The sequence below is a fragment of the Mirounga leonina genome, unplaced genomic scaffold (genome assembly GCF_011800145.1).
Source record: "Mirounga leonina isolate KUSES-001 unplaced genomic scaffold, KU_Mleo_1.0 Mir_197, whole genome shotgun sequence".
NCBI classification, from domain to species: domain Eukaryota; kingdom Metazoa; phylum Chordata; class Mammalia; order Carnivora; family Phocidae; genus Mirounga; species Mirounga leonina.
Genome location: NW_023270494.1, coordinates 14,018,470 through 14,306,827, shown reverse-complemented (window position 1 = coordinate 14,306,827; position 288,358 = coordinate 14,018,470). Strand labels below are relative to the sequence as shown.

General features: G+C 42.3%; 6 protein-coding genes and 1 pseudogene across 26 annotated transcripts; 2 read left to right on the top strand and 5 right to left on the bottom strand.

Annotated features, from left to right (window-relative positions):
• Window positions 1-32,482: 32,482 nt before the first annotated feature.
• PECAM1 (platelet and endothelial cell adhesion molecule 1) lies at window positions 32,483-105,033 on the bottom strand. Of its 10 annotated transcripts, none has more exons than XM_035026272.1 (17): window positions 104,916-105,027; window positions 88,434-88,590; window positions 88,321-88,347; window positions 78,066-78,359; window positions 74,523-74,834; window positions 71,288-71,563; window positions 66,853-67,101; window positions 65,323-65,598; window positions 61,613-61,900; window positions 60,826-60,933; window positions 59,659-59,686; window positions 58,357-58,433; window positions 55,639-55,692; window positions 53,883-53,945; window positions 48,156-48,212; window positions 38,288-38,310; window positions 32,483-33,029 (listed from the first exon to the last, which is right to left on the bottom strand). In XM_035026272.1, the coding sequence occupies exons 1-17, from the start codon at window positions 105,009-105,011 to the stop codon at window positions 33,012-33,014; spliced, it is 2,403 nt and encodes an 800-aa protein (XP_034882163.1). In that variant the 5' UTR covers window positions 105,012-105,027; the 3' UTR covers window positions 32,483-33,011. The 10 variants fall into 10 exon arrangements, with proteins under 10 accessions (XP_034882163.1, XP_034882162.1, XP_034882164.1 ...); XM_035026271.1 differs by having other exon boundaries at window positions 32,483-33,510; window positions 104,916-105,026; XM_035026266.1 differs by lacking the exon at window positions 32,483-33,029 and adding an exon at window positions 34,534-35,296 and having other exon boundaries at window positions 104,916-105,031.
• A 13,511-nt stretch (window positions 105,034-118,544) lies between these two features.
• On the top strand, window positions 118,545-129,198 carry MILR1 (mast cell immunoglobulin like receptor 1). 4 transcript variants are annotated; one of them, XM_035026262.1, is made up of 8 exons: window positions 118,545-118,665; window positions 118,758-118,799; window positions 122,978-123,253; window positions 124,753-124,863; window positions 127,126-127,215; window positions 127,749-127,805; window positions 127,933-128,001; window positions 128,878-129,198. In XM_035026262.1, exons 1-8 carry the CDS (start codon window positions 118,548-118,550, stop codon window positions 128,928-128,930), a joined length of 816 nt encoding a protein of 271 aa, XP_034882153.1. In that variant the 5' UTR covers window positions 118,545-118,547; the 3' UTR covers window positions 128,931-129,198. The 4 variants fall into 4 exon arrangements, with proteins under 4 accessions (XP_034882153.1, XP_034882152.1, XP_034882155.1 ...); XM_035026261.1 differs by lacking the exons at window positions 118,545-118,665; window positions 118,758-118,799 and having other exon boundaries at window positions 122,742-123,253; XM_035026264.1 differs by lacking the exons at window positions 118,545-118,665; window positions 118,758-118,799; window positions 127,126-127,215 and having other exon boundaries at window positions 122,742-123,253.
• LOC118024367 lies at window positions 123,249-125,237 on the bottom strand (annotated as a pseudogene).
• Window positions 129,199-136,215: 7,017 nt separating the features above from the next.
• On the bottom strand, window positions 136,216-160,649 carry POLG2 (DNA polymerase gamma 2, accessory subunit). 3 transcript variants are annotated; one of them, XR_004683098.1, is made up of 10 exons: window positions 157,571-160,649; window positions 153,324-153,444; window positions 153,099-153,204; window positions 151,909-152,082; window positions 148,541-148,681; window positions 146,427-146,507; window positions 143,837-143,937; window positions 141,519-141,636; window positions 140,395-140,484; window positions 136,216-137,298 (listed from the first exon to the last, which is right to left on the bottom strand). XR_004683098.1 is itself a non-coding variant. In XM_035026259.1 (9 exons), exons 1-9 carry the CDS (start codon window positions 158,130-158,132, stop codon window positions 140,514-140,516), a joined length of 1,512 nt encoding a protein of 503 aa, XP_034882150.1. In that variant the 5' UTR covers window positions 158,133-160,649; the 3' UTR covers window positions 140,338-140,513. The 3 variants fall into 3 exon arrangements, 2 of the variants coding, with proteins under 2 accessions (XP_034882150.1, XP_034882151.1); XM_035026259.1 differs by lacking the exon at window positions 136,216-137,298 and having other exon boundaries at window positions 140,338-140,621; XM_035026260.1 differs by lacking the exons at window positions 136,216-137,298; window positions 140,395-140,484 and having other exon boundaries at window positions 141,433-141,636.
• DDX5 (DEAD-box helicase 5) lies at window positions 160,649-167,901 on the bottom strand. 3 transcript variants are annotated; one of them, XM_035026257.1, is made up of 14 exons: window positions 167,876-167,901; window positions 167,078-167,256; window positions 165,694-165,859; window positions 165,249-165,345; window positions 165,027-165,160; window positions 164,836-164,901; window positions 164,431-164,572; window positions 164,189-164,349; window positions 163,929-164,101; window positions 163,457-163,567; window positions 163,174-163,235; window positions 163,040-163,099; window positions 161,566-161,790; window positions 160,649-161,355 (listed from the first exon to the last, which is right to left on the bottom strand). In XM_035026257.1, the coding sequence occupies exons 2-14, from the start codon at window positions 167,119-167,121 to the stop codon at window positions 160,952-160,954; spliced, it is 1,845 nt and encodes a 614-aa protein (XP_034882148.1). In that variant the 5' UTR covers window positions 167,122-167,256; window positions 167,876-167,901; the 3' UTR covers window positions 160,649-160,951. The 3 variants fall into 3 exon arrangements, with proteins under 3 accessions (XP_034882148.1, XP_034882147.1, XP_034882149.1); XM_035026256.1 differs by lacking the exon at window positions 167,876-167,901 and adding an exon at window positions 167,539-167,629; XM_035026258.1 differs by lacking the exon at window positions 167,876-167,901 and adding an exon at window positions 167,803-167,819 and having other exon boundaries at window positions 160,742-161,355.
• On the top strand, window positions 167,551-212,867 carry CEP95 (centrosomal protein 95). 3 transcript variants are annotated; one of them, XM_035026250.1, is made up of 20 exons: window positions 167,551-168,159; window positions 169,808-169,936; window positions 171,698-171,805; window positions 175,338-175,448; window positions 178,560-178,665; window positions 180,087-180,202; window positions 185,765-185,884; window positions 186,423-186,616; window positions 189,268-189,380; window positions 189,542-189,671; window positions 190,249-190,402; window positions 197,351-197,490; window positions 198,289-198,375; window positions 199,435-199,564; window positions 200,333-200,502; window positions 200,618-200,692; window positions 201,761-201,913; window positions 203,825-203,971; window positions 204,259-204,330; window positions 204,591-204,926. In XM_035026250.1, exons 1-20 carry the CDS (start codon window positions 168,141-168,143, stop codon window positions 204,765-204,767), a joined length of 2,451 nt encoding a protein of 816 aa, XP_034882141.1. In that variant the 5' UTR covers window positions 167,551-168,140; the 3' UTR covers window positions 204,768-204,926. The 3 variants fall into 3 exon arrangements, with proteins under 3 accessions (XP_034882141.1, XP_034882143.1, XP_034882142.1); XM_035026251.1 differs by lacking the exon at window positions 204,591-204,926 and adding an exon at window positions 212,786-212,867 and having other exon boundaries at window positions 167,910-168,159; XM_035026252.1 differs by lacking the exon at window positions 180,087-180,202 and having other exon boundaries at window positions 167,854-168,159.
• On the bottom strand, window positions 209,929-270,027 carry SMURF2 (SMAD specific E3 ubiquitin protein ligase 2). Of its 3 annotated transcripts, XM_035026255.1 has the most exons (18): window positions 268,583-270,025; window positions 261,891-261,999; window positions 252,131-252,264; window positions 249,282-249,347; window positions 245,292-245,376; window positions 242,357-242,440; window positions 240,132-240,334; window positions 237,550-237,634; window positions 232,962-233,120; window positions 228,295-228,490; window positions 226,773-226,876; window positions 224,226-224,340; window positions 222,326-222,504; window positions 221,448-221,585; window positions 217,820-217,940; window positions 214,880-215,081; window positions 213,651-213,726; window positions 209,929-213,329 (listed from the first exon to the last, which is right to left on the bottom strand). In XM_035026255.1, the coding sequence occupies exons 1-18, from the start codon at window positions 268,689-268,691 to the stop codon at window positions 213,230-213,232; spliced, it is 2,265 nt and encodes a 754-aa protein (XP_034882146.1). In that variant the 5' UTR covers window positions 268,692-270,025; the 3' UTR covers window positions 209,929-213,229. The 3 variants fall into 3 exon arrangements, 2 of the variants coding, with proteins under 2 accessions (XP_034882146.1, XP_034882144.1); XR_004683097.1 differs by lacking the exon at window positions 209,929-213,329 and having other exon boundaries at window positions 214,075-215,081; window positions 268,583-270,027; XM_035026253.1 differs by lacking the exons at window positions 209,929-213,329; window positions 213,651-213,726 and having other exon boundaries at window positions 213,755-215,081; window positions 268,583-270,027.
• Between the last annotated feature and the right edge of the window lie 18,331 nt (window positions 270,028-288,358).

The window sequence follows — 288,358 nt, the reverse complement described above, 5'->3', positions numbered from 1 at the left end:
TGAAGTGGTGGGTCCTGGGTTCTATGTTGGATGGAGATAGAAGGAAATCCAAAGAGGAGGAGATAGGCAGGGGGAAATACATGGCGGCAGGAAAGATGAGAAGAACCAGCTTTGCTTTCATTTGGAGTGGGATGGTTGAGGCAAGGTTTTCACAAGGTCAGGTGTGGCCACAGAAACACAACGCAATAGTTACACCCCTGCTTTCCCGATAACCTTGATGTCACCCACCATTCTTGCTCCCTTCCAACCACCAGGTCCACTGCCCCACGGCAGCATGGGAAATTCAATCTCCAGCTTGTCCAGAATCACTCTGCAGCACAGTTCTAACTCCAGGGATGAGACGGTCAGGAGTGCAGCTCACACGGGTAGCCCCAGCCCTGCATCTCTCGTCCCCACCAGGGTACCTCACCCCTTAAGTAGCAGAAATGGGAGGGCTCAGCTGGCCATTTAACGACATATACATCCACCCAAACATAGGGGAAGGTTGGGCTTTTTGGTTTTGGTTTTTAAATCTTGAAAAGGAGATTTATATATTATATATTTATATACTCTGGTATATTTCCCACGAGTCAGTGGGAAATGTTAGCTCCTGACCAGGTTGTTAAATAGAATTGAAATGAAAGTGGACTTGCTAGTCCCGGCCGTTTCCACATATCTATTCTACTCAACACCTCTGCAATTCAGAAGACAAGGATGGTCTGTATTTGAGGGAGTGCTTAGGCAAAGGAAATATTTGGGAAGCTGGTAGGAGTATAGCCATGGAACTGGCCACTGCAGCTGGGGCTGGACGTTCTCAAGTGGTGAAGACATTCCTGATACAAAGTCCATTTTCAAAAAGAGAACCTTGTACAATCCCCACCAAACTGCCATCTTGGGATATCAGTATATAAACTTTCAAATGTCTTTTAATGTTACAGTGTTCTTTTTAGGGAATCAGCATTAGGCGAGTGGCTTTGGGGGCCATTTGGACCTGGGCTCAGGTTTCGCCTTTGTCATTTCCGAGCCATGTGGCCTTGGAGAAGATATTGAATTTCCTTGAGCCCTTGTTTTCTCATCTGTAAATTGAGATACCCACATCATATACTATTGTAAAGAATAAATGGGTGCATAAGTGCTTAATATACCATCTTTCCGTAATAGGTGCTCAATTAATGGAAGCTGTTGTTTTTCACTCTAGGGAAAACACACTCTGGCCATGGAAGAACACAATGGAGTGACATGCTTAAGCCTCAAACATAAAGGTGAAAGAAGAGATCACATAGTCGCAGGAAACAAAAAAAAAGGACTTAATACTTTAAACAACTAGTTTTAACTACAGTGACTACCTATCTTGGAGTTTCCAGGAAAGCATCAATATCAAATATTCTGTCAGTATGTAAGCTCACATTTGAGGGGAAGTCACCTTGATCTTGGACCAGAAAACAGCATTATAGATATATCCCATTAAGAAGGAGAAACATCAGCCCTCTACTTTCCTTTGCCCTGCCCATTCCTGGAGAGTGGGAAGCACAGATCTTCTTTAGGATGAGGTTCTTCGTCCCACACCTCGGTGGAGGGCTCAGCTTTGTTTGCACCGGTGAGCTAATTAAGAGCCACAGAGCAGAGGAAGAACCAAAATCCACAGGTGAAGGGCTCCTTCTTCACCACCTACCCCCAGCTCCCCCTCCAATCCCCCTAGCACCCCTCTCTCCTCCTGGGCCTGTGTGATCCACCACAGCAGGAAATGGTTTGGGGTTTTCTATTATGAAAGTGATAGAAGTTCAGTTTAGAGTATTAAAAAAAAAAAAACAGAAACCTAGAAGAAGGAAGAAAAAAAAGCCCTCACTCATTTTCTTACCACTTATTAGAAACTGTCAATATTTTGTTTATATTTCCTTCTGTTCTTTTTAAAAGCATAGTTTGATTTACATAGCTGTTATTTTATACTATATACAATATTGTATTCCCTATTTAAAACTTAACGTTGTAATATAATGAGCAGCAGTACAGGATAAGGGAAAGAAGGGCTTGGCTTGGGGTCAGAAGGGTCTGAGTGTTAATCTCAGCTCTGCCCCTTATTATATGACTTTGGGTGTAATACTGGCTTTTTTTTTTTTCCAGCCTCAGGCTTGCCATCTGTATAACGAAAATGATAGACACATCCATTCTCTGGCACTAGTTTTCTGTGTGGTCCTGGACTGTAGGAGCTAGACTGTGGTCTAGACTGTAAGTTCTGTAAGCACAAAGCTCTTATGTCTGGTCCTCTGCTAAGTCCCTAGGGCCTGGCTCTGGAGGAGTAAAGATGGTCACGAAGTCTTGGTCATTCCCCTCATCCAGAGGTAGAGTCTATTTCTCCACCCGTTGGAATCTTGGGCTAGCCTTGTGTGATAGCCAGCCTCCAAGATGGTCCCAGTGATCCTCACTTCCTGGTCATTTGTGTCCTTTCATGGTCTCCTCCCACTGCAAATCAGGGGTGATTTATGTGACAAAAAAAGCATGCAGAGGTGATGAAGTCTGCCTTTGAAGCTAGCTTGTAAAGGGCTGCCTTGGTGTTTTGGATCACTCACTCTGGGGAAGCCAGCCACCACGTCACAAGAATATTCATGCAGGGTGTGGGGAGGCCCATCCAGAAGAACAGAGTCCTCTTGCCAAGAGCAAGCCCAAATTTGCCAACTCAGTGAGTGAGCCATCTTGGAAGTGGATCCTCCAGTCCCAGTCAAGCCTTCAGATGAGCACAGCTCCAGTTGACATTTTGACTGCAATCTCATGAGGTACCCCAAGTTAGAACTTCCCAGCAAAACTGCTCCATATTTCCTAACTAACCCACAGAAGCTGAGAGAGATAAATATTTATCATTATTTTAAACCACTAAGTTTTAGAATTATTTGTTATGCAGCAGGAGGTAACTAATACACACACTATGACTGGGTTTCACCCAATAGAATGCAGCAGAAGTGGAATTCCGGGACTTCTGAGCCTGGGCATTAAGGGGACTGACGGCTTCCACTTCCCTGGCTCTTGGAAATCAGTCACCATGCTTTGAGAAGCCCAAGCCAGGTGGAGAAGCCATACAGAAGAGAACCGAGGCATGCCAGATGAAAGACCCAGGTAATCTCCCAGTCAAAGGTCGGCACCGACTGCCGTCTCTACGAGTGAGCCATCTTGAAGGTTCTAGCTGAGTCTGACCCCAAATAACTTGGAGCCTCAGCCATCACCCGATGGAGCAAAAGAACCACACAGCTGAGGTCAGTTGACCCACAGATGTGTGAGAAATAATAAAATGACTATTGTTTTAAGCCTCTGAGTTTTGGGGTGATGTGTTGTGCAGTAATATTTAAGCAAAACACTGGCCCAGCACTTGGTACATAATTGGCTCTTGAGAAATGCCTGGTGAAAAAATGGATGCCCTTTGTTGGGCTTCAGTCTCCTATAAAATCCCAGAGGTTAGACCATTCCATGCCCTACATTCTGCATGTTTCCATCTGTCTATTGTTCTATGGCTGTTTCTCTGGCTGCCTGCCACGTGGTCACTTTACTATTGTAGGAAGACTCTGGTGTTCATGGCATCTCTGTTCCTCACCCCACACAGTTCCTTCTTCTTTCTTCCTGTGGCGCACACACATTCCAGGCACCTGGCTAAGTTTCCTAGAGCAGAGACAAAGTCTCTGCTTCTGAGAACTCTTGTCAGCTTCTGGTTTCTCAGGTTCCCTTGTTTGTCACAGAGGTGCCATAATTTTATTAGTGGTGCCTATGGCCATTTGGGATGGTAGATCTCTATCACTTCCATTTAAAAAAACAACAACAACAACAAACAATTAAAAGTGTGGGAGAAGTCAAGTAGTAAGCCTGAGGTCACAAAGCAAACCCAGCTCTCTGGTGGAATTAAACTTGCCTTCCTCCCATTTTCTGATCACCCACCCCACCCTAACCCCTACATCCACCTTGCCATCTGTGTCACTCTGAGCAATCATGGTGTGACCCATTTAAGTGATTATTCAGAAGAGCAATTGGTCCTCCCTGACTATATAAGTCATCCCCAAATCCTTGTCATCATTGTAATTAGCAAGGCCTCTCTCGTGAAGCTATGAAGGTATTTGTCCCAGACTTTCCAAAGTTACCCAGTTTCTGGAGGCTAGAGGGGCCCACGATGCGATTTATCTATCTCGACAGAAAATATTGATTAAAACTTGTGGCCTTCTAGGTGCTCTGAAAGGTGCTAGAGATGCATCAGTGAATAAAATGTAGGCCCTGCTTGCAAGGAGCTTGTAGTCTAGTGCTGGAGACTTTCCTCCTCTTCATGCAAGTCAGGATGGTGATGCCACACACGCAGACCCAGCTCATGCATCGTTCTCACACACTGCGGAGCAGAGCAGAGGAGAAAATCCTCCCCCTTCTGCTCCAGGCTTCCTCACTGGCCTGCTTGTCTCCATGGATGCCTCATAGTCATTTCATGTTAAAATTCCTCAAATGCAGCTCTTGGTCCCTTCCACCCCCATCTTAGTCCATGCTCCCCCCTCCCCCCAACTCGCTTGCTTGAGTAAAGAGCAATGAGTTATTCTTGGTTTCATCCTCTTCTGGCCACATCCAGTCCATCCTGGTTTGGACATATCCAAACTTTCCAATGTGTCTGCTTCTCTCCTTCCCCAGAGCCAGCAGCAGCACTCACAGGGACTCTACTTTCATGCTCACTCAGTGCTTCCAGCTTAAATCCATCCTTGCAGACCCCCCATGGGCATGCCAGGCCAGACAGCAACGCTGCCTTTCCCCAGTGGGTTCATGCTCCCGCTCTCTGGGACAGTGCTGACTGCTCTCCCTGCCGATGCCCACCACCACCTTCCCCCTCTTAGCTGCTGGCCTCATCTCCTCCGGCCCAGGGGGACAGAAAGCCCACAATCTTCTCCACAACAGTCTACCTGTGGTACCTTCACCCATACTCTCTGTTTCCTGTCCTCGGTCCTCTTGAAGGCTGACCTCGCTGGCTTCCTAGGAGTTTGCTGTTCTAGTCACCCCCCCTTTCTCCGGCATATTCAGATTCTTCCCCTCTACTAGATCATTCCTGCCAACACATAAACATGCCCTAGCAGCTCTCTTCTGAAAACTCCCTTCTTTCTGGCCCAAGACTCCCTCATGCGGTCCCATGCTCCGCCATCCTTTCCGGCACAACTTCTCCAAAAATTCTCCTCCTCTTGTATCATCCTCTTTAACCTGCTCCTGAGGCTTCTGCCTCCACGGCTCCCCTGAAACACGCTTGTCAAATCCTTGGTATCTGTACTCTGCCAAATCTCAGGTCGCTTCTCTGTCTTCCTTGACCCTGACTCAGTCCTTTCCAAAACGTCTACTGGCTACCTTTCACCTTATCCAAAATTCACTCCCTTAGTCTGGTTTCTCACATCCCCTCCAAGCCAGGCTGCGATGGAGACAGCAATCTTGGCCACCCAGGTCAGGTCACACATTTCTGGTGGTCTGTTTCCTGTCCAGCAGGCAGGGCGTCGATCTGTCCGTTGGTGCTGGGAAATGTAAGAATGGGGTGTTGGCCAGGACAGGCCCTGGGATGTCTGCTCTGACCACCAAACACTGTCCCCACGGGCCTGTTCTCTTCATCTGGCACACGGGCTGGAAATGGAAATTTTAACACATTGATATGAGGGAGTGTGATAGGATGGCTGGTGTTTCTTTTCTCCACCCCTCTCCATTTCCATTCTGTAGTTCCAATGGTGTTTGGGCAACAGAGAATAGTTTGATGCCAAAAAAATAAAATGCCTGATAAGAAGATTTGGCCCTCATCTGTAAGGATCTGGTCTATGGGTGGAGCGCCAGGGAGGAGGTGCCCATGACGGGCAGCAGTCTCCATGGAGGGGACCTGCTTGCCATAGCATTAAAGGACATGACAGTCTGGGGCCTGGCTGGCATCCCTCAAGGCTCCCATGGAGCCGTGATTATATCTCAGTGACCTTTTCAAGAGCTTGGCTATAGAATTTGTGTATCTGCTACAATTCTGGTTAGGGTTTATGCGGATGGAGTGCCCAGGGAACAACCTGAAGCCTCCTTGCCTTTTCTCCCTTTCTAGAGATCTATCAGTATCAAATCCCAACTTGTTCAACCTTTTTCATCAATATCTACCTCCTTCTTCTCAAGGCCTCTTCACTTCTACTAGAATCTTCCTTTTCTAAAGGTGAAATCGAGCCCTGTCACCCTGGCGACCGTTTCCTTTGGCCCCGGGTTGTAAATCAGAGTGGTCTAGGTCCAGCTGGTGCTGTTGTGTGTCCCCTTTGTGACACTGACCATTAAAAGCATCTCTGCCCCTGGATGGTGAGCTCCAGGAGATCAGGGATCAGATCTTGTCTCTCTCTCCTTCTGCAGGACCAGGCCATCATAAGAAGGGCCCTCTCTGGGACTATTAGGCCAGGGGAAACGTCCATCAGCTCCCCTCACCTTGGCTTTTATAGACACGTGTTCCTCCAGCTAGAGCTTAGAAGGGTCCTGGCTGCCTCCAGCCTTGTCGACCAGAAGGACAGACAGGCAAAGTTCCTGCAGTCAAGATATTTTTAGGCTAGAGGCTGCTGGGATGAGCCCGAGTTTTCATTCTCACTCCATGGTGGTGGGACAGACATCAATTCTTTCTAGGCCTCAGAAGCTTCACCCTGACAAGTCCCATCGAGGGAACAAAGCAGCCCTGTGAGAGAAAAGAGGCGCAAATTCTAAATGCATAGGATGGAGTCGCCAAGGCCTGGGGAAAAGGACAAAAATTCTTCCTCTGTATGACGGGAAGAGAGTAGTGACACCAATGACTTTGTATCCAACATCCACCAAACCTAATAAAAACCAGAGTAGTGCTGTTTGAGAGAGTGAACTCTCTCCCCTTGAAGGATTTTATTTCCTAAATCACATGGAATATATAAGGATAGGTAGAAATTCCTGTTTCCCTGGCCAAGTCAGGGGGAAAAAAAGAGGGAGGGGGCGTGCTAACTTTTGGTTCCCCTTAAGGACTCTCCCCCCCCAGAATATCTAATATTAAATATCAAATATTAAGAAACATATTTATAATTACTCATCTAGTAAAAGCTGAAGCATCTTATATTTACTAAGTGCCTGTTGTATTTTTTTCTTGCCTCTCTTAATGGAGATGTAATTGACATATAACATTATATTATTTTCAGGTGTACAATATACTGATGCGATTTCTGTGTCTGTTGCAAAATGATCACCACAGTAAGACTGATGAACATCCAACACCACACATAGTTACAAAAAGGGTTTTTTCTTGTGATGGGAACTTTTAAGATCTACTCTCTAGGCAACTTTCAAATATGCAATACAGGATTATCAACTATAGTCACCATGGCGTACATTATATCCCCAGGACTTACTTAATTTTTATTTTTTTATTTTTAAAAATTTTCGGACTTATTTGTTTTGTAAGTGGAAGTTTATACCTTCTGACCTCCTTAACCCATTTCACCCACCCCCTAACCCCTGCCTCTAGCAACCACCAATCTGTTCTTTGCATTTATGAGTTCTGTTGTTTTTGTTTCTTTAGATTCCACTGATAAGGACTCTTGAAGACTGAAAAATCAAGACCTAGAGAGGGGTGTTCGCAGTCTTTCCTAACCTCCTTTTCCGGGTCTACCGCCTGGGGACCAGCTGCACTGAGCAAGTTCTGGGTGACGGACCCGCACTGGAAGAGCTAGCCAGGTGAAACCCACATATCCTGGGGCAAGAATGTGGGTGGGTGGATAGAAGGTGCCAGCCCCCAGGAAGAAGAGCCAGGAGGGAGGGATAGGAGTAAAACCATGGAGGGGTTTGAGCAGAGTGACAAAGGGGATAAGTAACTCTTTCATTGTGATGCTGGGACCTCTCCTGGGGAGTCTCCAAATGCTCAATGCTCACCCTTGTCCAGAACACACAAAACATTTTGCTTTTTAAATTTAAAACGATAGGTGAGGTTGCCCCCTAGGAAGGGGATGCTGGACAGTTCCAGAAACTTAAAGCCTGCCCCAAGCTAGGGTTAGGAGGTGGGTACACAATATTGTCATAGAGCATTGATTATAATTCAGAAGAGGATTCTCAGTCGTTTAGAAGAATGAGGACCAGATCTCAAAGACCCTTTCCAGCTCTATGATCCTATTAAAAATAAAGAAAAGTTTTAGCAAAACAAAAGTGATTGATATGTTTTGGTTTTAGGGAGACCTTAACTCTTGCTTGATGGGGAGAGAGAGAGAGATGAGCAAACTATTCTGGAAATCTACCCTATTTTCCCTGTCTTTCTCACTGAATTAGGCAGAATAGGAATTATGGGTCTGGCTTCTCTGATAGATTATAAGATTTTTTTATGGGTATATTTTAAACCTTTTATCATAGAAATTTTCAAACATAAACAAAAGTGGAAAGAATAGCATATTTGACACCTGTGTACCCATAATGGAGTTTTATCAGTGATCAAAACATGCTTAATTTTTGTTTTTATTAATCCCCTACTCCTCCCTCAACCGGATTATTTTTTAGTAAATTCTAGATACTATTTCACTCGTAAATACTTCACTATGCTTCTCTAGCAAAGACTTTTTATTATTATTTTTTAAAGATTAATTTATTTAAGTAATCTCTACACCCAACCTGGGGCTGGAACTCATGACACAGAGATCAAGAGTCGCATGCTCCACTGACTGAGCCAGCCAGGTGCCCCTAGGAAAGGCTCTTTGAACCACAATACCATTAGCACGCCTAGAAAAATGAACAATAATTCTTTAATATCATAAAATATCCAGCCAGAGATGGTTTTCCTGAAAATTTTCTCATATTTCGTGCTGTATCTTTATCAAGAGCCTTACAAATGTTTAGATGTCAGAAGTTCACTTCCAGCAATATTTCCTGAATCCAGAAAAAGCTTTATGCATAAAGATGTTTTCTGAAGCTTTATCTAAAATAATGAAATTTGGCAATAAATGAAATGGACACACTAGGTTAATCATTAAGTAAAACCCAATGAAATAGCACTATGATTAGAGAAAGGCAGCTAACATCTTTCTACTCACAGATAAAATATGGGTAATAAGTGTCCACCTAAGTGGGTAGACACTACTGTGGAGAGGACTCTATAAAAATGCGCATAAAACATTCAGCTAATGTTTGCCTGGTTCCAAGTGAGCCCTTAATATATGGTCGCTGTATAATGTGCAGCAATAAATGTGTTTATGAAGAACTTGTAGTAACAGAAAAATATTACATCAAGTTTAAAAATGATTAAGCAATTACCTTATCATATAGCCACAACCATGTAAAAAAAAAGGTCCGAGTTAATATATTAAAATAACAATTTATCATTGAGTGGGGGTCCCCCTCACCAATTGGAAAGTGCAGAGTAGGGGGAAAAATGTAAGATTTAATCAGTCAAGAAGCTGAGCAATCTCGAGTGTTTCTTTTTAAAGACCTCAATGCCTAACCGCCCCCAACTATGGTCCACCAAGCCCGTTAGCGCCACCTTGTGATCAAACTCAGCAACTACTTAGACAAAAATAGATGTGGAATTAAGCTGACAATGGTATATACAGCTCCATACGCAGCATAAATGTCACGCTGAATTTTCTGCCATGGGACTTCTTTTTTTTTTTTTAAGATTATTTATTTATTTATTTGACAGAGAGAGCGAGTACAAGCAGTGGGAGCAGCAGAAGCAGAGGGAGAAGCAGGCTTCCCGCCAAGCAGGGAGCTCCATGTGGGGCTCGATCCCAGGACCCTGGGATCATGACCTGAGCTGAAGACAGATGCTTAACAACTGAGCCACCCAGGCGCCCCCTGCCATGGGACTTCTAATCCAAGGTCCATTTCAGTCTGTGGGCACAGGGGGAATCCTGGGGACCTCATGTAAATGTCCTCAGGTGAGAAACAAGGCTCATGTCATTCCATGTGACATCCTGCATAAATCTAATTCACCTGTCCCATGGCTATTCTGTGTTCGGTCGGAGCCTTTCTGGAAACTTGTGTTCACCGTGTGTGTCCAACTTACAGAGGAACCCAACTGTCCTAGGGTTTACCGCCAGTGCAGAGAAAACCCAGCTGACACCTACCCACCAGAAAATCACCCGAGAGAGGAACTTCCCAGGAGGAACTTGCACCTTGGTCACCATAGCTCTGCCCACACCAGATCCTTCCCCGGTCACCCCTGTTCTGTAAGGAGCTAAACCAGCTGCCAAGCCTCCTCTCCTGTGAAGTGGAGGGAGTAGACCTGAGGTTCCCGCCTGGATCAGCTGCATTCGAGTCGTTTGGGGAACTTTGACATAATGAGTTTTGTTGCTTTCGCCCAGAAATTCTGATGCAGGCAGTCTGCAGGGGCGGGGGGGGGGGGCGGCTGGGAATCTGTAATTCACAAAACCTCGGCAGGTTTGGGGATCTGGGAGTCTCCAGATGATGTCCCTTCTGGAATTGCCAGTCTCTCTCTTCTTCCTGCAGAGTCTGGAAAACTTCCTCCAGGGTACGGTGTTGTTTCAAATACATCCAAAAGTAACACAGATGTCATCGCGGTTCAAAACAGGGCTCTGGAGGCGGATAGAAGATTTCCTCCTGGATCTGTCCCTTAACCTTGCTAACCCTAAGTTTCATCTGTGAAATGAAGATAATAATGTTATACCTACCTCACAGGGCCATCATGCAGTGAAGATTAAATTATTTATTATAATCATTTCATTATACTTATATTTAAATTTAATTATAATTCTTTTATGTTTGCAAAGCCCAGAGCCCTTAAAACAGTGTCTAATACATAAGAGCTATTATTAGCAGTGATTATTTTAACTGTTATCACCATTACTATTATATACAGATGGGTATCTTGAGATAATAATGCTTTTAAAAAGATATAACTCTGAAATCTTGAAAAAGAACCTAGGAGTTGTAGTTAAAATACAGGGTTCAAACCACCCCCCAGAGTGAATCCAGGTGGAATACCCAGGACAAGGAGAAGCTTCACCATCTACAGAGGTGATGCTCTCTGGGGAAGGATGAGTAGTGGGGGCCTGAGGCATTTGGGGACCAGGCAAGGCCAATTGTGGAGACAGGGGCTGTGTCTCTAGGCCCTAAGGCTAGTACATGATGATATGGATCAGGGTTTCCTGAAGTGGGCATTCCTGCAGGCACCCGAGATGTTTCTGGTGGTCCAACGACCAGTTGGTCATTAGGATCACAGACCACACCACTGTTCTGACCCTGTCCACCAGCAGACACCAGTGCTCAGTGCTCCGGCTGTTCCGTGTCTTGGTTGAAATCAATTAACTGCAAATGAATGCACTGGACTATATGTCATCCTGCAAGGGTGGGAACTTTTTGTCTCTCATCCCCAAGTGCCTGGCCCCGAGAACAGTGCCTGGCAAACAAAATGTGCTAATAAATAATATGTTGAATGAATGCGTGGAGAAGTGGCTTCCTGGATTGCTTATCCAGCTCTCGAGGGCTTGATGAGTGAGCCTGATGAGATAAGCTGATAGAGAAGTTTTGGCGAAGGGAAGGCCTGAGCTGGAGCACTGCCTGGAAAGACGCTCTACTAATGAGTAACGAGGACCCCTCCCCGTCCTGCACCTGACACCTGGGCTTCACAGCGCTGTGCTGGGGGCAGTCAGAGCTAGTCCGTGGGGCCCTCCAGCCCTGCTGGCTGAGTTTAAGTGCCCCTCTGGCGCATGCAGGAGGGCTCACATCCAGGGCTGTCAGTGGACTCAAGGCCAGCAAGGGGAAGTCTGAATGAGGTTCCATCACAGAAAGAAGCGACATCTCCGAAGACATGGGTGAGTGGCTGCTGGGAAGTGGGATCTCATGCTCTCAAAAGGCGGCCCCCAGCCCACATCAGGAGCACACAGCTGTTCTCAAAGGGCAGGGCTCAGAACAGAGACTGCCACTATTTTCCTTCTTCTTGTGTGACGACCAACACAACAATCTGAAGAGTCACCCAGGGGTGCCACAGCAGCCCATTGGAGATCTGGGGAAGCGAGAGCGCCATCCTGGGCCATTATACAGTCAGGATCTGCCCCTGACTGTCCTCGCGTCCCAGCATGTCTAAGGAAGGAAGGTCTCCTGTCTTGGAGGAAGAAGCATGAGGCAGTAGAAAGAGCACTGTCCTGAGAGTCCAGGCAGGGCCCATCCCCATCGAGAGCACAAGGTGAGCCATGATGGAGCAGCTGATCAATAGATGGACCTCTCCCCTGGCTGAAGGAAGGTTTCAAGTTCTTCCCACCCTGAGGGGACATCATGAAGTCTGGGGGCCACTGCAAGAACTAGCAGGACCCTTCTTCACAGCCCCCCAGGCTCTGGGCACATCAGACTCCTCCTGCAAATTTTCTGGGGACCTGCTTCTGTGTACAGAGCCCCCTCAGCCTCCCTTCATGTTGGAGGTTAAAGGGGACCCCCACCTGAATTGGATCCTCTTTCAAACAAAGCAACCATAAATAATCTTTTTTAAATAATTGGAGAAATTTGAATATGAACTGGATATTAAAGGAATATTATGACTTATGCTCGGTGGTGATAAGAGTATTGTATACAGGAAAGTATCCTCATTAAAAAAATTGTACTGAGGTATTTAGGGGTGAACTGCCACAGGGTCTGAAATTTACCTAAAAAATTGTCCAGAAAAAAATCTGGCAAGATGTTAACAGTCCTTAAGCCCAGGTAATGAGCATGTAAGGCTTTCTGTAAGTTTAGAAATTTGTAGAGTATAATATGGGAAGAACAGAAGTCACCCCCTCTGAGAAGTTTTCCCTGATTTCCCAGAACTGGATTGAGCACCCCTCTCATGGGTTACTATTGTTTCAGGACAGGAGCTATCCTGAAGTCAAGCACCTGCTTCTCCCTCTAGGTGAAGACCCTTGGGCGTCCTGGAGTCTGGCAGAGAGTAGAAGCTAATAAGGGGAAGAGAGGGGAGGCAGGAGGCTACAGCCCCAGCACCCAGCTCAGTGCCTGGCAAAAAGCAAAGTCTTCGATTCTTGTTTACTAGGCTGAATTTGCTAAGAAGCAGCCTGTCCTGTCTTCTTTCTCCTTGAAGTCTCCTTCAGTGCAGCAGTCAGAACACAGGCTGGCTTTTGTGGCCACCTTCACGGACTTTGTCTCAAGCACATCCTCAACCAAAGTGCTGATGGAAACTGACATTAAGTATTTATGCCTACCACCCCAAAACTCGTGCATGGATGTGCCCGATGGCATTATTCATAAGAGCCCCCAAATGTCCATCAGCTGATGAATGGACAAACAAAATATGCTACATCAATACAATGACGTCTTATTTGGTAATAAAAAGGAATGAAGTACTGACTTGCTGATCCTTAAAAACACGACACTAAGTGAAAGAAGCCAGTCACAAAGGACCACATACTGTCTGATACCATTTATATGAAATACACAGAAAAGGCAAATCCACAGAGATAGTAAATAGACTGGTAGTTTCCTAGGGCCAGGGGAGTTAAGGGAAATAGGAGTGACTATCAGGGGGGATGGGGTTTCTTTTGGGGGTGACAAAAATGTCCTAAGATTGATGGTGGCGCAACTCTGTGAATATACTAAAAGTCACCGAATTGTACACTTTAAAGGGATGAGTTTTATGGCATGTGAATTATATCTCAATCAAGCTGTTATTAAATATATATGCATAAATATTTATGGCCATTACCCAGTCTGTACCCCCTGGGCGGTATGGCAAAAGAAGATGGATGTGGTATAAAATATATAAAAAATAAAGATTATTTATTTATTTATTTATTTGAGAGAGAGAGAAAGAGAGAGAGCACATGAGAGGGGGGAGGGTCCAAGGGAGAAGCAGGCTCCCTGCCGAACAGGGAGCCCGATGCGGGACTCGATCCCGGGACTCCAGGATCATGACCTGAGCCGAAGGCAATCGCTTAACCAACTGAGCCACCCAGGCGCCCAGTTGCCCCAGTTTAAAACAGAATAATAAAAGATGAACTTGGCAGGGAAGGGGAGTGGTTTAGTATGTCACAGGGCCCATAAATAAGACCTTGGCTTTTAGCTGTCAGATGCAAGGTGATGATTAGGCCTGTTATCTGTGACCCCACAAGGGGCAAGGTTTGATCTCGATCTATTTACTAAAGAGCAAATGTGATGCTGCAGAGATAGGAAGGAAGAAAACTCCTTCCATGATGCTAGAAAGATCTAATTAAGAACATAAATTATACTTCCTAGGCTTCGGAGGCATTCGTCATGCTGCTTTCCACAGGCACGCACAGATAAGGCGGTTTGAAGAATTCTATTAATCATCTTGGGAAAGAAGAGGAGGGGCCATCTCTGGAGCTGTGGGCACTGTGACCGAATGGAGGAGGGAAGGAAAGAGGACAGAGTTGCAGTTCAGTACAGCTCAGGGACCAGGAGATCGGGAGGGGGCCTCACAGACTGGTGGTCCACACCAGAACATGTTTTGTGGGCTCACACAGCGTTAGAGATTTTCTTAATCAGTTGCTGTGAGAATGTAAGCTCTGGGAGGGCAGAGATTTTTGTGTGTTTTGTTCATTGATGCGTCCAGATGGCTGGTGCTCAGTAATTTTCTGTGCATGCAATGAATAAATGAGTATTTTAAAATTAGGAGATTTGGCTTCCGTGTCTGACCAAGACGGAGTACCAGGGACCAGTCTGAAACAACTTAAAAATTGGACAAAATATATGTGACAATGGTTGTCAAAACATTGGGCATTGGGCAGCAGAAGACAGTGACCCTTGAGAGATGGGACACAGATGAAGCGAGCCCTGCAATTGCCCCAACTAACTGCCTGGAGGGTTTGCAGGCCATGGTGTGGGCAGTGGGAAACGGATGAAATTTGGCAGGCTCACTGAATTGAGGAGGGGGAGCTGGGTGGCCAGGGCAGCTATTGTACAAGGTAGAGACCTGGAGAAGAAAGCGTCACAAAGAGAAAGTTCCAGAAATCTGCACAGGGTCCTGCTCAAACCATCAGCTAAGTGCTGATCAGCACAAACATGTGAAGAAACTACTAGAGGCCAGAGAAAGGACCACCTGAATGGAACAGAGAGAACAAACTTTGGAGCTCATACGGGACCAGGAATAGTCCATGCTGCTACCAGCCGTTGTAGAAAACCTTGTAATTCCTGAGGCTGCTAAAATTTGGTGGGGGTGGTCTCCCTGGATGTCCCCCATACTCTACTGGCAGCCATATGCAATAGGAACAAGAAGCCAACAGAAGTACCTTAGAGTAAGGAAGAGAAACCCCTTCGCCTACAGTGTCCCTCTAGCGCCCCCTACTGACAAAGCTTAATATGGTGCTCGCTGTAAAGAAGAAATGCTTAGAGTCCAGGTTGGATGATGAAGAACACATTCGTAGCTGCGAGGGAATAAACTGGTAACTGGTACAGCCAGAGTCTGATATCCATTGAAAAATTATCAGGTATTCAAAAAAGAAGAAAAATATTGACCCACAATGAGAAAAAAGGCAATCAGTAGAAATAGATGTAAAAATTGCAGATAGTACAATGGGTAGACAGGACACAAAAACAGCTACAATACCACCCTATGTTCAAGAAGGTAGAAGTAAATGAGCATGTTTAGTAAAGATATAGAAAATAGGAAAAAAGATCCAGACTAAACTTCTAGAGATAAACAATACAGTGTCTGAGGGGAAAAAAAATACACTGGATGGTATTAATTTCAGATTAGACACTGCAGGAGAAAAGATGAGTAAACTGGAAGACATAGCATTGGCAACTACCCAAAATGAAACACAGAGTGAAAAGAGACAGGGGGAAAAAAGGAACAGAGAGTCATTTCCCTGCTTCTCTCACCTCCCTGTGCAGGGATTGGGATCGTTTTTCTTAAAGAGCAGATAATGTTAGGCTTGTGGGCCATATGGTTTCTATCGCAACCGCTCAACTCTGCCTATTCAACTGTGCTCGAAAGCAACAGCAGACAATATGGAACAAAAGGGCATGTCTGTAGTCCAATAAAACTTTTTAAAAACAGGCAGCCAGCAGTGGCCTATAGTTTGCTGACCCTGTCCAGAGAGCATCCGGTCAGCACCCGGACTGCTCATTCAGCACCCCTAAAACTCAGAGGGGCTGTCTGGCCCACTAGATATGAGCCCAGCCCAGGCTTCTGCCCTGTCTCTTTCTCTTCCTTTCTCTCCCTGTCTGACCTTCTCCTTCCAGCTCCCATTCCCCAGGGCCTTCAAGGCTAGCTAGAGGATAAGGTGAATTTATCTAGCTATTCTGGTTTGTTGAAAAATGGCCCTCCAAAAGATAGCTACATTCTAATCCCTGGAACCTGTGGATGTTACCTTATATGGGAAAAGGATCTTTGCAGATGTGATTATCTTAAGGACCTTGAGGTGGGAAAGTTCTCCTGCTTGATCCCGGGGGGCCCTCTATACCATCACAGGCATCCTTATGGGATAGAAGCGGAGGGAGATTTGACACGCAGTGGGGAAGGCAATGTGAAGACGGAACAGAGGGAGACGTGAACGTGAAGATGCTGGTCCTGGAGTGACACGGCCACAGTGAAGGAACAAGCAGCGCCTGGAAGCTTCGAGAGGCAAGGAACAGATTCTTCTCTAGAGTCTCCAGAGGGACTGCAGCCCTGATCATGCCTTGACTTCTGCTTAGTGATACTGATTTTGGGCTTCTGGGCTCCAGAACCGTGAGAGAGAGAAAAAAAAACAAAAACAAAAAAACGAGTGTTGCTTTAAGCCACAGTTTGTGCCCATTTGTTACAGTAGCTAGGTAACAGATACAGCCATCTCTAATTATCTGCAATAATTATCTGTGATCGGGGGCGCCTGGGTGGCTCAGTCTGTTGAGAATCTGACTCTTGATTGAGGCTCAGGTCATGATCTCAGGGTCATGAGATCGAGCCCTGAGTTGGGCTCCGTGCTCAATGTGGAATCTGCTTGAGATTTTTCTCTCTCCTTCTCCCTCCCTTTCTGCCCCTCCCCCTCTAAATAATAATAATAATAATAATAATAATAATCTGTGATCATCAATACAATTAAATAGCCTCCCCACATCCTGGTTAGTAGGTTTACAGCCAAGTTAAAGGAGGCTTTCTGGAGCCTTTACCTTAGTCCACAGCAGGCCTCCTGGGAACAGGGAAGCTGCCCAGTCAGGGAAGTGGATGGCGTCCCAGCCAGGGAGTCAAGAGATCTGGGCTCAGGTCCCCCTCTGCCCTCCTCACTGGCAAGTCCCAACTTTTGGTTTCCTTGCCTGTAAAACTCCCACACTGGGTAGAGGAAGAGGTTTTCCTTCGGCTCCAAGTGCCATTAAGCTTAAAGGAAACACTGATGAGAACAATCAACACAAACATGGGGCTAGGGGGTGGGGGGACGCAGTAGTTCTCAGATTCTACACCTGGCAGCCACCCTGCTCCGAGTTTTAGGAATAACAACATTGATAATAGGATTAGCTCACCTTTACCGCGTGTCTACTACGTGCTGGGCACTGTGCCAAGCATTTTATTTGTACCCTTCTCCAAAGACACGAGGACACGGGACAGCAGAGTTTGCACTTTGGAACCAGAAAGACCTGAGCTGGAATCTCAGATCTGCCACAATTAGCTGTATGACCTCGAGCAAGTGGCTTAGCCTTGGGAAGCATCAGTATCCTCACCTGCAAAATGGGGCTGCCTCGAGCTAGCTTCCTGGGAGGTCTCGAGGATCAGATTTGCCTTCTGCAACACGTCTGGCAGAGTCCTCTTATTACCATTTATCTTTTACAACGAGCAGTGGATTCCTGGTGAACACACAGGTTCATCAGGAGGTTGCTGATGTCTCTCGGGGTGGGAACATCTAAGTGCCACTGGCATCCATTCAAAGGGCAGCGCTTCCCCTCCCCCCCGCCCCCCATGGCTACAGTAGTACAGACCCCTTCTTCAGTGACAGCCCCCGGACACCCACATTTGTGGCAATCTCCAGGCAAGAGCTGAGCAACTCATTTCCCCACCTGAAATTTTTTTCTCCCTTCTTTTGTTATTATAGGCTGGGGAAAGACATGATAAAAACCTTCTAAGTCTGGCAAAGAGAAACAACACGAAATGCAATTTGAAACCGGGAGTAATCATTGTGTCTACAATTCTAAAAAATTAATAAATCAAAGAGAAGCTTTTAGCACCAGGCTTAAGTCATACAGAAGCGCCTGATTCACACACCCAACAATTCGGTTTCTTTTTCCCCCTGAAGTGCTGCTCTCCTGGTTACAGTTCCCACCAACCCCAGACCCACTGGAACTAGACTCAGGGGTGCCCTCCATAGTCCCTTCTGGCTCCATCAGGCCACCCAGTCCTGCGATTTCCTGCCTCTCACAGCTGCCCCTGGCCTCACTGCCCGGCCCCCTGGCCTGCCCCACCCCGGCAGCAACAAGGCCAGTTCCCTTGCTGCAGGCCTAAACTAGGCGGAGCACCTGAAGGATCTTTCTGAAACACAGATGGAAAGATCCTAATGGTGATCGTCAACTACTTAGACCCTATCGAGTGTCTGCCATCTTGCTTGTACTTTCCTCTCCAAAAGCCCACCAGGTAGTTTTTATTGGTCCTACTTTACTGATGAGGCACCTTCTTTGATGACTTGGCAAGGTTGCTGAGCTGGTAAACAGGGGAACAGGGATTTGAACCCGGGTCTGTGGGACTCCTAAGTTTGTGCTGCTCTCATTTCACTGATTTTCTTCATGGGCATCCTACTGATCACAGCTGAATTTCCCAAACTCTGCCCTTGGGGACACCACTGTGTAAGATGTTAATAATGAGTTTTCTTTAAAAAACAGTATCACCAGCAACGAAGTATGTGTATGTGGGGTGGTGGTGGTGGTGGGTCTATAGTTAAGTAAATCAGAGGCATATTCCCTATGCTGCCTTGTCTTGGAGAATCCCTGACATATCAGTCTATTAAAGGCTTTGATGCATCCTGCAATTGAAAAAAGTCAAAGAACACATTAACCTAGAGTTTTCCAAAGGCATTTTGCCATGGGACTCCTTCACACTGAGCATCTACCCATCAATCTGAAGGAGGACTGGTGTTCCTTGGCACACAGTCTGGGAACCACTGGCCCTCCAGCTCAAATTGCAGGTCCTTAACCTAGTGCACAAGCCCCAGAGCTGGCCCTACTTGCCTCTCCCAAGTTCACCTCTTCCTGTGCCTTGTGCAGATTTCTGCTGCAGCCACACCTCACTGCTCATATTTTCTCACGTATGTGAAGGTGTTCATGCCTTTGGGCTGTTTCCTCAATCCGGAATGCTGTTCCCCTTCCTTCCCCCCTCTATGCACCTCAAGGACTGGCTGAAATGTCTACTGCTCCAGAAGTGGTTTTCCAGGACTTGTAACCAGATCTAATTACTGCCTTGATTGCAGTGTACCTCACACTTACCTAGTATATCACGTTTCTCCATGTATATTGAAGAATATTTGTTTTCCCATGGCTATCTCCCATGGAAGGCTGAGAACTTCATGAAGGGCCAGGCTGTGCTTTCTTTTTCCAAACCAATGCCTGGATGGGGTCCGGTACACAGGTGTTGGCCAGGTGGCCTTCCTATTGTCTTCTGGTCTATTTTCATAATATATTTTTCTCATTATAAAAGTAATTCAAGCCCACTGTGAGATTAATAATAATAATAAAAAACAAATTTAAAGAAAAACCTGCAAGAGGGACCAGGTGACCGATTCTCAAACTGGTGTTAGCATAAGAATGAGCTGCTTGAGCTTGTTAAAAATAGAGATGCCCCACCTGGAGCTAGGCCACCTGGCTTCTGCCCCAGTGTGCGTGTTCGCGTGCGCGTATTCACGTGCGTGCACGTGTGTGTACATGGGTTTAGTAAACTTCCAGTTGATTCTAAAATGCAGCCCTCCTTAAAGGTCACTGCTTAGGTGATTTCCAATATTTTTGTACTATAAACAAAGCTATGATGAGCATCTTCATAGATAAATATTGTCTGTGGGTCTATTTATTGCCTCAGGATAGATGCCCAGAAATGGACTCACTGAGCCAAAGGGTGGGAAGGTTTTTAAAGCTCTTGGAAGGAGTTACTCTTCAGAAAGACCGTGCTACTCCCCCTCCCACCAACAGATAATGAGGGTGGCTGTCTTTATCATGACCCGTGATTATGGCCACTTTGGATGAGAATGAATACAAGAAGAGTTGCTATTAAATGTGAAAGAAAAATTGCCTTGCTGGGTTGGTTCCTTAAGAGACATTTAGCAAGCTTTTGAGGTGTAATTGCTGTTTACTCAGGCCTAGGAACACACGGACTCATTTTCTTCTTGCGCATGGTTGGTGATTTTGCCCACATTGTGAGCGCCCGTCACTTCATCCATTCTCCCAGGGCTCACACTGCTGGTGTGTTTTCCTAGAAGAGCTTCTCTGTGTGTGTGAGGGATGAGTTTCCTCCTCCCCAGAGACTCAGCCAAGGGGCAGGTGCCCCACCTGAGATGCTCATACCCACCGTACAGACAAGAAGGGGGCTGCCCACCACCTAAGCTCAAAGCTCAGTGTACTTGGTTGTCCTATTTCACGTTTCTCCCCTTTCTGCCTCCAGAAACTCTGGCGGAGCTTCTCAAAGTCTGGGCCCACCTGCACCAGAAGCCTATCTGGGCCAGCTCATTCCTGCCTAAGGATGGAACCTGCCTCAGGATGGAACCTGCCTCCTTGTGCCCAAGGAGCTGAGGGTCTCCGTGGGCTCCAGTGTGGTAGGGAAGAGACGTTTGCAGAAGGGAACCACCTGTGACTGAGTCCAAAGGAGGACTAGAGCCATCTGAATGCTAAATGTGCTCATCCTCTGACCCGCAGTTCCACTCCAGAAATTTTATCCCAGAGAATGCTCAAGTATGTGCATAATGATATTTGCAAGAACTTTCCCTGCTGTTTGCAATGGGGGAAAGTGCCCTTTAATGAGCAAACCGGTTAAACAGTGAAGGTCCTTCCTTATTAGGGGATACCAGGTGGTTGCACCAGGCAGTTAAAAATAATGAGGCAAAAAAGACAATGAGGCAGAGCCGTGCAGGCACAGGGAGACTATCTACTTTAAATGCAAACAGCAGGTAGAGGAAAAACATTCAAAATGATTCCACTTATGTAAAAGAAAATACTTATTTTAGTCAACCAACATTTAATGAGATCCTATTCTAGGCCGGGCACCGTGGATAAAAAGGCAAGCGACACAAAACCCCTGTCCTCATGACATGTGCATAGCCAGGGTTTATAAATGAACACAAGATGGGAAGGAGCTGTTCACATTGGTTATTTCTAGGCGGGGAAATGGTTTTAATGGGGGTTTTTCTATTTTACTCCCCGTGCTTCTATATTATTTGAGGTTTTCCACAATAAATGCACATCATATTTGTAAGTTACAATAACAAACTATAGAAATGATCCCTGAAGGAAATGAAATGAATGAGAGATGCAGAAATGGAGATGCAGGGCTGGAAACACAAGCCTGAGCCCGGTGTCTCGCTTCTACTCTTTCCGTGGCCCAGAGAGGTGGGATCCTGATCGCTTCAGCCTTCCGTGGGCTCATGGGCTTAACCTTTAAGTTGACCCCAGCTCATACTACCCGATTCACAGGTCCCTGTTATCCTTAAGTAGTTTCTTTTTGTTTGTTTGGGGTTTTTTGTGTGTGTTTTTTTTAGATTTATTTATTTATTTGAGCAGGGAGAGGCAGAGGCAGAGGGAGAGAGAGAATCTTAAGCAAATTCCACGCTGAGTGCAGAGCCTGACGCAGGGCACGATCCCAGGACCCTGAGATCATGACCTGAACCAAAATCAAGAGTCCGATGCTTGGGCACCTGGGTGGCTCAGTTGGTTAAGCGACTGCCTTCGGCTCAGGTCATGATCCTGGAGTCCCTGGATTGAGTCCCGCATCGGGCTCCCTGCTCGGCAGGGAGTCTGCTTCTCCCTCTGACCCTCCCGACCCTCCCCCTCTCGTGCTCTCTCTCTGTCTCTCTCTCAAATAAATAAATAAAATCTTTAAAAAAAAAAAAAAGAGTCCGATGCTTAACCCACTGAGCCAGCTAGGTGCCCAAGTAGTTTCTTGCAACTTAAAGTGGGTCTAAAGATACTAGTTTCTCTTTCTTATTCTGAAAGATTTCCAGCCTTCAGAAAAGTGACAAGAAATAGTACAATGAACATGTGTATGTCCTTCACCCAGATTCATACTAGTTGTTAACATTTTGCCCACTTGCTCCCTCTGTGTGTGTATGTATATACATACAAAAATTGGAATTTATATACGTATAATTTCCATTTTTGCTAAATTATTTGAAACTTAAGTACAGATATCATGATGTTTTATTCCTAATATTTCAGTATGTATCCCCTAAGAACAGAGATATCCTTCATAACCACAGTATATTATCAAGCTTGGGAAACCTAACATTTAATACTAACCCTAGTACTAATACACATTCCAAATTCATATTTTCCAAATTGGCCCACTAATATCCCTTAATAGCTTTTTTCTTTTCTTCCTTTCTCTCTCTTTCTCTCTTTCTTCCTCTCTCCCTCTTTCTCTTTCTTCTTTCTTTCTTTCTTTTTTTCTTTCTAGGCCTGGGATCCCATCCAGGATCATGTACGTATTGCATTCAGTTCCCTGAAACTAAAGAGTTTCCTTTAATCTAGAGCAGTTCTCAGAACATTTTGTCTTTTCTGACATGGACACTTTGAAAATTCCAAGCCAATTGTTTTAAAACCACAATTACTTTAAATATGATACAGTATTTGAATCCTAAATGAGATCCTTGTCCTAGAAATGTAAATTTTCCAAATCCACCACCAGGTGGCGCTCTCAGCAGCCCTTGGACCACACAAGTGGAAAGACAATTTTAGGCAAGCAAACCCGCTTTGTCTCAATCAGATAAGGCTCTTATTTGGTAAAGCATATGATGTTAAAAATGCCCACATATCTATAAAGATGCTATTCTTTTGAGCATGACTTCTCACATAGGATTCATAATCCCCAGGGGATATTGCTCATCAGGGTTCTGATTCAGCAGGACTGTGGTGGGTCCCTAGAGTCTGCATTTCTAACAAGCCACGGAATGACTATGATGCTGCTGGTCTGCAGAGCACACTTTGAGGAGCAGGGGTTTAGAACAAGCATGTGAACAAACATATCTCTTTACAATTAGGCAACTTTTACTTTTTACCATAACCAGCAAGGAAGCTGCTCCCATGTCCTCCTGCCTAGACCCCAGCCCTTTGGCTTTCTTGCTCCAAACAGTAGGGATTTTGCTCTAGCTGTTCTCTCTGCCTGCAGTGCTCTTCCTCCAGATGTCCTTCTGCTTGTCTAACTCTCTTGGTTCCCTCCAGCCTTTCCTCAAATCTCACTTCTTAATGAGGTTTGCCCAGACCACCCTAAATACTTGCTGAATACCACCACCTGCCCCCATCCCTGCTTCCATTACCTTTCAATCTGCTTGATCCTTTTTCCTGTAGCCCTCACCATCTTCCCCCATACCCTATCATCTGCTTATTATGTTTATTGCTTATTTCTGTCTCCCCTTGCTAGAATCGAAGTTCCACGAGGGCGGGAATCATTGTCTATTTTCTTCCCCAATATAGCCCAAACACCTAAAGCAGTGCCTGGCACACAGTAGGTGCCCAAGAAAATATCTGTGCACTCTCATGGAACCTTCAAGATAACAGAGCCCCAGCCCCTCATTTTGCTGGTGAAGAAGTGAGCTGCAGGTCTTTAGGCAAGATAAAGACTTGCCCATGGTCACACAGACTGGAGGGACATTGTCCCTAGTCTTCTAAGTGAATCTAATTTAAAAACAGGACTTGTTTCTATCAGTTAAATTTGAAGCTATATTTTTAATTTTTATCATTTGTCTTAGGCCTTTTCCAAAAAGGATCTGAAGCAGCAGACAAGATTAAAGGTCATATAAAATGGAACAGTTAGGAATCAAAATGCAAGAGATACCATCTAAAGGAAGAGGGAGTCCACGTAACAGGCACTTGACAGTCGTTAATTACTCTAATGGGGTGCAGGATTTGGCTCTAACTTCTTTGGCAGCTGAGTTAAACAGGAAGCACGTGGGACTACATAGTGTTCATTGTCTGACCTAAGAAAGCCCGAGCACTCAGCAGGGACTCACTTCCAGGAGGAACTGGGACAGGAGAACTCCATGTAACATCCCCTGGGCTCCAAGCTGGCCTATGTTTACAAAATACCCAAAGTTACGGTCAAAGAATGCCATCCCTTCATTGGTGGAGACTGAGAGTATAGCATTAAATCACATGCAGGCTCTTACGGCTCAATTGAATTCTATTCTGATGCTCTCACTGAAAATAAAGACGGAAACTGGAGAGTCTAGAAGAATGCAGGGTTCAACACATCCAAGAACATGTTTTACAAATATCTGATGTCTTAAGTCTTTGATCAACATTGAAACCCGGGCAATTCATGGGTTGGATTTTCTCATGTTCAACACGTATTTATTGAGTTTCTGCCTACAAACCATCTCTTTCCTTTTCTCACTTCCCCACAGGGAACTCCCCAGGGCCAGTATCTTTAGGGCAGAGAGGAACAGGAGAGGAAGCAATGTCTGTTTCTCCAAGTTGCATAACGTATTTGCTAGGGTTTATTATGTGTCCAAAAGGGAGAGACCGCACGTACAGCAAATTCACCTCTTCTGGCTGCTGGGAAGTTGTGCCCCATCACCAAGCAAGGACAATTGCTCTGTTTTCTGCTGATGCGCTTTCAAAACCCGGGAATGAAATCTAGCCAACATATTCAAACAAATGAACAAACAATACATGTTTTCTTATAGTCCTTTGGTCTTTTTTTTTTAAATTTAAAGATTTCCCAGGGTGCGCCTGGGTGGCTCAATCAGTTAAGTGTCATGGTCCCAGGGTCCTGGGATCCAGCCCCGCATCGGGCTCCCTGCTCATCAGGGAGTCTGCTTCTCCTTCTGCCCCTCCTCCCCACTCATGCTCTCTCTCTCTCAAATAAATAAATAAAATTAAAAAAAATTTTCCCAAGGCATTTTTTTCTGCCTGGTGCACCCAAAAATTTGTGTGTATGTGTGTGTGTGCACCATGTGTGATAAAATACACACAACAAAGTTTCCACTTTCACCATTTTTTAAATGTACGGTTCAGTGACATTAAGCCCATTCCTAATGTTGTACAGTCATCACCACCATCCATCCCCGTAACACTTTTCATCTTGTAAAACTGAAACTCCCTATCCATTAATAACCCCCTCCACTCTCCCCCAAGCCCTTGGCAACCACCCTTCTACTTTCTGTCTCTACGATTGTGACTATTCTAAGTACCTCATATCAGTGGAATCTTAATTTGTCTTCTTGTGACTAGTTTATTTCACAGAATGTCCTCAAGTTTCATCCATGTTGTCACATATTGCAGAATTTCTCTCCTTTTAAAGACTGGATAATGTCGCACTGTGTGTATATACCATGTTTTGTTTATTCATTCATCCATCAATGGACACTTGGGTTGCTTCTACATTTTAGTTATTGAACATGCTGCTATGAATATAGGGGTACAGATAATCTCTTTGAAACCTGCTTTCAATTCTTTTGGGTAAATATCCAGATGTGGAATTACTAGACTACGTGGTAATTCTATTTTTAATTTTTTTTTAGGAATCACCACATTGTTTTTCATAGTGGTTGCACTATTTTACATTCCTACCAACAAGGCACAAATGCTCCAATTAACTCCACATCCTTGCCAGCCCTTTTATCTTCTGGGGTTTTTTTTGATAGAAGCCATCTTAATGAGTGCGAGGTGGTATCTCCCTGTGATTTTGATTTGCATTCCCTAAGGATCAGTGATGTTGAGCATCTTTTCATGTGCTTATTGGCCAATTATAGATCTTCTTTGGAGAACTATCAATCCAATTCCTTTGCTCATTTTGAATCAGGTTGTTTGGTTTTTGTTATTATTGAGTTTTAGGAGTTTTCTGTCTATTCTGGATATGAGTCCCCTATCAGATATAGGATTTACAAATATTTTAATATACTTAATATATTTCCCAAGGCATTTTTTTCTGTCTGGTGCTTTTTAAAAATAAAAGTCACTGTGACCACATCTTCAACTGAGTCCCCACCGCACTGTGCCTCTGCCTGTCACAGATGCATCTCTCACACACACACACACACACACACACACACACACACACACTATTCTTTCTCCACCTGGCATTGGCTATGCCATGTTAACAATCCTTGGCTGTGAGAGGGCCCAGAGCTTGCACCTGCAATGTATCAAGTTGCCTTAGCCATCATCTGGTGCTGGGTTCTGCACTGATCAAACCCTGGGCTTTTGCCTGAACGGCCTGGTTTCCCTCTGCTTCAATTACCTAGATCAGCTGCTTCCATCTTGAAAGAGAAGACCTGGTTGGGTTTGTCATGAGCCTGCTGTGTGGTAAGGGGTGCCATCCTTGAGGGCTGGGGAGGCCTGTAACAGGCTTCTGGTCTGTGCTGGCCATTTGTGGGCTCCAGTTTCTTTGGGGCGTCTGCTTACCTTGGCATCTTCTGCACAGCCATGGAATATGCAATCTCACACAAGCCAGATGCTCAGTGTTTGTTGAGTAAAATCTGATAAGCAAAAATGATATGTAGACTGTTTGGAGTCAGGCTGTCTTGATTTTCACTTTTTGACTTAAATATCATATATTCATATGCCAACACCTTCCTACAAAACAGAGAGAAGCACCTGTGTTGGTCTTGGCACAGGATCTGTTCAGGGGCAGGACTGGGGCATCCTTGTTCTCTAGTGTGCTGTTCATGTGCGTGTGTGCCTATGGGTGAGCACACGCGTGTGTGTGCATGCACACGCACACTTACCAGGGCTGGACAAGCATGTCACCTCAAGACGGCAACAGGAACTCGGACAAACTCGGAGATGAATACAGTAGACCAATAGCTCCCAGCCTGTTCAGGTGTAAGGACTCTTCTTTAACACAAAAAAGTTTGCAAAAGCTCCCACATGAGTTTAATTGACCTTTTAGTGTTTGTAGGTTGATATAAATATGTCCCTATGCATTTGAGGACCTTTTGCAATGACTCCGAAGCTCTCCAGATCTGAGGATCCACTTCCTGAGGAGACACTAACACTGGAAAGGGATAATTACTGTGAACATTCGACATTTTAGCATTTTCCCCCTAAAAAGCATGACTGAAAAGCATGACTTCTCTAAGCAAAGTATCACAAGTACCAGAGACCATGTCTGTCTGGTTCTCTGATGCATCTTTTTCCTTTTCCTAGGACCCAGTCCCAGGATCCTTCAAAGTCCTTCAAACAGTGAGAGGTTTTCTTGTGCTGCAGATTCTGGCCTGAACAAGCCGAGCCCTGAGAAGGAGAGTGTTAGTTGTACCAGAAACTAATGGAATAGTTTCTGGCACTAAACCAGATCTTCCTGTGCCAAGAGGTTCCAGGAAAACTAGCACATCCCAGGATCAGAAGGAAGTAAGGCAGCAACTGGGGACTTTTTCCTAATGAATCCAATAAACCTTTGGAAAAATAATCCACCATGGTTCAAATATAGACAGAAACCAAAAACAACTTTGCAGGTTTTTGGAGGCATTTTTTTTTTCCTAAAGAGAGAGAAAAATAGAAACTATTCCATGCATTGACTCTCAAAATAAATGAGAATATAAAACTCATCTATAAATATAAGAAATATATAAAAGGGGCACCTGGGTGGCTCAGTTGGTTAAGCATCTGACTCTTGATCTCAGCTCAGGTCTTGATCTCAGGGTCATGAGTTCAAGCCCCGCATCAGGCTACACATCCAGTATGGAAAAAATATATATATATATATGTATAAAATTAAAAATAGAAATTCCACTAATGGGTATTTACCCAAAGAAAACAAAAACACTAATTTGAAAAGATACATGCACCCTTATGTTTATTGCAGCAATTGTTTATTTACAATAGGCAAGATATGGAAACAACCCAAGTGTCCATCAATAGATGAATGGATAAAGAAGATGTGTTATATATCAACAGTAGAACATTATTCAGCCTTAAAAAATGAGATCTTGCCATTTGCAACAATATGGATGGGCCTAGGGGATATTATGCTGAGCAAAATAAGTCAGACAAAGACAAATACCATATGATTTCACTTATATGTGGAATCCAAAAAACAAAACAAAGCAGAAACAGACCCATAAATAGAGAGAACAAACTGATGGTTGCCAGAGGGGAAGAGGGTCGGGGGAGGGGCAAAATAAGTGAAGGGGAGTGGGAGGCACAGGCTTACAGTTATGGAATGAATAAGTCACAGGGATGAAAGGCACAACATAGGGAATTTAGTCAATGGTAATAGTGTTGTATGGTGACAGATGGTAGCTACACTTGCTGTGAGTACCGCATAATACACAGAATTGTTCAATCACTATGTTGTATACCTGAAACTACTGTAATACTGTGTGTCAGTTTACTTCAGTTTTTTTTTTTAAAGGAAAACTTTCACAGTGAAATAAAGGAATAAGAAAGGACAAAAAAAAAAGAAATACATAAACTTCAATTCTGTATTATGGCCAAGTAATCACAGATGGGGGAGAAAGGAAAAGGATGAAATGGAGGGGGGAGAGGAAAGAAGAAGCAGGGAAAGGATGAGAGAGGAGAGTGAGGACATGAAGAAGGTTAGAGACAGAAACACAGTGATAATTTCAGAGGTGGAGACACCAAACACAAGAGAGCAAAGCACAGTGAGCAAACCCCAGACTGAGATGGCTCCAAAGATTATGTTGTTTTCGGGTAAATCACTGGTGCCATACCTTTCTATTTATAGGAGCATCTTAGAAACATGGAAAGTCAGACCTGCAAGGACTTGAGCTCATCTTGTCTAATCCCTTCTGTACTGGGTTGAATAATGTCTCCTCGAAATTCATGTCTACCTATGGGAACCTCAGAATGTGAGTTTCTTTGGAAAGAGTAAATATTGGGTCATACTGGATTAGGATGGGCTCTAAACCCAGTGACTGGTGTCTTTATGAGAAGGCCATGTGAAGACAGACACAGATACATATGGAAAAATGCCTCATGTGACAGAGGCAGGGATTAGTGATGTAGCTGCAAGCCAAGCGTCACCATCCATTACCAACAACCACCAAAAGCTAGAAGAGGCAAGGAAGGAGTCTTCCCTAGAGCCTTTGGAGGGAGTATGTGGACAACTTGACTGGGGACTTCTGGCCTCCAGAGCAGTGGGAGAATAATTTTTTCTTACTTGAAGTCAGAGTTTGTGGTAATTTGCCATGGGAGCCCTAGAAAATGAATACACCTTCTTTTGTAGGCGAAGAGCCCAAAGATGTGTGACATCTCCAAGGTCACAGAGTCAACTGGTAGCCAATCTCCTATTGCAACTTGCCTTTTCCTTCATCCTCTGGAAACATGGAAATCATTTTTCTCTTCTATTCTCAAAGTTCATGTTGAAATACAAATTTTTTCCCATTGAGTTTTAAAATTTGTATGAAGGGACAATTCAGGCTTTAGAAATACTTTGGACTATTAAGTTTTTAAATTAATTTACTGCCTATTTCTTTGCTTTACCAAAATAATCTAATAGCTTATTACTTTTGAGGGACGAGGGCTGTCTCTTTCTAACACTGAAATCACCATTTCTTTCTTTATTTTGAGCAATTATCTCAAGGTGAGCTAAGTTCCTCTGGGGATATTGGACTTAAAACTGCCCACAAAGTAGACTCATGAGAAGAAATGGGTTAACCACTCTTTTGGTTTTGTTTTCTTTCTTCCTTTTTTTTTTTTTTTTAAAGATTTTTTATTTATTCATTTGAAAGAGAGAGCAAGAGCACAAGCAGGGGCGAGGGTCAGAGGGAGAGGGAAGGGAGTCCGACGAGGGTCTCCATCCCAGGACCCTGGGATCATGACCTGAGCCGAAGGCAGGTGCTTAACTGACTGAGACACCCAGGCGCCCCTCTTTTGGGGTTTTTAACAGACATCAAATTATATGGAGCGTACACAAGTTTTTAATTATTTTGTAGTTCTTAACCTTGTTTTGGACTTTGTCTCTGAGAAACTGATAAAAGCTATGACTCTCTTCCAGAAAATTGCATACTCTCACAACTTTTTGCCCCTACTCTCGGGGTGTTCACAGCTGCCATATCCTACCCACCCCCACCCTGTGGGCCCCGGCTGTGGAGACTATCCTCTAAGAGCTGGGCTTCCATTCCCCTGCAGTTCACCTTTTCATTTGAGCCACACAGTGGTGAGCAAGGGCAGAATCTGGTCTATGGTGGAGATTTTGTCTTCAACATGCTAATGACACACATGGAGGGTCTTAAAAAACAACTGTGCTCAGGAGCTGAGTTCTGGCTGAGCAACTTTCAGAAAGCTTCTCCTGAAGACTCTCAAAGATTGAGTCAGGCCAGTGCGGTGCCAGGCAGAAATTTCAGAGGACAATGGTGGCTGTTTGAAGAGGACTGATTGATCCTCGGGCTGGAAAGGACCTGGGGCCAATAGGCTGTCTTCCTGCTATTCCTTGAGGACACCATCCTCTCCCTTGCCTTGGGGCCTTAGCACACTTTGCCCCTTTGTCAGCCATGCTCACCCTGCCTTTTCCACCCAGTACCCTCTCTACCTGTCCTCAGGTCTTTGGTTAGACCCAACTTCCTCTTGGACACTTTGGTTCCCCAAATTCAGAGTTAGGAGCCCTTTCTTGGTGCCCCCATTGGCTCATTCCTCATCCTTCCATTGCTGTCTTTGTCCCATCTGTTGACATTGGTGCTCTCCTCATCTGTATCTCTACTGGATTGTGTGTTCCAGGAAGAGCAGGAGCCAAGTGATTCTTATAATCTGGCCTATTTCCAACAGTGTCGGGAAAACAGAGCATGATGGAGACAAATGAATAACTGGCTGGTTCAATGCAGGCATTGCTGGCATTTTCGACTTGATCATTCTTTGCGATGGCAGACCGTCCTGAGCATTGTAGGACATTCAGCCGCATCCCTGGCTTCTCCCCACCAGGTGCCAGCAGCACCCCACCCAGTTGTGACAACTAAAAACGTCTCCAGACACTGCCCAGTGACCCTGGGAGGCAAAATCTCCCTGGTAGAAAACCACTGCTTTGATGGATGCTGACCTTGGAGTCACCTCGCCCAGCTTGCGTCTATGTCGGGGGTGAGAATACAGTTGATCAGTTAATGCTGATGGAGTGCTCAGTGTATGCTCCTGAAATGGGGGGCTGGCCTCTTGAGGATCCTCTGAAGAGGGGAAAAAATTCCACGTGTTTGCAAAGGAGTGCTAAGTCCTTTAATGACCTATTACAATGTGAGGACACGAGAGGGAGCCCTGACCACCGAGGAAAACCAATCTCTTTCTGGAAAGGGTGACTGAGGTTCTTCCTCAGTGAAGATCTGTGGCTTAGATGCTTGGTTATGCCATCAGGTTAAGAGAGGTGAGCCAAGATCTTGGACTGAGATTTTTAGCTACTCAATCTACTATGAAAGATCCGTGTATGTGTGTGTATGGTTTCCCTCTCAGAAATATAGATAAAAGGGGAAAAACAATTAAAAACCCACTTATGCTCCATAAATAAGTCATAAGCAATAGGCAGAAGATCATCCCAGCTTCCAGGGCGGTGGCTCTGGTGACAGCAGGGACTGAGGAGTTGACATGGTGGCCCTGGGCTCTTCCCAGATCATCAACACTTCAACCATCAGAACTGAAGTTCATTACAGACCATCTCATCCTTTGCCTCCAACCTGAGTCCATGGCCCTGGATCCCAGGAAATGACATTTTTGTGATACAACTTTGTGTGTGTATACGTGCATGTGTGCGTGTGAGTCCATAGCTTTCATCTTATTTTCAAAGGAGTCTAAACCCTCCAACTGTTAAGAACCATTATTCCAATCTCCTCATTGTGGCGATGAAGAACCTGAAACTCAGAGGTTAAAAGTCTCCTTCACATTCCTGCAGGCGCCATGTGGCAGAGACAGGACACACATTCTGTGGCTCCCTCTGCCTTCAGGCCCAGTAGTGGGGGGCTCTGATGGGGACCCGGCCTGTGGGGTCTCCCTGGTAGAAATCTCTGTGGTCTGAGGCCACTGAGGCTGGCTTAGAGGGTTTGCCAGTAGGGTTACCAGATAAAATATGAGATACCTAGTTAAATCTGAATCTCAGATACATGAAAACTTTACTGTGTAAGTACATCCCACATGTTACATGGGATATACTTACACTCAAAATATATTGTTCACCTGAAATTCAAATTTAACTGAACATTCTGACTGTTTTGGGCTTTTGTTGTTTTTTGCTCAACCTGGCAACCCCATCTGCCAGGGATAGCCTGGCAGGCTTTGGCTTGGGAAGCAAACACGGAAGCACCAGCCAATGGGTATTAATGACTCAATGACTGACACTCGGACTACGTCTGGCCCTGCCTTCAACGAAGGCCAGAGGCCCTGGGCCCATGGGAGACAACCGGCTGATAAGACCTGCTTGGTGCTTTGTGACTTCAGAAGGCCCGGAGTCCTCGAGCACTACAGATATCCTATATGCGTGCGGCCTCTTAGAAGGTAACATTTCACAGGTCCGTGAAGAGTAAAGATCAAATTTATTTAATACAAAACCTTGCAGCTGTGTCACTGAGGTGGCTGGGGGAAATGGGTTCAGTTAGGTCTGCTCCCTAGTGAAATCCCACCGCAAAATGGCCGCAGCTACTCGTCCACCCACTCAAGACACCGTCAGAAACATCTTAAGACTTCAGGAGACCATTTCTTTAGCAAGGAATAAATAAAAAAAAAAATTAGTAAGAAAAATATGCATTTCGTTTTTCTATTAAAAACAGTATCTGCTGTAGGCCAACATCTTCCTGTCTTGCAGCCTTCAGCATGGTAGAGGAAAAGAAAGAAAGGGTATAGAAAATCAGCTTAAGAACATCTGTGCTCCGTCCAATGTCATTTTCTATTTTGTGCATTGCCCGGAATGAACCTTGGCTTCAAGTTGGCATCTCAAAGGGCTCGCTCCCAGGCAGCTTTGGTTTCGTGTTTGTGGCAGGCGAGGTCATGGAGGGAACAGGGTGCAGCTGTCTGGTCAGTGCTGTGTACCTTCCAAGGAACAGGGACTACCCAGAACCACAGACCTTTGAAGGACCAAAGGCAAAGAGAAAAATTAGCCCCTAAGCCAGGCCATTCACTCGAAGTGATCGACTACAAAACAAAAATGGTTTCTGTATGTGAAGATACTTGGAAAAGTTCTTTATCTCTGTACAAGATAAAATATTCAAGTTTCAAAATATCCCAATGGCCTGTTGACCCTGAACCTCCTGCAGCTCTCCACTCCTGAGGATGCTCCAACTTGGCGGGGGCGGGGGGCGGGTGGGAATTCACCAGCCCCTCTGTATCTCTCTATGCCCCACATCAAGGTCCTAAGATGGATGAAGAACTGGTGAGATGGCCTGAGGAACTGCTATGTGCAGTGGGAGCAGGGCAGGTTCATAAATAAGTGCACAGAGCTCTTGGAATACAGGAATCATCTGCTCTTCTTGGAATGTTGGACATCCCCCCTGGGGAGGAGTGTCTACACCCACAGCCTTAAGTTCCATCAAGGGAGCCTTCCGTTCTCTGTAGAGACAAGAGAGAAGACAAGCTGTGGTTACACCCTTCAGGACTGAAGACGGGCCTGGTGGAAAGACATGCAGAACTGCAGAACTGCAGAGAGCCCTTCAAAAAGGCCCCAAAGCAGTGATGTCTTCAGCCGGGACCTCCACCCTGTGGGGCCGGCTCCTGGCCACACTCGCTCTTCCCTTCTGTCCACACCAGCTCTGCTCCCTGGAGGCATGGCGCACATCTGAACATCCACCGACTCCATCAAGCACCCATTGTACACCTGGGGCTGTGGCCCGGGTGGGGGGTCCCCTTACCCACAGAGCGAGACTAGGACAGTTAAGAGAGACCTGGCTTCTTGTTCCGGGTCTGCCTCTCCCATGAGATGAACTTTCTCTAGGTCTGTTTTTTAACTGCAAAGTCGAAGGGCTTCAATGCGGATAAACGCTGAAGACACTACACCACTAAGGGAAAGAAGCCAGACACCGAAGGAACAAATGTTGTGTGATTCCATTTACATGAGGTACCCAGAGTCGCCAAACTGATAGAGACAGAAAGGAAAACTCTAGTTTTCAGGGGAAGTGGGGGGTTAGTGTTGAATGGGTAGAGTCTTGGTTTGGAAGGATGAAAAAGTTCTGTGGGTGGATGGTGGGTGGTAGCTTCTGCACGGCCATGCGAACGTACTTCGTGTCACTGAACTGGACACTTAAAAATGGTTAAAGTGGCCAATTTTGTTGTGTATATTTTGCAAAATAAAGTAAAAAAAAAAAGTTTCCACCTGCCATCTTGTGTTCTCTAACTGCTTTGTATGGTGTTTTTTTTTTTTTTTTTTAAGATTTTATTTATTTATTTGAGAGAGAGAGAGAATGAGAGAGAGCACATGAGAGGGAGGAGGGTCAGAGGGAGAAGCAGACTCCCTGCCGAGCAGGGAGCCCGATGCGGGACTCGATCCCGGGACTCCAGGATCACGACCTGAGCCGAAGGCAGTCGCTCAACCGACTGAGCCACCCAGGCGCCCCTGTATGGTGTTTTTGAAACCTACACATCCACCAGGGACTGGACCCCCCTCCGACCCAAGCACTGTTATCTCTACTGAGGATGCATGAATTTTACATTATATCCACGTGGAAGAGTTCCCAACAGTCTCCAGGAGTTCCCCGGGGTCTCACAGAAGGCATCATAGAGCCAGCCTCCAAGGTGGGGCAGATTTGGACGAATGGATGTAGTAAAGGCGCCAAGAGAGGAGCAGATGGGAAATGCTAGAGTAGAGGGGCCCTGGGCCCCGAAGGGCAGGCGGCAAACGAGTCCCTGACTCTGGCCCCTCTGTGAGCACAGGGCACCCTGCCACGGGGGGGCCTCAAGGAGGCCAGCGTGGGGGCAGTTGTGGGGATTAGCCAGGGTCTTGGGAGCCCCGTGGCCAGGCTGGTGGGCTCCTTGGTGGGGGGGGGTGGCACTTAGGTCGAGTCCCTGTTTTGTTTTGGCCCTGCCACGTCTGAGGAGCCTCTCAGAACAGGATGTAGGTCCAAAGGGCTCCAGCTGGTAGGCCCAGGCTCTGCCTCCTCCTTTGCCAGCAGAGACCCTGGCAAGCGGGCCAAGAGAGCAGTGTCGGCCCCAGGAGGCTGGAGGCCTGCCAGCCCTGGCAGCTCCCTTCATTTCATTTCTTCCGCTTTGCCCAGAGGGGTGACCCTGGTGTCCAGCCTTCCTGCAGGCCCCAGACCAAGTCCCTCCCTAGACGCCTCCATTCTCCTTCGCCAGGCGAGGCGAGGACTGCGGATGGAAAGGGCTGGGCTACCGGCAACCGGACCTTGAAGTAAAGGTTAACATGCTCACATCCAAGACCTGTCCTTCCCGGTGCTTCAATCAGAGGCCAGCTGTCAGCCACCCAAGTACGGCCACGAAATCTCCCCACTTCTGGCCAGAACATGGTATGGACACTCTCAAAGGTCATTTTGCTTCTAACACCCCTGGGATTTCTACTTCCTGCTTCTAGAATGTGCCCCTTATAGAGCGCTTCCAATAAACCAAGTCTGTGCTAGATCCTCATTTAATCCTTGCGACAACCAGGTTGGGGGGGGGGTGGTTATTACCTCCAATTTACAGATGAAGAAACAAACTAAGGCTTCGAGAGGTTAAGAAATCTGCCCAAAGTGACATGGCTAGCGAATAGCTCATCAGGGAAAGGTTAGGTTTGGGGGGTTGGGAGGGTCTCTGGCTCCTAAGTCAAAGCCTGGCTTTGGTTGAATCCTGGGAAGAGGCATTTCAGGGCTAAGTGATGTAAATCCCCCATCCATACCTCATACTGCCAGAGTGATGAAAAGGACTTTAAAGAGAGAACCAAGCCACATTTATATGGTAGTTTGCAAAATACTTTGCACACGTGTTCCTCATTTTACCCTTAAGACCCTTCTAATGGGTGGCTGGTAGTGTTTCTTGTTGGTCTCACCATCAGCGTTTTACAGATTGGGAAGCTTAGTTTGAGGAGGACAGGATCACCACAAAGATAGCTGGAGGGCCGGCGCCCATAGTCCAGGTCCCACCGCGGCCCAGGGGCCGGCTGGCTCCCCGGAAGGAAGGAGGTCAGCAGTGACTGGGAGCTGCCTTTTTGCAATAAGAAGGCAAGGCTGTCTGCAAGATCCCGAGCCCCAGGAAGGTCCAGATTCACCCCCTTTCATTTAAGTACAAGGTGTTCTCTTTTGCGTTATCTGTCTGCCTGGGCCACAAACACAATTTATAAACAAGGCAAAAATGGCAGAGGAAAAATGAAGTCAGAATGTGCCATTGAAGCAAGTCAAACAATACTAAATTAGTATTTGGCTAAGTGGCTATCTCATTGTTAAGATATTTCCTCCAGTGTGTTTTCAGAAGCAACGGCCATTAAACAACTGGGAATGATCGCCAGGTTTGATTTCAGGAAGGAAATCCCCTCCCATTTCCCTGCTGGGCAATTCAATTAATTTTCTCCTGACCCTCACCAGCTGATTATTAGCAAAACTATACCTGCCACTTTTATAAACAAAATGCATTCGCTTAAAGATTCAAAATCTCTTTCCTAACGGCTGGGCACCCCAGAGCTCCCGCCAAAAGGCTTTATTATTTTGGAAAGCAGGTCTGGTTGTGGGTGAGCTCTCAGGAGCATCCCGGGAGCAGACTTTTGGACCCACGGGCCAACTTCTGGGGGAAAGGAAAGTTCTATCTGTCCCAGAGCTAGAGCCTTTGTCCAGAGAGACCGTTTGGATTGAAGACAAAGTAAATAAGTCGGTCCCGCAGGTCCAGCAGACCTGCCTTGGGTGGACACAGCTCTGTTTATTGTAGCTGGAGAGCATCTCTTTATCTGGGTCACACTGCCCGTGGAGCAAAGTTCTTACTTTCCACTCTCTCAAGGCTGTGATGGCTGGAATGGTGATGTCACTTCTTCAAGGGAGTCTTGTGTCGTGGACTGGCCAGGGAGTCCGGGGACATAGGTTCTAGTCCTGGCTCTGCTATGACCTAGCTGGGTGTCCCTGGCCAGGCTCTTCTGCTCATTCAGCCTTTAGTTTTCTCACCTATAAATTGGGCCCCCTGCCCTTCCAATGCAAGTCTTTGGTTTCAGGAGTCTGGGTGGGTTTAGGCTAGAAAAAGACATTCATTTCATTCCCCTTTTCCTCAAATTGATAGCTTTCCTCCATAAAAAGAATGTCAGTGGTTTCCTGCCGGCAAAGGCGTAATGAGTTCCCTATTTTATAAGAATTCAGACTCCAGCAAAACAAAGGAAGCCAGGGGGCCCATTGGAAGGGCTACCAGCAATTTTGCAGAGAGTTCTTCCCAGACCTTAAAGAAGCAGTTCCTCATTTCTCAAGGTACTAGCTGCCCAGTTAGTTAACCCCTGCACTGCTGGGAAGTTCGTACAGAGGTCAGGAATGGGAAGACAGGAGGAGACAGGTCTTGGCAAAATTTAAACTTGGACCTCTACATTTTTAAAAAACATATCCCTCTGCCAAGTAGCAGCTTCATAAATCCTCAATTTCCTACAGAGTGAAACCTTGTATCGAGGCATTGGAGTCCTTTGCGTGCAAGCCCTAACTGACCTCTTCCTAGCACTTGTCCCCTACACCCTTTCTCCTCCCATTCTGAGCTGCTTGGCCTGCTGTGGTCAGACTCATTCCTCATGGCCCATCCCAGCGACACCTTCCTTGGGAAGGAGACCACTAACCAGGCCAGTCTCTCTTCTGCATTTCCATAGCGTCTTGTGAGTTATGATCACCTTGCTCTCTCATCAGTGTTAACTCATCTAATTCCCTCATTGGGTCAAGGACCTTGACAGCAGAGGGCCTGGTGTATTGGGGTGATGGCGTAGGCTCTCAGAGTTCAAAGTTTAAGTGAGCTGTTGGATCTCCCCTCCTCAAGCATACTCCCCCCACCCACCCCCCCGTCTGCCTCACTTCCAAAGCCTGAACCTGGACTAGGAGGAAATGTGCACTTTGCTCATGGGGAGCTAAGTGCCCTACATGCCCAGTCCTATGGTGGTGGTGACGGTGGGGGGAGGAGGGGGTGGTATCCCTTCACAGGAGGGCTGAGATGTAATGATGGAACAGTGGGAGAGAATATTTGAAATCACAACAGGCCCAGAACACCCAGCCAGCCTGATGACCAACCTTCACTGTCCCAGGCTAGTTCTGAGTTGCCTGGGGCTCCTGGTCTAAAACAGAAAAGGCTGCTGTAGGGGTGTAATTAGTGGGAATGCAGAATCTGGGTGAGTTTGGAAATATTACACTGTTTGGTGGACTGTTTAAAAAATGTTAATGAAATGTGTACTTACAGAATATCTGTTTTCCATGAAATCTGCAAAACAAAGGATAACATGGAGGTAAGAACACACAGAGAGTGCCTTAGGCTGCCCCCAACCCATCTCAGGAACTCCGTGGTAAAGGAAGGGGTGGGGGGGATGCAGAAGGAGACCCCTGAGCCAGAGGCTCACTGGGTGCTCAGCTGGATGGCTCCTTTGCCCACAAGACAGCTTCCTCTGGACCCTGTAGCCCCATGTGACAAGCATATAAAATCCTCGGCAGCTCATTGGACATTTAAAACAGTTTAAAGATTTTATTTTATTTTTTTAAAGTAATCTCTACACCCATGGTGGGGCTTGAACATGACCCTGAGATTAAGAGTCACACACTCGGGCGCCTGGGTGGCTCAGTTGGTTAAGCGACTGCCTTCGGCTCAGGTCATGATCCTGGAGTCCCTGGATCGAGTCCCGCATCGGGCTCCCTGCTCGGCGGGGAGTCTGCTTCTCCCTCTGACCCTCCCCCCTCACATGTGCTCTCTCTCATTCTCTCTCTCTCAAATAAATAAATAAAATCTTCAAAAAAAAAAAAAAAAGAGTCACACACTCCACTGAGCCAGCCAGGTGCCCCTTAAAGAGGTTTTTTGTTTGTTTGTTTGTTTGTTAAATTAGTACCGCATGTTATTTCAGGAAAAAAGCCCTGAAAACTACGGAGAAGAAAAGTAGCAGATAAACATGATCTCTGTTTGACTAAAACTTCGAATATGCTGGTAAATACTGAAGGAACCCTAGGTTTATGCACACTTGTAGTTTCTGCTTCTTTCTGGTAATAGAGCAATCACCACAAAAATAAAATCTGGTGGGGGCGCCTAGGTGGTTCAGCTGATTCAAACCCTGCTGATGCTTTTGTCTTCCAGTGATTTTCTGCTCTCAAGAGGCTTTTTTTCTGAGTTCTGATACACAATAGAGACCATTTTTATAGCCTATCTTTTTTACATAACACGATTTTACAAATATTCTCTGGCGCCTTCTTAAACCTAACTGGTAGTAGCCGCGTAATTATCATTCAATAGATGTGCAATTGTTATCCAGTCCCTTACTTTAAAAATTTAGGCTCTTTCCAAGTTTTTGCTATTTTTTTTTTTTTTAAGATTTTTTATTTATTTATTTCAGACAGAGAGAATGAGAGACAGAAAGCATGAGAGGGAGGAGGGTCAGAGGGAGAAGCAGACTCCCTGCCGAGCAGGGAGCCCGATGTGGGACTCGATCCCGGGACTCCAGGATCATGACCTGAGCTGAAGGCAGTCGCTTAACCAACTGAGCCACCCAGGCGCCCCAAGTTTTTGCTATTTTAAATAGTGCTGCCATATCCTCTTTGCCAATAAAGCTATTTCCATATTTCATACTAATCTGTCCATTCCCAGGAGTGGGATCAAGGGAGCAGAAGGTATAAACATCACCCACTGCTCTTGGGAAATACGGCCCAAGGACCCAAGGGCTGTCTGGGATGGCATGGTCTCCCCCTTCCCCCGAAGAGCCTCATCTCAACACTGGCTTCTTGCCAGAGGGACTGGCTGCCCCTGCCAGGCTGCAGTGCTTTAGATGGGCCTGGCCAAATGTCAGAAGATCAGAGTGAGGTGAAGGAAGGCCACCGAGAACGGGAGACATTGTGTTGAGGGTGTGCCGTCCCCGCCTGTGTTAGAGATGGTTTTCGCTACCACTGGCAAGAGAGGGCTGTGTTTTCCCCTTTGGAAAGGACCAGGCCCCCACTAGTAGCAGTTTCTAAATGGGCAGGGGCCCACATGGTTGGGGCTGATTCCCAAACAGCCCCTATGGACACAGACCCGAAGACAGAGAAACCACAGGGACTTCCTGTCTGGCGAAGGGAGATGTGGGTGTGGGGGATGGTCGCCATTCTTGAAGGTGGTGGAGGTAATGGCAGGAGGGCCATCACCCCTGCCCTCCGAGTCCTCAGTGTTACTAGAGGGATGTACTCCAAGGGGCCCCAGCTTCTGCTCAGCGGCCCAACCTCAAACCCAGTCCCTTCTGAGTTTGGGGAAGTCTCAGAGCCCACCTGTCACAACGGGGGCCACAACCCTTCTGTTTCTTTTTCTAATTTAAAAATATCCTGTTTCCAAAAGTCCACTTCCCCCCTCAAACCCTGTCTTATCACAGCCCTATTGTGCGTCCCCTTGAGAGGGAACAGGGCCAGAAGTTCCTAAGGGGCCCCTTTCTGTCCTGGCTGGGCCAGAGGCAGACGTCAACGGCCAAATGGATGAATCAGCCTGACCGCGAAGTCAAGCCATTGTGTAAACTTCCACGCATTGAGGTGAGGCCTGGGCGGCACTCCCACCTCCAACGCAAACCTGACCTGGAAGGACCTGAAGGACCCCATGCTTCCCACTCCCCCTAAGCCCCAGGGGCTCTGCAATCAGACACAAGAAAGAAAGAGCCTCAGGCTGTGTTTCCTAAAGCAATATGAATATAAAATACTAAAACTTCGAATATGCTGGTAAGTACTGAAGGAACCCTAGGTTTATGCACACTTGTAGTTTCTGCTTCTTTTTGGTAATAGAGCAATCACTACAAAAATAAAATCTGGTGGGGGCACCTGGGTGGCTCAGTCAGTTAAGCTAAGCATCTGCCTTCAGCTCAGTCGAGATCCTGGGGTCCTGGGATCGAGCCCCGTGTCAGGCTCCCTGCTCAGGGGGGAGCCTGCTTCTCCCTCTGCCCCTCCCCCTGTTTGCTCTCTCTCTCTCTCTCCTCTAAAATAAATAAAATCTTTTTTAAAAAAGTAGAATCTGGTGGGTAGTACCAGTTTTTTTTTTTTCAGAGTACTTCTCTACCCTCTTGGGTTCTGAAGTAGGAAACAGTCCCCTGGGGCCGGGTTGGCAGTGCCCACTGGCCTGGCTCGCTCTGGACCAAACAGGATGGGTGGGGACTGACCCCCAAGTGCTCTTCTCTCCCTCCCAGAGGGCTTGCAACAGAGAGGCCCTCTGTTCTATGGTTCTTTCTTGATGACAGCTACTCTCAGTATATTAAATTTCTACCCCCTTTGGAAACATCTGGAACACCAGGAAAAGAGAGAGCAGAAGGTGAAGGCTGAGTGAGCAGATACTCGGATGTGAAGGTATAGGTTAGCGTCTGACCCAAACACAAAGGTTAGTCCCTGGAGCAGGACTCGGCATCTCTTCCCAGGGCCTGGAGTTGTCAGGTGGGATGTGCTCAGGACACCTTTGGAGGTGGGCATGAGCATCTAGAGAGGAAAACCAGCTCTCCTGTTGGAAGACTCATAGGAGGTAAATTCCTATAAGCCAGGGTTTCTTGTTGCTGGCATTATTGACATTCTGGGCTGGATCATTCTTTTCTGAGTTTACTCATTGTTTTTTAGTAATCTCTACACCCAATGTGAGGCTTGAACTCATGACACTGAGATCGAAAGTCTCATGCTCTCCCAACGGAGCAAGCCAGGCGCCCCTGGGCTGGATCCTTCTTTGGGGGGGCTGTCCCCTACATTGTAAGATGTTTAGCAGTATTCCTGGCCTCTGTACATTAGACGCTATAGTCCCCCTTCTACCCCCCGCCCCCTGCCCAAATCATGACAACCAAGATGTCTCCTGCCTTGAGAACCAGTGCTCCACGCTGTGGAAATGTCATCCTAGACCTGAGTTCTTTCACAGGGAAGAACTTGACTGCGTTGCTGATTGTAGTAAACCACTTTGCTCTTCTGTTTTAAAATCCAGGGTAAATATACATTAATAGGTTTTGCTTTGGATGAGCTGCAAGCCATTTTATGAAGCACTTTTAGAACAAGCTGGATGGGGCGCCTGGGTGGCTCAGTCGTTAAGCATCTGCCTTCGGCTCAGGTCATGATCCTGGGGTCCTGGGATCGAGCCCCGCATCAGGCTTCCTGCTCGGCGGGAAGCCTGCTTCTCCCTCTCCCACTCCCCCTGCTTGTGGTTCCCTCTCGCTGTGTCTCTCTCTGTCAAATAAATAAATAAAATCTTAAAAAAAAAAAAAAAAGAACAAGCTGGAGCACTAGAAAATGTCAAGCGCTGAGTCAGAGTAAAGATACAAACTTTCCTGGTGAGCCAGAAAGTGCAGTTCACGCGAGACTCAGCCAGGCTGAGAGTGAAGTTGTGGAGAAAGCCAGAGGTGGTCATGCCTTTATTGGAGAGGGTCCCCGCCCAGTTATAATGCCTCCCTTTTAGTTCCTGTCACCAGGAGAGCAAGGGGAACAAAAGAAAATCAAACCTTTCCCTGGATTAGTCAGAGAAAGGGGAAGTTGATGACAGGTAAAAAGAGAGACCGGGGGAGGGGGGTGGTATTTGGGGGTGTGGTGGGGGGCTTCTGATGCCACATCACCCTGCACCTCAGACACCAAAGCTATGAACAAGCCCCCTGGGAGGACTCCACCATCTAAATCAAGAGAACCCAGATGTGTGACACATTACCTTGCATAAAGTCCAAGGTTATTGGTGATGGGGGTAAAAATTGGCTCCAGTGAAGTATTAACAGAGAAAGGAAACAAATTGTAACCTGCATGGCTTTCTTAAACACTCACTTCTTAGGACTACCTAACATTACTGCTTAATAAGAGACGTAAAAACAGACTTTGTTCCCATTTCTGGAAAGCCAGATCATAAGCCATAACCAGAGCCCCCGTTGCTGACTGGGATTTGCAAACCTGACCTTAGGCAAATCATTGAAAAAGGAATAAGTACTTTAAAAAAACCTCAAGTGCTCAAGCTTGCAGATCTAAATTATGAGAAATTATCTGCATGGTCTCCATTACCTAAGCCAGCTGATGGTTACATAGATGCAAAAGCTCTTTCTCAACCCCATGCTGGCTATTTTCCAGGGCTTGTTTTCCCTCCTCCTTAGGCTTCTCTCAATGTGGTCTCTTTCAGAAGTAAATTTCCTAGCACTGAGAACCCCTCTCCTTCTTTCCCTAAGGTGTTGTAATGAATCACCTAATAGCTAGAAAGGGGAAAAGCTCCGAGATCAGGGTTTTCCTTGCCCGGACTGAGTTAAGGACTGGGACAAGACGTTAGCTTAGCTCTCTGTCAACAAAATAGTAGGCTTGCAACAGAAGGGCAGACCTAACCACAGCCATGACCCAGCAGGGGACACTGAGTTGGAAGAGATGCCCCCTCACACCCATTTTATTGACCCACCTTGCCCACTACAGCGCTTAGCCCCTACCCCCAACACACCCTCCTGAGAACACCGAGTGTTCTGTAGCAGTTCCACGAGGGTCAGGGGCATTTTATTGAATATTGAGGAAACTAACAACTGAGGGAGAAATGAGGGGCAGGAGCCAAGTCATACAACTGGATAAGGGCAGGGCTGAGACTCAACCCCAGGCCTCTATCTCCCGCTTAGGGTGTTCCCCTTAGGATTACAGTGCAAAGAACCATCCAGGTGGAGTCCAGCCAACACAAACATGGCAGAAACACAGTGAGCTGGCCCCTGAGATCCATGACTTAATTCAGATTTGAAGGGAAAAGTCAGGCTGAGAAGCAAACACCTAGAGGGTCTTGGAGTCAAGGGTGAGTAAAGGATTAGGGTTGGTTCCAAGGGACCTAGGAAGCAACTCTTAGAAGTTACTTAGTACCAACACGTCCAGGGGAATGGTTCAGGATGAACCGAAGCGTAGACAAATGACCGTTACTTCCAGCTGCCAGGACGAGACTCTCTGAATGTTCTAACTAGAAGGCAACTTAAGTATCCATTCAACCACCTCACTTGACATAAAAACGCTGAGCTTAGTCACATTCACAGACATGCAAAGTAGGATGGTGGTGGCCAGGGGCTGGGGAGAGTCTCGAGTTATTGTTTACTGGGTATGAAGTTTCACTTTGGGAAGATGAAAAAGTTCTGGAGATGGATGGTGATGATGGTTGTACGATTATGTGAATGCATTTAATGCGACCGAAATGTACACTTAAAAGTGATTAAAGTGCCAAGTGTGATGTATATTTTTGTCACAGTTAAAACGCACGCGCCAAGGAGCTTGGAGCCTAAAGCCAAGATTGCGAAGACCTGGCTCCTCCCCCCGCCTACAGATGCCCGCCACTCCTCACCCTGTCCCCAGGGCGCTGGTCCTACCCAGAGCCCTGCCCTGGGGCTGCTCCTTGGAGGCAGGCCTGCCCCATGCCTTTAGCTTATCTAGAGGAGCAGTTTTCCTTTGTATCACTCAGGGGAAAAAAAGGGGTTTAAGAGCCAGAACTACGCCCTGTGAGCCATTTCCCAAAATAGCCAGCCCTGAAGTGCTGTTGGTTGGAAGGTGGTGAGGACTGAGAAATTAAGGTGGGAAGAATAAAACCCTAAGAAGGAAAGGTTAGAGAAGACTTAGCTCTGCACGCAGCCTGTTCACTGGCCTGTCCAGAGACCCACCTCCCCAGGGCCTTTATTTTATTAGGTGTCACCTTTCTCCACCCCCCCCCCCGCCGCCCCCCCACATACACGCCCACATGCGTGTACCCATGTTGGAGGATTCTCTCTGCTGGCCAACCCTGAGTGATCCTTCCAAGATTGCTGGGGAATGAGAAAGACCCTACCTCTTTAAACAAGAAGCAGAACATAATTTGAGTGATATAATCAGAAGGGAACTTGGAAGCATCTAGAAGAAGCTTCTGTAAGTGTGGTCCCCAGACCAATCGCCTCGCTTTGTGAGAGTTTGTGAGGAATGCAAATTAGCCTCACTCCAGACCTACTGAATCAGAAATTCAGGGGGGTGGTACCATGCTATCTGTGTTTTAACAGACCTGGAGAACAATCCATCTAGATTCGGGCCCATGCCCCTCATTTCACAAAGGTGGTGACCAGAGTCCCAAGAAGTTCCACGACTCACCCAGGGTCACCCAGACCATACAGGCTATTACTCTTAATAGAGGTGAAGCCTCTAAGGAAACCAATGATAATGGGAAGCCAAACAGAGAGCTGGAAAATGTAGCAGCATGCAGTCCATGGGTTCGGCAGCATGGAGAGGAAACGTGAGGAGCACCACTCTGCAGCCAGGCTCCCTGCCTCTTAATCTCTACTCTGCCAACCACTGGCCGTGGGATCGATCGGGGACAAGGTATTTAACCTCTGGGCCCATTTCCCCATCTGCAGAACAGGAGTAGTAGTAGGGCCTCCGTCCCCCCTAGGATGGTTTTGAGGATTGAGCATAGAGTGGCATCTGACAGTAAGAGGAAAAGAAAGAGAAGAGAATTGACTCGAGGCCGGCAGCCTCGTTGGGGTTGGGGGGGGGGGGCCCTACCGCCCTGGGAAGCAGCAGCTGAGCAGGAAATGCTCAGCACCTTCTGAGGTTTCCAAGACGGAGCCTCTTCAGCAAGGGTCCAGCACAGGACTCCAAGGCAGCACTGTGGTTTTGGCTACAAGACCCAGGGCTCTCTCTACCCCCCAAACGCTGGGCAGGAACGGGCTGCCAAGTCAGAGATCAGACAACAGAGGTGCCCAAGCCCCAGTGGACTCCTGATGGCCCAGGTGGGGCAGGGGGAGCACCCTGGGGTGGGGTGAGTTGGGACACAGCTCTGGTCTCTGCCTGGGCTCAAGTTTCTCTGGCATCTTTCAGCTAAAAGGCCTTGGATACTCACTGTAGGATAGGTATACTATGAGGACTGGTGCAGGGGGTACTTCGTACCATCTCCCCCCTTTTCTTATTTAATCTAAGTGGAAGAACCTGGAGTCTCAGAGGGGTTAGGCATCTTGGTCAAAGTCACACAACTGCCAAGTGGCAGCACCAGGACTGGGGCTCAGATGTCTGCCAGCAAAATAGATGTAATACCACCCTGAGTCCCTACAGGGTTGGGTCCTGCGGTCTGTTCCTGCCTTAGGCCAGAGGGAGCAGTCGGGTTCCCACAGCGGGGGCACTGAGGACTCGGGCCTGGAGAACCAGCCCAGGGCCCTTGAGGGAGCCCATCTGAACAGCTGCCCTAAAGCAGATACAGGAAATCACAATATGCCACCCCCAAATATGCCACATCGGCATAGGATTATTTCGAGCTGGAGGCAAATGACAGTCAACGGATGCAGAAAGCATCTACAAAAAAAATTTATTGTTCTTGGTTAACTTGCTAAATAAGCCCCCACCTCTAACCACTCTGCAGTTTCTCATCATTTTGTTTTTCTCCTGTTAATCTGTCTTTTGTCAGTCTAATTTGCGGTGCGCCTAACACAGACCCTTCAGGATGCACACTGGGCGTGGCCTTTTCCAGCTATAAAGGGTCTCCAGCAGCAGGCTCAGGCCACAGCACACCCTGAGACTTCCTGCGGGTCTCCTGTGTGGGGGATCCCTCTGGGGGGAATCCCTGCGGGCTCCACACACCACAGCTTCCTTTCCCCGAGACCAAAGGCAGTGCAGTTCCCTGACCCATGATCAGGAGTGTGGAAATCCAGCTCCAGGGTGGGCTAGTTTGGGGACCTGCTTCCCGTGTGAACCTGGGCAAGTGTTTTAACTGCTCTATGCTTCAGTATCCTCATCTGTAAAATGGGACTTATTGTGAGGATTTAAAGAGATATTGTAACACAGGCTCAATCCTTTTGCATAACCAAAGCAACTAAAAGTGAACAATCTCAGGGACCTCGAGGAAAGCAGGAGTGTTTTTACACAATTACCCAACAGGACCGTGTGAACCCTACTGGAGCTCTAGATTTTTGTTACACTGGAAAGATAGAGAAGGTCTATTTATTTCTCAGTTTGCATTTTGCTAGCTCTGAACGTATTGAGAGTGCAAAATGAGATGCTGAAACCAACAATTGCCCCAGGAGATGGTTTCTGAAAAATCAGTCAGTCAGTGTCAAGCTCCACAAGGGGCTGAGTTTCTGCCCTACCCATGCAAATACATTTAAAAAACATACTAAGGGGAGATCCCTCTTTCAGCTAAAATGTGCGTCTCCTCCGGTTAGGATAGTGCTTCTCAAATGTCGGCAGTGTCAGCAATATCTGGGAGTCTGTTAGAGGTCCGATTCTGAAGATTCGGGTTCTCGTGGGTCTGGGCTCCCCCCGAGACCACCACGGCCACCGGTCGTGGAGCCCGCTCAGAGTAGCCGGGCTGTCCCGAAGCTTCCCAGCCGTTTGTAACGCTTCCCAGAGAATCCGCTTAAATACAGGTCTGAGGCAAGATATCCACGTAGTGATTATTTCCCCCAGAATCACGCCTTTTGGGTTGTGACTTATTTTCAGAATTTAAAAAGGAGTCTTTGTATTCCATTCATTTCCCCAGAATGGGATAGAAAAAGGATACAAAAAATGATATTGCTGGGAGCTTCCCCAGTTCCACGTCTGCTTGGGCACTGTGCTCAGTCCTGGGGGAAGTTCTTCATGGGGAAGTGGTGGAGATGGGGACTGAACTGGGGTCCAGCATCAAAGAGAAGGAGAATCAAAGGAGCAGATCCACCCCCCACCCCCAGGCAGCATGTTCTCAGAAAGACTGAGCTACCCAATGTCTTGAAAGCAAAGCACTGACTTTGTCTACGAACTCTGGGCGCCCACCGCGCACCAGGGCCCGTGCGGCAGGGCGGGGGGAAGGGCAGGTGAGGCGCCCTGGGTGCACCTGAGCACAGGTGGGGCCACGCTGCTTCTCCTGGGGTCACCTGAGCACATAGTGGCGCCAGGACACACTCCAGCTCAGCTGCCCATTAGCTGGGTATGAATGTGTCAGGTCCTGTTTCCCTGGCATGCAGTAGGCACTTAATACGTGTGCATTGACTAAATTACAGCACACGTAACACATGGCTACTTTTTAGGGGTGGCATGTCACCAACTTCGGTGTAAGGGGCAGTACTCCTTTTTGTCTTCCTTCGCTCCTTCTTCTCTCTGCCCACTCCTAAGCCCCCACGGATGATTCAGGGGGAAGCAGCCCCCAGGCTGGGGGAGTCAGGGGCCCTCACTCACCAGGGTTAGCTTTCCGGATTTCACTGTACACCGTCTCTGTGCCCTTGGATTCCAGACCTGGAAAGTGACCAGGTACAGGTCAACAGCTGCCTCTGGGCACCAGCTCAGCCCACTGCTGAAGCAGGAGAATGTCCGAGGCTCCCTGCTTGCCCACTACCCCACCCCACGAGCACCCGTCTCCAGCAGGGCCTGGAGACCTGCTTGCCACAAAGCTCAGGCCATTTCCTGGCTTTAGAAGATCCTGGTCTAACTAGCGTCACTCTCAACCTGGAAGGATGAGGTCAACAGGCCATTACGGGGGCAGGTCCACCTGCTCCAGGGGAACCCTGGACCTGAGAGGCCACAGGTGGAGGGGTCCCCAGTATCCACCTGCAGCCTCCAGCTCAGGGGCCCCATCCTTGCTCCCCTGCCAGGGTGTCCCCGTGTCCAGCTGTTCCTCCAGCCCCTCCCAGGAGGCAGGGCTATGGGCTCCCAATCACCTGAGGCCTGGGTTAGAGCCTGTGCATCATCTGTGACTTCGAGGATCAGCTGTGACTGAGTCACAGCTAGTCAACTGGCTAGTTGATTTCAAATGCCAACACCGGGGCCTCATTCTGGTTCTGATTGGTCCGGGGTGGCCCTGGCACTGGGGTTTTTTAAAGAGCTTCCAGGAGATTCTAAGACGCAGATAGGGTTGAGATCCTCTGGTCTGGACTCTTTCGGAATAGCAGACAGATGACCGACCAGGGTATGGATTATGCCCAGAGGAGACTCAGGGTTTGGGGGACAAAACACCCATACGGGCATCTGTTTAAGTGGAAGTCTATGTACAGGCTGTGTATACACACACTTGGACACACACTTATACTGTGTCTACATGAATCATACTCCTACGTCCAATGTATACACACACAGCATGTACATACATACACACCCACAAACCTCAGGGACCAGGATGGGGCCCGGCCACTATCCCCCGTCTTCTCTCACCTGCACAAAGGACCAGAAAGCCTCAATGTGGAAAGGTAGCTTTCTACATGCGGCCAACATTCTCATTCTACAGATCCGGAAATGAAGCCCCAGACAGGGTAAGATGCTTCCTGCCACCATGCTCAGTACCGTGTGGGTGTTATTTTCCTTGGTGGCAGATGGCCGGGGCATGCCACGGACTCTAACTGTGCCAAGATACCCTTGACTCACTAGGCTCCAGGGAGCCCCCTGACCCTGAACATCTCCCTGCACTGCCTGCATGGCCCTTTCTCTTTGCCCCATTCCTCCTCCAAGTCCCAGGACAAGCTTTGTTCCTGCGCCTGGGTTCACACACCCTCACACACCTACCTACTTCCTAACACACTCACCCCTTCCCTGTGCCCAGGGCAGTTACGCAGGACCCCTGTGCTCCCACAGCACTTTGGGGACACTTGCCCATGACCACACTGACATTATTTGTCCCTACGACTGTTTCCCTGGTGGACCCGGAGCTCCTCCAGAGCAGAACCTGAGGTCCGGTGCACCTCCCGATCCCAGGCCTTGCACAGTTACCTGGAGGCAGCCATAGAGGTTTGATAGGACAGTGAAGGCACCAATGTCCTTGCAAGGGTCTCTGTCTCAGACCCTGAACTTCAGGAAGGCCTTGGCATAGTCAGCCTGTTCCCTGAGGTTTTAGATCTTAGGATTAAAACCATGGTCATTCATTAGACACTGAATGGTGAATGGTGGTGGTTCCTGTGCCAGGACCTGAACACCAGGAAGAAGCCTGGAGGTGGGGGTGGCTCAGATCCCCCAACAGGTGAACTTGGGCCATCTGGGGTGGCCAGGGCCTTGTAGAAGGCTTCATATGACTCCCCCAAGGCACCAAACAGGAGTTGGTACTCAACCAGTGTGGCTGAGAAACCAAGCACCCCTCTGCCAGGACACCTGTTTTTCTCTAAGAGGCCAGCAGAGATGCTTATGTCACTCCCCGTGCTCCGTCCGTGGCACCAGATTTGGGGGTATACAGGGAGACTCCAGGGATTCCCACATCTCCTGGGGATCTACCACATCCCTAAGGGATTCTGTGCCATGTTAGGCCTGGGCAAGTCACGCGTTCAGTATGATCCTGGGCACCATGGACAAGGAAGGGAAGAGGTAACTCAGACCTGGAGCTTTCGGGAGCTCCAGGCTGTGGGGCAGACAACGCTGGGAGAAACGATTTAGGATGCTGTATATCAGGTGCACTGGGGTCCCTGCTAGCTCATCCTCAGACCCTGTCCCACAGTGGGAGTGGGGGCCGTGGGGAAGGAATGGAGGGATGAGGTGGGGTGGCCCAGCCTTGGGGCTGGACACTCTTGTAAGAGCCACAGCCCCCAGGCTTGCTTGTAGACCTCTCTGGTCACCCTGGGGACACTCTAACACCCTCTGGACTCAAGAGCTGCACTTGACCCCCTTCCTCCTTAGAACTGCGGATCAGCCCGGGCAGCAGGGTGATTTCCACTTCTTGGCAGAGCGGCTACCCTTACAGCTGCCCCAGTGATTCCTCCTGCTGCCCCCTCTCCCCCGGTTCTGCCCCCTGTGATGGGTGGGGGCTGGCAGCTCATCACAGCCACCCTGTTCTGCTCGGCAGCTGCCTGCTAATGAGTAACCCAGGCCAACAGGCTGTTTGTCTCTGCTGTCAGGGATGTTTCCGGATGGGGCTTTATTTTGGCTTCTGTTTTTCTCTGTTTAACCGAGAAAGAGATGGTTTCAACGTCATGGGGTTTTCCCAGCAATTAGCCTCAGAGCAAACAAGCAACAGACCGGCTTTAACAAGTTCCTTCCCACCCTGCCTCCACCCTGCAGTGATTCCTTGGTCAGCTGCCAGTCAGAGGCAGAGCTGGGCACGATCCTCATCCCTTCCCCCATCCCAGCTGTGGAAGAGGGAGCATTGAGGACAGGGAACTGGGTTGGCCAAGACCAGATCAAGTTTACTCATCACTGGCCTTGAAAGCACAAAGCCCTTTCCTCACCCTAGTGACGCCCCACCCGCCACCCATGAGAAAGCAAGGGGACAGCATCCTAGGCCAGGCCTGCCCTGCCCTGCTATCCCTGAGCACCCAGGACACTGGGTCCAGAAAACTCAACTTGAACCTTCTAGAAACTCTCCATTTCCACCCACGTGGCACTCCCTCTAGCTCTCCCGAGACCCTCGCAGCAACGTGGGGAAAGGTGACTGCAGCTGTGCTCGGCCTGGCAAGGAAAGCACCTCTCCTCAGCCTGTCCGAGGACCTCTTTTCCCTTTAGAGCCCACCCCACCTTCACGCAAGAAAAAGAAAACCAGACGCTCTAACATGGAAACATTCTCGAAAGAGTGGAAAATGGACCCTTTTCCAAGGACAAAACCCTGTGTCCTTTCTCCTTCGGCTTCCTCCAGTCCAAACCCTCTGAGGCCATCAAGCACAGCGCTCATAATCCCACCTCGTCCTGGCCCAGCTCCCCTCTGCGAGGGGAGCATGAGAATCTCAAGGCCAGAGCCCAGGGCAAGCCCTGTTTGCTTGAGCGCCCAGCAGAGTTTGGAGGGTCAGGGGACAGCAGGGTTTTTCTACACATATGCAAAATCTCTGGGCAGCCTTGCCCTCTTGTTAGTCTTCCCTGTCCCTTCCCGGCCAGAAGTCCCCTTAAGAGGAAGGGGACTGAGCCCATGATGCACAGTGCCCGGGGTGGAGGCGGGGGGTGGGGGTGCATTTTTGGCAGGTTCTGGCGGGACCAGAGAAGGCTGGAGGGGAGCCCCCTACAGCCCCTTTAGCCACAGCCGACCCAGACTCGCTTCTGAGCGCCGGCCCCCTGTGCTGTCTGTCTCCTCTTGGGCATCTCATGTTTCACCTAACTGAACCTGTTCCTCCCAGTCTCAGGCATCCTGACTGTCCATCCGGTTAGTCAGTCATGCAACCTGTAGTGATTCGGTCTCCCCGATCCTTGCCATAAAATCTCATCCAGTGTTGCCACGTCTCTGAAATCTATCTCGAATCCATCCACTGCCAGCACTTTGGCTCCACCCTCAGCCCCTCTCCCCTGGTGATAACACTGATCTGCCTCCTTCCAGATCCTCAAAGGAGTCAAGCTCTGGGCCACCTCGCGCTGTCCTTCCCATTTCCTGGGTTCTCCTAACCCTCTCTCCTTTTAGCGGGGCCACCTTCTTTGTGCCCTTCAGGCCCCAGCTTAAATGCCAGCCCCCAAACCTGCCTTCTCATTGCTCCCCATTCCTTTCCTTCCGAGCACTAACCATAACCTGACGCTATCCATATATTCTTCGGTTCCTTGTTTTCCTGGCTCCCTCACGGGCTCTACCTCCATGGGTCGGGGCTGGGGGGTGGGGATCATTATCTGTACCTTTGCTGTTTGCACAGGGGCTGGCCCATCAAGGACCCTTACTTTGTTTTGTTTTGTTGTTGTTTTTTTTTTTTAAGGATTTTATTTATTTATTTGACAGAGAGAGACACAGCGAGAGCAGGAACACAAGCAGGGGGAGTGGGACAGGGAGAAGCAGGCTCCCCGCCGAGCAGGGACCCTGATGTGGGGCTCGATCCCAGGACCCTGAGGTCATGACCTGAGCCGAAGGCAGATGCTTAACGACTGAGCCACCCAGGTGCCCGGACCCTTACTTTGTTAGCAAGCAAACCTCTTTACAATGAAATAAAGAGGAGGAGAACTCCAGGCCTGCCACGGCCCCCACCTTCCCAGGGAACGGTGCCCCACTGGGCAGCACGCAGCCTAGGAGCCGTAGGGGACAGCCTCACCTCAAGATCCCGTGCACATACCTGCTGACATGGTACCCAGAACCTAAGCAAGGAAGAAGGAAGGAACGCACAACTCCTCCCAACTCATGGAGCCAGAGATGATAAAGGGATGCCACTGCCCAGTGACTCTGGGTAACGCTAGGCGTTCCCGGCCTGGAAAGCGGCCCTCAGCTTGCCAGGCCGAGCGGACACAGCTGCAGCCCTTAGGCTCAGTGGGAAGGGGGATGCGTGGCTATAGCCCTAAAGAGCTTCCCAGCAGGGCCAGAAGGCTCTGGGAGGCTCCTTTGAGCTCAGCAGGCTGTGGAAGAGCTAGGGCGAGGGAGGGCCACGAGGACATGCATGGTTTTGGTGGGGCCAAAAGGAACTGGAACTGACGCTCTCGTGTTCGCTATGGAGTGGCCCAGGCTGAGTCAGTGTCCCCAGCACCGCACCAGAGCCAGGGACCTCCAGCCAGCCTGCCCCTGAGAGAACCACACACAAAAAAACAAAACCTGAAGTGGGAAACCAGTGCCACTGTTTACACAGAAGGGGACTCTGTGTTTTCAGAAGCATTTACCCAAGAGTCCCTTTGACGAGCCAAGCCCTCACTACCTTCAAACATGCGTTTCATTTCCCCAAGCTCAAGGTGCAAGCAACTCTTTAAGGAAGATGCTAGGTGTGGGCAAGGAACGTAGCTCTGGAAGAAAACCCACAACACCCAGGAGTGAGGCAGCCCTCGAAAGGTCTCTCAGCAAACACGTTTCTTAGCACTTAGTAATTGCTCAGTAAAACCTACTCGTTATTAATAGTATGGTAAATAATAATGAAATTTAATGCCTCAAAAGCCTAGGCAGGGGTCCCCGCTCCTGCCGTAGGCATGTCCAGGTCTGTCTGCTGACTGCCTCCCTTCCGACTGACCAAAGGGACCCTTGTCCTTGGGTCATAGCATAGCTCACCCTGGTGTCTACACCCAAGCAGAGAGCAAAGCGTGCGGAGCCACTCCAGTAATGCTGTTTACCTTGGTAAGGTTCAGGAGAGGTCACTTCCACTTCTGTGTACTCCACGTCCAAGGTCAGAGGCTCTGCTCAAAAGAACCACAGCACCCCACAGTTAGACAAAACCCCGCCTGCATTAGAGATTTCCACTCAAAGGACTGAAGGAGTCCCTATTTCGAGGAGGAAGCCAGACACAGGCTGAATGCCATTCAGGGTGAGAGGGACACCACAGGCTGGGGAAGACAGTGATGAGTCCTGCTATCCCCAGGATGTGGAGGGACCCTTCTGCCCAGGTCCCCTTGTTTCTACAGGGGAAGGATTTACAAAAGCTCAGGATTAGCCACGGCAGTTAACTCTGGAAGCCTATTCCATGGCCACAGGCATAGAAAGCTATCTCCAAGATGGAAAGGATCTCAGGCAATGGGGAACAGGTTTCCCCAGCCCAAACATGCTCTGAGAATATAAGCCATATGCTTCGAAAAACAAGTTAATGAAAGCAGTCGGGCCGCTATGGTGAAATGTGGGAAAGTTGTTGGTCTTTAACTCAAAGTAACATTATTGTTTGTTTACTTATTTATTTTAAAATATTTTATTTATTTATTTGAGAGAGAGAGAGAAGGGTGAAGGGCAGAGGGAGAAGGCTGAGCAGGGAGCCCGGTGCAGGACTCGATCTTGGGACTCCAGGATCCTGACCTCAGTCGAAGGCAGACGCTTAACAGCCTGAGCCACCCAGGCGCCCTATCGTTTTGTTTTTGAAGTCTCAGAGTGAGTCTTTCTCACCAGCACTAAAAACTGATGTGTGGTCAAGGACACTGGTATTTACCTCTTTTATATCTTTAGCTCCTGTGATAGCAGGCCAGAGGGGAAGGGAATTTTGAAAAATGAGTTAGCCGATCCTTCTGAGCTTTAAGGCCGTAGCAAGCAATCTATTGTCCATTGTCTTTAAAAATTAGCAGCAATGCTATTTTTATATTTTTTTATAGTGTATGTTTTATTTTTATTAAATACTTAGGTGTCAAAGAATATTTGTAAGTTAGGAATAAAATACAGATAATAATAATAAATAACAGTGTACCCATCGCCTTTTTAAGAAAAAGAACATTTTTATTACCCCTGACGTACCCTGTGTGCTTCTCCCCATCCCAGACCCTTAACACTTTCCTTCTAGCTTTATTGAGGTATAAATGACATGTAACCCTTGTATAAGTGTAAGGTGTACAACCTGATGATTTACCACAATGCTATTTTAGAAAACGCCCCCACCTCTACTATCCAAGAGAGAGGAGATCCTCCTACAGTACCCAGTACCCAGTTCCCTGGTAGGTATAACCCAGCTCTTTCCTACTGGAATTTAGGTTGCTGTCTTTCTTTTTTAAGAGGTTTATTTATTTAGTTTTAGAGAGAGAGAACAAGTTGGGGGAAGGGCAGAGGGAGAGGGAGAGAGAATCTCAACCAGACTCCATGCTGAGCACGGAGCCCGATGTGGGGCTCATTCTCACAGCCCTGAGATCAAAACCTGAGCCAAAACCAAGAGTCAGATGCTCAACCGACCTAGCCCCCAGGGGCCCCTAGGTTACTTTCCAGTAAGGACACAAGATAGCATCTTTGAAGCAAGTGACCAGCCACCCCCATTTTACACAGCAGCTGGCGACAGGGTCACTGGGGCGGCGGGGGAGTGGGGGGTAATATCCCCAGGTCTTAACAGTTTTAGTTCTTTCCTAGGGGTCTTTTTTTCTGTAAATGTTTCTAATAAAAAAAAAAACTTAGTTCGATAATTACCTTTATTTTCATTTATTGGTTTCATTGCATGGTTTCCAACATCTTCGTTGTAACCTAATTGAAAAATAACAAAGAGGATGAGTGGCAACAGAAATCCTAGTTTCCTATATAACTTGTCAAAAACTCAGTGCCACTAACACACAGAGTGAGGCCTAACTTTGTCAGAGTAGTGGTCCACCAGCAGTGTAGAAGATTCTGGATTCCCTCTTCGTCCCCCTATGGCTCCATCCGACCTCTGTGTGGTCACTTTCTAATACCAGTGATGCCCACCATCCCACGGGTGGGATCCTTCTGCTTATGAATTGTTCAAGACTCAGAATTGTTCACTTTGAGCAAGCTCATTAGAAAATAAGCTTAGGGACACCTGGGTGGCTCAGATGGTTAAGCATCTGCCTTCGGCTCAGGTCATGATCCCAGGGTCCTGGGATCGAGCCCCACATCGGGCTCCCTGCTCGGCGGGAAGCCTGCTTCTCCCTCTCCCTCTGCCTGCCTATCTGCCTACTTGTGATCTCTCTCTCTCTGTCAAATAAATAAATAAAATCTTAAAAAAAAAAAAGAAATTAAGCTTAATTCTAGGGCGCCTGGGTGGTTCAGTTGGTTAAGCGACTGCCTTCGGCCCAGGTCATGATCCCAGAGTCCCGGGATCGAGTCCCGCATCGGGCTCCCTGCTCGGCGGGGAGTCTGCTTCTCCCTCTAACCCTACCCCCTCTTGCGCTCTCTCTCTCACTCTCTCTCTCTAATAAATAAATTAAAAAAAAAAAAGAAATTAAGCTTAATTCTAAAGGGATAGGCCCATAACCAGAAACATGAAAAACACTAGCAAACTAACCCTCTCCAACCAGAGAGCTGGATGCAGGAGAACATAGTTTAAAGAAATTGTGGTACCTCCAGGCTGCCACTTCAGTGGGCAAAAAGAACTTCTTAACTTTTTTTTTATCAAGCTGTTCTTTATTAAAAATAATTTTATGGATTATAAATAATATAAATACTTCTGAAGAATACATGATTTTCCATTATGCATTTAAGCTAATTACTTATTGTGATTACTAAAATATTTTATAAAGTGAAATAATCCATGGAGAGACAATATAAGAGTTAGAGTATTTCTTGCATTTTAGAAATTTGGGGGAATTCCTATTTTAATACAAGTCTATATTAGCATTCAATTTAGTGTCTACGTATTTATGTATAATACAAATAACCAAAAGAACCCCCCTTATACCACAAACAGGTATTTCCCCTATAACACTGGATTACTTTTTGCTAAATAGTCCAAATATTTCCGAATGTAGTTTCTTACATGATACTCTGTTTTCTTTATTGGTCCATTACTTTTGTTATTACAGATGTTTTATTCACTTTTTAGTAAGGATTGTACCACATTGTATGTTTTCTTTAGTTCCTGTTCTATTTGATGGACTTCAGGAATTCCCAGGTTCTTCTATCTGTTTATTTATTGTTTGTTTACATGTTTATTTTTTTAAGTAGTCTCCATGCCCAGTGTGGGGCTTGAACTCACCACCCCGAGACTGAGTCTCATGCTCTGCCAACTGAGCCAGCCAGGCACTGTTTTATTCACTTTTTAAAGGTTGATGATTTGGTAGTTACAAGAATCGCTCAGTTCTTAAAACATATGCCTCAAGTACGCCCTGCAAGAGGCATATCCTAAAACTCTCATTTTGTGGAACACTTACACATTTAGTAAAGAACATGGGCGTTCTATTCCCAGACCTTCTGATAAAGAAAACTGCCCCCAACCTGGTCTGGGACAGGACATTGCATGTGATAAAATTATCTGCCCCGCTGGGAAGCGGCCATCACCCTGGCTCCAAGACTGCAGCAATTTTCTCCAAGACCTAATGGGATTAAGAAATGCGGGGGGGGGGGGGGGGGGGGAGCGCCTGAGTGGCTCAGTTGGTTAAGCGACTGCCTTCGGCTCAGGTCATGATCCTGGAGTCCCGGGATCCTGGAGTCCCGGGATCGAGTCCCAGGATCGAGTCCCGCACCGGGCTCCCTGCTCAGCGGGGAGTCTGCCTCTCCCTCTGACCCTCCTCCTTCTCATGCTCTCTGTCTCTCATTCTCTCTGTCTCAAATAAATAAATAAAATCTTTAAAAAAAAAAAAAAAGAAATGCAGGGGGCGGGGGGGGGGTGCGGGGATTGGCTTCCCACCCTACTGAGCCGACTTCCAAGCTTGCACTAAAGCCTTATCACCAGGTACTCTTTGTACCACTCATTTCTTTTAAATGCCTCCACTAACAGAGAAATATTGAAATCAGTTGTGGCAAAAGCTGAGCGGAAACTGTCTTGTGCTTGTAATAAATAATTCCATCTGAGAAGATCTTTTACCAATGCCTTCATCTGATAACTGGTCTCTCGCTCTCTAACAAAAGGATAATGATTATACCTGGGCCATGTTCAAAGTTTTGGAAGGTAACCCAGGATGGGTATCCGCAGCATTATAATTATTCTCCACCTTTCATTCCCGGGGATGTTTAGGAGGTGGTTAAGATTAGGGTAGAACGTTCTGCCTTTCTTCCTAAGTTTTTGTTTTGCTTATCAGCTCACACTTCCACGACCAGTTAGATGAAGTGCCCCTCCTTGAGGACAGGGCTTCCCTTCCAACTTGAACCCCATCATCTACAGATTCTGCTTCTAAGAGGGGTGAGGGAGTTTGTGGCCAGCTGGGGAAAACACTTAGCAGGAAACCATGACTCTACCGTAATGTCTGTTGGCTTCAGTATTGGGATCTGACAACATCTTCTCGTTGCTGGAGTTCAGAAGTGGTGCTGCTGGCCTTAAAAGGAAATTTCAAGAGGAAAGAAAGAGTATGACTTTTTTTGGCTCTAACTTCAAACCACGAAAACAATCAAGGAAAGATATGAGAAAACCAGGGGGCGTTTTCTGAAGTGAGGAAAACTTTACCCTCTCCTGTGGAAAATAAACATTTTTTCCAAAATGTTGACAAAAACTCTTTGCTGTTAAAAGAAGTGTGAGGGCCCTCCCTTACTATAGCAAGCTCTGAAGAAGTAGCTTTTTCTTGTCTCCTTTGGATGGTCTTCATTTATTTCCAGAATTGCTTGATTATTCTATTATTCCATTCATTAAATAGTCCATCATCTCATACATATTTGACATACCAGAATTATCCTATATTAATCAAATATATACACACATATATCCTTGTTACTTTCACTTACATATAAATGGCCTGTTAGAAATGTATTCTGGTATGTATTTATAGAAATCGTTTCAGATAAAGACTATGTCTGCCAAATTGAATAGTATTGTATATTATAGTTACTATAAATACAAAATATTTTGCCTTCAGCGATACATATGATTTCATTATTGTTGATGAAGAGTTTTATTTGCTCTCACACAATTTCTCATACATGTCAATATTAGCCTCAAATTAGAAATGAAAATGACACTTTTTAATATTTTGCATGGGACTCTGCATAACTCATTTTAATTTATATATAATATGTGAAGCTTTTTATGTATTTTATTGAGAAATAAAAATTGGATATTTGGCTTTTGTATAATAAAAATAAGAAGTGTCAGGGCCAAGGTGAATCCCACCCCTCTGAATTCTTCATCCTGTGCTACTGTTTTTCTCCAGGACAGAGCTATCCCTTTCCATACTTTTGAATTTTGGATTTCAAGAACAGTAAAAATATTACCACCTTTTTTTTTTCCCCCTTAGGCCAACTCTATTTCGCCAAGTAAGCAATCTTTAAAAATTCCATCCAATATAATTTCATAAGGAAAAGGGGACCTCACAAGGAACAGCATAAGAAGGACATGACCTCAGAATAAAGCCATTCTTTCCCATGGAAGGACAGTTGGCCATCTTCCAAGGAGCCAAAGACACTCGTGTCCCTATGCTACTCACACTGAAGACCCTTATTTTTCTGAGTTTTCCAAGAGACACTGAAAATCCTCTAAGGACCAGAATCTCCCTATAGTTGATGCATGTCTATAGAGTAACCACCTCTCTCCCAAGTACACACACTGACCTGGACATCTCCACTGGTGTCTGCTTGGCTTTAAAAGAGAAAGAGAAAATCCAAAGTTAGTATAAAGTATCCACGTCTGTACGAGATAGGAAGACTCATCTCAACCATATCTGACTTTCTTGAAGATTGAATGCCCATAAAAAGAGAGAAGAAAGCCAAATATATTCCTGCTTTTAAAAAAAGAAGAAGAAAACAAACAAACAAATAAACAAACAAAGTAGGTCTTCTCTTGGTCTTATACCAAGAGATTTCACATCATTTCCTCCAGAAATATGGACATTTTGACTGTTTCAGCCAGGAGCAATTTTCCTTAGTGGAATGTGATGAGAGATGAAGTCAACAGGAGAGGAACCAGGTAAGCCAGATAAACCGGCAACTATCTCTTTGATTCAAGATGATTCCAAGAAGTAAAGGCTACATCAGTCCTTATGCTTTTAATTCCAAGCTGGCCTGAGACCACGGCCAGGGTCAGCCTTAGGAAAGGGCTGGTTCTGGAGCCTGTCTTCCCAGAAGGGTTGCAGTTTTCTTATTCTAGAAAAAGCCCAGGGCCCCTCCTCATCCCGTCTGCCCCCACCGGGTCTCCAAAACAACCTGCCCTACTCTACAAAAATTTTTGCAGAATTTAGTGGGGCCGAGCCCCTTTCCTTAAGTTCATGCTAGCTGACTCTGATTCCTGAGTGTCAGTGGGTGATCCTGGCTTCCCTTCCATGTGTGGTTAACCTCAAGCACAGGGTAGAAATCATGGACAAATTAGGAGGCATTCAGTGGATGGGGCTGGGGGGCGGCACCTAGGTGGGTGTCCATCGCACTCTACCAACTGCAGGACTAGGTGTGGCCAAATCCACAGAAACAGCATCTTCTGACCACATGTAGATGCAACCTCCCCCCAGATGCAGCTTTTCTGGGTTGTCCAACTAGGAAAGCAATCGCTTTCCTTTGTGCCTAACTAAATCCAAGGGGGCAATAAAAGCTTTATGCCCACCAAAGCCAAAATCTTTGGTTATCAAGGTGACACCCCAAGGAGAAAAACAATTGTCACCAGTTATATCTCCTCAGTTCCCAGTGGGGCAGAGCACCAGCCCTCCATGAAGCTGAAGCCCCTCATGTCCAGGGCCAGTTTCCTGGACAGGGCAACCTACCAGAATGGAATGAAAGAACTGTACTTACCCTTGGCTTTCTTCAGAAAATAACATCTGGCCCCAAGTACCAAGATGGCAATTATCACTCCAATGGCAAATACTGCAATAAGTCCTTTTATCCATGGGGCAAGAAAGACTGGGAACGAAGAAAAAAAACACACACACACACACACACATACACACACACATAGGTTTTTCCTCTGCCAGCAAGAAATAATACCAGGTTTAAGCAACAAATAAGACTAGTTTTTATAGTCCTTGTAACCAGCATCTTACATGAACATCAACCTCTGAAGGACACTATTCATAGCTGGTGGAGAGATGTTTTTGTGTGTCTTTTGTTTGTTTGTTTGTTTGTTTGCTACAGAGTCAGCTACGGTCTTAAAGGACCATTGGACTGAAGCAGACTCCTTTCTGGGGTCTATTCAGCCCTTCTCCTTCACTAGGAAACCAGCTTCTACCCACTTGTGTGGGCTCCCCTAACTATGTCCCTTCCACATGACCCAATCCCCTTGGCCATAGGTAGTCCGTGGGTGGACATTTGACCCAAGATGGGCCAACTGGTATCTCTTGACCAAGAATTTGGAATTACAACTATGTGAGACATTTCTAATTTCTTATAATAACCAATTCCTCTTTTATATTTAATTTGGATGCATGTCTATCACTTGCAACAAAAGAGCCTGGAGGACATTGGTCTCTTAACCCGCAGTGAAATGAGCTCAACAGCTGCCCACTTCCTCTTGCAAGGGATGAGGCTTTGGCCTCGCTCTTGGAGGCCACACTAGATCCCACTGTCTCAGACCCTGACTCACCTCGGACTGTCAGTATGTTGCTCTGGGGACTGTTTTTGACCCGGTTGCCTCTGTTGGAGGCTGTGCAGTAATATTGTCCCTCGTGCTCCTTGCTAGCCTTCGCCTTGTGCCAAATGGCCTGGGTGTCATTCAAGGTGATCTGGTAGAAGGGACTGGTCTCTTTTTCTCTGTAAAACCTGAAGGTGATTGGACCAGATGCTTCGTTCGCGGAGCACCGAAGCACGACGGCCTTCCCAGACTCCACATCCTCATTCAGCAGGATAGAGAGCTTGACCTCATCCACCGGGGCTGGAAGGCAGTGAAAGGGACAGCGCTGAGGAAAGGAGGAGGTGCAAGGGAGGGAACATGACACGGTGCTGCTCGGGGCCAGCCTCCTGCTGCCCTGTGACAGTGTGTGCCTTTTACTCAATTCACCACCCCCACCCCGCATCCTTCATATCTCCCCTCCTCTCCTTAGCCCAGAAGGACAGCAACCGAAGCCTCCTTTGCCCACGTGTTGTTTACACACAAGATGCTAGGGACACCTCCCTTCACTTAGCACCTCAAGGACTACTGACCACTCAGCCTGATGATATAGTTCATCTCTGTGCCCTGTTGAGTGTGTGAGGGTGAGGGTGAGTGTGTGTGTGAGTGTGAGTGTGAATGTGTGTGTGTGTGTGTGATTTCCCTCCCTGTGCTTACAAAGATGCATGGCACTTCCAGATCTTATGAATAACCTTGACCCACTATCTTTAGCTATTCCTGTTTTTCTCCCTTTTCCTTTACAAATGTTCTAAACCAACTGCTCTCGCATCCTCATTTCCCACCTTCTTGTTACCCCTGTCACCTGACTTCCATCCCTCCACTTTGGAAACTGCTCTCCATCTCTGGTTTTGAAGAATACGCCAAAGGTCACCCGATCCTGACTCTCCCATCCCTGAGTCCCCAGCAGATTAATTCCAGTCTTCATAGGTGTCCTTCCAGTCTTCCCATCTGCGGCTTTCGCAAACCAGTGCGGCTTCCGCTGCGGCCTCTCCGATGCATCCCAGCCTAGATTCTCTAACCTCCTCACCTGTCACACCCTCTTTATTCACTAGTTTGTCTTCCTTTTGCCCCTTAAATATGGACTTTCTGCAAAATTTAGTCCTCAGCTTTCCATCTCCATTCTCCTCTTTGGTGATCTCACCTACATCATAGCTTCTGTTTGTGCATTTAACACATAAACATAGAGCATTTAATGCCGAAATAGACAGCTCTAGTCTGATTACTCCCCCTGGATTCCAGGTCTCGATTCTGACCTGGGCATTTCCACTGAGAAGCCCTGCCAGCCTTGCATTCCCAGCAGATCCAAGCAGGACTCAATTTCCTCTCATATACATTTTACAAGTTTAATTACCAAAATTCTGATCCTCAATTGTCTTCCCAAGCAGACTTTCCTATTAGTGTGAGAATGGACTGGTCAGCAGACTGGCATCTGACTTCATTTATTTTTTTTTTATTTATTTATTTATTTATTTATTTATTTATTTATTTATTTATTTATTTATTTTAAAAAGATTTTATTTATTTGTTTGACAGAGAGAGACACAGTGAGAGAGGGAACACAAGCAGGGGAAGTGAGAGAGGGAGAAGCAGGCCTCCCGCGGAGCAGGGAGCCCGATGTGGGGCTCGATCCCAGGACCCCGGGATCATGACCTGAGCCGAAGGCAGACGTCCAACGACTGAGCCACCCAGGCGCCCCCGACTTTATTTTTTAAAAAAGATTTATTCATTCATTTGAGAGAGAGAGAACAGGTGGAGGGGCAGAGAAAGAGGGAGAGAATCCCAAGCAGACTCCCCTCTGAGCCAGATGTGGGGCTCGATCTCACGACCCTGAGATCATGACCCGAGCTGAAACCAAGAGTCGGATGCTCAACCAACTGAGCCACCCAGGCGCCCCTGGCACCTGACTTATGAACCACCTCCTTGAGAGTGCAGTGGGTGGCCAGACCACAGAGATGCCTGTCCCACAAAAGGGAGCACCAGGCCCGAGATGGGAGGGTGGAGTTCAATCGTAAGGGCAGAGTCCTGGAGGGTAGAGCCTGATTCAAGAGCCTCTCTCCTGCTGAAGCACAGGGGGGTGGTGGCAAGCCAACTTCAGGAGCCAGGCTGCCCGGCCCCCATTCCCAGCCCAACTGCCCACCAGCTGTTCATCTTAAGCCTTCACTGCATCATCATAAAATAAGGATAATATTTTAATGCATCTTACAAGGCTATTGTAAGTATTAATGGAGATAATCTGCTAAAATACTTCACACTGGGGTGCCCACATGGTCAGGGCTCAGTAATGTTAACCAGTTGTATTGACCCGATTTAAACCAATTTAAACAGTTTCAGGTGGGCTTCTGCATTGGCTTCTTAAGGTATTGTGAGGTTTGAGGCTTCCACTTCTAACTGATAGAGGACCCTGGTTAATCTCCCCCAAGCTCCATCCTCCTCATGACCTCCTTTCCTCTTCTGGCTCTTATTGCACACAGGACAAGTTCTCAACTCTGAAGACTGGCATTCGATGCCCTTCACAGTTGAGCTCAGTCACTTTTTCAGTTTATACCCAATGATTCTCCAGTCCCAATCTTTTGTTTCCAGCCATCTGATCTACCCAGTCTTCTGAACTGCTCCATGGAGACATTTTGCTCATGTATTTAACTGGTAAGCCATCTCCAGCCCTTTCTTGACCTATTGTCAAGACCTGGCTCCTAACCCAGCTCTTCTAACTCAAGCTAGATGATATCTTTCATGCCCTGAATTCCTATCACCATTGTTGTAAGGATAGTTCATGTGACAATCATGGGTTCCCTAGTAACATTTTTTTTTCTATGCTTCCTTGCACTGTCATTCAAACATACTAAAATATTTCTGCATTATTTAATCAGGACATCCTGTGTTTCTTGTTATGTCATTGAAAATAAAGAACATGTTTTCTTTTTTTGTATGCCCTATAGCATTAGATGCTTTATATATATTGATATTAATTTGAAAAGTATGGCTCCTTTTGGACCATACATTAATAGAAGCAGGAATCTCTCTCCTGCTTCAGAGGTCCACAGTGGTACCTGCAGATAGGCAGTTATTAAACAAGAAGGAGGAGGAAGAAGAAGAAGCATATTGAACTTTTCACAAAAGGATATGGAATATCTCAGAGATGCAAACAATGGCCTCCTGAGGCCTCCTGAAAGGCACAAGACAGAGGCTCAAGGAAAAACATCCACCCCAGCACAATGGTATATTTCTCCTGAGTATGACCGCGCGAGTCCCATGAGACTACAGCCTGAAGCTCTGACGGCTGCAGGTTCTGCACATGACGGAATCTGCCTCCCCAAGAGTCCATAGTGGAGAAAAACTCTGGTCTACAATTCTCAGAGATAGCTGTCAGCTCATCTAAAAAGGAGCAAAAGTTAAGGGAGCCCCAAAACACAACTTTAGTGCTTCTTGACGTCAGGACACTTTGCTCTGATATTTTAGCAGTTCAATTGAAAGATTCTGCAAAGAGATGTCACTGGCCACACCAAGAGCCACCAGATATCTTCTGGACCCATTTACCTGGGCCTTGAGCCCGCGCTGCCACATGTTTATGGCCTTTGCACAAGAACCACCCACTTGTGCATACAACCCCCCAGGGCAACCCAAACCTTTGAAAATGTGAAGTAAAGCCCCCAAACCACAGGATTTCTTCCCACAGCACAGCAACTCACCTATCACCTTGACCCACAGAACTTCACTGGCCATTTCGGTATGGGAGTGACAATTATCCACAATACACTGGTATTCTACATCTTTCGTTGGGTTGTCTTTGAATACTGCAGGCTCATTTGAGGTCATGTCACGGCTCTCCAAAATGTTATTTGCTTTTAAAAGGTGGTAAGAAATAGGCACGGTTCCATTTATGGATTGGCAGCTGACTGCGATGGTCTGTCCTTTTATCACCTCGGAGCTGGAGTCATAAAAAATCCTAGGCTTGGAGAGCATTTCTAGAACGACAGAGAAACAACCTGAACAACACTGAAGGCAGAAACAAAACATCCAGCCCAAGAGGGTCCTTCTCCAAACTCTGCTCTTTGCTTCTCTGGCATTACCATAATTACCTGCCTGTCTTACCTACCTTCATAGGACTATTTTAAGAGGGACAGGTTGTGTGTGTGTGTGTGGTGACGAGGGAAGTGAATGCTATAAACAAAAAAGGGTGACAAGAAAAACACTACATCCCCCTAAATCCATTTATATTTTCATATATCTCACCTACACATGCTCACACACCCGTATGTTGCTGTTGTGTTGAGGAAAGATACAGGAAAAGCATAAGAACTATAACAAGCACCCAGGTGGAATCGATTTGAAAACAAATTTTCAGTGCCTCAGGCTCTCTTGAGAGTAAACCGCATCAATGCCTCGAGAAGCAAGAATTCTACGAGGTCCTTATGCAGAAGTTTGCTTATTTGTAAAGCTTATGAAATGTAATGACCCACGTTTGTCTCTTGTATTATTTCCTTGGGAATTCCATGACGAGTGAGTTGACAAGAGACTATGACCCTGGTTGAGTTGAGACTAAAATCTTGGCTGCATAAACCACATCCATGGGTTAAACTGAAGGATGGTGACTGAGTTGCAGCAGAGCCTATGACAGCCTGACCAGAGTTCCACTGTCACTTAGAGACCCTCTACTCCGAGGGCGGTCCAGGGCCCAACATCCCCAAGGCAGGCACTAGTCAGAGATGTAGACTCTGGCTCCATCTTGATCTGCATTCTAACCCAGTTTCTCATGCACAGTCAGCTCTGGAAAACATGGCTTTAGGTGGTCCCAGTACCTACATTCTGCCCACCAGAAGACCTGGGCTTACTAGTCAGTCAGGATATGGATAAAAGCCAGGAACTTAGATCCTAAAGTTTAGTGTTGAATAAGGAGTGTTTCCTTTCCTCCCTGACCTTTGGAGTAGGAGCCTGTTCCAGCAGCCAGAATCTTGCCAGCTCAGCCACATCATCAGCATGCAGCCACAATAAAGCCATGAACTTCACTTTTGCCTACGCTTTCCTTGTATTGCCTCCTTCCTGTACTTGGAGCAGGAATACCCCCTTGTTTGGTCTCTTCATTTCACCGCTCTCTCTCCCCCAAGTTCTTCCCCTGCCTCAGTGTGATCTGCCTTCAGCCTGGAGAGGGTGCAGCTGGTGATAAACTGTCTCTGTCTCATCCCACCCAAGACTCTCTGAGCGAGTGAGGATGTACCCACCACACACGGTTATCTGGACTCCACTGCTTCTCTTGACCACCTTGCCCATGCTTGCGTTGCAGGTGTATGTCCCACTGTCCCTCGCTGAGGCGATCCTGGTGAAATTTTGAGACTCTGACATAATCATCTTTTCCTTCTGGATGGTGAAATTGGCTGGAGGTGCTCCTGGAATGGAGCACCACAGGTTCAGGCTTTCTCCCTGGTCCAGACGGGTGGCGGAAGATTCCAGCTTCGGCTTGGAAAATAGCTCTGAAAAACCAGTGAGTGGAAGGGGGTGAGATGTTTCTGGGCACCAATCATGGGCCCTTTACAGAGACAGAAGAGAGAGAATCAGGAAGGGACTCTTGCAGGAAGCTATCCAGGTGAACAGGGAGTGTTCTAAGCAGAGGAACGGGCCTGGAAGGAAGGAGCACCTGAAAGTTCAAGCATCCTGGAACATAGTGGGAGTAGAAGGAAGACCTATAGATCTTGAAGGACCTTGGGAACCACCTAAAGAAATGTGAATTGTATCCTAGGGGCAATGGGAACCATGGAGAGTTTGGGTCAGGGGAATGGCATCAGATGTGTGTTAGAAGGAGATATCTGGAAGGAGAAGGGATGGAGTTGAAGGGGTCCAGACTGGAAGCAGGAGGGATGCAGTGCAGGCTTGAAGCAGAGTGAGAGCGTGAGGTTGGGGAGAAGTGGCAGCTGGCCCCCATCCCTCCCGAACTTCCCACAGAGAAAGATGAAGATGACACCTGAAGCCTCCTGAGGTTGAATACTTCGTGAGCTAGAATTCTATGCCACTTTAGGAGTCACTAGTACCATAGTTCAGGTTGAATGTCAAAAACAGTAAAGATACAGTTGACTTTTAAGAAGTCTTGGCATCTCCTTATTTAAATATTCCCTGAAATACATCAAGATTTTGTAGTTATGGAATGCGTTTTTACTTTCAGATACTGGGAAATTACTAATTAACTACTTAGCTGCTGCGAAGACTTGGTCCTTCGTGTAAGCAAGTGTACTCTGGCTTCAAGATTATGGCTTTTGATGCAGGAGGAAGGACTCAGTAATTTTTAAAAAGATTTTATTTATTTATTTGAGAGAGAGAGCACACATGCAAGCAAGAATGGTGGGGGGGTTGGGGGGAGGGAGAAGCAGACTCCCCACTGAGCAGGGAGCCCAACATGGGGCTCAATCCCAGGATCCTGAGATCACAACCCAAACCAAAGGCAGACGCTCAACCAACTGAGCCACCCAGGCACCCCAGGAGTCAGTAATTTTTGAGACTATCTGCATATTGAGAAAAGAACAGAGACCCAAAGTTCCTCTTGGGAAAGCTTGGACTACAGGTTTGAGAATGCAGCCAGGAGTCAGGGAATCAAAATCTACCTTTGGTTCTAAATTTAACAGGTTTGGGGACACCAATCAACACTGTCATTGTCATTGATATTACATAGCTATGGAAGTCATTTCCATCATAATCAGTCCCCAGTGCTTTCCTAGTTTCCTCAATAAAATCAAATAAAACCTCAAGTAAGGGGGTAGCCTAATAGTTAATTTATATTTTATTAAGACACATCCCATCCTTCCTTCCATATAAGCATTGACTTATCTGTTTTCAGAGCATGATCAAAAGCTCTAGCTTAGGAGTGGGGAAAGGAACCAAAGAGAGACATCCTAAAATACCTTACAATTTCATTGGGTGTATACCCAAAAATGTGAAAAAATGACTCAGCAAGAATCCCAAAGAAACAGCTCTGTTTAAAAATATGTAAACAAAAATGTAAAAAGTAGAAACCATCCTGCAGAAGTAGGTGCAAGATGGTTTAGAATTAGGAATGAAATATTAGGGAACAATAGTTCATTTCTAAAGGACATAATGTAACAGACTGGCGGGACCATCATGTAGACTAATAAGGATTAGTCTTTTACTTGCTCATTGAATGAATATTTATTGAGCTCCTACAATGTGCCAGGCTCTGTTTTAAGTATCAACGATGTAAGGTGAGTTGAACCCCAGACTTGGTCTTTTGAGAGCTTACTCAGAGTGGTGGTGGTAGATCTTTGCAGGGACTGCTGACATAAAGACAGGAATAGAGTGTGGTGGGAACTGAGGTGTGACCATGGGACTCTCCTGGGGGAGTCTGGAGGGAGATCTGGGGCTTGGTCTTTAAGGACAGCAGAAGTTTTTCAGTGGCCAAGGGGAAAGGGTGATCTAGGCAGAGTGGGAGGGATGTTGGGAAGGGGATGGGGTCAAAGTGAAGGATCATGACCATGCAGGAATTTAAGCCCATGAATAGTAATGTCAAGTAGGGGCCATATTAGAAGGGCTTCTCCTATAGCTGGTTGAAGAATGAACTGGAACAGAGATGCTCCAGGACACCCCTGCAATAGATAATCCTAGTGTGAGGGCCAGTGTTAGGATGTGATTACAGAGATAAGAAGACAGGACAGAGTTGAGAGACCTGGCAACACCTGGCGACAGATTAGATCTGAAAAGGTGGACAGTGGGGGGCGGACGGGGGGGGAAGGTGTCTTTTCTATTCGAAGACAAATGACTAATTCAATGATTTTCATGTTCATAAAATTATCGTGAGCTGCTAACGTCACTATATCCACTGACAGTGAGGCTTGATAACAACAGGGGTGTGGATAACCAGATGTTTAAGTGGGCCTGGAAACATTTCCAAAGGCCTGGTAGAACTTGAACATGAGGATGCTTGCCTGCCAGCCCTGGTGTGGCTCAGTTAGCTCCATGTGGAAAGGGCAGAGCTCGGGATCACAGAGCGCTCAGGCTGAAGGGATGGGAAGGGCAGGCTGAGTCTAACACTTTGCTATCTTGGGCCAGGGAGACTGATCTACTGAATGACTTGCATACTCGACATGATACAGACTTCTGGGTGTCTAATTAACACAACAGTAGTATCTTAGGGACCAATGATGCTTTATGCTTTCCTCAAGTAGCCTGGCCTGATGGGTAAGGATGCTGCTCTGACTGATGCAAGAGTCAGTTGGTTCACCACTTGGTCCCTGTTGCTCTCACAGCAGTATGCCCATCCCTTTATTGTACTTGTTCATGACATTGCATTCGAATGGTCTATTTACGTCTGTGAATTCTTCAAGGGCAAAGACTGACCTTAGACAGCTATCTATCCCCAATAAGTTGCCCAGCATACAGAAGGTACTCAATGTATGTTGAATTGAATACTTTTCTCTAATGAGATAATATGTCTTATCAGTGAAAAACATCATGTACCATCAAGATATTTGTCATTATCAATGATAAATTGCTAGTACACACTGAAGACTGGCAGGATCCAACACATTTGCCAATTGGGAAGTTGGGAAGTTGGCAGCCTACCTGTGATACTGTGGATTGTCTCTGTGACTCTACACTCAATGCTTGACACTTAGAAGGCTTTCAGTAAATGAAGGAATGAATGAACATCTCCATTTGGCAACCAAGAAGTGCTGACTCTCTCTACCCTCAGAAACCCTGTCATCCAATGTTCATTCATTCATCCAACAAATATGTTGTTGGATGTGCCGGGCACTATTCTAGGTGTTTAAGGACATAGCACTGAATAAAATTGGTAATGTCCCTGTTCTCATTGGCTTACATTCTAGTGCCTGGGTACATAAAAGAAACAGGAAGAGGTAGAGTATATTTCTTTTGGCAATAGGTACTATGGAGAGATGTAAATCCAGGAAAGGGGGGAAAGAGTCCAATAGAACTTTTAAATGCATGGGTTTGGAAGTCAAATGGGCCTGGGAATGATTCTTGTTCTGCCATCTGGTAACCCTGTGATCGCTGGGTGAGTGACCTAACATCTCAGCCTCAATTTCCATATCCATAAATGCAGAATCATGATACCTATCTCATAGCATTGTTACAAGCATGAACTGAAAATGTAGGTAAACCAAACAGTGTTCAACAAAAAAGAATTGTTACTATTGTTTTTGAATTTATTAATGCTTTCTCACTCCTGACCCTGTCTTAGGACCTGTGTCTGGGATTTAGCTTAGTGCTTGGCACAGAGGAAAGATAAATGTAGTGTAATAACAGACATACTAGCTAACATTCACAGAGTGCTTCTTCTGTATGAGGCTCTTTATAGCAGAGTCATGTCACTTAGTCATTTTAACAGTCCTACAGGTTGAGTGCTGTCATTTTCCCCCATCTCATAGAGTTGTACCACAGAGCAGCTCAGTAACTCGCCTAAGGTCGCCAAAGTAGCGTGTGACAGTGTTGGGATTTGATGCCAGACCTTGCACACTCAACCACCACAGCTAACTGCTTACCGACTTCCCCCCTTGAGCACCACACCCCCACCTGAGCACATCAGACAAACAAGCAGGAGCAGAAGTTTCGGCCCTCATTGGCCATTCTGGATTCCAGCATGGTGGCTGCTCGAGCCCGCCATATTCCCACACCCTCCAGCAGCAGCCTTACCTGTTATGTTGACCACGATGCTGCTGACCTTGGATATCCGGCTGGCTTCCACTTTGCACGTGTAGTTGCCGTTGTGCTCCACCATGGCCATCACTGAGTAGGAGGCCTCGTTGCCATGGCTCTTGTATGCTACAATCGTCTTGTCCTTCTGGATTATGATTTCTGGAAATGCTTGGACCAGATGCGTCACTTGAATGGTGCACCTAATGTGAAGCTGATCTCCTTCTGTGATCACTCCTTCAGGACTGACGTGGAATTTGGGATTAGAGAAGGATTCTAAAAGAAGAGGACACGCTGGTTGGACTCGGGTTTAAACCTGGGTGAGGGGAAGAGGCACTTACGTCCTCCCTTTTTTGCTTTTTTGTTGCCAACCACTGTGCTTCCTTATTAACTAAAAAAATTCAATCTTTCCTCCCAAAAACCTTCTCCTAAGTTGCTCTGATAGCTTCTCACTTCTCCCTTCTCACTCATTCTCGAATCTTCAGCCTTCTAAACTGCAATCCTCCCTTGAGCTTCCCAAAGGCGAAACCACCTTCTCTAGATCTCATCTGCAGAATCTTCTTCAAATGACCTCAAAAATAATTACAGCATTAGAAACAGACTCTTGCCCCTGCCCACTAAGAATTGTCTAGGCTCCTCTCACACCATTTCACGGAACTATGGCGTTTCAGTATAAATATTCCATAGCTTTCAAAACTGACAATGATGTAGACTCTGCCACTTCATGGAAATGTACATTTAAATAACGGTATGCCCCCACCCAAAAGGGATTTATAGTCTATTCTACTGTTGTTTAATGCTGGCCTGACTGACTAAATTGATTTCATGACTCATGCAGTTTGAAAAACGCTGCTTTAATAAAGGATGGGTTGGGTGCCAGGGGACAGGATCTTCAGGAGATGGTAAGAGAAGTAGGGACAAACCTTTGCTTCTGCAAAACAAATTGCAGAGTGTTAGAGTGCACACGCAGACTGCCAACTCTGCAAAATCAAATGGGACATTTAAAAATGCCAAAAGTGGATTTAGAGTGATATACTTTAATTCATTAGTTTTTTTACTGCGAAGTCATTTAACTTCACAATAAATAGCTATCGTTAAAAAAAAAAAAGTCTGTTGTCCTGAATACAAGTCAAAAAAGAGAGGACAACAACTGCCCTCTGGAGAAGCATAATAATCACTAAAGGGTTTTTTTCTTACACCCTAATTAATTCCAGATGCACCAGAGATCTAAATGCAGAAAAAAAACCACCCCACATTGAAAATAGTAAGAGCAAACATAGGTGCATTTTTACCTTAACAATTTTTTTTAAAGATTTATTTATTTATTTGAGAGAGAGCGCGAGAGCAGGGGGGAGGGGCAGAGGGAGAGGGAGGGGGCTCGATCTCATGACCCTGAGATCATGACCGTTGGTCGCTTAACCGACTGAGCCGCCCAGGCACCCCAACTTTTATAATCCTTGATAAGCTTTAGGTGTGAATCATGAAACCAAAATGCCAAAAAGAAAAAAATGGATAGATTCAATTAAATAAAGATGAAACACTTCTGCCTAAAAAACTTATCATAAAGACAAATGACGAACTCGGGGAAATATTTGCATAGTTCTCCACAAAGAGCTAATGCCTTTAATTTATAAAGGACTCAAACAAATCAATCAGAAACAGTAAAAATGGGCCAAGTGTATATGAACAGGCAGTTTATAGGGGGAAATGTAAGAGGCCAATAAACGCAAAGAACATACTCAACCTTAGGAAAGACCAAAGAAATACAAATCATAAGAACAATGATATAACACTGTGTGTGCCTCAATCAGACTGGCAAAAATAATGAAAGTAGATAATACTCTGTGAGAGTAAGGATGTGGGAAAATAAACACCAGCATCACCTTTGATGGAAATGTTTAACCATTTTGAGGAGTGCTTTGGCCATACCCATCAATATTTCAAATGCACAAAACATCTGATCAACAATTTGACCGCCAGGAATCAACCTCATAAATAATAATGAAACAAAATACTCGCAAAAAGTACGCAAATGGTAAGTTTAAGCGTGTGTATTCCAGGATTGTTTTAATAGCAAAAAAACTGGGTAAATACCTAACTGTCTATCATTGGAAAAATGAGGTAAATCATGGTACATCCCTATGATAGGATTCTGAGATGCTACAAAAATGACCGAGATCTGTATGTCTTGATATGGACAAAAGTCCGTAACATGCTGTTAAGGGAAAGTCATAAAATAGTATGTCTGGCAGGTTGTATTTTTTGTCAAAACAAAGAAAAACAAAACAAAAAGTGTGTGTGCGTGATCATATAAGCAGAGCAAGTCTAGGACCATACAAGTCATTTTCTCTGTGCAGTGGGGCTATGAATGATTGTCACTTTACCCTTTATATTGTACCATGTTTTCTGAAAACTGAACCCACATCATGTACTATAATCAGAAAAATATTATACATACATACTATCATCCCTGTATATATGTGTACATATATCCATACACAATGAGTGGGGGTGACATAGGTAGGGACCACAAGCAGAAGGTATTTATGATAAACCTTGGGGCTCCTACAGATAAGACTAGAGGCTATCTGCACTAGAGTGTGCCTTCCCGACTCTTCCCGGCTCGCGAGTCCTGTCCCGTTCTACGGGCTGCCTGTCCCAGAGCTCCCTTCATCCTGGACACGTGCATCCAGGCTTCTCTCTGCTATGGCCTTTCTCTACGGAGAGCACGCCTCAGTCCACCTCATTGGTTTCTTATTTGTCCAACGCCTCGGTGATGAGGGGTGGGTAGAAGAGGGGAGTCCTTTATCGAATGTGGGAGGCAAAGGTTGAGGACCTGGACCCCCTTCCCTCCCGATCCCCTCCAGACTCCACCTCCTGGCATCTGACCCACATTGGCTTAAAGCTGTGGTTTCTATGATGCATCGCTTCCCTGAGTCATGGCCAGTGGTTTAAAACACTGAAGTAGAATAGAATAGAAAATACCCAAACGCCCCATATATTAAGATGATTTGTGAAGCTTTTGTTTGGGAAATTTCACACACACACACACACACACACACACACACACGTTAAACGATAAACATAGCCTTTAAGTGGTTAAGAACAGTCTTGAGAACAGCAGTCCAGCCAGATGGCCCCAGCCCCCTTTCTGAATTCTGGGCTCTTTCTCCCCTTCCCCAACCAGCAAACCAGAAAGAGTAATTTTTTTTAAAAAGGAGTTTAGGACTCTGACCCGTCACGGTGACCAGTTCACTCTTGATGGCTCTCGAGTATTCCATGTGGTTCTCAGAAAAGATCGTGGCTTGGCACTGGAAGTATATAACATGGTCTTGTTCCTCCACTGAGAATTCCAGCATCACAAAATTCTGGTTATAAGAACTTTTTTTTTTTTCTCTTTTTTGCTTGAAACCGTTTGCATGTAGTTTGAGTTTTTCAATTGTGAAATGTATTGGGGGCTTTTCCTCTGGGACGGAACAATTGACCATCACGACCCCGCCTTCTATTGCCTCTCTCTTGTCCAGTGTCACTCTGGGATCAGACACTCCTTGGAGGGAAGAAAAACTCCGTTAGTATTGTTTGCTGTAGATATGCAAGCCTCCCTCAGCTGGGTCACTGTGGTGGGCCCATCTGAGGGTCTTTTGCTTTGTTCCCAGAACCTCAGTGCTACCTACCAGGTAATTATCGAGCCTGTATGCGCCTAGAGCTATACCAGCTACTATGAAAAATATGAAGTATGTTTAAGGGGCGGTTGGTGCCTTCAAAGTTAATAAACCCATTGGGAAGAGAAGTCTTCCCAACTGATACAATTAAAGACAAAACAAAACAGCCAGTATCTATTAGCATTACTGTGGTTGTTGTTATAATTTATTGACTGCCAACCACAAGCTAGGAGTGACTTTATATCCATGACCTCATGTCCATTCTCATAATAATCTCCTGGGTGGGCATGAAAGATAAAATTGTGCCTATTTTACAGATGAAGGTGAAGCTCAGAGAAGTGCAAGATTCATCCAAAAGCTCATAGCCATCAAGCCCCAGAACTGAGATTCGACTCCAGGTCTGTCTGACTCCAAAGCCAGAAGTTGGGGTGGGCATGGGAGGTGGGAGAGAGGAAGGATACATTGCCTCCCAGTTCAAAAAAGCAAAGCTGAAAAATAACTATGCATTAGAATGTGTTGCAGAGGGCGCCTGGGTGGCTCAGTTGGTTAAGCGACTGCCTTCGGCTCAGGTCATGATCCTGGAGTCCCTGGATCGAGTCCCGCATCGGGCTCCCTGCTCGGCAGGGAGTCTGCTTCTCCCTCTGACCCTCCTCCCTCTCATGCTCTCTGTCTCTCATTCTCTCTCTCTCAAATAAATAAAGAAATAAATAAATCTTTAAAAAAAAAAAAAAGAATGTGTTGCAGAGATAATGAGTGATGGAGCAGTCAGGAAAAAGGAGGCCCTCTTTGCCTGGGGGATCAGAGAAGGTTCTAGAAGGAACAGGGCCTGAGAGCAATCTTGGAGGAAGGGTGTTATTTGGGCTGACAAGAGTGGATGGGGGCTAAGGACAGGCATTTCAGGGTGCAAGTGCATGGGGACAAGGAATGTGAGGGACTTTTCCAGAGGGCCATCTAGAGCAAAGAAAAGGGTTGGGTGGGGGGAGGTATATATTAAGTGGTGAGCCAGGATCAGATGATGGGGAGCTAGGAGGGTCTGGCTGGGACTGGATGTCTTGTCCAGGCTCTGTGGTCTGGTGGTCATGAGCTCCACCTTACACCTTAAGAGTCAAACAGACTAGCTTATATTGTAAACCTGCCACCTCACTCAGTTGCTTGTGACTCAAGAATCTTTGTTTTGATGCCTAGAGCTATAGCGACGATGGCCATCCTTTTGGGAAGGTGACGTATACTGTATTCATACCACTATTGTCACCTCTGGGGGTAGCTGTTTACGAGAAAGTATTCCCCTGCCTCACGCTGATCTCCCCCAAGGAAGGATCATGTCTTCTTCATCGTTGTGCCCTCAGCCTGGCTCAGAGCAGGACGCAATAAATGTTTAATGAACAAATGAATGGGCTTTCGTCTATCTCGAAGACCTTAATAATGATTAAGAGTTAGGGAGGCCAATTTTGGAGTCCAAGGGTTCTTGGTTCTAATCAGCTTTGCCTTGGAGCAACTCCGAGGCATGAACATGCCGCTCAACCTCTCTGAGCCTGTATCTGCCCCTGGAAATGGGGGGGAACCACGTTTGGCAGGGGTTAAATGAAATGTGCATAAAGCACTTCCAACTGTTGACTTCATAAGGGGGCAGTTCTTACCACGGGAAGTGACAAGAATGTGAATGACTGCTCTGATGACCAACAGGAACACAAAAAGGCAGAAATGACAGTGATGACGGCCACTGTCAAGGAAGTACAGGGCTCACCTCGCTAACTCTATCCATTCAGTCATCCAAGTTGTAAGAAAAATTACCCGAAGTTTCAAAAGCCTGCCAGCACGTTTCTTTTCAACAACATACCCCAAATTCAGCCCTGCCAATCTTTCCTCGTCACGTCAAGACTCCAAAGGTTGGGGGATCTGACCGAGGGGCACTCTGCTGGGACACTGCGCTCTTTCTCAGCCTCTGCTTTCCACCCATGCTACACTCCACTCCTCTGCCCTTGCTCAACTTCACCATCGAGCAAACTCCTATGCGATCCTCTGTATCAGGACCCAGTGTCCCTTCCTCCGGGAAGCCAGCCCTAATTTCCCCAGGAGGAACTGTTTCCTCTCACTTTTGTGCTCCCTATGGCACTCAGATCATATGATTATTAGATTGTAATTATTTTTGTAAATGTTTCTCTTCCCCACCAGATAGCAACTGCCTCCAGAGCCGGCCCCGATCTGATGCCTTGTCATGTCCTGCACCTGGTTTTCTTCCTGACTTGCAGCCTTGGGAAATGCTTCTTGAGGGAGTAAATCCATGAGTGGATGGATGGAATCCTGTATCTCTAAACCCAAATTCCCCATGATTTCCCTCGTTTCTCCATTTGTACTTCCCTTTTCCATCTGTTTAATTTATTCCACGATCATTTATTGAGTGCCTACTATGAGCCAGATTCTTTGTTCAAGATACAAAAGTGGACCAAACCCCGTCTCTTTCCTTGGGATCGTACATTCCAGAAGAGCAGACGGGTGGGCGAGAAACACTTCCAATACGGTGAATAGTAATTGCCATTTATTGGGAACTTATTATGTGCTGGAAATTATACTAAGCACTTTACCTTTTAATCCTTCCAATAACTCCCCAAGCTGGATATTACTATTATCTTCATTTCACGGATGAGAACTTTAAAGTTTAGAGAGGCTGAGGGACTTGCCCAAACTGGACTCCAGACAGAGTGACTGTGGCAGCCAATGTCAACACTCAGTCTATGGCCGTCCTACAAATACCACTGAATGTCAAGATTGCACAGGAGCTGTGAGGACCAGGACCCTGGGGGTGATCGATTTTGCTTGGGGAAGTGTTAGAGAAGAGATTATCAAGTTGAGTCTTGAAGGAGGAAAAGCAGTTTGGAAGGAGAGGAGAGGAAGAAGGGTATTCCCAGGAGAGAGAACAGCACATGCAAAGGCGAGGAGAGGAGATACAGCCTGGCATATTGGGAGCACGTCTAACGCCTACATTTTCGGGTTAGGAAAATGCCAGGCAGGGGAGTGAGAAGGCTGGGGCCTGTGTTACCAGCCATTCAATTACTATTCTTGCTACCGCGCGTGTGATAGTGCATCTACTTGAGCTCCGTTCAGATGCAGGGACTCACCTTTCACCCACACCTGGTACTCCGAGGTGGTTTTCTCCTTGTTGTTCAGAATCACGGTGCATTTATATGTCCCTGCGTCATAGACCCGGGCTTGGGGAATAAAATAACTCTCGGTGGTCTCCATGGAGGAGACATTGTGAAATAGCACGTCATCCTTATAGAAGAGCACCCAGTGCTGAGGCTTGATGTGCGAGGTGGTGCTGATGTCTACGATGCACTGCAAGGTCAGGTTCTCCCCATTTTGCACCTCCTGTCCTGGCAGGATCTCCATGTAGATGTGGTTGATGGTGAAAGCTAAATGACAAGGGAAGGAGAGGCAGACACACCTGTTATCTCAGGAACATCACCCCGGTGTCACCACATCAGATTGGTATGATCACATCCTCTGCAGTGTAGTGTCCAGGGGTCCCCAGGCCCTCGGGGACCAGGCAGGCAATGACTGTGTGTGGTGCCCATTCTCGAGGAGGCTATCTCTCCAACATCGGGACCTGGGGTTGGGAGCTACTGTGTCTGGTGTGCTCCGTGAGCCTCCTGTCTCATCGGCTTCCATGAATCATGAGATTAGAAGCATTTTATTGAAATTTGTGAGTGGCTAGTGCAGTTAAATGTTTCCGAACCCCCAAAGGCAGAGGATAGGATATCTATGTGAAAATCCCAAAGAGCCTACAGGTCATTTGAAATAATGCAAGCTCAGAAAGGTGAATGGAGATCATTAATATAAAAAAAAATCAGGATAGCGGTCACTTCTGAAGGGAAGAGGGGGATAGGATTAGGAATGCACAAAAAGAGTGTTGGTGATGTTCTCATTTTAGCATTGGGTGGCGGGCTCACGTGAATTCATGCATATATAAATAAAACAAAAGGCAATTGTGCACAGATCAAGGATGAGGGCATGTTATGAACCAGGGATTATAATCAATCCAATTCTGTGTACCTGAGGCCCCAAAAAGAGAATGTATTTTCTATATGAGAAAAAGATACTGTGTAAAGTCTCTCTCCCATTCTTTTCCTATCCACCCAGTTCCTACCCCCCTTGCAGAAGTAACCACTGATTTTAGTTTCTTCCAGCAAATACAAAGATAAAGTCTTACTTACTCCCCCCCACCCCCCATCTTTTGCACAAGATCTCCATATGCAGAGTCTAGCACCTTACCTAAAGTTTATATGGCCTTCAGGGGCCAGAGATAGTGTGGGACTGTGGGCACCAGGTGTTATTCAAGCAAAACAGGACCACGTGGCTTAAGTAAGGCTCCTAGGGATCAGTTCTTCTCAGACACTTTGATAACAGAAAAACACTCATGGCCCATGCCTGATGAATGTGTATTTATTGAGTCTCCTACATATCCTGAATCTCCTTATCCTGGGACAGAGGAAGATCTTGCAGAAACCTACAAGCTTGGACCACTCTCTATGGACCCTCGTGCACTTGTATTAACCAAATTAAGTTTGGCACTCTATTACAGGTTGCTGTTAGGTAGGGACTGAATTGTGTCCCATTCCCCCCACCCCCCCCACACACAACATTCATATATTGAAAACCTAACCCCTCGTACTTCGGAATGTGACTGTGCTTGAACGTAAGGCCTGTAACGAGGTGATTAAGTTAAAATGGGTCCTAATGCAATCTGACTAGTGTCCTTATAAGAAGATATCTGGACAGAGACCAGGGACGGGTGTACAGGGGGATGACCATATGAGGACACAGTAAGAAAACAGCCATCTGCAAGCCAAGGAGGGAGGCCTTGGAAGGAACCAAACCTGCTAACATCTTAGTCTTGGACTTCCAGCCTCCAGAACTAGAAGAAAATGAATTTCTGTGGTTTCAGCCACCCAGTCTGTGGTATTCTGTTGTGGCAGTCCTAGGAAACTAATAGATTCTGGTAAGAAATTGTCTTATGGAACCTGATATTGTCTAGTTGAGGATGCCACTAGGAAGTTGTTCATGATTTCACTGTGTTCCAACCGCATCAGCAAAAGCTGTGTTTAGGGCGCCGGGGTGGCTCAGTCGGTTAAGCGTCTGCCTTCAGCTCAGGTCATGATCCCAGGGTCCTGGGTTCGAGTCCTGCATCGGGCGCCCTGCTCAGCCGGGAGTCTGCTTCTTCCTCTGCTCCTCACCCCCCACCTGCTCATCCTCTCTCTCTCTCACAAATGAATAAATAAAATCTTTTTTAAAAAAAAAGCTGTGTTTATTCATTTCTACCTTGTAGATACCCAAATTTTTCTAATGGATCTTGTTTCCTTTTTTGCTTTGACTGCTAAGAAGTATAAACCCAAAATTTCATCTCTGCTTCTAGCAAACTTTGGGATGAATTTCTGTGTGCTAAACGACCCCCCAGTTTTATTTACCTGCCTTTACTTTCTTCCCATTCTGATTTCCTCGTTTATTATCTCCTATTGAACAACAGCGCATAATTTTTTTAAGTGGTCCCAAATCATTTTCCAAATAAGAAAAGGTATAGCTAGCTAACTGGCCAGAGATACTGGCAAAGATCGTCTTCCTCTCTCTCTTTCAATAAAGTCAAATCTTTCTGAACAATTTAGAATTTGGCTACAATATGTCTCAGGCTTTAAAATGAATACAACAGTTCACACCTGTCCCTTTCTTCTGAGCAATTAAATGAACAAAAAAATGGCATGTGATCGGTCTACAAGATGAAGCAAGGTGATTGTTTAAATGCAAGTTATTTCCTGCAGCATTAAAATCTTTAGAGCTCCCTTTGTTGTCTGTCTTCCTTACTAGTTCCTGATCTGAGGAGCCTACTCAGTGAGCTCTCAGAACGAAATTTCTTTGGACCATATTTAGTTTCCCATCAATTAATATGGTCCCTTCCCGGGTAGGGACAGGCAATGTCACTCCCCCTTCAGGACCTTCTCCTCATTTTAAAACATGCTGTTTAGGGGCACCTGGGTGGCTCAGCCAGTTAAACGTCTGCCTTCGGCTCAGGTCATGATCCCAGGATCCTGGGATCGAGCCCCACGTCAGGGTCCCTGCTCGGCGGGAAGCCTGCTTCTCCCTCTCCCTCTCCCCCTGCTTGTGTTCCCTCTCTCGCTGTGTCTCTCTCTGTCAAATAAATAAATAAAATCTTTAAAAAAAAATAAAACATGCTGTTTAGCACAGTGATTCTAACAGAATAAGAAGGTAAGTGCAGAGCCAGATTGTCTAGGTCAAATCCCATCTCCGTTAACGAACTGTGTGGCTTTGGCAAGTTCCTGAACTTTGAGCCTCAGTTTGCTCATCCATACAATGGACATACTGATAGTAAGTATAAATGGGAACCCGATTTAAGGACTAGAAACACAGTTCCTGGCACAGAGGAAGTGCTTGAGAAATGTTAACCAGGTTCTGTCAGTCACAGATACGGAGCCAAACGTGAGTCTTGAGGGCGCTGAAACTCTATATCCACTCCCTATTTCTAGCAATTTTTTTTTGTTCCAGAAGAAAACCATTTCTTAATTTCCCAGGTTACTGACAGTGAGTTCTCCAGACTCCCCGCATCTGTCACCCTGCTGTGTTAGGCTGCTTTCCGTCATCATCCTGGATGAAGTGAACACCCGTGGCAGGTCAGGCCCCAGACTGGGACCCAGACCTGGGTACAGAAAGAAAGCCAGTCAGGCATGCCTGGGTCCACAGCCATGAGCTGGGTGATGCTGGGAGTTACTTAACCCCTCTAAGCTACCACTTCTCCTCCTACAGAACAGGAACACTAGTACCTGCCTTCCCTTGTATTTCAGTCTTGAACAATGACTGAACCAAGGAGCCGTGAGCACCGAGGGGCAGAGCCTGGCCCCTGGCTGACATTCCCTTCCCTCTTCCTTAGCACCATTCCAGGGGTCTTCTCTGTGCCAGGCACTGCCTCTAATCCTGGGGGGTTCACAAAAGAGTGAGATCAGCACGGTCTCTGCCCCCCTGGGGCTCACCGTGTGCAGTTCCACGTCTTCTCTATTCCAGACCCTCCAGGCTCAGCATCATCCCTGCCCGGGCCTCCGACTGAACAGACCTAATTCGTATCCTTTTTACAGGAGCCCTACAGCGAACTTGGCTAAAGCATCAGGTGGTGGTTCTTTAGAAAGGATGATATTCACTAGCACAAGGCACTTCTGCCAACTGGTTTTTCTAAGCAATGAACACACATCTGCTTAATAAATCAACTCAGTCGATTCACTGGAAGAAACGTCACACTCCCATGGCCAACGGCAACAGACAAGGGAGGAGAAAGGAAGGCAAAGTGGAAGAAGGAAAACGATTTTATAAAATGTATCGATAACTTTACTGTGAATTTATGAAACCCAGCTCTTTGACTAACACAAAACCTCACTGATGTGAGGCAACAAAAGCAGCAACCCAGCTTTCAAAACCACCACCACCTCCATGCTTGTGGTAGCCGGCCTTCCAATGGCCCCCAGGGAGGCTGTCTTCCGCTATCCATACCTGCACTTTCCCAACTCATACCAGGGTTGGTCTTTGACCAAAAATACTGAAGTGTTGGTTTGTTGCTTCTGAAATTAAGTCTATAAAAGACATTGCAGGGGCGCCTGGGTGGCTCAGTTGGTTAAGCGACTGCCTTCGGCTCAGGTCATGATCCCAGGGTCCTGGGATCGAGTCCCGCATCGGGCTCCCTGCTCTGCGGGGAGCCTGCTTCTCCCTCTCCCACTCCCCCTGCTTGTGTTCCCTCTCTCGCTGTGTCTCTCTCTCTCAAATAAATAAATAAAATCTTTAAAAAAAAAAAAAAGACATTGCAACTTTTGTCTGGAGCACTTTTTCCTTTATTAGGATCACTCACTCTGGGCTAAGTCATGAGCATCCCTCTGGAGAGGCCCACATGGTGAGGAGCCGTCACATGAGCGAACTTAAAAGCAAGTCCCCCAGCCCCAAATAAGCCCTCTGTTCACTGTAATCCTGACCAGCATTCTATGGGCAATCTCCTCCTGACAGGCCCTGAGCCAGAACTCCCAGATTCTTGACCCTCAGAAGCTGTGAAGTAATAAACTGTTATCTTAAGTCACTAAGTTTTGGGGTAATTTATTAAGCAGCAATACGTCACCCAACTAATCTTCAAAAATCTCTGATTATTAAGATAGTATAGAAAACATTGTTGTCTTTGTCAATAAACTGTTCAGGAAAAGCCAAGCTGGATTACTGTGTACGGCTCTCACTATTTACACAATAGAGTGTTCACACCTGGGCCCCCTGGAGGTTCATGGATGGGTGGTAGGGGGCCCACGAACCACCTTCATGTATAGGCAAGTGTGTGTTTTTTGGGGGGGTGGAGGAAGAGGATCCACAGCTTTCTTTACTGAGCCCCAGATGGTCAGAACCACTGTGATGAAAGTTTGGTATTAGGCAGCAGCCTAAGGAGGTCAGATCTTTTCAACCTGGACAGATGAAGGCTGACAGAGGGGGATCCATGCAACAAAGTCACCAGAGCACAGATTAAGGCACCCATGGACCACTGTGCCAAATCCCCAGACCCTAAAACAAGGGGCCTGCCTCCCTGTACCTTGAGCCACCATTCAGTGGATGCTGATGCTCCTTGGGAAGATGAGGCATCATGACTCAGCCAGCCTCTTGGGCAACCTGGAAATGACTCATAAAGGGAGGGAGGGGAGCCCCCCTCCCACCATTGTCAGGAAAATTACAGGGAGCCAGCTAGCACGCAGCCCCTGATGAACTCTGGTGCTCAGCAGAGAATGTGCTGACCCATCTCATCTGAATCCCAAGCATCTCCAAGTTCAGTTTGGGTCCCCTTCAGTGAAACATTTATTGAGCGCCTGTGTCAGATGCTGGGATTACAAGGCGAATAAGAAATCATCCCTGCTGGGGGCGCCTGGGTGGCTCAGTTGGTTAAGCGACTGCCTTCGGCTCAGGTCATGATCCTGGAGTCCCTGGATCGAGTCCCGCATCGGGCTCCCTGCTCGGCAGGGAGCCTGCTTCTCCCTCTGACCCTCCCCCCTCTCATGTGCTCTCTCTCTCTCATTCTCTCTGTCTCAAATAAATAAATAAAATCTTTAAAAAAAAAAAAAGATAAAATCACAAAATATAAAAGAGGGACATTCATTAAAGAGGACATAATAAAACATGAGAAATGAATAACACAATTAGAAAGCTATTGTAAAACACAAAATAATTGAGTACATTTCAAATGTGTGGAGATTCATGGCAATTCTATGCAAATCACTGATTATATTTCATGGATTGTACCTAAGCACTTGTCTCCAAAGTCTCTCATTCATAGAATTATACATTTTTTTTTCTTTTTGCTTGCTGATGGGTCTCCTCATTCTTTTTTTTTTTTTTTAAAGATTTTATTTATTTATTTGAGAGAGAGAATGAGAGAGAGAGAGCATGAGAGGGAGGAGGGTCAGAGGGAGAAGCAGACTCCCTGCTGAGCAGGGAGCCCGATGCAGGACTCGATCCAGGGACTCCAGGATCATGACCCGAGCCGAAGGCAGTTGCTCAACCAACTGAGCCACCCAGGCGCCCTCCTCATTCTTTTTTTACTGAAGTTTCTTCCTCATGAAGAGAGGTGGAGTTCAAGGGGGCCTGGCTGGCTCAGGCAGTGGAGCTTGTGACTCTTGATCTCAGGGTCATGTTAGGTGTAGAGATGACTTAAAAATAAAATCTTAAAAATATATAAATAAATAAAATAAAAATAAAAGAGAGGTATAGTTTCCAAATACTAGGATGCATATTTGTAACAGAACTTTGTACTACATCGTGAAGACATACTGCCTCCTACGCTGTTGTTTGTTCTTGGCGTATTTTAACAGGTCCATTGATAGCTGTTCCTAGTTCTATGGGAAATGTGGGTTCAAAACTCTGCACCACTGTATAGAGCATCATGAGGGCTAAGATTTCTATAATATAAAAGTGAAGCACATGTCAATGGAGAAATGAAACCACACTCAACCAGTTGATAAAAGCAACAAACTGTCAACCGGTTATTTAAACTTTCATGGCAAAATTGCCTTATGGCCTATTAGTTATGCAGTGAAAATGCTTACAGCAAAGATGTTCAGGGCAAAACTACCTAGAACCAAGAAATCAATGCATTCTGGGCATGTGCAGCTACAGGAACGAGACTTGGGGCCAGAGGGGGCAGGCAGGCTGGGTAGGAGGTGCCACAAACAGTGGGCCTTGCCTGGGGTGCTGACAAGCTGGACCGGCCTGAGGGTATTTGGGGGGGGGGTGACAGGATGACACCTGAGCTTTAGAAAGATCACTATGGGCTGGAGAGAGAGAAACAGGAGGCCTGTAAACATCCTGGACCATGGTTCAGGTGAAAGCCCAGGAGGCCTGTGGTAGGGCAGTCACGGAGGGACTGGGGTAAGGGGTAGACTTGAGTGGATGAGAAAGGACTTGTTTTCTGGGTGATGAAAATGTTCTGGAACTAGACAGTGGAGATGTTTGCACACCATTATGAATATACTGTAATTAGTAGCAAAATTTGATGTATGTATTTCACGACAATAAAGAAAAGACTTGTGTGCTTGGATATGGGGGTTGAGGCAAAGAGTGGAAGTTTCCTCGGTTACGTACCCAGGAGGGTCTGGGTGCTGCCGACCGAAGTAGAGAACATCAGAAAAAGATAAAGGACGGGGACAAAGTCCCGATGGTGCTGCTGGGTTTGAGGGGCCCAAGGGACGGCTAGGAGATGTCAGCCATTGGCTCCCCTGTGAAGCCTGACACTCAAGGGAGAGAACCAGGGCAGGTATGTGGAGGCATAGAGGAGTGTGTTGAACTCCAGAGGGGTTAAGACCATGGAGCCTGAAGAGACCAGGGAATGGGGTTCAGACCCTGGGAAAGTTCAAGTCTCCCCTGGGAGAACGGGAAGAAGGTTCGTCAGAGGGGTAGGAGAACACCAAGGAAGAGAGTCTAGAAGATCAAGGAAGGAGGCTTTGTGCAGAGGCAGCACAGGGGTCCGAAAGCTAAGGGCTGGGAGTGTTCGTGGCATTTGTTATTACAAGGTCCTTGATGACCCCTCAGCAAGAGGATTCCAATGGCAGGGAGGTGTGGGGGCTAAGGACTAAGGCCAGAGTAAGTGAGGGCAGACTGAGAGCTGGGGAAGCAGAGACAGCAACCGTAAACCAGCCTTGAGAGAAGTTTGAGGAAGGGAGTGGATACATAGGGGGACACAAGATAATGGAGGGAGGTGGGTTGTTGTGATTTTTCTTTTTCCTAAAAGAACAAGAGCTACCAATTGTGTTTGTAGACTGAGGAGAAAGAGCCAGAAGGGGGCGGGGGATAGAGATACTAAGAGTGGGGTAGGGGCTGAATAAATAATAGAGCGAGATGGGGTGGGAGTGCTGTTGAGTGATGGGCTGCCCCCCCACCTCCCCATCAGCCACGAGGGCTGACATCGCTGAAGCTGGGAGGGAAGCCGGGAGGATGGGTGGGAAGGCAGATAAGCCTGTAGCTGGGGCAGGGCGGGAAGTAGAGGGAGTTCCCTCCAGACAGCAGTGTTTTCTAGGTGAAGATGAAGTTGAGGTCATCTCCTGAGGCAGTAGGGCTAGGGTGGGGTGGGAGAGCCTGGGATAAAAGGAAGAGAAAAGGGCCAAGGCTGACCAAGGACCTCAACCACAGAGCCGGCAATGTGGAGCAAGATGGTGGGGTCGTGCACATCAAACGTGTCATCAGCATGGTCGTGGGTGACCACAGGAATGGGAGACCTTGTCCTGGCCCCCACACTGCTAACACCCAGTTGACCACACACAAATACCTCATGGCTTCTGCGCCTCAGGTTCCTCAAGTGTAAAACAAGGTGGAGGCCTGAGGCCTGAGGAAGCAGTGGGAGAGTCTCCCTGCTCCAATGCTCCAAGTCCTGCAGTTCTGAGCCTGAACATACAAAGGCCTTTCTCCAGAAACCCTGGGAAGGGAGCCATTTACTTCCATGTGAGGTGGGGAAGGTGGGAGAGACTGGAGGTCCTGGGAAGCAGGCTGTGTGTTTGCAGGGCATGGTGTGGATGAGAGTGGGGTATGTGGGCAGCAGTGGACAGACGGGGCAGGGGGCGGGGGTTGGCACGCAGGGGCCATGATTGTGGAGGGCTAGGACCAGATGGTAAACTATCCTTAGTCATTGCATGCCGTGGTGGGTGAGCCACCTCCTCTTATCTCATCTTATCCTCAGACTGACTCTATGGGATCAGTTCTCTTATCATCCCCATTTTACAGACTGGGAAAAAGGCTCAAAGAGGCCAGGTGAAAGCAGCTTTAAAGATCTGAGTTTGGACTTCTGGCCTCAGACAGAGAGCCATCGTTCAGACAGCAGAGGTTCTAGTGCTGATGCCCTGCTAACTGGCTCTCACTTGGTCCAGTCGGTTATTTTTCTGAGGCAGAGACATCTTGTTAGGATGGCGGGAAGATAACAGATATCCTGCCTCCACTGCTTACTGTGGGGGTCAAATGCCCGCCAAAGCACATGGACGCTGGGGCAGGAGACCCGCAGACTGGCTTTCCTAGTAGCCACGCTAGCCTTCCCAATCCTGGAGCCACTGCTCAAAGCCTGGGCTCAGCAAACCAGCATCATCCACGTACATCATCTCCAAAGAGCTGTACAACTGTCCGCAAGCTGGCCACCCCCCTTCTTTTGCGGAGTGAAGTGACCTTTGATGAGGGGATCCTGTTCTGTGGGCTCTCCCCCATTTAGCCTCCAGACGCAGCCGAGCATCTTATCTTAAAGATTCAAAACTAGCTCCAAAGGGGATGATAAACCAAACTTTAAAGATAGGCAAAGCCCCCTTCCTGTGCACAGCGCAAAATATTACAGATAGAATCATAGCTCCGCAGGTCAATGGGAAAGGAAATCCAATGTCCGTTTTAGATCACTTAGAAGACGAAATCATAACAACCATTTAAATTATGGTCTGTCCTCATGAATCTAACAAATTAATTACATCTCATTTGTGATTAAAAAACAATGGGGGATGGGGAGACTATGAAATAAGAAATTTATGGTAAAACAACAAAAAATAAAATATGGAGCCACTCCTTTTTTTATCAGCTTCCAATCCAAGCAAATAGCAATTCACTAGTTTTTAGAAAAAAATGTATGCGACTTCTAGAACATGCTGTTTAGAACTTGGCTTAGAACAAGTGTTTTATTCTAAAAGCCTTCTAAAAATGCCAGAAGGGAATAAACGTTAGCTCTCAATTGGAATATTTTTCTCAGTTGTCATAAACATTAAACCCAAGCAATCTGATGTGAGTTTTAAGAATCATGAAAAGACACGGCGAAGCTAGGTAAAATTGGTAACTTACAGTTTTCCTGTCCCTCAAGGCTTGGACCTGGAAAAGACAGAAGAAATACGTTGATTCCATTAGCTTCGATTCTCATGACGTTTAAGTAATGTGGGAAGAGAATAAAAACTCACAAAGCAGAAGCATCAGCAGAAGTCCTAGCCACATCTTGCCTTCTTGGGCCCACTCCAGCTGCATCTTGAGCGCCAAGACTTCGGGGCACTTAGTTCTGCCTTTGGGCCATGCCCCTGGGGCAGAAGACGCTGCCCCTGTGGCCCAGATAAATCTGCCCTGTGAAAGTAGAGAAACCACTCTGGTAACTTCTGGCGCCACAGAGAGACGGGCTATACTGCTGGTCAGGTAATGGCAGCCATTGCTGGAAACTGGAAACAATGAAGCATGGGCCAGCCTGATATCTCCTCAGGAAATGACTGGCCTTCCTGAGGGGCCACTGAACGCAGACTCTTTGTTTTAAAGGCACAAGTGACATTTGCCTCTAGGGCCCCTGACCCTCCTGTCTCACCTGGGTTTGGTGCCCCTTATCATGGCAGGGTGAGAGGGTTCTTCCCTCTTTCCAACCTCTACCCAAAGGGCTTCTCTCTTTGGACACCCAACAAGATGTCTCAATTTTTCCTGAGCGCATCACCCCCACTCCCCGCTGCCCAGGGGCCTCTCTCCACACAGCGTAAGTCTGGACCTCCTGTCTTTCCTGGCAATGCTACGGGACAGGGCTGACTTCTCCAGAAAATTGCAGGTTCGTCAGACAGACCGGCTGCCTTGGGGTAAACTCAGCTTGGAACCTGCTGTTCCTAGGAGGCTGTCCCTGGCTTCTGCAGTTGGTTTCAGGGTGGATAAAGGCAGCTCTGTGAGATATGCATGTTTTCTGGTGGCCCCCTCCAGCCTGTACCTTTATTTTATTTTATTTTATTTTATTTTATTTTATTTTATTTTATTTTTTAAGTATGCTCCATGCTCAGTGTGGGGCTTGAACTCACGACCCTGGGATCAAGAGTCGCATGCTCTACGGACTGAGCCAACCAGGCAGCCCCAGCCTCTACCTTTAAATATACACAGAGTATATCAGGCCACAGGGAGCTTTCTGAGGTATAAATCAGTTCCTTTCACTCCCTGGCTTGAAACCTTGTGATGGCTCCCCACTGTCCTCCACAGAAAGTCAGTTTACAATCCTCCACAATCCAGCCCTTGCTTACCTTTCCAGCCAGATCTCTCACCAATTCTTTCCTGGCCCCTACATGCTGATTGCTAGGATTTATAGTTCCCAGGACACATCACGTGTCTACGCCTTTGTCTATGTTGTTCCCCTGCCTGGAGGACTCTTCCCCTCTCCTTTTCTGGCCTATTCCTACCCATGCATCGTAACTCAGTTTAGGCATCCACTCTTCCAGAATTCTCTCCTGTCTCCCCACACTGAGCTGCCCTTCCTCTGCATCCCCCTCTGCATTCCTCACCTCCCTAGCCTTCCTTCTGTGAGACACTTTCTATGGTGTGTCCTCCCCCAAGTGGACTGCTGGCTGCATGGTAACAGGGACAGTGCCTGGTACCTAGTAGGTGGTCAAAAAACATTGGTAGAGGGGCGCCTGGGTGGCTCAGTGGGTTAAACAACCAACTCTAGAGTTCAGCTCAGGTCACGGTCTCAGGATCATGAGATCGAACCCCTGCATCTGCTCAAGCGGGAGCCGGCTGTAGGGTCTGCTTGGGATTCTCTCTCTCCCTCTGCCCCTCCCCCCACCTGGAGAGTCCCCACCCTCTCTCTCTCTCGGATGATTGGGTGAATGAAGATAAGTTAACAGTATTGTCTGAATTAGATTATTACTGCCTTGAGGTCAGAGAGCCGTGTTGTTTCTGAAACGCTACCCTCTGATACGGCCATGGGTAAAGCTAAGTCAGATTGGAACCGGGACAAATAGAAACCAGACTTCTCTGCCCTAGGGCAAATACCAAGAAGTGATGGCTTCCAACTAGCGAACAACTCCTCTCTCTGATCATGGTTCAGTGGAAGTTATGACAAGAGCTATTAAAGAGCCATGCAGCATAAAAGAACATTTTCTATTGTGTCATTTACTTTTGGTGTTTGGTATTCTCTGTTGCCCACTGTAAACTCTCTCCTTTAGCAACCTACCGGAAATCACCCCCACCCACCCACCAAATTTCTATTTGTCGAGAAAAAAGGAATACCATGAGGCCCTAAATAGATGTTGGCTTCAACATCTATTTCACCTACAGCAGACTAACCAACTTTTGCTTCTCAAAGTGACGTTCAAGCAATGGTGGTAAATGCCCCACCCGATGCCCCCAAGTCCCAAAGTAAACTTCTAGGACTTAGTCATTGTTTCTTATACAATGCTAATCGTTTTACAACACCATGAGAAAAAACTTCATTTCAAAATAAGTGTTAATATTTCAAAAGAAAAGCAGAAAAAAACTGTATCCCACCACTCACACCATGCACCAGGATAAATTCCAAAGGGACCAACCATCTGAAAGGACAAATGAAGCCATAGGAGTTCTATAAGAAAACGTGAAGGAATTCCTCATGACCCTGGAATGGCGAAGCCTGGTTTAACTCTGACTTAAAATCCAGAAATTATAAAAGACTGACAAATTATACTCCATGTAAAAAGAGTTCTCCCCTCCCCCCCAAAAAAAGTTCAGTCAAGAGAAAAAAATACAAACTGGAAAAAATATTTGCAATTTCTATAAGACAAAGAGCTAACCTCTCTAACATGTAAATTAATATGTAACCTCTCTAATATCCATCCCACAGCCACCATCCCTCATTGCAAACACTTACCTGCTTTCTCTCCTTATAGTTAAGTTTGCATTCCTAGAATTTTATAAAAACGGAATTATACAGTACATACTTTGGGGGGGGGCATCTATCTTCTTTCAATCAGCGTCATCAATTATTAATTTTTTATTGTTGAGTATGAGTGAATATATCACAGTTTGCTTATCATTATTTATTAATGAACATTTGAGTTGTTTCCAATTTTGAGCTCATAGAGAGAGCTGCTATGACCATGCCTTTGTATGGACGTCCACTTTCATTTCTCCTGGGTAAATAATGGTGTGGTAGGTGTATGTCTAACATTTCAAGAAACTGCCAAACTGTTTTCCAAAGCATCTTACACTCCCGCCAACGATGTCTAAGAGTTCCGGTGGCTCCACACGTTACCAGCTCGGGTGCTGGGGCTCTCCAAGCAACAGAGAGCCCAAACTGGAAGTTCCAGACAAGGCTTTTACTGGGCTTATGTTAGAGCTCCAGGGAGACAACACAAAGGGAACGGTCCCTCCTGCTGGCTTTCTGAGCAAAGGCCAGGGAAAGATTGTCAAGAGGCTGAGGCAGGAAAGGAGTGGCTGGAACAGGTAAAGGGGGGCGGGGTGGAGATGCAGGAACTGGGGAGCACAGGCACTGGACAGGACGTGCTTTGTCATGCACCACTCGTCTGGTTGGCATGTTAAACCTCCACCCAGGGCGTGATTTTTAGTCCTGTGATGAGGGGGAAAGTCGGTGAAAGGTCAGTGCTGGGGCCCTCCTGAGCGCAGACTGGTTTGGTTCAGTCTTCACCAGTCTTGGTAGTGGAGTCCTCCTCCTGTGAACAGCCTGCATCCATGTTCCTGCAGGATTCGCACAGGGATTCAGCCATCAAGGGGCCCTGGAGGGACGCATGGGTGGCTCAGTGGGTTAAGCGTCTACCTTCAGCTCAGGTCATGATCCCGGGGTCCTGGGATGGAGACCCTAGTGGGACTCCCTGCTCAGCGGGGAGCCTGCTTCTCCCTCTGCCCCTCCCCCTGCTCCTGCTCTCTCTCTCTCTCTCTCTCTCTGACAAATAAATAAAATCTTAAAAAAATAAACAAAAAAAGGAACGCTGGACTTTTGGGGTCTGGGTTGAGGGCTCGGAGTCCTGTCCCTTGGTCTGTCTCAATTTGAGCTATTCTAGGCCCCTTGACCTTCCCTTATGAATTTTAAAATCAATTTCTCAATTTCTACCAAAAAAAAAAAAAAGCCTTCTGAGATTTTGACTGGAGTTGCACTGAATCTGCAAACCAGTTTGGGGAGAAGTGACATTTTAACTCGACCGAGAGTATTCCGGCCCAGTGACACAGCATGTCTCTCCATAAACAACAATGTTGTATAGTTTTAGTGTACTTTTCCTTAGAAACCTTGTGTCTCTTTTAGTTTTTTTAAGTCATGTTAACGTACTACCTATTAAAAATCAAATTAGGAAATTAAATTCTAAAATAAAAGCTGTGCCTCGGGTGTTAGAAATCATTTGGAATGTCTGTTGTGTCCACCCCACGGCCCGGGAGCCAAGTCCACACGAGGCTGATCCTTCACGGGAGAGCCCCACCCCACCCCCCATGGGTCTATCTTCCTCTCTCTTTCTGCGGGAACCCCTCTTTCTAGCTCTCAAGGCAATCTCTCCCTCCTCTCTTGCCCCTGGCTGTGATGTAAGAACAGAAATGTATATCCTCCCTCATTTATTTTATTCATTGAAAAGATGATCAGGCTCCTTACCCTTTGTGAAGTATGAATGTCTTAATAAAAATTAAAAATGTATAAACGGAAGGTTTTCTAATTCACTTTTTTAATAAAAGTCATAAATTGAGTGGCTTTTTATATGTGTGTGGCCCTCACATAGCTCTCCCCTTCCTGCCCTTTGTCCTTAGTGGACTCCTTAATAGAAAAAAAAAGAAGGGCGCCTGGGTGGCTCAGATGGTTGGGCATCTGCCTTCGGCTCGGGTCATGATCTCAGGGTCCTGGGATCGAGTCCCGCATCGGGCTCCCTGCTCCTTGGGAGCCTGCTTCTCCCTCTGCCTCTCTCTCTCTGTCTCTAATGAATAAATAAATAAAATCTTTAAAAAAAAAAAAGAAAGAAAGAAAGAAGTTCTTCAAATGATTTTGCTCCCTTCTTCCTATTCTTGGTGAGAGGGAATTGAAGGAGAACAGAGCAGTTTCTGCATGCTGTCTTCTGCCTTCCAACACCAGGGAAGTCACACAAATCTGGAACACAGCAATTCATTAACCGCAGGAAGAAACTGCTGTAATAAACCTCAGGAAGTGCTTTTTCTGAGAAGCCAGGGGTGGGGTCGGGAAAGAGTTGGGGAGGAGGCAGCAGGTCCGAGAGCTACAGCACCCGGCAGGGCTGACCACCCATCTCTTTCATGACCACGGTGACAGGCAAGAAGGTACTGACCATTCCCCCAGCCGGTGGCTACAGCTCTGCCTCAGGAACCTCGGTGAGTCCAGGAGCAGGACTAAGCCCCCATTCGCTGAATTTGGAAGTCACCGCAGTGGAAGACTAAGCCTGGTGTTCAGTCCCTTCTCTGCAGTTTAATAGCTTCCGTGTTTTGAGGTTCACTTTCCTTGCCTGTAAAATGCGGATAATATGCCCATTCTACCCATCTCACAGGCTTGTTACGAAGATCGAAGCACAGGTAACCAGGAGGGCACACTGAGAAGATAGTAACAACAGTTAGAGGCCTGGTTTGGCCCCCAGCTCACCTGATCTGAATTACTGCTCTGGCAACTCAACTCAATTCAGCTTAACTTAATGAGCTCAAGGGGAGGAGCCCAAAGGCCCTAATTCAATGCCCACCCAGGTGCTGTTCTCACAGCCCCAGTTGCCTCACAGAGATGGGCCGCTAGGCCAAAGGGAGGCAGGGGGAAACCTTGTGTGTGGGGGGCTGAGGTAGGGTAGGGGGAGAGGGTCAATGCTGTTTCATCCCCTGCTGGAGGCCCCCCTCCAGTGACAGGGGATAAGATTGTATTTTAACTCATGGCTGTAGGCATTTTTGTCTTCACAGGCACCTTCTTCCATTAAAAAAAAAATTATTTTTTACAACTCCATTGTATAAGCAAGAATGTATTAGAGTTATATTTATATCAAAACATTTCTTTGACCTAAAGTTCCTTTTTATTCTTCTGATTGCAAAATAACTTTCTTCATGGGCCCCTACAAGTATCGTGGAGCCTGGCACTATGTTTCCTGTGTCTGATGGACAAATTGGCCCTGATGACAATCAGCCACACAACAGCCTAAGGGGCCAAGGAGTCTGCTGTGTTCTGCTCTGAGTTGCCCAGGCACTGGCCTGGGAATAGGACCAAGAGCACTACCATGTCTCAGGTGCCAAAATGAAAACACTCCACAGGTATTTGTGCATTCTGTTCCCCAAAGCACAACCAACAAAAAAGAGATGAATTGGACTTCGTTGAAATTACAAACTTGTGTGGCAAAGGACACCATCAAGAAGTTGAAAGGCAATTCACAGAATGGGAGGAAATATTTGGAAATCATCTATCTGATGAGGATCCAGAATATATAAGGAGCTCTTATGACTCAACAACAAAAAGACAACCATTTTTTAAAAAAATAGGCAGAGGACTTGAATAAATATTTGGCCAATAACCACATGAAAAGATGCTCAACATCATTAGTCATTGTAAATCAAAACCACAATGAAATATTACTTCATACCCAGTAGAATAACTATCATTAAAAAGACAGACAATAATAAGTGTTGGTGAGCATGTGGGGAGGCTGGAACCCTCACACATGAGTGGTAGGATTGCAAAATGATGCAGCCACTTTGGAAATCAGTCCAGCAATTCCTGGAAAGGTTGCAAATAGAGTTGCCAAGTGACCCAGCAGCAATTCCATTCTTAGGTATAGACCCAAAGGAAATGAAAACATGTTCACACAAATACTTATATGCAAAAGTTTATAGCAGCATTATTAATATTATCCAAAAAGTAGAAGGAATGCAAATGTCTATCAGCTGATGAATGGATAAACAAAATGTGGTATATCCATACAATAGAATATTATTTGGCAGAAAAAAGAATGAAGTATGGATGAAACTTGCTACAGTATGGATGAACCTTGAAAATGTCATGCTAAGTGAAAGAAGCCAAATATGAAAGGCCACGTATTATATGACTCTATATCTATATCTATATATATGAAATGTCCAAAATAGACAAACCTCTAGAGACAGAAGTAGATGAGTAGTTTCCAAGGGCCAGGGGAGTTGGAGGAAATAAGAGTGACTGCTAATGGGTAGGGAGTTTCTTTGTAGGGGTGCTTACAAAGTTCTAAAAGTCGGGGCTCCTGGGTAGTACAGTCGGTTGAGCGCCCGACTCTTGGTTTTGGCTCAGGTCACGATCTCAGGGTCTTGGGATCCAGCCCCGAGTCTGGCTCCACACTCAGTGCAGAGTCTGCTTGAGATCCTCTCTCTCCCTCTTCCTCTGCCCCTCCCGCTTGTGCGCTTGTGCTCTCTCTCTCTCTCTCTCAAATAAATAAATAAATCTTTAAAAAAAAAAAGCATTGAGAAAAAAGTTCTAAAACTTGAATGTGATGATAGTTGCACAATTCTGTCAGTAGACTAAAGACCATCGAATTGTACACTTTAAATAGTTGAATGGTACGGTGTATGAACCACATCTCCATAAAGCTGTTATTTTAAAAACCCTAGGAAGCAGGTGTTTTAGTTTCTTGGAGCTTCTGTAACACACCCACAAACTTGGAGGTTTAAGACAACACAAACTGTCTGGCTTGCTCTGAGGCCTCCAATCACTGGCCTTGAAGAATACCTGTCACCATCTTGAAATTATATTATATTTTATTTTATTTATTTTATTTTATTTATAGGACATGCGAACAGGGGAGGGGCAGAGGGAGAAGGAGAGAGAGAATCTGAAGCAGAGTCCATGCTGAGCGCAGAGCCAGACATGGGGCTCGATCTCATGACCCTGAGATCATGACCTGAGCTGAAATCAAGAGTCGGATGATTGGGCGCCTGGGTGGCTCAGTTGGTTGAGCGACTAACTGCCTTCGGCTCAGGTCATGATCCTGGAGTCCCTGGATCGAGTCCCGCATCAGGCTCCCTGCTCGGCGAGGAGCCTGCTTCTCCCTCTAACTCTCCCCCTCCTCATGTACTCTCTCTCTCATTCTCGCTCTCTCAAATAAATAAATAAATCTTAAAAAAAAAAAAAAGTCGGATGATTAACTGACTGAGCCACCCAGGCGCCCCACCATCTTGAAATTCTTAATCATTTTTGGTAAAGGGGCACTGCATTTTCATTTTGCACTGGATCTGCAAATTATGGAACTGGCCCTGCATGTGACTTTGGGCAGGAAAAGGAACTGATGAGATGAGGTGGGTGGAAAGGCTGCCCTGTGCCCTGGCCTCCCCTCAGGGCCAGGCTCCCTGACCCCACCAGCTATCCTCTCTGCTTGGAGCTCTTCCTGACCCCCATCCCCAGCTAGCTAACTCCTCGCCCCCAGGCTCAGCTCAAAGGAGAGCCCTAGCCCTGAGCAGAGTTCCGGTTGCGTATTCTCAAAGCACCTGTCACTGTTGGTAATCCTCTATTTGTCTGTGTGAGCCTTAAGAAGGGTCACCCCTAGTAGGCTGTCAGCTCAGCAAGGGCAGGCGTGGGTCTGTTGGGCTCACTGCAGTGTCCTGTGACATGGTGAGCCCTGCATGAATCTTGGCTAAATGAGTTTAAGAGCTGGGAGGACAGCTGGGATGTAACAGTCGTCAGGTGCAATGATGATGCCTGGACCACGGCGTCGGATTCGCTCTCCGTGGCTGGCCTCAGCGCTGAGCTGGACTCCTGGGGGGCAGATGGAAGGCCAGTGTCGGCCCCTTGCCCTGTGAGGCAAGATACAACCCCGGAGGGAGGGCAGGCCCGAGGCCAGTGGAGGTGCCCAGGGCCTGAGGAGTCCACAGGAGTGAGGGAGGAAGCGTATCCTCTTGCATGAGAGGCAGTTTGGGTTGGAAGTGGGCTGGGCCAGGCATCCTGAGAGGCCCCTGGTAATCACCTCTGCCTGCCTTGGTTTAGCAAATAGAAATACCTGACAGCCAGTTACATTTGAATTTCACATAAGCAACAAGTCATTTTGTTGTAGAGGTAGGTCCCAAGTATTGCACAGGACATACCAGAACAGGATTTGGTCTCCCTGAAATTCAGATGTAAGTGGGCATCCTGTAGTTTATCTGATAGCCATCACTCAGGACCCCTCTGTTTCAGGAATGCTTCTGCTAAACTGGAGTCATGTGCAGAAAGGCCAGAATGTTTGGGGCGGAAGCAGTGCATTTCCCCATTTTTTAAATTTTTCAGGTGATTTGAGGGGACACAAGGGAAAACGGGCACTAAGTGGGGCTGCAGATGGGAGGGAGTGTCAGAAACACAGGTCTGGCCCAGGACCAGGAGGTCAGCAAAGATGCCTCCCTGCAGAGGGATGGCCGCTCTCTTCCCTAGCAGGCACCCCACTAAACACCAGGAAAGACAAAGCCCTGGCCCTGCCCTCAAGAGGTTTGGTGGCTGATTTATCAACAGATTATTCAGCAAAGGGTCAGACATGCTGAGAGAAGCTCCCCCTAGAAGACAGAAGATAAGAGGTGGCCTCCCCTGGATGTTCCTCTCTCGTTTTCCTCATCAGTCTAAGGTGGAAAACCAGATCTACCTCCATGACCAGTGCCTTTATCCGTCTTCTTGACAATTGATTTTATCCTCTGACTTCTTCTTCCCAGTTTTGAATCATCCACAGATTTTATCAGATGGTCACCAGGGTCCTCATCCAAGTCATTAATAAAAATATTTGGTAGATTAAGATAGAGCCCTATGGCACTGTATCAGAAATTTGCCTCAATCTCAAGTGGACTCCCCACTGAGTGTGGAGCCCAACATCAGGCTCGATCTCAAGACCCTGAGATCAATACCCGAGCCGAAATCAAGAGTCAGACACTTAACCGACTGAGCCACCCAGGCACCCCTGCCCTGGGCAGATCTTAATCAAAATCCTTTTGATGGGGCGCCTGGGTGGCTCAGTCGTTAAGCGTCTGCCTTCGCCTCGGGTCATGATCCCAGGGTCCTGGGATCAAGCCCCACATCGGGCTCCCTGCTCCACGGGAAGCCTGCTTCTCCCTCTCCCACTCCCCCTGCTTGTGTTCCTGCTCTCGCTGTGTCTCTCTCTGTCAAATAAATAAATAAAATCTTTAAAAAAGTCCTTTTGATATAAATGTTTAACAAGCTACAAATTCCCTTCCTCTGCTGTCATGTATCCCACACATCTCCATGAGGATATGAGGCTTCTTTGTGAGGATGTCCTAGGTGCTTGATCAAATCCAGAGGTACTAGTGAACATCCATTAGATGGCGAACATCCATTAGATGGCGAACATCCATTAGATGGCGGCCACTCTCGATACTATCCTAGCAGCAGTGGTAGCAGATAACAATAACAAATAATGGAATTTTTTTTGTCTTCACTCTCCTTTTTCTGTCCTTTCTATCCAAGATGAAGTAAACTTGGCTAAAATAAGAGGAAACCTTAATTGGTGTATCATAAGTTCAAGGAGGAATTACCCTGCCAGGAACAACGCTTGCGGGGGGGGGGGGGGGGGGGGGGGAACGGTCATGGTTTATCTAGAAATCAGCAAAATGAATTTTAGATACAAAAAGTAACTTTGGTTTAAAGTACAAGCAGTTTCCAGCTTATCATCAGATGGTTTTGATCCAGGAGTTTGTTTTTATGTTGGCTGTTGAGCAAATGCTAACTGTAGTCAGAAAACAATCTGACAAACACTGATTAGGTTCTCTGCTCGGCGCCCACAAGCCATTTATCCACAATGAGGCTGAAATCATAACTGGGCCTCAAGTCTCTTCAAGCTCCCAACCTTGAGCCCCTCTTAATCCCCGGGGGAGATCTGGTCATTTCCCTTCCCTGCAGGTGGGACCCAGGAGGGTGCTGCCTGCATGCAGGGATTACTTTTAAGTCCACTGTCTGTAACTTAAAGACATTGTTAATGGGGCATAATCCCCTCGTTTGGGGGACTTCCCAGCAGGAACAGTGTCCCCATCCCTCACGTCACTCCATCTGTGCCTGTAGACTCCCACCTATAGAGTTCCAGAGCCTCACCTGGCCTAGGAAAAGATGGTGGCCATTTCTCTCACCTGTTTTCTTAAGCCCCCAAAATGTCCTGACTTTAGAAGGTGGGGGAGAGGGGCGCCTGGGTGGCTCAGTCGGTTAAGCTTCTGCCTTCGGCTCAGGTCGTGATCCCAGAGTCCTGGGATCGAGCCATGCATCGGGCTCCCTGCTCAGTGGGGAGCCTGCTTCTCCCTCTCCCTCTGCCTGCTGCTTCCCCTGCTTGTGCTCTCTCTCTCTCTCTCTGTCAAATAAATAAATAAAATCTAAAAAAAAAAAAAAAAGAAGAAGGTGGGGGAGATAGGGAATTCCAAAGCCACAGATCCCAGGGGCCTTGATATCTACCCTCTACAAAACTCCAGCAGATTATTTAATAGGTATGTGAAAACTTCATGGTATGTCTAAGCATCCTCTAAAATCTTTTCCTAGCGAGTGATGTTGGCTCACACAGTGTGCAGAACCTCAATAAAGGCTGTTGAAACAAACAAACAAAATTATGGAAGGGGCCCAGACTTCTGCTGTTGGGAGTTAGGGAAGGTTGGAGAACGGGGAGTCAGGGCCAGGCCTGGCAGAGCTGCCCGTGAGGGTCACACCCAGGAAAGGTCAGGCCAGGTATTAAGGACTAGACATGGCCTGGGTCATGAAGTAGGGAGTAGAGGAGGAGTGCTCAGTGCAGGGACCGAGAGCGGGAGCCTAGCACCCAACAGACAGGTGCAGATCAGAGCAGAACTCTCGCAGGTGTTGGCAGAGGGCACTTGCAGCTTCCAGGTGGGAGGCAGAAATGACCAGAAACCAGCAGGATCTTCTAAAAATAAGTCAGGACAAAGTGAACCTGGTTTCTTTTGTTGTCAGGGTTACTAGATTGTTGAAACAGTAATATACTGCAGGTACAGGGTTTCTGAATTTCAGCAAGACATCTGACCAGGTATGTCCTGGGGTCCTCGTGGAGAAGTGTGTGGTGTCTGCAATGTATGGGACAATTAGATCAAAAGAGCTTTGACCAAGGGCAATTCAAAGGGCATCACTAATGGAGTGAAGATGCCACTCTGTCTTCCTCCCACTTCTGGTCAACTTTATGGCTGGCTCACACCCGACTCTCAAGAGCATGCTGCTTGGATGACACAGCACTGGGAGGGGTAGCTAAGGGGCCAACCGACAGACTCAGCGGTCAAAAGAATGTCACTCGGAGGGAGTGATGGGCCAAGCGATGGTCCGTCATAGAAAGTTAAGCTCCTGATCTTAATTCCCAGAGACCACTTCACATGAATATTGTTTTGCTGCCTGAAGGATGTGACTAAGTTAACTGAATTTTACTTTCTTTCTGAATTACAATTTTTTGTTTCATGCTGAATAACTAAAATTTAAAAAATGAACTTTTATGTAAAAAGAAAAAACAAAAAAGTGGACCTTTTACAAACACAGGATGAGGGAAATGTCAATTAACAGAACAATGCATGGGAAAGACTGATGAGTTGGAAGGAGCCTGGCCGTCAACATTGCAGGCCACATGAACAGAGGTTAGGAGTTCAGAAGAGGGGAGGAGACAGCCCCACTGCATGTTGTCATGCAAGCTCGGTTACATGGGTGACACCCAGACACATGTAGACACGTGACAAAAATGCTAAGGCAGGAGCTTCACACCACATCCTGAGAGGAGCATTTGAAGGAAGTGGGAATGTTAAGATTAAGAAAGAAGATCTGGGGAGCATCTGATAATTATCTCTAAATAATTGTGTTGTTTTTACGTGAAAGAGAAATCGGACTTTTTTTCTGCCTCCGGGTAGAAATTACAGGGAGGTATATTCCAGTTAGAACTGTGCAACCAGCCAGTGAGGACAAGTTTTAGGAGGGTTTTTATTTTTTTATTTTATTTTGTTTTTTTAAAGATTTCATGTATTTATTTGAGAGAGAGAATGAGAGACAGAGAGCATGAGAGGGAAGAGGGCAGAGGGAGAAGCAGACTCCCCGCCAAGCAGGGAGCCCGATGCGGGACCCGATCCCGGGACTCCAGGATCATGACCTGAGCCGAAGGCAGTCACTTAACCAACTGAGCCACCCAGGCGCCCTTAGGAGGGTTTTTAAAGACAGCTGAGAGAGAGAGAAGGAGATGTTTCTAGATGCTTCGGAGACTCCCCTGGGCCGATGTTGGGCAAATACAGCCCCCAGCAAAGGGCAAGTGTGCATGCCCGTTCCTGAGGACCCGGGCAGCCATGTAGGCCACACCTCCTCTCTCCAGGGGAATTGTGCCCACTGAACATCTCTTCATCTGACTCATAAATGCGCTACTAAGATGGCAAATATTGGTCAAAACCAATGCCATAGGTCAGAGCAGTGTTCCTATTGATTGCCAGGGCTAAAGACAAAGGAAAAGGAAAGAAGAAAGTTGTCATTCCAAAGGTGGGTAAGGGGCCTCTGTTACTCGTGGGCTGGGATCACAGTTCTGGCTCGATGCTAGAAGGACCATGACGTTGTTCGAGGAGCTTGTGGATGACCAGCCAGCAGCAAGAAAATGCATCTCTGTCCCTGTTGTGGAAACTTGAGCAGATCAGTCTGACCACTCGTACAGCAAGCACGACAGGAACCAAAACAAAAAGGAAAACAAAACATAGCCTAAGAGCTCCCAGTCTTCATTCCCTGGAGGTGGGGTGTGGGACGTGGTGGGGGGAGCGGTGGCAGAATGACAAAGGCCCCCCAGATTGAGGAAGAAAGGGGCACATCTGGGAGTGAGCAAGACTGACTGGCTGACGTTGGGAGGGCTGGCCCTAACTTGATCTTGAGGGCGAAGCCTCCATACTGGAATTTTCTCTGCAAAATGAGATATAATTCTCCCCTCACAGTCTCCTCGAAGCAACCTTCAGTGAAGTCCTGCATCATTTTATTTTATTTTTTATTTTTTTAAAGATTTTATTTATTTATTTGACAGAGAGTTAGAGAGTACAGATAGGAAGAGCGCCTGGCAGAGGGAGAAGTAGGCTCCCCGCTGAGCAGGGAGCCCGACGTGGGGCTCGATCCCAGGACCCTGGGATCACGACCTGAGCCGAAGGCAGACGCTTAACGACTGAGCCACCCAGGCGCCCCAAGCCCTGCATTATTTTAAATCGATTCGGAGACAGGTTTCTGCTAAAATGTATGGAGCATTTAGCATGTCTCATTGACTGTCTCGTTGAATCCTATGAATCAGAGGCTAGTAGTAACCTCATGTTACAGGAGAAAAACGAGACTCTCAGAGAGGTTAGTACACTTGCCCAAGCTCCCACAGCCAGTTTAAGTGGTAAAGCCTGCTGGAATCTCGGATGCCTGACTCCCAAGGCCTGAACTCCTTGTGCAAACACCTCTACAGGAAAAACATTTCAGGGTTTCTTGAAATGCCCCCCTCAATAGGAAAATCTTTGGCTTTGAACAAAGACCAACGGGGTCAAAGTCTGAAAAAGGTGAAAAACACAGAGTATGAGATATTTATTCACCAAGGTTATTCTAGGACGTAATCCTTCAATTTGTTCTATACAACTGTCTGAATGTTTCCTGTTTCTTTATAGCTTCATTACCTGGATAGATACATACAAAAAAAAAAGGCAGCCAAGTTGGGGTATGAGAATATGCATAGGAAACAGTGCTTCTAGACAGACATGAGACCCATATGATTTAGGACCAAGCTGGGAGCCTGTATAAACATTTCTAATATTGAGAATGTGAGGATGCATGTGGCTTTCCAAATGGATCCCTCACAAACCTCAAGGATCTGCTTTAATTAGAGCTGTTTAAAACGTCCCAGTTGCCCAGAGAAATAAAAAGCATGGGTTCACACAAAACCCTGCACATGGATGTTTGCAGCAGCTTTATTTGTAACTCCAGCTTCCCCCCCAAAAGCTGGAATCAGTCCAGATGTCCTTCAGTGGGCGAAGGGTTAAATAAATGGTGGTACATCCATACTATGGAATATTTCTCAGCAATGAAAAGGAACAAAATGGAGGCGCCTGGGTGGCTCAGTTGGGTAAGTGGCCAACTCCGGATTTCGGCTCAGGTCATGATCCCGGGGTCCTGGGATCAAGCCTTGTGTCCAACTCTGCTCTTGGTGGGGAGTCTACTTGAGGGTTCCCTCTCTCCCTCTGCCCCTCCCCCATGCGCTCGCTCGCTCTCTCTAAAACAAATAAATCTTTTTTAAAAAAGAAACGAACTATTTGCAACAAATTGAATGAATCTCCAGGAAAATATGCTGAGCGAAAAAAGCCAATCCCCCCAAATATGATTCTACTTCCCTAACATTTTTAAAGTAACAACGCTTTATAAATGGAGGACAGATTAGCGGCTTCCAGAGATTGGAGATGGGGGCCGGGAAGGAAGTGGGTACAGCTATGAAAGGATGGATCCCTAGTGTGCCAGAAGTGTATCTGGACTGTGGCGGCAGATACATGAACCCACAGATGCTGAAGCCGCGCACACACAGACACAAAGTATACGTAAAAATGGGGAGATGAAATAAGATTCAATAAGATCATGGGTTGTATCAATGCCAGTGTCCTGGCTGTGCTATTATACTATAGTTTTGCAAAATGTTACCACTGGGGGAAACCAGGCAAAGCGTGCAGGGATCTCTCTATATTATTTGTTACAAATGCATGTGAATCTACTGTTACATCTATCTAAATTTCTGTTTTTAAAAAATGGACCAGAGGCATCAGGGTGGCTCAGTCGGTTAAGCGTCTACCTTCGGCTCAGGTTGTGATCCCAGGGTTCTGGGATCGAGCCCCACATCGGGATCCCTGCACAGCAGAGAGCCTGCTTCTCCCTCTCCCTTTGCTGCTCTCCCTGCTTGTGCTCCCTCACTCCCTCCCTCCCTCCCTCTCTCTCTCTCTCTGTCAAATAAATATTTTTTTAAAAATGGACCAGGTCCTTGCCACTGAAGGATTCAAGCTCTGGTCGTCTGTTCTGACACATTTGTTGGGGGATGACTGCATTCGGTGACCCCTCTGGCCTCCAGCCCTCCAATTCTCCTGATGTCTTATGGGGAGCGACACCCTTCAAGGTGGTTGAGGGGGGAGTCCTTTATGTGAAAGCCCTCTCTTTCTGCTGGCCCACAGGCACAGAGCGAATCAGGGAGGACCAGAATGCCCTCCTCAAAGAGGCTCATTCTTGTTCCAAGAGGAAGAGGGGATCTGAGCTGCATTTGGCAAGACCATGTCTGTCACCATCTGCTTCTCCCTAACGCTGGGGCTCCCCTGGGATCTGGGGCTTCAGGCCACTCCACTGACAGAAATAAAATACGAATTCTCACACTGAGACTTAGAACCTGAAAACAACTTGGAAATCCTCCCCCAGGGTGACAAGGAGCAAACATGCTCCAAATAAAGGGACATTCTTGGTGGAAACAAGAAACAGAAACATTTTGAGACCTGAAAATCTTGGATGTTCAAGGAGGTAAAGGAGGATTTTTTGAACATTATTCTAGAGATGCATTGAAATGCCCCAGCTCCTCAGTGGAATATTTCCCTCCCAGATAATTTCACGATCAGTTGCATCAGAAAATTAACCTCATGCGGACCTCTGGGACAGGAAAATGGAAAAATGTGAGGTGTCCTTAGTCCCTTCTTTCGCCATAGGATGAGACCAAAGAGCCACCCCTTAGGCTGGCTTACAGAGACAGTCCCTGGGGTTGGCTGTGACTTACCCGAGCAGCCAGAGAGGGGCCTGCTGAGCCTGGCAGTGTCTCAAGACTTCCTGGCCAAGGAGCTTCCTTCACTGTCTCTGGGATCCGCACACACATGCCTCCTGTGTCCTCACATCCAGGACCTGGCACAGCATGTATGATGACAGGCCCAGGGTGCTCTGGCCCAGGCACCGGCTTCTCAAGAGTGACCCGAGGGCTGGGCCAACCCCAGCAGAGTCAGCTCTCACCAGGCCCCAGCTGACAACCCCTGAAACTCACATGAATGTGGAAGTGACTGATGATGACATAGTGTGCCTGTCCCCTGCATGACAATCCCAGGGCATTAGCATCTCCCCTCTCTCTATCTGCATCTGCCCTCCATTGGCAAGCCCTACCCTCCGAGCGACAGATTTCTCTTGGGGGTCTCCGTAAGTGGGTGGGCTGTGCCCTGCCCATAATCACCTCTGCCATGCCCTTGGCTTTGCCCACACAAAGGGACATTGAGTTGAAGTTTTTGGGCCCCCTAACACAATGCTACCTGAGACTGCCTGCAAATCCATTTTTAAAACTTTCCTAGCTAGGAAAGCTGAAGGAAGGGGAAAAGCAGGGCCCCAGTTCAGCCCTGGAGGCTGCATTGTTCTTTGGCCGCTGCTTACCCAGAAGGCCCCCCCAACCCCTGGGGAATCAAATGAGATTGTTTTTCCCAAGATCCAGCTCTTCAGGTGTGAGCTGCAGTTCTTGGACAACAGTTACTGTGGCATTTCTGCAACAGGAAAGAGGAAGGAACTTGTGAACTGTGAGCCATGGCATCAACAATGTGCGCCCCCAACCAGCCGCCAGCAAAGAGGAAAAGAGCTCAGTTTCCATAGCGATAAATCACGAGGAAGCCAGCGAGGGATAGTCGGCAGGATGATTTTTCCCTTCCTCTGGTTCCCTGCAAACACGTTCCCAACTCCAGAGTTGGTTAGATGCCTGGCGCCTCGCCAAGCTGAGCCTCCAGAACCACACAGGTAGAGGAAGAAAGAGGAGGTCTCTGCCAAATGGAAATCCACGCCGAAAGCCTCTGCTCCTGAGAGCACCGGGGAAGGGGTTTGGGCTCTTCTTAAAAGGCATACACGGGGCACAGGTGTGTGGACCACCCAGCAGGCCCCGCACTGCATCACACCTGGGTGGCCATGCGCCATCTTTAAAGCTCTTCGATATATGCCCCATCCATCATTCTGTTTCACTACCTTACATTATGCCCCGCACGGTATCATGCTCTATGATGTGAGCCCCACAGCACAGTTACTATCAGCCTTTTACAACAGAAGAACAGGCCTGGTGAGGGAGAGAGACGGGCCAGAGACAACTCATCCAGTTAAAATATCGGCTGAAATTCCAACTTCACTGAATGTCCTGTTTTTGTTTTTTTGCTGAATTTCAACTATATTTATATTTATACTTCCGTAAATATTTGCTATATTTTGTAAATAGGTAGAGTTATGCAACTGCCATCACAATCTTGTCTTAGGACATTTCCATAAGCCCCAAAGTTCCCTCTTGCCCATTTTCAGTCAGTCCCCGATTCCTCCCCAAGTCCCAGGCAACCACCAGTCTGCGTTCTGGCCCCTATAGAGTTAAGGGAGGCTGTTTTTCAAGTGGAAGGACTCAGCTGCTCTGCAACTTAGTTTAAAATATAAGTATTTGCATGAAGAGTTTGGTTTCATTTTTCAGCAATTCAATCTTTATGGGCTGGGAGGGCTACATATACGAGTATGAACTTCCCTGCTCTTAAAGGGGTACCATCTTAAAAATTGCACACCTAGTCCACACCCACCTGCCAACACACACACACACACACACTCACACATCATCAGCATCAGCATTAAAAACAAAAAGAAAAATTCCTCCTCTCTCCCTGGCTGCCCAGCATGGGGTTTGGTTTGTCTTCTGTCATCTGAGCAGCCTGTGGATTACAGGTGTATGTGTTATTTGAGTCTGTCACTGTTTACAGATTGCATGGGTCGTGCAGCGCTGGTGAGGCTGAGGGCCTCCCAGCCTGGCCCTGACAGCAGAGACACTTCCCAGGCCGAGCCAGGACAGGACGTTGGGAAGGGCTCTCAGGCAATCCAGGGGGGGCATTTAAGGACACTGCCTTCTACACCAGCCAAATGCTGGTCCTTGGCCACCTGGACCCAGACTTGGAGTGACCTGACTGAAATGTCACATGTCAAGATACCTAATCTTTATGCCTGGTGCATAAATGGTAGCTGGAAAACAGCCTTCGTAAATTCAGAGTTCATATGACACACAGGGCTGAAGCACCTTGATCTGAGGATATGCGTGAACGATGGCCCTGCTTTAGGAAAGTTAATTCTCTAGCAGCTAACCTTTACTGAGCACTAAGTATGTGCCAGCATTTTCCAAGTGCTTTATTTGTGTTAACATTTAATCATCACAAACACTATAAGGCATATACTATTATTGGATATGAGGAAGTGGAGGCTCAGAGAGCTTAAGTAAGTCCCCCAAGGTCACACAGCTAGTCTGGGCCGAGAAGAGCCTTTTCTTACCATTACTGTGTTACCCCCATGATATGGTGAGGAGCCCAGAAAGCAAGGTTTCTGAACCACTGAGAAGGAGGGGTCAGGCATCTCTACTGGAGAGTCAGCTGACCAAAGAATCAGGGAACATTCCAAGCAAAGGGAATAGCATATGGAAAGGTAAGAAGGAGGAGAACATGGCACCATGAAGAGTGACTAATGAGGCTTAGGACAAATGACATTTCAAAAAAACTGGAATTTTCCTTGGGAAAAACAGTCTGATTTTGGCAAGGGAAAGAGTCTCCAGTGAGAGCCCGGAAGACCTTAAATTTAAATTTCAGGTAAGTATTAAATAATATTTTTTAGTGTAAGTATGCCCCAAATATTGCATGGGACATACTTATACTAAAAAAAAATTGCTGTTTATCTGGAATTTAGATTTAACGAGGCATCCCATATTTTATCTGGCAATCCTAACTGAAAGTCATTGAAGTATACACACTTCAGTGGGTGGATTTTATGGTATGTAAATTATACTTCCTTGTAAATTTAGCACAGGGCCTAGAATAATATTATTGCTTAAAGAAAAATACAGCTTTTCCTTCTGTACACCCTCTCCCATCTCTCTCCACACCTGCTCCCGGCAAAATACAACTATAAAAACCACCAGCAACCCAGGCACCCATAGAAGTCACCAGTGTGAATTGAAACAGTTGTCATAGGTCTGTCTTCCTGGGGCTCAGGGCCTGCAGAGGGCAAGACCTCAAGGTTGGAAACACCACAACGCAGACGAGGGAGTTTGCAGCAGGCCTCGGCTTGCTGAGTGCTCCAGACACTAAAATCGCCCCCACCTGACCCCTTGCTAATTGCTGCCCAGCAATTCAATCTTCATGGGCTGGGAGGGCTACATATACGAGTATGAACTTCCCTGCTCTTAAAGGGCTACCATCTTAAGAATTGCACGCCTAGGGCGCCTGGGTGGCTCAGTCGGTTAGGCGACTGCCTTCGGCTCAGGTCATGATCCTGGAGTCCCGGGATCGAGTCCCGCATCGGGCTCCCTGCTCGGCAGGGAGTCTGCTTCTCCCTCTGACCCTCCTCCCTCTCATGCTCTCTGTTTCTCATTCTCTCTCTCTCAAATAAATAAATAAAATCTTTAAAAAAAAAAAAGAATTGCACGCCTAGTCCACACCCACCTGCCAACACACACACACACTCACACATCATCAGCATCAACATCAAAAACAAAAAGAAAAATTCCTCCTCTCTCCCTTCTATAGGAGAGAAACTTTTTCACTCCGTCCAATAAAATGAGATTTCCTCTATCCGTGGAGTTTGCTGATAGAATTGCATTTTCTCATCAGTGATAGAATATTACCTTTTTAGAATTAGGAGAGTGGCACTCGTCGTGGTAAACACAGAACCACCTGCTGGGAGGTCTGGCTTCAAGCCATCCAAGTACCAAATTCTGACCCATTGTCAAAATGATGAGAATCTGTTCTTTAAATGCACCCCATCTGAGATCTGCGAACTGACTCTTTTCTTGAATGAAAAGGACTTCTCAACATTCCACTCCGTACTCTTTACTTCCGTGGTATCATTTCAGTCCCGGAGGATTTCACAAAAACTGCCCCCAGACAGCGGGGCAGTGGCCGTTTGTACACCTATAAACCTAAGAATCCCGTTCATTAGCTCACCAACCATATACGCAGGGTGATAGGCATTTTGAGTAGGGGATGGAAGCTCTTGTGGGCATTCTCATTGTTAGCCCAAAGGTCAATCTAGACTAAGGGTTCCCAGCTTGGGAGTTCTCAGGGTGAGCGGCTAGTGGTCAGGGGACGGGATTCCAAGTGGCTGCCTGTGGATGAGGCAGCATACACCGAAGCAGAAACTGGTAATAGTAACTGGCCTTTACGGTAGTGGGCTCAGTGGTTTTTTATGCACTGTGGCTCAGTCCTAAGTCAGTGCAGCGACAGTAACTTGCCCACGGTGCCATGGCTGCTCAGGGGCCGACCCCGGGACCTTTGTTCTTACCACCCAGTTCAAGTTCCTTCTGCTTTTAGCTGGAGTTACATCAACTTAGCAAGGCTGTCCCTTGTCCATTAGGAACTTTAATCAGTCAAATCCATACAAAATAGAAAAATTGCTAACTACTTAGTTAATGCCATTTTGGGTAAAATTATCCCAATAATGAGATTTGAGAAATAAAAATAATTGGAGGGGTTGTTGATGGTGAAAAGGTAGGAATCCCAGCCTGCTCAGAATTAAGGAAAATTCCAAAGTAGCAAACAGCATTTTGCACTTCTGATAATCAGGGTATCAGTGGTGAATGTTTACAGGACTTGGGGAGAGTAACTCGTTCCCTATTATAGTCTTTACACGGCTTTGGCTGTGTTTTTCTTCTAATGACTAAATTCCTTTACTAAGCATTTACCCCAGTGGCTTGAAATAATAGGGTATTTCTGAAGGGAGATTTAACTTGTTCCCCCCCCCCCCGCCCCCCATGACTTAAAAGAAAAGCGAGCAATAATAAAAACTAGTCGTTGGGGGCAGAAACAGTGCGGTCCCCGTGTGCATCCCCGCCCATTGGAAACTGCAGAAATTTGACAATGGCGCCATCTAATGGAAGATTAGGTTAGATACAAAAATCGTTTCTTTTACTTTCAGATTTATCAGCCGCAGCTTCTCCTAAGCACCTGTGAATCAGCTTTGGACACCCCCCGTTGCTTATTTCACTTTGGGTTGTTATTTCTAGTAAAAATATGTCATTGCTGTAAAAAATTTATAAAATACGAAGCACAAAAATAGTATATAGAGGCGCCTGGCTGGCTCAGCTGGAGGAGCATGAGGCTCTTGATCTCTGGGTGGTGATTTTGAGCTTCCCCACCCCCCCACGCCCCACCCCCCGCCGTGGGGTACAGAGATTACTTAAATAAAAAATTTTTGTAAATAATCTATAAAACGTATTTAAAATAAAACTCCCAGGTAAGCCTGGTGGCTCAATTGATTAAGTGTCTGCCTTTGGCTCCTGTCATGATCCCAGGGTCCTGTGATCCAGCCCCACATCGGCCTCTTTGCTCTGCGGGAAGCCTGCTTCTCCCTCTCCCACTCCCCCAGCTTGTGTTCCCTCTCTTGCTGTGCCTCTCTCTCTGTCAAATACATAAATAAAATCTTAAAAATATATAATAAAATAAAACTCCCATAGTACTCTATGCATATACAAATAAATTGAATAAACACAAATATATATAGATATGTATGTGCATATATACCATTATAAATAAATAGGGTAATTTGTTATATATTTCTTCAACATGCTTTTTTGCACCTTTTGCCCATCATGAATATATTTCCATTTATATAAAACTACCTCATTTGGGCGCCTGGGTCGCTCAGTCGTTGAGCGGCTGCCTTCAGCTCAGGTCATGGTCCCAGGGTCCTGGGATCCAGCCCCGCATCCGGCTCCCTGCTCAGCAGGGAGTCTGCTTCTTCCTCTCCCACTCCCCCTGCTTGTGTTCCCTCTCTCACTGTCTCTCTCGCTGTCAAATAAATACATAAAATATTAAAAAAAAAATAACTACCTCATTTAAAAACATTTTTTTAAGATTTTATTTATTTATTTATTTAGAGAGCGCAGGGGGAGGGGCAGAGGGAGAGAGAATCTCCAGCAGACTCCATGCAGAACATGGAGCCCAACACAGGGCTCAATCTCTTGACCCCAAGATCATGACCTGAGCTGAAATCAAGAGTTGGACACTCAGCCAACTGAGCCACCCAGGTGCCCCTAGAACTACCTCATTTTTAAAAAATATCTCCAAAAAATCTCATCGTGTATAGGAATTCTTTTCAGGGTAATAAAAAGATTCTAAAGTTAGATTGTGGTGACAGTTGCAGAGCTTTGTGATTATACTGAAAACCAGCTAACTGCACACCTTTAATTTTATGGTATGTATATCTCAATAAAACTGTTTAATAAAAGAACAAGATGTCAAAAAAAATACCATTATAAGAAACACCTGAAATTTAAATAATTAGTTTCTAATCGATGAGCACGTAAGTATTTGCAGTTTTTCATGATGACCAGCAAAACTGCAGGGATGCCCTGTGCCTCTCTTTGCACACTTGTAGATCTAGAGGGAAAATTCTAGGTCTATAGGACACAGCTCTGGATGCAGGGATTCTGACGTTAGCTGTTGTGGTAGAAGCCACTTCAAATTTCTTCCAAGAATTATAAAGCTTTTAACACGTGCTAAAATAAGTTTTCTGTTGAGGGTGGGCCTGTGTTCCCCAGTGACTGTAGGTAGGGGAGGAGGGAGATGTGGTTTTGTCTTCTCATGACAATCTCCCATAGCTAGGTAGGGCTAGGCATCTGGTTAGTATCCCAGATCTGCCTCTACCTGCTGGAGATTTAGCTCTGTGTGTTCCTTTTTTTTCTTTTTTTTAGATTTTATTTATTTTTCAGTGAGAGAGAGCAAACACAAGCAGGGGGAGTGGCAGGCAGAGGGAGAAGCAGGGTCCCTGCTGAGCAAGGAGCCGGTCGCAGGACTCAGTCCAGTACCCTGGGATCATGACCTGAGCCACCATCAGCCGCAGCTTCTCCTAAGCACCTGTGTATCAGCTTTGGACACCCCCCGTTGCTTATTTCACTTTGGGTTGTTATTTCTAGTAAAAATATGTCATTGATGTAAAAAATTTATAAAATACGAAGCACAAAAATAGTATATAGAGGCGCCTGGCTGGCTCAGCTGGAGGAGCATGAGGCTCTTGATCTCTGTCCCAGTACCCTGGGACCATAACCAACTGAGCCACCCAGGCATCCTGCTCTGTCTGTTCCTGAGCGGTTTTTCCCTCTCCAAAACAGAACAGCTCACAGGATTATCACGCAGATGCAGGGAGCTGGCCCATCTCATGCACTGACCGTGGGCATGCTAGATCCTTCCCAATGGTTCTCACGAGACTCTAGATGTGCAGCAAACTCCAAGAGGCAGGACAGACCCTGGTGTATTCAGTCACACGATGCAGTCCTGAGCGGTGAACCCCACAAGTGGGAGGTCACCAGCCCATCCAGGCATGCACGCCAAAGCTCACTTATTCCCAGCTGTGGACGAATGGAGCAAGGCCCAAGAAGAATCAGGAGAAGGAGGGCAAGGCCTGGAGCTGACCTTGTGAACTGACCCTATCCCCCTAGAATCCTCAGCAGTCCCTTCCCTGAAAGGGGCTACGGGGTCAGTTGACATCACTCCAGGACCCAGAGAGGGACAGAGAACTGGAGAACAGGCAAAATGCCTGGAACCCCTGCCAGACCTTGCCTCTGTGAGGAATCACAAGGCCTCCTTCTTGTAAGGACACCAGTCTGACTGAATCTTAACTTATTACATCTGCAAAGACCTCACTTCCAAATAAGCCCATTTTCTAAGGTTCTGGATGGACATGAAGTCTGGGGAGCACTAGTCAATCAAATATAATCCATGGGAACAGATAAGAGATGAAACAAATCCTGAATTGCAGCCCAGATCATCTGCTAGAGGGCCCAAATCAGAACAACCCAGAATGTTTTATTACACTGTATAAGAAAAGTACAAAATAAAGTGATTTCTATCTCTGTAATGAAAAACAATTTGATTATCATAATAAAAAACATGAATAGCACTCAGAGGTTGTGAATAAATGGGGCTCAGAAGTTATATTATGAAAAGCTGAAAATGCTAAATATATTTAATCAGAATGGTAATCATATGCAGACAAAGTTCATTGCTCTAATAAACCCTACAATCTCAGCAAAATAATGAAAAGATCACCTTAAATCTGTTTCACACATATATCTGAAATAATAAAATTCTGGAAATTTTCAAATCAAAATTGTATCTATAAAGCAAGTAAGGATATTCACAAAATGCTATCGGAATTTTTAAAACAATTTAATGTGTAGTTTTAAATTATTTTTAGGCATAAAATTAATAGCATCTCAAAAAGAATAAAAAACAGGGTGTATCATTGTGACCCATATCAATGGCCCTGCTTGTAAAATATAACTATCTAAACAATCTTTTTTTTTAAATTTTATTTATTTATTTGAGAGAGAGAGAATGAGAGAGAGAACACATGAGAGGGGATAGGGTCAGAGGACGAAGCAGACTCCCTGCCGAGCAGGGAGCCCGATGCGGGACTCGATCCCGGGACTCCAGGATCATGACCTGAGCCGAAGGCAGTCGCTTAACCAACTGAGCCACCCAGGCGCCCCTAAAATATAACTATCTAAATAAGAAAACTAATTTTGGAAAATTTATAAATTAAGACTATAAAATTTCCATCATTTTCCCCAAAGCTCCAACTATTTCTATAATATGTAGTTTTAGGTCACTTAAAATGTAAAATTCAAGACTTTGAAAATAGTCTGTTGGTTTTGTTCACCTCTTAAGAGGGGAAGGAACTGCAATACTATATCCAAATATTATTGTCTGTGCTTGAGAAATATAGTTTCAAGGATGTTTCATGAAAACCTTACTGGATTTTGTGCAGTGTTGGAGTACCGGAGCAGAAAGGAAACCTGGCAAATCTAGCCAAGATTTTAGAAGCTGTTTCTAGACCCTTTAGTTTGGTGGTGGGTATGGGCTGTTGGGCGGGCCCAGCTCCCCTCCTCCAGACTGAGTAGAATGGCTTATCCTCTCTGGAGGGCAGCATGTCTGGAGACACCTGGTGGTTCTGTGCACAACCTCCTCACTCCCTCCAGGCCCTTGACCAACCACTGAATGATCAGCAGGGCGTGTAAAAACCCAGCTCCCTTGTCATAAGAAGGATCAAACCCAGTGATACAACTCATACCCCATCTCTCCCTGTGGGAGCAGGCAGTGCGGTCAACTTCAGCTGAACCCCTCTCCTTCGTTTCTTCCCTTGTTCTGCCCTAGTTTCCCATCCCCTTCCCTTCTCCTTCCGTCACTCCCTCGGTAAGTCACATACTCATGAATCCCATCTCAGACTCTGTGGCTCAGAAACCCGTCCTCGGGCAGGTGGGGGGTGTCTAACTCTTCAGAGTCATTTCTGGGTGATGTCATTAAGGATGTGAATCACGTTGATGACTTAATGTGTGTGCCTGATGAACTTTGTTTTTGCCATCTTGCATCAAATGAACATCAGAGACAGTGAAGCAATTATCTCAAGACTTGGGAATGAAGATGGTGAAAACTGGAAGTTTCTTGGACCTGTGCAGGCTGGTAGCGCCTACAGAACAAACGGTTTGGGAACTACAGAGTCTTGCATGTTCATGTTGATAGAGATGGCCAAACCTTTGGAAAAGGAGACATTGTGGGGGTGCTCTATCCTTAGTGATAGTCTAACCGAGATATTACTTTTAGATTTATAAGACTAGTTCGATGAAAGACAAGTAGAAGGTACTAGAAAAATGTAGAAAACATGGCACACCACTTGTAACAAAACAAAACAAAGTATCAATTCCCAGAGGAAAACTGCAGTATTTTAAAATAATTATTATATGGAAATGCATTTGCTCTCTGGGGGCAAAAGTGAAAATAAGTGAATTCTACAAGTTATTGAATCCTGTTACTTTACCAAATGGTATTTGTAAAGTTCTGTGGAAGGATAAATATTATACCAACAGATTAAATGACTTTTGTGATTTAGAAATATAAGATGATAGAAATACCGGATTTAGAAAAATTACAAACATCATTATAAGGGCTGGAAGGTTTTAAAATTTTGTAATTATTATTGCTCACTAGGGGTTGAAGATTTAACACCATGAACAATATTCTTTTTTAAATTTTTTTAAATTTAAATTCAATTGGTAGGAGTGCCTGGGTGGCTCAGTCTTTAAGCGTCTGCCTTCGGCTCAGGTCATGATCCCAAGGTCCTGAGATTGAGCCCCGCATCGGGCTCCCTGCTCAGTGGAAGGCCTGCTTCTCCCTCTCCCATTCCCCCTACTTGTATTCTCTCTCTCTCTCTGTGTTTCTGTCAAATAAATAAATAAATAAAATCTTTAAAAAAAAATAAATTCAGTTGGTAAAAATATAATGTATTATTAGTTTCAGAGGTAGAGGTCAGTGATTCATCAGTCTTATATAATACCCAGTGCTCATTACCTCATGTGCCCTCCTTAATGCCCATCACCCAGTTACCCCATCCCTCCACCCACCTCCCCTCCAGCAACCCTCAGTTTGTTTTCAAATTAAGAGTCTCTTATGGTTTGTCTCCCTCTCTGATTTTGTCTTGTTTTATTTTTCCCTCTCTTCCCCTATGATCCTGTTTTTTTTTTCTTAAATACCACATATGAGTGAGATCATATGATAATTGTCTTTCCCTGATTGATTTACTTCGCTTGACATAATACCCTCTAGTTCCATCCATGTCATTGCAAATGTCAAGATTTCATTTTTGATGGCTGAGTAGTATTCCATTATATATATACATATATATACCTTCTTTATCCATTCATCTGTCAATGGACATCTGGGCTCTTTCCATAGTTTGGCTATTGTGGACATTGCTGCTAGAAACACCGGGGTGCAGGAGCCCCTTCAGATCACTACGTTTGTATCTGTAGGGTAAATCCCTAGTAGTGCAATTGCTGGGTTGTAGGGTAGCTCTATTTTCAACTTTTTGAGGAACCTCCATACTGTTTTCCACAGTGGCTGCACCAGCTTGCATTTCCACCAATGGTTCTCCTTTCTCTGCATCCTCACCAACATATGTTGTTTCCTGACTTAATTAATTTTAGCCATTCTGACCAATGTGAGGTGGTATCTCATTGTGGTTTTGATTTGTATCTTCCTGATGTTGAGTGATGTTGAGCATTTTTTCATGTGTCTGTTGGCCATTTGTATGTCTTCTTTGCAGAAATGTCTACCATGAACAGTATTCTTTTTTTTTTTTAAGATTTTATTTATTTATTTATTTGAGAGAGCAAGAGTGAGAGAGAGAGAGCACGCGCACATGAGAGGGGGAAGGTCAGAGGGAGAAGCAGACTCCCTGCCGAGCAGGGAGCCTGACGTGGGACTCGATCCCGGGACTCCAGAATCATGACCTGAGCTGAAGGCAGTCGCTTAACCAACTGAGCCACCCAGGCGCCCTACCATGAACAATATTCTTGATGTGAAGAGAAATTCTCTACTTATTTGAGACTACACGTTATCCAATGGCCATCTGTTTCAAGGAATTCATTGGAAAAGTTCAAGGTAGTTCCCCATATCATACATCCCAGACAGTGAGCCCTATATCAAAAGACTGCACCAACCATTTCTAAACATCAACACATTTTTGGAAATTATGAGAATGATTTGATTAACAATTTGCATACGAACTTCTATCACTGGTTAAGTAGCTTTAGAACATGGCTTGTTTACTTAGAGATAAAAGAGGTGGTAGTGGGATATATTTTTAAATGTTTGATCTGTGCATCAAGTTATGTATTTACATTACTCTGCTGGTTGTTAATTTTTTTGTTGATTTTTTTTCTGTGGGTTTTGTTTTGTTTTGTTTTCTGGTTGTTAAATATTTTTAATACCTCTGCATACCTCATAGAGATTTTATAAGGATTAAATGAGATTATCAGCGTGAAGCTCTTAGACAACAGAAAGGAATATACTAACTTTACTGTCAGTAAACGTGACAGGTCCATGGATAAACTTTTTCTTTTTCCATTTGAGACTTCATTCTTGATCTATCCGGTAACCCTAGACAAATTACTTTCCTTTTCTGGAGCCTCGCTAAAGCACTCCTAGCAACCAGTGTTGGCTAACAGCTGTAAGTAGCACTTCCTCTGGTTTCCTTTACCGTCTTTGTGTCTAAGCTGTGGTCTGCAAGTTTCCTGACCCAGCTGAGTTTCACATGGGGAAAATGCCCCAGACACATCAGCTTTTCTGAAAGTATCACCCCCTTCCCAGTTCTCCCTGGGCATGAAAGTTCCCAGGAACTAGCCCAACCCCCACCCCACCCAGGCAAGGATGCATGAGATGTTGGTGGGAAAAGTGTCAAAGCAGCAATGCCTGCAAAACCTCCAATTTCCTTTGGCAAAAATTCTGACATGAAGGATCATCCCACCAGAGGTTAAGCTGGTGAGGTTCTTCCCCTCCCTCTCTTTAGTGAGAGAAATGACCGCCAATATCCCCAAATGAAGAATCACTGTCAATCCCTGAGGGTCGTGTTTTTTAGAAGAGTGAGTGCCGAAACAGTAACTTTTACTGTCAGAAGGGAATTAAGGCCTTCCAGGCACTGAGAGTTAACTCATGATTTGCTTCCAGATGGTGGTGGCCAGGCGGCAGACCCTGGTTTTGCTCAGTCCCCCGGTGGTGGCCACGTGTGGGACCTGGAATGACTGACCACCGTAGGATGGGACCTGGGGAGCCCAAGCAAGGAGCACCCGGAGTGAGTGAATACAGGAGTTTGGACAATGCCCCAGAAGAACATGTACCTGAGCAGGGAACCGGGCGCTTGTCCACAAGAAAGTGCCAGACCTATCGGGCAGGCCTGCTAGTGGCAACAGAAATCACTGCCAAAGGGGCCTGGCTGGGTCACAGCTCCCTCCCCTTGGAAAGCTCCTCAACACATCCCACTCCCCACCTCAGACTGGTGACACTGCAACATGGGGTTTACTCCTGCATCCAGTTCACAGAGCCAGGAGGATTCTAGATCGAGTAGAAGTGAATCACAAGCCCCTCTGGGTTGCATGGTAGAGACTCTGAGACTGCTGGGACCCTTCTTATAATTCAGAGTTCCAGGTTTTATCCCTAGGAAGTCTGGAGCAGGGCCTAGGAATCCGCATGTAACACAATCAGGCATTTCTGATGCCTCGTTTGCGTGTATCTACTCCAGACAGTCAGTATTTGCTTCCCAAGGTTGAACCCAACTTCCGTCAAATTCCTTTTGATACAGGCCGAATCCAGAGAGAGATGATCAGGTGGGTTTTTGCAAAGACGAAATCACAGTCCTATTTTTCCTTCTTCTTCCCACTGTCCAGCTTCCCAGGCAGCCAGAGTTAGGGCGACCTACCACATCTTTCTCTTTGTACAAGAACTCACTGGGGGAACACACGCTGGTCAACCAACCAGTCATATTGTTTCAAGCTTGTCCAAGCAACTCCAATTTCTTCAACTTGGTCAGAAAAGGAGGAAGTCCTTAAATGACTCACCCCCATGGGGGCACCACGCCTTCTTTCCCCTCCTATCTGATTTCTTCTGAGAGAATGTGGAGACAATTGAATAAACTGTTCTTTTGGGGCATTTTTTCTTCTCTCACATGTAAGGACTATTTGCCATTTTGAAGCTTGCCTCTCCAAACCAAAACGTGATGTGGAAAAAGAGTTTTCTTATGTTCCTTTTATCTCTTTCAGTACAAAAAGCTGCCCTGGATTGTGACACAAGAAGAATAAACAGTAAGTTTCATTTACTTCCTTCTCTCTTTTACCAAAACCATTTTCACCGACACGGTGGGGATGGTCAGCTTTCAACGCGACCGTTGATGATTAAGTCTTTCTATGCTTTTAGATGAGCAACCAAAGAGTCGAGTCTTTTCCATTACCTACAGTTTAAATGAAGCAGTGTGAGGCCGGGGTTGAAGCTTTTTTCCTGAGACTTAAAGATAAAATACTGAGATTGTTTTTATAATGAAATATTTTTTTTCTGCTTTTTTTTTTTTAAAGATTTATTTATTTATTTTAGAGAGAGAGAGTGGGCAGAGGGGCGGAGCGGGGAGGAAGGGACTGGAGAGGGAGAGAAAGAATCTCAAGCAGACTCCCCATTGAGCGTGGAGCCAGCTGCAAGGCTCCATCCCAGGACCCTGAGATCCTGACCAGAGCCAAAATCAAGAGTTAGCAGCTTAATCGACTGAGCCATCCAGGCATCCCTGTTGTTGTTGTTTTTAATGTAGAAAATCAACACATAATCATTGTAAAATAATTTAAGCAACAAAATAAAAAATATATATTGGGAGACAGTTTATCATCATAGAGCTAGACTGCTAGGGTCATAGTCCTAACCCTGGTTCTGCTGTTTTCCAGCAGGCAGCCTGGGTGGATGATGACTTGACACTTAATCTCTTTCCTCTGTGATATGGGGATAATAAAAGCACCTACTGGGGAGGGTTCTTATGAGGAGGACTGAGTGAGACAAGCCATGTCCCTCAGCACAGCGCCTGGCATTTGGTGAACCGTCAATAAATGCTAGGCCACTGGGGCGCCTGGGTGGTTCAGTCCGTTAAGTGTCTGCCTTCAGCTCAAGTCCTGATTCCAAGGTCCTGGGTTGGAGTCCTGCATCGGGCTCCCTGCTCAGCGGGTGGAGTCTGCTTCTCCCTCTGTCCCCCACCCCCGGCTCTTGTGCTCTCTCTTGCTCTCTCTCTCTCAAAAATAAATAAATAAAATCTTTAAAATAAATGAATAAAATAAAATCCTAGAGGTGAAATTGCTGGGTCAAAGGTCAGGTACATTTGAATTGTTAAGTTGCCCTGCCAATACCCCGAACCTTCACCAACAGTGACCACTCACATGGGCGAGTGTTTCCCACGCCTCTCCAATAGCAGAGACAATGTTTGTAAATTGCCAATCTGATGAGTAAAAACCAGTATCTCAGTATTGTTGTAATTTGTAGTTGCCTCATTACTCGTGAGGCTGAGCATCTTTTTCATGTTTATTGGTCATGAACACTCAGTTCCGTGGAGAGGAAATTTAGGGATGGCTATATGGTTGGGAAGAGAGGAGAGGCTTTGTCTTGAAGCTGAGTTTATACGTAAGACTGAGAAAATGTTAGTTGTCCAGACCAAAGCATGGAAGGGCAGTTGTTGGCATTTTTGAAGGGCCTAAACCCCTCCTCCACCCAAGCTATCCCCTGGCCCTAGCATATTTAATGGCCCTCTGCATTCATTCTTCTGGGAATTACCTATTCATATTATTTGTCCATTTATTTGTCTTTTTCTTATTCATTTGCCATTGACTTATATGTATAAAAAGAATCCTTTGCTTTCATTTATGTGTTAAGTATTTCTTTTTAGGCTGTCACTTGTCTGAATTTTGCCACAGAAAAGCTTTAAGTTCTTTGTGGCTCTCAATTTCTGGGCCTGACTTGGAAGAACTTTTCTTCTCTGGTGATATAAAAACATTGTCTTTTTTAAAGATTTTATTTATTTATTTAATTGACAGAGAGAGAGAGAGACAGCGAGAGAGGGAACACAAGCAAGGGGAGTGGGAGAGGGAGAAGCAGGCTTCCCGCTGAGCAGGGAGCCTGATGTGGGGCTCGATCCCAGGACCCTGGGATCCTGACCTGAGCCGAAGGCAGACGCTTAACGACTGAGCCACCCAGGTGCCCATAAAAACATTTTCTAATATTTCTCTTCTTTAATAATTTTATTCTTTTACATTAGATTTTCTTTTTTTTTTTTTTAAGATTTATTTATTTATTTGAGAGAGAGAGAATGAGAGACAGAAAGCACGAGAGGGAAGAGGGTCAGAGGGAGAAGCAGACCCCCCGCTGAGCAGGGAGCCCGATGCGGGACTCGATCCCGGGATTCCAGGATCATGACCTGAGCCGAAGGCAGTTGCTTAACCAACTGAGCCACCCAGGCGCCCTACATTAGATTTCCTGATGAGGGTTATTTTTTCCCTTGGCATTTTAAAATAATAAAATACAAATATACAAGCTATCAAAGACTGCTGGGTAGTGTCAAAAGGACTCAGGAGGGGTGCCCGCTGTCTCAGTTGGTAGAGCATATGACTCTTGATCTCAGGGTGGTGAGTTCGAGTCCCACATTGAGCATAGAGCTTACTTAAAAACAAACAAACCCTCTCCCTCTGCTTCCCCCCGCCCCGCTCACTCTCTCGCATGCGCTCTCTTTCTCTCTCAAATAAATAAATAAATAAAACCTTAAGACAAACAAAAACAAAACAAAAAAAGGACTTAGGAGCTGGTTTCGAGGTGCTTCCCATGGTCAAAAAACGGGACAATAAAAAATAATAATTGCAATGGATTGAAATACATCAAATATGTTTAAATTATGAATTCATAATGATTCTTAAACAAAAAATAACAACAATGAAAGAAAAATATCCTACTGTTACAAGATGCTAGGAAACAAACTCATTATTTTCAGAACTGGTCAATAAAGGGAGAGAACCAAGCATTTATCCTGCCTTTTCTATGCAAACCATACTTCAGTAGAACTAAAGAGTTGATGGGGGCAAGTTTCCCTTTATAGAATCATTTCAGATAATAAATGAAAAAGGAAAGATAGAATTAATATATCACCACTTTGCAACCTCTAGTGAAATAATGCTTCCAAGTGGTTATTGTCAAAGCCTACTAAGAAACAAAAAGAGAGATGATCAGACATTATGTGCCTCCTCATGGAAGTGCATACTACCCCCATGCATTCTTGCTAAATAAAAGCTAATCTGAATTTCATTAAGCCTCTGGGCAGGGGACAGAGGAACATGGTAAAAGATACCATGGGAATGTGATCAACAAAATCAAGACCATGGAAAACACTATAGAACAAACAGCTTGCTATCTTCAACAAATAAACTGTAGGGGGAGGGGAAAAAAAAAGATGGAAGTGTCTATAGATTAAAAAAGACATAAGAAACATATCAACTAGTTATAGTGGGCCATTTTGGATCCAAAAACAACAACAACATCAACAGACAATTAGGGAAATTTGAACACTAATTAGATGTTGATGACATTTTATTTTATTTTTAAAGATTTTATTTATTTATTTGAGAGAGAGAGTACAAGTGGGGGAGGAAGGAGTAGCAGAGGGAGAGGGAGAAGCAGACTCCCCACAGAGCAGGGAGCCCAATGTGGGGCTCCATCCCAGGACCCCGGGATCATGACCTGAGCCGAAGGCAGATGCTCAACTGACTGAGCCACCCAGGCGCCCCGTTTGATGACTTTTTTTTTTTTAAGATTTTATTTATTTGACAGAGACACAGCGAGAGAGGGAACACAAGCAGGGGGAGTGGGAGAGGGAGAAGCAAGCTTCCTGCGGAGCAGGGAGCCCGATGCGGGGCTCGATCCCAGGACCCTGGGATCATGACCTGAGCCTAAGGCAGATGCTCAACTGACTGAGCCACCCAGGCGCCCCGTTTGATGACATTTTAAAAACATTATTAATTTTTAAGTGTGATAATGGTACTGTTGTGTTTACCAAAAAAGTCTTTATCTTTTAGAGATACAAACCATCAATTAATATTTCTAAGTCAGCATAGCCAGTGTTAAGAGTACACTTCACTAAATTGTACATCTGAAACTAATATTGTATGTCAACTAACTGGAATTTAAATTTTAAAAAAGAGGGAAAAAAAAAAACAGTGTCCACTTCACACTCTCAGTGGCAAAAGAGGTGGCGAGCATGAGAGCTTGTCAAGGCCCCCCATGCAGCACTGGAAGGAGCTTCTGTAGATGCTGAGGCTTCCTCATACACTGGTCAGCCTGGCTGTGCAGCAAGAAAGTTCTCCAGGAACCAGTATCTCTACCACCTTGACCCACAAAATGTGGTCAGGTTACCACTTAGTTATTAAGGGATATTCACAAAGACGTTTTCTTGTGTTACTCTGTTTTCCAGAACTCCTTTCTCCAAGTTTGGACTCAGAAACAAAAGTGGTCATGAGGGGTCAAAATGTATCGCTAATTTGTTCCAACCAGAACAAATCACTACAGATCACCTATTTTTTGTTTTGGCGTGAGAAACACCTGAGAACCCATGATGGGAAAAGTGAACCCATGATTTTTAACCTAAGCATCTCAGAAGCCCATGAGCTGGGCCCCTACAAATGCAAAGCCCAAGTTTCTAACTGTTCAGTGGTCAAATACAGTCGCGAGTTCAACTTCGTATTTGTGGGTAAGTAGGGCACTCATTCCTGGGGGGGCCCTGTGATTTGTGGGATTCTTTCCTGTTCTATAGTGAGCTCTCTGCTCCCCTACAAATACTCACTCAAGAGCCTGGAATGTATGTCACTGAGGTCTTTATTCTTAATAATTCCATTTTACTTTCTCTTCTAAAGACTTTTTAAAAATGATTAGTAGAAGATTTATTTAAACAGTAATACATAGAGTCATCGTTGCCAGATTTAATATGAAACATTAAATGTCCGATCCAATTTTCCTTCCTAGATAAGTTTGTGTTTTTTTTTCCTATCTCTGTCAGTTTTGAAAACATAATACCAGAAGAAGAGGGGCCCAATTTCAAACAGAGCTCCTACGAGTGAGGTCCTCGGAGTGGGTTTGAAATTGGGACAGATATTTGCTAATCTTGCAGAGGTCGAACCAATCAGGTCAGGATCTTCGTGGAGCCCTCTGTGGCTCGGATTGTTGACTGAAGCAAGTACTCCCGTTTAAGGGGGTGGGCTCATATGACCAACCGCTCAGCTTGTGCCTTCCCAGCTTCCAGAGATAAGTCATATTCAGCTGGGTGCAGGGGAGCAGGTTAGAGGGGCCAAATGCAATGGCTGGCACTTGGGGAACGACATTTGGCAGTCCCGAATACCTCTTCCAAAGACTTCTGCCTACTTCAGATAATAGTAGCCTGATTGCCTTAGACAAAAAGTCTTACATGAACAATTTGGGAAATTGTTGAGATCTTTAGATCGTAATAATCCCAGTTCTGGCATTTTGGATACTACCAAAGTACAAAGCAAGTAAGTTTAGATCCTTTACTCTAGATCCCCATCATGTAGGCAAAAATTACTTTTTCTCTGAAGATTCGAGAAGTCTTAGAATCAGTGGTGGTATTGAACAGAGCCCATGCCCTGGTGTTCTAACAAATGAGGCAGCCTGTAGGACTCAGGCCCCAGAGTCAAACTTTGCCTACAGGCACAGCCCTTCCAATTACTAGCTGTGTGACTGCAGGAAAGTCATTTAACCCCTCTGAGCCTTACTTTAGTCATCTGCAAAATGGGAATGATAGCAATGAGATAAATACGACAATGCATGTAAAGTGCTTAACACAGTGTCTGGGGTGTAGTTAATAATGAATGGTAGCTGTTTAGGTGACATAAATCATACCAAATGACTAAGGGCTTTGCCCAATAAATGACCAGGCTTTTCTGAGCCTTATGATCCTAACAATGCTGCCAGGAATCCATCTGTTAAATGCTGTGCTGTTTTTCTCTTCTTTGTATGACCCCATGTGGAAGATGCACTTGGTTGTGACTTCCAGAACTTCACTAACAAGTTAATTCTCAAGAGTGGCAGGTGTCCATAGCAGTCTGGAGACCGGGGTGCACAGTACATTAGTTAGCCTGGGAGATGGTGGTGACTGCCCTTTCCAGAACATTCCACAGTTCAGTATCATTGGAAAAGAAAGCTGTGTGGTGACCAGTGAATGCTGTCTTCTTCCAGGTGGAGACGGCTGTCCCTTCTGCCTGCAGCTACTGCTTCCGGGGTTATTGCTGGTGCTAATCGTAATAATCTTGGTTCTGGCATTTTGGATACTACCAAAGTACAAAGCAAGTAAGTTCTTCAGCAGCTTTTGCACTGTTTGCCATGGGTGTTGGGTACAGAAAGCAGAAGAGAAGGTGAAGAAGAGGAAGGGAAAGGGAAATATAAAATGGGATACGAGGGAAATGAAGAGAGAAGGGAAAGATGCAAAAGGGGAAGGTAAATGAAGCTGACTTCCCACACAGCTCACACCTAAGCTGGTTCTCATTTCTCTGGCGAAAGCCCTTCTTGTTTCAATGGCTTGGAGGTCCGTGACCTGTGCGGTCACACGGAGCGCCCCTGCACTGAGAAGAGCCCCACGCTGGGTTCCGTGCTCTGCTGTCACTGTCTTGAAATTCTGAATACTTTTTCTTTGTAACTTTTTTAAAATTATTTTTTAATTTGTGAAATATACAGACCAATACAATTTGCCATCTTTTTTTTTTTTTTAAGATTTTTTATTTATTTGCGAGAGAGAATGAGAGACAGAGAGCATGAGAGGGGGGAGGGTCAGAGGGAGAAGCAGACGCCCCGCTGAGCAGGGAGCCCGATGCTGGACTCGATCCCGGGACTCCAGGATCATGACCTGAGCCGAAGGCAGTCGCCTAACCGACTGAGCCACCCAGGCGCCCCAATTTGCCATCTTAACCATCGTTAAGTATACGGTTCAATGGCATAAGGTTCACTGTTACTGCCATGCAATTATCACCGCTGTCCACGCATGGAACTTTTCTCATCTTGCAAAACTGAAACTCTGTCCCCATTACGCCCTCCCCATTCAGTGGCCCTCCGCCAACCCCTGGCAACCACTACTCTCTCTTCTGTCTCTATGAATTTGGCTACTCTGGGGACCTCGATGATGGACTCCTACGGTCTCTCTCCTTCTGTGACTGGCTCATCTCAGCAGAAGTCCTCCAGATTCATCCATGTTGTGCATGTGTCAGGATCTCCTCCATTTCTAAAGCTGAAGAATCTTCATTAGACAGATCCATAGATACATAGGCATATATACACTCAGTTGATCCACTCATCCGTCAATGGGCCCTTGGGTGGCTTCCACCTTTTGGTTACTGTGGATGCTGTTGCCACGAACACAGGTGCACAGATCTTCATAATTTTGTAACAAGAGGCCCCGCATTTTCGCCGTGCACCAGGCCCTGCAAACGAGGTGGTGGGTTCTGACTGGCAGCTCCGCAAAGGCAAGAGCTTTGCCTTGTATCTGTCAGCATGCTGCCTCGCTCAGCCCCTCGGAGGAAGCTCAGTCAAAGAGCAACAAGAGCATCACTGTCCTCTGTCTACCTTCAGTGTTGCATCAAGCCCCAGCCACTGCTTTTCATTATTCACCTCTTATGACCACCTCTACTTAAGATTTCAAAATGGCCTTTTCACTTGGCATGCAAGTATGGAGGAGTATCAAGATATGCACAAAGAACAGCGTGTCTCAGCACCAGCACCCCAGCAGTGAGCTGAGGGGCATCGGGCAGCCTCCTTCACTTGCCTGAGCCTCAGCGTTCTGACCTGTAGAACGGGGAGGTACTGTCATAGCTAGGGAGAGCACCAAGTGATACTTGTTAACCTCCTGTGCCTCCTCTAGAGAGTTACCATTCAGAGAAGTCAGAAACTTAGTTGACACAAGACTTGAAAATAGATGTCAAAATGTATACATCTGGGCGCCTGGGTGGCTCGGTCGGTTAATTGTCTGCCTTCGGCTTGGGTCATGATCTCAGGTCCTGGGATCGAGCCCCTCATCGGGCTCCCTGTTTGGCAGGGAGCCTGCTTCGCCCTCTCCCTCTGCTGCTCCCCCTGCTTGTGCTTTCTGTCAAATAAATAAATAAAATCTTAAAAAAAAAAAGTATACATCTTATACATTTTTAAAAACCTGTCCTCCCTTCCTACAAAAAGTCTTGCAGAAGTAGAATTAGTATTCTTGGTTACTGGCCAGGGCTAAATAGAACTCAGCTGGGTAATTTACTGTCTCTTGCAGATATTACAAAGCTTTTTACAAACTGTTCTTTTCAGTGAAGGAAAGAAAATGTGTCTCTGGCATAAGCAAAGGATGTTCCTCGCAGACCCAGGAAAATAAATCAGAAGGGCTTCTGGCTTGGAGAAGCAGGTGCTATGGATTCCTTGCTGAGGCCATGGTTTTCCTTCAGTAGACAACAGTTTAGGCCATAGGAGCAGGTTATTCTTTGTTTCTGAACTTTGGGGGATTCTGCTCCTTGGCAGAGGAAATGAGAAAATGTGGCTGAACCGGTTTAATTTAATGATTCTACATAAATGATTCACTTCATGTAGGAAAAGCTATGAGAGATAAAGCACCCAGAGACTATGGAAATACGGCCAGGGAAGTTAGAATATACGCAAATATCTGTGAAAATCAAGCAGGTAAGAGAATTTTTGGGGGTATTTTGATTGGTGTGGTTGGTTGGTTTCAGATTTTTGTCTTTAAATTTTTTTTAAGGTTGTACGACCCAGGGGTAAAAAAAAAGAATAAAAGGAATTAGAATACAATGTCTTCCTCCCACCCCTGACATCCAGTCCTACTTTACGGGGCAACAACCAATTTTTAAAATCCTCACATAGATCCTCTACGTGGGTGCTAGCTAGCATCTACACAAAGGGTAGCAGGTCACAGATATGCCGTTTTACACCTTGATTTTTTCACTTAACGTAACTTGGAGATGTTTTAATGTCAGTTTGGAACGATCCACAGTGTTCCAGAGCCTCTTATGATCCCCTCTTAAGGCAAGCATCATACACTGCTTTATGGTAAATAGACTCAGGGCCTTGGTAACAATGAGAACAAACCCAGCCAACGCTAACCCTAACCCTGTTTCCGGCACGGTGCTAAGCAATTTACCTGCCCTGTCCTACACAAACACCACTAACTCCCAGTTTACGTTGTTCCCATGTTACAGGTGAGGAATCTGCGCGAGGCTTGGAGCCAAGGCAGTGTGTTCCCACAGCCCAAGATGGTAAGTGTTCTCTGCAAAGTCCAGAGGCTGCACACCGTGTCGAGGGTGGCTGGCTAAACCACTGCCCTCACGTGATCAGAGATTCGGATTATAGGCCCAGTAACTCTGCTCCTTGTCTTTTGCCCAGGAACTGGGTGCTCCCAGGGGATACTCTATGCTACCCCTGTGTTCCAGAAGGCGGCACCAAGAGTTCACGGTGAGCCACAGTTTGGGATAAGAGGATCCTATCAACCCGAGACATAAGGCCACCGGAGCTTTAGGAGCCCAAGGATGGAGTAGATGGAGGCAACGTGCACACCCCAGGAAGCCAGTAACAACCAATACTACAACTCCTAACAAATCTCATTAGGAGATGGGGGGGGGGAAGGGGGGCTGGGGAGGGAAGGATGTGACACGGAGAGTTTCATATAAAAAAATCCAGGGGCGCCTGGGTGGCTCAGTCGTTAAGCGTCTGCCTTCGGCTCAGGTCATGATCCCAGGGTCCTGGGATCGAGCCCCGCATCGGGCTCCCTGCTCAGCGGGAGGCCTGCTTCTCCCTCTCCCACTCCCCCTGCTTGTGTTCCTGCTCTCGCTGTCTCTCTGTCAAATAAATAAATAAAATCTTTAAAAAAAAAAAAGGGATCTGATGATTTAAAAAAAAAAAAAAATCCAGAGAGGAGGATGCAGGGGTACTTCTAAACGATTTTCAAGAATAAATTATTATTATTATTTTTTAAAGATTTTATTTATTTATTTGAGACAGAGAGAATGAGAGACAGAGAGCATGAGGGGGAGGAGGGTCAGAGGGAGAAGCAGACTCCCTGCCGAGCAGGGAGCCCGATGCGGGACTCGATCCCGGGACTCCAGGATCACGACCTGAGCCGAAGGCAGTCGCCCAACCAACTGAGCCACCCAGGCGCCCAAGAATAAATTATTCTTATATAGTCTAGGAAAAAAAACAGTTAATACATGGTTCTTTCAGACCACCCAGCTACTAAAATGAGGGTTTTTTTTTGGGGGGGGGGGTTGGTTTTAGAGTCTCTATGGATATATATCCTAATTTTACTGAATTATTTTCTCTCTTATATTTCAGAAGCCTGTAATGATTGTAAAACTGGATATATCTATTCTGAACTCATCTTCTGAAATTTAAAGATACAAGCTACATCTCAGATTAAGATCCTTTTTATAAAGCTGATTTATATGAAGAAAAGGCAAATGTGATTGATACTCAAAAATATGTCACTGGCGACCTAAAGTGAATTACTATTTTTCATGATTAAACACCATTCCTTTGGCCTATTTGGGTACATCCAATCCTGTCATTGGGCAACAGTTTTGTCAGGTGGGATCCTGACTGGTGACCGTTTTTAAATGCTTCTGCCATTTTTAGGCATGGACCATTCTCCCCATTGCCACATCACTGAAAAAAAGAGGAATTGCCAGACCACTGTGCTCTTCGTAAGTGGATCCTGGGGGCAGAATAGCGATCACCTTTCCAGGGTCCCCAGCACCATGCCCACCGAAGGTTCAGAGGAAAAAAACCATGTCTAAATTCTAAAACAAAAACTGGTGACCTTGAAAATATGTCTGAAGAAAAGAGTCCCAGTAGTTACGAGAGGAAAATGAGATTATTCACCAAGGACACATTTATTATCCATCGCTATTTCAATTTGCTCTCAGATTTTGGAAGGCTGCAAAAATATTTATATTGATTTTCGTGGATGTTCTCAGTCCTCAAAACTTAGCTAATGTCAAAGGCATGCCTTTATGTGCTGCATTTCCCATCGGCATTCTGTAGAGAGAGTAGTGTTCTGTGGGAGACAGGAGAATGGATTACTTTGACTGTCTTCACAAATCACCACAAACTGGTGGCTTAAGACAACAGAGATTTATTTTCTCAGAGTTCTGGAGGCCAGAAATCTCAAATCAAGATATCAGCAGGGCTGTGCTCCCTCCAAAGACTCTATGGGAGAATCCTTGCTTGTCCCTTTGTTTCTTATGCTTCCTGGTGTTCCTGAGCTTGTGGCAACATCTCTCCAATCTCCGCCTCTGTCTTCATATGGACTTCTTTTCCTTTGCCTTTCTTTTATAAGGATACTGGTCATTGGATTTAGGACCCCTCATCTCAAGATCCTTAATTATATCTACAAAGACATTTTTTGTTTTTAAGATTTTGTTTATTTATTTGAGAGAGAGAGCGGGGAGAAGCAGAGGGGGAGGGAGAGGGACAGGAAGAGCATGCGAGCCCAACACAGGGCTTGATCCCAGGACCCCAAGATCATGACCTGAGCTGAAACCAAGAGTCAAATGCCCAACCTACTGAGCCACCCAGGCACCCCCTTTTTCTTTTTTCTTTTTAAGATCTATTTATTTATGAGAGAGAGAGAGCTGGGGGAGGGGCAGAGGGAGAGAATCCTCAAGCAGACTCCCCACTGAGTGCGGAGCCTGACACTGGGCTCAATCCCAGGACCCTGAGATCACGACCTGAGCCAAAATTAAGAGTTGGCCACTTAACCAACTGAGCCACCCAGGCACCCCTCTGAAGACCTTTTTTTCAAATAAGGTGACGTTCACAGGTTGCAGGAGTTAGGACATGGACTTATCTTTTTGGGGAGCCACCATTCAGACCACTACAGGGGTGGGTCAAAATGATATCTGGTTTAAATCTCTCATCCTAGGTGTTATTAGTAAAGTCCAATAAAAGCCAAGATGCATTTGTAGGGTTCTAGATGAACAAAACAACTTGGCCCAAATTTTTCTGCTCTGCTCTTCTTCTGGGGGTTGCTTGAACCTCAGTCTTAATAGTTCCCAACAGTGGACCTCTGACTAGAAAAATCATAGCTACCAGTTACTAGACACTAACTGTCTAGCATCCTACAGGGGGATATTATTATTTTGCTTTTACAGGTAAGGAAACTTAGACGCAGATGGGGTAAGTGATTTCACAAGGTCACTCACAGCTTAGTAGTGGTTGAACTGGGAGTTAAATCCTAGCAAAGATCAGCAGAAGCACCGGCCATGGGAATGCCTCTCCAGGGTGGGAAGGGATACTGTGCACACAGGTCCAGATTAATTTGAGGATTTTGTTGCCATAAAGCAGCATTCATGAGCATAATTTCTGCCCTTTCTCTGTTGACATTTTTATTTGGGGGGAAATCAGTGTGTCATAGAGGCTAAGAAAGTAAGGGTTCCAGAGTCAGACAGACTGAACATAATTTAGGCTCAGTCATGTCTTAACTCTGTGACTCTGGATAAGTTACGGGCTTCAGTGTTATTCACTTGGGGGGACGGAGAAAGGGAGGGGGCAAATAATACCAGCATTATGGAGCTGCAGTGATAATTAACTCAGGTAATGAATGTAAAGGGCTTGGAACAGGGCCAGGCATATAATTTAAAAAAAAAAAAGGCTATTTGAGGTATGGTGCTTACTCTGCGTCCTACTAATTGGCTGCTCCCCTTAGAAATCTTTAATAAGTCTTTGAGGTCTTAAACTTGGTAACTTGGTCACCATTGGCTGCTTCTTCTGTCTTGAGGTCCCTCCGGAAGCAGAGCCTGAGACAAGGACTTGGATGCAGGTAGCCTATGTGGCAGGTGACCTCAGGCAGCAGGAGTGAGGGTGCAGGGCAGTAAAACAGGGAGGAAAAGTCAACACCAGGGTGGGGCGGGGCTAGCAAGCTCCAGACCATAATGGTAATTGGATTTGATCCAGTTAAGACCTTCTGAAGTTTTGAAGTCCAGAATGCCTCTGGGTTTCACAGCATGCCCTGAATCAATAGTCTCTCATTTTCTCCTTGCAAAGCTTTTAAAGCAGTTAGTAGAAGCCAACTTCTACTCCACAATCCAGATAATTACCATTGCCCTGTGCCTTTCAAGTGCTAAAACCATTGCAGAGCCCAGTGCTGCACTTTCTACCTCTGCCTCCATCCGCACTGCTGAGGAAGATCTTAATAATTATAAAGTAATTGCGAAGCTATGGCGTGTAAAGGTTATCACCACCCTCCTCACCAGCCCCTTACAACATCGCCTGTTGCTATCCATCCAAGGAGTAAATCCGTTTCCTAGGGCTGCTTTCTAGGGCCTTCTGATACCCTGTCTTATCCTGGACTGGCCCTGAAAGTAGAGCCTGAGATAAGGATTTGGGGCAACTAATTTATCTGGGAGGTGACCCAAGGGAACAAGCATAAGGGACTGGAGGAAAAGCCAGTACCAGGGCGTACTTTTGAGCTGGGCACTTCTATGGACAACTGGGGATTGATCCCACTGGAACCTTCAGAGAAACGAGAAAATGTCTCTCAGAACTGTCTTCTTGAGGACCTCTCCGTTGGCTTTCATCCCTGATTGGCTGAGGGTTGACCCAGGAGGTGATGCCTCCCCCACTGCTAGTGCATGTGGACATTCCAAGCTGGCATCTCACCCAGGGCGCTGCAACGCATCGGGGCAGAAAATGGGGGCATGTGTTGTACACTTGAAGCAAGATGCTGTCGACACAAAGTGAATGAAGTCTCAGTGGCAGCTGGAATCGGAGGTGAGGCCCAGGGGATGTGATGCAAGATACGGAGGTGGCGGGTACACCATCTCCCAAGAATTCCTCTGTGACAACAATGGCTGCCACGTGTGCAGCACGTACCAGGGTGCAGGTGCTGTGAAGTGCTTTGTGTACTCAGGCTCGTGTAGTCCTCACGACTCCATCCTCACCCAGCTGCGACTTCCTGTGGCTGCCCACTCTACCTGATCCCCCCTGCGCAGATGTTCGGGCTTTCGGATTGAATTGTTCAGGAAGAGAAAAAGGAAAGGGAAGAGGTCTACTGGGCGCCTGGGTGGCTCAGTCGGTTGGGCGACTGCCTTCGGCTCAGGTCATGATCCTGGAGTCCCGGGATCGAGTCCCACATCGGGCTCCCTGCTCGGCGGGGAGTCTGCTTCTCCCTCTGACCCTCCCCCCTCTCATGTGCTCTCTCTCATTCTCTCTCTCTCAAATAAATAAATTAAAAAAAAAAAGAAAGAAAGAGGTCTACAGAGTTTTCCTTTCAATAGCTACATTTTTGTCATGTCTGTTTCAGCTTCACTTTGGGTCTTTTTCAAATCCAGATTCTTTACATTTTTTGTTGTGAAATAGAGCACACATTATAAGAAAATGCATTAAAATGGATATGGACAGCTTGGTAAGTTATACGGAGTGAACACTGCCCACGGCCTGGACACCCTCTGCATGCCTCTTCCCACTCACGAACCCACCTCCCCGCCTTCACTACTCATTTAAGGGGATCGATTCTTTGCTTGTCTTTATAGTTTTACCACCAAGTATGCATTCCTGAATACCGTCTTTAGTTTTGCCTGTTTTTGAATTTCATATAAATGGAATCATATAGCATTTATTCTTGTGTCGGGCTTCTTTTGCTCAACATTATATTTGTGAGGGCGCCTGGGTGGCTCAGTCGTTAAGCGTCTGCCTTCGGCTCAGGTCATGATCCCAGAGTCCTGAGATCGAGTCCCACGTCGGGCTCCCTGCTCAGCGGGGAGCCTGCTTCTCCCTCTGCCTCTCTCTCTCTCTGCCTCTTATGAATAAATAAATAAAATCTTTAAAAAAAATAACGTAAAAAACAAAAACAAAAACCATTATATTCGTGAGATTTATCCATGTTGCTGCATGTAGTTGTAATTACATCTTCCGTTACTAAATGGTATTCCACTGTTGGAATCTACCATAATTTATCTATTCTACAGCTGACACACATTTGGGCCGTTGTCAACGTGGGGCTATTGCAATTATGCGGCTGTGACCACCCTTAAGCTAGGAACATGTCTGCTGCTTCCCAACTGCATGCAACCATGCTGAATATGTGTCGGGATACAATGTCTGGGTCATGGGGCTTATCCCCATCCTAAGTAGACGATGCCATAATATTCTCCCAAGTGGTCCTATCACCTCACCTCTTCATTCCCTTGAGCAGTATGTGAGTTTTCACCCCCCTACGTTTTTACCAACACTGGCACTGTCATTTTAATTTAACCATTCTTGTGGGCATATAGTGATATCTCATTGTGATTTTAATTTGCATTTCCCTGAGACTAATAAGGTTGAACACAATTTTCCTGTATTTAGAGATCATGTGGATTCCTTTTTTAATGAAATACCTGTTTGAGGCTCTTTGCCTATTTTTCTAGGAGGTGTTTTAACTTTTTCTTATTTTTTAATAGTTGTTCTCCTACTCTGATGCTTAATTTTTCACTCTCTCAGTGTTGCCTTTTGATGAAAAGAAGCTTTAATTTTAAGAACTTAATTTGTCTACCTTTTCCTTGACGATTAGTGTTTTTTGTGTATGTGTGTCCAGGTGAAGAAGTATTTCCTCAATTTGAGGGCATGCAAGTATTATTCTATTTTACTATCTACTAGAGGTTTTTCTCGTTTACTTTCATATTTCGGTTTACAACCACACAGCATCGTTTCTGTGTGTGGTATGAAATGAGCATCCTATTTCTCCCCGCTCCCACACATGAACATCACCAACGCTAGCACTGTCCACTGAAAAGCTGTCCTTTCCCCACTAAACTGCTGTATCATCTTTGTCACAAATCAAATGTCCATATACATGTGTGTTTCCTTCTGGGCTTTAGATTCTGTTTCATTGTTCTACTTATCTCTCCTGTGTCAGTACCATACTCTTTTCAGTAAGTTTTGATAACTGAAAAAGCAGATTTTCCTATCTTGTTCTTAAGAATGTCTTAGCTATTCTTGACCTTTTGCATTTCCAGTTAAATTTTAGAGTCAGCTTAAAAAAAAAAAGAGTCAGGGCGCGTGGGTGGCTCAGTTGGTTAAGCAACTGCCTTCGGCTCAGGTCATGATCCTGGAGTCCCGGGATCGAGTCCCACATCGGGCTCCCTGCTCAGCAGGGAGTCTGCTTCTCCCTCTGACCCTCTTCCCTCTCGTGCTCTCTGTCTCTCATTCTCTCTCTCTCAAATAAATAAATAAAATCTTGAAAAAAAAAAAAAAAGAGTCAGCTTGTTATTTTCTTAAAGAAAAAAAAAAACCTGAACATGATAGGGATTTTGATTGATATTGCATTGAATTTATAGATCAACTGGGGGAGTATTAACATTTTTAGAATAGTGAGTGTTCCGAACTACAAATATCTCACTGTGTCTTCTTCGATTCTCTCAAGAGTGTTTTATTATTTCCTGCATAAACATCTTACACATCTTTTGTTAGATTTATTCCTAGGTACTTGATATTTTGATGCTATGATAAGTTGTGTTTTTGTTTCATGCTGATATACAGAAACACCACCAATATTATTGTGTTTGATTCTGTATCCCTTAGCAACCTCACTAAACTCTCTCTTCCACTTTAATAATTTATCTGTAGGTTTTTTTACTATCTGGAGACCAGGCAGCTACCTACCCCCACAGCCTCAGGCCCCAAAACCTGAGGCCAGACACGGAACGTGGAGCTCTGCTGCTGCTGCCACCTGCTTCTCAGCAACCATCACCACCTCCCTTCTTTCTGGGTCCTGAGCATGTGCATCTGATTAGAAGATATTCACCACCATACGTCCCCCAGCAGTAAGGGAATGGTAATGCTTTTAGATTTCCGACCCCACCAAATGGAAGGAGGTTTAAGAGGGCCACTCAAAATATCTTCTACATGAGCCAAAATTTCAATCAAGACTGAGGGTGAAATAAAGACATTTTAGGACAAAGACAGAGAAAGAGGTTTTTCCAATTGCGTTCTCACTGAACAACTACACGATGTACTTGAGGAAGAAAAGTAAACACAGATAAAGGGTGTAGGATTCAAGAAGGATATAGAAAACATAAATGACAGAGGCAGGGGAGAGGGATAAGGATGTGTATGTAAGGTTTGGAAACATTATAAAGCTACCATGATGTTTAAAGTGTGGTATTGGCATATGGCTGAACAAGTAGGACAATGGAATGGGACCGGAAGTCTGGCTATAAATCTAAACACACATGGGAATTCAGTGAATGAAAAATATGGCATTTTAAATCAGTGGGGAAAAGATGGACCATTCAACATAGTGTAAAAACTTTAGAATCACATTTAAAAAAAGGTGGACCCCCTACTTCATTCTCTGCAACAAAATAAAGTCAGATAGGTCAAATGTTAAAATACCTAAAAATAAAGCCACAGAAGTGCTAGAAGAAAAAAGGAGGAATTTAAAAATGATCTTTAAGAGGGGAAGGCTTTTCTAGGTATGACTCACAATTCAGAAGATATAAAGAATTGCTAAATTTAATTAGATGACTCATTTTAAAATTACATTTAAAAATAATAAGCTAAGGGCGCCTGAGTGGCTCAGTCGGTTAAGCGGCTGCCTTCAGCTCAGGTCATGATCCCAGGGTCCTGGGATTGAGCCCCACATCAGGCTCCCTGCTCGGCAGAGAGCCTGCTTCTCCCTCTCCCTCTCTCTGCCGCTCTGCCTACTTGTGCTCTCTATCTCTGTTAAATAAATAAATAAAAATCTTTAAAAAAAAAAATAAATAAGCTAAGCCAAAAGAATAAGTAGGGGAAATATTTTGAACCCACATCTCAGATGAAGTTTGAAGTTCCATAATATATAATGAGCTCTTACAAATTGTTGAAAAACAAAAAACCAACCCACCAATAATCCAATAGAAAAATGGGAAAAGGTGGTACCTGCAGGGTAATACCAGGCAGCACAAAAGCCTTGCGGGGAGGACTAGCTGCCCCTTCTGCTCCCAGGGCTGGTGGATTACAACCGGAGGAGAATGCCTTCTCTCAGTGATGCTTCTCAGGAAGGATGTAAAGGAGACCTAACCAGAGGAATGATCAACAGTTCTGTGATGCCTGAAGCTCAATGTTTTTTCCTTTCTCCTTTCCACCTTTGAGGGACATGGACTATACACCATACCAGAGGTTGTAACTGATTTACAGGTTAGAAAAATTAGACACCTAAGGACTACAATGATCTCCAAGCATGCCTTCTTGGCCCCTCAAACATCCTGTGGGGAAGGAGGCAGACGGAGAAGGGCCAGAGCAGGATGCTCGAAAAAGGGCCCAGCGCAGGGGCTCCTCTTGCCAGGTCTAAGAAGGGTACTGCTCCCTGTCTTGTCCTGGCCGCCATCACCTGTCAGAGCTCCTTAACGAGTCTCCCTGCTTCCCTCCTACTCCTCTGCATCCCATTCCCACAGTAATCTTTTCAAAATAACAGTATGTCCCTTGTCTACTTAAACCATCCCCTCCTGCCCCAGTGGCTTCCAGAAGACTTGCTGTGGCCACCATGGCTCTAAGTGTTGTGGGTCCTGACCACCTGTCCAACCTCATCTTCTACTCATCTCCCCTCTGCTCACCTACTCCAGCCCCCCTGGCCTGCTTTCTGCTCCTTGGTCACTCCACACCTTCTCCCTCCTAAGGGCCTTGGCACTTCCTAGTCCCTCTGTCCAGGATGCTCTGCCCCAGATCCTCACATACCTGGCTCCCTTGTATCATTCAGCCTCAGTTTGAAGGTCACATCCTCCGAGCTTCCCTGACCACCTAGGCAAAGCACACGACTACAGCAATGATCTAGCACATCATCCTGTTCTATTACCTACAACATTATCACTATCTGAAATTACCTGAAATTGTCCATGAGCATACCTGCTTAGTGTCTGTTCCCACCTGTCTACCCCTAGAAAGGTCTATCTTGTTCACCACTATATCCCCAGTACCTACAGTCCCTGGGACTTAGGTGCTCAAAAAAGCCTTCTTTGAATGAACAAAATGAACAAACATATAACACATATAATAACAGGCCAGGAGAAGCACAACTGTCTGAGAGAAATTTCTCCCATGCTTCCTTACAGGAAGACGTGGTGTAACATAGCAAACAAATGCCTTCAAGAACACTCTTACAGCAGGGTGCCTGGATCGCTCAGTCTGTTAAGCCTGTGACTCTTGGTTTCAGCTCAGGTCATGATCTCAGGGTTGTGAGATCGAGCCCAGCAGTAGGCTCTGTGCTCAGTGCGGAGTCTGCTTGGGATTCTTTCTCCCTCTGCCGCTTGTGCTCTTTCTCTCTCTAATATAAATTTTTTTTAAAAAAGAACACTCTTGGGGCGCCTGGGTGGCTCAGTCGTTAAGCGTCTGCCTTCGGCTCAGGTCATGATCCCAGAGTCCTGGGATCGAGCCCCGCATCGGGGTCCCTGCTCCGCGGGAAGCCTGCTTCTCCCTCTCCCATTCCCCCTGCTTGTATTCCCTCTCTCGCTGTGTCTCTCTCTGTCAAATAAATAAATAAAATCTTTAAAAAAAAAAAAAAGAACACTCTTATCATTAAATTATAAAAATGAAATTTAAACTTTTTTTAGAAAAGATTTTATATATTTATAAATATATAAATCTCAAGACCCTGAGATCATGACCTGAGCTGAAATCAAGAGTGGGCTGCTTAACTGACTGAGCCACCCAGGCGCCCCTGAAATTTAAACTTTTAAGTTGACATATGGTGGTCATATTGGTATGGTAATTCTGAGATTGCCACAATTAAGGTGAAATCAAGCAAATGACCAGTTGTAGGCCATGGTTTTCTAATTATATTATCACCCTCAGTACTTTTTTTTTTTTTTAAGATTTTATTTACTAGAGAGAGAGAGATAGCGAGAGAGAGCATGAGCAGGGGACGGGGAGAGGAAGATGCAGGCTCCCCACTGAGCAGGGAGCCTGATGCAAGACTCGGTCCCCGGACCCTGAGATCATGACCTGAGCCGAAGGCAGAAGCTTAATGGATTGAGCCACGTAGGCGCCCCAGCCCCCTCAGTATTCTTGAGAACTGGGATTTTGGAATGGAAGAGATACAGATGTATGATAAAAGAGATTAAGTAAAAGCCCTGCAGTCCTAAAAGGCATGAGGGGACATTTTTGGGGTGATGGAAATGTTCTATATTGTCATTGTGGTGGTGGTGGTTACACATTTGTCAAAACTCATAATTTGTACATTTAAAATAAGTAAGTTTATTGAATATAAATTTTATCCCAACAAAGCTGATTAACAACCCCCCACCCCCAAACACACACACTACAGTGCTGAATTTGAATATAAAGTACTGGTGTGAATTCATGACTTTTTTAATTCAGGGGGAAATACACACACACACACTTACACATCTGAAAAGGCCTAGAAACAAAGACCACCTTCTAACAATGAGCATCCCCAGTACTCAGATACAGCCTCCAAATACCATTTTCCATTAAAAGGAACCAGGACTTCTTACAGAAACTCTGAAATATACAAGCTATTAAAGACTACTGAAGGGGCACCTGGGTGGCTCAGTCGTTAAGCGTCTGCCTTCGGCTCAGGTCATGATCCCAGGGTCCTGGGATCGAGCCCCGCATCAGGCTCCCTGCTCGGCGGGAAGCCTGCTTCTCCCTCTCCCACTCCCCCTGCTTGTGGTTCCCTCTCGCTGTGTCTCTCTCTATCAAATAAATACAATCTTTAAAAAAAAAAATAAAGACTACTGAAGTTGTGTCAAAAGGACTCCAGGCCAACTTGAAGAGGCTCCCACTGGCCAAAGATAGGACAATTTGAACATCAAAGAGAACAACTTTAAAGGAAACAAATCTGCATTTATCCTACCTCACTCACACCTCTAAGCAAGTAATAGATGAGATGCTTTTCTTTACAGAAGTATTCTAGCTAATGAATGAGGAAGAAAGAGAATTAGGATATCACTGTTTTGATCAATGATTGCTAGCATCCCCAAAAAGAGAAGCTACCAGACAGTACTGCCTCCTGATAGAACACAACAACCTAGGAAAAATCTTGTCCCCCAAAATTAAACTTGAAACTGATTAAGCCTTTGGATTTAACTTCCAAATCCTCAGGAAATTATAGACAGGAACAGATTAAACCATCATGGGGATGCAATAAGCAAAATCCAGAGTAACAAACCCCATAATAAGCAGCCCAATTTCTTAAAAAAGCAGAGACTAAAAGACCTAACAATCAACTTCAATTTTATGAAATTATGAGACAACTGAAAACTGAGTAGATATCTGATATTAAAGAAATGGTTTTTAAAAACTTTTTATTATGAAAATTCTCAAACATGCACAAAAATAAAAAGGTAATACAATGAACCCTCATGTTCTCATCACCCAGCTTCAACAACTGAGAGATACTATTATTTTTTATCTATATTCCACCACCTTTTTTAAACTGGAGAATCTTAAGGCAAGTCTCAAGTATCATGTAACTTCACTCAAAAATATTTAAGTATGTGTCTCTTTCAGATAAGGACATTTTTTTAAAAAGTCATAATACCATTATCACACATCCAAGAAAATTGTCAATAATTCCTTAATACCATCTAGTGTTCATTTTTTCAGGTGTGATAATGGTTAACAAAAGACTCTTAACTAAAATACTTACAAATGGGGCGCCTGGGTGGCTCAGTCGGTTGAGCGACTGCCTTCGGCTCAGGTCATGATCCCAGGGTCCTGGGATCGAGTCCCACATCGGGCTCCCTGCTCTGCGGGGAGCCGGCTTCTCCCTCTCCCACTCCCCCTGCTTGTGTTCCCTCTCTCGCTGTGTCTCTCTCTCTCAAATAAATAAATAAAATCTTAAAAAAAAATAAATAAATAAAATAAAATACTTACAAATGAAGTGAGAGCTGCAATCTGCTTCAAACTGATATGGAAGGATGGTTGTTGGGTGGATGAGGCAAGATGTTCACAGGTTGATGGTTACTGGGCAGGGTGATAGCACTTGGGGTTACTTATACTATTCTTTTTCTGTTTGGAATTTTTGTCAGGTGAGTAACGATAGTATAATTAACACAAACAGAAGCAGCACATGAAAGTTCAAAGATTTCTTTTAAATGTACCTATTAGAACCAGACACAAAATACACTGTAATATTAGATTATGCCACCTACCATTTATTTTATCTTGCTTTTCAAAAATCAATAAATGTTCTAATTTTTTAAAGTTTAGTTTCAGGTTAATCTTCAATATCTGACAGTACACATGTGGCAGATTCTGTAAAGACTCCTTCTTCCCTGATAATAAAACCCATTTCAAAGGGGTAAGACACCACCAAAGCCCTAAGGCAGAAGTTGTGTTTGATCCAAATAAATCATGATATTCTCATTCCCTTGGGCAGTGACTGGCCTAGGGATGACCAGGTGACCCAGCTCTGACCAATGAAATGTAAACAAGTCTTCTGATTGGGATGTCTGGGAAAGTTTTTACTTTCCCAGTTAAAAAGGGAAGAGTTTTGGCTGGTTAGCTCTTGTCTCTTTGACTTTCCTCCTAACTAGAATGTGGACAAGAAGGCTAGACAAATAGCAGCCACCCTGTGACCACAAAGCAGCAAGTATAAAAATAAAAGCCAACATACCCAAGATGGTAGAACAGAAAGGTATCAAGAGCCTGGGTCACTAACTATGGAGGAAACAATTATACTAGCTCTGGACAGTCTACCCTCCTAGACTTCTTGTTATGAAAAACAAACTACAATTTGCTTAATCCAATATAGTGGGATTTTTGTTTCTTGTAGCTGAACATATTTCTGATAGAATGTAATCCATTAAGAAATATAAGTAATAAAAACTGAATTAAAAAAGTACCAAAAATGTCCACTTCATAAGAGTGAAGGGGCTAAAAACAAATCTAAGTTAATATAAGACAATCAAATTAGGAAAGGAGAATATTTATTACACAAATATTAAAATCTATACATTCTTAGCTGATGATATATACTTGATTAAAAAGTCTTTTACTTTGGATATATGCATCATTTCCTTCATTGTGGTGTCTCTACTTCTCAGATGTATTAACCCATTCTCCAAAGTAGCTTCAGTAACCAAAACTGTGAACAGGATACTCATTTCATCATATCTAAGGAAAAAAGTAGTTAAACAAAATACATGAGCACAAATATAAATTGTAAATTCACCATGTTACCAGGTTTAATTACTTTAGAATCCGGCCACTTTCCAGAGTCATAAAACTCAAAAGCAGGGCTTGAGAGTTGGACCAAAAAACACTTTATTTAAAGTTTCTGAACCATATTCAAAGTAAATTTCTCAGAAAGTTTCTCTGACTTATTGTAATAGATGAAAAATCGTAAAAGAAAATAAAATCTAAGAAATAAACACTGGTACCTCAACACATCATTTGGAGTGAAATTATAGATGAACCTCAGAATAATCTCAGACTTTTGGTACTTGTATATAATCCAAGAAACATTACTTTAGACTAAAGTCTCTTACAATACTACTCTGATAAAGATCTTGTATACAACAAATTATACCAAAATCATGCTTACTTAATATATAACTTAGAATGCTAACTTATCATTTCTAGTTCAGCAATAACTGAATATATCCACACTGGCCTTCTTTCTGTTTACCCAAGATACATGATCTCATTGTCTGTTTTCTTCGTAGGACTCCGTCAGAAATTATTTATCTGTTTACTTGTTTACTGTCTACTTTGTCCTACTAGAATATAAGCTTCGTAAAAACAGGAAATTTTTCTGTCTTGTTTACTGCTGTTATCAAAGTGCATAAAACACAGTTAAGTGTGGGGGCACCTAGGTGGCTCAGTCAGTTGAGCAACAGACTCTTGGTTTTGGCTTGGGTCATGATCTCAGGGTCGTGTGATCGAACCTGCAGTGGACTCCGCACTCAGTGTGAAGTCTGCTTGAGATTGTCTCCCTCTCCCTTCCCCTATTTGCGTGTGCACACGCATGCAACCCCCTCCCCAAATAAATACAATCTTTTTTAAAAATCCTTTTAAAAAAACCATAGAAGGTACGCTTAATAAATATTTCATTAAAAATATCCTGGGATAATAAAGCCTTTACCATTCAAAAGACAACTCTAACTTGATAATGTTCACTCAATTATCCTTAAATGACTCAAAGGATAAGATTTTAGAACTCAGGGACTGGAGAGTTCAAGCACCACTACTTTGTTTTATATATAATGAAACCATTAATTGCTTTATCTATAGAAACTTATTTTTCCTCTGACATCATCTGAAAGGTGATTTTAACAAGTTACTAGAGAACTGAAGAGAAAAACATAAAGTTTCCCAACTTTTCACCCAAAAGATAGATATTCAACACAAAAAGCTATGAAGGTAACAAAATAAACGCAAATGAGGGAAGAATGGATTACTTCAAAAATGGAAGTTAATGAAATAGCAGGGGCTAAGACTGGAGACAGAAGATCAATCAGGAGATTACTACAAGAATCCAGCCAGAAGGAGCACCTGGGTGGCTCAGTCGGTTAAGTGTCTCTGCATTCGGCTCAGGTCATGATCTCGGGGTCCTGGGATCGAGCCCCACATCAGGCTCCCTGCTTAGCGGGAAGCCTGCTTCTCTCTCTCCCTCTGCGCCCCCCCCCCCCCCCGCCACTCATGCTCTATCTCTCAAATAAATCAATAAATAATCTTAAAAAAAAAAAAAAGAATCCAGCCAAAAGACACTGGTGACTTTAATGTGGGTAGTGCAGTGAGGATGGAAAGAGATGGATCTGATACTATTTAGGAGGCAGGCTGACAACATTTAGTGATGAACTGGGATGGAGAGAAAGGAAGAGGAAGGAGTTAAGGACAATAAATCCAGGTATCAGTCTGGAGCAACTGGGTGAATAGAGGTGATCACTGAAACTAGTTCTCTGTCCCTTGTCTGAGATGGAATTATCTTCCACTCAGCCTCAGAATGAACCACAGCACCAACAAGGAAAAGGCACTCCATTCGTGTTCCCTCAATCCTGATTCAATAAATGCATATATACATAATTGCATCCCTGATAAAATGATAAACTCAGGTGCACATACTACATGACATTAAGTCTTGAACTTGCAGATAATATGTGCTCAAATATACCAATGAATATTGTTCCCTGCTGTAGCAATTAACTAGGGGTATGGGGTATAAATGGGAAAGTTAGGAATAATTTTAAATTGTATTTTATATATATATTTACATTTATTTAGAAGGATATTTAGAAGAGATTTCTATTACTCGTAAAGAAACATATGATCAAAAACTCTGAACATACATATTTTAGTGACAAGACAATCTTACTTTGAATAAAGTTGTTCCAATGAGGACTGCACAGTTTCCATATAACCAGGCCACACAGAAATTCCATTTTCTAGTAATTCATTAAATAACCCTTGACAGACCTGAGGAAAAAAATACAAACAGTTCAAATATGAACAAAGTAAAAGTAGCTAGAATGACTACCCTGTTTTTGTGAAACCACAAATCACTTTTTTCAGTCCTTAACACGAGGCATAAATTCTTATAGTTATGTGATCATATTGTTTACAATTCATAACTGTATACTTATAAATTGCATAGTTCCTCTGAAAATGAAGAAATTAAGCACTGCAAAGCTAAATACGAAATGCAAATCTTCCCTAAGAGGAAATTTTATAACAGATATAAGCATTTTTATCATCATCATTATCCTCCAAAACAGGAACAAAACCAAAACAGATTCTGTCAGAGAAAAGCAGTAAGTGCAAAGGGCCGTGCTAACTGTGAGCTCATCTGAGAGCTGGCAACTGAGCCCCAGGGTTACACCACCACGTCAGAAAGAGAAGAAAGAGCCAGTAAAGGAAACAGAGTAGTAGCCAGACAAGTATGAGGAAAACGAGGAGAGTGGTGTTCTGAAGCCAACTAACGAAAACGTTTCAAGAAGAGAACGACTGGTTTTAGTGGGAATGCTGGACACAAAGCCTGACTGGAAATACAGAATAATGAGTAATATTACATAATATTTTACATAATACATATACATATTTTACAATAATACATAATAAACTTTACAGTTTTCTTCACAAGCAATGGTGAGGCAAAACAAAGCAAAAATTTTATTTTTTTTAAGATTTTATTTATTTGACAGAGACACAGAGAGAGAGGGAACACAAGCAGGGGTGAGTGGGAGAGAGAGAAGCAGGCTTCCCGAGGAGCAGGGAGCCCGATGTGGGGCTCGATCCCAAGACCCTGGGACCATGACCTGAGCCGAAGGCAGACGCTTAATGACTGAGCCACCCAGGCGCTCCCAAAGGAAAAATTTTAAATACCCTTAACAAACCAGAGCTAAAACTCTAGAGCAGGATTTCTCCCCTTCCACACTGCTGACGTTAGGATATTTAGCAGCATCCGTGGCCTCCCTGAGATGCCTATAGCACTCCCGTTCCCACTTGCGACAACCAAAAATGTCGCCAGACAACACCAAATGGCCCAGCAGGGGAGGGTGGCCGTGGTGGGTGGGGCAGGGCATGCTTGAGCTACAGCACTGTTTCTCAAACTTCAGCGGACATTGGAATCCCCTGGAGGGCTTGTCAAACACAGGTTGCTCTGCCTCATTACCAGAGTCTCTGATTCAGCAGCTCTGGGGTGAGGACCAACAATGTGCATTTCTAACAAGTTCCCAGGGAAAGACCAATGAGTGTGAAGGTACTTGATATTCTGGGGATAGGTGAGAATATAAATATTAATAAGTCTAAGAAGTTAACAGAAAAATAAACATCATTGTGGATTTTATTTTAAAAAGTTAGTGGTTGACAACAAAAACATCTGCTCTTCCTATTGGGAGGTAGAAGAGAAGTAGCTCTGGCCTGAGTAAGGAAATGAGAACCCCCACACCATGAGAATACAAACAGGTGCAGACAATCTGGAGACAATCTCACTGACAATAGTGAAATTAAGGATAAGTGTCCATTTTATCCAGAAATTCCATCTCCATGTATATAACCAGCAAAACCCCTTGCATAACCCAGAATGTTCTATGCTACCACTGAGGGAAAAAAAAGTTAAAAACAGAATGAGATTTACAACATACTCTCCTTCGGTAAATTAAAAACACCCAAGGGACAAAATACTATGTTCTTATACGTAAACAAAACCAAAACAAAACAAGACCTGCAATTGCAATGGCAAAAATTTAGGGAGCAGAGTTCTTTTGTGTCCTTCAAGCAAAACAAAACAAAACAAAACCCCAAGGACCTTCTACTACAAGGGTCTTGGGGAGGCTGCCACAACCCCAGGGGGAAAAATGGAAATTAAACCACTACCTTCCCTTCCCCTGAGTGCACTATCCCCACCTTCCCAGACCTCTCCACAGGAGCCTTAGAAAGCTGGGTGAATCTTGCTAGTGTCCTCACTCAGGTACTGGGTGGGTCTCAGTCACCCAGGACCCAGCATGACTGCTGAACGGGTGTCTGGAAAGAAACTAAAACCACCCTCCTGGCTTCTCAAGAGTGTTTAATCAGACCAGATAGATTAGAAGAACCAAAATAAGGTATAGATCTAGAACTTGTGCTTATGCCAATAAGTATCAAAAGTGTTAGGTTAAAAATGTAAGTGGGCAAGAAATAATTCACTAGACATCTGTACGAATATTTGATTACCAAAACTATGCATACTCATTTGAAAAAGGCAACTATGAGTAAGCATGACTTTAACAGCAAAATCACTGAGCTGTATGCAGCTTCTTTTATATACCATGCTTCAAATTATCTGTAATAAACCATAGTATTTATCCACAGCTATTGAATTAAATTTTTAAAAAAGCAAGTGAATAAAAATTTTAAACGGTAGTTACTCATTTATTTGAAGTAATGGTTATAATTAAAATCATGATACTAAAACTCATTTAACCCACCTGTCTTAATTCCACCGTTGGGCCTCTTCCCACATCCAAAGCAACCTTAACAGGGGCTAAACAAGGGTGAAGTTTAAGTACCTAAAGCAATTTAAAGAGGGGGGGTGGAAAGGATAGCACATCTTGTTTAAATATAACACAAGCACTATCAAACATGGAACTTCTTAAACCATAAAAATTTTGTGCGAAAATGGAAGCTAGCTGAGGTCATCAATCATGTAATGATGTACTCAGCTGGCTGTCATCTAGCTGCTCATTGATTTCTCCACTAGATGTTCTGCAGGAGTAAGTTCACTTGATACTCTCCCGTTTTCTGACAACTCCATTTTCCCTCAATCCAGATGCTCCTTCCGGGTATAACTTCCGGCCCTCCCTACCCAGCCCCAGCCATGGGACTCATCAATTGAACTTTCTCTTGCCAAAACCTACCACTCCTCTTATTCATCCATCCACTCAACCAACATCTGAATGGCTCCTTGGTGCCAGGAACAGCTCCAGATACTAGGGACAAAACTCCTTGCCCCTCATGGTGGGGACAGAGATAATAAACAAGTAAATAATATATTTGAAGGTGGTTAAGTGCTTTTAAAAAGCGGGGGAGGAGATAGGAAGTGCTGGAGAGGGGTGGGTTGGAGAGGATTGTTTGCAATTTTAAATAAGGTGGTAAGAGGTCTCTCTGAGGTGACATTTGACCGAAGACTTAAAAGGTGGTTCTGGATCCTGGAGGGAAAGCATTTCAGGAAAAGGGGAGAACAAATGACAAAGTTCTGAGCTGGAAGCATGACTGACATTTTCTAGAAACAGCAAAGGGGTCTGTGCTATTGGAACAGAGTGAGTAAGGTGGGGGGTGGAGGAGGAGGTCAAAAGGGAAGGGTTTTGTAAAACACTTTAGGGGCTTTGCCTTTTCCTCTGAAGGAAACAAGGAGCTTAGTGGAGTGTTCTGAGCAGCGGGGCCAAGTGACATGTACCTTTTAAAAGGGCCACTCAGTGCTAGTGGGAGGAGATGGTGGTGGCTTAGATCAGAGTGGAAGAAGGGCAAGTGGTAAGAAATGGTCAGATTCAGGATATATTTTGAAGACAGAGTCAAATGGTTTTTGCTGATGATTTGGATGTGGGCTATGAGAGAAAGAAAGGATCCCTCGTTTGCTATATATCCCATAAATTCCAAGCCCTAGAACAATTCTATAATGCGACTTTCTTTATGGGCATATCAGGCTAAATGAACACTGCATAATAAATCACTCAGCTATGCAAAGTGATACTACAAATTCATGGTTTCCAAACCCAGTTGAGGACTCAACATGTTGCAACTTTTGATTTGGGGCAGCTCCCTTTCACATTCAAGGGGAATATGAATACTCTAAATTCTTGCCACTTAAACCTCTACTCCTCCACATTTTAAGCTAATAATCCTGCTTTCTAATTCCCTAAGAAAATAGAGGATATGAGGAAAACTTCCTTCAAAGGCTAACCAGCCCTGGTAGCCTATTTATATCTATACCATCATTTCTCTCCTCTGTGGTTTTTCAAATAACTCCTTTTCAAGACCAATCCCTCCACTGGTGTTCTTGATTCTGTTTTGACCCTTCATGTTTCTTCCAAAATCTCGCTTCTTTAGGCATTTATTTTCTTTCCTATAGCTTCAGTCCCTCTTTTCTCTTGATTGTGGGCCCATAAACATGTCCTTGACCCAGGCCCAAAGATAGCTCCTGTGATCTAGTGAATAGCCACTTGCAGTCAGACTAGAAGCAGAGAGGTCAATCTCACAAGTCTTGCTAGTCTGACATAGTCCTGCTTAACACTCTGATACAAATAAATGGAAGCCACTGAGGGAAAGGCTCAGGGGCTAAGAATCAGAGATTGCTCTCTACCTGTCTGCCAGGATCAAAGAGAAATGCCTCTGAGATTACCCAATAGGAATGCCTTGTTCTATTCTGTGAGAACCTGCTTATTACTCCTGTGGCCAGATTCTAAAAAATGAAAAATGTAAAATAACCTGCATGGAAAGAAATTTACTATTCACAGTTTGTGTTAAAAATCCAAGCCCACTAACATATGATGGAAAAACATGTATTTTTAGTTTCCCAAGTTTAACTCTGAAATATCAAAAGCACCTTTCTATGAAGATTCTTCTTCCTTGTAAAAGAGTTCTCTGTGAGCTGGAAAGAATCATAGAGGTAAGCCAGCACACCTCGGTCCAGATTTCCATTAACAGATAAAACATATGGAACCACATTTTTTCGTCCATCTCGGCCCTTCACAGGAAAGTAGAACAAAAATACAGAATCTGTTAGCAGAGCTCTCTCTTAAAACTATAGACTTATAGAATCAGAACACAAACTTACAAATTCATTCTACAAAGCATCCACTCTGGGCAAACCCTGTGCTAGGCACTGGGCCCACAAAAATGGTTATGACCTATTCCCTGCTCTCAGGGAGATTAGGGTTTAGATCAGTGAGTCTCAACTGGCTATGTATTAGAACTGCCTTGAATTTTAAAACGTAAAGGTTTTATGCTTGGGCCCCACTCCCAGAGATTCTGAACTACCTGGATGGGAGTGGGACCTCAGCATCACTATTTTTCCAATGGTCCCTAGGTGAGCATTATAATGAAGAGCATAATATTATAATAAAAGTTCAGCAGGGCCCTTAGAGAAAAAAACTGGTATGGTTAGGGATAGGGGTTTGGAGTATAATCTCTGGAAATGTAAAGTTTTTATAACAAGCAAACCTCTTTTAAAAGCCCGGTTTGGGGTATTTACTTTAAGGGTATTTACTTTATAATTAAGAATATAAAATATACTATAATGCATGATATAAATCAGGGATGGATAAACAGACTTATTATTGCCTTTCTTTTAAACTGATAATCACCTCAAATTTTTTTCAATGTCAATCATAAAAATCTAAAAGGTTTTGCATATAAACAGTTCTACCTTCATTCTTTTTTTTTTTACTATCATCACAGTCATCTGAACATTCATGTAATTCTCTAATACTTAAAAAAACAATTTGTCAATCCTCAACTTCTATTAATTATCCATGATCAAGCACAGTCTTCATTAACACATGTGTATTGGCTTTTTTTATTAAAGATTTTACTTATTTGACAGAGAGAGACAGCAAGAGAGGGAACACAAGCAGGGGGAGAGGGAGAAGCAGGCTTCCCGCTGAGCAGGGAGCTCGATGCAGGGCTTGATCCCAGGATCCTGGGTTCATAACCTGAGCCGAAGGCAGATGCTTAACAACTGAGCCATGCAGGCGCCCCTTTAAAAAAAATATTTATTTATTTAAGACAGAGAGAAACAAAGTATGTGAGCATGTGTGGGGGGCAGAGGGTGAGGGAGAAGCAGGCTCCCCACTGAGCAGAGAGCCTGACGTGGGGCTTGATCCCAGGACCCTGAGATCATGACCTGAGCCGAAGGCAGACGCTGAACCGACTGAGCCACCTAGGCGCCCCTGTATTGGCATTTTGAACCCATTTTAATGGCATATGGTACTGTAAAGATTAATGTAAATTTGTCCTCAAAAGGCAATACTCTTAAAATAAGATGAAATCAGAGAGGGAGACAAACCATGAGAAACTCTTAACTCTAGGAAACAAACAGGGTTGCTGGAGGGGAGGTGGGTGGGGGGATGGGGTAACTGGGTGATGGGCATTAAGGAGGGCACTTGATGTAATGAGCACTGGTGTTATATGCAACTGATGAATCACTGAATTCTACCTTTGAAACTAATAATACACTGTATGTTAATTGATTTTAAATTTTAAAAAAAGGCAGTACACTTCCTGAAATCTGGGATTCTATTCTAACTTTATTAGTTGGTCTTTTACACATTTATAGAACTGATACTTAATATAACTCTGAGGCGCTGCAAGCTACTGTGGTGCCATTTGAATATAAAAAAAGACTAAATCATATTTAAATATTAAGAAGACTTTAATGTTTTCTTTCTTTTTTTTTTTTTAAGATTTTATTTTTAAGTAATCTCTGTGCCCAGTATGGGGCTTTGAACTCACAACCCAGAGATCAATCGAGTCGCACACATGCTCTACAGACTGAGCCAGCCTGGTGCACCTATTGTTTTCTAGTTCTTTGAAAATTTCATATCCAAGGATGCAGAGATATCCGATGGCAACTCTTATTAGCTAAAATATCTGATTTCTCATACCATCCAGAATGAATTTCTATCCTAACTCTGTTCTTCAGGCTTTACTGATCTGCTTTACCACTCTCTAAAAATCCCTCCAAGAATATATTTAGATGTTAACTGTAAAATTTACTAAAAACAAATACAAAATAGCCTAAGAAGCCTTTCAAAAAAGCATATTAAATGGCAGGAATTCGGGGCGCCTGGGTGGCTCAGTCGTTAAGCGTCTGCCTTCGGCTCGGGTCATGATCCCGGGGTCCTGGGATCGAGGCTCACATCCGGCTCCCTGCTCGGCGGGAGGCCTGCTTCTCCCTCTCCCACTCCCCCTGCTTGTGTTCCCTCTCTCGCTGTGTCTCTCTCTGTCAAATAAATAAATAAAATCTTTAAAAAAAAAAAAATGAAACCTTCCTTTAAAAAAAATAATGGCAGGAATTCTATTTATTATTTTATAACACTTTATTATGTCAACTAATGATGAACAATTTTGAGAACTGTGGAAATGGAAGAGCAACAATTTACCGGAGAGTAAAACTCTGCAAAATAAAGTTTTTCATTGAGACAGTGAAAGTTACCACAATAATGAACAAAATAAGAGACTAACAGCCATGACAAAGAGATTGTCTTTAAATTCCTAGTTATAAGATTGGGGTGCCTGGTTGGCTCAGTCAGAAGACCATGCGACTCTTGATCTTGGCGTTGTGAGTTGGGTGTAGACTACTAAAAAAATTAATGAACTTGAAAGAAAATTAAATTCCTAGTCACAAGATTGATTGGTTTTTAACTATGATAATGACTATTTAACTATAATGACTATGATAACCAAGTTAAGTTTCATATGAGAGCTGAATATCACAAAATAAAATGTGATGGTGTTGGGGTTATGGAAAATATTCATAAATAACCTTTTTAATTTTTTATTAATCTTACTTGTATTTAAAATTAATCTACTTTCTCTAATAAGATGAGTACTACTATGTTTTAATTATTTTCAAGTTCCAAATACCTTTCTTCACTGAGAAGACTGTATTAGTCACCAAATAGCACATAAAACTCCAGCTGTGGCCAGTCAGAAAATCTAAACATTTAAATCTGGAACCACTCAAGAATGGGTCAGCATAGGGTTCAGCCACAATTCTATCCATCCACACGGCTTCTAAAACTTTGCACCCACGGGGCACCCTGAGTGACTGTCCTTGCACTTCAGAAATACATACTGCAGTATTAAGAGGTCATGGGGCCTCATGTCTGCAACCCGTTCTCAAATGGTTTCAGAAATGATCAGTTAGAGAATATGGGTAAAGGATGGATAGGAGCTTAAGGTAAAACATACGTGTAATTGAGACTCATTTCCAGGACACATGTGTAAAAGTTCACGGTCTCCTAGATTCCACAGGGTCTCTATTAGCTCCTTTCCCCATGGGAAATTGTAATAAAGGTGGTTTCCTTTTCGTCCCTCTTCATCCTGACAATCACTGCTGCTGAAGTTAGATGGACTCACAGCAAACTGGAAAAGAGTTTGTTTGTTTTTAAAGATTTTATTTATTTATTTGACAGAGACACAGCGAGAGCAGGAACACAAGCAGGGGGAGTGGGAGAGGGAGAAGCAGGCTTCCCGCTGAGCAGGGAGCCCGATGAGGGGCTCGATCCCAGGACCTTGGGGCCATGACCTGAGCCAAAGGCAGACGATTAACGACTGAGCCACCCAGGCACCCCAAGAAAGTTTGTTTTATTAATTTATGAAACTAAATGTTAAAACGTAAAGTTACCTGAGACTTTTATGTGGCCACTGAATGAAACTGGTCAGGTCCCATATAAAAACTATGAAGTTCAGTTAAATATGAGCAAATGTATTGCTAAAAATACTGTTTTTAGCCTGAAAGAACTACAGAGAAAAACTGCTGGAATGATCTAGCTTTTTTTGGCCAGTTAATAAGAAGGGAAGGTGACCATAAACTAAGAGGGATAGAGAAGAAAGTGTATACTCACCATTCTTATCCTCTGTGAAGAGTGTGATTATTTGTAATTATTCCACTTAATTGAGTGGGTGTTTGGGGATTTTAAGAATTGGAGAAAAGCAAGACAATGGTGAGCCACAAATACCTACTCTTCAGCATGTACTAAAACTTGATGATAAATCACAGAACCATCTTGACAAATATGGAGAGTTCATGGACGGAGGCAGTGAGCAAAGGTTGAAGCTTTAAGGGTGTGCAAAGGTCAAACTCTCTATCAGCCAGGAATGCCAGGTGAGGCATCTGAACTCTACCTCGAATGCAAAGGCTTATCACAAAAGCTTCTGAGCAAGAGAGACATCAACAGATATTTTTTAACAAAGTAACTTTTTATATGGAACAACGAAAATCATTACAAAGAGGCTTTTATTTGTACTTACTGATTTATTAGAGCTGTCTCTTACAAACATAACAGCCCCATATCAATAAAATTTCATTTATTGTAGAGAAGTATTATCTCTGACACACTAAGACACTTCACCTATTAATTCGTAAATTAAGGGTATACCTTTCTCCACCACAGGAGTCGATGACGTAACCAGAAATCAAGCCACTGGCCTGCAGTTCTTGCTGAAGTAAACCAAACCAGTGAAGCCTCAGTCTTCTCACCGATTCTTTGGATAGCAGAAATATCAGATAGTTACTTACTTGAAGATTATATAATCTATCCTAAAGTGAAAGTGACTGGTTCTTGATTAAATACAAGGCCAAGTTATTTGCCATTTTTTGGTACCTTTTAACACCATCAGATGTCTGCTTAGTATCAGGATGAAAACACACTCCAATCTGAGCAAGGCCATAAGGTAGTCTCTTGTTTACCAGATCCAGGGAATTAACATAGTGCTCCAAAGCACCTGTCAAAAGAGAAATCTGTCACGGTATAAATCTATAAACCCGTCATAAGGGTCAATTTATAAACAAATTAATATAATAATGCTAACACAGCAGTACAAGTACCACGGAACTATTCAGGCAGATCTTAATTGATTACTACTTAGTTTCCCCACAACTTTTTAACTTGATTTTCTTTTTTTTTTTTTTTAAAGATTTTATTTATTTATTTGAGAGAGAGGGAATGAGAGAGAGCACATGAGAGAGGGGAGGGTCAGAGGGAGAAGCAGACTCCCTGCCGAGCAGGAAGCCCGATGCGGGACTCGATCCCGGGACTCCAGGATCATGACCTGAGCCGAAGGCAGTCGCTTAACCAACTGAGCCACCCAGGCGCCCTAACTTGATTTTCAAATCTACAAGAAAGTTGATAGTAAATACCTGTACACTCGTCAGCTAGATTCACCAATTGTCAACATTCTGCCACCTTTTCTCCTTGTTCACCCCAAAACATTTCAGCATGTGTCTCCTAAAATTACTCTCTATACCATTATTATACCGTAAGATTAATCATAATACCGTAATTTTATATAAAATATGGTCGATATTCTATTTTCTCCAATTGTCACTCAACATGTCATTTATTGTTGTTCTCTTTTTCCCTAATTAAGGCTCCTGCTCTGCATTTTGATTAGGTCTCTTTAATCTGGAACATTTCCCCTGATTCCTCCCTCCTTTTCTAACTTTTAATGACATTGACTTTTGGTTTGAGTCCAGACCAGTCATACTCGAGATTTGGCTGATTGTTTCATCAACTTGGGTAAATCATTTTTAGCAGAAATAAATACTACACAGTTGATGTATATGTCTTCTTGCATTCTAACAGGAAGAAAATAGTATCAAATTATCCCGTATTAATGAAACTAAATTTGATTACCTGGTTAGGTAGTGAATATCCATTCCCCAACAATATCCTGCTCAACAATCTTCCACCCAACATTTTAGAATCCATTGATGATCCTGCCTCAATCAATTATTATAATAGGGATTACAAAAATCACAAAATGGTGATTTTTCTGTCTTTCCTTCTACATTTATTACATAGCTTCTGTAAAAAAGTAAACTTTCTCCACCTCCTTCCCCTACCAGCAGCCTCAACTATTTACTTTTCTGATTAACACTATAAATTTTTAATTTTAATGTGTTATGATCTATTACCATCAATACTTAATACTGTTTGTCTCAAATTCAGCCAGTGGGAGTCTAGTTCAAGCCACCATCTGTCCTTTTCACATGACCTCACCAGTCTTCAAGTAATTCTTTGTTTCCTAGCACCATAAAATGTCCCAAACTCACCTTGTACTTTCCCTGCCCCAGACCTGGGATAAGCCATTTCTTCAAGCACTGGTTCATTTTAGAAATCAAAATCTGGGTACTAGGTGTGTTCACTGCTATTGAGTGTCATTATTTCTAGGCCCTTTCAATGAAGAAAGTTAAGAATAATGTTTTTTAAAATTATAAGGTCATACTGATATTGCTGATTCAAATTTAACACTGCAAAGTTTATCCTTGTGTTCTTTTATATTTGTATCTCTTTTTTCTCACAGTGAAAATTTTGGTTCCTAATAACATTTATCCATCTATTTGCTTTATAACATATACGAAATAGCTTCAGAATTATAATTCCAACATTTCTATTTGGAATAAATCTAAGCTCAAGATTTCGTTGTAGTTCTTTATGCACTTAGATTATGTCCCACTAAATGACAGCACTGTGTTTAAGCTACTTGAGATTTCCACTTCTGGTAATAAATAGTAGATCAGCAAGATAAGAAAAGCTGGTCAAGAAACTTAAAAAAAAAATCTGCTTAAAGACTGAGCTATCAAGGCAGTAAGGACTTGAGGGTCCAAAATATGGAGAGAAGGGAGGAGAAGAGGGGTGAACCCAACATTTAGGGTTGCTTTTCTAAATCTCAAGTAGCAGAGCTGAGAAGCTTCCTAACATCTTAAGGGACTGGGGAGTACAAACACTGTAGTTCCTGGCTCCTCAAGGAGGAGGAGCCCTGGTAAACACCCCAGCCTTTCACTAGGGACACTCAAAGGGCTACACTGTAGGAGTGGAGATGAAAACCCTGAAGACCAGCCTCCAATAAACTTAATCCCAGATTGTATTAAGAAGATATGCTCCCATTCTATGAGGCGCCTGGGCGGCTCGGTCAGTTCAGTGTCTGACTTCGGCTCAGGTCATGATCTCTGGGTCCTGGGATCAAGCCCTGAATGGGCTCCTTGCTCTCTCTCTCCCTCTGCTCCTCCCCCCTGCTTGTGCTCTCTCGCTCTCTCAAATAAATAAAATCTTAAAAAAAAAAAAGATATGCTTCCACTCTAGCTGCCTGCCAAAAGCAAAAGCAAATCCTCCCAGGAAAAGAAAACACCACTCAGAAGCTCAAATTATGTCTAGAGTTTATATACAAACTACACAGAATATCAGGAGACAAGTCCAAATGACCAAAGGCCTAGAGAAAAACAGATATATCTGAGTCATTGGATGTGGACTTTACAAAAAGTGTGTTGAAGAAAGTTGATGACAAGATGGGGGTAAGGTCTAACATATGTAATTTGTCACAGGACAGAGGAGAATGGGACAATAACAATATCGGGAAATATAATGGTTGAGAATTTTTTAAAACTATTCATAAGTAGAGGCTACCAAAGTAGTTCAGACATGAAATAAAGAGAGCAAGGACCTTAGGAATAGAAAGAAGTGGTAAACTGGGTAATTCTAAGCTAAAAATACTAGTCAACTAAAGGATTCTGCAAATAAAGGAAAGAAAATGTCTGGTATATCAATGGAGGTTTTGATGAATGGACATCTAAGTTTCTTTTTTTTTTTTTTTTAGATTTATTTATTTATTTATTTCAGAGAGAGAGAGAGAGCGAGAGCGTGCACGAGCCGGGGCGGGGCGGGGGGGGGGCTGTTTAGAGGCAGGAGAAGCAGACTCTTCACTGAATACGGAGCCCAACATGGCGCTCCATCCCAGGACCCTGGGATCATGACCTGAGCCCAAGGCAGATGCTTAACTGACTGAGCCACCCAGGTGCCCTTAAGTCTCATTCTCTAATAGGGATGAAAAGATTGATTTGTTTTGGACATGATAATAAGTAGTGATTTAACTTGCCCCAAATAAAGACATCACGGAATAATTAAAGTAGTACAAATCAAAACTGTCACAAATATTCACCAGTTTGCTTTAGTTTGCTTTAATTATTGAGGAAATTTTTAAAAAGCTATGTGGGTACTAATTTTCAGAGAACCATGGACATTGGTTAAATTACTCTGTAGTGCCACTTAATTAAAATAGTAAGGATAGCATTTTGCAAAGATGAGATGCTGTGGCAAGTCTGTCCTGTAAAGAACTTGAATTTTTTTTTTTTCTTCAGAATCTCTGCGACTGTGTTCTATTTGACTTTAAAGGCAAATGATGGAGGCATCTGGCTGGCTCAGAGGAGCAGGTGACTCTTGATCTCAGGGTTGTGAGTTCAAGCCCCACCTTGAGTGCAGAGATTACAAAAATAAATAAACTTTAGAGGCAAATGGTGCCCCACAAAGTTCTGTGTATTCACTCAAGAATGTTATAAAGCTTGATTAGTTCTATTATTTTTTAGTCGACTCAAAAATCACTTAAAGGGCTCTTCAAACAACAGAGTCGTAGATAGGTTTTCGGTAGGAAAAATTGGGAGGGGGGGGTATTTTCTTTTTGCTCTAGAAGACCGAGCTCTTGATTAGCCTATTATGTGTAAAATTAAGGAGTAACTGTGGAAATATTTACCAACATCTTGGTAACGACCAACAAATGATTCATATGATTTAATTTACTCCTAATTATAGGGCTGCTCAATTGAACTGTAGGGTTGCCGCATGAAATTGAGAGCGTCACCTGGTCCATCAAGCCAGATTCTTTAAGGAACAGTAACTATTCCATAGACGAGTTTTCTCCTTGGTAGAAACATTATCAATATACCCAATTACTTCAAAAAGATGAGAACCAGATAATTTCCTTTCCACGTGAATAAAGGATCTGTTGCAATCCGAGAAATCTAGCAAGTCTGCCTTTCCACCCCATCTATTTTGAAGCATGAAATCGTGATGCATACCGTGAAGAAGGTTCTCCCGTAGTTTCCCAGAAGTTTTTAGTAAGTTTTCAAGAAATGCTAGTAGCTGTTCCTTACTCAGCTCTTTGTCTTGCAAGATTTCGCGTAGAGTTTCTGCGGAAACTAACCTGAAGGCACTGTCCCCAGGCAGCGTAGGGCCAGACTTATGATGGAGGGCATCTACCGGGAAGACCTGCTCCCTGAACACCACCACTGAGGACCACCATTCTGCTGCCAGGTTCTTGCGCAACTCTATGCCCAAGGGGCCAAGGCCGGGGTGGCACCCGCTCAGAAGAGAATGTCGGCTAAGCTGCCGCTTGCTGCCACTGAAGAAATGCCTTCTCTGACAGATCTCTACCAGCTCCTCGCTCCCCTCACCGGACTCGGGGGCTTCGGTCGGCTCGCTCCCCCGGGGCAGCTCCGCGTGCGACCTCACGGGCACTCCGAAGGAAAAACTCCCTTCCAGTAACGGCTCAGGCTGCCCCCCATCCACTCGACCTCCAAACCCAGCCAACAGGCACCTGCAGACTTTCTGGCAGGCCCTGACCGCTGCACCAGAACGCATCGCCGCCGGCAGTTAAAACAGCCCAGTCTCCCATTAACTGGTCGATCCCGGGAAACCGCCACAAACAGGAGCCCGGGAGCCAACTGCGCAGGCGCAACGGAAGTGATCAGGCGCGCGGCCGGCCACACCCACGGAAGCGCGTCACCGTGTACGGGCTGCTGCCGCCGCGGGCCTGGCCCTGTTGCTAAGGCCGATGCGGGCCTCCTGCCGTTTTTCGCCTCCATTAAGCCCTGCCTAATTGTTAGGTCTTTAGCACCCACAAATGTCGTTCCCGTCTACTTTTTCACTATCATGCGGTACTAGGAGTCAGCTTTGCTTCTCAATTTTTTGCAAATCCCATCAAAATACTTAGGCGTTCCCCAAATCACCATTTAAATACACCTTTTCAAATTTAAGCGTTGGCGAAAATAAACGAGCTCCCACTTTCAAGATCTTAGCCCTTGATGGTGGTTTAGAGACCCGGGCCTTAGCTGTTATTCATTGTAAACGCTGCCGCCATGCTGCCTACCTACAGGAGTGGGGATGGGGCTGGGACGGCGAACCGGGAGGAGCTTTACATGGTGTTCTCAGCCAGCAGTGCTTGCACGCTCCCGAGAACATTTTTGAAGAGAGCCGCCCAGGTGAACGTGGAGGCACACTGATAATCTAATATAAAGGCAAGTTCTATCAGAGAACCCTTCTACAGACTCATCAAAACATGCAATAAAATGTGATAACCTGTTTTAACCTAGAAGGCACTTGTGACCTCACAATTGTTCATTTACACACTCAGCCCTCAAAACTGCCCAAATAGTGGAAAGTGGCACAGCCCAGAGGAAAATGGTTGCTTCCCAAAACCCATGATTCCTACTTCTAACTTGCCTTTAAGTGGTTAGGGTAACCTTGAAAGATTAATGCAGATGAAAGAACTACTAGATTTTATTAAACTACCATGGGGCAGTTTATGAAAGGAGGGGGACAGCTTAGCAGTTAAATTTTAACTGTTAATTCATCATTATGTATAACATGTTGCAGGACAGGCTCAAAAACATTTTATACAAGCACGTGTGCAGGAGTTTGTGTAAAAAAACCTTTTAAGATCGTTTTGCTGTAGAACAATTTTGTTTAAAAAAAATCTACTTAAATTCCACTAAAAGCTGCGCTCTATTATCGTGTTTTCCGATCAGGAAACACACACCAGGGAAGAGGCCTATACACAAATAAATAAAAGCGAGAATGGGGAGAAAAATCACATTTATTAGTTCAGACAACCACAGGCTGGACACAACACACATGCTAAAAAGTGGACTGTCTTAAAACTTACTTCAAAGGTAAATAGGTAAATGTTTTCCACAGCCCCACAATCATTTCAATAAATGTTTACAAATTAAAAGGCCGTTAGACATTAAACAGTAAAATATGTAATAAATACTCCAACCTACCCCAAAAGCTTCTTATAAGTTAAAAGTCATAATGAATTTGACTAACCATGCTATTGAAAACTGTTCAAGTCACGAGAGGCTGAATCAGTTTTCAATGTATTAGTCCTAAAAATACCACTTCCCCATTCCCTACCCCAAGCAAATTCTAGTTAAGTTTTACATTTTAGAGATAAGGCATTGACACCAATTAAAGCCTCAGTTTAATAACCAGAATTTAAGTGAAGTCTCATGAAGACCTCTCCTCTCCTGACAAAAAAGAACATATATACCAGACTCTGGGAAGACATCCAGACCTATTTCTAGTCATTACTGAAATGAAGTATTAGAAAGGTTGGTGAGCCAAAGTTAAATCTAAAACAAACCCCCTCCTCCCCTGACCTTCCTAGCAATAAAAAAACATGTTGACCTAACAAGATGACTTGTACAATAGTCACTGTGCTTTTGGTTATGTTGCTTCCTCTTGGTTAATCGTTAACTTCAATAGGATTTTCTCTGAATATGAATAGACCGTCCAGTTTGAAGTCCTCTAGAGTTCCCTGAATTATCATAAAGACATTCATGATTCCCAGTGTAACCAGTTAAGTGCCCCAAGAGCCTGAATACTACAATCTATATTAAATTCAAACTTAGCTCTTGGCCAAAGATCTTAAAAGGTGTGAAGTCTTTTAGCTTTGTTCACCACCATTTTGGTAATTTACAATAGAGCCAAGAGTTATTCTGGAAAAGCAAGTTATTTAGAGGAATAAAGTCATCCACGTTGCTCTCACACTAAGCAGTTTGAGGGTGGAGCTATACAGTTGATTATTTCCTATTTTAATCTCACTTCACCATTTTAACCATTAGGCTATTAAATGACTCACCTGATGAGGTACAGAGAGCCTTAATGCAATTTAGCCTACAACTGTAAATTTAATCTCATTTTAATTCTTGCACTATAAATAGATCATTCTAAGAAGGGCCTTCTGATCTCCCCAATTCCCAAACCAAAGAAAGGAGCAGTCAATTTAAGTTTTTATGGTTAAAAAAAAACCAGACCATCTAAGCAAAGTTTTACATGACATTATATATGTAAAATAAAGTACAATTTCCACTTAATTCAGTCTTCAAATATTTTTTATTGGAAGGCCATGCATTGCCTTCATTTATTGTATTTCAAATCACTGTACATTTACTTTTGTGAAAACACTGCCTGCATTTTCTAGTACAAAAAAAACCTAAAAATTGTTTCAGGAATGTAGAGAAATATCCAACTTAAATAGCGAAAAAGTGCACCATAATTACTGCTGCACTGCAGTCATTTCTGCATTTCCCATGTTTCTTAAATAACTATCTTGTCTGATAACACACAATATAAAGAGCAATTATGAAAAACAGACATTTACATATACTTCTAAAGTCTTATTGAGAATATCCTGTTGGCATCGGATAACCAATCATAGGCGCAGCTGCAGTAGCAGGATATGCATATGCCTGTTGGTTCATACCATTGTGCATATTTGGAACGTTACTTCCATATTGCTGAGTGCTATCATAACCATTCTGGTAAGTCCCTGTTGGATTACCAGTCCTAAAACTGGTCTGTATACCAGCAGACACAAAATTACTTCCAAAGCTCCCATTGGTGTAATTTGCAGCACTGTAAACACCATTCTGAGTTTTTGCCCCAAAATCTCTCTTAAGCAGACTAGAGTAACCTCTGTCATAATTTTCCCTGTCTCTAAAGGTATTAAATCCACCCCTTTTGCCCGCAGAGTATCTGTCCCGACGGTCATCCTTCATGCCTCCTCTACCCCTGGAACGACCTGTCAAGAAAAAAAAAATTGCAAGCGTATTATTTCCATGGCACAAATCATTATGAACACAGAAGGAATTAGGAAGCTCTATTCACTGTGTGAAGTGTTTTCTCAGTTTCATATTGAAGATTTTACTCACCCGCCAATCCCATTTAAAGGATTTGTAGACAATCATGTGACCCCAAATCACCAACATTTCTTAATGAAGGTTGGTCTTACCTGAACCTCTGTCTTCGACCAACTGAAGCAACTTGGGATTAATTGCTTGATTAGCTTCACGAAGCACAGAGATAAGGTCGCTCACTTGCTTTATGTTATTAGGTGTAAAGAAAGTGTATGCTGTGCCTGTTTTGGTACTGCGAGCAGTTCTTCCAATTCGATGAATATAATCCTCTGAGGAGTTAGGGTAGTCATAATTGATGACAAATTTCACATCTTCCACATCTGTAAGGTGTTGCAGTGTGGCAAAATAGCAATGTACGGAGTTTTGCACACCACAACAGCCAGACCAAAAATAAAAAGTTAGACAATTGTATTCCCAAGAAGGTATGGGCTGCAAAAAATACAGTTAAAATGGTTATCCATTCTCTGTAGGAATACCATTGAGGTTGGAAGGGGGGAAAAAAAAAAAAAGCACACACCATCTACCTGTCTCATTACCCACCCAATGATAGAGAGCCTGTCAAAAGGACGTGTATTCTCTAACATATTCCCAAACCAGCCAAGTCCCCTTACAGATCATCAAGTGACATCTGAATGCTTCTGCGCAGTAGGGCCACTTAAAGGTTCACAGCAACCTCTTCATGTGCTCATTTTGAGGACCTTTGAACAAAAATGTACATGGTCCTTTGCATTACACACTCATCAGAAGTTCAAAATTCTGGCCACACTGCTTGTCTTGCCAAGACCTTACAACCGCAGCTGCAAGAAAAACATACCTGTCCCCCAAAAGTTGTTTTTATGCACTGTGTCTCGTCTAGGCAAGCGCTTCCAAGAAGCCAGGATTCACTTGAGAATGTGTCTCTCTCTGGCAGGTCTCGACATGACGACTACTGTGTAGGTGAGGGAGGAACTTTCAAAGCACTGCTTTCTTTTCCCACTGACTAAATGTGAGAAGTTGCTCCTGATCTAGATCTCATGTGCCAGTACTCACCAATTTGTAAAAGGCTTAGTACCTTTTAAAGCTGCTCTCTCCATTTCAAACTTGAACAAAAATTTCATTGAACATTGAAGTTTGGAAATATTTCTTCAACATTTCAGCAAACTCACTGAAACTCAAAGACCCACAGATCACAGTGAACAGTCTGAAACAATGCTGTACCATGGCAGTCATGCAAAGCATGGGACAGAAGAAATACCACGGCAGTGAACTGTGAGGATAACTTCCATTTTTTTCCCCCGGAGAGAACAGTTTACGGGGCAGAGGTGGTATGTTCTGCCTTTTGAAGATTACTGGCACACTTTCAGCTTTTCACCTCTCTAATCGACTGGAAGCAGCCAGCCGATCACTAGTCCTCCATCCCCCTCGAGTCCTCCGATTGTCATGCCTAGGCCTTGCCACAAAGACTGCACCTTTATATGAAAAAAACTTAAGAAAAAATGCAGAGGTTAAAGAAAGCAATAAACTTTCTTTAAAAAGAATTATATGGAGATCTTCTGGGAAACCAAGCCATGAATTCGAGTTTTTACTAACCTAGCCCTCTGGAGGCCACATCTGTAGCAATCAGAATAGGAGCTTTTCCATGTTTGAACTCTGTGAAAGAGAAAGAATCATCAATAATCTGAGAATTCCAGGTTTTGAGAAAAAAAATTTTTCATTTGACTAACCATTTAGAACCCAGTCACGCTCCTGTTGACTCTTGTCACCATGGATACCCATGGCGGGCCACCTACATTAAAGAAAAACCGTATCAGTAGGCTCACATTTGAAACCGGAAAGGTTTTAGTCTACTACCTATCTAATCACCAATTCCTTTAATTTCACCTAAGCAGTTTTATTTACACCAGGTAATGGTCATCCATGACATTTATATCGTTACTCTTGATCAGTTTGCGCCCCCCCCCAACCTCAGCTCTCATACACCTGCTTCAATGGAAGAAGCCCACATACCCATCTCTCCTCATTTTTCTAGTAAGCTCATCACATCTTCTTTTGGTTTCGACAAAAACAATGGTTTTATTCTCCTTCTCACTCATTATCTCTTCCATTAGACGAATCAGTCTTGGGGGAAAAAAATTGTGAATTTTAAGAGTAGTCCACGGTTATGGCCACACATTTAAAATCACTGAAGCACTACCTTCAGTTACACGGCTACAAGTAAAAACACCTGCATGAACACTTAACAAGCAACTGCCCTTGGTCCTTAAGCCACAAAGCATGTTCTTTCACCTAAAGGAATGCTATAAATACAGTGATAACCAATTATGTGAATGAAGAAAACATTTTTCAGGAAGACAGACTAATTTTAAATGAACACATTCATGTTCCACCCAACTGAAAGTCACTTTTAAGATAACCTATGAAAGGATAACTCCAAAGTTTGGCGAAACTTTTACAATTATAACTTCTATAGAAAACTTACTTTTCATCCTTTTCTACATCGTGACATACATCCACAATCTGAAGAATGTTATGGTTTGCACTCAGTTCTAGTGCACCAATGTTTATATGAATGTAGTCTTTCAGGAAATCTTCAGCAAGCTGTCTTACTTCTTTTGGCCAAGTTGCACTCCACATTAGGGTTTGCCTATCAGGCTAAAATATTTTGGATTAAAAAAAGCATTGTATTCTAAGAATAAATTGAGAGCTAAGTGAAAATAAAACATTTTTAAAGGCACTTACTCTTATCTGATCCACAATCTTCCTTATTTGGGGTTCGAAGCCCATATCAAGCATTCTATCTGCCTCATCAAGGACAAGGTAAGTAGTTCTTCTCAGATTGGTTTTCCCACACTCTAAAAAGTCAATCAGTCTTCCAGGTGTTGCAATACAGATTTCCACACCTTCAATTAAACACAGAGACGTAACTACGAGATCTAGAACTTCCAGCACCAACAGTGACAGATAGAATTTTTGTTACATGCCTCTCTCCAAATCACGAATCTGTGGTCCCTTAGGAGCACCACCATAGATGCAAGTGGACTTCAGTCGACATGCTCTACAGTATTCAGCAGCTACCTGCTGTACCTGTTGGGCCAGTTCCCGAGTTGGTGCCAGCACCAAGCACTAAAGAGAAACAAAAAGTGAAACAGGTTTTAGCAAACTCCTGGATCCTAGTTTTAAACTGATTGTCATTAAATAGGCAGGTCACTGATTTTGCTGTCCAGTACTCAAGTATGATCAAGGCAGCTCTGTCAGCAGCTAAATTAACATGATACAACTAATGTCTCTACGTTAGACCACAAAAATTATTTTTTGCTACATATTCTACAAAACACTGCATTGTACTCCTAGGCAAAAATTAACAAAAAATACAGATATATACTTACAATAGGCCCATCACCTCTCTCTAGGAATGGCTGATGATTGATGTGGACAATAGCAGGCAGCAAATACTATTTGTGGTGGGGAAACAAACAACAGGAGTTAAATTAAAAAGCTTCTGGTTTCTTTATATTCCGAATCCATTTTCTCTAGCACATGACCACAGATTAAAACTCAAAATGTCTCCCACACTTACAGACAATGTTTTCCCGGATCCAGTCTGTGCTACTCCAACCATATCCAATCCACTTAGAGCAACGGGCCATCCCTGAGCTTGAATAGCAGTGGGTTCAGTAAAATTCTGTCTTGCAATCACATCCATGACATTTGCTGTAATTAGCAACAATTCAGTAAAATTTAGTGAAGCCCAGAAAGGAGGAAATAAAAAAAAAGGGGGGGGGTCAAAACTAGCACTTACCAGGGAAGTTTGCTTCATAAAAATTCAGAACTGGCTTTGGGCAGTTGTGACCTCTAACCGTAATTTCCTTACTCCTTCTGTATGTCTCCACCTCTTGCTATAAAACAAATTGTAATAATCTACTAAGTACCATGACAACCTTCACTAATATGCAGCCAGCAAGCCCCTAAATTTATAAACTATTATTAAACTTTAATGGGGCCATTTAAAACCTATATCCACATATGGAAAACCTACACAGTAAAAAATCCACCGAGTACAGTTATATTTAACCATTCTATGTAGAAAAATTTGAAGACACCTGTTTCCGAAGTACCACCTCATCTACAAGCGTGAATTTCCCTAAATTTCGTCATTTTCCACAACGTCTCTGTTCATATTTCTACTTACTAGATAGAAGCCATTATTGAGTTACAACCCAATGAAGCTATGTGAAATTACTCACTGCTGTGCGCCTAGCCAAATCAGGGTGTTCTTGATAAAAATTCTTCTCAAATTTGGGCAGCTCATCAAGATTCCACTTCTTTTTGACTAGTTTCTCCCCAGGGTTTCCAAACTTCTTTCCAGATAGGGGCCCTGCCCTACTTCCCCCAAATCGAGGTGCACCAAACCTGAAATTAGAGCAAAAAAGAAGTTACTCATATTTTCAAACGTCTACAGAGAAATTTATATAAAGACTTATTCTCTCTTGGCATACACTGCGCATAAATGACTTTTCGAGGTTTAAGGCTTAGCACTTAGCACCCGTCATGCTCTCAAAAGCCACAATTAGCACCACCTCTCTCACTTCCCGTTGTCCCAAATACACACTACTGAAGCCAAGTCAACAGCCCGGGATTTACCAGGTCGGAAACTGGCTGCCCAAATGCCTGAAGTTCAGATTACAAGGATAGACAACAGCTTGTAGCTCCTAGTCTTTCCCGTGAGCTTAGAAATTAAGTGTCTGGGAAAGAGACAATACAAGGGAGGTGCTTAACAACAATGTTATTTATCAGCTGTTTTCAACCAAAGCAGCTTTGGTTTTAAGGAATAATGGGACAGCAACAGCAATGAGAACAGAACAAGGACGCTGGTCTCAGAGACACTTATGCAAGCCTATCGAATGGGGGGGATGCCGCGGAAGGACGCCCGATCAGGATAGCAAAATTATATAACGCAAAGAAAAAGAGAAGGAGGAGCTGGCAACTACCGGGGGAGGAGTCCCGGACCGGGCGGCGTTCCCGCTGGGGCGGCGCTTCCCCCTTTGTCTCGCATTTCTCTCTGCGCCACATTTTCTCGACGCTGCCATTTTGAGCTCCTCCGCCGGGCGGGGTAACAAAGGCGCCGCCGCCATGTCCGACGCCGGCATTTTGTACCCGCGACTCAGCCACATGGCCGATTCCCGCGGTGCCAGCCACCCCCCTGCCCCCGCCGCATCAATGGCTTCAGAGGCGACCCCCTCGGCTATCATAGAACTCCCGGGCCCCCTAAAACACCTCCCGAGAAGATGCACCTAACAGCGCTGACTTCGTTTTCCTGGAAGCGTTGCGCTTTTCCCCCATCGAAATACGCTCTCCCGAGTTCTCCCAACAGCTGTTCTATCGTCGGGGGTTGGGGGGCTTCGACGCCCCCTCCCCCACCCCCGCCAACAAAAGGCGAGATTGAGGACCGTTAACAGGATAACATCCCTCAGTCACTTTTGGACAGATACCAAAATGGCGCAAAACTTCGATTGATAAAACCTAATTATAGGTTAAAAAACCCAAGTTCCCGCCGCCCCCGCCCGCCGCCCCCTTCATCGGCCTCCCATCCCCCACTGCCGGGCCTGACAAGTCCGTTCCCACACTCACCCTCGATCCCGGCCGCGGTCTCGGTCACTCGAATAACCCGACATGGCGTCAATGGTTGCGGTTGGCGGGGAACGAAGTGGAGAAAATCGGGTGCGACGAGTCGCTGCAGGTGGCTTTGGCGATGGCAAAGCCTTGCGGGGGCGGCAGCGGCGGAGGGGCGGCGATGACAGGAGCCGAAGCTGCTCAACAAGAGACCGGTGGAAATGAATGAGGTGCCGGCCGCGTCCCGGCAGCCGGTTTTATAGCCTGGACCGCCTCCTCCGCCGCAGAGACTGCTGGGAGCCGCTCTATGACCTAATCACCCCGCCCCTGCGCAGAGGCCGCAACGCCCGCCGGCGTTCCGGGATCCGCCATGTTCTCGCCCCACCCCCACCCTCCCCCTCCCTCAGAGTCGCCGGTTTGGGGGCCCTTTCATGCCTGGGCCCACCTACACTGAGATGCCTCAGCCTACACTCCTTCACCTTTTTCTCGTCTTTCCACACCTCAAGAAAGCCACCCCGCCCTTTTCCAGTTCCAGCACAACCGACAAAATGGCCAGCACGGGCCAACCCACTCAGACCACTTGGAGATGTTTACGTCTCCAAAGAGCCTTCACGCCCCTAACCAAGCGAGACGGGAAGGCGGAGCCTGATATTGTCACGTGGCTGCTCCCGCCCCTCCGGTAAGCGGACCGCACTACTTCTCCACTTGGAGTCGGCGGAGGAATACGAAACGAAATAGCTCACCGGAAGTGCCGTACTAATGCCCCGGGAGACTGGCCTGGGCGGCTGGGTGACCCGACCTGTCAAACCCACCCACCTGAGAATCCCTTAGCGGGATCTTGCCCGCGAAGAATGGTATCCAGAGCCCACAAACCGCCGCCTCGGCGCGTGCAGCGAAAGGAAGTGTTCCTGTGATGGCCAATCAGCAGCGAGAAGCCGTTTTAACGTCCCTCCCTCTTTTACCCCCTGCCCTTTAGTTTCGTTCCCCCCGCCTTGGCGGTGCGTCTGCGCTGTGGGGCCCTTCCAGGACGCCGTCCGCCGCGCGCCCAGTTGGAAGCCAGGCGGCGACCTGCCTCCGTGACATGGCCGGCTCAGAGGCTGGTGAGTCTCGGCTCGGAGCCCCGGTGTGTGTGGACTGAAGCCGTTTAAGTCCCCGAACGCCCCTTTTCTCTTGAGTCCTCTGGCTGCACTCCTTGGGTCTGGGCTGTCCGCGGGGCTGGTGACAGACACCCCGTCGTAGTGGGCGGTTTCTGCGGGTTTCTTAGCCCCCATCTCGGTCGGCTTAGAGGCCATCGAGCGCGATTTTGGGGTGTGGAGAGAAGGACCCCGTGGCGAGGCCCGCAGCACGCCTGCAACTTGGCTGCAAAAAGGGCGGTCAGAAAGCGTCTTCCCGGGACTTGTATTTCTCTGGGGAATGCGGCCCCTGTCAGCGTGTTCTCTGGTTCTTGAACTGTGGGGACTGAGGCCGTACCTGCATGTGCATTGAACTTCGGGGGGAACGGCACACTTAAGATCTGCTGATGCTCCTGGGTTTTTCTCCTCAGTGCCCTCTGGAGTTACCGGCTTTGTCTAGCAACCGCTTTTGCAAAGCGAGTGGGTTGGGTTGTCTGGGACGCTTTCATCCCTTTCCTCAGGACAGCGTTCAAACTGCTTGTCGTGTTTTGGTCCGCTGTGAGGAGTGGGCGTGGGGAGAGGGAGATAACGTGCCTTGAACGCAGAGACATCGTTATTCCTAGAACATGCTGAATATGTCGAACACAAAGTCAAAGGACTTTCTCCTTAATCGCCAATTATATCAGGGATCAGATAGGTCAGGCTTTCTAAATTACCTTTGTTTGACAAAGTCTTGAAATAACCTTGCCAATTCCTACCGTATCTGTGGGTGGGGTGCGGTGGTACACAGGAAACTTCAACAGCGTTGGTAACGTGCTAGTTCTGAATTTAGGGACGTTTTTATGTATTTTCTATGTTTTATTTCTTATTCATTAAATGTAATTTTTAAAAAACTAACAAATGTTGTAGTGTTGGTGTCATTATTTCAGTTTGTAACAGACTAAGTTAATCACCACCTATTTGGGCACCAGAGAAATTCTGACTTGCACAAGATAGATAATTGGGTAAAAACATGACTAATACTATTGGGAATTTGAAGCAGCTTCTATTAATTAGTTTCTGGTAATCTCAGACTGTCGTTAACAAACGGTCTCGTTTATGACATATATTCCCGTTTACTTGTATGTTTTATTTATTTATTTATTTTAAAGATTTTATTTATTTATTTGAGAGAGAGAGAATGAGAGAGAGCACATGGGGAGGGGGGGTCAGAGGGAGAAGCAGACTCCCTGCCGAGCAGGGAGCCCGATGCGGGACTCGATCCCAAGACTCCGGGATCATGGCCTGAGCGGAAGGCAGTCGCTTAACCAACTGAGCCACCGAGGCGCCCTACTTGTATGTTTTAAATAAAAACACTAGGTATGGCTGGTAAAATAAGAAAAGGGGTAAAATAACTTAAGATTTTAGGTTGCAATAGTAAAAGTTAGATTTGCATCATAGTTTTGACTACATTAAAATTCTAGCACTCTGGAAGTCATCCCAAGAAATTAAATATTTTCAAAATTCGTGCCTCAGAGGGTCTTTGAACTTCTACAATAATCAAATATTTTATCTTCTCCGTCATTCAATGTCTATCTTCATGGGGGTTGACTTTTTCTAGTGCTATTTAAGGCTGATCTTTTTCCTTTCCTGACAGAGTGGATAACCGTTGCCAATAACCTTCTTTTGAAATGCCACATACACCTGAGGATACGAGAACTAGAAGATTGTGATGCTAATGTTTTTATTGCTCTTTACCAATCCATTTTGGGAGAAAAGGTACCAGGTAAGGGTACTAAAAAGTGGGAGTAATAGTGACTATATTTTATTTTATTTTTTTATTTTTTTAAGATTTTATTTATTTATTTGAGAGCGAGAATGAGAGAGAGAGCATGAGAGGGGGAGGGTCAGAGGGAGAAGCAGACTCCCTGCTGAGCAGGGAGCCCGACGTGGGACTCGATCCCGGGACTCCAGGATCACGACCTGAGCCGAAAGCAGTCGCTTAACCAACTGAGCCACCCAGGCACCCCTCAAGTCAGATTTCTTTTTTTTTTTTTTTAAAGATTTTATTTATTTATTTGAGAGAGAGAATGAGAGACAGAGAGCATGAGAGGGGGGAGGGTCAGAGGGAGAAGCAGATTCCCTGCCGAGCAGGGAGCCCGATGCGGGACTCGATCCAGGGACTCCAGGATCATGACCTGAGCTGAAGGCAGTCGCTTAACCAACTGAGCCACCCAGGCGCCCTAGTGACTATATTTGAGGCCACTAGTTTTGAGAGCCTTCAGTTAGATCCTATGAGATTTGTAAAATCTTGACTTTTTATTTGTTTGTATCTTATTTCTAACTATTGCATTCATTACCTTAATAAGTACTTTAGTGAGACCCACACATAGTAACAGCCTTGGTCATTTCTGTTTAATTATGCCTAATATCTCATGAAAGTTACACCTTTTCTGTAAATGTATCTTCAAAGGTTCTAAAATTGAGTGGAACTTGGAAACTTGTTGGGTCTTGTTACTTAATCAGTATTACAGATACGAGTTGATGTTTGTCCTGCATCCCTGGTTAAGTATCTCAGAGTCCTTATCCATAGATTCCTCTGCTGTCTCTGTTTGTGTAGCTTACAACCATTAAGTACTAAAACTGTGTGTAGTCTGTGTTCCTTTCCCATTTTTACCATGACTTAGTGCCTTCATCACTTGGAATAATGGAGATGGCCTCTAGCTGGTTATCTTTGATGCTAGTCTTAACCTTTTGAGTGCAGAGGCATATAGTTATCCGATCAGTCTTTTAAAATACTTTTTTCATCCTTCTCCAAAACATTTATCTTCCTCAATACCAGCGGAGAAATTCCAGATATAAGTTGATGTTAATCTCTCTCCTCAGTCTGGTCTATACTGACCTTTTAAATCATTATGCCAGGGGCACCTGGGTGGCTCAGTCATTAAGCGTCTGCCTTCCGCTCAGGTCGTGATCCCAGGGTCCTGGGATCGAGTCCCGCATCAGGCTCCCTGCTCGGCAGGAGGCCTGCTTCTCCCTCTCCCACTCCCCCCGCTTGTGTTCCCTCTCTGTGTCTCTCTCTCTCTCTCAAATAAATAAATAAAATCTTAAAAAATAAATAAATAAATCATTATGCCAATAATTCCTACTAGGGTGCTTTAACAAGACTTACGAGAACTCTACTTTCATACCTGTTGTGGGGTTTTTTTCTCTTATGGAAAGAAGCCCATGATTATGGGTTAAAGTCTCACTTCATGTATTGTTTCCCTTATTAGAGTATTAGCATCTCCTTGAATTTATCTTTATCTTTTTGTAGTATGGTGCTTATTGTAGAGCATGTTCATGTATATGTTAATTGACTAAGTATTCAACTAATAAAGGTGCTATGTAGAAATCAGGCTCTGTTAGCTTTATCTGTACTTTATAAAAGCCTGTTCTCTCTGGGTGGAGCTTGCTTTTGTAGCAGTTAACTTCACTTAGAAGCCTGGTCAGAGACCATGACAACCTGGACCCTCAGATGAAAAATTATGTAGCTTTTTTTCCACAGACCTCATAGCTATTCCCAGGAGTCAAGAGGATGAAGCTCACAATGTACAAGCAGTAATTGATTCACTGGCCTTGGATTACCTGCAAGTCAGCTTGTCTCACATAACAGGTTGGTATATACTTATCCATCAAATAATTTTGCATTTTACTAAAATAATTTATTAGGTAAAACCCTATACATTGTTTAGTTAACCAAATGAGTAAGCTTATGAAGTAGACCAAACGACAACACTGAGCCAAGACAATTGACTGGTAGAATTAAGGCACCCATCCTTGAGAGGTTTTTTAGGAGAGTCAAACGCTGAGTTTGTGATGGACCTGGATCTGAGATGTAAGTATCCTAGCTGGTTGTTTGCAGTATGTTTTTCATTCTTTTATTTTTTGTTTTGTTATTATTTTTAAGATTTTATTTATTTGACAGAGACCCAGCGAGAGAGGGAACACAAGCAGGGGGAGTGGGAGAGGGAGAAGCAGGTTCTCCGCTGAGCAGGGAGCCTGATGCGGGGCTTGATCCCAGGACCCTGGGATCATGACCTGAGCCGAAGGCAAATGCTTAACGACTGAGCCACCCAGGCACCCTGTTTTGTTATTTTTTTAAGTAGGCTCCACACCCAGTGTGGAGCCCAATGTGGGGCTTGAATTCATGACCTTGAGATCAAGACCTGAGCTGAGATCGAGAGTTGGACGCTCAACCAACTGAGCCACCCAGGTGCCCTGTTGTTTAGTTATTTTAAAGCTAACATGCTGCTTGTTTGTAGTAGGTAAAAATTAGCAACATCTAAATGTCCACTAAATAAGGACAGGTTAAATAAGTTATGATTGCTCCATACACGGAATTACTCTGCCAATGTAAAAGATTTTTGATGATGCTCATTATGTAAAATGTTCCATATTAGTGCAGCAGTCTCCAATGTATATAGTGTCAGAAAAATGTGCATTTGATAATAGTGTGCAGAGTATGGTGCTACTTGTAGAAAATAAAGGTGAGGAGAGTAAATATGCAGTTGATTGCTTGCAGAAGGACTCTTTCAAAGCATGTGCAAGAAACCTATAATACTGATTGCTTCCAATAAGAGGAACTTCAGGGCTACAGGATGAGGGTGGGCTGAGATTTCATTATATACCTTTTGCACTTTTGAATTTTACTTTTTATTTTGTTTCATTTTTGAGAGAGACAAAGAATGTGTATGTGCAAATGCGAGGGAGGGGCAGAGGGAGAGAGAATCTTAAGCACACTCCACGCCCAGTGTGGAGCCTGACGTGGGGCTTGATCTCAAAACCTGAGATCATGACCTGAGCCAAAATCAAGAGTCGGATGCTTAACTGACTGAGCCACCCAGGCACCCTGCACTGTTTGAATTTTAAACCCCATTAATATATTGTCTGTTCAAAATAAATAAAACTAAATTGTGAACCTTTTTCCAAAATAAAGTATATCAGTCTGGCTTGTATTCTGAAGCCAGACTTACCAAATATATTTATAAATCCCTATATTTTACATAGTAAGAAAATGAGGATTATTGCAGTAAATTATTTCAAGCTAAGGAAGAGAGGGAATCTGTGGGTTTGAAACTATATTTGAATCACTAAGAGAAGGCTTACACTATTGGTTTGTTCTTTGACAGTTAAGAGAGAGAAATGTTAATCAGGATAGGTCATTTACATCTCTCAATTTAATATTGACAGACTTTTAGAAAAATAATTTTTGAGTGCAGTTCTAGGTGAGTAAATGTGGTAAATTTGGAGATAATTCATTTTGAAGGGTAATCCAAGGATTTTCCTGTTCCTTTGTAATTTTGAATTGCTTTATCACTTGAACAGGGCAATTTCTGGTATTTGTGCTTTTAAACCTACTATAGCAAGGTTGTATCTGCATATATAACTTTTTAACGCAGAGCTGCTCCTGACAACACACACCCACCCCATGAAAAGTTGCAAAACTGCTCACCTCTTGTGGGGTATACTGCACAGCATCTTTTTACTCCTTGTGTTCTGTTTAAAGCAATATCTCCTATACCACAAAGCACTTCACTCTGGCATGCCATCTTAGTTGCTGGGTTGGCAGAAGATGCTCCCCATCCTGGCAACTCAGAATTTCTGAGTATGCCCTGGGGGTATACTTGTGTATCTTGTTAAGTCAGAAAAACATAAGGCTTAAGAATAATATTTCTGTTTGTTTTAAACAAAAAAACTGTCAAATGTCCATCTGTACTAGTAGTAGTGTTGAACATCACATTTCTGGTTTAGGTTTGTTTTGCATCATGAATGAAGCTTTGAATGGCTAGATTCTCTCAAATACCAAATTTCCATTTTGCCTCTCCCTTACTGGTTTGAACTTATGAGAATTGCAGGCATGATCTCCTGAAGGACAACCCAAGTGTCTTGAGTTAAATTCCATCCATACCTGATGTTGATTAGAGTCCATTTTAGGTGACACTAAGCATGCCAAGTTTCCATGCTTTTCCAACCCATTTCTTGTCAATATTTCAATTTAGCATTTATTAAAGATTTATTATGGGCCAGGTATTGTGCTAGGGATTGTTTAAAGATTAACTTCTGGGTGTAAAGTGGATGCGGTGGGAGATTGGACTAGAGAAGTTGGGGTGAGGTGAAATTAAAAAGGGTTTTATATGAATGGACAGTTTTAAGAAAATTTATTATTGAAGTATAGTTGACACAAAGTTATATTGGTTTCAGGTGTACCACATAGTGATCCAACAGTTCTGTATATTACACAGTACTCACTGTGATTAGTTACCATCGGTCACCATACAGTTCTAATTACAGTATTATTGACGTTATTCCCTATGCCTTACTTTTTATCTCTTTGACTTGTTTTATAACTGGAAGTTATACAAACTGTATACAAAGTTATACAAATTGGAAGTTTGTATGCATAGGCAATTTTTAAGTAAGAAAATGACATAATGCATACAAAATGAACAGAAGTTAGCAAATAGAAAAAATGAGAGATTCCTGACGAAAGTATCCCAACAAACTTGTTTTGTTTTTATATTACTCTGCTGCTGTTATCTTCAGAACAAACCACCATCTAGAAGTAGGATCTCACAATCTGAAACTGTGTTCTCTCATGCTATTTTTTTTCACCAGCCTAATAAAGTTCTGCTTAGATGCTTTATATTTTGGTATAAATATTACTAGGGGATGTTTTCTTAAGTCCACTTACTTTGTTTCTTGATACAGGAAGGAATATGCCAGTTAATTATCAAACATTATATTCAAGGCTGCTGCTTTTGTTTCTTCAAATATAATTAGGCATCAGAAAATTCATGTTTTGGGGTGCCTGGGTGGCTCAGTTGGTTAAGCGGCTGCCATCAGCTCAGGTCATGATCTCAGGGTCCTGGGATTGAGCCCTGCATTGGGCTCCCTGCTCAGCAGGGAGTCTGCTCCTCCCTCTGCCCCTCACCCTGCTTTTGTGCTCGCTCTCACGCTCTCAAGTAAATAAATAAAATATTTTTAAAAAGAAAAAATTCATATTTTTAATATTTATATTACTGTTTTTCCTGAGTTAGTTTACAGTTCTTTTATCTAGAACAGTACATGGTGGTATATTCATTTCAAAATTATGAGGCTTTCAGTTTCTTGGTTAATATTTTTAATTAGCTCTATCCTGTGTTTAGGAGAAAATATAGTGAAAGGAGATAAAGAATCTATTAAGAATCTCCTAGAAATATTTGATGGGTTGCTGGAGTATCTTACAGAACACATCAGTGAGACATCTCATGAGAAAAGTAAGTTTAAAAATAGAAATTTGATTTGGTTTATATTCTACATCCTGTCCCTTTTTGCCTTTTTTCTTTTTGCCTGTTTTTCTTCACAGGAATTGGAATCACTAATGCATATACCTGGTAAAGTTAATCATAAATTAAATCTCAATTCTTACTGTTCTAAGTGGTTGAGAAAAACTACCCCAGACTGTCACCATGTCCTTTGTCAACTTGGATATTGCTTATAAATTACTTTAAGGCTAATCTATAATAGCTAAATTCTGGCTAAAATTGCCCGTTGTCCTATTATTGCATGAAATTACTGACTCTATAATTTCCTCTGTCAGAAGTGCTATTTTTGTTACAAATTTGGATATTGCTAAAGCATTAGCAGGAAGAATTGGTGTGTTTTTTTGTCTTCAACCTACATTTAGGTTTGTGACAGCCTGAACATTTTATTTTAGTCTTCAGTAGCCCAGTTTCCCAAATTGTAACAATTTATTGTGTGAAATTTTTTTTTATGGTTTTTAATGATAATTATAAAGATTAATATTGCCATATTATCTTCTAAAAGGCTTATGGTTATTTAAAATGGATCAGCAGTATATAAGAGCAATTTATAATCTTTGGCTCAATTTATCTCATTTCTAAGAATTTATCCTAAGGAAGTAATATAAAAGAAAGGTGCTTGAAGGTCTTCATTGCAATGTAATTGAAAAGAAAGAAAAAAAAACCTATGTGTCTTAACAGTTTGAGATTGGTTGAGTAAATAATGCTGTGTCATGATTGGAGTAATATATGACCCATGTAAGAATGGGTTTACTATTTTAAAGTTACCCAACAAGTTTTTAGCAGTAGTAGTAATCAACATAAATTCTAATATGAATGAAGACAAAAATTTGGGTAGGCTTATCATTCTTCTCACACTGTTGATGGTGAGACCTGTGCTGTGATTATAACATTTGAAATTAACCTTAAACTCTTTAGTGATAGTTTTCTACCTTTTATCATCATTGTTGAAAAGATTTAAAATCACATGTAGGAAGGAAAGATTGCCACAGAAGATATTTCTTATTTCAAAAACTTCGAGAGTTCTGAGTGTGGAGTATTTTAAGTGTTTAAGGTATGTTAAGTATGTACCAGCCCAAGTACTCTGGGAGGATTCAGAATTGCATGCCATGTTTATTGCTCTCAAAGAAACCTATACTCAAGTCAGGAAGACAGCCATAAATACATAGAATAGTCCCCCCACATGTGCAGTTTTACTTTCCGCAGTTTCAGTTTACTTGCAGTCAACCTCTGTCCAGAAGCAGATGATCCTCCTGCCATATTGTCAGAAGGTCATAATAGCCTAATGCTGTATTGCAGTGCCTGTGTCATTCACTCACTTCATCCCATCACGTAGGTATTTTATCATCCCACATCATCACAAGAAGAGTGAATACAATAGAATAAGATATTTTGACAGAGAACACATTTCTATAACTGTTGTTGTAGTATATTGTTGTAATTGCTCTATTTTTTTATTAGCTATTGTTTACCTTAATGTGCCTAATTTAGAAGCTGAACTTTATCATAGGTATGTACGTACAGGAAAAAGGGTATATATAGTGTTCAATACTATCCGTGGTTTCAGGCATTCTCTGGGGATCTTGGAACATATCCCCCATGGATAAGGGGGGACTGTTGTACAATAAAAACATTATAGGAGAATTGGGGGAGAGTGAAAGACATGTGAAACTCACCTAATTCAAGGTTACCAGTAGGTATTTTGATGCTCTGTGACTATTTAGTCATTTTAGCAGCAAGATTAAGAGGTAGAAAACTACCTTTAGATGGAGATTGATTTGAAATTTTACACTGACAGCAGCAGTTTTTACAATGCGGTGCTTGATTGTAAGTAGGGGAGGGGCGATGGTGACTTGGCCACGGATAGGGCAGTGGGGATGGAGAGAGGAGCACAGAACTGAGAGAGATTTACATGGGAGTCTGGTCATAGTGAAATGCTGAGGCAGGGCTGAGAAGGGATCTTTCAAGGGGAGGTCAGTAGAATGTGGTGAACTTAGGGCTGCTAGGAGGGAGTGGCACAGATGGGGCTTCCCTGTGCGGTAGTACCTGAGTTGGACAGTGTTTTCTAAAGTCTGATTCTCACCTTTGCAGGTCCAAGTTGATATGGCAATATTACTTAGAGCTGAGCAGATTCTTCAAAATGCCAGTTAATAATGGGAAGTAAATCTTTATTATCATGAGTCGCATCAGGTATACAGAGCAGCATTATCATTTGCTTAAACTGAAGGCCAAAGGATTTGAAAGGAGACCTTGAGTCAGTGCTGCATTATGCCCCTCATTGTTTGAAGCTCTCGAAGCCTCAGTTTTCTCATCTGAAATTCTTTCATGGCTGTAGTGAAGGTCAAATAAGTAGATAATGCATGAATAGTTTAGCACTGAGCCAAGCTTAGAGTAGATGCACAGTGAATGTTAACTAATGTTATTAAAATGTTGCTTGTTGAGTACAGAAATAGAAAAAAATGATGGTGGATGTTCAAACAGGGAATCTCTAGTAATGGAGATGGGAATACCCATAAATCTGGATCATAGGAGGTTCACCCACATACCTCCTAAAATCACATTGCTAGTGAGTTGCTGCCACTGGTGAACGTGTAATCCGCAGATATGTTGGGATAGAAGAAAAGAGTGATCGTCTTAAGGAAAATTCCATCCAAGCCTTAATGTAGTCTGACTTAGGTTAGGGGAGTGATAGTCTTGGAGCCTGAAGCAAGCTGACACAGTCATGTTCTGAAGCCACAGCCTAATCCTCTTACCTTAGACATCCCTTATAGACAGGACGGTGTTTATAAACAATAGAAAATGAACCTACCACCTAGCTTAAAAAATAAAACGTTGCTAATACAACTGCAGACCCTGCTTTTAAAACAACACTTTTGTTGTTTGTTACCCAAGTAATATGCTCATCACAGGTGATGATTTGGTTCTTTCTAATTTCATGTTCACAAGAGCCCAGTTTACCAGGAGAGGATGAGGGTGCCTTACTGTTCTTACCTCTACCTATCCCTGTATAAAAATAGTGTTATTAATTTGGGGGGTTTTGGTATTGTTTTTGTCTATTTTAAACAGGTGAAACTGGACAGAGTTTTAAAGAATCCCATCAAGGAGAACTTTTGGAAGAGCCAGAAAGTACTAAGGGATCCAGGTCATCATGGAAAAGGGTTTCTTTTGAGAGGTAGCACTCAATGTCTATGAATTTAATCATAGCAAGTTATGCTTTTTCCTTCTACTAAGAATTGAAATGGCACACAATATACCAGAATGGCAGTAAAAAACAAACAAAAAAAACGAGTGTGAAAATTTTACTACCTTCTCATATTTTAAACCTTCTTGAGGGAGTTTTAAGAACCATGAGCTATATGTAGTACTTAATTCTCAGTATTAAGCACCTACTTCTTTTTAAATTTTTCCCTAGGTCATCAGAATAGTTTATGTTCCTTATAGAAAACTTGTAAAGTACAGAGAAATTAGGAAAAAAACCAAAAAAACAAAAAAAGATGAACTCTACCATTCAAAACTGAATAAGTACTGTTGATGTTTTGTTATACTTTAGTCTTTTTTACTGTTTCGAGGGTCTTTTGGATTTAGTTATATTGTTTATATAATTTTGTTTTTCGCATTTTAAAGCTTTACACATCAATAGTCTTCAAGTTGTTAAAATCTTTGTAATAATTTTTAATCACCATATAACAGACCATTCATATGTGTGTTTCATAATTGGCTAAACCACTCCTCTGAAGTGGAGGTGGCTGTTCCTGTGTTTTTTATGGTTTTAAAAATGTGATACATACTTTTACTTATTCTTTAAGCTATTCTTTATTCTTTAAGCTATTCTTTAAACTCATTCAAAGAGAATGAATGTTATAAAGCTTTTAAAAGCAGTCGCTTTCCAAAAAGGTGGTGGCGGTTTATACACTCACCAGCAGTATAAAATTGCTGGGTTACTGCACTCTCATGAATCAATATTGTTAACAAATAACAGAGTTTTAAAATTTCTGTGACTTTTATGGAAAAAATATGTCATTACAGATTTGATGGTAGTTATAACTAGAGGTTGAATATGATGCTATGACTTTGTTTTAAATATCTGATTCTCCATGTTTTTATGGAGTTTGTCATGATTTGAAAATCACAGGCTGCGCTTTCCTATTTAGGTATAGTACATTGTGGAAAACATGTCTTAAAGGAGACCACCATAAGATGAATTTCCTGACTTTATTTCTTATTATTAGATTTTTTAAAAAAGTACAAAAGTGAAACAACACAAGACTATTTAGTGCAAAATTAATACCCTACCCAGACTCCACTCCCACACCCCTAGAATATCCAATGTTTATTGTTTTCTGTGTGGATTCTCCTATGCATTTAATCCTTGACACTTTGAACACAGTTAGTTCCCCCATACATATATCAGTCAAAACAGACAAGCAGCAAGAAGTGATAAGCAGCAGAAGGGAGTATGTTGCTCTTTTTCTGCACATAACAACGAGCAGTCTGAATACCCGTAGACAGGCTGTTAGGAGGAACTCTCGGGGTCCTTGGGAGGGGCCCTCTATGGTTAGGCTGGGCCCCAAGTAAGTAAGGGAACTCTTTCAGGTGCTCCTTGTCATCTGAGGCTTTGGGCCCCTCTTGGGATGGAGATGAAACAGAATCCACCGGTGAAATAATTAGACTGGGAGACACAGCACACACCTTTTCTCTAAGAAGTAATGGTAAGTTGTTAGATATCAGTTATTGTTGTCATATAACTGAAAATATAAATAGTTATACTTAGGAATGTTTATAGTTGAGAAGAATAGAGAGAGCTGTAAGTCAATATTAGAATTGAATTTCCAGGAGTATACCACCATTATCCTAAATATGAACGGTTAACATGAAATCAGTCAAGTAGGGGGCGCCTGGGTGGCTCAGTTGGTTAAGCGACTGCCTTCGGCTCAGGTCATGATCCTGGAGTCCCTGGATCGAGTCCCGCATCGGGCTCCCTGCTCAGCGGGGAGTCTGCTTCTCCCTCTGACCCTCCCCCCTCTCATGTGCTCTCTCTCTCAGTCTCTCTCTCTCAAATAAATAAATAAAATATTAAAAAAAAAAAAAAAAATCAGTCAAGTAGGAGCCACAGGCAGGCACATGGGCAAACAGGTGGATGCAAGTTTGTCATGTAATATGTGGGACTTGATACTCTGGGAAGAGACTTCTGGATGCAACTTAATAGTCTACTCACATTCAGATTACCCCCTAAGTGTAGTTTCCTAAACAGTGCTCTTTTCATGGTTTCAACCAATGAGTCTGTATATCCAGTGGCAATTTTTCTGCCAGGTGTCAGGCCACATTTCTCACAGTCTGCTATTTATACACAGTAAGCCTGAATCTCTCTCAAACCCCTTCTGAGCCTCCCACCTTGCAGTCCTCCAACATCCCACTCCCTGTCCTGCCTACCTTCATTGACATGCTCTTTTCTGGCATCATACTGTTTTTTCTGCTGGGGTGCTCTTCCTTCCTTTCTATTCGTGGCAAATTTACCCTACAAAGCCCAGTCTCTCCCGTGTGCCTCAGGTTCTAAGGTTCTATATTTCTGCAGTGTGGCTCTGTCTCCTTATTTTGGTAATAGCATTCTTCACATCACATAGTTAATTTTGAGTGTGTCTATTAGGTAAACGGAGTTTCAGGGACAGTAGCCACATCATATTCATTCAGCAAATATTTAGTGCCTTCCATGTGCCAGGCAGTCATGTTACAGTGTAAACAAAATAGACACAAATCCCTTCCCTTGTGGAGCTTACATTCTACTTGTGGAGGCAGCCAATAAATAAGACAAGTGAAATATATAGTAAAATCATTCATATTCATCTTAGTATTCCAAAACTTTGCAAAACACCAGGCCCACAATAAGTTGCGGAGTTTTTTTAATGGAAGAACAGGAATGCTAGAGAGGAACTAAGTATATTAAATTGGGAATCAAGTGGCCAAACTCTTATCCAGACTCTGCTACTGGCTATGTGACTTTGGACAAGGTCCTTATCTTTCCTGAGCCTCAGTTTCTTAATGCGTTAAATCAGAGAATTGAACAAACCCTCTCTGAAATCCCTTTCAGCATTAATACTTTTATTCTAAAGAATAGACATTGAATTCCAAGGAATTAATGTTCAAAGAACCTAAGTCTGGAAGGTTAGACAGTAGACCAAAGACATGTACTTGCTACTAGGAGGAGCAAAGTAAGGGAATGACCAGAGTCAAGTGTAGGTAATGTTTCTAGAAGGAAGAGAGTCAGGTGGATTGACAGAAGGTGGAAGGGATGGTGATTTTAAAAATGGTGTGCTGTGGTAGCAACTGCCACATAGAAAGGTTGCATCTATAAAAAGTGAATTGTTTTCAGATTTTAACTATTCAGATTATAATGCAATTAAGACAAAAGAGAAAAGGTTGAAAGAAAAGCTAGGGTAAGGTGTTTGGTGTCATAAAGGACTATGGTATCTTCCTCTTATATTTGGATTTAACTTATAACTGTCGTCATATACATTCATGGGTGTCTAATTCAGGCTTAAGTTCCTGGGCTATGAATTTTTTTTTTTTTTTAAGATTTTATTTATTTATTTGACAGAGAGAGACACAGTGAGAGAAGGAACACAAGCAGGGGGAGTGGGAGAGGGAGAAGCAGGCTCCCCGCAGAGCAGGGAGCCGATGCGGGACTCGATCCCGGGATCCTGGGATCATGACCTGAGCCGAAGGCAGACGTTTAACGACTGAACCACCCAGGCGCCCGAATCTTTTTTTTTAATTGAGATGTAACTGACATGTAACATCGTTAGTTTCAGATGTACAACCTAATGATTTTTTGTTTACATATATTGTGAAATAATCATCACAAAGGTCTAGTTAACATTTGTCAGTACAGGTAGTTGAAATTTTTTTTTCTTGTGATGACAACTTTTAAGTTCTATCCTCTTTGTATATTGTATTCCCCTGACTTATTTAACTGGAAGTTTGTACCTTTTGACCATATTCACCCATTTTTTTTCTACCCAGGGCTGCCCCCTCCTTTTTTTATGAACTGTTATATACATTTATCATATAGATACATAATTTAATTTTATTAATGCTTACTTACAGTAGACAAGTTCAGAATCATTCCAGTAATTAAACAGTATATCCTTAAAACAATCTAAAATTTATGGAGAGAGATTTGAGTGTGTCACTTGCAGTCTGACAAAAGTTCCAGGTGGTAACTAAGCATGAGATTTTAGGAGAAATTCATCAAAAATAAAGAGCATATGAGTTTCTTGGTCATCCAAGAAACTAAAGAAAAAATGGACCCGGGTAAAAGTGAATTAGCCTGAGGTCAAGCTGATGACAAATTCAGTTTGGGTAGTAGAGAAAATTGTGGACCATGTTAAAGAATTTTGAACATTAGATCTCAGATACTCTTCATGTGTAATAGGAAGTTATGGAGGGAGATTCAGATATTTTAACATTTTGATGTGAAAATGGCCATATTGAATTGGATTGTGGAAAAGGAAAGCACAAAACGATGTGTGTGCTGGTTTTTAAAAGACATAAAATGAGTGTCAAAAAATTTTAAATGTACAGCGTCTTGGAATAAATTGCATGGAGTTTGGGATCTGTGCAAGGTGAATTTTTCTGTTTGTAGTCATTATGTCATTTGACCATTTGGTAACAATGAGTTTGGAGAATGCACAGGGTGCATTCTCATGTCTTCAAAGTGAGGAATAAGTTTATGGTGAAGTCTTTCATTAAATTGAAGAAGGCATAAATAGTCATCTGGAGAGGGGGAGTCATAAATCCATTTTGTTTGTGGAGAGTTTGTGTAATGTAGATTTCTAAGGGAACAAAGTGGATATTCAGGAATATTTTAATACAGCTCTATATGTAATATTATAAAGCCGATTAAAAATATTAAGCATTCAGGGGCGCCTGGGTGGCTCAGTCGTTAGGCGTCTGCCTTTGGTTCAAGTCATGATCCCAGGGTTCTGGGATCGAGCCCCGCATCAGGTTCCCTGCTTGGCAGGAAGCCTGCTTCTCTTCTCCCTCTCCCACTCCCACTCCCCCTGCTTGTGTTCCCTCTCTCGCTGTGTCTCTCTCTGTCAAATAAATAAATAAAATCTTTTTAAAAAATAAGCATTCAAAAATTAGACAAAACAATTTGACCTATAAATTTTTTTATTGTATCAGCCAAGATTCCTAGCTCAGGGATATACCCCCATAACAGCGTTCCTGCAGTTCTGGCACCTCTTTGTATATGAGTGTGTTCCAATAAAGCTATTTACAGTGGTGCCTGACTGGCTTAGTCAGTAGAGTATGTGACTCTTGATCTCCGGTTTGTGAGTTCAAGCCTCATGTTGGATGTAGAGATTACTTAAAATCTTAAAACAACTTTTATTTACAAAAACAGTTGATGAGTCAGATTTGGACCTTGGGCTATGGTTTGCCAACCTCTGACCTAGAGAAAACCACTGTTAACATTTTGATTTCTTTCCTTACAGATACACAAATGTGTATCTCATATGATTTTTTAAAATGTAACCATATAGTACATATTAGTAATTTTTTTAATTGAAGTATAGTTGACACAATATTACATTAGTTTCAGATGTACAACATAGTGATTTGGCAACTCCATATATTTGCTAGTCTCACCACAAGTATAGCTACCATCTGTCATCATACATTATTATAATACCATTGACTATATTCTTTTACTGTACCTTTCATCCCTGTGACTTATTCATTCCATAACTGGAAGCCTATGTACCTCACTCCACTTTACCCATTTTACCCATTCTCCCTACTTCTTCCTGTATGGAAAACATCAGTTCTCTGTATTTGTGGATCTGTTTCTTCTTTTTTTTTGTTCATATGTTTTTTTAGATTCTATATGTGAGTGAAATTGTATTTGTCTTTCTCTGACTTATTTCACTTAGCATAATACTAAGTCTATCCATGTTGTAAATGGCAAGGTCTCATTCTTTTTTATGACTAAGTAATTGTGTGTGTGTGTGTGTGTGTATACATGTACACCACATCTCTTTTATCCCTTCATTTATCAGTGACACTTGGGTTATTTCCGTATCTTGGCTGTTGTAAGTACTGCAATAAACAGGGATGCATATATCTTTTCAAGTTAGTGTTTTTTTCTTTGGGTAAATACACAGTAGTGGAATTACTGGATCATGTGGTATTTTTATTTTTACTTTTTTGAGGAACCTTCATACTGTTTTCCATAGTGGCTATACCAATTTCCATTTCCACCAACAGTGCACAAGAATTCCTTTCTCTTCACGTGAAATCTTTGTCAACGCTTGTTATTTCTTGTCTTTTTGAGTCTAGCCATATCTCATTGTGATTTTGATTTGCATTTCCCTTGATGATTAGTGATGTTGAGCACCTTGTGTCTGTTGGCTATCTGTATGTTTTCTTTGGGAAAAACATCTATTCAGGTCCTGTGCCCATTTTTTAATCTGGGTTTTTCTGGTGTTGAGTTATATCAGTTTTTTATATATTTTGGGTATTAATCCTCTATCAGACATATCATTTGCAAATGTCTTCTCGTGTTCAGTAGTTTGCCTTTTCACTTTGTTGATGGTTCCCTTCACTGTGCAGAAGCTTTTTATTTTGGTGTAGTCCCAATAGTTTATTTTTGCTTTTGTTTCCCTTGCCTGAGAAGACATACCACAAAAACATTACTAAAGCTGATGTCAAAGAGATTACTTGCCTGTGTTTTCTTCTAGAAGTTTTATGGTTTCTTGTCTCACATTTAGTTGTTTATTAATCCATTTTGAGGTAATTTTTGTGTATGGTGTGTTGAAGTACTCCAGCTTCATTCTTCTGCATGTAGCTGTCCACTTTCCTACATCATTTATTGAAGAGACTATTTTCCCATCGTATATTCTTACCTCCTTTGTTGTAGATTAATTGACCATATAAGCATGGGTTTATTTCTGAGCTCTCTATTCTGTTCTTTTGATCTTTGTGTCTATTTTTATGGCACTTGTTTTTCTAAAGAAAAGTAATATGATGTAAATCTTTACTTTTAATTTGTATTAGTGGTTCCAGATCTTCTTCTCTGGTAGTTATTAAAAGTAATGCGTGGTAAAAAAAAAAAAAAAAAAAAAAAAAAAAAAAGCATAGTTTGAGCAATCAGACCAACACAGTTCAATGATTATGTCATTCATGAGATTTTTATCCTCTGGGTACGAAACTCCTGGTTTTTAGTATAATATTCAGCAACAAAAAAATTCTACCTTTAATATTTTCTTTTCTAGGTGCCAAAGGCCCTAATGAAATGCAGTCCAAAAAAGCCTCAACCATATCATATGAAGAAGTGCCACACCCTCCCTTATCTAGTTTTTTGTCCAAGAACAGGACATCTTTTGTTGAAGACAGTGAGTAGTAAGGTGTTATTAGTGAGTTAGAGGTAATAGTTAGTTCCTGGGACAATTTCTGTTGCTATTAGCCTTTTTGCTTTTATTGCTCTATACTTTATATGATTCTCTTTGGTTTTACATGATCATATTTTAAATGTTTGCTATTAATTATGAGCTCTGATTTCTTAAAATGGTTTTTGGTCACATGTTTTACATCCACTGTTTTATTATTTTTCTCTTAAAGACTTAGGACAATATGAGTCTCTAATACATTAGTATATCAGTTGGTGGTCTTCAGATTATTAGGGAATAATAAAATACAGTAATTGAAAATACAGTATTCTCATTTCTTACTGTTTTCTCTGGGATTTTATTTAGTATTACATAAAATCATTGTTAATGGCTAACGAGTTTTATAACCCATGGATGAACTGTAATTTATGTAGCTATTCTTCAAGTCATTTAGGTTTTTAGTATCTATAGGTATGTGTATATATTAAATGATGTATTTCTTAGAGTTTCATGTTAACATGTCCACATTATTTTTGCCAACTAGTGGAAATTCCTTCTGTGGATGTGATTCCAAGTGCTAGGAAGCTAGGGGAGCCTATTCAATCAGCTATTCCTTTACATCCACCCTACCACCCTTCAGAGCCTCGAGCACCCTGTCCCATAGGAAAAGAATACTTGCGTTCAAGTCACATCTCCCCTGCCATGAATTCTACTGGAGAGCGCACAGCATTTTCTGTGGTAAGTGGAAAAGCTTGCTTACAATTAGGTAGAAGGCTATAGATTTAAAGAGGTCTCTGCTAGAATAGTAGTAAAGGATACTCCACTAATTAGAGCACTGTACTTCTGAAATTTTACCTCTGCATATACCTACATGTTCTTACTCTAAGACAGTAGGGATGAATGTATAAAAAGGAAAATATTAAGAGCTAACATGCATTGTGTTTATTTTGTGTCATGCACAGTTATAGGTATTTTACAGGTATTGAATAATTTACTCCTCATAACAGCTGTGGGGTAGGTATGATTTTTATTTCCCATGGGGAAGCTGATATGAAGAGATTAAATATCTAGTCTCAGGTCACAGAGCAACTGTAGAGTCAGGATTTGAACTCAGTATTCTAGTTTCAGAGCCCATATTCTATGTCCCTAGTTAAATTAGTTAAACTTTTATAAGAAAGTATAGGGGCACCTGGGTGACTCAGTTGGTTAAGTGTCTGCCTTTGGCTCAAGTCATGATCTCAGGGTCCTGGGATCGAGCCCCCACGTTGGCTCCCTGCTCAATGGAGAGTCTGCTCCTCCCTTTCTCTCTCCCTCTGCCTCTCCCCCTGCTTGTGCAAGCACTCTCTCTTTCTCTCTCAAATAAATAAATAAAATCTTTAAAAAAAAGGGGGGGGGGGTGATGCTTGGGTCAGTTAAGTGTCTGCCTTTGGCTCAGGTCATGTTCCTAGGGTCCTGGGATCGAGTCCTGTGTCAGGCTTCTTGCTCAGTGGGGAGCCTGCTTCTCCCTCTGCCTACCGCTCCCCCTGCTTGTGCACATGCACGCACTCTGACTCTCACTCTGACAAATAAAAATCTTTAAAAAAAAAAGTATGGGGCGCCTGGGTGGCTCAGTCGTTAAGCGTCTGCCTTTGGCTCAGGTCATGATCCCGGGGTCCTGGGATCGAGCCCCACATCAGGCTCCCTGCTCGGCAGGAAGCCTGCTTCTCCCTCTCCCACTCTCCCTGCTTGTGTTCCCTCTCTCGCTCTGTCTCTCTCTGTCAAACAAATAAAATCTTTAAAAAAAAAATATGAGGAATAGTCTTTCATTCATATTCCTATTATACAGTGTGAACTGCTATTAATACCATGGTCTGTTTGCTTCCACTCTTTGAAAATTCCCTTTTTATAAAGTTATCCTGTCCCTATCCTCCTAGAAATGAACAGCTAGGGATATGCAAAAGGTGAATTTGTAAACAATGATACATTCTCATTATTAAAAATTCAGACAGTGCACAAAAAGTGCAAAGATGAAATAAGCATCATTAGCATTAGGTGGCCATCATTCTTCTAAACATTCTGTGCATCTGTTCACATAGGAGGGTGGATAGATATATAAAAGGGATCATAGGATACTGGTTACATATGGGGGAGTTTTAGGGGAGGATGGTAGAAGAGCTTCTGAGTTGCTGGTACTACTCTATTTCCTAACCTGAGTGGCATGTAAGTGAGAATACTCATTTTGAAATAATTCTTGAGCAGGACACTTAAACTTCAATAAAAAGTTTTTAAAAATTTGTATTATAGTTATTTACTAAGAAGTGTTTAATTTTACTTTGGTAGAAGAAAAAGATAGGTGAAATTGAAGGGATTCTTAAACATCAAATATTTTTGTTTTTTCATAAGATTTCCTCTGAGATTAAGAAATAAATTATTAAATGAGGTGCCTTGGTGGCTCAGTCTGCCTTCAGTTCAGGTCATCATCTTGGGGTCCTGGGATCAAGCCCCACACTGGGCTCGGCACTCAGCGGGGAGTCTGGGGATTTCTCTCCCTCTCCTTGTGTCCCACCCCCCCCCCCCGCACTTGCGCCTGCTCTCTCTCTCTCTCTCTAAAATAAATCTTTAAAAAATAGTTAAAAACGTTGAGTTTATATTCATATTTTAGAAGATTTTATTACGGTTTTGGACAGTTTCTGTTGACTTCTTTAATACTAAAGAGAATGATTTTAATACCACTTGTGATTTGATCATCTTTTCATTGTCCAGGTGTAGCCATAACCCCTAAATTTTCATATTTGAGAACATCTCACCTGCCTTTATATTTGAATGGCATCCTGACCCACAGTTTTTATCTGAGTACTAGTTTATAGACATTGCTCTTCCATTGCTTTGGTATTGAGGATCAAGAGAGTATTTTGACAATTTTATTTTTTTTGAGAGAGAGCGAGCGAGCATGAGCAGGGTGTGGAGGGGGAGGGGCAAAGGAAGAGGAAGAGAGAGCATCTTAAGCAGGCTCCACTCCCAGCGTGGAGCCTGAAGCGGGGCTCAATCTCATGACCCTGAGATTATGATCTGAGCTGAAATCAACAGTCAGTCAGACGCTTACCCAACTGAGCCACCCAGGCGCCCTGACAAATGTGTTTTTTAAAAAGTAAAACAGCGGTGCCTGGCTGGCTCAGTTGGAAGAGCATGCAACTCTTGATCTCAGGGTCTTAAGTTTGAGCCCTGCATCAGGCTCAAATGTTGGGTGTAGAGATTGCTTAAATAAATGAAAAAACTTAAAAAAAAAAAAAAAAAGTAAAACATGGAGAATAAAGGGACTGAGCTTTGTGCCACAGGTCCTCCCTTATCCTCCCACCCAAAATGTGCCATCTTTTGTAGCTTTTTCAAATCAACTCTCTTGTTTTTAATAGGAATCAGATAATAAAGTTCCCTTAACTTCTGAGTTGCCTAAAGATAGCAAACAGGAAGTGTGTTCAGCTCAGATCCAAGGCCCTAGGACAAGGAAGTTTCCCAAAGGAAAAAGGTAACATTTATTGCAGTCTGTTTTCAGTCTTTTTGCAAAGGGATTTGAAGAAAGGGGTATACTCTCCAGATTTAGCTGTGAAGACCAGTATGAAATACTTGTTAAAGCATGCATTACCACACACTTGGCTACTTAAATGTCACATGGTCATTTTATTACAGATATGAAAGCAGACCTGCAGTCTCATCCTGGGATTCAGCCGTCTCCCAGAGGCCAAGAAAGAGGTTAACAGAACAAGAATTACATTCAGTTTCCAAGAAACTCTCTCAACGGCTCTCTGAACTAGATTGGGTAAGTCTTGTTTTTTTTATCTATATTGAGATTGCCATAGTTGGTGAGTATTTAAGTGATCTTCTAATTGAAGATGAAAGCTAAGCTAAGGTACTAAAATTAGTTGTGTCTTAGTTATTGTGAAAATGTTCCATAAATCAGGCAGGTAGGACACAGGATGAGAAGTCATCTCTTACGTAGCCTTTCATGATATAACCAAATTTGGTATGGATTTATCCTGATTTTTATTGAATTCTGATGAAAACTAATCATTTTAAGTGATTACATTAAAATCTTTTAGATACACCTAAGACAGATTTGGTATAAAATTAGATCTCTTGATTCTCATAAAATCCAGTATTACAGTTTGGGGGTATCATTGAATACATGTATTAAATCCTTATGTGATTTACTCTAAAGTTTATTGAAACTGAATAGTCCATAGCACTGATATACACCCTTCAGAAACTAAATATGCATAAGCATCTGAAAATTATTCATGCCTAATTATGAGAAGCTTTTTAAGGATTCTGTCTACTTTTTCCAACTTGCATTCTGCTGAAATCAATAAAAGTGTTGAAAAGTATTTTCTCAGTAGATGTTAAAAAGTGCCCTGGGTGATCGAATTAAAGAAAAGACTGACTATGAAGAAGACGATATTGGAAACGAAGAGATGGAGAGTAGGAAGGATGAAACACTATCTCAGCACAGTGACAGCATCATGGAGTATGGGCCGAAGAATCGAAGGCCAGGTACTTATCCCAGAGAAGCCAGGATAAGGATGTCCCAGGGATCCATTTAGGGACTTCCATTTGTGTATGACTGGCTTTCTCATTTTAAATATTTCAGAAATCTATAAAAGGAGCAAAAATAATAATACATCTTCACCATCTAAAAGCAGGTGTGCTAATAATTATATATGCTTTTTACCTTTTGCAATTAAAAATAAGAGTTGAAATCCCCTCTGTACTCCCCACAGTCCATTTTCCCCTTCCTTCAAAGAAACAACGCTCTCAAAGTTTGTATCTTCTTATCCCTGTTTTTATTTTTTATTGATATTTTTTATTTTATTGAGATTCAATTGACATATAACATTGTATTCACTGAAGGTGTACAGTATGATTTATTTATATATTGATACTGATATAAATGGTTACCACAGTAAGTTTAGTTAACATTTATCACTTCACATAGTTACAAATTTTTTCTTAAAACTTTTAAGATGGGATTTTTTGCACCTTTCAAATATGCAATATAGTATTGTTAACTATAGCCACCATGCTGGACATTATATCCCCAGAACTTATTTATCTTATAATTGGAAGTTTGTACCTTTTGACCACCTTCACACTTCTGGCAACCACCAATCTATTCTCTGTATCTATGACTTTGGTTTTTTTAGATCCCACATATATATGAGGTCATACATTATTTATCTTTCTCTGACTTATTTCACTTAGCATAATGCCTTCAAGGCCCATCCATGTTATCACAGATGGCAGGATTTCCTTTTTTTCTATGGCTGAATAATAATTCTTTTATGTATTTTTTTTCTTTATCCACTTATCTGTAAGTGGGCACTTAGGTTGTTTCCGTATATTGGCTATTGTAAATAATGCTGCAGTGAACATGGGGGTGCATGTATCTTTTTGAGGTAGTGATTTCTTTTCACTGCTGGGTTCCCAGAAGTAGTATCACTGGGTCATTTGGTATTTTTAATATTTTGAGTAATCTCTATACTGTATTACATAGTGGCTGCACCTAACAGTGCACAAGGGTTCCCCTTTCTCTCCATTCTCTCCAACACTTGATATCTTTTGTCTTTTTGATAATTGCCATTATTCTTAACCTGTAAGATGACATCTCATTGTGATTTTGATTTGCATTTCCATGACATTTAGTGATGTTGAGCCCCTTTTCGTATACCTTTTGGCCCTTTGTAGGTCATCTTTGGAAAACTATCAGTTTCTCTGCCCATTTTTTAATTGGATAGTTTTTGGGGGGGGGGTTTTTGGTATTGAGTTGTATGAGTTCTTTATATATTTTGGATATTAACTCTGTATCAGATACCTGATTTGCAGATATCTTCTCCTGTTCGGTGGGTTGCCTTTTCATTTTGTTGATAGTTTCCTTTGCAGTGCAGAAGCTTGATAGAGTCCCATTTGTTGATTTTTACTTTTGTTGTCTTTGCTTTTGGTATCAAATCCAAAAAAGTCATTGCCAAGACCAATGTCTTGGAGCTTACCCACTGTTTTCTTCTAGAAGTTTGTGGTTTCAGGTCTTACATTCAAATCTTTAATTCGTTTTGATTTTTGCATGTGGTGTAAGATAAGTTATAGTTTCATTCTTTTGCATGTGGCTGTCCAGTTTTCCCAGCACCATTTATTAGACTCTCTTTGCCCCATTGTATATTCTTGGCTCACTTGTTGTAAATTAATTGACCATGTATGTGTGGGTTTATTTCTGGGCTCTGTATTCTGTTCCGTTGATCTGTGTGTCTTTTATGCCAGTACCATATTGTTTTGACACTATAGCTTTGTAATATGGATTGAAATCGGAAAGTGTGATGCCTGCAGCTTTGTTCTTTTTCAGGATCGCTTTGGCTATTTGGGGTGTTTTGTGGTCCCATACAAATTTTGTGATTATTTCTGTGAAAATACCATTGGAATTTTGATAGGGATTACATTGAGTCTAGATGAATTTGAGTAGTATGGGCATTTTAACAGTATTCTTTAAATTCTTGAGCATGGAGTATCTTCTCATTCATTTGTGTCGTCTTTCATCAGTGTCTTACAGCTTTCAGTATATAGGTCTTTTATTTCCTTGGTTAAATTTATTTGTAGGTATTTTATTCTTTTTTAAATTATCATTCAAGTATAGTTAACATATAGTGTTAATTACTTTAAGGTGTACAATATAATGATTCAATAATTAGTAATGCTATACATTTCTCAGTGCTTATCAAGATAAGCGTACTCTTAATCTCCTTTATCTGTTTGACCGATCCTCCACCCACCTCCCCTCTGGCAACCACCAGGTCTCTGTATTTAAGAGTCTGTGTTTTTGTCTTTTTTCTTTGTTTATAAATTCCACAGATGGGTGAAATCATATGGTATTTATCTTTCTCTGATTTATTTAACTTAGCATTCTACTCTGCGCAATCCATGTTGTTGCAAATCACAAGATTTCATTCTTTTTTATGGCTGAGTATCTTTTTAAAGCAATTGTAAATGGGATTGTTTTCTTAATTTCTCTTAACATCTAGTTCTTAGCATATAAAAAGCAACTGATTTTTGTATATTGATTTTATATCCTGCGACTTTACTGAATTCGTTTATTCTAACAGTTTTTGGTGGGGTCTCTACAGTTTTCTATAACTACTATGATGTTATCTGCAAATACAAAGTTTTATTTTTTCCTTTTCAATTTCAATGCCTTTTTTTTAAAAGATTTTATTTTTAAGTAATCTCTACACCCAACGTGGGGCTCAAACTCACAACCCTGAGATCAAGAGTCACATGCTGCACAACTGAGCCTGCCAGGCACCCCTGAATGCCTTTCATTTCTTTTTATCTAATTGTTCTGGCTAGGACGTCCACTACTATGTTGGATAAAAGTAGTAAGAGTAGGCATTCTTGTCATGTTCCTGAAATTAGAAGAAACCCTTTCAGCTTTTCACCATTAAGCATAATGTTAGCTGTGGGCTTATCAAATATGGCCTTTATTATGTTAAGGTATATTCCCTTTATACCCAGTTTGTTGAGAGTTTTTATCCTGAATAGATGTTGAATTTTGTTAAATGCTTTCTCTGCATCTGTTGAGATGATATTTTTATCTTTCATTTTGTTAATGTGGCGAGTCATAATGATTTGTGGATGTTGAGCCATCTTTGCATTGGAATACATTCCACTTCATTATGGTGTGTGATCCTTTCACTATACAGTTGAATTCAGGGGAGCTTTGGTGGCTCAGTTAAGTGTCCAACTCTTGGTTTTGGCTCAGGTCGTGAGATCAAGCCTGTCATTGGGCTTCACACTCAGCAGAGTCTGCTTCTCTCCCTCTGCCCTTCCCTCTGCTCATGCACATACACACCAGTTACAACATTAGACTTTTCTGAATTTAACTATATATTTACCTTTACCAGTGAGATTTGTACTTTTATATGCTTTCCTATTACTAAACTGCAACGTTTTATTTAAAGAAGCATCTTAAAAATTTCTTGTAAAGCTGTTCTAGTGTTAATGAACTGCTTTTGCTCGTGTGGAAAACTATTTCTCCAGTTCCAAAGGACAGTTTTGCTGAGTAAAATAGTTTTTCTTGGCAGTTTTTCTCTTTCAGCACTTTGAATATATTGTGCTATTCCCTTCGGGCCTGAAAAGGTTCACCTGAAAAATCGAAGGATAGTGGTAGGGGGGTTCCCTTGTACATAACAAGTTGTTTTTCTCTTGTTGCTTTAAAGATTCTCTCAAATTTGACAATTTATGTATAATGTATGTTAGCGTGGGGTCTTTGGATTCATCTTATTTGAAAGTTTCTGGGCTTCCTGGATCTGGATGTCTGTTTCCTTTACCCAGGTTAGGGGAGTTTCCAGCCATTATTTCTTTGAATTGGCTTTCTGGCCTTTTTCTCTCTCTTCTCCTACTGGGACCCCTATAGTGTGAATATTGGTCCACTTGCTGGTGTCCCACAAATCCCTTAAGCTATCTTCGTTCTTTTTTATTCATTTTTCTTTTTGCTCCTCTGTTTGGGTAAGTTCCACAGTTCTTTGAGTTTGTTAATCCTTTTTTCTGCTTTATCTAGTCTGCTGTTGATCCCCTGTATTGAATTTTTCAATTTAGTTATTATATTTCTTAATTATGTGACTTCTGTTTGGTACTTTCTTGTATTTTCTTTTTGTTGAGATTCTCACTTTGTGCATTGTTCTCCTGACCTTGGGGAGCATCTTTATGACCACCATTTTTAAGTCTTCCTCAAAGTCCTTATCTCTGTTTCATTAAGGTCTGTTTGAATTTATCTCATTCTTTTGTTAAGAACATATTCTTTTTCGGGGTGCCTGGGTGGCTCAGTCGTTAAGCGTCTGCCTTCGGCTCAGGTCGTGATCCCAGGGTCCTGGGTTTGAGCCCTGCATCGGGCTCCCTGCTCGGCGGGGAGTCTGCTTCTCCCTCTCCCACTCCCCCTGCTTGTGTTCCCACTCTTGCTGTGTCTCTGTCAAGTAAATAAATAAAAAATCTTAAAAAAAAAAAAAACAAACATATCCTTTTTCTTCATTTTCCTGTCTCTGTTGGTCTCTGTGCACTAAGTAAAACAGCCACCTCTCCCAGTTTTGAAGGAGTAGTGCCTGTCCCTATCTCTTGGGTGTCTCAAACCCTTGTGATTGTCCAAACTGCCTTCTGGGTTCTTAATGGCTCCCAATAGATAGAGGGTGTGCCAAGGCCCATTTCAATGTAGGGTTTTTTCTCATTCACCTAGGTGTAGGAGTCATTCAGCTAGTTTCTGGATTCCCTTCTGAGGGAATTATTCCATATGTAGCCGTAGATTCAGTGCATCCATGGGAGGATGTGCATTCAGGAGCCTCTATATTGCCATCTTAAACTGGAACCTTCTCATTCTTGTTTTTATACTGGTAACAGCTCATATTTACTTATAAATGCTATTATTTTATGTTTTTAAACTAAGATACTGTATTATTCTGCAACTTTTTTCTGTTAATGTTGTTTTGGAAATCTTTGTTGATTACAGATCCAGCATTCATTTTTATTAAGGTCATAGAATAATACTCCATTTGTATGAATATATATATCACCATTTCCTCTATTGCAGGACATACAGATTGCAAAAGTGTAGTTATGAAAAGTAGAAACAATGTACAACCTGTAACATGTGCAGAAACTTCTCTAGAATCTTCGGCCACCTGGCTGGCTTAGGCATAGACCATGGGACTCTTCATCTCAGGGTTGTAGGTTGTGAGTTTGAGCCCCATGTAGGGAGTAGAGTTTACTTTAAAAAAAAAAAAAAAAGTTTCCATAGGCTCTACATCTAGTAGAACAGCTTTTTACTCCAAAAATCTTTTTTTTCTCTTGTTTCATCTTTCATCCCTTAAACTTTCCCAAGTAATTGCTAGGTAAGCCTCACCTAGTAACCTACATGTTTCCCTTCTATACACATACACATCATATCCCATTTTGAAAACTCACTGTAAGTTAAAATGTTATTTTCATTGGATCTTTAATGAAAAGAATACATTATGGACATAAGATGTCATAAAAACATCATTTAAAATCAGTTGTGCAAGTCAGTTTTTTTGTTTTGTTTTGTTTTTAAAGATTTTATTTGATAGAGACACCGCGAGAGAGGGAACACAAGCAGAGGCAGAGGGAGAAGCAGGCTTCCCGCAGAGCAGGGAGCCCGATGCGGGGCTCGATCCCAGGACTCTGGGATCATGACCTGAGCTGAAGGCAGACAGACGCCTAATGACTGAGCCACCCAGGCGCCCCTGCAAGTCAGTTTTTCTTAATATCTTTTTTTTTTTTTTAAGATTTATATATTTATTTTGGAGAACAAGCAAGCGAGGGGAGGGGCAGAGGGAGAGGAGAGAGAGAATCTCAAGCAGACTCCCCACTGAGCATGGAGCACGACACCAGCCGATCTTAGGACCCTGAGATCCTGACCTGAGCCAAAACCAAGAGTCGGATGTCCAACTGACTGAACCACCCAGACGCCCCAGTCTTTTTTCTTTTTTAATTAAGTATCTTGGTGCCCAACATGGGGCTCAAACTCATGACACTGAGATAACAAGAGTTGCATGCTCCACTGACTGAGCCAGCCAGGCACCCCCTTAATATCTTACATTTGAAAGATTTGAATTAAGAGAGTGAGAAAAATAAAAGCTTAGGGAAATTTGAATTCTCTGAGAAGGTTATAAAGATATCAAACTAATTTCCTTAACCTTAGAACTACTCACTTTTCTGAAAAAGGCATGGAGTCCACCTCTACACAGCTAGCAGATGCCCAAGTACAACTAAAAACAGTGGAACATAAAAACATTTATGAAGTGACTTGTTAGATCTCTTAGGCAGTGTGGAATTAGGGCTAACTTAACTACATAAGGAAAAATTGGGACTACTTAGAAAATGCTAAATTACGTTAACTTTTTCTTCTAAGCATGCTGCTTTATAAGGGTAAGATGTATACATACTTATATCCTACCTCCTCAGGACCTAGGTAGGTATAAAAGGATAGCAGACATACAGCTTGGATAGTTTAACATTTTCTTTCTCCACCACCACTTCCTTCCACTTAATTCCACATGTTGCTCCATTTTCAATCCAAAGTTGAATATAGAACCTAAGTACTTTTTTGGGACTGTATACATTTGTGTATTGGTCTGACTAAACATACAAATAAATACAAATTAGTTACGGGCGCCTGGGTGGCTCAGTCGATTGTCTACCTTCGGCTCAGGTCATGATCCCAGGGTCCTGGGATTGAGCCCCGCGTCTGACTCCCTGCTCCTCTGCCCCTCTCCCCACTTGGGCGTGTGCTCTCTCTCTCAAATAAAATTTAAAAAAAACAAATTAGTTATAGGAGAGAGTACGTTTAGCGCGTTCACATTCTTTTTGGACTTGGTAAAAATCAACTATTTGATTTCCAACTTAACATTTCTGGCTGTACAGGAACTAATGGTACATGTCCTATTGTAGGACTTTCCACGCGTAGAAGGCCGCCCTGCAGATCTCACTCGCTCTCTCCATCTCCACTTAACAAAAATACACAGTTCCATAAGGAGAGAAAAAGGCAGCGAAAGCCAAAAGAAACAGATATTCGGCAATTCCAAGCAAAGGTACATCCCATCTTTGACTATGATTGGGTAGCAGGCAATACCGTTTACCCTCAACCAAATACTACAGTGAACGTACTGTTGATTAAAGGCTTAAAATGCATTTAATATTCTTGAACTGAGTGGATGGTAGGAGATTATGTGACACAGCTTTTTGTCCCCCCCACCTTTATGGAACATAAAACTTAGACTTGTGATACTCTAAGAAAACTAACCTTGTCAGATAGAACCCAGTACTCCAGTGGATTCAAAAAGAGTAGATCAGTGTGGGTTGATATTTTCAGAGAGTGTTTCAGAAAGGATGAGAATTGGAGGTGGATTAAAAGTGATAGACTAGTTGAGTTACAGGTAGGATTAAAGTGCCCAAGACAGGAATGAGAGGAAGTGGTTAAGATTCAACACGGAGAAATACGATTACCAAGGAAGGCTTTCTGCTGTGGAATAGGGATTTTGAAATGCAGCATAAATTTAGAACACGTACATTGTTTGCTATAGTATATTTTATGATTGTGAAAAACTGAAATTAATTCAGATGTCTTATAATAACATGTAACTTCTACTCAAGGGACTGTCAAAATAATTACAAAACCAGAGAACAAAAAAATGCATTTTGGGGGGGACATAAAATTTTATGTCCCAATTACATGTCTGTTAAATAATGTATATTTAGGATAGCGGGGGCCTGAAAGGAACTTAAAAAAAAAAATGGAATGGCAGAATCTTAGGTTAATTTTTTTCCCTACATTTTCATTTTGTATGTTTTTAAGTAACTGTAATGTCATATGGCTTTTTCTGCTCTAGGCAATAACTGAAGCATTTGAAAGGGAACTAAGAAGAAATAAAGTTCAAGAGAATATTGGATCTCTAGGAATAAATGAGGAGGAAACAGTGGGTAAAAGTCTCTACTGTAATAAATGCAACTTGATCAGATCAGTGGAAAATACAGAGATGATCTTTTTTTTATTTAAAAAAAGAAACTTTTTTAAAGATTATTTGTCAGAGAGAGAGAGCGCAAGCACAAGCAGGGGAGAGTGGCAGAGGGAGAGGGAGAAGCAGACTCCCCACCAAGCAAGGAGCCCCATGTGGGACTAGATCCTGGGATCATGACCCAAGCTGAAGGCAGACAATTGGTGACAAAGGATACCAGCACTTTTCCTTCCTGTCCAAAACTTCCATCAGTTACGGGGTTCTGTTCACCAGGGGTTTAAAAGATAGTTGAGGCTGACAGGTTAAAGGGGAGTGAGGAGATCCCCCTTGTTCTGTGCCTGGGTGGAAGAATCCCGAAGCAGACATGTCCATTGCCTTTTCAAAAGGATGGTTACAGAAACTAAGTGAAAACAGGAAAAATGCTTGTGCTGGAATGTTCATGAACAAAACAGGATATAAAATACAGTATGGCTACAATAAACATTATTTAAGAACTTTTTATTTTATTTTATTTTTTAAAGATTTTATTTATTTATTTGAGAGAGAGAATGATAGAGCATGAGGGGGGAGGGTCAGAGGGAGAAGCAGACTCCCTGCTGACAGCAGGGAGCCCAATGTGGGACTCGATCCTGGGACTCCAGGATCATGACCTGAGCCGAAGGCAGTCGCTTAATCAACTGAGCCACCCAGGCGCCCTATTTAAGAACTTTTTTAATCTACATGGAAAAAGTTGTCAAAGAAGCTAGTACATCAAAACATTATTAGTGGTTGTGTTTAGGGTGTGGGACTATGGTGACTCTGAAACTCAAAAAAGATTCAGTGCTTCTTCAGATTCCAAGGGGTGCCAGAAGCCAAAAGATGCTTTTAACTTAGATAAACACTAAGCAGATTGTAGAAATTGGAAGTAAGGTGTTTGGTAGGGGATTAGTTAGCTATTTTTGTCAATGTGTAATATTTAAGATAATATATGAGAGCGTTATTGGACTTTTATTTCTATTCTGTTTTATGTCTGCTTCTAAGGAAAAAATATACAGAGAAGCTGTTCATAAAGGAACTCCAAAACGTAGTCAGCCCTGGAAGACTTACTCTAGAAAAACCACAACTCCAAGTCCAAGAGGTGGCTTGCCAAAGCCAAATAAAGCAGTTCCAAGTAAGAACCACAAAATTGTACTTTATGGAAAACTGGCATCCTTTGAAAGTATGTGCTACATTCCACGGACACAGCACTGAAAACTTAACATCCACCAGTTAGCTGGAGAAAGTTTCTCTTTTATCACTGCCAGATGCTAGATTTCTATAAAGAGAGAGAAAACTCATAAATAAGGCATTTATTCAAAACTCTTAATACCTTCGGGAGGCCTACATATTGGTAGCGGCGGCAGCGATGGGCAGTCCTGCCTGCCTCTCCAGCTGTAGCCTCACCCTGCTCACGCACACCGGTTGCCTTTTCTTTGTTTCTGGGAAGTTGATAGAACCCGCGGGATACTCCAAAGCAAGCAGATGTCCCGTCCAGCTCCTGTTATATTGACAGTTGGTGCCAGTGAGTGTTAGAGTCCTGTTACAAGGAAAACAAGGTCATGTGAAATGCCCGGGTTCCATTTCAAACACTGCTGGCCTTCTAACGACATCCCATCAGACAGAGACTTTGCCTCTCAGTAGAGCCGAGAAGTGTTTGACCACACGCACAGCGTCCGCCTCAGTCCCTGAGTCAGCTGAGCAGTTAGGATGGACTTCTGCATCAGTCAGAACTGTTGAGCTTATTCTTATCCTTCCTGGTAGTTGGTGTACTAGGATCAGAACTGCATCACTTAGATAAGCTTTGCTCCACCAGGGAAGGTAGAATGAGAGTTCTTATTAAAAGCTATCAGCAAATCTCTCAGATTGAGGGATTTTATGGTGGTTTTGTTTTACCTTGCAGTGAAAGTAAATGAACACAGTCTCCTGCCCCTCATGCTGGAGCAGTTTCCATTTCTCTATGTTTCTGGCCAAACACTAAGCAAAATGTGGAAACAGCAAATTACACAGGTTGAACAGCTCAAAAAAGATGCATATAGAGAAAATCAATCAAAGAAGAAACTCCAGGATGAAGTAAGTTAACTGTCAATTACAAGCTTAGAAATATAAAGCAGAAAAGGGAAGAGCTTATCCTTCAGAATTTAGTGAATAGCATTATTAACCTCCTTCCTTTCTATCCCTCTTAAAGATAGAAGAAGCCTTAAAAAGGCATGACCTCCTTACTGCACTTGTCAAGAAAGAATATGAACATAGCAAGAGACTGGTATGTTAAGAGCAAATTGAGTCTTATAATTATGAGTTTGTAAGTTATATTAATTATATTTATACAACTGGGTAATAGGCCCACAGACTTCTACCTTTAACACTTGTCTATGGAAGCATCTAAGGCTGTAACCAAAACTGATGAGGGGCAAAGGTGCTGAGTACTTCATATATACAGTTTCATTTGGTCTTTATAGTAACATAATGGAGAGGTTTTCTCTGAGATGCTAATTTATGCTTGGTCCCAACTGTACTCAGCAAGGGGCAAGGTTGAGATTTTAATTCAGGTCTGTTTCTACCTCCACAGCAACTTTGAGGTACCAGGTGGTTGTAAGCTACTGCTTTTTGTCCTCTCTGATCTAAGGTCTTAAGTGGAGAACTGAGCTAGTTTACCACCCTCCCTCCCTTCTAATTTGGGTTGAGAATTGTACATAGCACAACTTCTGTTGAGTATAATGGAGAGGACAGAGGTCAAAGACAGTATGTCGGAAGAAGGGATTTTAAAACTCCTGGTTGAGATAAGCAGTGAGAAGTATATTCCTAAACAATTTAAGAGAAAGAAGGGGAAGCCAGCTGAAAATCTACGTGTGGTACTTTGGGGGAAAAGAAAACTAGTATCAGTCTGGACACCTTGTTGAGGGCATTATGTACATGACCTCATTTCATCCTCACTGCTTTGTAAGATACGGTCTAATTTCCTTAGTTTTGACATAAATACTCTTGGTGTAACTCAAGCTTTGCTTGAAAGTCAGAATGCCTTTTTTCTACTCCTTTTAAGCATCTGGGTGTGGCTTGGGCAACCCCCTAGGGGACATGGGGAAAGGAGATCTTCAGTTCCACCAAGACCAGCTGCAGCAGTCGGGGCTCGTTGGGGCAGCCTTTCAGACTGGTGATGAACCTACCAAAGGCTGGAAGGCTTCTGGGGGCTGACAGTTTTTCAGAGTCTATGCCCAGGCCCTGGCCCTGCATGCCTGGCTTACTCCTTGAAGACCTCGTGATGGGGAGTGGAGCAGCTCAGAATGCCAGAGTCTGTCTTCCTCTTGTCCTTACTTCTTTTTCCCTTTCCCAGCAAGACTTCAAGGACCGCATTCATAGGCAGAAGTTGACACAGTCAAAGATAACAGAAAATCGGCAACAGATTGTCCGTGCCCGAAAATACTATGATGATTACAGAGTTCAGTTGCGTGCAAAAATGATGAGAATGAGGACCCGGGAAGAAATGGTAAATACAGGTTTTGGTTTTGGTTTTTTTTAAGATTGATTTATTTTAGAGAGGGTGAGGGAGTGAGCGGTGGGGAGGGGCAGAGGGAGAATCTCAAGCAGACTCCTCACTGAGCTCGGAGCCTGACATGGGGCTCCATCTCACGACCCTGAGATCATGACCTGAGCCGAAATCAGGAGTTGGACGCTCAACCAACAGCCATCCAGGTGCCCCGTAAGTGTAGCTTTTTATCCAACCCTGTCAAACGGGTGAATATTATCTGTTAGCTTTCAGGACTACCTTCTTTGTGACTCCTATCCCTATTTGAATCCAAAACCCAAATGCAAGTCCTCAAGTGCCGGCTCTGAGAGTTTCAACTTGTCCGTGCCTCATTTTATTACCTGTGTGGTACATCCTCCAGTGCCCTCATTCCCTCTGACCTCCTGCATGTGTTTTCCAGTACAATTGTTTCAGGGGGTTTGGGAGTGTGTTTAGAAGGGGCAGGGATTTAAAGTGTGACTAGATGACCTGGATTCCACATAAAAACGGGAAAGGAGTGTAGGACAGATGCGTTGTGAAGTATTTCTCCACGGTATTTGTTGTCTCATCCTAATCAAGCTGAAATGCTTAATATTTTGGGATTCCAAACTGGCAGTAAATTACATCTCTAGAGTAAAACATTAAGGTAATTACAGTTAACTGGGCTACTACTACCATGCTCGTTTCTAAAGGATACTAAGGCCATGAGAGGTTAAGTAACTTGACTAATGAATGCATGGCTATAAGGAAAATGGGCATATCTAAATCCTTTGAAAAATTTGTTTTCCTCCGGCCCAGTTCGATGATAACCACCTCCCCCTCAGTTGTGCACATGTGTAAATGCGCCATTTGTTTCTTCTCTGGCTGGGGTTCTTCCCCTATATATGTGGCTGCTTAAGAACTGTTTTCTGAAAGCAGTAAAGAATTCTGGGGAGGGGCGCCTGGGTGGCTCAGTCGTTAAGCGTCTGCCTTCGGCTCAGGTCATGATCCCGGGGTCCTGGGATCGAGCCCCACATCGGGCTCCCTGTTCAGCGGGAAGACTGCTTCTCCCTCTCCCACTCCCCCTGCTTGTGTTCCCTCTCTCGCTGTGCCTCTTTGTCAAATAAAAAATTAAAAAAAAAAAAATTGGGGGGATATAGGAAAGGATGCTGAACACCACTGGTCATTAAGGAAGTACAAATCAAAACCACAAGGGGAAACCACTCACTAAAATATAAAAAGACAGGTGTTGGCAAGGATATGGAGAACTTACAGCCCTCATGCAAGGTTGGCAAAATGGTGCAACCACTTTAGATCACAGTCTGGCAATTCGTCAAAAGGTTAACATGGCTTCCTACCCTGTGACTCCCTCATTTCACTCCTAGGTATATAGCCACACAGCCTATGTACGATTACCTTTAGCAGCTTTATTTATAATATGCAAAAAGAGGAAAAAACCCAAAGGCCCATCAGCTGATGGATAAACAAAATGTGACATTCCCATATCGTAGTATTATGTGGCAGTAAAAAGGAATGAAGTATTGATATCTGCTACAACATAGATGAACCATGAAAACATGCTAAGTGAAAGAAGCCAGATACAAAAGGCCACATATTTTGTGATTATATGAAATAATCCAGAATAGGCAAATTTATAGACATAGAAAGTATATTAGTGGTTGCAGGGGGTGGGGGAGTGGCTGCTACTGGGTATAGGGCTTCTTTCTGAAGTGATGGTTGCACAACTCTGAATATACAAAAATCTACTGAATTTCACCTCTTAAAAAAGGGTGAATTTTGTGGTATGTGGATTATATCTCAATAAAGCTGTTACTTAAAACTGTGAAATACAATCAGTACAAAAGGTTTCTATTCCTCCATGAAAGTTCAGCATAACTTTATTTTTCTAACCAGATTTTTAAGAAATTGTTTGAAGAAGGTTTACAAATTCAAAAGCAAAGATTACGAGACCTAAGAAACTATGCCAAAGAAAAGCGAGCCGAACAAAAGATACAGCACCAGAATGAACTGGACTCAATGGAGAACTACTATAAAGACCAGGTGAGCTCACTGTTGCTGGTTCACACTCTAATGTGTTTAATCCCGGCCACCTTGTGTCAAAAAACAGCTTACTCTGTTTAATAAAAAACCTCCACATATTAACTCAACCTGTCACTCTGCTGGTTAGACTGATTATTCACGATAAGCTAGTACTTGACCACAGTACATAGATTCTCTATATTGCCCTATTTCTATTAAAATAAAGATTTTAAGTCTGTGAACATTATATATCAGAATTATTAAATTTGGGCTACAGATAAACATTTGGGTTTTTTTCCTCTCTATAGTTTTCATTGCTGGCAGAAGCCATATCACAAGAACGCCAGGAACTCAAAGCCAGAGAGAAATCCCAGGCCCAGGTAATAATTAACAGGGTAGAAATCATTGATTTACATTTTTAAGAACTAGAAAACAATTGTATTACATCTACGACCCAAAACATTTATCTTCCGGTTAATCCTATAAATAGGATTTATCCTGTCTTAATTTTACCTGTTAAGTCTCTGTAAGAGCGACTGCTCAATTATGACAATGGCAGGAGCTTGAGGAGGGGGGATAAAAATTGACAGGGGCTCAGACCAGTGTTGTGACCAGTAGGATGACCCGCCTTATCTTTTAGACACTGTATAAGGTGAAGAGGGAGCTGAGATCAAAGATGGAGAAGGAAATTCAGCAACTGCAGCACATGATAACCCAGAATGACGACGACTCTTTCTTCCGGGAATTGGAAGCTGAGCGCTTCAGAGCTCGGCTTCACCTGGCTTCTTTTCAGTACAGTAAAAATCCCTTCCTCTGAGGCCCGATTTTATAAGTGGTTTCTGGAGGACTTGACTAGGACAGATCTAGAACTGAGCCAGTAAACAGTCTAAACCAGGAGACTTGTTTCTAAATGCCTAATGCATTCCAGTACTTTTTATGACATAATTTTTTAAATAAAAATCATTTTCTCGAAGTATACCACTTTGAATTTATGACTTCAAAGGGGGAATAAAGGCACACATAGTTGGTCATAGTTGCAGTAATTAACAAGCCTTGCTTGAGCAGCCAGCTCCTGAAGCCTATTGCTGTAGGTCAGTAAAAACAATAGACGTCTCTAATTCAGAGAAGCGCTAGAAGTGTGGGCTTGTTATCGGAGGTGGGAGCTGGGGTTAAATCTTCAAGATACTGTGTAGATGTTTTATCTGGTGGCTGGAAAATGAGAATTTGTGTATATGGCCTCTGTTAGTTGGCAGAGGAGAGCGTGAGAAGAGGCAAAGGGTGGAAGGTGTGGGCCTTAAGGAGCACTTGTGCTTGCACATTGGACTTGGAGTAATAAACAAGTACACCGACCCTCTTTCTGGTATGGAGGAGTAACGGGGCGGGGGGATGGGAGGAACCAAAAACCCAGCAGGGTGTGGCACCTTCCATGGGAAGGGAGGCTTCAGCTTTAGTAAAGGCCAAGAGCAGTTGAGGATATGGGGACTTTGCTGATCAAAGCCAGAGAGTGGCACAGGGCACCAGGGACAAACTGAAGGGGAGAAGAGATGCTCCCGTTAGGGCATGTAGAGAGTAGCATGGAGCATATGAACATGTTTCATCTAGCATTTCAAGCCGTTCAGACTATATTACCCAGCTCATTTGATTGCTATGACCAATTTCTTCTGGTCTTAAAAAAACATTAAACTGCCTTTAAAACTTTGCCCTCCAGAGAATAAGAGACTCTTTTTTTTTTTTTAAAGATTTTATTTATTTATTTATTTGAGAGAGAGAATGAGAGACAGAGAGCATGAGAGGGAGGAAGGTCAGAGGGAGAAGCAGACTCCCTGCCGAGCAGGGAGCCCGATGCGGGACTCGATCCCGGGACTCCAGGATCATGACCTGAGCCGAAGGCAGTCGCCCAACCAACTGAGCCACCCAGGCGCCCAAGCCATAAGAGACTCTTAAAGATAGAGAACAAACTGAGGGTTGCTGGAGGGGAGGCAGGTGGGGGGATGGGCTAAATGGGTGGAGGGTATTAAGGAGGGCACTTGTATGATGAGCACTGGGTGTTATGTGTGAGGAATCACTAAATTTTACTGAAACCAGTATCACACTGTATGTTAACTAGAATATAAAAATACGGAAGAAAATTTAAAAATAAAGCTTTGCCCTCTGAAGAACAAAGCTATAAGCATCATGCTGCCTGATTTCAAACTGTATGACAATAATCAAAACAGTATGGTATTGGCATAGAAACAGATCAGTGGAACAGAATAGAGAGCCCAGAAATAAACCCACACACATGTGGTCAATTTACAACAAATGAGCCAAGAATATACAATAGGAAAAAGGACAGTCTCTTCAACAAATGGTGTTGGGAAAACAGGACATCCACATGTGAAAGATGACACTGAACCATTATCTTATACACAAAAATTAACTCCAAAGGATTAAAAACTTGAACATAAGACCTGGGACCATAAAGCTAGAAGAAAGCATAGGTGGTAAGTTCCTTGACATTGGTCTTAGTGATGATTTTTTGGATTTGATACCAAAAGTAAAAATAACGAGTGGGAGGGACTACATCAAACTAAAAAGCTTCTGCATAACAAAGGAAACCATCAACAAAATGAAAAGGTAACCTATCAAGTGGGGATAAAATATTAGCAAATGAGATACTATAAAGGGGTCAATATCCAAAATACATTAAGAATTCATATACCTTGGGACACCTGGGTGGCTCAGTTGGTTAAGCATCCAACTCTTGATTTTAGCTCAGGTCATAACTCAGGGTTGTGAGATCGAGCTCCGTGTCAGGCTCTGTGCTGGGCGTGGAGCCTGCTTAAGATTCTCTCCCTCCCTCCCTCCGCCCCCTCCCCACCTCTCCCCATCTCAAAAAAAAAAACAAAACATTCCTACAACTCAATAGCAAAAAGAAACCTATCCAATTAAAAAAAGGGCAGAGGAACTGAATAGACATTTTTCCAAAGATGACACACAAAGGGCCAACAGGTACATGAAAAGGTGCTCAACATCACTAATCATCAGGGAAATGTGAATCAAAACCACCTCACACCTGTTAGAATGGCTATTATCAAAAAGAAGTGTTGGGAGGATGTGGATAAAAGGGAACCCCTTGTGCATTGTTTGTGGGAATGTAAGTTGGGGCAATCACAGTGGAAAACAATATGGAGGTTCCTCAAAAAATTAAATGTAGATGGTGGACCTGGGTGGCTCAGTGAAGTGTCTGACTTGGTTTCAGCTCCGGTATGATCTCAGGGTCCTGGAATTGAGACCCACGTGGGGCTCTGTGCTCAGTGGGGAGTCTGCTTGAGGATTTCTCTCTCTTCCTCTGTCCCTCCCCAGCTTGCTCGCTAAAATAAGTCTTTAAAAAAAAAATCTTTTTTTTTTTTTTTAAAGATTTTATTTATTTATTTGAGAGAGAGAGAATGAGAGACAGCACGAGAGGGAAGAGGGCAGAGGGAGAAGCAGACCCCCTGCTCAGCAGGGAGCCCGATGTGGGACTCGATCCCGGGACTCCAGGATCATGACCTGAGCCGAAGGCAGTCGCTTAACCAACTGAGCCACCCAGGTGCCCCCAAAAAAAAAATCTTTAAAAAAAATTTTTTTAAAGAATTACTATTATGTCTCAGCAATTCCACTTCTGAGTATTTATCTGAAGAAAATGAAAACACTAACTGGAAAAGATATATGCACCCCCATGTTCATTGCAGCATTATTTACAATAGCCAAGATATGGAAACTTAAGTGTCCATAAGAAAACATGGTGTTTATATACAATGCTGTATTATTCAGCCATTAAAAAAAAAGGGAAGTAAAAACAAACAAAAAAAACCCATAAGGGTGTTGTGCTAAGTGAAGTATGTCAGAGAAAGACAAATACCATTACCTCACATGTGGAATCTAAAAACAAAATGGAGCTCATAGATACAGAAAAAAGGTTTACAGTTGCCAGAGGTGAGGGGCTGGGGGAATGGGTGAAAGGGATCAAAAGGTACAAACTTCCAGTTATAAGTCACAGGGATGTAAGGTACAGCTTGGTGTCTGCAGTTCATACTGTATTGCATATTTGATAGAGTTGCTAATACAGTAGATCTTAAAAGTTCTCATCACAAGAAAAAAAGTTGTAACATATATATGATGTATGTTACACTAGACCTTACTGTGGTGATCAATCTGCAGCATCTGCACATACCAAATCATTAAGTTGTACAACTGAAACAATATGTCAGTTATACCTCCATTTTTAAAAAGAACTTTTCCCTTCTGGTCTCGATGGTTCTCCACCTTCTTGCCATGCCATCACGTCCGGGAGGAGTGAGTGGTCTGCAAGGTTGAATCTGATGTGTGTCTCCATCTTCAGGCCCAGTTCCTGTGCTAAAAGTCAGAACACTGTGAACATCCGGGTGGGGCAGGAGAAATATCTGAGAAGGGTCCCTCACCCACCCCATGGACTGCTACAGCTGCCTCTCCACTTTCTCCACTTACAAAACACTTCAAGGGAGACAGAAGTGGGGTTTACAGCTCACAGACTGTTAACCCAGATAAATCACAGCCCAAATATCCACGAAAGTATGCTGATCAGCAAGAGTTGAGCGTATCACCTTGGCAATGTAGCCAACTGTATAATGAACACAAACACAAGGAAGAAGCTATATCCCTGGCAACTAGTACAGAGCCTGACACACAGTAGGAGCACAGGTTATTTGTTGAATGAACAAGTCATAGGGCAAAGACCTGATAAAATGTAACTTTAAAATCTGGCTCGTCAGGGCACTGGCTCAGTCTGTAGAACACGTGACTTGATTTCCAGGTTGTGAATTTGAGCCCCACATTGGGTACAGAGATTACTTTAAAAAATAAAAATACTAAGAAAAAAAAAAGATTTAACCCTTGGGGTGCCTGGCAGGCTCAGAAGAGCATGAGACTCTCGATCTTGGAATTTTAAGTTCGAGTTCCATGTTGGGTGTAGAGCTTACTTAAAAATAAAAAATCTTGGGGTGCCTGGGTGGCACAGTCAGTTAAGCACCCAACTCTTGGTTTTGGCTTAGGTTGTGATCTCAGGATCATGAGGTCAAGCCCCGCACTGGGATCCACACTCAGTATGGAGTCTGCTCGGGATTCTTTATACCTCTCCCTCTGCCCCTCCCCTCCATGCTCCCTCTAATAAATCTTTAAAAAAAAATTTTAAATCTTTAAAAAATTAAAACCTGGCTTGTCCGGTTTGCTAAGAGTGTTAATGTAGGAATGTAATCCTTTTTCCCATATAATTACCTCTATGCTGTTACAAGGCTCTTGTTCTGTTGTATGTATCCTAACTGTAAGCATCTGGGATATACGAGACAAATAAATGCAGTGGGTACCAAGGTTAACCCTCATTATAACGAAGAGACAAACCTTCCAGGTCGCCGCACAGCAGAAAAACATATCAAATCAAACTTTTGGGTAATTCATAGAGTATAAAAACACTAAAATCCTTACTATACTAACACTACAAATTTTAGATAATAACCAGTGAACATGGCAATGTTTTAAACAAGCAAAAAATTTCAAAAAGGACGCCCCTCCTCTGGGCTTTACTATCGCCCTCCCACCTCCCTGCGCTTCCCCGACAGTCCTTTCTGTGCGGCCTGTGCCGCAGGGGACCGACACAGCCTGTGCTCTGGATGAAGAAACCTCGGAGCCACTCCTTTCTCGACCCGTATACTCAGCTGGACTTTCATCCGCTATCCACTGTCATTCATTCCGGAGCAGCCTCCGAAATCCATCCCCACACAGCCTCCCCCTGCCGAGCACGGCAGCCAATCAAGCCAATCAATCTGCTCGGCCCCGGGATGGGGGGGGGGGGCCTCCCTGAGGCAACAACTGAGGCAGGCACGTGAATCTTCGTAACCTTCTCACTCGGTGGCTCGCCGGCTGTCACTCTCCACAAAGCCAATCACGGAGTTTTATCAAAACGATTCATTATAAACTCAATATTCCTTAAAAACTGTGATGCTGTGACGGTGCAAACAGCATTCATTTTATTGCTCAGCTGGGCACGGGCACATACACGGTTAACTTTTAAAAACCATTTATACAGATGTTATTGATAAAGCTCATGTAACAACTGAGTGAAAGTACAAAGCATATCAAAGCTAAAACACTCTGTAATAAATACAAATACAATGAAAATGATAAAACTTTGCTTTTAAAGTCAGTTTGAGGGAAAGAAGAATATTACATCAAGTGAACTAATTACATCTAGAAAGAAAACAACTCAGCATCTGGTACAATCATCACCCGAACCGAAGAACGTCCGGCCCCACACGGCGCCCACGGACCGCGCGCTGCCGCTTAAACACAGAAGCGCGGGGGGAGCCGCTCTAGCAAACGACAGACAGACGACGAGAATCGTCTCTAACTCCCAACAATGCAACCAGTTCAACGCCCTGGAAGTTCAAAGCGGACTTAGTGTTGTAAAATAAAGCGAATTACATTGTACTTAAAAGGAAGGAATTCTGTGCTCTGAACCGTAAATGCTAACAATTGAAAAAAAGAAAAGTAAAAATAAAACCCCGTCAGGGCAACAAACTATGTGCAAAACAAAATGTACACAGCACTGTTTAAAAACTCTTTACACCAACAAATCAGACCCTCTGAAACAGAACTCACCTCTGTCCTGCGTATGAGCTCTACAAATAATCACTGTTCGTGATTAAGCGTTCATGGTGGAGAGGCGGTGTATGGAAACGTGACGTCACGTATCTGAAATAACACGACTGGAGGGAGGGATTAGAAAAAACCCAGCTAAGAGGGACATGTGGAAATAAATATTCACATTACACATGAGGTGCAAGTCCCAGATTCAATGACACGGTGGGGGTTTTGTTTGCTTAGCACCTGTTTGGAAGTCATCAGGGAACATAATTTTGAAAATGAAATCTAATCATGTCTTTCTAAATCGTGTTGGTGATACCACAGACTGTTAGGGTAGATTTCTTTTAAAGCTCTATTAAGTCATTATTATAAAGTTAAAAAGGCACTCAAAAGCAATGGTATTAGCCTGCTTTATTGTACACTATGATAGTCGCATTCATTACTGCATCCGTCAGTTAGGACATCTCTAAAGTGTTCATCATGTACTCACTTTCTGGAAGGTTCTACGAGTAGGCACGATTACACTGCACTAGTGCTTTAATATAATACAAAAGAGACGAACCTGCAACCAATATGGTACTAGCGGGAAAGCGGAAAGCTGATAATCAAATAGTTCAGAAACCTTTTCGGCACGTTTCAAGATGTTCTTAGGTAGTACTGAGAATGCGGCAGGAAAACACAAGGTGTCTGGGAAGGAGAAGGTCAGCAGAAGCACATTTACCACTGCACGGTATGACTATGACTAGCTTGCATGTAGCAGTCCAATTTGGCTGAATGAAATAAATTCGAATACTCAGAAACTACACACGTAGTTCTCAACTTTTTTAAACAGCAAAATTTCCACTTCTTTTATATCCCCTCCCCCAACCTCCCACCCCATGGAAGCTTACTTGGAATTCCAAAACACACAAGAGAGAAATTGGGAGCTGCTCTGGTAAAGGGGGTGGGGGGGGGTAGTTAGAGGCTCCTGCTCAAATACCAGCTAGGCCTTTCCTCTCCCTTTCTGTCCCTCCTCCCTTAGACCATTACTTCTGAGGCACCTCTGAGGAACCCCTTGGCTCATGAACACAGACTGAAAACCAATCCATCAAACGGAAGAACACAAAGAGGACCTATTCACTTGATAATTAAGCTGCAAAATTTCAACAGAGCTATCATCAAAATTTGCCCCTCTTGATTCACATCGGTGTAAGAAAAAAAAAAAATATATATATATATAGTGCAGATTTCTGACAGCTGAATTTAAAAATCCATCCATGATTTCAGAGTTTTTCAATCCCTAACTCCGGAATTTTGGTTGCCTTCTGGATTATGCAACATGCCACACACCTTGAAAGCTAAATCTGGATATTTCAAAATCAGATGCTGATCAACACCAAGGGAACTGGGATTCCCTTACCTCCAAAATGAATTCTTCAGTTATAAAGTAATTTATACCAGAGATTTAGAATCACTATTTCTTCAGTAATCCTACCCCCTGTCCTACCCCACCCCCTACCCCACCTTCATTTTATTAGGTAAAAACAGGATTTTCTAAGCTGCCTGAATAAAATTTTTCCTTTGTTATAATTTTAGCTCATGAGCAGCTAAACAAAGATTCTGGGTAGTTTACTTGATAGAAAGTTAAACCGTAATTAAAATATAAATTAGGTGCACTTGTCATAGGAGACTTTGGTTTACAGAAATAGTATTATATATATTAAAGATAAGCTGACCCAGCAAAAGAATGAAAATCCCATCCCAACCACACGATCTGAGGAGCTATAAAAATGCAGTATGTTTCCATTTAAGATGAGAAGTAAATCCAAAATACCTGATCATATTGATTCAAGATAAAAAATTAGGATTTTTTTTAAAAAGTCTCTTAAAAACAAGGAGCCCCTGAATGCATCTGACTGTATCAATAAGCTAAGTTTAGACTAAATGGTTGCATTAGGAATCTGACAACCAAAATCATGTGGCTGTATTCCAGGAAGTTCGTACTTGAAAAATATACAAAAGACTCACTTAGTCTAGGTTGAAACATATAATGCTTTTAAAATACAATGTTTTGCTAGAGAAAAATGTAATTAAATGTGTAAATGGCTTAATTTTTTTTAAAGATAATGATTCCTTTAGCCAATTGTTTACAAAGGTAGAATAATTCAAAATAATTTTATTTCTTTTTTTTTCTTTTTTTTTTTTTTTTTTACAAAGAGCAAGTACAGGAGCTGTTCAAGATCATGTATTCAATCAAAATGAAATGTGATGTGTACCGACTGCTGAAGGTGTCTTGATGTTTGAGAGACTTGAAATCTGTGGAGCGATTTGAATAGATTACCTTTTATAAAAATAGTAGTAGTCTTTAAGTGTAGAATACTGCCTAACTCTGGAAATGTAGGAAAAGTCAGCATTCTTTAGGTTCAAGATATTAATTTTAAATAGCAGCTGAGTATGGCCTCATGGCAAAGCATAAAGACCTCTTTTTTTTTCCTTGAAAAGGAATTTCAAAATTGTCCTTTCCCCTCACAGTGTCCTAGAAAAATTCTTAAGGGGGGGGGGGCGGGCATTTTCCTGTATTTCCGCATTCCGCGAAACTTTGCTGAAAGGAGGCTGGCGGTCAGGGTATAAATAGAGTCCTGGGGAAATCCTTGAAGTCTGTCATTCCACAGCAAACCCACATGTTTCTTCAATGGCTGTTAGCAGCTTTTCATATAACTTTTCATAGCTTTCATAGGGCGGAATGTCTATTCGATTGAAGCTGTAAATAAGCAAATCAGATGGACAGAGTTCACTGAGAATAAGCAAACTGGCCTAGCCTAGCAAGTGTAATATTATACTAATTCAGGCACATCACTTTTCATGACACACATAAAATTAGAAGTTGTTATTTCTCTAAAGCAGAGACGTGCCACTTTCAGGCTTTCCTACCAATTTCTGAATAATCTTACATCACTTAAAAGTGGCTTATTCCTTTTAGAGGTCCTTTTAGTAATAAGAACAGCAAACGAAACATCAAATTGGTTTAAAACTGACACCTATGGACATGGAATGAAGGGGCGAAGCTCCAAAAAGAACTCACCAAGTGTGGGCTTTGGGCAGGTTGTTGGTGCAGGCGTCAATCTGGTGAATGGTGAAGAGTCGTGGGCCCGCAGCACCTGCCGAAGAAGTCAGTGTGGGTCATGTCACTGTATTAGTCTCCGGAATCTTAGAAAAAAACTGGTACATAAACCACGGGGCCTAAAGATGGGGATCCTGGTGACTCCACTACCAGCTGCCAAGGGCAGGAGGAAAAGAATCTGGATTTTGAAAACTGGAATTGACCTTGGGTAACACTGGATTCCTTAATATGCTAGCGTTTCAACTTGAGAAAAAGTCCAGGATTAGAAATCCTTTGCCAAGTTCTGTCTTCTATAAAAAAACTGATGTGCCAAAAGCACGAGAAGAAAAGTAAATGGACAAATCCAAGGTCAAATACATATACACACATTCAAAAAGATAACCACCTAAGTGCAAATTCAGCTTTCACGCCTCAAGCTTGGCCGACAGCGAAAGATTAGCAGTCCACGGCACAAAGACCCTCCATCAAAGTGTCCGTAGAAGTACAGCGTCACTTTACACATCTGGGTAGTCCGCTAGTGAGTTCTCCAAATGCGGAACGTAAGCACAGCTCAAGGGCCGCGCTCCCCGTGATGCCTGCCACGGGCGCCGCGGACAAGGCGCCGGGTCCTGTGCTAGTCGCTAGTCGGGCTGTGCGCGCCTCAGCCACGGCCTCGGAGGGAAGGAAGCAGCGGCCACCCGGGAGGCCCCACGGTCCCTGGCGATATTACCAACTCACCCCCTAGGTCAACAGCTACGCCGCAGAACAAAACAAATGGTCTGACGCCATGCCGCAAGGAAAGCGCGCGGGCCACACAAACGGCTGCCACAAACGCACGCTGCCCCTCTCCACTGAAAGAAGAAAACGGCAGAGGGGGGAGGCGTCCCAAGTGGGTGCGCGTTTTGCCAGGTCGGGGTGTGAAGGCGGAAGCAGGCGGGCTTCCCTTGCGGGAACGTGCAGCCCAGGCTAAAAGCGAGGTGACCAGAAAAGGCAGAGCGTCGTGACCAACAGCCTGGAGCGTGCGGCCCTCGTTACAAGCACAGGGGACCCCGGCGGACAGGGCTCTTGGGAGGCGCACAAAGGAAGGACATGAAGGTATCCGGCTGGGAGAGTCCCAGATACGAAAGAGAACGAAGCCCCCGGTTTGGAAACTGTATTAACCAAACGGCGCTGCCCTGGCCCCCAGGCCTCTGAGGCCGCCTGGGTCCTACCTTGTAGAGCTTTGAAGCCCTGCAGCGGCACTCTAGATGATCCCGTCACAAACTGAAGTAACCGCGCTCTTCGCTCCTCATCAAAAAACTCCACAGCCTTCCAGAACCACTTGACGACATTGCTATCTGGTGTGCAGTGTTTTAACCGGGTGTTTACCTTCCAGTCATTAACATCTATCTTTCCGAGTCCACAGATAATGAGCTGTTAAAATATTGCACAAATAATGAGCCAATGGAAATCCAAGTTAGGCCCCAAATCCCTCAGACAGAACTTTAGATTTGTAGTGTTGGCTCTCATATGACGGTTCGTAATCAAAGGTACACGTCGGAATCATCTAGAAAGCTTTTTCAAAACAGACACATCGTCAGGTCCCATGTTCAGAGATCCTGATTCTGTGAGTCTAGGCTGATAGGAGGGATCTGTATTTCAAAGGCTCCATGGACTTACATACTGCAGGCTCCCTACCCAGGGTCTGAGAACCACCACTGTGGTGAACATGACAGGATGAAAGTCCCATATATTCACAGAATTCTAAATTTCTGTTTAATGGACAGAAAATTACTCAGAGTAAATACAGTTCGTATGTGCCTGCCTTAATACCTGCATCATATTGAGCTTCAACACTTACTAGCTTTGGGATGTGGGCAATTCGGTCCACTCCCTTGGCCAGCAGTTTCCCCTGCTGTAATACTGGAGTAACGCCTACCTCACTCCATCCTGTGCAAGAAACAGGTACTGAACAAGTGAGAACAATCTGTTTGATCTTTAAGTTATAGCAAAGTACGAAATACAGGACAGAGAGCTCTGCTGGACATCCTTCTGCACGGGCAGCACACACGAGCCGCGTCAAAATCACTGGGATACCACGGATACGTCTCCTGAGCCTCCAAGACTAACTCATCTCAGGCAAGTGTCGATAACCGTGAATTATAACCGTGTGTAGTGTAAAGCATGATGTAACTTGCAAATCCCACATTTTATAATTAGTTCTATTAATCCCATATAACACTAAAAGAAATTATGCCTTTTTTAATAAAAAGTTTAATTTCATTACCAATAGAAACTATGTAAAATAAACCCTAACCCTACTGAATAAAATCTCCACCAAAGCTTCGACAGGGTTCTGGAAAGAGTACTAAATCATAGCCACACTAAACAGGGAGGTGGTTATCCAAATAGGATTACAGAAGTATTACTAACACAAAAGATATCTCCTCTTTTCTTCAGAGGAGTGGTAATTATACGGCCAAATTCCTCACTCGTTTTATGAACAGATGAAAATGCACTGCATTTCAGCGTTATTGCCATTCCTGCTGTGTTTTCTGCCTCCTCCTGACCGCTTCCTCTGGCCATTTCACTACTGAATAGTTCAAGCACAAAAGGAATGGGGGATGGTACTGAGTCAAACCAAGCTGTTTGGATTCACTAACAGGTCTGTTAACAGATTTAGTTAGAAACGCACTGAAGGGGCATCTGGCTGGCTCAGCTGGAAGAGCATGTGACTCTCGATCATGGGGTTGTGAGTTCAAGTCCCATGCTGGGTGTAGAGATTACTTAATTTTTTTTTAAAGATTTTATTTATTCATTTGAGAGAGAGAGTGAGCACAAGCAGGGGAGTGGAAGGGACAGAGGGAGAAGGAGAAGCAGACTCCCTGCTGAGCAGGGAGCCCGCTGCAGGACTCCATCCCAGGACCCCAAGATCATGACCTGAGCAGAAGGCAGACACTTAACCAGCTGAGCCACGCAGGTGCCCCAATAAATATTTTTTTAAAAAAGAAAGGACACTGACGTTAATGAATAAAATCGTGTTTTACATTTATTTGTAGATTTCAAATATTTATGCTATTCCTAGCCACTAATTAAATTTGGGGCCTCCAGTAGAATAAATTAAATTTGGGGCCTCTATAAAACCTCATTGTTTTTCAAAGTAGCTCAGTGGAAATTCAGATGTATTTGTTTAAAGGTCTTAATTATAAAACCAGACTAAAGGTGCTTTAACGACCAGCTTTTAAAAGAAAACAACCACCAAAAAAATGGTTGTTTGTTACTGCTACTGTTAGTAATAAATATTTCCAAAGAGAGGAAATATATTTACAGTTTATCCTAAGTGTTCCATTTTATTTTTTTTTTTAATTTTACTTATTTGACAGAGAGAGAGAGACAGCGAGAGAGGGAACACAAGCAGGGGGAGTGGGAGAGGGAGAAGCAGGCCTCCCACCGAGCAGGGAGCCCGATGCGGGGCTCGATCCCAGGACCCTGGGATCATGACCTGAGCCGAAGGCAGACGCCTAACGACTGAGCCACTCAGGCGCCCCATCCTAAGTGTTTTAATTATTTCTCTATGATCTTGTCCATTAAATGCTTTCTTGCAAAGCTTAGTGTAAATCCAACTGAACCTAGGCTTTTAATTCAAATAAATTTCAATATGGTGGAGACTAAGTAATGAAACTTAATTAAATCAATAACCACTTTGTTATACACAAACAATGAATCATGGAACACTACATCAAAAACTAATGATGTAATGTATGGTGACTAACATAAACATAATAAAATAAAATAAATAAAAAATAAAAGGGGAAGGTCAAAATCATATTCTGTTGGGTAGTGGGGCAATAAAAATAATGAAGACTTTAAAAAAAAATAACCACTTAATTAGGGAATAGAAAACAACATGTACACATAAGACATGAAAACAAGAAAGGATAGTATTGAAAACTAAGAGTGTTCACAATATAAAAGAGATGGCTTACTTGTAGAAATTCCAAAGCATGAAAGGCTTTTCCAAAGCAGGAAAGACTTTTCCTGTGAATAGGAATTCTCATAGCATTGCACCATAAAACTTCAAAAGCACCAGCAATATGACTTTCCTCTAAAACAGAAAATTCCCAACCTTTCCTCGTGACACTAAATGATGTCAGGACATTAATAACACCGACCTCTAGCTCCTTCTCATCAAATGTCTTCAGCAGATGCTGTGGAATTACTTCATTAAATCCTTTCTGCAGAGCCAGGAATTGCGCCTCAATGCCTCGTAAAAATCTCCAGTTCACATAGAGCCTGTAAACATTGGGCAGGGGTTTCATATGATCAAATATATTCAGATTTGGTAACTATTATGAATCTCTACTTTAGCAACATTATACTTTATAAGCACCTAGCATTAAGAATTTAGTCTACAGTCTGGGATGCCTGGGTGGCTCAGTGGGTTAAGGGTCTGACTCTGGTTTCAGCTCAGGTCATGACCTCATGGTTATGAGATTAAGCCCCACCTCGGGCTCCGCACTGAGCACAGAGTTTGCTTGGGATTCTTTCTTCTTCCTGTCCCTCCTCCTCTGCCCATCTCCAACCACCCCTATGCTCTCTCTCTCTCAAATAAATAAATAAAATCCTAAAAAAAATTAGGCCACAGCCTAAAGAACCTCAGATTCCTGAGGGTGCTGGACCCTGAGCTGTGAGGTGGTTCACTGTAAATTAAAAAGTGGTGACCTTCCACTAACAAAAGCAGTATGAATAAAGCAACTCTGCAAATCAGAGAAATTCCTAGTAAACTGGAAGGCAGCTAGAGATTAGATGGGTCTGAAGTTAAAATCTGGAGAAAACTTCTTTCTGAACTTCTAGCATGCATGCCACCAATCAGAAAAAAGAGGCTGACATTCAACCAAACTATTTTTCTGGTTTCACTTCAAAGTATAATCTGAACATGTTGGGTGTTTTGTTTATATTTTGGAGGTGGTATGCAGGGAAGGAGGAGGTAAAGAGTCTCTTCATATCCAGAATGAGAACAGTAAAAGCCAATAGTAAACACTTTTTGATTACTCATTGTTCCCTGGAGGTTTTAAAAAGAACCTGGAAGATGTAATGTTACCAACAAAAAGTACACCAAACTACATCTAACGTGGAGTTTTATTTACATTTTTGACTTGGACTTATAACAGATTTTTTTAAAAGGCAATTCGATCTACCTGGGAAAACTTCTCCACTTCAAAAATCTCAGAACTATTCACTTTCCAAATATGTCAACACTTCCTCTTCCAAACGTGGGGAAACCAATCTCTACTCTAAGAAGTTACTTAACATTAGATCCTTTGCCAGACCTCATTTTTGTTTGCTTAAGAGGACAGCAAAACTGCACATCTTTACAAAAGTTTTTCTCTGTAACTTTTTTTTTTTAAGATTTTATTTATTTATTTGAGAAAGGACAGAGCCAGAGAGAGCGAGCAAGCACAAGCAGGGGGAGCAGCAGAGGGAGAGGGAGAAGCAGGCTCCCTGAGAAGGGAGCCTGACGTGGGGCTTGATCCCAGGACCCTGGGATCATGACCTGAGCTGAAGGCAGCTGATCAGGCACCCCTCTGTAACTTTTTTCTCTCAAAACTGTGTCTGGTAGGAGACATGACTGTGTGCTGAAAACATTACTGAGTCTAGGAACTGAGTAGTCCATGCTAGATAGTCCATTCTATTACCCCCCTTCTCCCTGTCTACTTTCAGGCCCAGCACCAGTACTCCCTCATGCCAGCCATACACTTTATTTGGTATATAGTCCTCCTGGACATCTTCCAGATAATTATAAAACAACAACATAGACTTTGTTCCCATATAATTCCTAACATTTGCCCTTTTTTTTTTTTTTGAAAGATTTTTATTTATTTGACACACACACACACACAGAGGCAGGCAGAGGGAGAGGGAGAAGCAGGCTCCCCACTGAACAGAGTCCTATGGGGACTCGATTCCAGGACCGCGGGATCATGACCTGAGCTGAAGGCAGACACTTAACCAAGTGAGTCACCCAGGTGCCCCTAAAACCTACCTTTAAAAAAGAAAGGTTTACTAATTTTTTTTAGTAATCTCTACACCCAATGTGGGTCTCGAACTCATGATCCCAAGATAAAGAATCACATGTTCTTCCGACTGAGCCAGCCTGGTGCCCCTAAAACTTTTTTAACTCTGACAACTTATATAGTCTCTTTCTTTTAAACATCCATATAACATTCTGTTCAATGTATATATGTAAATCGTTCTCCTCTAAAAACATCTCATCAGTTTTCAGTTGTTTTTACAGGTAGTTTAAGTGAACATCCATATTTATATTTCTTTAACTACATGGGTTTCTATAGAACAGATTCCTAAAAACAGGGCTGCTGGTTGAAAGGCATATGCATTTTCATTTTGATAGCTGTTATCAAACTGCTTTCCAAAAATGCTATTCCAGTGCTCACTCCCATGAACAATCTGTGAGACGGATGGGCCTCGCGTGTCAACCAGGACAATTAAGCCAGTAAGACTTGGGATATAATCTACTCCAAAAAGTACAGCGTGCACATTTCTGTGTTCATGTGATCAAGTTCAAACACCTACACTGGACTGCCACAGTTTTATGTTTAAAAGAACTTTAGTGGGGCGCCTGGTGGCTCAGACGGCTAAGCGTCTGCCTTCGGCTCAGGTCATGATCTCAGGGTCCTGGGATCGAGTCCCTCATCGGGCTCCCTGCTCCTTGGGAGCCTGCTTCTCCCTCTGCCTCTCTGTCTCTCATGAATAAATAAATAAAATCTTTAAAAAGAAAAAAAAAAGAACTTTAGTTACCATAGGCCAAATGATCTAACCCTACTTCGAAATTTCTCAATCATCAGGTGATTGTAGGAAATCTGAAGAACGTTTTCTTGTATGTACCGCTTACACCCACGACGGGGAGGGTGCTGGTCACACAGCACATGGCAGCAGCCCGTACGGCTGGCTGCAGCAGCTACGCTATGACCAGCCCCACGCACCGTCTCCCGGTGTCCGTGTCTTTGTGCAGCCGCTCGTCCACACCGAGCCTGGGCTGGCTTGGGACTTGCTTTACCAGAAAGAACGCTGCAGGGGTGATCTGGCCGGTCCCAGGCTCAGGCCTAAAAAGGTCTGACAACTCCTGCTTGTGTGCTGGCCCACAGGAAGTCCGGCTGTCTTGCTGGGAAGAGAGAGGCCATGGGGAGAATTCCGGGAGGCCTCAGATACCACATGGGGATAACCAGGGAGCCCAAGCAACAATGAGAACTGGACCCCAGATGGTGACCCAGGGGCCATTCCAGCCAGCCCCCCGCCATCTGAGCCATCCCAGCTGAGTGAGATGCCATCCTGTTGTCAGTCCCAGCTGACACCACATGGAGGAGCGGTATGCTCTCCCTACTATTCTCTATCCAAATTACTGACCCACAGAATTGTGAGAAAAAAATAAAATTAAAGCCACTAAATTCTACAGAAGCCTATTTTGTAGCAGTAAGTAACACGACTTAAATACTTCAGTGTTTTTCAGTACTGCCATTCTAGAGCATCAAAACAATTCTCAGGGGCGCCCGGGTGGCTCAGTCGTTGAGCGGCTGCCTTCGGCTCAGGTCATGGTCCCGGGGTCCTGGGATCGAGCCCCGCATCGGGCTCCAGTCTCCCTGCTCGGCGGACAGCCTGCTTCTCCCTCTCCCTCTCTCTGCTGCTCTGCCTACTTGTGCTCTCTCTCTCTGTGTTAAACAAATAAATAAAAATCTTTAAAAAAAAAAAAAAAATTCTCAGTCTTGTGAACATAAAAGTATTTACCTGACATATTCTTTTTTATTTTCTTCAGTAACAGGGATACTCTTGCCATTTGGTTTAAGTTCATGCTGAATAATTTCACCATATGCATTATGTTCGACACAGAAAGTATGGTCCAAAACACCTGTAATATCATTCTCACTTTTAGAAAGGAAAAAAGAGAAAGATATTTAACTGGAAAATCTAAAATACGGATCCTATAGATGTCTTAACTGGTAAGACAGATAAAACTAAGATAGTTTTATGACATGACAAATACAAGATCAGATTCCTTTTGCTAGTCCTTGTGCTACCATACCTCAAGAAACATTTCACTTCCTGAGTAATGACAAAGCCCCCTGGCCAAAGCTGGGCTTTACATAGGGAAAACTTCAATTATGTTTGGCTTTTAAGTAAGAAGCTCTGTTTGAATCTGCGTACCCCCATGCAACCAAACGCCTGAGTGTCCCGTGAGAAAGCCACTTTTGTAAGTATGGCCAATGTATATTCATAAACAAATGACCTCTGACAAAACAGAACTGAATCTTACAGATACCCTTTCCAAAGTATGGTTTCTACAATCACTACTTCAACAGGAATTCCCTATTCTCACACATGCAGGATTGGAACAGCACTTGTATCATGCTGAGGAAATCATTGCATGTGCTACTTTTTAAAACAGAATATACTATTTTTTTCCTTTTTAAAGTAGTAGCACTAACTTTTAGGAATCTGAACTACACAGGAAAGCAGCAGAAAGAGTGAAGTCCTAACACTCAAATAATCTCAATATTCTCTGTGCATCATTTTTTTTTTAAAAAGTACATCCATTTTGAAACATGTATATTTTTTTAAGGCTCAGATTCTAACTATAATGAGCAGATACAAGACTCCATACATACAGTATCCACACCAAACTGTTATGAAGATCTGGATCAACTAACTCCATGTCATCCAAAGTAATTGACTTCCCAAGCAACTGTTTATAAAAAGGCAATGTGAAACCACCATCAATATAATGTCCATGAAACACAGCCATTCCCATTATTCGTCCAACAAAGTGGAAATATGATAAATGTTCCTGAAATCGAGAAAAGTTTATATAAATACTCAAGTTAGACACATGCAGGGAATTTTTAATAAAAATTAAGCAGCATTCATCTTTTTTATAAGTATCAATTTATACTCTACAATTTATTTAAGTGGAAAAGGCTGTCATATCAAAGGTCAATTATCAATAGGGAGAGTTTCTGTAGGGCATGTTCAAAGTTCTCTCCATTGCTAAAATATTACACCAGGGACAAGCTTCTCCCAGAGAGTACAGTCACTTTGTAAAAATTATCTTTAGAAATTAAGTCCAAATTACATTCCCCACTGTAGCTTCATGAAACCACTCAGATTACTCTTCCTCTCCTTTTGTTACCTGCTGAGCCCTTTACAATCCTGACTCTGTTGTGGAAAAAAAGCTTTCAATATTAAACCTCCCTATTTCCTTGGCCTAACCATATTCTGAACTTCAGAACACCATAGATTTAAGAGCACAGATTTCATGTCTAACTTGGACCAGAGCCCTAATTCTGCCAGTTACTAGCCATGCATATTTGGGTAAATTACTTCACTCCTATAGGACTCATTTTCCACATCTGGAAAAAGGAGGGTAATAACAGTATCTCAAACAGGTCTCTGCAAGGAGTAAAATGAGATGATGATGCTCATGGCACTGGATGGGCATATGGTAAACATTCAACAAACATAAGCTATTATTAATACAGTGACAGTAATGGGCTCCCCAAGCAGAGCCTTCACCTAAAAATCTTCCCTTTATAAAATTTCTCTGCAATGAACCTAACATTTCTACCATGTTTGGATATATCTGGTCTTTCATGATAAACTGTTAGTTATTGGCATTTTAAATTTTTTTTTACTTCTCTAGTTAATAAGTAATCTTTAAGCTCATCTTTAACCCTCCCTTTTATCTTGAAAATAGGTGTTTATTGTTTTGTTTTGTTTTTTTAAGAAAATATTTAGAAAATAGACAAGCAAAAACAAAAAATCACCCTTAATCTAATACCTGGAGATAACCCCCGTCAGTATTATGCTGGTTTACACATATATGTATTTACCAAAATTGTATCATCTTATTTTGTAACTTTCTTTTCACTTAATATATCATGAACACTTTGTCATTAACTACTGTCCCACAGTGTCATTTTCGTGGCTATATAGTATGCCCTTGTATGGAAAGCTAATAGACATAATATAAAAACAACAGATTAATTAACAGCTACTAACTTCTGCTGAGTGCTTAAATAATATATAATAGGGTGAACAATGTACATCACTATGCTGAATACCTACTGTGCAGGGTCCCACTTAATTGTCACAACCCTTCTGAGGTTCGAACTATGTTTATTATTATTAACAATGATAAAATTGAGGCTTAATCATAAAGCTAGTAAGTAACAGGACCAGGATATATGATCTCATGTTTTTCTAATTCCAGACCCTATGCTCTTAACCGTTAATGTAATTTTGCTTCATATCATAATTTATTCAATCCCTCTCCTATGGACAATGATGTTGCTTCCAATTAGGGCTACTTTAAATGATGCAGTTTTCATCCCTGTGCACAAATTACTGCATATATCCATAATCGTTTACTTGAGAAAATTTTCTAAAAGAGGACTTGCTAGGTAGGTTGTGACTAGGACAAGGACAGTAATCCTAAACTACACTGACATTTCAAATGAAAAGCATTATAGGTCACAAGTTAATTCACATCATCATAACCACCAATCTTACCGGATTAACCGCAGAATCAGGATTGATCTGCAAGGTATAGATATCATCTCTTGAATACTGGAAGAGGCCATAGTAAGGATTCAACATTTCATGTGACAACAGATATAACCACTCCCTAGAAAGCAAGATAGGACACAGGAATTTTTTTGTCAATGAATATTTTCATTAAAATATGCTATTATTTTAGCAAGGAATTTTTTAAATAAAAGAAAATAAAGCAGCACTAACTAGTTCTATAAAATGACATTGGAAAAATCTACCAGGCCCAAAAAAGCAAATGAACTCTTGTTTTGTTATACTGAAGTTACTTCTCACTCTATTTAGGGCAATTTTATGACATTTCAGTATCAGAGAGTATAAAGGTATTATCCAGAAGTGCCAACTACTCATTAGATGCTGCAGTCTAGTGGTCTGTTACCTACTTAATTACTAAATAAATTTCTAATCCAGGATAAATATAAAATGAAGGGAAGAATATGGCTTTGTTTCAAAACATCCATGTGGTCTATACTATTCTGGTCCATTGCCACCATGGCCCATTTATACTGGTTTATACTGATAAATCATATAGCATTGATTTACTCTCACTTTTGGACAAGGCTCTATTTTGTTGTTGATTTTGTTTAGTAAGGAAATTATCCCATTTCATCATCTTTTTTTGTGTATACCTTAAAATATACCATAAGAAAAGTATGAAGTGATCAGACACGGCAAGGCATTTGGTATAGGTAGGAACACAAGAGCAAGCCTGCATTTGGGGGGTAGGTTCCATAGTAATTGGTTTCAAGTGTACATCAGTGTTTTAAAAACCACGTAATAAATAGGACTGTCACCTGAAACTTATTAAATCCTTCATGTTTCTCAAAGTATGAAAGGTTAACTTGTTATTCATCTTGGTAAAACAAAATCACTAGTCTAGGACTTAAAGAGATGTAGTTCTAGTCTCAATTCTTGTCATTCTTCCACTAGGAAAGGTATTTAAATATGTCCTGGTATTATGGATTAAACAGACTGAGGAGCGCCTGGGTGGCTCAGTCTGTTAAGCGTCTGCCTTTGGCTCAGGTCATGATCCCAGGGTCCTGGGATTGGTCCCTGGCATCGCATTGGGCTCTCTGCTCTGCGGGGAGTCTGCTTCTCCTTCTGCCCCTCCCCCTGCTCATGTCCGCGCTCTCACTCTCTCTCTCAAATAAATAAAACCTAAAACAAACAAACAGACTGAATAATGTTTTTAGGAAACGCAGTGAAACACTACTGACAAGTACTTAAAGAAAAATGTTTCAAAGTTCTGTAAGTGATGGAGTCTAAATCAAATCACTACCATTTATGTAATACTGGAAAAACTCTAGAGATTAAAAAAGGAAGTGAGGGAGGTCTCCATATAAGCAAGCTAGTCAACACACTTAACAAGCTCACCTGACATGTCTTCCATGCTTTTTCATGCATTATTTTAAAGAAAACCCAAATATTTGTTTTGTTTTACCAAGTATTTAGAACACACATGGTAAGCAGATCCCAGCTACTCTGGGGTTCTACTATGCAATAAAGAGCAGAAAAAGCATTTCACTGCCACATCGCACTTAGTCTGCCCAAACCCTGACAATAGTGAGGTTAAGAAATAAACAACAAAAAACTGACTACTTACTTGACTATATATATATAGTTACAGCATTTAGATTCCATCAGCAGATAATTAACAAGTTTTCCCAAGAAGCATTCAAATCTAGTTATGAGCGAATTGTAAGAATTCCACAGAAACTACCAAGCCCTAAGTATGATGTACGTGTGATCAATTCTAAAATTCCAAACTAAAGAAACTATCCGTTTATCGGTAAAAAGGCCACAGAACAAAAATAAGCCTACAGGTGAAAACCAGAAATGGAACTTGGTGGAAACACAAATTTAATTTAGGCTGGATTTAGATTCGGGATAGCAGAATTATCACGATGGTCCTTAGGACGTTTGAGTACAGAAGCTATAATGTTTCTGCTACATCTACATAAAGTAAATTTTCACACCTGTAAAAAAAAAAAATGTATGTTTGAATGTAGCATAAAAACATTACAGCTTCTGTACTGAAATATTTTAAAGACCACTTATATACATATGTACACACCTGCTTCCATACTTACATGCACACATAGACGTCACTTTAACAAGGTTAAAAAGCATGGCAATGGGAGCAAAGGAAAACGTCATTAAAATCTCCAGACAGTTCCTAATGATGTAAAGCAGAGGGAATAACACATAATGAAGGAGAGAGATGGCAAGCATGCAGGGCCCGGGTGGCCCACCACTGCCCATGCAGGGCTGCAGCTACTTTTGGAGGAAGTCTCGCCGGGCTGGATAATCCAGTAGGGAGTTCTCGATTACTCTGTGGCAGTACTGCTCCAACCTCATCACGAACATATCTATTAGGATATCCTCTGTATTGCAAAAATTAGGGAATGTTACACTAGAAAATAAGTATCAGTGAGAAAGTTCACCACGGGAAGTATCTTAGACCTGTAAATATAACCACATGTCATTTACTCATGAGCAAGTCTCTACCTGGCAACCCCTCCATAGTCAAGGCCTTCTTCTCCACGAAATTTTATCATTAATCGCTTCCACAGATCTTTTGGTCTCATTTTCATGACCTGCCGATATGATTCCTGAAAAAAATATTACATACTATTGTTACTAGGTGCTTTAAACTTGTTATTTAAACTCTCCCTTGCATTCTACCTATAAAACATACATTTATTGGAATAAGATGAAATTTGTTCAACAATCAAATCAATGGATAAACTCCAAGTGTTTGAAACTTCATGGAACTTGTAAAAACAAGATGGCTATAGCTTAATACTGCTGAAATTAATTCACTTGATAAATATTATATTAACAACCAAAGTACAAAACTCCATATTTAAGTTCTATGAACCACAGCAATGACTACACACATTACAGAATTTGATAAAAGTACCAAATTTTTAAAAGTTGGTTGACCTAATTCTAGGTCACAGGCACCAAAAGAAAGTAAAGATGAGAAAAAGAAAGTTCAAAAGAACGTAACTAATCATTTATGTGATCTTCATTAAACCGGCATCTTCATATTATTTTAAAATACAAACGACTGACTTACAAACAAGGTCGGAATTGTCCTGAGAGAAAAAAGTTCATCCTTTAGGAAAAAGGTTATCAAATCCCCAAACATCTTTTACCCATGAATCCTCTAATGAGTGGGAAACCCCTGCTTTGGACCTCTGCCACTTACTATGGAAGAACTTTGAAGGTGATGGTAGGGCTATAAAGACCAAAGATAAAAGAATATACGAGAAAGGAAGATTTTCAATAAATTAAGGAAGTAGTCCAAAACGAATTAAACAAAATGGGGCACCTGGGTGGCTCAGTCATTAAGCGTCTGCCTTCTGCTCAGGTCATGATCCCAGGGTCCTGGGATCGAGCCCCGCATCGGGCTCCCTGCTCAGTGGGAAGCCTGCTTCTCCCTCTCCCACTCCCCCTGCTTGTGTTCCCTCTCTCACTGTATCTCTCTCTGTCAAATAAATAAATAACATCTTAAAAAAATAATAAAAATAAATAAAAAGAATTAAACAAAATGATTTTTTGACTTAAAAGTCACTCATCTTTTGAAGAATTAGAAAGTAAGGGGTGGATAATATTTGTGGTCTTTTAAAACTCATTAACAGGGCAGGGGCACCTGGCTGGTGATGGAGCATGCAACTCTTGATCTCAGGGTTTTGAGGTCAAGCCCCACTGTGGGTGTAAAGTTTACTTTAAAAATATATATATATTAAAATTCATTAACAAACAAGTATTTGCAATGCAGAGAACCAAGCTGAACCAACTGGAATATTTCACATTCTTCCTTCACACTCTTCACACTCATCCCATTTAAATGTTTACCTTCTAGATGAAATCTCTGCTATTACTGCCTTTATTCCCCACAATTAAGAAAGAACTTAATGAAAACTCTCCCACTCTAGAGAGATAGGAATTCCAGAAAGTATTTTTAGAAAACAGTGAAACATTGAAATTTAATTTTTCTCTATTTTAAGACTTATAAATTTACCTCAAAAATCTCTTCCCTGGAAACTTCAATGCGGCAATGACCAGCTTGAGGCTGTTGTTGGGAAAGTTCCTGCCGCAAAATTTTTAGTTTCTGAACCAGGTCTCGCTTGTACCGTGGGACTGTCAGACACTCTGCGTCCTCGGGGCATAACGATACCACTTGCTGTTGCTGTTGGTCTTTCAACTGGTTCTGCCGACTAAAAGTAAACAGAAATGCTATTATTTTAAATCAAACAGACTGCAATTACACATTTAAAAAAGCATCATACTAGAAAGCAAATCTACCTGTATAACTTTCAGGCCTTGTGATATTCTTGGCTTGACATTTTTGATGATGATAAACTACCGCCAAAGTTTATTTCTCAGAACGCAAATTTATAGAATCAAACAACAGAGTTGTATCCATTCAGCTTTATACAGCTGCTGAGAATAAATTTCTCAAATACCATTCTCCATTTTTTTCTGCATAGTTGACCACCACCCATTTTAAAATTCAGGCACATGTCCAACCCTGTGCCCGTTATCTAGAGTCTGTCTCTCTGGAAGAGACAGTTCGAGCCAGTAGTTTGGCAGGAGCCCTTTTTCCTATACGTGCTAAGTCTAGACCACAAGAATGTGGAAGGTCACATGCAAGTTACTGGCACAGAGAAATGAACACATTACAAACATGTCTAAATGCCTTATAAAATGACTGCTTTTCTTTTTATTGTGGTAAAATATACATCACATAAAATTTACCATTTTAACCTTTTTCTAATATATAGTCAGTGGCATTAAGCACATACACATTGTTGTGCTAAAGTGATTTCCAAATGTGCACATATATGGTTTACCACAAATACACGAAGGACAGCAGAAATACTTTTAAAAGGGCACATTGCCTACAGATATTTTTATTCTCCCGGCAAAAATATTGTAAGTTACACCTAAGAATTTTTTTTTTAAAGAACCTGATGTTACAATGAACTACTTAATTCCAATAAACCATCAGGAAATAAAAAATCCAATAATTCACTACTGATGCCCATGCACTCAATCATTTTGGAGTTTACTTTTACACACAACAGACAGGAGCACAATTTCCTAACCTAAAGGCAAAGGGCAGTGGTAGCTATGATAAAATAAACAAAAGTAACCTTAAGGTCTCTAACAAATCACCCAAAACTTATTTTACATACAGTGATTCTTATGTACCGGCCAAATTTTATTCCTGAAACATGTAACTTCCCAGAGAAAATACAGCTTTGATGAAAATCATAAATCACTATTTACTATTCTCATAAACATTAAAAGTGTTTTTTATACACACATATAAACAAAATCGAAACAGAATATATATTAAAGATACTCCCTAAACAGCTAAATTAATCCTATGCAAAAAAAAAAAAAAAAAAAAACGAACTTGGGTATACCTCATACCAGACACAAAAATTTAATTCAAAATCGATCAGAGACCTCAATGTAAAACTGAAAGCCATAAAACTTCTGAAACACAGAAGAAAATTTTCACGACCTGTGTTAGGCTAAGATTTCTTAGAGGTGACACCAAAAGCACAATCCACAAAAGAACAAATGGAAAAATTGAACTTCATCAAAATTTCAAAAGATACTGTTAAGAAAATGAAAAGACAAGTCATGGATTAGGAGAAAATCTTTCCCAAAGCATATGTTTGATATTTTAGGACTCTAAAATATCTAAAGAATGCTAAAAACTCAAAAATTAAATAAATGAACAACTCAATTTTTTTAAAAAGGAGGCAAAATATTTCACCAAATAAGATACACAGATGGTAAATAAGCACATGAAAAGATGCACGTCATTAGTCAGAAGAGAAATTCAACTTAAAACTACAATGCGATACCACCATACACCTACTGGAGGGTCTAAATTTAGTAAGATTAACCATACCCAATGTTAGCAAGGGTGTGGAGCGACTACAACTCTCACACATTGCTACGGGGAATGTCAAATGATAAAATCACTTTGAAAAACAACCTGCCAGTTTTTTTTAAAGTTAAACATAAATCTATCATATGATGTAGCCATTCTACTCCTAGACGCTCATTTATCTAAGAGGAGTGAGAGCATATGTCCATATAAAAGCTTATACATAAACATCCATAATAGTTTTATCTGTCATGACCAAAAACTGGGAATAATCCAAATGTCCATCAACAGGTAAACGGATAAATAAATTGTAGTATATCCATATAATGGAATACCAACAGCAAAGAAAATAAATGAACTATACACACAAGAGAGATGAATCTCAAATAATTACGCTGGGTAAAAGAAAAAAGACCACATACTGCAGGAATGCATTTAATATACTCTAGAAAATACCAACTAATATATAGTGACAGAAAGCAGATACGTGGTTAGCTGAAGATGGAGTGTGTTTTGGACTGAATTGTGTCCAAAGAGATGTGTTGAAGTCCTAACCCTTGGTACCTGTGAATGTGACCTTATTTAGAAATAGAGTCTTTGTACTAAGAGGAGGTCATACTGCCCTAAATGCAATAAACTGGTATCCTTATAAAAAGAGGGAAATTCCGATCCAGACATACAAAAAGGTGTAGAATAAGAAATAAACCTTGGCATTTGTCCCAGTTCCTGACACAGAATTCCTAAAATCCTTGCAGTTTCTGGAGTGACAGATATGATAGGAATGTCCTTTGTTCTAATATTTGGTCTTTGCCTCCGGTTTGACAGGAGCTCCTAAATCCCTTAGAATTTCCTGGGTATAGGAGCATTTTTAGTTTTAATGAGGTGACTATTGGTGGCGCCCTAGATATCTTCAGGATGGGACCTGGTTGCTAGAAAAACCAAAGCCTGATTAGAAGCCTGAACTTCCAGCCCCATCCTCCCAACCTCTGAGGAGGGGAGAGAATTGGAGTTTGAGTTAATAATTGATCATGCCTATGTATGACATCTCCATAAAAACCTCCAGATGACGGTGTGCAGAGAGCTTCCAGGCTGGAGAATACACTGAGGCACTGGGAGGGTGAAGCACCTGGAGAGGGCCTGGGAGCTCTAAGTTCCCCCATCCCCACACCTTGCCCTGTGCACCTCTTCCATTTGGCTGTTCCTGAGTTGTATCCTTTATAATAAATGTAATGGCAAATAAAGTATTTCCTTGAGTTCTGTGAACCATTCTAGCAAACTACTGAACCCAAAGAGGGAGTCATGGGAACTCCCCAATTTACAGCCAGTCAATAAGAAGTACAGATGACTTGGGGCGCCTGGGTGGCTCAGTCGGTTAAGCGTCTGCCTTCCGCTCAAGTCATGATCTCAGGGTCCTGGGATCGAGCCCCGCATCAGGCTCCCTGCTCCGCGGGAAGCCTGCTTCTCCCTCTCCCACTCCCCCTGCTTGTGTTCCCTCTCTCGCTGTGTCTCTGTCAAATAAATAAATAAAATATTAAAAAAAAAAAAAAGTAGTACAGATGACTTGGTACTTGGGATTGGCTTCTGAAGTGGTGATGCTCTTGTGAGACTAAGCCCTTACTGAGCCCTTAACCTGTGGGATCTGATGCTGATTGCAGGTAGTGTCAGACCTGAATTCAATCGTTGCACACTCAGTTGGTATCCCGAGATCTGGAGAACTGGAAGGTTTGAGGGAAAAACCCACACATTTGGGGTAAGAAGATTTGTGTGTAGAAAGAGATCACAGAAGGCCATGTGAAAATGAAGACAAAGAGATGATGTGTCTATAAGCCAAGAAAGAGCCAGTTTTGCCGGCCACCACCAGAAGCTAGGAGAGGGGCAAGGAACATTCTCCATCAGAGCCTCCTGAGGGAACCAACTCTGCTGACAACTTGATTCTAAACATCTAGCCTCCAGGACTGTGCAAGAACGAATTCCTGTTGTTTTACACCACCCTGTGTGCGATACTTTATTATGGCAGCCCTAGGAAACGAATACAGGGGGTAGCCCTCCAGGAGGAAGACTTAACAAAGAAGCACAAGGCAATTTGGGGGGATGATGGATATGTTCACTATTTACATTGTGGTGATGGTTTCATAGATGCATAATATGTCAAAACTTAAATTGTACACTTTAAATATGCAGTTTATTGTATGCCATGTACACTTCAATAAAGATGATTTAAAAAAAAAAATCCTCTGGGATGGGTTCAGCTATCCTGGAGCTATTTCTGATGCACTCACGGAAAAAATAAAAAATATCTACCCTGTAAAGCATCTTGTCTCTTCAAGTGTGCTATGATGCACCTTTGGTACATACCCTTTCCTTAACACTCCAGGATAGGTTCCTAATTAAGCACAGGGGTTTAAAATACTCACGTATGAAAATAAAACAGGTCATATTCTTTTTTTTTTTCAAAGATTTTTTTTTTAATGTATTTGAGAGAATGAGATAGAGCATGAGAGGGGGGAGGGTCAGAGGGAGAAGCAGACTCCCTGCTTAGCAGGTAGCCCGATGCGGCACTCGATCCCGGGACTCCAGGACCAAGACCTGAGCTGAAGGCAGTCGCTCAACCAACTGAGCCACCTAGGCGCCCAAAACATGTCATATTCTTACATAAAATTTCATCCAACAAAAGTAATTTATAATTGAAGAGAGCAGACATTCTATTATATTACAAAAAGCATCTTTAGGCTTTTCTTGTTCTGGCTTGCATTTTAACATGTATTGTTTCAAAAACTTACTTTAGAACTAAATGCAAGTTAGCAGAGAGCCGAGGATCTGTAAACTGTGTTGTTCTGTTGTTATGGTCAACGAAATAAACTCTGCCTGTTGCAGTATTACGGATCTCCCATCCAGGAGGCAGTGGACCAAGCTCTTCACAATTGATGTTGCTAAGATCCCTGCAAAAACAAATATAAAATAAAAAAATACCTCATTGCTGGGCCTGCTGGGCCAGGCAAGTGTAAATGACACAGAACAATTCCATGAAGTCTGAGAAAATGTATTGTTTCAGAAACCTGAGATGTTCAGCTAGAATATTTAATTCCCAATGGCTTAACAAACTTGCATATTCAAAACCCAATTCATCAATGGCTCAGGAACTTATCACATAACCTACATTTTTAGTAAGTTCATTCCTGGGCTTTAATGTAATACAGATTTTAAATTAATATAAAAGCAATCACAACATTTGCCAACATAAACTGAGCTTCAATACTTGTCTGACAAAAGTTTTACAAATGTCAGTGACATAAGGAATGAAATGTTTTCTAAAATTTCCCTTCAATTATTACTTTCATTACACATAAAATCTGTGTAACTAAATGTTCGCTCCATATTAATCTTAAACTCTCCAACAAAGCAACACTGGAAAGGTTATTGATTTAGAGACCCTGAAAATAATCACAGTATATATATTAAAGGAAAAATGTTCCACTTTGAATTTTGAAAGCTATAAAGCTAGTGAATGAAGAACCTTTTTAAGACACCTAAGGAAAAATGCTCTAAAGCTTACTGCTACAGTAAAAAAAAAAAAAAAATGCAAAAAGACTCTTAATGGATCAAAGACCACTGTTACTGTATTACACATTCTTAAAATACTATTATATATAGACAAAGATTTACAAAACCTTAAAGAATAAAATAAAAACATGTCTAATGTAAACAAACTGTAACAGATAACTGTAATGATTAATCTCATGTTTTAAAAGTTAAACTAGAAATCTTCTTTTAAAAGTTAAACTAGAAAAAGATTTTCCTGAAATAACCTCTTCTTGGTCATGGTGAAGCATAATGATGGACACATCTAAGCACCCATAGATTTGTTGAAACAATGATTTGACTTCTGCTTATAGGTCCAAGAGACTCTGCTACAGAACAACTAAAGCTCAGAAAATACACTGCTAGCCTCAAAAGAGGAGAGAGAAAAAGTTCCAAGAATCCTCCTCAAATTAAAAAAAAACAACAAAAAACAAAATAAAAACAACACCCCCCCACACACACACACACCGGGTGGCTGGAGCTGGAGCTGATGGCATCAGGCAGGTGGGCGGGCAGAGGGGTAGGGCTGCCAGAGAGTAGTTGTTAACTGGGAAACTCAGCCCCAGGCCAGCAGGAAGTTTGGGAAAGGAAATCTGGAACTTCCCCACTAAGCCAAGAACTCAAAGGGAAGATGAAATGATTCAGGAAAACTTCCTAAATTCCCATTTTAGGTCCACAGAACTCCAACCAATTAAAGATCAAACTCCCAAAGATCACCACACACTCCAGAAAGAAAAGTCATGATGACTGAGAGTGAGTGGAAACAATAAACCACAGAATTAGATCCCTAAATACTGTCAGAGATCAAACAGAACGGCTATGATATGCAAGTTAAAAAAGGAGGGGAGGGGAATAATTACAAAGACAAACTATCAATGAGAGATTATTAAGAATGAACAGATGGAGAGGCGCCTGGGTGGCTCAGTCGTTGAGCATCTGCCTTCGGCTCAGGTCATGATCCCAGGGTCCGGGGATGGAGCCCCGCATCAGGCTCCCTGCGTGGCGGGAAGCCTGCTTCTCCCTCTCCCACTCCCCCTGCTTGTGTTCCCTCTCTCGCTGTGTCTTGCTGTCGAATAAATAAATAAAATCTTTAAAGAAAAAAAAAAAATGAATGAACAGATTTTTAAATTTGTAACTTTTTAAATGTAACTTTTTAAATGGATTTTTTAAATGTAACTTAGAATTGAAAAGCGATTACTGAAATCAAATAATTCTTTTGATATAATGCAGAATTTGGTTTTATATCATTTTATTTAGAATTTTATAAATCTATAGTCATATGTGGGAGAGTTCTAAAGAATGGGTTAAAAGAGCAAAAAACTGGAAGCAATCTTTATGCCCAATTAGGAAAAGATTAAAGAAAAATGGAATGTTATACAGCCATAAAGATACAGATCTGTACCACAAGACTACATAGTCAGGGTGAAATGTAATGAATAACAAGGCATTAATCACGGTTTTAAAGAGAAATGCAAAAGATGGCAAAAATGGGACTTCTCAGATAAATCTAAGTTTACTGGATGTCTTATAAAATTAAAGTGTCTGAGCTACACTATTTTATAAATGTCTTTGAACAGTGATGATATTTTAATATAATCTAAGTATTCATGGTCTGCTTTGACAAAAGGTCCTCCATACAAAAAGGCATCTTTACTTACAGGATCCTCCAAAACAAAAGATATGATACACATTTTTACATTAACAATTTGGAACATAGAGACTAAGGAAAAATAATCCAGAGCACTATTTTAAAGTCATTATTCAATACTCAACATAAAATATTCTTAAACCTGTACAGAAACCCTTTATTCATAAATGAAAAACTGACATGTTTCCTTAGGAATAAGAAACATTATCAAAGGTGGTCCCCAAATCTCTCTCAATTTCAACTTCTGGTGCCAGTTTACATAGTATTCTTTCAACGGATAACTCAAGATCAACTTTCTCACTATTGTAAATCATTTAGTTTAAAAAAAATCATTTTTGTTTTATATAAATTTTAAATTATTTTATAAAAAGCTCATTATTGACCTACAATTTGATAAACAGAATCCAAAACACTTCTTTTCCTAATTTATAATAACAAAACTCATGTTTCTAAAAGTTAGGCCCTTAGCTTTTTTCAGTAAGCTTATTAATAAAACAAAATTTCTTCCCCACTACTTTTTAAACAGTTTGTATTATCAAGAAACAGAAATGGCAACCTTGATAGAATAATGAAAATGATAGCACATTCCTTGGTTGCCACCCTCAAAAGATTCTAATTAAGCTGTACCACAAAGTAAAACATTTACATTATAATAGCTTCATTTATAAGTATCAGTTGGCCCTTGAATAATACAAGTTTAAAGTGTGTGGGTCCACTTACATACAGATTTTTTACAGAACAGTACTTAACTATAAATGTGTTTTCCTTTCCTTAGGATTTCCTTAATGTTTTTTCTGTAGCTTACTTTTTTGTAAGAATACATTTGTAATACATATAACATACAAAATATGTGTTAATCAACCATTTATGTTATCGGTAAGGCTTACGGTCAACAGGGGGCTATTAGCAAAGTTCTGGAGGAGTCAAAAGTTACACAGATTTTTGACTGTGCGGGTGGTCGGTGCCCCTAATCCTGCATTGTTCAAGGGTCCACTGTAAATACAGAGTATCAAAGCAATCCAAGATCAGCTAGTCACATCTGTTTTTGATTCAAATGCAAGACTTTTGACAAGTAGAGCTGTGAGTATAAGCTTAGGGCAGAAAATGATCTCTTCATGCTCCATGGTCTTTTTTTTTTTTTTTTTGGAGGAAAAGAATGGTACACTTAGAATATAAAATATCTTCATCTCATAAAGGTATATATGCAGCATACCAAGTTGATTTAGAATTTAGAACTCAACCTTTTTTGTAGCTTCAACTGAACTACTTGACACTTTGCATCTGTTCAGTAACTCAAAAGAGCTAAACAGTGTTTGAAAAACTTATTTGATATTAAAATGTATCAAAAATTATGTTAAATTACTAAGTTGATTTGTATGTCATTCCATCTTCTTCAAGTTAAAAGAAAGCGACATTTGGGTTAGTAAATGCATTCAACAAGGCCTACAGTTTAAATGTACAAGTTCTGGTACTTAAAAGAAATTTAATTCATGAGACACCACAACGAAGTGAGGTTTATTCCAAGGGTGCAAGACTGGTTCAGTATTTGAAAATTGATCAATGTAATGTCATATTAATGGAATAAAAGAGAAAAATCACATGATAGTACCAGCTGAAGCAAAAAAAAAAGTGACAAACGTCCTAAATAAATAAGATTTAATTAGGTTATTTCTTTTTTATATTAAAATGAAACTTTATTAAGGAATACATAAAAGAACATTGAATACTCTCACATTAGGTTAAAATAAATAAACCTCTTTTTTAAAAGGCCTAACTAAAAATTAAAATATTAATTTATTACCCTTAAAAAAGGGGGGGGAGGGGATGTATGTTTTGTAAGGTTTTTGTGTTCTTCTCCGGGTTAATTTTCAAATTCCTAAAAGACCCACGTTTTCACCCTGATTTTTTTTTTTCTTAAGGGCGAGAGCGTAGAAGGACTGACTGGGGGCTGGCTGGGGGCAGGGCACTGGGGTGAGACTGCAGAGAAACAGGAAAGCCTTTCTACTAAATGTCAACTGAAATGACTGTCACAAAGAGCCTAACTTTTACATAAACCATTGTAAGTTGAAGATTAAATAATCAAAGAAATCCTAGGTAAAAAGGTATCCATCGGTGTGAGAAGTATTTGGATATGTTCTTACCTAGGCACTCTTGGATCATGCCACGTGCTCACACCAGTCTGAGTATGTAAGAAATACACCTGACCTTGCTGTGTTGTCCTCTGTTCTGTAAAATTAAGAAACACTAATAAACATATTCAGAATGTCCGAATCAAAGACAGCTATAGACACTAGGATGATAATTATATCAATAGTTAAATGCTCCAAATTACCAATCTATTGCATTACCAAAAAATGCTTTATAAATCATTCTTTTTCAACTCAATACATTTTCTCCTGGAAACAATCTTATAAATGGTGATGAGGGTTAGAGAGGCCAGCTATCTGAAAGCCAACTACATTTATAATGTGGCTCAGATACTAAATATGTTGCTAAGGAAAAGAGAAAACGAGATTGTCACAGCACCAACATTTCAACAAAACAAACATGAAGAAATGATCTTTTATTTGTCTTAAAGTGGAGCCTGAGGGGAAACAAAAGAAAGCTCAGAGGAAGAGGCTAACCAACTGCGGGGAGATTCTGCAAGGACTTGTAAAAACTTTTAAAGGGTTTGCAGGCTGGTAATGCTTGTTTATTATGCCTAATTTCATATCAAAACTTAAGTTTTTTTCTTGAGAGAGGTGTTTTCTCAAGACTACCATTTAAACTCAAACAAAGGCAAAAAAGATGGAATTTTTTTGCCATTTTAAAAGGGGAGACACTCTATAGCCAAAAATAGACAAAATGCAAAAATAAAAAGTTAGAAAGAGGAAGACCAGAGAACAAGCATGCATTCTGGGGAGAAAAAGGTCAAAGGCAGAATTAACTCTCAGCCCTTGGGAAGAGAATAAGGAAGCTGGGGCAAAAGGGAAGGAATCTATGGAAAAGTTTCTTCAACGGTGGTTTTTAGTCCTAATTGTGTTTTTAAGCAACAGAACCACTTGTCCTTAAACAAAATCTAATGAAAAATTCCAACATATAAAACAATACAACTATTGCTAATATTTATTAGTATAAATTTGCTTATAAGCCTATAATAAAGTCAATTTAAACTTTAAGCTTCTTAAAATTATAAACATAAAAATGTTTAAAATTGGTGACAGATGACAGCTGAAATAATTCCAGCCGTGGTACTCACTTTACTCCCAGGTTTTGATTGTACAAAATTTGTTTTTAATCCAAATCACACAAATATTGTAAAAATATAACCACCCCCACCTCCAAACAGCTTGCCTTATAATCTCAATTAAAGAGTAATGACAAAAAATACTTTATTGTAAGGTCTGAATGCTAATAATAACAGGCAAAGTTTACTAAGTGCTTTCTATGCTAGAAACTGTGTCAGACACTTCACATGAAACCAACACCTGAAATCATCATCAATTTCCCCATTTTATGGAAGATAAAATTGAGGCTCAGAGAAATTAAATAATGAGCCAGGATATAAGCCCAGGTCTGTCTGTCTCCCAAGGCCATGCTCTCGTCACTGTGCTACTTAGGTTAACCTGTGCAGCACAGCATAGTTAACAGACAAATTTTTAATTAAAGAGTTAAAATAGGGCGCCTGGGTGGCTCAGTTGGTTAAGCGACTGCCTTCGGCTCAGGTCATGATCCTGGAGTCCCAGGATCGAGTCCCGCATCGGGCTCCCTGCTCATTAGGGAGTCTGCTTCTCCCTCTGACCCTCCCCCCTCTCATGTGCGCGCTCTCTCTCTCTCATTCTTTCAAATAAATAAATAAAATCTTTAAAAAAAAAAGTTAAAATATATTTAAAAAATAAAGCTAGAATCATGCATTTGCAGAACAGTTTAAAACATACTGTAGAGGAAAAATAAAACTCAAGTTAGATCAGGCGATTCCCAATGTTGGTCATTAGGTGTCACCATCAGCCCAGATATGGTTTATCTACAGGCTGTTTTGAGGGCAAGGATATAATTACTTTGGTTAACTTTTGGCAAGAAAGAAGAAGACAGCTGAGTTCCTAGTATCTACGAGAGTATTCACAGGTCGTGATTAATTTAGAAAGTTCTGTATCCAACAGAAGATTCAAGTCATCTTCCACATGAAATTCTACAATTTAGGAAATTATATAAGATTATAATAATTTTATACAAACAGAGAAGTGACTAAATCATTTACAACAATAACCCAAATCATGCAGATAATCCAAAATTATAGATAATACAAAGATATAAATAACTTCAAAAGCATATTTCTGATGGCATTTCTAAATATGTAGGTCTGGAAAATATATCGCAGGCCTGACTTCAGATTACTATTATCACTAACAATACCATCTTACCTTTATAGAGTGCCTATTTGCAAGTCCCCTCGCATTGTTACATATGCTCTTCACGGTACCTCTGAGACAAGGAGAGGCATCATTCATCTCATTTCATTATAAAAAAGCAAAAGGGCTGAGGTTAAATGACTAGCCCAAGTCAAACCGCTGGTTAGGTAGTCCTCTACCACTTCAAAGACACTTCAGATTGGGAGGTTTTACACATTTATTTTCATGTAGAATCCCTAAACCCAGATTAATAACTTCTTTAAAGCTGATTTTCTGGCTTTCTTAGCAAGCTGAAATGAGTAAGCCACACGTTATTTTTCCTCTGCTAGTCATACCATAGCCTTCCGGTAGGTCTGGAGGAGTATGTAAATGTGTCCTGCTCATGTAATTTCTATGTCGCTGTGACCTGACTCTCCTCTCGGCCAGCCTGGGATCTGAAGACTGTCCACACGTTGCACCATTTGTTCCACTAACTGGAGTGTTCTCATCAACAAAGCAGCTAAGAGGTCTGCCGGGACTTGAATATTCAGATGCTGGTCTATTGAAAAGTAAGGGGGAAGAAAAGTTACTCAACTCAGATATCAAAGGTAGAGTTCTCTAGACAATGTATGTACTGCAGGAACAATCACAAGAAAATGGAATGATCAATACAAATATAATGATTTCAAAAACTCTGAATAAAAGCAAGCTTGACGCCTCTAAACACCAAACAAACTCATGTTACAGGCAGATTGTCAATTATGTATTTAAATCATTTTATACTGATTTGAATTACATTTTATATGAAATCCACATATATTTGTAGATGTGAGCGCTAGTTAACAAAGCAAGACTTGACTTAGCCTCAGCCTACCTCTCGGACCTGACTTCCCACCTTTCTCCCACTCCACTTCTGCCACACTGACATTCCTCCTGCTCCTTGAACTTGCCAACACTGTTTTACCTTTAGGGCTGGAAAGGAGTTCTTCCTCCCACCCAGAATGCTTTTTCTCCTACTCTCCCTAGGCCGGGCTCCTTTTTGTCATTCAAATCATAGTTTAAGCTTAAATGTCTGAGAGGTCCTTCCAGACCTTCAATTCGAAGGTAATCACCCAGGCATTTGATAAGTACATCACCTTACTTTCTCAGCATAGCAATTTTTATCTGCATTCTTGTTTGTTTTCCCTTACTAGAATATTTACTGAGAGTAGAAAGTCCACCTAGTTTGTTTCCCAATATATATATCCCCTGCACCTAGAATGGTGCTTGGCGTATATATATATATATATATATATAAGAATAGCTCATAAATATTTATTGAATGAATAAAGAAGATGGTGTGACTCTTCAAAGAACTCCCAGTATACTGACAGGTCATCCAAAATATAAGAGGATAATCAAGAGTTCATTTTTAAACTAACATTTTACAACCATAATCAACTTTATACATGTGGAAATTAAGGTCAGTTTCATCAGTTAAATGAGTTAGAACGAAATGGGACTTCACTAAAGCACTGACAAGTACACATTCATTTATGCTCAGGTAAAATAAAAATGTCTCTCCCTCTGCCCCTCCAGCCCCATCCCCGGCACGTGACGCTCTCTCTCATATAAATAAATAAAATCTTTTTTCTTAAGATTTATGTATTTGACAGAGAGAGAGAGACTGAAAGAGAGAGAGCATAAGCAGGGAGGCTGCAGAGAGAGGGAGAAGCTCCCCACTGAGCAGGGAGCCGGACCTGGTGCTAGACCTGAGCTGAAGGCAGACGCTAATTGACTTAGCCACCCAGGTGCCCCAAATAAATAAAATACTTAAAAAATAAAAATAAAAAGTACTTCCTTGGAGTTTCCGAAAATTATCTTGCATCCCCATATCTTTATACATTAAGCTCCATGAAGGCCCTTCTGCCTTGTTCACTGTTACAGTGTAAATGCTGACCATAGTAATTGGCATATAACCATTTGGTGAACTGAATGATAGCAGTTACCACTACTCAATACTTTTCATCACCTTCCCCTTACCTGGTTAAATTCTAACATTCTTCAAGATTTAGTTCAGAAATTCTCCTCCTTCAGGGTTTTCCTTTGCAGATTCTAACATCCCCTTACCCCCCACTCTAAGTTAGGTGTCCTCCATATGGTCTCAGAGCATCTGGTTCTTATCTTGGTCACAGACCTTACTGGATGCAATATAATAATATAATCATACCCCGACATGACTGAACAAATAAAGATCCAGTATATATATTTTGTTACAGCCATTCAATAACAGACTCAAAAAAAAATTTTTTTAAGAGTCCCAGAAATAAGATGACTTCTCAATTTATTCAGTTAACTCATTTAATAAATATTTATTAAGTACCATCACAGGCCCTAGAGCTACAATAACAGGATGACCTACTAAACAATCTTTTCTGAAAATTACTTTTGGAAATAATATTGGCACTTGCTGTAAGATCTACTGATCTTGAGCAGTATAAACCAAGAAAGGAAATCTGGTAAAGCTGACAGATAAACAGAAAGTAACGAATTCAAGAAGGCAAAAAGCACAGACCACGGGAAGACATTTATGTGTTCTTACCGTGTTGGGCGTTCCCATTGCGTAGTTCTTGTTATATGGTTTAGATACTGAATTCTTCCAGAGGCAGTTCGCCTTTCTTCCCAGCTTAAATAAAAATTAAGAGATAAGGCATCAATAGGAAGGTGGATACAGAATGTTTTTAGTACAATAAATGAGCCAGGAAGACATCTGCTATTATAAATCAGGAATGACAACTGAAAAATCAATAGAATACCGGAATTTTTGTCAGCTTATTTTAAAACTGTACAATGTATCTTCTGGAATTTTGAACCTTCTAAGATATTTACACTGAGGTGTGACTAATATTTTCCATCAGCCAAACTCTGAATTCTTCAATAACATCAACACTCAATTAAATCATACTAACTTCTCCAGAATTTAGTAGGGAAAAAAAGCCATACTAAAAATAAAAATCACACCTAATTTTTAAAATTAACATAAAAGTATATAAAAGAATTTTTAAAGCATTTAGCCTACCCAAATTATTTTTTTTAAAAGAATGGTACTTCCTCCTCAGTAACTTTTTAATGCATGTAATAACAAAAAAATATAGGTAAATGACCACAGAAATGTAGTAATGTTAATATTTCCACCAAAACCCTGGCAGAGATTTAGAAACCATAAAAAATAGGAAATAAAGAGATGCTTAAGAGGTCTTTTGCCCTGTGATAACAATTAAAGCACAAAATGTAGTGTTTATCAATTAATCTATAAATTATATGCATGTACAACTGTATTATAAAATGTAGACCAAATTGGAATTTTTATTTACTTTTTTAAAAGACTTTATTTGAGAGAGAGAATGAGAGAAAGAGAAACAGAGAGAGCACATGAGAGGGGGGAGGGTCACAGAGAGACGCAGACTCCCTGCTGAGCAGGGAGCCCGATGATGCAGGATTGATGCGGGACTCAATCCCGGGACTCCAGGACCATGACCTGAGCCGAAGGCAGTTGCTTAACCAACTGAGCCACCCAGGTGCCCCCCAAATTGGAATTTTTAAATGATGTGATATAAAAACAAATGGGGAAGAAAAAGTATTATAAAGTAGAGCAAGCTTAGAATAAGCCTCACACTGTTGTAATCTCTTAATACTGATTAGTTATTTCATACTAAATGTCCCATTCAAAATTACCGTAATCTACCTCACATCCATAAAAGTTAACATATATATCAAGGAGCTAAAGTGAAGACTTAAATTATGGCGATTTTTAAGACTTTAAACAAAATGAGCAAATACCCTGGCTTGAATGTAAAATTTCGTATCAAAAATAATTTAAGTCAAAACTCAACCAATTATACACTTTAAATAACTTACTGTATATAAACTATACCTCACTGGTGTTAATTAAACATATTTTGAAAGTTAAAAATAAAGCCAGGGTGCCTGGGTGGCTCAGTTGGTTAAGCGACTGCCTTCGGCTCAGGTCATGATCCTGGAGTCCCGGGATCAAGTCCCACATCAGGCTCCCTGCTCAGCAGGGAGTCTGCTTCTCCCTCTGACCCTCCCCCCTCTCGTGCTCTCTCTCCCATTCTCTCTCTCAAATGAATAAATAAAATCTTTAAAAATAATAATAATAATAAATAAATAAATAAAATAAAGCCAGAAAAGTGTCAGCGCTAATATGAAACAAAGAGCAGTGATCAAAAGTATGAGCTTTGGAATCCAGGCTTAAGTCTACGTTCCAGCTCTACCATTCACTATACGGCCTTCAAGGCAAGTTTACTTAACTCCTCTGAGTCCCACTGTTTTTAATCTATGAAATGAATGAGGGTGACAACAGTAGCAGCAGGAGTAATAATAGTAGCTAATTATTTATTAAGCACTTAGTATGTGCAAAACATTGTGCTAAGTGCTTTACATGAATGATTTCATTTAATTCTCACAATTTATGGCATATATACTATTATCACAATCCTCTTCTGTAAGTAAATTAAACCAATGCTTACAGAAGTTAAACTAATTCATAAAGCTTATAAAGAGTAAGGATTAGAACCCAGACGGTGTAATTCCAGAATCACACACATGTGAATTAAATGAGTTAATGTATCACAAAAAGTGCTTATAACAGTACCTGACACACACATGCTCAATACATGTTTCTATGTTGTTAAAATTTTTACTCCACAAATCTCTATCCCATCCCTCTAAATGGAGTAATGTCTCAGATTCAGCATTTATATGCCTGGTTTTGAATTACTTAAACAAAAAAGTTGGGTTGGGTTTTTTTTTTTGGAGATCAACTATTTTTATTTATTTTCTTTTTTTCTTATTATGTTGTGTTGATCACCATACATTACATCATTAGTTTTTGATGTAGTGTTCCATGATTCATTGTTTGCGCATAACACCCAGTGCTCCATGCAGAACGTGCCCCCCCTCAATACCCACCACCAGGCCAACCCATCCCCCCCACCCCCTTCCCCTCTAGAACCCTCAGTTTGTTTTTCAGAGTCCATCGTCTCTCATGGTTCGTCTACCCCTCCGATTTCCCCCGCTTCATTCTTCCCCTCCCGCTACCTTCTTCTTCTTCTTCTTTTTTTCTTAACATATATTGCATTGTTTCAGAGGTACAGATCTGAGATTCAACAGTCTTGCACAATTCACAGCGCTCACCATAGCACATACCCTCTCCAATGTCTATCACCCAGAAAAGTTGTTCTTTTAAATACATAATATTTATAGGAAAGTTATATTTGTCAAGCAATTTGTCTCCTAGTCAAAACTCTTAAAAACCAAATTTAACATATCTAATTCATGGTTTATTTTATAAATTTGTCTTGACAAGATTCCTTGCTAATTTTCCAAGTACAAGGAAAATCTAGATTCTGGAACTGATCAGCAAATTTCTAAAGTTAAGTATACAATAAACACCAACTTATCTGTCATTATTTGAAGGATGTTATCAACATATTTATCTAATGATCTGAGCTTACCCATCTGGTAAATCATTATCAAATAAACGACTGCAGTCCACAACTTGTCCTCCTGTGCCTATTCGGTCTCTGGACTGAAGACTTACTATAAGACAACAAAAAAATTACTAAGAGTCGTAAAACTAGAAAGATTTATTACAATTTAAAATATATAATTTCTTTTTCCATGAGATTTTTCCCTTTAGGAGTGACATTACAATTTTATGATTTTCTATGCCTTACTGTGTTCATGGAGGAGAGTTTAAATCCTTTTTGCCCATTGTAATGGGGCAATGCAAGGCCTCTACTACACTCAAAAGAGACATAACACATGAAAGGTATATTCACATACGGAGGAACTGGAAAAGTTCACATCAATTTGGGCTTAATTCTTGACACATCTTTAAAAAACAAACAGGGGCACCTGAGTGGCACAGATGGTTAAACGTCCAACTCTTGGTTTGGACTCAGGTTCTGTTCTTGGGTCCTGAGATCAAAATCTGCTTGAGATTCTCTCCCCCTCTCCCTCTGCCCCTCCTGCTCAAGCTCTCTAAAATAAGTCTTTTTTTTTTTTTTTTAAAGATTTTATTTTTGTGAGAGGGAGACAGCAAGCATGAGTAGGGGGAGAGAGGCAGAGAGAAGCAGACTCCCCACTGAGCATGGAGCCTGATGCAGGACTGGATCCCAGGACTCTGGGATCATGACCTGAATCAAAAGCAGACACTTACCAGGCGTCCTCTAAAATAAATCTTAATAAAAAAAAAATAAATAAATAAATAAACAAAAAACACTGGATTTTGGCAATCGGGCACTACTTAGATACCATGAGTTAAAACAGTACATAATTATCTAGTGTGGTGTAAAACTACCACTATAAATTTGCAAGCAAGAGATGTAAGCTCTAGACCAGGCTCTAAAACCTAGTTTGGCACAATGACCTTCAACAAAACACTTAACATTCTTAAAGTTTAGATAATCTAAATAATGAGGAAGTTAGACTAACTGATATGTCTGAAGTCCTTCCTTGCTGCTCTAATATTCCTTAATTCTATTTTTGGCAATTCTCCCAAAAGATAAAATAGGAACAGGCAAATGTGACTGACTATAACCCAACTTTTTAAAGAATTAATCAGTTACTACATAAAGTATGACATCTTAACACCCTTCATTCTAGGAAGAGTCTCAAAATTCTGAAATTTTCCAGCTCTGCAAAAATTTTGAAAAATCAGAGTTCAACACGTTACTCCTTTATATGAATTTCATTTATAGGTAACATTGTAACATACCTCTCTCCTCAGTGAACATAAAATGTTATATGAAAATTGTACTAGAAAACAGTATTAACCAGTTTTTATACAGAAAAGCTAAGTGAAATGCTTATCTAGATATAATCACTGCAAAAACTATGTATTTTCTCATTAGCTTTGTTTAGAATAATATTAAGGCTCAAAATTAAGGATTTCACGAGCTTCAACTCCAGACTGCTATATTACAAAACACCTAAGCAATTTTTAGGTGGGTTTGTGTTTTTAAATGGCCTAAACCTAGCAATATGTAAAATGAGTCATAGAAATACTATGTTTATAAGAACACTGTTCATAACATTAAAACATTAGAAACAGCAATAATGATCCAGCAATAATGAACTAGCTAAATTATTTGTCCACCATGGACTGCCATACATTAAAAATGTTACAGAAATGTATACATGAACAACAACAAAAGATGTTTAGGACAGATTAAAACAGGTTATTTAAAATTCTGCACAGTGTAATATCATTTACAAAAACAGAAAAGGTATATATATCAAGGTAATGACAATGATGACATATTATGAATGTTCCTTATGTTCTCTGTCTATATTTTTGATTTGATAACAAAAAAATAAAAACCTCACAAGAGATGCAAAGAATTGAGTAACAGATTCAAAAACAAGGGAAAGGATTTATAACCTTGAATCAGTCGTCTCAACTGGGAAGATTTTTCTTTAAGGTAATACTCCAAAAATAGGATAATGCCAAGTGTCCAAAAATGCTTGCAAGTTTCAATGTTACAATAGCAAAAAGATAACTTAAAAGTCCAGTAATTAAATTATGATATATTGATATAATTCATCCTTTAAAATCATTAATTGTAAACACTAATAAGTTACAGTAAGTGAAAGAAAACAAAAATTTTATATTCAATGAACCAAAATCATAAAAAAATACACATATAAATGTGTATAAAATTATTAGAAAGGGTATATATTTTTTAAAGTTAGTATTCTACTGTACTTTTCTCCATTTCCCAAAAGATTTTATATACACATATACATGATTATTTGTAAAGGTCTAATTCAGCAAGAACTGGAACTTACTGTTGTTGTTTTTTTTTTTTTAACTTACTCCGTTTTTAAATGGTAGATCATAAAGCATAATGTTTGAATCCAACATATCTCTACTATGAAAACCAAACTCACACAAAAGCTTCAAATTTAAACACACACACATTTTAAAGTAAAGCTTTCCTTTTTTATATAGTATACTCCATAGGTTTATCTCTAATTGCTGACAAAGAAAGTCTGCTGTTTTTAGAAATGCCAATCTGTACCTAGTGAAACTATCTTGTTACTAATGCACATTAGTTGGCAAACATTATGTAACACACCAAATCAAATAAAGTAAGAACAATCACATTTAAAGGTCTTATATGCCAGCATTTATTTTTGAGTTTTTTACTCCCTTCTCAATCTAAGAATGACAGGAATTCTCAGTAAGGCTGTAATGTAGATACTTCCCTATGACAACTGTCACAGGGCTTTGTTATGTTGCTACTCCGGCAATTCACTATGAGCCCAATTCATTTCCTTGGGAAATGAAGCCCTTCAAAAGTAACTTCAGTAACTAAAACCTCTCTGATAGGTTCATAAAGCAATCAACTTATCCTAAATTCTGCTCTATAGTAAACTGGTAAGATTCCAATTATGTTTTCTTCTTTAAGAAGCCTCAAAGGAGCCCATCTTGGTGTCCTACCACACCATGTATCTTTTTTTTTTAAGATTTTTTTTTTTTTATTTATTCATTTGAGAGAAACAGAGAGAGCACAGCAGGGAGAGAGGCAAAGAAAGAGGGAGAAGCAGACCTGCCCGCTGAGCTGAGAGCCCAATGTGGGGCTCAATCCCAGGACCTGAAGATCATGACCTAAGCCAAAGGCAGATGTCCAACCATCTGAGCCATCCAGGCACCCCACATACTATGTATCTTCATGAAAGCTCAATCCATCAATTCTCGAGCCTCAGGAAATTTTGTATAAAGCCCTTCCTCTGAGTCAATTCAAGATAGCCCACGAGTCCCTTATGAAAGATTACAACCTCTCCCTTTTTCCAATCAGTATTCTATCATTCCTCTTTTTTCAATTAGCACAGATTATTTATTTTAAAACTGTAAAGCCTGAACAAAATTCAATAGAATATTCTTACTCAAAAACCAGTTTAAGAATTATTTTTAGGAAACTTTCAGACCACATATAAAATCTGTCTTTAAAAGAATGCCTAAAGGATCAAGAGTTTTTCACAACATTAGGAGCCTTTTTTTTTTTTTTTTTAACATTATTTATAGTTCGGGGTTTGTTTTTAATTTTTTTTTTTTAAGATTTTATTTATTCATTTGAGACACAGAGATATAGAGAGAGAGCATGAGCAGTGGGAGAAGCAGAGGGAAAGGGAGAAGCAGACTCCCCGCTGGGCCAGGAGCCCGAAGTGGCGCTCGATCCTAGGACCCTGGGATCATGACCTGAGCCGAAGGTAGACGCTTAACCATCTGAGCCACCCAGGCACCCCTGTTTGTTTTTAATTCTTTAAATTAAGGTAGCCTGGAACCTGGAGCCACTGTTTGAAACATTTTACGTGACTCATTTAACTCAAGCCAATACAGTGAAGCTATTGTTAGTGTACGTGGATTTGAAAGATGTTTAGAGTTTAGGTCAGTCTGAATGATGCCAAAATTTCACATGACTTTAAATTCCACTTACCTACTATCTGTCCTCTAACCGTATCATTGTCATTTGGCCCAAGTTTGCACAGATCCAACCTCTGATCTATTTCAAATCAACAACAAAAAAAAGCAATTAAAAAATAAGCTGGTACAGAGCTTCCATAGAGTGACGGTAAATTTCCATAATCCAATGGCAATCAGGCCTATCATTTAAATAATGTTTTAAAGATGAAACAAATGTTTAAAATCTCTAACTGTATATATAATTAGTATAAATGTCTTAACAAAGTTTTGATAAATTCAGATTTCAAAAACCATAAGGCACTGGTGTATACATTACCAACATGCAATTATTTTTTCTCCAAAGATTTCAGACCACTTTGTCTGAGTCTTGGCTTGTCACTTAATAGTTGTTGTTCTTAAGCAATTTATCCCTGAGTCTTGATTTTCTCACGTATAACTGTAGTATCTACCTCATATTTTTTAAGGATCAAATTAGGTAATTATGTATAACTTTTAGCACAGTACCTGGCATATAAGTGTTCAATAAATGTTAAGTTATTATCACTGTTATTTTTTATCTAACCATTTCAAATGAGCTCCATACACACACAAAGTAAATGTTAATAAAAAGCTGAGTATAAACTGTAAGATAAGGATTTGAGTCAGTTTGGCTACTAACTCATTTAGAGGCAACTCATTTACTCTCTTATGCCTCATCTATAGAACAGACATCACACTGACCTGGTCAGTTATAATAAGGAACAGTGTCACCCAACAGCACATTGCTTTTGATTACAGCACTTAAAACTGAATTCTTGTACAGTTATATGCCATTTGTCTATTTAAAGAAGTTGTGAACTGATAAGAGGAGACCATACATTAGTCTTTGTTTTTTCCACTCCACACACTGTATCAGGGTGCTCAATAAATGTTTGATAAATCAAATATTATGGCACATCAAAAGAGTCAAGTAAATTAATGCAATGAAACACTCACAGCAGCAGAAAGAAAACTCTGTGTCCCAACATTACAGTGCCTGGTTATCCAGCCAAAAACAGACATTTTTCCCTTTACAAAATAAATGGACACTGCTAAATCCACTTCATAGTGGACTTCTGCAAAGCAATTCCTCTTCTCTTGTTCAGTCTCTCCAGTGAGTCCTCCTCCCTTTGCCAGCAGGCCCTTGCCCTTGCTTCTCAGAGGACAGGATCCATGCCTTTTTCACCTTTTATCACCAGGGTTTTGAACAGTACCTGGCACATTAAAGGTTCAATATATGTTGGCTAAACTGAAGCAGAGATAAGGTCGTACATATGGCCTATAAGTCTTCAGTTTGCCTGCTGGGTTGGGTAATAAAACAGTTCGTTTTTATATGCTAGACCTTTACCAAACCCAACGTCCTCTGTTTCCTGCTGGATCACCCTGTCAACCCAGAAATACAAGAAATTCTCAAGTGCCTTTAAATTCCTCCGACTCCGGACTTCTGGCACAATTTTCTCCCTTTGTAACAGATCAATATTTATATATCTGGACTATGATATCATACATTAAAAGGGGTCATCTCAATATACCTAATATTCAAAGCTAAATTTGCTCTATTTTTAATTAATTTCTTAGCTAGATTCTACGTGAATTTTTGTTGAGCAGAGACATCTGGGCTAAAATCCCATTGACGATGAGTGACTAGCAATATTTTTTGTATTATATAAAAAAGAATCCTGTAGAAACAACAAAAAAAATTTGTTGAAAAAGACATTTTCGGGCGCCTGGGTGGCTCAGTTGGTTAAGCGACTGCCTTCGGCTCAGGTCATGATCCTGGAGTCCCGGGATCGAGTCCCGCATCAGGCTCCCTGCTCGGTGGGGAGCCTGCTTCTCCCTCTGACCCTCCCCCCCTCATGTGCTCTCTGTCTCTCTCATTCTCTCTGTCTCAAATAAATAATAAATTAAAAAATCTTAAAAAAAAAAAAAAAAGACATTTTCGGGTGCCTGGGTGGCTCAGTTGGTTAAGCGACTGCCTTCGGCTCAGGTCATGATCCTGGAGTCCCGGGATCGAGTCCCGCATCGGGCTCCCTGCTCGGCAGGGAGTCTGCTTCTCCCTCTGACCCTCCTCCCTCTCATGCTCTCTGTATCTCATTCTCTCTGTCTCAAATAAATAAATAAAAAATCTTAAAAAAAAAAAAAAAAGAAAAGAAAAAGACATTTTCATCTATGTCTCAATGGGAATAATCCCCCAAAAGATGCTTTGTCACCTGGTTACATGAATTATGCATATGCTAATTAAACTTGTCAATCCAATATGTAAATCATTTCTAATGTCTTGACCTTGGCCTCATCTTATAAATGCCCAGGATGATGGAAAACTAAGCTATAATTAAGTAGTTAATACAGCTGTCTTACACTCAATGTCTTACCTTCCAGAACTTTTAATTTTTTTCACCCCATTTTATGTATCACTCTTATTCACTAATAATTCCCCTTTAAACATTCCAATCACCTAAATAAAACTCACTTTATCTCATAAATCCACCAAAACCAGAGAAGGGTCCTAAGAAATAAAAAAAGGCATATATACTTTGACACCTTTCTTTTTACTCTTGGATATCAAACCTTTCCTAACACTTACAAATTCAGGGGATACTAAGCATCAGCTCTGATTCAGTTCAAGTTTCACATATTTTAAATGTTTCATTCTTTTCATAAAGTCCATAAAATAAATGTAACCAAGAATTTTTACCAATGTTTCAAACACACATAGGAAGTTTCTGAATCCCTGCCTCCCCCCAAAAAATGTGTGTGTATACACACACACACAAATATATATATATATATTTTTTTTTTTTTTTTTTTTTTTTTTAATTTTAAAAAGCACTAGTGTCTACTCACAACCAGTGTCTTTGAGGCGGTTGATGGCATTGGAAAGAAGTCGAACACAACCAAGAAATCCAGCACCTTGTTTTTTATGGATCTTCTTGTGATTCCACACACTGATCGTAACTGAATCAGACTTTCCAATATACCTAAAACACAACATGACTGAATGAGTAACTTGGCAACTACAAGTAGTTAGTGTGAAATTTTTCTTTTGCTTTTGTAGTCTAAAGTCACAAATGCTTCAGAGTATGACTAAATAATGCAAAATATGTTTTGAGTTCAATCAATCCCACAGGACTGAATTTAAACTTTTAAAAAAATCTTAAAAGTAAAATCTAAAAAGAATTTTTAATATATCCTTCATCACATCTGCCACTCTCAGGCTGGGTGACAATTTTTCTTAGTAAAAATCTATTTTAGTAGCTAGTGTCAATTAACACTAAAGGAATTTCTGACATTTCTTTCCAAGAACAAAAATGTTACAAGAATTTTTATCAGTCACATTTTAAAAACATTTCAATGATATGACCTATCATCTCAGAGAGTAGTCAGTTTTCAAGGGGCATCGTCAAGGCTGACAGACCAAAAATCTGACATACCTGTTATGTTTTAAAATGCTGTAGAACAAAAGCTGACTGTAACGCTTTTCCCCTGCTTCTTTCCTGTATGCAGGCCTTGAGCGAGCAGGACTCTTGCAGATTTCACTTCACTGCCTGCAGACAAGCAGAGCAGGGAAAAGCGTTACTATACTTGTCTGTGCATATACCTGCAAGTATGTAAAAGCTCTACCACAGCCAATTGTTCACATGGTGCCATCCCATGCAAAAATATAATAAAATAACATAATTATACCAGTAGAAACCTAACCCTATTTCCCTCTAAGTGGTCAAATTTTTGGTCCAGCAACCTTGATCTTAAAGTGTCATTCAGTAAAGCAATAATATCAGAAAAATTCACCTAATATATAAAAAAGCCAAAACCACTTAAGTGAGAACTAAAACTTTTAAATGAGAAACAGGGAAGCCACACTTGGATCCAGCTGTGCTTTAAAGCAGGCCTACCCCCTGGACTTTTAATTATGCAAACCAATACATTCCCTTTTTAAAAATTAAGCCAATTTGAATTTCATTTCTGTTGCTTGCAAATGAAAAACTCTGAACTAAAATATCCAGGATGCATGCACCAATTTTTAAATATACCTAACCGACCTAACTTGGCAAGTATCTCCTGTGTGATACGTTAAAATTCTAGACCCAGAATCAATTATTAAACAGCTAAATAACCCCAAACCAACATTAAAAAGAAAAAAATCACATTAAATCACTTTCCCAACTGGTAAGCCGGATGTACAAGTATGATAAAATACTGATCCCCTCATGCCCTTAGCCTACCACTGGCATAAACATCCTGTCAAGGCCCAGAGACCTTAGGCACATACTTTGAAAACAGGGGAGATTCTGTCACTTTGTGTCCTTGAACAACTCTGAGATGGCGAATCGCCTCCCTGACAAATGAAACTTTTATACAAAATACACTGCTACTGTATGAAGTCACTGAAAATCTGGAGTTGCCTATTATATCAGTTAGTCTGCTCTAACCAATACAGAAGGCGAATCATAAAGGGCCTTGTCAACCATAGTATGAACTCTGGCCTTTACTCCAAGTAAGGCTGGAAACCAATGGGAGATGTGCAGCAGAGGAGTAACAAGATTTGAAATATGTTTTAACAAGATCACCCTAGCTGCTGTGTTGAGAAAGACCTTAAAAGCAAGGCTAGAAAAGCTAGGAGTCTAAGGCAGAGGTCAGCAAACCACAGCCTGTGAGTCAAATCCAGCAGAGCACACCGTATAGTGTGATTTCATTTTCTTCAAGGATAAATTTTTTTTTTTTTAACTTTTAAGGCCATATTATAAATATTCAGAAAGTCTACATTTCTTCATTCATATTACCACTTTTCTAACATAAAGTCATCATTTCTATGGGCTGGATCCAACAGCGAGAGTCCCCTTCCCCTAAATCCCATGGACCTGACCACCAGGGAATCCCACTCAAATTACCATTAGCACATGAATATAATACCAAGCTCTGGTCTGTAACTTGCACAGAACCCCTGACAAACAGACAAGTTTAGGTAGGGACACCCCCTCCCCCAGGTCCAGCATGAAGCAACTACTAAAGAGGAGACCTCTGCCCAAATGCCAAAGATTTGTCATTGTCGATCTCGGGGAGGGAGGAGGGGAATGTAGAGGCTACTTCTGGACAACAGGCTTGAGCAATGGAAACCTGAGTAAGGTCAAAGGGGCCACAGTGACCACCGGGCTGAATGCAAACAAGCTCATTAAGAGACCTACCTCAAAATATCCATAGGCCTTAGCTGACCAATGGACTACTTACAACCAGCACAGGTACCAAAAAAGGAAAATCCCGTATGTTCCTATACTTCTTCACCCCGCCCCTTGAACTACAGCCCCCCACCACTGCCTCCTGGCGGACAGTCTCTACACTTTGCTGTCCTGCCCACTGCTCCCTCCCAGTGTATTCAGTAAACTTCTCTCTCTTTCGTTCTGCCTTCGGTGATCCTCTCAGCACCTGTTCTGCCGGCCTCCACCCGATCAGGCTGCCCCACACCCCAGTGTAGTAACTAGTCTCCTGGACATCCTTGCCTCCCTCTAAGCAATTTTTCACATTATAGCCCAAGTGTCCACTCTTGGATATAAACCTGATTATATTATTTCCCCCACTGAAAACCCTTTCATTGCTCTCCACTGCTTTTAGGAGAGGATTCAAATTTACTAATAGGCTTTCAAGGACCTTCATGAGCTGGTTCCTGCTAACCTCTCTTTGCTTGTCCTATGCCATACTCCCCTTACAAGAATTCACTAATGCGGGCGCCTGGGTGGCTCAGATGGTTAAGCGTCTGCCTTCGGCTCAGGTCATGATCCCAGGGTCCTGGGATCGAGTCCCACATCGGGCTCCCAGCTCAGCGGGGAGCCTGCTTCTCCCTCCGACCCTCGCCCCTCTCATGCTGTTTCTCTCTCGCTCGCTCTCTAAAAAATAAATAAAATCTTTAAAAAAAAAAAAAAAAAAAAGAATTCACTAATGCTGCCCCTCCAAACTGTTTTCAAAGTCATTATCTTATTCACCTCTGGGTCTTCACACAGATTGCTTTTGCTTAGAGCCGGCCCACTCCTTCCAAGTAAACTCCTACTTAAGGTCAAAGCCTAAATGTCACTTTTTCTAGGAAGCTGTCCTTAACTCCTAAATTCATATAAAGAAGTTCTCTGTATTTCCAGAGCACCCTATACTTCCCCATTTTCTTATCACACTGTTTATAATTTCCTATTTACTTGTGCTGATACACCACTTGGCTGTACACCTGGAGGACCACACCTTATTTACTACTGTACCTGGGTCTCTGGCTGAATTTAAATCTCACTGAAACTTAAAGACATGGCTTAAAACAATCTGATTAAGAACTTTCAAAAGCTTAGTCAGTTACACAGATAGTAGCTTATTAGAGTTGTGATTTCAAATTCACTGCAGGTCAAATCAAGTAATAGAAAAAAACGTGTGACCTAATATACTTTTACTAAAAGCATCTAACATTTGAGAATTACCTGTCAGGTACTAGTCTAAGCACTTTACAGGTATTATCTGTCTCACTCTTCCTATCAGTCTTCTAAAGTAGGCATTGTTGCTGTAGTCAATGGAAACCAACACACAAGGGGTTAAACACTGAGCTAATGATCACAGAAGCAAGTGGTGGAGGTGGGAAGCTGGGTACTCTCACTTCTCTCTATTGCTTACTTTTTTGGTTCCGATTTATCTGCATACTAACTTGGAGTTACTGAGCCACAGCACTGAGGGGCATACACAGAAGCCTTGTTCTGAGTTGTCTCCAGGTATCTCAGTGTCTCAGTAGTAGAGACAGGACATTTGTTCACATGTGGTTTAAAAAGTCAAATTTAAGTAACTGACCAGAGTCCTGGCTGAGGTGGGTACTCTAGGGTGGTTCTAGAACTGTCTGAAGTAAGTAGGTGATATGTCAGGCGTAAGGGTTTGATGGGAGATCTAAAATTCATTTTTGTAGGTAAGTCAAGTGGAACACTTTGAAGAAAAACTGAAATTGATGAAGGGTGAAGTCCAAAGCTTAAAAGACCAAAGACTTAAAAGAGGATATCAAGGCAGTCAACATGTTTATAACATGAGATACGCTGACAAAATGGTAGTGGTGTAGAAAGCATGTGATAATGGAATTAACAACCTGGAGAAAACTGCAACCTACACCTGGTTTCAGGGAGGAACAAATAAGAAACAAGACTATTACTATCATCAAATCCCTGAAATATTCCTGAACTTCTAAGCCCAAGATACTCTGACAGAGATGGTGTGGCTAAAACAGAAGGACTGGTGAAAGTACTGAAAAGGAATGGAAGGCCTTCTTGAATTCCCTCCCTGATCCAGTTCATCCTCAACCCTAGGAAGAGACCTAAGGTTTATACTCGGAAAAGATCTCTACTGAGGGACACGAGGCACAGCTGAGGAAGGAGATAGAAGTCCTTCATAAAAGCAGGGATACTGGGGTGCTAGGTGGCTCAGTCGTTAAGCATCTGCCTTCAGCTCAGGTCATGATACCAGCTCCTGGGATCGAGCCCCACATAGGGCTCCCTGCTCCACGGGAAGCCTGCTTCTCCCTCTCCCACTCCCCCTGCTTGTGTTCCCTCTCTCGCTGTGTCTCTCTCTGTCAAATAAAAAAATAAAATCTTTAAAAAATAAATAAATAAATAAAATAAAAGCAGGCATATTAAGAAGAGGTTAATACAGGCAACAGAGACACTCCCTAGCATCCTTACGCTCTTCAGCTCCAAGAACACTAGCATCCAAGAATATATAGCCCCCAAGCAGGAAAGGGGAGAATTGTCAGTCACACCTGATTACCCTAGTGTGTAGACCAGCTCTACCCAATGGCACAGAATTTCCAATCAACATTTAAATGCCTCCCCTTAAACATAAAAAGACAGAAACCCAAATCAAACTAACAGAAAAAAAGGAATTCTGACAAAAGAAAGGCAATACAAACAACAGAAGAAAACCCACTTCTTATTAGAGAAGATATTGCATCCAAGAAATAAGAAGAAATTATGAAAAAAAAGATAGTCAAAAAACAAAGCGATCTTGGAAGCTAAAAATGTGAAAGCAGAAATTCCAATAAAAGGAATGCTTGAAAATTAAGTTGGGGAAACAGCCCAGATATTTCATCACAGTTTCTCAGTTTTTACTAAAACAAAAATAGTTTATTAAAACAGAGAAGGTGCCTGGGTGGCTCAGTCGGTTAAGCGTCTGACTTTGGCTCAGGTGATGATCTTAGGGTCCTGGGATCAAGGCCTGTGTCAGGCTCCCTGCTCAGTGGGGAGTCTGCCTGTCCTTCTCTCTCTCAACCCCTCCCCCCACTTGTACACTCCTTCTCTCTCCCAAATCTTAAAAAAAGAGAGAGAAAACATGAGAGAAAAAAGATAAGACAACTAAATGATCAATTCAGAAGGGATAACATCCAAAATAACAGGAGTTCCAGAAAAGGAAAAACAGATAAAGAGAAAACGGAAAGGAAATTATCCATACATAAATAAAGACAGGGGCGCCTGGTTGGCTCAGTCAGTGGAACATGCAACTCTTGATCTCAGGGTTGTAAGTTCAAGTCCCACATTGGGTGTAGAGATTAAAAATAATATCTTTTTGGGGGGAGGGAGGTGCCTGGGTGGCTCAGTTAAGTGTCTGCCTTCGGTTCAGGTCGTGATCTCAGGGTCCTGGGATCGAGCCCCGAGTCAGGCTCCCTGCTAAGCAGGGAGCCTGCTACTCCCTCTGCCTCTGCCTGCCGCTCCCCCTGCTTGTGCTCTGTCAAGTAAATGAATAAAATCTTAAAAAAATAAAATTTTTTAAAAATTAAAATAAGATCTTTTAATTATTTACTCACTAAATAAATAAATAACCCTCCCATAACTAAAAAGTATCCAGAAGAGACCACAGGCAGTAATTTCTCTGATATCAGCCATCTTTTTAGATATGTCTAGAGGCAAGGGAAACAAAAAGCAAAAATAAACTATTAGGAGTACATCAAAATAAAAAGCTCATAAACTATTAGGAGTACATCAAAATAAAAAGCTTCTGGGCACCTGGGTGGCTCAGTTGGTTGGGCGACTGCCTTCGGCTCAGGTCATGATCCTGGAGTCCCTGGATCGAGTCCCGCATCAGGCTCCCTGCTCAGCAGGGAGTCTGCTTCTCCCTCTGACCTTCCCCCCTCTCATGCTCTCTATCTCATTGTCTCTCAAATGAATAAACAAAATCTTTAAAAATAAAAAAATAAAAAAATAAAAAAAAATAAAAAGCTTCTGCACAGAAAAGGACAATCAGAACTAAAAGACAACCTACTGAATGGGAGAAAATATTTGCAAATGACATATCCAGTAAAGGGTTAGTATCCAATATATATAAAGAACTTAACACCAAAACACACCTGTCAGAATGGCTAAAATCAAAAACTCAAGAAACAGCAAGTGTTGGTGAGGATGTGGAGAAAAAGGAACCCTCATGCACCACTGGTGGGAATGCAGACTGGTGCAGCCACTATGGAAGACGGTATGGAAGTTCCTCAAAAAATTAAAAATAGCGGGGCACCTGGGTGGCTAAGTTGGTTAAGCATCCGACTCTTGATTTCAGCTCAGGTCATGATCTCAGGGTCCTGAGATCAAGCCCCATGTTGGGCTCTGAATTCAGTGAGGAGTCTGCTTGTCCCTCTCCATACCCCCTGCTTGCTCTCATGCACTTGCTCTCTCAAATAATAAATAAAATTTTTTTAAAAATTAAAAATAGAGGGGCACCTGGATGGCTCAGTCAGTTAAGTATCTGAGCCTTGATTTTGGTTCAGGTTGTGATCTCAATTGGGGTCATAAGATCGAGCCCCATGTTCTTCTCCAACCTCAGCGTGGAGTCTGCTTGAGATTCTCTTCCTCTGCCCCTCCCCCGGCTCGCTCACTCTCTCAATAAATAAATAAATAAATAAATAAATGATAGATAGATAGATAGATAGATAGATAGATAAATAAATAAATAAATAAATAAATAAATAAATAAAATAAAACCAGAACTATCCTACGATCTAGTTATTGCACTACTGGGTATTTACCCAAAGAATACAAAAATACTAATTCAAAGGGATATGTACCCCTATGTTTATTGCAGCATTATTTACAATAGGCAAATTATGGAAGGAGCCCAAGTGTCTACTGAGACATGAATGGATAAAGAATGGAATATTATTCAGCCATAAGAAAGAGGTCTTGCCATTTGTAACAACATGGATGGATCTAGAGAGTATAATGCTACAAAATAAGCCAGTCAGAGAAAGATAAATACCATATGATTTCATTCATATGTGGAATTTAAGAAATAAAACAAATGAACAAAGGGGGAAAAAAGAGAAACCAAAAAAACAGATTCTTAACTATAGAGAACACAGAGATGATTCAGATGGTTATGGGGCGGGGGGGCGGGGGGAAAGACAGGTGAAAAAGCTGAAGGAGATTAAGAGTACACTTAGTTTTGGGAGGTGGGGGGAGAGTCAGGGAGGAAGTGGGATGGAGGGGAGCAGAGTGAGAGGGAGAGAAAATCTTAAGCAGGCTCCATGCCCAGCACAGAGCCTGATGCTCAATCTCACAACCCTGAAATCCTAACCTGAGCTGAAATCAAAAGTCCGATGCTTAACCCACTGAGCCACCCAGATGCCCCAAGAATACACTTATCTTGATGAACACTGGGTAATATATGGAACTGCTGAATCACTATATTGTACACCTGAAACTAATATAACACTATATGTTAACTATACTGAAATTAAATTTTTAAAAAGAGTTTATCAGATTAAAAGTTTCCAATAAGTATCTAGCACTATGTAACATATACCAAGACCATTATCAAAAAAATGTAGTATCAGGCATAAAGAGAATACACTGAAATCTTCCAGTAGAAAACAATAATCAAGAAAGACCAAAATCAGAATGCCATTAGCAATACTCTAAAACTGCACTGTTCAAAAGGGCAGCCACCAGCCACATGGAGCTATTGATGAGTAATGGAGGCTAGTCCAAATTGAGGCACTCTGTAAGTGCAAAACAAACTCCTCTAAGATCTCAAAGACTTAGTTTTAAAATATTTATTTTTTAATTCTACTTATTTATAAAAAACAATTATTTGATATTGACATGTTGAAATGAGAATATTTTAGATATACTGAACTAAATAAAATATATTTATTAAGCCTAATCCTTTTTATTAGCTTTTTTAAATGTGGTTTCTAGCAAATTTAAAATTGCAAACAACCTCCCATTTGTGGCTCACATTGTATTTCTATTCAGCAGTGCTGATCTAGACCTGGAAGACAATGGAGCATTGTATTCACAATTTGGAAAGAAAGTGATGTCTTTACCTAGAAGTTTATACTCAAACAATCAAGTGAGAAGACAAAGTATTTTCAGGTAAGATATCAAAGGAATTTTCCCTATCTTTGTACTCTTTCTCAATGAAAGACAGACTTCACCAAAACAGGGAATAAACAAAAAATGGGAAGTCGCTGAACCTAGAAGAGAGAAAGGAAATCCCCAATGTAATGATAAAGGCAAGTTCCCAGACAACTGTGCGGCAGGTCTTAGACCAGTTTAGACTACCAGACCAGACTGGAGGAAAAAGACAGAGGTTTCAGGAGGGATATCTCAAAGAAGAAAACAAAGCCAGTGGAATAGCTCCTGTGGTTGAATACATGAAGATATGTTCAGTCCTGTGGGAGACTCTGGGAATTAACCAATGAGACAGAAAACTAAGCAAGTGGCAAAGTAAGACAGTTATAACTCCAGAAAAACAAAAATTGTCAAGAAAGGAAATGTAATCATTACATACCACATGACTCAATTATGAATAGTTACATGACCATAGTAATGTAAATAGAGAACAATGATTTAACCAAAAAGGTTCACATAACTATACTGGGGGGCTGGGAGAAAGAAGGGCCACGTGGGTGTTATGGGTGTTGTGGGAGTAGGGATGAGAGAGATCAGTTGTAAAAGCTGAATTTTCTTGTACGGTAGGAATTGTAAAAATAATACCTAAAACTAAAAGTATGTAGACACTAAATCTCTCTGCATCTCTCCTCCCACCCCCACCCCATATAGAGAGATGTATAAAATAAGCATGATATCTGGAAATAGAAGAAAATACCAGAATAAATAGTCAAAGTTACTCAAAGTAGTTACCTTGAGAATGGGAATCAGGAATAAGAATGGGACAGCAAAGTGCATTTTCCCATTAAAAGCCTTACAGTATTATGTGCCTTTTTAGAAGTTACATATACTACTGTGATTAAAATAAAACCATCCCTACAAAAGCAAAAAGAATGCCTACGAGTGCATCCCAATTATGACTTCTGGTTTTATACTCATAACTGGTGGAAAGTAAATTAATACCTTTATTTAACTGAAGAAAGATGGGGTGGGGCTGCTCTAAACTGCATATACATTTTGTTCTCCATAGGCTTATTAAGGGCACTTAGTCTTTCGAAACCAGCTATCAATAAGCCAAAGTACTTTCCCATTAGGTTTTGTGTCCCTCTGTGAAGACCAAATTATACCACAGATCAAATTCTGATCATTTTCAGTGATTCTTTTCGAAGACTATATCAAATAATATTGATTCTAGGTTTCATTTCAAATGAATCATTTAAACCTACAGGTCATAATGCTGATTCCACTTTGGATCAAGTGTATTCTTCACAGTATCTGTAGAATGGCATTGCCCAGATCCATCAACCACCACCTTAGCAAATGGATCAGGAAGTCCTGTGAAAAAAGGGGAAGAAATTTTTTTTATTAAAGAATATTATAACATGGAAAATAGAAGATTAATTGTATAAAGCTTACTATTTACTACAAAAGATTATTCCCATTCTTTATAAAAAGTTTAACATTCAGCTATAAAGTGGTCCATTTTAAAACTAAGATTAGGGGCACCTGGGTGGCTCAGTCGTTAAGCGTCTGCCTTCGGCTCAGGTCATGATCCCAGGGTCCTGGGATCGAGCCCCGCATTGGGCTCCCTGCTCGGCAGGAAGCCCGCTTCTCCCTCTCCCACTCCCCCTGCTTGTGTTCCTGCTCTCGCTATCTCTCTGTCAAATAAATAAAATCTTTAAAAAATAAATAAATAAATAAAACTAAGATTAAAGGTAATTCTATATTAAATACCAAAAGCTACGTTTTTTTCTTGCTCCTATCTCAAAACATTCTCAGCTTAAACTACAAAAGCCTAGAGGTTACCTCAGAATGTGGAAGTTTTTATAGATCTTTACCAGCCCTTTGACCCAAGGGAGCTTAAAACATTCCTGTTTTAAGGTTTTAAGGTTCCTCTTAGAACCTTCCCAAGGTCTCTCTTAGTAGCATTTAAAGAAACAGCTTTTAATAACCTTTAATAGGTTTTCACACAAGAACATGGGCTACAGAGAAATCAAATTAGCCAAAAAGTTTTCTTCAATAGCTACCATGAGTGATGAGAAACTGAAATAAAAAATCTAAAATCTAATACCCTGCCTTAAAAGATCTTTCTATCTAATTGGGGAGATAAGAATGCCATGGATGGGGGGAGGACCGGGGGACGGGTTGGCACGCCTGGGTGGCTCAGTGGGTTAAGCCTCCAACTGTTGGTTTCGGCTCAGGTCATGATCTCAAGGGTTCTGAGACTGAGCCCTGCATTGGGCTCCGCACTTAGCAGGGAGTCTGCTTGAGATTCTCTCTCACCCTCTGCCCCTCCTCCAGCTCATGTTCTTTCTCTTTCTCTCAAATGAATAAATAAATATTATTTTAAGAATGCTGTGGGGGAGAGGGGAACCTGAGAATAAAGAAGTGTTTGTACTGACTATAAAGAAAACACTTTTAATACTATGTCAGGCGCTGTTCTAAATGCTTTACATATATTGAATCTCTTATTCTTCACAATAATCCAATGGAGTAAATACTACTATAATGTCTACTGATGAGGAAACTAAGGCACAAAAGGGTTAATTAACTAGTCCAAGGACAAACAGTACATGACAGAGCCAGGGTCTAAAGTTTCGATTTTTAAAGCCATGCACATATAATCTGATTCTCGATTTCATGCTCTTAACCACTATGCTATGTTATACCTCTCACTTACTATGCAGTTCAACAGTGAGTACAAGTAAGAGCTCAGAAAAACAGGAGAACAGTTGAAGTTTGAACAGCAAATCAAGGTGTATTTTGTTTGTTTGTTTGTTTTCTTGAGGGGATGGGACTCATTTGGGCTTTAAAGGACAAACAGGAAGATTGCCAAGAAAGGTATAACAATATTGACAATATTTGAAGGGCTCTGAGGAGTCTAACCAAATCTTCTGTGCTAATGTGTAAAAGTAAATACTGCTGGTAAGAGAGGCTTAAAAGTCAGGAAATGACTGAAATAGATTAACAGGGAGCCACTTTAGGTTCTTAAGCATGGCTGTAAATACATGGTCCTATTTTCCCACTAGTCGTATTCAGGGTAGACTGGGAGAAGGAAAGACTGGTATAGAGAACATCTATGAAGCTGTTGTAAGTTCCATAGAGTAGGATAAAAGAACAGTAAGATGAGTAGACCCTGCACTAGGGAAGTCACATGAAAAGGAAAGTGACAGTGAAATAAGCTACTCTGAAAGATCTGAGTTTATAAGAAACTAAAGTCAAAAATGACACTACAGTTCTCAGCCCTAAGTAACAATGAGAAGAGTGGTCTTTTGGGGGGAAAGAAAAGTTAGAAGGTCGGGGCTCCTGGGTGGCTCAGACGGTTAAGCGTCTGCCTTTGGCTCGGGTCATGATCCTGGGGTCCTGGGATCGAGCCCCACATTGGGTTTCTTGCTCAGCAGGGAGCCTGCTTCTCCCACTCCCTATGCCTGCCGCTCCCCCTGCTTGTTACTCTCGCTCTCCGTCAAATAAAAAATAAAAAATCTTAAAAAAAAAAAAAAAAAGGAAAAGTTAGAAGGTAAAACTAAATAAAATGTTAAAGAGACAAAAATGACAATTTAGGCATTAGACATATTGGGATAGCAAAGATTTCCTATGGACAGCTGAAAATACTAGAACAAAATGTTGGTAAGTCGTGATAACTGAAGAACTTGTACACCTTGATATCTAATTTTTTTTTTTAAGTCAAGATACCAATGTGCCAAGACTCAAGGCCAGGCAGAAATTGTGTCATCAGTTCCCCAATTCTATGATTCTGTGATCTGTCAACTTCAAATAAGATCAAAATTTACGAGTGTTAAGTATTTAAGAACATACTTGGAAGTTAGGGTATTGATATATTTAACTATATATATTTTTTTAAGATTTACTTATTTATTTGACACAAAGATAGAGAGAGCACAAACAGGGGAAGCAGCAGGCAGAGGGAGAAGCAGGCTTCCCGCTGAGCAGGGAGCCCAATGCAGGGCTCAATCCCAGGACCCCGGGATCATGACCTGAGCCGAAGGCAGCCGCTTAACTGACAGAGCCACCCAGGCCCCCCTATTTAACTATATTATTGAAATTTACTGCTACTCATATTATTTCAATAATACCTAATCATTTTATTTTATTTTTTTTTAGATTTTATTTATTTGACAGAGAGAGCGCGAGAGAGGGAACACAAGCAGGGGGAGTGGGAGAGGGAGAAGCAGGCTTCATGCTGAGCAGGGAGCCCGACGTGGGGCTCGATCCCAGGACCCTGGGACCATGACCTGAGCCGAAGGCAGACGCTTAACGACTGAGCCACCCAGGCGCTCCTAATACCTAATCATTTTTAACTGTGTTTAATGGAAGAGTACTTTTCCCTCTGCCTTCAATAACATTAAGTATTTTCTCCTGAAGAACTCCATTCTATCTTGTTCTTTTGATTCTACTATCTCAAAAAACACATAAATATATGTTTGTAAGCAAAAACAAAAACAAAAATCACATTTCTAGCTTTCCTTTTAGATTTTGTTTAGTTATAGGATTAAGGACTAAGGAAAACAACTTTTCCACACACAAAAAAACTACGTATGGCTTCCACATCCTTAAGTATGAAATCATCAGTCCCAGCCTCCTACGTTTCTCTTGTTAAATAATACAAAGTACAAGCTCTACACCCTAACAACAATAAAAATACCTAACTTTCAACTTACCTGATTCTATTACTCCACAAAAATTTAACCTGAGAGCCAAGTTACTGTGATGTCATCAAAAGCTATCAAGTTTCTGAAGTGAGTGAGACCCCTAGTGGTAAATATAAAGTGGCTACGGTATTTTCTGTACTTTTAAAAAACTTCTCAATTAGCCCCATCATTTCTGGGTCATATGAAAACAGCTAAAGCTCAAGATTTTCTCGCTACACAAATGTGCTTGGGCTGCAAATGATAATGAAACAAACATTTCAACTCAGAAGTGTGCTGCTGTCCAGAGAAAAAGTGGGTTTTTTGGTTTTTTTAAGTAGCCTCCATGCCCAGCATGGAGCCCAATCTCAGGGCTTGAACTCATAACCATGAGATCAAGACCTGAGATAGAGAGTCTAACACTTAACCAAGTGAGCCACCCAAGTGCCCCTAAAGCTTTATTTGTGATTGGGGGAAGGAAATAAAAATCTTTTCACCAACCGTCTTGGTTCTGAGTGACTTCAATTTGGCCCTTATATGCAGCACCTTAACACAGGAGCTTACACACAAATCTTTTATTTAAATGTTGCATAAAAGAGAAAAAAATACGCTAATCAGAACATTCTTGGGGCGCCTGGGTGGCTCAGTTTGTTAAGCGTCTGCCTTCGGCTCAGGTCGTGGTCCCAGGGTCCTGGGATCAAGCCCTGCATCAGGCTCTCTGCTCAGCAGGGAGTCTGTTTCTCTCTCTCCCACTCCCCCTGCCTGTGCTCTCTCTTGCACTCTCTCTCTCTGATAAACAAAATCTTAAAAAAAAAGAAAACAGTCTTTAAAAAACAGATAATGGATAAACATTAGACAAAACTAATGGTAGAATCTAGATGTGGATATTCACTATAAAACTCTCTACATGTTCCTATATGTTGAGAAATTTTTCCTTCTAAAATTTTGGGGAAAGGGGAAGTAACTTATTTTTTAAAGCCAATAAGCTTGCAAACAATTCTAAAAAGTGAATTAGCAAAACTTTTCTCAGGAAGGGTAGTTACCCAAAATAAATAGTATTATCTCAAATTATACAAACTATAACACTTGGCTTTGTATTTTTTCCCTATAATTAAATATATACACACATACATATTTCATCAGCCTATAGTCATGCTTGATATTAAAATTTACTTCTCATTCAACATGCTTTAAACCTCATTACAAACAAGTACTTTGTATTTTGGTATCAATGATAATTGCATTCTGATCAATAAACAGACACTCTCACTCAAATTTCATTAAAAGATTTAAGAAGTACTATAATTCTTTCTCTGGAATTAATGTGGGCCACCCTCAACTTATAAGCAGATCAAAGACAGATGTAAAGCTACCACAGCAGAGGCTGTTCTCACTGTGAACCCGGGAGATAGTCCATCCCTGGCTGAGTGCCTTCTGAAGGCCTCACAATTGGCTTTCCTGTTTCCCTTTCCAGAGCCATCATAATCACATAGTTTCCCCTAATTTTCTTATCCCTGGAGCAAACTCACAACTCTTAAGAATTTTTATTAATTTTTACGCCTACACCAATGAAAAAGAGAAAGAGTTCAAGAAGGAACTTCTTTTTTTCCTAACTACAAGTTAAGGGCAGATAAAGATCGTGTAAGTGATAACAATGGGCTCTCCGAGGTTTATCAAAAATTAAAGTAAGATTCCCCTAGATTTTCTAGGAAAACTGAGACAAGGTTATTTGGATATTTTACTGGAGAACCCGTGTCTTGGGACTCTGGCAGCAAGAACGAACTTGGGAAGGAAGGCTGGGAGACAAAATGGAAGATTTTATCTTTAAAACCAGAGCAGATGTCTTGGAGAGTGCAGAAGCAACTTTAAGAGTATGCATTCCTCACTTTCCTCCCTTTTTTCCTTGTCACTTGCCTATCTGATCCTATTTGCCACTCTGCAGTCCTACTAGAATAAATCCTATATCAAATCAACCTTTAAGAAGGGTAAAAAAGAGTATACACTGGTTACTAGGTTATCAGTGACAGGGATGAGATAGGTAGTTCAGCAAAAGCCTGTGAAGATAATATTTGGTGGCAGCATGAAGACAGGTCAGTGGCCTCTACTACTGCAACATGCAGTAGAGTGGAGAACACACAGTACATAAATTGGAGACTGCTTAAAACTTTAACTATGTCCCCAATTATCCTATTTAACTCCTTTCCCATATAAACACAGACACCAGAAAATTTTCTAATTATATAAAGGTTTATAAGATGTTATTTTACAAACTTTAATTTTGGTTCTCTCCAGAAATTTTAAAAGAAAGTTTCAAGTGAAATGAATTAAGTATGATTTTAAAATGCATCAAGAGCTTATTACTTCTTTTAATCAAACCCCTGAAAATTAAGTAGTATCATATTAAATTAGACAGCACTTACAGCTAGTTTTTGCTGGCTGGTAGAACCTGAATTTTAAAATCAAATGAAATGTCTCATTTATAACTTCAAATATTTTACATATAAAATTTTGTTGGCTTATAGTTCCTTATCAAAAATTATATCATTTTTACTCATTTATATATTTTTAAATTTTCTTTACTCAATAATTTAAAGCTATTATGAAATATGATATTACAGGGTAAAGATTCTAAACACACGTGAGGGGTTCTTCCCAATCCTCCCTCACAAAACTTAATCCTAAATAAAGCCACCAAAAAAAAAAAAAAAAAAACTGACAACTTATTGGCAAAGAGACTGCAAAATATGGGAACCAAATGTCTGCTTTGGAGTCTGAGACATAAGAGCATCTATGATAGGATGTGGCAGAGATTTCTTTCCTACACTCTGGAAATTCCAAGCAGGCTGAATGACTTCTCTACTTTCCAAGGAATCATGACTGCCTGAATAAAATTTCCTATAAAATGTTAGAAAAGAAAAAAAAAGTGTTTACAAAATAATCTCTACTTTTCTAGAAACCTAGTAGTATATGCACACCTTCAATACTCTTTACACACATCTCATATACACACACTTAACCACACACATTTCACACAAATATGTGGGAGGGGTGGATAAAAGGAAAGAGACTAAAGCTAAAAAGGCACAAAATCCTCTAAAAAAAAAAAACACAAAAAACAAAAAACAGTGTTGCCAAAAGGCTCTGAACCAAAGCATTCATAAAACAGTACCAAGTAGATTTCTGAATAGAGAACTCACTAAGCCAGACAATTCCGAAAATGTTATCCAAAAAGTCAACACACAACATACAAGATTTAAAGTTAATTTACTTACGGAAAAAATCCTTTTTCACCAAGTTTTTTGCACAGAGTACTGTAAAGGAAACAAAAAAAAATACATGGAAAGAATTAAAACGGTAAGACTGCACTGTCAAACGATTCATTTTAAAACACTGAAAACACCAGTGAATAATAATTAATAATAACTACAGCAAAGTATGAAATATGATCACAAATTTTTATTAAAGACTAGCAAAGGACAGCTGAACCAGTGGTTGCAACTTCAGCAATGATCACCAGTAACAGCTGAGGGCCAGAAAGTTTATAAATCTGGTATTCTAATAAGAATCGACTTCCAATCAATCCTCCATCAAGATTTACCTCAGAGTAGCTCAGTGAGAAGGGGGAAACAGTTCTAAGAAGAAAATATGTTGATATTTTCTAAGAAGAAAACTTAGGTTGATAAATATATTTTTAAATGAAATAACTTTGTACTGAAGATCATAAATTAGAGCTTTCTTGATATAGATGAGATTTTTTTAAATAACATTCTGTTATTTACTCTTCATCTGACTCTACAGAATTTTACAGGAGATAAATTACCTTCTCCTAAATCATCAGCTCAATGACAAGACAGATTACTGTATCTACCAAAAACTGAAAGTTAATAATATTGAAATAGATATCCCAAATCCACATTCTCTGTATTACCTTGCATTAAATTACTACTTTTATGGTGATGGATGCACAACCTTGTGAATATATTAAAAGCATTGAATTGCACACTCTAAACGGGTGAATTTTATAGTACGTGATTATATGTTAACTTAAAAATTACTGCTTATGTAGTCATAAACTTAACTTCTTTAATTCAAACTTGTTACAAGTGAGAGGAAAACATCAATTTCCATATGTTTCTAATTTATAAAATATCTATAAATGTAACGTTTGGTTAATTTCTACCCATTTCAGTTTAAATGGTCTGTTCAATTAATTACAACTATTTAAAGTTTAGTGTATAAAGTTCATTTAACATAACAAACCTCAGCAATAAGTCAAAATATATTCACTTTAAAAGTTCAAATAAAAATCATTTTGAAGACAGATGTCACTGGCAAATGAATAAAATTATTAAGTAAGCACAAGATACTAATTTACTAGTCAGAGTTTCTTAGGCCCTGTCTTAGAAACAGTATTATTTTTAAAAACATAAAAACTCAATCATGAAAACTAAGGGTCATAACTAAGAGTACCAAATCACAAACTGGATTTAGAAGAACTTCTCCCTAAACCTTCATTATCACCATATAAACTGAATAGAATACTCAGGATCAATACATACACAATACATACATGAATCCAAATTATAATCTTCAGTACTGATGAGGTAATGGGTTTTTAATCATCAGCCTATGATTCCAGAGTGAAATGATTTCACATGCTACTTCAGAGAAACAAAATATATGTGAATTCTCCAACTTCTTATCACTAACCCTACAAACTTATGTTTTGATACTCATTCTTTTTGTCTTCCTTCCACTTACAATGTCCACCCTCCTGTCTAACACTGTCCTTTCCCACCCCCACACCCCACCCACAGTGGCTGCATTCTACCAACAGAGCATGAGGATTCCTTTTTCTCCACATCCTCACCAACACTTGTTATTTCTTGTCCTTTTGATTCCAGCCATTCTGACAGGTATGAGGTGATATCTCATTATGGTTTTCATTTACATTTCCCTGATGGTCAGGGATATTGAGCATCTTTTCATGTATCTACTGTCCATCTGCATGTCTTATTTGGAAAAATGTCTACTCGGGTCCTCTGCCCATTTTTTAATAGGATTATTTGTGGGTTTTGCATGTTGAGTTGTGTAAGTTCTTTATATACTTTGGATATTAACCCCTTATCAAACATATCATTTGCAAATATTTTCTCCCATTCAGTAGGTTGCCTTTTTGTTTTGTTGGTGGTTTCTGTTGCCATGCAAAAGCTTTTTATTTTGGTATACTCCCAAAAATTTAACTTTCCTTTTGTTTCCCTTGCCTGAGGAGACATATCTAGAAAAAATGTTTCCACTGTCAATGTTAAAATTACTGCTTATGTTTTCTTCTAGGAGTTTTATGGTTTCTGGCCTCACATTTAGGTCTGTATGGTATTAGAAAGTGGTCCAGTTTCATTCTTTTGCATGTGGCTGTCCAGTTTTCCTAGCACCATTTGTTAAACAGACTGTCCTTTTCCCACCATATATTTTTGCCTCCTTTGTCACAGATTAGTTGACCTTATCAGTGTGAGTTTATTTCTGGGCTCTCTATTCTGTTCCTTTTATCTATGTGTCTATCTTGTGCCAGTACCATACTGTTTTGATTACTACAGCTTTGTAGTATATTTATCCTGAAATCTGGGACTATGATACGCCCTCCAACTTTGTTCTTCTTTCTCAAGATTGCTTTGACTATTCAGGGTCTTTTGTGGTTCCACACAAATTTTAGTATTATTTGTTCTAATTCTGTGAAAAATGTTGTTGGTATTTTAATAGGGATTGCATAAAACGTGTAGATTGCTTTGGGTGGTATGGACATTTTAACAATATTGGTTCTTACAAATCCATGAACATGTAATATCTTTCCATTTATTTGTGTCATTTTCAATTTCTTCCATCAGTGTTTTACAGTTTCTGGAGTACAAGTCTTTCACCTCCTTGGTTAAGTTGATTCATAGGTATTTTATTCTTTTTGGTGCAATTATAAATGAAATTGTTTTATTTCTCGTTCTCCTACTTCATTAGTGTGCAGAAATGCAACAGATTTCTATATATTGGTTTTTTATCCTGCAACTTTACTGAATTCATTTATCAGTTCTAGTAGTTTTTGGCAGAATCCTTAGGATTTTCTATATATATTATCATGTCATCTGCAAATAGTCGAAGTTTTACTTTCTCCTTACCAATTTGGGTGCCTTTTATTTCTTTTTCTTGTCTGATTGCTACAGCGAGGAGTTAGGACCTCCAGTGCTATACTGAATAAAGGTGGTGAGTAGACATCTTTGTCTTATTCCTGATTTTAGAGGAAAAGCTCTTAATTTTTTCTCCCTCAGGACCAGATGGGCCTAACAGGTATATACAGAACATTCCATTCGAATACATGTTCTTTTCAAGTACACATGGAACATTCTCCAGGATAGATCACAAGTTAGATCACAAAACAGGTCTCAATAAATTCAAAAAGACTGAAATCATATGCATTTTTTCCTACCACAACAGAAATCAATCACAAGAAAAAATCTGTAAAGAACACAAATATAGGCTAAATAACATGCTACTAAATAGTGAATGTGTCAACCAAGAAATCAAAGAGGAAATCAAAAAATACATGGAGACAAATGAAAATGAAAACACAATGGTCCAAAATCTTTGGGATGCAGCAAAAGCTGTTCTAAGAAGAAAGTTTATAGCAATACAGGCCTACCTCAAGAAACAAGAAAAATAAACATACAACCTAACTTTACACGTAAAAGAGCTAGAAAAAGAAGAACAAAATCCAAAGCCTGTCAAAAGAAGGAAATAAAGTTTAGAGCAGAAATCAATGAAATAGAAACTAAAGAAAAAAGAAGAAAGAAAAGAAGGAAAGAAGGAAAGAAAGAAAGAAAGACACAAGAGAAAAGCTCAATGAAACTGGGAGCAAGTTCTTTAAAATAAACAAAATTTTACTTTATTTTACCTGGACAAAACTTTAACCAGATTCATCAAGAAAAAGACTCAAATAAATAAAATCAGAAATCCTGGAGAGATAACAACCAGCACCAGAGAAATACAAAGGATTATAAGAGACTATTACGAAAAATGTTATGCCAACAAATTGGACAACCTAGAAGAAATGGATAAATTCCTAGAAACAAAGAACCTTCCAAAACTGAATAAGGAAGAAACAGAAAATCTGAACAGACCAAGTACTGATAAAATTGACAACAATCAAAACAATCAAATTTTGATATTAATCAAAAAGGTTCCAACACAAACAGAAATCCAGGACCAGACATCTTCACCGGTGAATTCTACCAAACATTTAAAGAAAAGTTCTTCTCAAACTATTCCAAAAAACAAAAGGAAAGCTTCCAAATTCATTCTCCTGATACCAAAACCAGACAAAGACACTTAAAAAAAGAACACCAGGGCGCCTGGGTGGCTCAGTCGGTTAAGCGACTGCCTTCGGCTCAGGTCATGATCCTGGAGTCCCTGGATCGAGTCCCGCATCGGGCTCCCTGCTCGGCAGGGAGTCTGCTTCTCCCTCTGACCCTCCTCCCTCTCATGCTGTCTGTCTGTCATTCTCTCTCTCTCAAATAAATAAATAAAATCTTAAAAAAAAAAAAAAAAAAAAAGAACACCTTAGGCCGATATCTCTGATGAACATAGATGCAAAAATCCCCAACAAAATATCAGCAAACCCAATCCAACAATACATTAAAAAAAATCATTCACGGGGCGCCTGGGTGGCTCAGTTGGTTGAGCGACTGCCTTCAGCTCAGGTCATGATCCTGGAGTTCCGGGATCGAGTCCCGCATCGGGCTCCCTGCTCAGCGGGAGTCTGCTTCTCCCTCTGACCCTCCTCCCTCTCATGCTCTCTGTCTCTCATTCTCTGTCTCCCAAATAAATAAATAAATAATCTTAAAAAAAAAAATCATTCACCACATCAAGTGGGATTTATCCCAGGATGCAAGGGGCAGTTCAATATTTACAAAATCAATCAATATTATTAATCACATTAACAAGAGAAAGGATAAAAACCATATGATCATTTCAATAGATGCAGAAAAAGCACCTGACAAAGTACAATATCCATACATAATAAATACTCTGAACAAAGTAAATTTAGAGTGACTCCACTTCTTCACTTCCCACTAATGCCTTAATTCACTGCAATTTGGTTTCCTCTCTCACCATTGCCCCTACATGGCTTCTCCAAAGTGCCAGGGACATTAATTACTAAATCCATCCAATGGACATCTTTCATTATTATCACACTTGACCCCTGAGGAGCATTTGCCTCTTCTGGAACCCCTCTTTTCTTCTGGTTTCTGTTCAATACCACATTCACCTGGTTTTATTCCAGGCATAAAATGCATTCCAAATCTTCCTTGCTAGATCTTTTTCCTATACTCCATCCATGGAAATTGAGGTTCTTCAGGATTTGTGGCCTAGATCCTCTTCTTTTACTCTATAACCTGAGAAGCTCAGAAGCCCATCTTTGCAAACCTTGGAATTATATGTAAACTGTCATATGCAGCATATGTACTTTTCTGGGGAAAGAACCCACATTTTTCCTAGGAGAAAATTCATAGCCTAACAGATTGACAAAGCTCTTCTTCCCCTCTCAAAAAAATAAATATGAAGAGCTACATTTCATACATTCTCCCTGGCCTTTACCATTCTGGTGACACCTATAAATATAAAGACCCAATCTTAACTCTCTCCTAAACTTCAATTAAATTAAATATGCCCCCAAAATAAAATCATCATCTCCTCCTCCCCAAAAACTGCTCTTCCAGTTTACTTTCTTTCAATAAATAACCTTGCTTTTGACTCCACTGCTCCAGTCAGAAACCTCGACAGCAACCTTCACTACTCTTCCCCCTCCCCACCTCCCGGCAAGTAACAATTCTAATCAATTCTGCCTCTCAAATATCCTCATCTGTCCACTTCTATTAACAATGCCCCCACCCTTGTCCAGGCCACCATCAACTAGTCTAGGCCATTACAACCAGCCTCCCAGTCAGTCCCCTGCCTGAAGCCTCAACTCTCCAATCAGTTCTCCACAATGGATCCAAAGTGATCTCTTTACAAATATGATTAAGTCCTTCTATACATTTCCCCTCCTCCTAATACCATTCCAAAATATCCTTAAAACGTTCCTCAGAACTATCCTTCCACCTGTGTTCTGGATTGGCTTCTAAGTTCATCATTGTTTTAAGATTTTATTTATTTGAGGGGCGCCTGAGTGGCTCAGTCGGTTAAGCGGCTGCCTTCAGCTCGGGTCATGATCCCAGGGTCCTGGGATTGAGCCCCGCATCGGGCTCCCTACTCGGTGGAGAGCCTGCTTCTCCTTCTCCCTCTGTCTGCTGCTCTGCCTACTTGTGCTCTCTATCTCTGTTAAATAAATAAATAAAAATCTTTAAAAAAAAAAAAAGATTTTATTTATTTGAGAGAGTGAGCGAGCACAAGCAAGGGGAGGAGCACAGGCAGAGGAAGAAGCAGACTCCCCACTGAGCAGGAAGCCCGATGCGGGACTCGATCCCAGGACCCCGAGATCATGACCTGAGCTGAAGGCAGACGCTTAACTGACCGGGCCACCCAGGTGTCCCCCTATATCATTCACTCTTTCACCATTTTCTAAGGACCTACTTTGTGCCAAGTACTATAACAGATTCTGCAGACATGGGGATAAATACTTTGTATTTAAATAGTATTTAGTGGGGCACCTGGGTGGCTCAGTTGGTTAAGTGGCTGCCTTCGGCTCAGGTCATATACCCAGGGTCCTGGGATCGAGCCCCACATTGGGCTCCCTGCTCAGCAGGGAGTCTGCTTCTCCCTCTCCCTCTGCCCCTGCTTGTATGCTTACTCACTCTCTCTCTCTAATACATAAAATTTACAAAAATAAATAAATAGTACTTAGTATTTAAATAGTACTTTGCCCTCAGAGCTTGCAGGTCAAGTATACTTCAAATATTATGCCATCAATGACCTTTTTTTGTTATTTTCTCAAGAAACTATTTTAAATTTTGCAAAAATCTCCTTTAGTGTCTTTGATTTCAGGCAACCAATTTGAGATGATTGGAGAAAACCATTTGCAGAAATGTAGATGCAATAAATATTACCATTTCAGTCAATAATTTCTTTTTATGGTTGGATAAGAGTTATCAATTGCAACACACCATGTAGTAATATCAGAGTAAATCCCAGCTGTAGAAACAGAATGGTATTGCTGTTCTTACTGAGTTGTACTCATAATGAATGGCTGTCTATGCTTAATCTGAATAAAACTCCCAACTGTTCAGTATCTTCTTGCCAAAAATTCCCCTTCCTCCTCCAGATTGGAGTTGCATTCCAATTACACTGCTGATTGGAATGAGATTGCTTAAGAGAAAGAAAAAACCACTCAGACATCCTGTCTTCTGTTGCCCCATGAAAACAGATTTTATAACACTGTTCCTGCAACTCAAAAGTTGCATAGACTATTTTTGAAAAGAGTAGATTTCTCTGGATTTTCTTTGAACTTATATTATCATTGTAAAATAAAACTGAAGCTCAGGATAACATTCCTATACATATTCCAACAAGACTGCCTAGTGCTTTAAAAATGTCTACTAATATGCACCCTTCCTGATCGCTGGCACATGACAGCAATTTAGATCTTTCTGCTCCAAGAAACAACCACTACCTCAACTCCTACACATGGAATGAAAATGAAATTTAACCCCAATAGAAAACTCATACACAAATTTTTATACGTACATATTTTAGTTACTGTTGCTTGAAACAGGAGCATACATAATTCACATTCAAGAGCATTATTACAAAATGTTGCAATGAGCAGAAGTACCAACTACAACCCTCTGTGCATAATAATGAAACAGTTAAGGATGACAAGTAGCATGTTGAATTATTACACATCCATTAAAATTATGTAAATATATTTATTGACAAGAAAATATTTCTTTAAATACTAAGAGTAGAAGTCCATTTACAAATAATACATTTAATAAAATGTAATTTTAGTAGGGAATATAAGAAGACTGGCTAACATCACTGAATATATACTATGTGCAAGGGTACACCAACTACTCTGTGAAGTAAGTGGTATTACTACCTACATTTTAGAGATGAAGAAACAGAGACTCAGGCATTAAAGACTTGCCAGAGATTACAGTGTAAGTACTAGAGTTGAGATGCCAACTCAAACAGACTAATTACAGAATCCAAAATTTGAACCATCATACATAAAATGAAACATAGTCTCTCAGGTTAGCTCTTCCTATATAAAGGAACTTATGCTGGTTAAAGCAATTATCGGTCTGATACAAGTTCACAAAATGGTCAACAGAAACCTAGGATGCAAAAGGGCCTTCTACAAAAAATTAGCAATCTCCCTCTTTCAACAGATATAAACAGTTTACCTCCACAATCATATTAGACCTGCTTTTAACTAAGTATCTTGCCAAAGTGCCATTTAATCAAGGAATTTTAGGCCATTTGTTTTATGCATGTTACAAAACAAAACTAAGTTTTGTTGCCACTAAGTTTAACTTAATATATTTAGTACCTGGCAGGCAGGTGATTAAATTAGCATATTAGAGGCTATATTAAAAGATACAGGTTCTATCACAATAAGGTAAATATTCTTACTAAAACACACACACACAAAAAAAACCCCTAAACTATCAGCATTTAAATATTTCACCGAAGGCAAAATGGGTTCTCAAGTTAATCAATTAAAAGTGACCTTTTTAGGGCGCCTGGGTGGCTCAGTCGTTGAGCGTCTGCCTTCGGCTCGGGTCGTGGTCCCAGGGTCCTGGGATCGAGTCCCACATCGGGCTCCCTGCTCGGCGGGAAGCCTGCTTCTCCCTCTCCCACTCCCCCTGCTTGTGTTCCTGCTCTCGCTATCTCTCTCTCTGTCAAATAAATAAATAAAATCTTTAAAAAAAAAAAAAGTGACCTTTTTAGCTCATTCATACCAAACAACTTTTAAGTAATTACAGTTTTTTTTTTTTAACTTAAAATATATGAAGATTTGGGTCAAAAAATTTTCCTTAAAAAGTGTATTTTAACTGAATAAAACTGAAACAAGATCAGGGTGTACAAATAAGCTTTTAAAAATTTAAGTGCAGGTTTGTTAACTTCTTCAGTACAAAAACAATTATTTACTTTGACATAATAAATGCAGATATAGTACTTGTTTTTGCCACAACTATAAACATCTGCCTTATAGTGAGGCAATTTTAAAATAAAACTTCTCTTACAAACACAGTAATCAAACTCTGGTGTAAGTTCACATGTTAAAAAATAAGTAAGATTCAGCTAAAGCCAAGCAGCACATTGAGAAATGTAAAGCATGTAGTCTAGGCACCCGGCACATAACAGGCGCACGATAGAAGGTATTATTGTAAGAAACTCTCTGAAAGCATTTCAGCTATATATCTTCAATCATTACTTCCACGAAATTCCTTTCTCCAAAATTTGGGGATGAAAACGAAAGTACTGTCTCCTCTGATAAGGTCAGTAAATTCACTAAAGACTTAAGGTCCTCCTACGCTATCTGCAGACTGAACACTCGCCTGGCTAGTGTCACTGGAGATGTGACCACTGCCTCCTCTCTACTGGACACCTTCATTCAGACAGACACAACAGAGGGCTGCTCAAAGTGATGGATATAGCTATGTCTAAATTTAACCACGTGATGACTTACTTCTTCATCAGAACACCAAGAGAAGAAAACCTTATTATAAAATACAAGTATATAGGTGCAATGAAGCCTGAACACTAGTCTGTATGTTGGGAAAAGGTTGTATCACTTTCTGTCCACTCCCAAGTTTCTCTTACTTTTTCTAGAGACACTCATAGAGACAGCATAGTATAGTGGTAAGCTATAAGCACTATATGAGTTTGAATCTGGTGCTATTACTTATTAACTTGTGACCCCAAACAACTACTTAATGCCTCTTTACCTCATATCTTACCTGTAAAAAGGAGGATACCAGGAGCCTCCCTGAAGTGGCATTTTAAAGATTAAATAAATTGAAACACATAAAGTACCTGGAACAGCACCTCATATACAGCAAGTGCTCAATACATATTAGCTATTATTGTCCCTTCTACTCTAAACTTTCTAATAAAATTAAACCATCAAGTTGCAAGCATCTTAAAGTGCAAGAAAGGGGTCTTCTAACCTGATGAGGAAACTTGGTCTGGGTTGCTGTAACAAATCCCGTACACTGGGTGGAGTAAACATTTACTTTGCACAGTTCTGAAGGCCGGGAAGTCCAAGATCTGTGCCAACAGATCTGATGTCTGGTGAGGACCATCTTCCTGTTTTGCAGACGGCCACCTTCTTGCTGTATGGTCACATGGCCAAGAGAAGGATCATCTTTCTTGAGTCTCTTTAAGGGCACTAATCCCAATCATGAGGGCTATACCCTCATGACTTAATTACCTCCCAAATGACCCCCCTTCTTCAAATACCATCAAATTGGGAATTAGGGCTTCAACATATAAAATTGGGGAGGGCAGATACAAATACGAAGTCAGTAACAAAGTTTATGTACTTAGCTTTCAGTAATGAAAGCAAGTCTCAATGTGTATGTCTAGCATCACTCTTCTCTCAAGCTCCAAGCCCACTTTCCAACTGCCTAACCCCCCATACCCACCTGAATACCTCACCAGCACTTCAAATTTTATTTATTCTAAATTGAAACCAACAGCTTTCCTCCTGAACCAGCTGTTCTTTCTGACCTTCCCAGTTCTGTGAACTGCACCACATGCTTCCAATCATCTAGAAAGCAATTGTCTCTTATCTCTCCCTGACCACTTCACATCTAAAGCAGTTGCCAGATTGTATCAGGTATCATATACCTCTCTCTCCACCTATTTCCATTTTTGATGTTCACATTTAAACAATATATCTAGAGTATTTTATAATGTGCCAAAAAAACTTCCACACAGAGTTGCTTGATCCTTACAAAAGTTTGTGAGTTATGTTCTAATATCCATAGAAAAGGAAACTACAACTAAGAGTTATGGCTTGCCCTAAGCTGTCATTCAGTAAATGAGCTTATCAGTCATTTTGAATCCAGGCTCTATTCTCTTTTTCTATAGATTGCTCACTCACACTAGCCTTCACTCTCCTTAACCCCTAGACTAAGAATATCAGCCTCTCTGTCCCCTGAAATAAACCCAAGACTTTTCTGCCTTGCCTTCATTCAAAATATTCCTCCCATCTCAAGTGTTGTTATTCTAACCACCTACCTTCAAAATCTTATCCATTCAAATCTCATCTTCATGTGAAATCTTTTCTGATCTCCTCCTTTCTCACTATCTGATTTTCTCTCCCTTCCTATGAACTTTCACCACCACTTTGACTCTACTCGTTTTGTATGTCCCTTTCTCACTAAGCTTGTATTAAAGTTATTCACATGGTATCTTATCTGTCCTTCAATGTCCCACTAAGCTATATGTTTCTTAAAAACAAAGCCATGACTTATTTTTATCTCTCCTACTGTTTATATGTATAGTATCTTAAACATAATGTGTACTCAAATACTTCTTGAAATCAATGAAAATCCTCAGAAAACTAAGACAAGGTATGACCAAACTAAAGAGTAAATAATAAAATTCACTCTTTGCTTTCCTTAACCTAGCAAGTCAAATCACGGTGGCTTTCTCAACTATTTGTAAACACTCTGCTTATCCAACTACCTATTGGAGCCCTTTCTTAAAAACAGAGCTCATTGAGCTGGCTAAATCAGTAGAACGTGTGACTTTTGATCTCAGGGTTGTGAGTTCAAGCCCCACACTGGGTATAGAGATTACTTTAAAGTCTTAAAATAAAAACAAAAACAAAAAACCAGGGGCGCCTGGGTGGCTCAGTCAGTTAAGCATCTGCTCAGGTCATGATCCCAGGGTTCTGAGATTGAGTCCTGCATCAGGCTCCCTGCTCAACAGGGAGTCTGCTTCTCCCTCCCCACCACCTTGTTCTCTGTCTCTCAAATAAATAAAATCTTTAAAAAATAAAAATCTCACTGAACCTTCTCTCATATACAATAAAAAACCGTATTATCACCTTTTATTATCACCAATTATATTAACCTTATTTCTACAACAGTGCAAACAAGGATAAGCTCTTTCTGCATCCTTCCAGCCTCTAAAAACTGTTGTCACTCAAATACCTGATGATCTACTCTAACAGAGCAAAGTGCCAAAGATACTTAGCTTTTTTTTTTTTTTTTTTTAGATTTTATTTATTTGAGAGAGAGAGAGAATGAGAGAGAGTGAGTACATGAGAGGGGGGAGGGTCAGAGGGAGAAGCAGACTCCCTGCCGAGCAGGGAGCCCGATGCGGGACTTGATCCAGGGACTCCAGGATCATGACCTGAGCCAAAGGCAGTCGCTTAACCAACTGAGCCACCTGATACTTAGTTTTCAAAACAGACCATATTTGTAAATACAAGCCACTAATACAAATAGGAAAGAAGACTGCAACTATAAAAAAAAAAAAAAGCACTGTGATTTATAACTTCTTCATAACTTCATGCTTTTGAGATATTTCCTGGGTTGATAGGGAATTACTAAATTTAATAAACTTATATTAGAATAATTTTCAATTTACAGGAAAGTTACAAAGATAGTATAGTGTTCCCATATACCCCACAACCATTTACCCTATTACTCATAACATCTTATATTAGTATGGTACATTTGTCATAATTTAATGAACCAATATAAATTATTATTAACTAAAGTTCATATTTTATTCAGATTTCCTTAATTTTCACATAAGGGCTTTACTCTGTTCCAAGATCCCACTGAGGAAGCCATATTACATTTAGTCATCATGTCTCCTTAGGCTCCCCTTGGCTATGACAGTTTCTCAGACTTTGTTATTGTTTCTCAGACTTATAATTCATGGCCTTGATAGTTTAGAGAATACTGGTCAGGTATTTCATAGAATGCCTCTCAAGTCAATCTGTCTGATTTCTCATGATTATTCTGGGTTTATGAGCTGTTGGGAGGAAGTCCACAGTAAAGGTGCCATTCTCATGATATCATGTCAAGGATGACTTATCACTATTGATATTAACCTTGACCTGGCTGAAGTAGTGTTTGTAGGGTTTCTCGACTCTAGAGGTACTCTTTTATCCTCCTTTCCATACTGTACTCTTTGGAAGGAAATCACTATGTGCAGCCCACACTTAAAAACCAGGGAGTTATTTTTCCCCTCCTTAACTGTGGAATGTCCACATAAATTATTTGGAATTTGCATGGGAGAGTTGTCTATCCTCCTCCATTTATCTATTTATTCAATCATTTATTTATACCAGTATGGACTCATAAATATTTATTTTATACTTTGGGTTATAACCCAGTATTACTTTACTCTGTTGCTCAAACTATTCCAGCTTTGGCCACTGGTAGTTTTCAGTTGGTTCCTGTGTTCCTTTGACATACACACATAATTGTGGGGACGGGGGTACAATTGCATACTTTCTGACACTAGAAAATGCTCCAGGCTCATCCTGTGTTCCCTGCCCTTCTCCTAGAATCACTCATTTCTCCAAGAAGCCCTGGGAATTACCAGTTTTAAACATCCATAAAGACCCACATTTTTCAAATATAAACAGTTAAGCCAATTAACCCTCTACTTCCCCACTAGAACATTAAATTCCATGAGGTCAAGAACTTAATTTTGATCTCCACTACATCCCCAGAGCCTAGAAAATTGTGCAAAGTATGCCTTCAATAACTACCACAAATACTGAAGTCTTAACAAATTCTGAAGTGCCACAGGAGGGCTCAGGATTGAGTCACAACATAACTTCCCATTCCAATGGAATCTGCCTAGATGTGTCATGTTTAGACTCCTGTTCTAACATCACTATGGCTAATTCACTGCATTGTTTTACAGTAAACAAAAGGCTTCCTTTTTCCACCATTCCTCCCTCTTATTCCACTGCAAGCCAAAAGTTTAAGTATTTCCCAGTAAAATTTCCAGTGCAAAGGACTAATGCATCACATTTCCTAGATTCTTTCTATAATGGCATATTGCCATACTGCCTCTCCAAGTTCTATTCAAATGATGTTTAACTTTGTAGAATTTAAATGAAAGGCATAATGCCAAATCCTTACCAACAGTGGCAGAAGAAAAATTACTGACAATGAAACTGCCAAAAATCTACTGATACTTGTTTATATACAATGCCCCCTCAAACACTCAGCTAGTATATATGTAAAATAAAGCATCTGAAACCTACCAATATCTTTTTTATAAACCTTATGTAATATACAAATTTTTATAGATTTATAAATAAATGTATGTAAAAAGGAAAAAGCATAAACTAAACATATACAATCTCATGTTTACATGGTTTGATTATAAGGAAGACATGTTCCCATGCCCTATTCAAACACATGCAAAAATAAGCCAAGATTATAATGGGAGGATTCTACTAAGCAACCTTATATCTACGATATAACTACAACATTCACTAAATAATTTGTAATGCCTTATTTTTTAAAGACAGTTACTATAAGGAAAAAGAAAGCTACTCACTACTGACTAAAAGGCAAGTCAGGTAGCCCTACTTTAACCTTAACAGGATATCAAAATTCTACCCTCAATAAAGTGTAATCTACAGCTACAGCATAAACCATAGAGGTATCCATGGCTGTAATTTGTAGTGTGATCCTGACCCACTGACCACAGCTGACTGGATGAGCAGCCACTAGACACAATGAGCCAGTCAGATCCATTCTCCTCTGAAACTAGCACTAGGAGTCAGAGCTACTAAAATTAGGAAGCACGAAGAGACAGAGTACTAAATGGCCCTAGTAGGCCACTGGGATTAGCTGTGTCGGTTCCTGAGGCTTTCCATTTCCTGGATCCCGTCTCATCTAAAGTCAGGCAGGACTTTCCCATCTGGGTGCCAAAACTATATCCTTCCAATAATGTCTCTTTTTACTTTAGTCTGAATGGGTTCTCTTCTTGTTACTTGCAACCAAAAATGTCTTAAGATGGGGGTGCCTGGGGTGGCTCAGTCAGTTAAGCGTCTGCCTTCAGCTCAGGCCATGGTCCCAGGGACCTGAGATGGAGCCCCGCATCAGGCTCCCTGCTCAGAGGAGAGTCTGCTTCTCCCTTGCCCCTCTCCCCCCCGCCGCCACTCATATGCATGCGCTCTCTCTCTCTCTCTCTCTCTCTCTCGCTTGCTCTAAATAAATAAAATCTTAAAAAAAAAAAGTCTTAAGATAAAGGTAATCCACAATGCTTACCAAAGTACTGTCACAGACCAAAATGTGCTTCAACCAAAAGTCATTAACATCTTATCAAGATGTTTTCAAATGTTAGTTCTAATCTTAAATCTCAACAAAAATATTTGTGTTCAAAAAACTGCTATGCAGACAAGAACATATGAACATGCTTATAATACAGAATTCTGTATTCAACAGGTATCTCTATTCTGTAACAGATCAGCAAATTAACATTAGTGTAGCTTAGTACAGATTATAGGCCAACATACATAAAACTACAATAGTCCATATTTATCCACAGGGGATACATTTCCAAGACCCCCAGTGGATGCCTGAAATGGTAGACAGCCCCCAACCCTGTACATACAAGATTTTTTCTTATACACACATATCTATGATAAAGTTTATCAATTACACACCGTAAGAAATTAACAATAACTAAAAATGAAATAGAACAATTATAATAAACTGTAATAAAGGTTATGTGGATGTGTTCTCTCCCAAAATATCTTATTATACTATACTCACCCTTCTTCTTGAGATAGTGTGATAAAATGCCTACATGATGAGATGAAGTCAGGTGAATCATGCAGGCATTGTGAAATAGTGTTAGGCCTATGATGATAGCTCAGGCACAGGATTATATGCTTCCAGACTGCACCTGACACAGTAATGGGACAAAGGGATCTACTGTAGTATTTGAGTATATCTACTCTATCACCTTAAAGTTATGGTTCTCAGATTGTAGCATGCATCACATCACCTGGAGTGCTTATTCAAATAGATGGGGTGGGCACAGGTGCACCTTTAGAGTTTCTAATTCAGTTATTCTGGAGTAGGGTCCCAGGACTAAGTTCGCAGGTGTGCAATGCTGTTGGTCTCTACACCACACTATGAGAACCACAGAAAGTATCGGTTCTTAACTTTTGGAGGATGAAATGGTGGTGGTAAAGGGCTACTATGAAAATCTGATGAAAACTATGTACTTATACACACACACACACACACACTTTAAATGGTTTATGGAAATTTAGAAAGTCATCCATATTCTCTTCCAGATAATTCTAGGTTAAGAATCTCATTAAAGGGCGCCTGGGTGGCTCAGTCGTTAAGCGTCTGCCTTCTGCTCAGGTCATGATCCCAGGGTCCTGGGATCGAATCCCACATTGGGCTCCCTGCTCGGCAGGAAGCCTGCTTCTCCCTCTCCCACTCCCCCTGCTTGTGTTCCTGCTCTCGCTATCTCTCTCTCTGTCAAATAAATAAATAAAAATCTTAAAAAAAAAAAAAAAAGAATCTCATTAAAGGGGCGCCTGGGTGGCTCAGATGGTTAAGCGTCTGCCTTTGGCTCAGGTCATGATCCCAGGGTCCTGGGATTGAGCCCCATGTCTGGCTCCTGGCTCAGCGGGGAGCCTGCTTCTCTTCTCCCTCTGCCTCTCTCCCTGCTCATGCTCTCTATCTCTGTGTCTCAAATGAATAAATAAAATCTTGAAAAAAACTCATTAAAATAATAACAAAGGATCTTATACACTTATATTTTTCTAGTACAGTTGGAAGTTTTACCTAATATTTTTTCACATTCATCTTGTTGGGCTTTTTTAAAGATTTTTTTTATTTGTCAGAGGGAGAGAGCACAAGCAGGGGGAGCGGCAGGCAAAGGGAGAAGCAGACTCCCCACTGAGCAGGGAGCCCGACGTGGACTCCATCCCAGGACCCTGGGATCATGACCTGAGCCGAAGGCAGACGCTTAACCAACTGAGGCACCCAGACCTCCCTCATCTTTTGTTTTTTTTTTTTTTAAAGAGCTAGGCTTGGGGCACCTGGCTCTTTGTCACAAAAAATAGACAAAATTTTATCTTTGAAATAGACAAAATCTGTATCTAGATTTAATTAAACAGAAAAAAAACCATTTAGGAGTAACAGATTAAGACCTTAATTATCACATGAAAGACATACCTGCATTCCCTTAAAAAAAACTCTAGATTAGAGCTAATGTACATTTTCTGCTATGTAGAGTCACTCTAAAAAGGAAGTTGTCCACTGAGACCTACGCATAAAATCCACCATATCTGGACAAAACCTGAGAAACTCATTCTCTGAAAGCTCTCTGGGCCACTAGGAAAATTCAGACACATAGCACTTTTACATAATGATCTGAATATCACTTATTTTATCACTTATCCTGCAAGGGCAGAATTTTTAGGAGTTTTTTGTTTCAAAGGGTTATTAGGTTTTTGTATCCTCAAGAGCATCTATTGTAGCAACTAAAATGTGACGGGCCCTGTAATAAGATCTGTAAAAAAATGAAGTAAAAAGCTGTAAAAAATGTTTCACTATTTGTAGTTCAAAAACCTTTATTCCCACATTTGGAAAATCTCAGATAATGTTTTATTTTTAGTAAAGAGTTCTTTTATGGAAATTAAGGTATATAATTTTGATATAGTTGGAAAGTAAGTATGCTATGGACTGAGTATTTGTGTCCTTCCAAAATTCATATGTTGAAACCTAACCCCAATGTATGATATTTGGAAGTGATTTGGTTCTCTGAGTACTCACCCTGGAACTGAGCGAGGCCACATAGAGAGACCACTTGTAGGAATTTCAGTGAGAGTTCCAGCTGAGGTCCCAGCTGACAGCCAGCTGAGCCACAAGTGAATATTAGTGAATCTTCAGATAACATAGGTCCCAGCCTTTGAGCCACCCCAGCTGATGCTGAGTGAAAGAGAAACAAACTGAGCCTGTCGCTCCCTGTATAAATTGCAGTTTCTCAAATAAAATAAATGTCGTTTTACGTCACTAAGTTTTGGGGTGGTTTATTGTACATCAACAATTAGAACACTATTACATAAGTTAAGAACAGATTAAGACCCATTAAAGCTGGTATTTTTCTGTACTAGACCACATTTCAAAGTATATAGCTATAGAACCATACCCAGACCTCCCTCCTAAAACCCATCCCCTCATATCCAATAAACTACTTAACTCTTGATAAACCCTGACCTGGCTACCCGGCCTGCTGATGCCAGTGAAGCAGATGGGTGACATATTCCTCACACATATTATGTACAAAACAGAGGCAGCTAGACATAATTCTGTACCACACATATGCTACAGACTATCTCCGGCCAGTCCAGTGCTTACCAACCAATAAACGCAGATATCACCAGCCAATCAGTAGTAACACTAAAAGATTTGGCTCTTCTAATATGAAGTAAAGATAATTCATGGTCTTCTGGCTTTAAAAAACCTACCAACCCCATTTCTCCTGCCCTGAACTTCATCCTTGAGAGCCTCCTCAAACTCTTGGCTGGATCAGGTTCCATGCTTGGCAATAAAGCTTTTTCACTTAGTGCTCAGTCTTTGGTCTCTAAGAGTCGTTATTGCTTTCTTTAACAGTTTGGAGGTCTCACAGAGATCATATGATTGAGCTACCAGTGAAGCTGACAGACCACCGACACTTAAGAACCTACTGAGCCCTGGATTTAAGCAGGGTTTTGGCACCTTCTGATAGTGATTCAGCTGATTTCAGCTTTGAGTTTGTTCCGTTCTGTCCCACAAGTTTCTGTTTATTCTGGCTCAGAGCCATCTGGTTTCTCCTGGAGATGGAGAGGAAATTTGATCTCTTTCTTGAGTGACACAGAGAGAAGATCCATTCTGTGTATGTCTGTTGTTAGTCCACTTGTGTCTTGTTTAAGAGATTCCTCAGAAAACTCATGGTTTGGGCCAGATTCAAGGCACTGGACTACTGCCTCCCTCTCAACTGCCTAGCTACTCTGTGTATACATTTGTCTACCACATAGTAAAGGAATCTCCTTTTTTGATATTTGTTGTAGGGGCTGTCAATTCAAAGAACCAAGTATATGTATATTCATTATAGTCCAAGTTCATACACATTTCTAATAATATGGTATAATTACACCATGGATAGTTTATAATTGCAGTAGCCACTCTGGGGAAATCATAATTTCAGTAATGACTTATACTTCTGCAATACTTTAGAACCAAAGGAGGCAAAACCCCCAAGACAATAGTCTACCATCTAAACCGGTACACCAAGACATCTAAATGCCTCAATAGCTCATAACGAACTTCCTTGAATGATTCCCCGGCAAAAGCTAAAAAGGCAGCTTATTCTCAGTGCCTAACTTCCTGCCGTGAAAGCTTAGCCTTTACCCAGTGTTATAGAATCCCAATGTTCTGATTCTTCAGATGAGGACCTCATACTTTTCTCAGTTTATCATCATGGGTTTCCGTAATATCTTCCTCCCTTAAATATAATGGTCCTATCTCCTCCCTTGTTGCTGAGCACCCACATAGTGAGGAACAGACAATCATGCAATTTCCATTAAGGATTTATCACTCTTCAAAAGAAGGTCAGGCTGTTGTTTTTAAACTTTACTACCTGAGGGAATCCCCAAACCCACTAAGAACCAAAGGTTCTCTGAGGAATTTAGAATACTTTTAGACACTTATACTCCCAGGCCTTCCAGAACTTCATAAGCTTATACAGACTACTAATTTCCCCAACAGAATGTCAAAGATGATTCAAAAAAACAAGGCAGGATCCTAATGCAGATCAGATATCCCAAATCAGAAGAAAGTTTAAAGAAAGCTAAAGACACAGAAAAGTGCTTCTGGCCATCCCAGAAGCCTTTCTTACCAAAGTAGATTGGACCAAAATCTAAAATTGCAAGCAAAATCATTCATAATTAGAAGATTTTAAAAATTTTAGGAAATATTTTGATACAGACCTAGAGTCAGACCACCACAAGGTCTTTTCACCCCTTTAACAGATTAAAACCAAAAATAACCAGACTGGCAAAC

Bases quoted from the DNA above. Each gene is read 5' to 3' on its own strand.
- PECAM1 (XM_035026266.1), bottom strand. From the start codon at position 105,011: ATGTGTGTGCGGATCCCAGAGACAGTGAAGGAAGCTCCTTGGCCAGGA. The intron at 88,591-104,915 runs GTAAGTCACAGC...CTACTTTCACAG, and splicing joins GCCCCTCTCTGGCTGCTCGG to GGCAGATTTATCTGGGCCAC. The intron at 88,348-88,433 runs GTGAGTTTTTAT...TGTCTTTTCCAG, and splicing joins TCTGCTGATGCTTCTGCTTT to GTCCAAGCCTTGAGGGACAG.
- MILR1 (XM_035026261.1), top strand. From the start codon at position 122,815: ATGCTGAGGCTTCCTCATACACTGGTCAGCCTGGCTGTGCAGCAAGAA. The intron at 123,254-124,752 runs GTAAGTAGGGCA...GTCTTCTTCCAG, and splicing joins GTTCAACTTCGTATTTGTGG to GTGGAGACGGCTGTCCCTTC. The intron at 124,864-127,125 runs GTAAGTTCTTCA...CACTTCATGTAG, and splicing joins ACTACCAAAGTACAAAGCAA to GAAAAGCTATGAGAGATAAA.
- POLG2 (XM_035026259.1), bottom strand. From the start codon at position 158,132: ATGCGTTCTGGTGCAGCGGTCAGGGCCTGCCAGAAAGTCTGCAGGTGC. The intron at 153,205-153,323 runs GTACCAAAAAAT...TGCTATCCAAAG, and splicing joins ACATCTGATGGTGTTAAAAG to AATCGGTGAGAAGACTGAGG. The intron at 152,083-153,098 runs GTATACCCTTAA...ACTCTTTTCCAG, and splicing joins GACTCCTGTGGTGGAGAAAG to TTTGCTGTGAGTCCATCTAA.
- DDX5 (XM_035026257.1), bottom strand. From the start codon at position 167,121: ATGTCGGGTTATTCGAGTGACCGAGACCGCGGCCGGGATCGAGG. The intron at 164,102-164,188 runs GTAAGTGCCTTT...AAAATATTTTAG, and splicing joins AGATTGTGGATCAGATAAGA to CCTGATAGGCAAACCCTAAT. The intron at 161,356-161,565 runs GTAAGACCAACC...TTTTCTTGACAG, and splicing joins GGTCGAAGACAGAGGTTCAG to GTCGTTCCAGGGGTAGAGGA.
- CEP95 (XM_035026250.1), top strand. The intron at 171,806-175,337 runs GTTGGTATATAC...TCCTGTGTTTAG, and splicing joins CAGCTTGTCTCACATAACAG to GAGAAAATATAGTGAAAGGA. The intron at 178,666-180,086 runs GTAGCACTCAAT...GAACTCTTTCAG, and splicing joins AAAAGGGTTTCTTTTGAGAG to GTGCTCCTTGTCATCTGAGG.
- SMURF2 (XM_035026253.1), bottom strand. From the start codon at position 268,691: ATGAATCGTTTGACAGTGCAGTCTTACCGTTTTAATTCTTTCCATGTA. The intron at 233,121-237,549 runs GTAAGAACATAT...TTGTTTTTGCAG, and splicing joins CATGATCCAAGAGTGCCTAG to GGATCTTAGCAACATCAATT. The intron at 226,877-228,294 runs GTAAATTTATAA...TATTTTTTTCAG, and splicing joins CCAGGGAAGAGATTTTTGAG to GAATCATATCGGCAGGTCAT.